The 211,976-nt window shown below is 39.7% G+C and overlaps 12 protein-coding genes and 1 long non-coding RNA gene across 41 annotated transcripts in view; 6 read left to right on the top strand and 7 right to left on the bottom strand.

The window, feature by feature from the left end:
- The window catches only part of LOC139612501 (zinc finger protein 512B-like), a 14,609-nt gene extending 4,141 nt beyond the window's left edge, over nt 1-10,468 (bottom strand). For 3 of the 6 annotated variants that reach the window (XR_011686563.1, XR_011686562.1, XM_071468132.1), the window contains exons 1-16: nt 10,162-10,468; nt 9,648-9,828; nt 8,567-8,699; nt 8,312-8,367; nt 5,450-6,024; nt 4,963-5,052; nt 4,100-4,204; nt 3,851-3,975; nt 3,615-3,701; nt 3,052-3,150; nt 2,788-2,955; nt 2,443-2,640; nt 2,116-2,217; nt 1,709-1,771; nt 800-898; nt 1-616 (exon numbers count right to left, since the gene is read on the bottom strand). The exon at nt 1-616 is cut by the window's left edge. Coding sequence is in view for 4 of the 6 variants with exons in the window: in XM_071468132.1 (XP_071324233.1) it covers nt 1-616; nt 800-898; nt 1,709-1,771; nt 2,116-2,217; nt 2,443-2,640; nt 2,788-2,955; nt 3,052-3,150; nt 3,615-3,701; nt 3,851-3,975; nt 4,100-4,204; nt 4,963-5,052; nt 5,450-6,024; nt 8,312-8,367; nt 8,567-8,699; nt 9,648-9,739 (2,608 nt within the window). In the remaining 2 variants the exon portion in view is untranslated. Of the gene's footprint in view, nt 617-799; nt 899-1,708; nt 1,772-2,115; nt 2,218-2,442; nt 2,641-2,787; nt 2,956-3,051; nt 3,151-3,614; nt 3,702-3,850; nt 3,976-4,099; nt 4,205-4,962; nt 5,053-5,449; nt 6,025-8,046; nt 8,106-8,311; nt 8,368-8,566; nt 8,700-9,647; nt 9,829-10,161 lie in introns of those variants that run through there. The other 3 variants (XM_071468133.1, XM_071468134.1, XM_071468135.1) reach the window with 3 other exon arrangements.
- Nucleotides 10,469-10,496: 28 nt separating this feature from the next.
- LOC139612508 (uncharacterized) lies at nt 10,497-18,407 on the top strand. 2 transcript variants are annotated; one of them, XM_071468146.1, is made up of 6 exons: nt 10,497-11,101; nt 11,323-11,348; nt 16,199-16,390; nt 16,546-16,742; nt 17,176-17,203; nt 17,426-18,407. In XM_071468146.1, the coding sequence occupies exons 1-6, from the start codon at nt 10,863-10,865 to the stop codon at nt 17,518-17,520; spliced, it is 777 nt and encodes a 258-aa protein (XP_071324247.1). In that variant the 5' UTR covers nt 10,497-10,862; the 3' UTR covers nt 17,521-18,407. The 2 variants fall into 2 exon arrangements, with proteins under 2 accessions (XP_071324247.1, XP_071324246.1); XM_071468145.1 differs by lacking the exons at nt 16,199-16,390; nt 16,546-16,742; nt 17,176-17,203; nt 17,426-18,407 and adding exons at nt 12,147-12,338; nt 12,494-12,690; nt 12,875-12,902; nt 13,119-14,112 and having other exon boundaries at nt 10,519-11,101.
- A 1,952-nt stretch (nt 18,408-20,359) lies between these two features.
- LOC139612504 (uncharacterized) lies at nt 20,360-30,480 on the top strand. Of its 2 annotated transcripts, XM_071468139.1 has the most exons (12): nt 20,360-20,730; nt 20,952-20,977; nt 21,776-21,967; nt 22,117-22,334; nt 22,965-22,992; nt 26,651-26,842; nt 26,998-27,194; nt 27,379-27,406; nt 28,503-28,694; nt 28,847-29,043; nt 29,228-29,255; nt 29,464-30,480. In XM_071468139.1, the coding sequence occupies exons 1-12, from the start codon at nt 20,492-20,494 to the stop codon at nt 29,523-29,525; spliced, it is 1,599 nt and encodes a 532-aa protein (XP_071324240.1). In that variant the 5' UTR covers nt 20,360-20,491; the 3' UTR covers nt 29,526-30,480. The 2 variants fall into 2 exon arrangements, with proteins under 2 accessions (XP_071324240.1, XP_071324239.1); XM_071468138.1 differs by lacking the exon at nt 29,464-30,480 and having other exon boundaries at nt 29,228-29,457.
- Nucleotides 28,665-41,779, bottom strand: LOC139612511 (uncharacterized). 4 transcript variants are annotated; one of them, XR_011686567.1, is made up of 5 exons: nt 41,645-41,779; nt 40,484-40,575; nt 38,034-38,137; nt 36,320-36,576; nt 28,665-28,732 (listed from the first exon to the last, which is right to left on the bottom strand). It is a non-coding gene; the product is annotated as an uncharacterized lncRNA (long non-coding RNA). The 4 variants fall into 4 exon arrangements; XR_011686566.1 differs by lacking the exon at nt 28,665-28,732 and adding an exon at nt 33,682-33,817; XR_011686565.1 differs by lacking the exon at nt 28,665-28,732 and adding an exon at nt 35,655-35,792.
- On the top strand, nt 36,576-68,269 carry LOC139612499 (protein IWS1 homolog). Of its 9 annotated transcripts, XM_071468129.1 has the most exons (35): nt 36,576-36,849; nt 37,712-37,799; nt 43,475-43,690; nt 45,444-45,494; nt 46,885-47,010; nt 47,099-47,125; nt 47,622-47,681; nt 48,052-48,078; nt 49,398-50,990; nt 51,694-51,825; nt 52,443-52,643; nt 52,724-52,786; nt 53,509-53,547; nt 53,850-53,891; nt 54,004-54,072; nt 54,340-54,375; nt 54,474-54,521; nt 54,640-54,693; nt 54,815-54,862; nt 54,993-55,247; nt 55,722-55,769; nt 55,871-55,909; nt 56,085-56,108; nt 56,282-56,329; nt 56,926-56,976; nt 57,093-57,131; nt 57,267-57,305; nt 57,383-57,430; nt 57,580-57,681; nt 57,799-57,834; nt 59,076-59,120; nt 59,213-59,239; nt 59,811-59,843; nt 61,211-61,255; nt 61,717-61,804. In XM_071468129.1, the coding sequence occupies exons 2-33, from the start codon at nt 37,754-37,756 to the stop codon at nt 59,840-59,842; spliced, it is 3,711 nt and encodes a 1,236-aa protein (XP_071324230.1). In that variant the 5' UTR covers nt 36,576-36,849; nt 37,712-37,753; the 3' UTR covers nt 59,843; nt 61,211-61,255; nt 61,717-61,804. The 9 variants fall into 9 exon arrangements, with proteins under 9 accessions (XP_071324230.1, XP_071324223.1, XP_071324225.1 ...); XM_071468122.1 differs by lacking the exon at nt 59,811-59,843 and having other exon boundaries at nt 61,717-68,269; XM_071468124.1 differs by lacking the exons at nt 59,213-59,239; nt 59,811-59,843 and having other exon boundaries at nt 61,717-68,269.
- A 2,353-nt stretch (nt 68,270-70,622) lies between these two features.
- LOC139612397 (clavesin-2) lies at nt 70,623-109,109 on the bottom strand. Its single transcript, XM_071467932.1, has 5 exons — nt 107,741-109,109; nt 104,639-104,813; nt 80,400-80,510; nt 79,345-79,577; nt 70,623-77,438 (listed from the first exon to the last, which is right to left on the bottom strand). The coding sequence occupies exons 1-5, from the start codon at nt 108,127-108,129 to the stop codon at nt 77,345-77,347; spliced, it is 1,002 nt and encodes a 333-aa protein (XP_071324033.1). The 5' UTR covers nt 108,130-109,109; the 3' UTR covers nt 70,623-77,344.
- Nucleotides 109,110-111,130: 2,021 nt separating this feature from the next.
- Nucleotides 111,131-146,462, top strand: LOC139612228 (uncharacterized). Of its 7 annotated transcripts, none has more exons than XM_071467568.1 (13): nt 111,134-111,454; nt 111,692-111,841; nt 112,519-112,778; nt 113,206-113,302; nt 121,452-121,528; nt 123,098-123,182; nt 136,458-136,551; nt 137,064-137,166; nt 140,383-140,580; nt 142,641-142,781; nt 142,874-142,958; nt 143,041-143,161; nt 144,554-146,461. In XM_071467568.1, the coding sequence occupies exons 3-13, from the start codon at nt 112,524-112,526 to the stop codon at nt 144,732-144,734; spliced, it is 1,437 nt and encodes a 478-aa protein (XP_071323669.1). In that variant the 5' UTR covers nt 111,134-111,454; nt 111,692-111,841; nt 112,519-112,523; the 3' UTR covers nt 144,735-146,461. The 7 variants fall into 7 exon arrangements, with proteins under 7 accessions (XP_071323663.1, XP_071323670.1, XP_071323669.1 ...); XM_071467564.1 differs by having other exon boundaries at nt 111,145-111,454; nt 112,437-112,778; nt 144,554-146,458; XM_071467562.1 differs by lacking the exon at nt 111,692-111,841 and having other exon boundaries at nt 111,131-111,358.
- Nucleotides 114,181-119,495, bottom strand: LOC139612230 (12-(S)-hydroxy-5,8,10,14-eicosatetraenoic acid receptor-like). Its single transcript, XM_071467571.1, has 3 exons — nt 117,358-119,495; nt 116,430-116,835; nt 114,181-115,668 (listed from the first exon to the last, which is right to left on the bottom strand). Exons 1-3 carry the CDS (start codon nt 117,510-117,512, stop codon nt 115,201-115,203), a joined length of 1,029 nt encoding a protein of 342 aa, XP_071323672.1. The 5' UTR covers nt 117,513-119,495; the 3' UTR covers nt 114,181-115,200.
- LOC139612229 (12-(S)-hydroxy-5,8,10,14-eicosatetraenoic acid receptor-like) lies at nt 126,143-129,988 on the bottom strand. The gene is made up of 2 exons (XM_071467570.1): nt 129,112-129,988; nt 126,143-127,445 (listed from the first exon to the last, which is right to left on the bottom strand). The coding sequence occupies exons 1-2, from the start codon at nt 129,673-129,675 to the stop codon at nt 126,981-126,983; spliced, it is 1,029 nt and encodes a 342-aa protein (XP_071323671.1). The 5' UTR covers nt 129,676-129,988; the 3' UTR covers nt 126,143-126,980.
- ttll2 (tubulin tyrosine ligase-like family, member 2) lies at nt 145,279-149,480 on the bottom strand. Its single transcript, XM_071467245.1, has 4 exons — nt 149,346-149,480; nt 148,643-148,877; nt 146,519-147,903; nt 145,279-145,612 (listed from the first exon to the last, which is right to left on the bottom strand). Exons 2-4 carry the CDS (start codon nt 148,862-148,864, stop codon nt 145,279-145,281), a joined length of 1,941 nt encoding a protein of 646 aa, XP_071323346.1. The 5' UTR covers nt 148,865-148,877; nt 149,346-149,480.
- An 869-nt stretch (nt 149,481-150,349) lies between these two features.
- LOC139612231 (hatching enzyme 1.2-like) lies at nt 150,350-154,945 on the bottom strand. Of its 2 annotated transcripts, XM_071467572.1 has the most exons (11): nt 154,715-154,943; nt 154,590-154,643; nt 154,307-154,357; nt 154,169-154,228; nt 154,025-154,071; nt 153,463-153,532; nt 153,259-153,373; nt 152,259-152,431; nt 150,994-151,075; nt 150,614-150,735; nt 150,350-150,436 (listed from the first exon to the last, which is right to left on the bottom strand). In XM_071467572.1, exons 1-11 carry the CDS (start codon nt 154,746-154,748, stop codon nt 150,414-150,416), a joined length of 831 nt encoding a protein of 276 aa, XP_071323673.1. In that variant the 5' UTR covers nt 154,749-154,943; the 3' UTR covers nt 150,350-150,413. The 2 variants fall into 2 exon arrangements, with proteins under 2 accessions (XP_071323673.1, XP_071323674.1); XM_071467573.1 differs by lacking the exon at nt 154,590-154,643 and having other exon boundaries at nt 154,715-154,945.
- Nucleotides 154,946-156,356: 1,411 nt separating this feature from the next.
- Nucleotides 156,357-202,544, top strand: igf2r (insulin-like growth factor 2 receptor). Of its 2 annotated transcripts, XM_071467495.1 has the most exons (51): nt 156,357-156,552; nt 159,102-159,241; nt 166,319-166,437; nt 169,082-169,180; nt 169,923-170,055; nt 170,467-170,578; nt 170,813-170,921; nt 171,179-171,338; nt 173,463-173,652; nt 174,156-174,259; nt 174,816-174,980; nt 175,474-175,617; nt 176,186-176,341; nt 176,456-176,593; nt 178,242-178,389; nt 178,735-178,903; nt 179,091-179,206; nt 179,412-179,571; nt 180,360-180,536; nt 180,637-180,732; nt 180,861-180,962; nt 181,538-181,700; nt 182,210-182,386; nt 182,555-182,701; nt 182,888-183,066; nt 183,370-183,457; nt 183,650-183,859; nt 183,972-184,102; nt 184,752-184,855; nt 185,593-185,726; nt 186,774-186,970; nt 187,212-187,338; nt 187,531-187,662; nt 188,845-189,004; nt 189,733-189,841; nt 190,661-190,742; nt 190,912-191,045; nt 191,397-191,546; nt 191,635-191,790; nt 191,876-192,086; nt 192,401-192,553; nt 193,765-193,996; nt 194,352-194,488; nt 194,725-194,842; nt 195,677-195,823; nt 196,030-196,214; nt 197,098-197,284; nt 197,412-197,558; nt 197,653-197,722; nt 197,802-198,086; nt 198,869-202,544. In XM_071467495.1, the coding sequence occupies exons 1-51, from the start codon at nt 156,416-156,418 to the stop codon at nt 199,025-199,027; spliced, it is 7,485 nt and encodes a 2,494-aa protein (XP_071323596.1). In that variant the 5' UTR covers nt 156,357-156,415; the 3' UTR covers nt 199,028-202,544. The 2 variants fall into 2 exon arrangements, with proteins under 2 accessions (XP_071323596.1, XP_071323597.1); XM_071467496.1 differs by lacking the exon at nt 192,401-192,553.
- A 1,399-nt stretch (nt 202,545-203,943) lies between these two features.
- LOC139612495 (solute carrier family 22 member 2-like) lies at nt 203,944-211,220 on the top strand. Of its 3 annotated transcripts, none has more exons than XM_071468115.1 (12): nt 203,944-204,203; nt 205,952-206,388; nt 207,124-207,227; nt 207,463-207,617; nt 207,792-207,960; nt 208,416-208,530; nt 208,965-209,065; nt 209,158-209,372; nt 209,454-209,562; nt 209,850-209,962; nt 210,413-210,512; nt 210,919-211,220. In XM_071468115.1, exons 2-12 carry the CDS (start codon nt 205,987-205,989, stop codon nt 211,010-211,012), a joined length of 1,677 nt encoding a protein of 558 aa, XP_071324216.1. In that variant the 5' UTR covers nt 203,944-204,203; nt 205,952-205,986; the 3' UTR covers nt 211,013-211,220. The 3 variants fall into 3 exon arrangements, with proteins under 3 accessions (XP_071324216.1, XP_071324218.1, XP_071324217.1); XM_071468117.1 differs by having other exon boundaries at nt 206,113-206,388; XM_071468116.1 differs by lacking the exon at nt 203,944-204,203 and adding an exon at nt 204,214-204,500.
- The last annotated feature ends 756 nt before the right edge of the window (nt 211,221-211,976 follow it).

The raw sequence follows: 211,976 nt of genomic DNA on the forward strand, positions 1-211,976 counted from the left end.
CACCACCGCCACCGCCGCCACTACCAAAAGAAAAGCAATCCTTCCGCTTCCCATCAGCCTTCCCCCTCTCCCCTGCTCTCTCCCCCTTCTCTCTCCTTTTGACCTCCACCATCCCGCTGCTGTTGTCTCCGAGCTTGTCAACATCAGCCATCTCCATCTCGATCGGGGCCTGCTCCGGCCCTGGCATGGCTCCTCTCCGGTCCATCTCCACCCACAGCGGTCCCGCAGGAGGCTCGAGAGGGGTGTAGTGGAGCATCGGCTGCTGGAGCTGGGTGTCCATCTGTGGGGGGAGGTTCTGGTGCTCCGGATGGAGGAGCTGGGTTTGGTGCTGGAGGTGATGCAGTGGCTGCAGAGGGTGCTGCATTGGCTCGTGTTGGAGCTGATGCTGCTGCTGCTGCTGCTGCTGCTGCTGCTGCTGATGGTGATGGTGGTGGTGGTGGTGGTGGTGGTGATGCTGCTGCTGCTGCTGATGATGATGATGATGATGATGCTGGAGGTGGTGATGGTGGTACTGATCCACAATCTGCTTGTCCACATTATGGACAAACTTCTTGGGCTGGTTTTTGAGGAACTTCTCAAACTTCTTAGAGGCTTTTTTGTTTGTCACAAACCAGTCCTGGAGAGGAGGAGAGGAGGAAAGGAGGAAAGGAGGAGAGGAAATACGAGACAGAGTCAGAGCACGTTAGCAGGGATGAGCACATGGTGACGTTTAATGAAATGACGTCTGTGTACAGCAACACTGACAGAGACAGAAGCATTTGAGCGCAATAAAGACACTTGTTGTGAACTGTGTCTTTACCTGTGAATGGACAGAGTTGATGTGATACTTCACTCCACTCTCAGAGTTAAACTCTTTATTGCAGATAAGACATCTGTATTTTCCAGCCTCGAAGTCGCCCTGAAATCAGATCAAATGAGAGAGATCCATGATTTGATCATAAAGCCCTGGAGCATCCTACACCAGGTTTTGCTGAAAAGACATAATTATTTTTGCTGAAAAGTTTTGCTGAAAAGATGTAATTATAAAAAATATAATTTTTGTAACTGTTTTAAAACAAAAATAAACTTCAAAAACTCCCTTCATTGTTTTTTCCCTTGTATTAAGGTCACTAACACTGTGATAAGACAAAGACAGGAGCAATGATGTCGCCGTTTAAGTATCTATTACGTGCTAAAAGATCACATCCATAGCAAACCCTGCAGTATCAAAATGGAAAGCTGGTTAGCAACAGGAAGAATTTAAAGAAAGTCAGAGAGTCAAGAGAGAGATGGCGAGTCGACAAGTGATCTCTCCCCCGTCAAACAAAAAAGAAATATAGAGCTCCCTGCTTCAGTTTCATATTCGATCATTATCATTAAAATAAAAAGGGCTCTGTTTATGGGGTCGGATGTGGGCTGCCAACATTTTTTTAAATGGGCCATGAGTTTGATTGAGAAACACTGACCTACACTTTGACAAATTTTCACTGGATCTGCACTGGAGTCATGAAAATACAGAAAATTAATTTATTGATAATTTGATCCTGATGATCTATGGTTAGATTCTTCGTACACTTTATTATGCTGTGTTTTATGGTTTCTTATTATGCTGTGTATCACATTACCACAAATTCCACTGAGCTCATTTTCTGTACATTGATTGCTGTTTGCTGACAGAAAGCTGCAGTTTTTATACTGGGACAGAGACAAGGGGAGAGAGGTGACTTACCCGCGTGCAGAGCCCCAGATGAGCCTTCAGCCCAGACACACTGGTGTAGGTGCTGCCACAACCCTGAGGACACAAATCATTATTAAAAGATTCTGGATTTCTATTCCTGGATTTTCTTGGCTCAAAATAGAAACTTAAAGAATAGAGATATCACCTCCATACAAAGAAGATCAAATATGACTTATTTTGAAATGATAAATAATAAAAATCAGTTGATAAATAATTAAATAATTTTCCTGAGGGGTGTGTCTTATTTTCTATATTATATGACATCATACTTACAGTATCATGTATGTGATGATGTGATATAATACAATAAGCATCATCCCATAACCAGCCTTCATACACATCACAGATCAAAGCCAGACAGGGAGAAAGTAAATACAGTTTTAAGTGTTGTTTTCTACCTGGTTGGGACACTGGACTTTCCTCTGCAGCTTCACCTCATTCTTCCACTTCCTCAGCACCTCTTGGCTGAAAGCAGGGAGGCCTGGTCGGGCATATTTTAACTGTGACCGACCACATGAACAAGAGTCAGTCAAAGGGCTCAGACCAATTCAGGCAAACATGTACCAACAGCTACTGGCATAGATGGTTGATGTTAATATCTTGGTGCATTTAGCCTTTAAATGATTATAAATAGAACCTACTAGTTTGCGAAAATGTCTAGCAGTGTATGACTAAACAAAGCTACTCTCATATATACATCTCATATATACAGATTGTTCTCCTGCCTTTTTGTCATCGGGCACCAGGTCTGACTGAAATTTCCTCTTGGGCCAGTCTTTGGGCAACTCATTGTTGGCAATTTCAGCCAGGTGGAAATTGGCCACTTGTGCCGAGGCTCGCTGCACCCTGCCGCTGGCTGTCCTCTCCGGGTTGGCCTCCCTCTGGGCCTTCCGAGCCTCGTCCTCCTCAGTCTTCTGGGGCGTCTGGGTAAGAGGAAGGTGGGACAGTTTCACCTGATACTCAAAATACATTCTGATTTCATTTATTATTTATATGTTAATTGTGCTCAATATTTTTTTTTCTTTGGACTGAATCCCCTGAATTAGCAAATGAAAAAACACAGGACTCACAGGAGCATGCTCTGATTTAAGGTGGTACTCCAGACCGGCCTTGGATTTGTATGTTTTCCCACAGTGAGAACAGTTCAGCAACATCTTCTCCAGCTCTGACTCCTCCTTCCCACACTTCTTCATGTGGTAGACATAGCCCATAATACTGGTGAATGCAGCATTACAGCCCTGAAACAGAAAACGTGTCACTGTGCCATCATCAAAGTTTCACCTTCTCTTTCGTACTTCTTCTTCTTTCTAAATGGATGTGATTTGTCAGTTTACCTCTTTAGAGCATTTTAATTTGCCCAGTCTCTTCAGGATTTTTCGCAGTTTGTCTTTGATGGCGCGATCGTCCAGGTCCTTGGCGTCGTCTGCTGAAGGCTGCAAACACAAAAAAAAACAAAAACAAAACAGCCATCTCAAAATCATTGTTGAACCATCCAGTACTGAATGATACTGTATTTATGATGCATGACACAGATCAGAGCAAAACTAGACCTCTACAATGACAGCTGTGTTCATCAAGAGACTGACCATTCCTCAGTTACACAGCTGAAAGATCTAATTAGCAAATGTATTTTTTTTAAAGTAATTTTTTGGGCATTTTTTCCCCTTTAATGCTGTAGGGATAGTGAGGGAGAGACAGGAAAGTAGAGGGGAAGAGAGAGATGATGACATGCAGCATGGATTTGATAAATGACATTCTCTCTAACAGATGAGCCACCGGGACAAACCAGTCGAAAGCAAATGTGAAACTGTTGCAAACTGTGCGTCTAATTCAATGTGTAAAGTAAAAATGGTAAGAGAAGACAGGAACCATGGGACTTAGAGATGAGTTGTCTCACCAGGTGGCTGTGGTCAGCCATGATGTGATACTTCATCCCTGTTGAAGACTTCAGCTGTTTCCCACAGTGTTGACAGGTAAAGGGTTGCTGCACACAACAGAGTCAAATTACATCACAGGTTCTAACTCCTTAGTTTGTGGGTTTTACAGTTTTCACTGATCACTACATTCTGTTCCTGCACAGGGGTCGTAAGGGCTTCACAAGGCTGAGTTAATGTTTAAACGCTGTGCGCTCACCAGTCGGCAGTTCTCCATGTGCTTCTTCAGCCCCTCCACAGTCTTTCTGCTCACACTCTTACATTTTGGACATGTGACTCTGCCTTTGGCCACAATCTGGAGCTGCCAGCGCTCCTCTTGACTTCCTGGTGGATGTAAAAAAAAACCCCAAAACATTGATTATTTTATTCAGTAGTGAAGACTAGAAAGACTAGTATATATAATAAACTGCAGTGTTTCCCACATGCTGCTGTGGTCAGCCTCTCTCACCTGGGGGGTAGGTAGGAGGCTCCTTCTTGGCGGTGAGGACCGGCGGTTTCTGCTCCTCGCTGGGCTGAGCGGTCGAGGCCTCATCAACACTGGCTGCATCAGAACCTGAAATATTTATATTAGATGAGTAGTTTTATTTTCATCCAGAACCTGTTTTGTCTTTTACTGCTTCCTCTGTTGCCTCTACTCATATTAATATGTTTGGAAATTTACAGTTTACAGTCTGGAATCTTCCAAACTATCAAACCCTTGCAAACTGATTCTGCTCATTATGATCTGTACATCAAGAGATTATTATATTATTATTATGGACATTGACGCTCCTCCAGTGCAAATAATTGCAGCTACATCTTACAGCAGCTGAACTTTTTCATTCTTTATTGATTGATCTGTGCTGACTGCTGCCAAAAAATTACAAAGTTAACTCATCTCACTAATACAACACATGATAAACAAACACTGGGGAAATTATTGTGCTATCACTGAACTGAAATGGAACAAATGCCCTCTACTGACCAAACAATGATACTGCCAGTGATTTACAATATTAATTCAACAACTGAAATTATACTTTATTCTTTTTTATTATATTTATAATTATTTTAATTATGTCTTTTTATCATGCAAGTGTTCATGTTGTCAAACACAAAATGTAACACACTATGATGTAGTAGTATACAGATAATAAAGGACATTTTAGCTACATTACACTGTGGTATAAACCATTAACTACATGTTCATATGCTGCTTATAAATGCTGAATAGGATTAAAATCAAGTGTTATCAGATTGGTGAACAAGATAACCTGTGATGCAGGAGGGAACCTGAAGGATGTGTTTTAACCCATTAAATATCTGACTTACAGGAGTCTCTGCCCTCTGGCGCCTGTGGAAAGTTATTCACAGGAGGGCTTCGCTCCAGCTCCACTCTCTGGACCTTCTTCATGTTCAAGTCTTTAAAATGACACAGGAAGAACAAAAATCAATCTACAAAACCACAAAATATCAAAGAACCGCCTGGTAACGCCTCATTCCTGGTGCATGTACCATCAAAAACTCCACTACAGGAAACATATTTATAGCTTCAGGATCAATGACTGATAATCACTCATTCAGGTAGTACTTTGTGCTGCTGCAGTCAGCCAATCAGAGTCCACTTTAGAAGGATTTTTTAACCCTCAAGTTTAAATTTAGAATATAATTTAGAATTATGAAGTCATTAAAAACGTTATTTCAAACCTGAGACAAAACATATTTGACAACTACATTAGAGACATTAAAGTGGGCTCTTTCAGACTCGAAGCCCAGGATGAGGCCTCACATGCAGTAAGTCCACTATCTGAATCTGTACCAGGTCTCCAGACGTGTCCTCTGTCTCTGCTTGTGTTGCTCCAGGCTTGGTCTTGGTTTCGGCCAGATCCCCATGCCTGCTCCGGTCCCGAAGAGGCCCGGTCTCTTCCTGGATCCCTGCCTGCGTTCCAGGCCTGATCCTGGCCTCGGTCTCTGCCTGCCACCCAGCCCTGCTCAGGACCTCGGTCCCGACCCGTCATCCAGGCCTGATCCTGTCCGGTATGAGCTCTGTCCCTGCCTGCTATCCATGTCTGGTCTTGACTGGAGTGTCCCACTCGGTCTCTGCCAGAGTTCCAGACCTGCTCCTGAGGTCGGTCTCTACCTGGGGCCCAGACGTCTGGTCCTCTGTCCCTGCTGGAGTTCCAGCTCTGGTCCTGAGGCTGGGACTGCTCCCTGCCGGCCTCTGGGCCTTGAGGCCACGCATCCTTCGCCACCAGTCTTGGAGGCAGCCTCGCTGTGGGCGGTGCCATGGAGCCTGGGTCCGCCCCATTGGGCAGGTCACCTGATGACATCACTGAGCAGCTGGTGGTTGGGTAATCTACTGTTCCTATGGAAACACTCTGGAGGTCCTCGTACCTGATATAAAAATAATACGCACGTATTATTTCTGAAATGACGATAAGAAGTTATGAACCTGTAGCAGACAGACTTTCAGACATCACACTGAGAGACAACAGTTGGGATCGTCTGCCTCACACAGTCTGATAAACACAGTATTCATTGTATAATATTTATCACTATTACAAACCTGCCTGTAAGAAGAACATCGAAATTATAACTTGATTTGGAGAAGATTCCACATTAATAAAGTTATGATGATGTTAATAAAGTTATCATCATCATTACCAAGGTTTTTAAGTTCTCATGTTTCCAACTATTTGGAAAATAATACTTGGCAAAAAAAAACTGACTGAAGCAAATTTTCCACTTAGAACATCTGAGGCACAGACATGTTGTGCATATGAAAGCAGAAGACAACAAACGACAGCTTGACTGAGCTGTGTCTGAGTCAAAGCCCAGGAGGGGAACACTTGAGTTGACATGGTGGTTATGGTGCGATCCAGGCGAGGTTTCCTGTTTATCTTTAATTCAATTAAGCAGTGAGCTCTCTTTCCCCAAGTGAATTGTTTTCACCCCGGTTTAATTGTAATCAGAATGAATATGAGTCCCAGTTAATGCTCATATTCAATTATTTCTTGGAGTTATTTTCTTTTACGAGATAAATAAAGGTTTTATGCTCTGAGAGAAGAGTAATTTACTGTCAGTCACTGGAATAATCACTGGTTGTGGGAACATATTATTATTAGTAGTTATGATTCTGGGTCTGTTTGCAGTGATACAGGATCAACTCTGGTGATGGATGAGATTCACAGTGAAATAATGTAATGTTGGTATGATCACACACTAAATGAACAGGACGAAGTTCAATCAAACTCAGTCATTCTTAGCATGGATTCATCCTTAATATCTAAATAAACACGTCTGTTATTTCATTTGAGCTCATCATCTCTAATCCTGTGTTGGAGTGAAAGTCAGGTTTTACTGCTGCATTGTACGGTGATGTTTAATGTACAACAGCTGGACTGGCTTCACCTTGACATGGTTACAAATAAGGTGTTCTCGCACTGGCCAGAGTGTCAGAGTGTAGACATTCAACAGCCAAGCTCACAATCACAAAAAAACTGGTTAGAACAAAGTTAGAACCAGGAGAGGTAAATATACCTAATGTGCTCCATCAGGTAACAACGGTGTGTTACGACCACACAGGATCCCTACTGAGCTCTCAGTCTTCATCAGTACGCAGCAGGATATGCAGATATTATGCAAAATGTACAGCTTGCACTTGGATGCATTAAGTTGATCATAGCCCCACTTCGGCCAAGCCACACCTCGTGAGAACGTAAAACTAGTCCTTGAAATGGTAACTTTGTCAGAGGAGCGGTGAGTGTTGCATCATGATGAAAGTGTTGTAGTAAGAACTGACTTTCTGTCATCACGTGTCCTTAATGTCAGCTGCCTGGATTAGACACTGTTTATCCAAAAATGCATAATACATAATGTTACTTCCACATTCACGCCTGAACCATCCAGACACCCTGTCTACATCATCATGACTGTCACGTGAAGTGGACTGATGTGTGCGCTGACACTGAATTGGATATGCAAACAGCTTATTTTTTAATTGTTAGAGGCCCCACGAACAGTATTTTTATTGGTCGTTGTTGGTCAGCTACACAACAGCTCCATCTGCTACATGCCAGGTTTAAATGCTTTGTAATAACTAGTCTTTAATTTTCTGATGAGTGCGTCTCAGCCCTAACTTAAGCTTGTGATGAAGCAGCTGGTGCAACCAACTCCAGAGACAGACAAGGTGGTAGAAGAGTTGAGGATGACTTGTGTTTCCAGGATATGTGATGTTTTGAAAAGTGTAGTAACATGCGCTTGTAAGTCCATTACTTAGCTATAATGATGTATTTGTTTAGGAGTGACTTCAATACAATGGCACCGTAATGCTGTAACCGTACTGAGGATGCAGCTATCATGCAATTTGTCATGCAATATTCAAATGAACTGTTAATAGACTGATCGGCCTCTTACCTTTTTCTACCATAAGTTCTTTTCATCTTTAGAGCATCCTGGGCTTGAGACTCGTCATTCTAAAACATTCAAGTACAGAACTGTGAAGATCCAACCGCGTGCATAAAGTTAACAGATTTTGAGTATTAGAACAAGGAAACGGACGAACGCATTCAAACCCAATTGATTAGCAACATTTCCCTGGTAAACACTTCTTCAGTGCAACCCCACTGCAGAAAAACAATTTGCATGCATGCAGCTGTGTATTCCTGCTCTTCACTCTCACCTTAGGGTATCCAACTGCATTTGATTCACAGGCTCTTTCTGGCATTCGCTGAACAACTGTTGAACAGATTGAAATTTAATTTCAAAATAAAGGAGAAAAGAAAAAAACACTCTAGCAAAGTTACAGCGTAGTTTTCAAAAGAAAAACTGGCACGTTCATCTACATGAGTGACACAGCGGCAGGTGAAACATACATGATGTTGCACAGTCAAAGTTACTACAATGTCATTTGAATTTGAGTGATGTCATTTAGTACCTGGACATGGCACTCCACTGTTAGACTGTGACTGGACAGACTTTCTTTTTCTTGGCACATACAAAGGTGACATATCCCCTCCAGTGTGGGCAGGGTCCATTTTGGGGGTACCGACACCCCGAAGAAATCACCACTAAAAACACAGAAGAAAGAGCATGTCATCAAATGTGTGGCACTGTAACACATCTCAGTTCATAATTCTGGTTTCTATTTTAATTTTCTATTGTTTTTCCACTTCTATACTTATATAAATTACTCCACAAAGGGACAGAGGCACTGTTGCAGTTTCAAGCCACTGAGCTATCAGCTGGCACGCCTGGTATTTATCAGCGGGTGTTAGTAGTAAAACAAGAAGCTAATCACATGATTCATAATTCCCACAGCTATGTTTGTGATATTTTATTTCATTTCCATTTTCCCAGTCTGCTCCTTATTATTTATTTATTAGCCAAGCTGTTTGTTAGCAGGAAATATCAGAGAAGTTAAACTATGAGGATGGACCAATTATGTAATCATCCTGTCTGGGTTTAAATTATGAGTGATTGTAATGTTTTCATAATTTTTAAACCTATAAATCTCTTAAAAAAAAAAAAAATCACGTTATTTTAATCGGCAAATGCCACATGGAAACACATTTGATTATCATAATTATGTAATTTGATTTGGACTGATATACTCTATATATCTGGTATCATTTTGATAACAGACCCAATCCAATACTGTATTAATAACACATTTACAGTATTTCAACAGCTGGCAGATACAGCACACAGCAACATGTCTGAAATTCAACTCCCTGTTTTATTATCATGATACAGTTCCGACTTACTGAGTTTATTTTATTCTAAAGGTCCCACACTGAGATACTACACTTAAAAAAAATACTTTCTTTCTTCAGAGGGTCTGTGTTTACATGTTGAACCATGGTGACTTTGCATCTGGAAGAATCATCATAAAAACAAGAGTTGCAGAGTTTGAGCAAAAGATTGCAAATAAGATTTCTCTGCAACATCATACAGGTCGAATATCTGAGTCTGTTTCTGCAGACTCTTTCTGAGAAGGTTCTTCAAAGGAGAAAGACCTGGTTCTGCTGACAGGCTGTTTGTTGACGCCTGTTTCCCGCCCCTCCAGGCGACAGCAGCCGCTCTGTTTATCAGCGTGTTGTGTTTCCATCCTGCTCGACGTTTGCACCGTGTTTGCATGTGGATGTCACGTTGAAGGCCACTGCCCATCAGTTCAATGGTCGAGGAACTCAACAGAGCCTGAAAATAACGACCGAAAATGTGCAGCTGCTAAAAAATAAATATCAAGTGTATGATGTTTTTCTTTTTTTTGTTTTTTTTGGTCCAGTGAAGAGCTCATGAGGCTTCAAAGAGGGACTTCAACCCACCATCATTATTGTCTGTGTGGATTTAAAAAAAAACAAAACATAATAACATTTGGCTTTTGACGACGACGGGCAGGAAAAGCGTCTGAAAGCTGCAGCTAAAGCAGAATAAGTGGATTCAGCCCCCCCCCCCCCCCCCCCCCCATATAACCTGACCTGTCTGCCTTTCATTGTTTCTTAACGGAGGAAGAAACGCAAGAGAGCCTACCGTCCTACAGCTCACTCCCTCTGCAAGGACGGCGAGCCTCCATGTCCTCCAGCCTGGCCTCCTCTGTCGCCTTTCCCCCGGCAGTGCTACCACCAGGAAGGCGAACACCAACGGAGGCCGGATCCGGGTGTTAAAGGCTCCGAGCTGCAGCCTGAGCTCGGTCAGCATCTAAATGTGAATCTGTCCGCCGGCATAACTCAGCTCACCGTGTCGGCGTCTCCTTCAGAGGAACGCCCTCCTGCTGGAGAGAACAAATAAGACCCGCATCTGCTGCTGCCTTCACATGCTGTCGGAAATATCGGAACTCTCTCTTTTTTTAAATTTCTTATGTCCTCCTGGCAGCAGCCTGGGAGCCTGACTGCATCAGGGGAGTGGGAGCAGACACATAGTGAAATTATTGCTTTTATCAAAATAAATCAAATTTACAATTAAATGTGAAGCAGCCGGTCAGAAGCTTTGTCTGCCTGCAACATTATTAATTATAAATAAATTAAATTATGCAACATTATTAAGTCAGTTAGTTAACACTTAAAAACAGGTCAACTCCACTACTACACTGGTTAAAGCTGAATCTGTTCTCCCCTTTTGCTTAGACTCCCCCCACCCTCCATGTGAGGGGGCTCTAACATAGCAGGTTAATTCTGTGATCTAAAAACAACACAATCACAGCCAGTAACTGTGTGCTGCACAAACTTGCACAAATGTGCTCCAGAGTTGCTCCGTCCTTCTGCTGCTGTGTGGTTTGTATCTTAAGAAACATGACACAGTTGCAGATCTCATCTCTGCACTTCCTGTTCAGTGGTCACCTTAAGAGCACATTGCTTGTGAAAACAAAAGTGAAAGTTACTGCAGTGACGGAGTTACAATTATTTCTCTTGCAAGTGGGGCTGGGACTGATATGTCAGGCACACCAGGAAGAAATTACCAGTCCATCTCGTAAGTAAGCTACTTTGAGTGTTGGCTGTGAACTGCTGAATCTCTAAACATGAATCGGACAAATAGAGAGTATAGTCCTCTCAGGTATTTTTAACTCTTTTTTGAATGCTTGTGCTCAGCAGCTGTAACAACAGATTGTGATGCATATCCATTTGCTTGCATTGCTTAGCTTCATTCAGTTTGGCTAAACTGTGCTGATTAAAGGTTCCTCTCTCTTTTTTTCAGAGATGGGCCTGAGGAAGAGATGACAGGTGAGGAAACCAGTTTACTGTACTGTCTGCAATCATCAACTATTTCAACTGTAAAAAGAATATATTACATTGAGTTATTACAATACATAACATTCAAAGCTACTCTTATCAATATTTTATGGCTACTTGTTGTGGAATCGGCTGCTCATGGTGATGAATCCTGAACTGACACAGCAGTTCCTCGCAGCAACAGAAAGCTCCTTTCAGCAAGAAAAAACCCTCTCTACAATGCTTGACAGTGCCAAACAGCAGACTGACTACATTCAAGATCAAGATTCAAGATTTCTTTATTCGTCATTTTTATGGTGCAAATAAAACCAAAATTGTGTGTCAAACATCCACCAGTCAGAATTCAGTGCATTAGCAACGAGCTGCTGAATAGAGCATTTAACAGCTAAAGAGGAAGGAGCTGGTGAAGGCCAAAACAGAAAGGGACAGTGAATTCTGGACTGTATATTCACCAGATGGCCACAAGTAAAAATGAAAGCTAATTTTGCTGTATGTCTGCTGGAAGCAGCCGTTAGCTAACAAATCCACTATATCAAGTTTACAGCATGTTAGTGTTGTGTTTACAGCTTGTTGTCATTTCTGGAGCTTGATGTTATGGAGCTGCATCTGACCACCCTCAGTTCAGCCTTGGATTCTAAATTTGCTTTTGCATTTTCAGTGTTTTGATTCAGTTCAGTACAAAACTAGATGTAAATGAGATTTGACTTCATCTGGTTGAGGTAGCGTGGTTACACAAAATTATGTTACAGCTCATTAATGACTCAAACATTCTTCTTCATTTGTCTTCAGCATCATGGAAGAATTTCTTTGTCTTCTCAGCGGGAAATACTAAAGATGCTCATCAAGACTTGGTTAAAAAGTTTAAAGAAGCTGGCCACAGGGAGGTAGACTCTCATCAAGAATGTGACTACTGTCTGGTTTTCTGTCCTATTGCTTCTCGAGTGGGAACAGACGTCAGCGAGGCCCTGGACAGAGCTCCTGGTAATGGTTGACCAGTTTCATACTGGCTGGTGAAACGTCTACAGAGAAATTTGACCAATCGCTGTTAAAATGTCCTTATCTTGGTATTATAATGATTGCTTCTGTACAGGCTGTAACTGGTTTGATTGATTTGGTTGTTATCTCTGTGCTTACAGCTGGTAAACCAATAATTCTGGTGGTGATGCATCACACCTTTAATCCTGACCATGTTGTGGCTGAAAGCAGGAGACTGGTGGAGAACACAAACGTCCACCTCACAGTGGACTGTCTGTTCTATGAGACCAGACTCCTGAACTGTCCCACCAATGAAATTGCATGGTGTAACATCAAGAAGCATCTTAGATTTGGCCAGGTAATGACTAGACTTACTGAGGTGATACCATCAGGTTTTCACACAATCAGTGTGACATTCAATGATATTGTAAATTTATTAAGGGACTGTCACTGTGTTCCTCCACTGGAATGATGCACATGATTCAGTTTGATTATTACTAATTATTATTACTCATGTTCTTTTTTTTCCTTCTTCCTTGCAGGGCTCTCAAGGCTCTCAAGTCATAGATTGTAAGTGTGACTTTAATCATGACCTTCAGATCTCCGATCAGATTTTTTTTCAAGCCTTTATAGGGCCATGTACGTTAAATAGTTATGTTATTGGTATGTGTAATCCTCATATCCTCATATCCATCCATTTAAACTGATAACCTCCTAGAAGGCCTCCAATCTAAAAGAATGGACACAAAATCTCATGACTACTTGTTCTGTTTTTCTTTATTCTAGATATAAAGAACAATCCGTGGATGACCACTACATTTATTGTGGGGGTGGCAGGTCTGATCATTTTGACAACTGTTCTTGTTAAACTTTATGAATTAAAGTGACAGCTGTCACTAACATGTATGACAAAATGAAAAAGGAATCAGTTTCCATCACATTATTACACTGCGTTATTCAAAATAAATGTGCTATGTTGTGTATATGTGTGAAAGCGTCATTGATATTATTGCTGTTACTGTCGTGTAGTTGTGAAGGCTGATATAAATGTAAATATAAATTGGGCTGAAGCTTTTGATCACAAATATTATATCTGAAGCAGAGCAGGGGGGGAAATGATGGAAGAAGAGCAGATCTGCAGATACAGGCCTTAAATAAGTAACCGAATGTTAGAACAAAAAAACACTGGTCTGCCATACTCCAAAGTTTGAGTCTTTTTATTTCATGGTGGTAATGAGCTGCAGGGAGACATAGTGATACAAAGAAAGAGATTGATACTAAAACATACTTTGAAACATATCTACTTGATTCATCCAACTCAGACTGCTAAAGATGCATATTAACTTCAAGTGAACTTTGAATCATTTTTACATCGAACCAGGACTGAATATTTTGTCTCCTATTTGTTATCTGTTTTAAGAAGACATTCTTCTTTGTGGCCAGTGTGGACAAAACCTAAAACCCCTTTCAATGTACAAATGGGTAAATCAGTGTTGTTTTGAGATAGACTTGAAAAAATGTGAAGCAATTGTTTCATGAGTATGTAAAGCCAGGATTATGACCAGAACTCCTCTCAACCCCAGTGACTGTGCTTTAGAGATACAAGGTTTCTGTCATGTACATGTTCAAATGTGTGTTAAGTGAAGTAACCTGTGCTACGTAGCTTTAAATGAAGACTACAGCTCTGTAAAATAATGACTTAATGATTTTCTTTGTGCCGCGTAAAATATAAGACAGTATTATCCATTAAGAACAAATAAAAACTGCTTGATCAAAGTAACTGTGTCATATTTGTGTATTTTCCATTTGAGAATTAAGCCAGCCTGGGCAGATATGTACCACACAGTTTGGATAATGTCACTTGCACCTACACTGCCTGGACTGAGCTTGTCTGGCCAAGTTAGCAAAAACTAACTAAACTTTGTAGAAACAGCATAAAACAAAGTGTGGGTCAGCATCTACACAGCTAACCACTCAAAAGCCAGTTTTAGTTTTTAGCCAGATAGTGTAGTTTATTCAGAATTCAATGTTTGGTAGCTCAGTGAGCAAGTTGGGGTTGGGGCAAGTTGGGGTTGAGCATGTGTGCAATTCATTATGTTGAGATTACAAACACAAGTAAAAGACACAGGATTGTTGGAGGGTGATCAGAGGGGCAGTGGAATGACACTGGGAGACTGTGATAGAAGTCTTTTTGCCCTGTCTTCAAGTGTGGGCATTTGGAACAGGTATAAACACTACACTTAATTGATAGTGTAGTTTATTCAGAATTCAATGTTTGGTAGCCCAGTGAGCAAGTTGGGTTTTCATGTCGATGTTCACTGAGCAAAGAGAAAATTGTGGGACCAGTGGACATTCGTAGTTTTAGATTAAAATGTGAGCATGTGTGCAATTCATTATGTTGAGATTACAAACACAAGTCAAAGACACAGGGTTGTTGGAGGGTGATCAGAGGGGCAGTGCAATGACACTGGGAGACTCCCCCCACCCTCCATGTGAGGGGGCTCTAACGTAGCCGATTAATTCTGTGATCTAAAAACAACACAATCACAGCCAGTAACTGTGTGCTGCACAAACTTGCACAAATGTGCTCCAGAGCTGCTCCGTCCTTCTGCTGCTGTATTTATATCTTAAGAAACGTGACACAGTTGCAGATCTCGTCTCTGCACTTCCTGTTCAGTGGTCACCGAAAGAGCACATTACTTGTGAAAACAAAAGTGAAAGTTACTGCAGTGACAGAGTTACAATTATTTCTCTTCCAAGTGGAGCTGGGACTGATATACCGTGGACACCAAGAAGAAATTATCAGTCCATCTCGTAAGTAAGCTACCTTGAATGTTGGCTATGAACTGCTGAATCTCTACACATGAATTGGAGAAAAAGAGATTTAAGCCTTCTCAAGTATTTTTAACTCTTTTTTGAATGCTTGTGCTCAGCAGCTGTAACAACAGATTGTGATGCATATCCATTTGCTTGCATTGCTTAGCTTCATTCAGTTTGGCTAAACTGTGCTGATTAAAGGTTCCTCTCTCTTTTTTTCAGAGATATGCCTGAGGAAGAGATGACAGGTGAGGAAACCAGTTTACTGTACTGTCTGCAATCATCAACTATTTCAATAGTAAAAAGAATAAATTACATTGAGTGATTACAATACATAACATTCAAAGCTACTCTTATCAATATTTTATGGCTACTTGTTGTGGAATCGGCTGCTCATGGTGATGAATCCTGAACTGACACAGCAGTTCCTCGCAGCAACAGAAAGCTCCTTTCAGCAAGAAAAAACCCTCTCTACAATGCTTGACAGTGCCAAACAGCAGACTGACTACATTCAAGATCAAGATTCAAGATTTCTTTATTCGTCATTTTTATGGTGCAAATAAAAAAAGCAAAATTGTGTGTCAAACATCCACCAGTCAGAATTCAGTGCATTAGCAACGAGCTGCTGAATAGAGCATTTAACAGCTAAAGAGGAAGGAGCTGGTGAAGGCCAAAACAGAAAGGGACAGTGAATTCTGGACTGTATATTCACCAGATGGCCACAAGTAAAAATGAAAGCTAATTTTGCTGTATGTCTGCTGGAAGCAGCCGTTAGCTAACAAATCCACTATATCAAGTTTACAGCATGTTAGTGTTGTGTTTACAGCTTGTTGTCATTTCTGGAGCTTGATGTTATGGAGCTGCATCTGACCACCCTCAGTTCAGCCTTGGATTCTAAATTTGCTTTTGCATTTTCAGTGTTTTGATTCAGTTCAGTACAAAACTAGATGTAAATGAGATTTGACTTCATCTGGTTGAGGTAGCGTGGTTACACAAAATTATGTTACAGCTCATTAATGACTCAAACATTCTTCTTCATTTGTCTTCAGCATCATGGAAGAATTTCTTTGTCTTCTTGGCGGGAAAAACTAAAGATGCTCATCGAGACTTTGTTAAAAAGTTTAAAGAAGCTGGCCACAGGGAGGTAGACTCTCATCAAGAATGTGACTACTGTCTGGTTTTCTGTCCTATTGCTTCTCGAGTGGGAACGGACGTCAGCGAGGCCCTGGACAGAGCTCCTGGTAATGGTTGACCAGTTTCACACTGGCTGGTGAAACGTCTATAGAGAAATTTGACCAATCGCTGTTAAAATGTCTTTACCTTGGTATTATAATGATTGCTTCTGTACAGGCTGTAACTGGTTTGATTGATTTGGTTGTTATCTCTGTGCTTACAGCTGGTAAACCAATAATTCTGGTGGTGATGCATCACACCTTTAATCCTGACCATGTTGTGGCTGAAAGCAGGAGACTGGTGGAGAACACAAACGTCCACCTCACAGTGGACTGTCTGTTCAATGAGACCAGACTCCTGAACTGTCCCACCAATGAAACTGCATGGTGTAACATCCAGAAGTGTCTTGGATTTGGCCAGGTAATGACTAGACTTACTGAGGTGATACCATCAGGTTTTCACACAATCAGTGTGACATTCAATGATATTGTAAATTCACTTCAATTCAATTTTATTTGTATATCGCTAAATCATAATATACATTATGTCAAGGCATTTTACAGGGTAAGATCAAGACCTTACATTATTATTGAGAAGACCCAACAGTTCCCACAAAGAGCAGCAGTTGGCAATGGCGACTCCATTTTAACAGGGAGAAACCTCCAACAGAACCGGGCTCAGGATGGGCGGCGGTCTGCCTCGGGGGGTGGGGGGTGGAACTAGGAACAGCTGTATATACTATAGGTCATAAGGGACTGTCACTGTGTTCCACCACTGGAATGATGCACATGATTCAGTTTGATTATTACTAATTATTATTACTCATGTTCTTTTCTTTCCTTCTTCCTTGCAGAGCTCTCTAGCCTCTCAAGTCATAGATTGTAAGTGTGACTTTAATCATGACCTTCAGATCTCAGATCAGATTTTTTTTCAAGCATTTATAGAGCCATGTACGTTAAATAGTTATGTTATTGGTATGTGTAATCCTCATATCCTCATATCCATATCTATCCATTTAAACTGATAACCTCCTAGAAGGCCTCCAATCTAACAGAATGGACACAAAATCTCATGACTAATTATGTTGTTTTTCTTTATTCTAGATATAAAGAACAATCTGAAGACGACCCCTTCACTTTTTGTATTGGTGGCAGTTCTGATCATTTTGATAACTGTTCTTGTCATACTTATGAATTAAAGTGACAGCTGTCACTAACATGTGTGACAAAATGAAAAAGGAATCAGTTTCCATCATATTATTACACTGCGTTATTCAAAATAAATGTGCTATGTCATGAAAGCTTTAATTGATACTGTTGTTGTTACTGTCGTGTAGTTGTGAAGGCTGATATTCATGTGAATATAAATTGGGCTGAAGCTTTTGATCACAAATATTATATCTGAAGCAGAGCAGGGGGGGAAATGATGGAAGAAGAGCAGATCTGCAGATACAGGCCTTAAACAAGTAACCGAATGTTAGAACAAAAAAACACTAGTCTGCCATACTCCAAAGTTTCAATCTTTTTTATTTCATGATGGTAATGAGCTGCAGGGAGGAACAGTAATACAAAGAAAGAGACTGATACTAAAACATACTTTGAAACATATCTACTTGAGTCATCCAACTCAGACTGCTAAAGATGCATATTAACTTTAAATGAACTTTGAATCATTTTTACATCGAACCAGGACTGAATATTTTGTCTCCTATTTGTTATCTGTTTTAAGAAGACATTCTTCTTTGTGGCCAGTGTGGACAAAACCTAAAAACCCTTTCAATGTACAAATGGGTAAATCAGTGTTGTAATAAGAAAGACTTGAAAAAATGTGAAGCAATTGTTTCATGAGTATGTAAAGCCAGGATTATGACCAGAACTCCTCTCAACCCCAGTGACTGTGCTTTAGAGATACAAGGTTTCTGTCATGTACATGTTCAAATGTGTGTTAAGTGAAGTAACCTGTGCTACGTAGCTTTAAATGAAGACTAACATCTCTGTAAAATAATGACTTTATGATTTTCTTTGTGCTGCTTAAAATATAAGACAGTATTATCCATTAAGAACAAATAAAAACTGCTTGATCAAAGTAACTGTGTCATATTTGTGTATTTTCCATTTGAGAATTAAGCCAGCCTGGGCAGATACAGTGCATGTGGAAAGTATTCACAGCGCTTCATTTTTTTCCACATTTTGTTATGCTACAGCCTTATTCCAAAATGGATTAAATTCATTTTTTACCCCAAAATTCTACACACAATACCCCATAATGGCAAAGTGAAAAAATTAGCTTGAAACTTTTGCAAATTTATTAAAAAAAAAAAAATATATATATATAACATGTTCATAAGTATTCACAGCCTTTGGCAGCAATTACAGCCTCAAGTTGTTTTGAGTATGATGCTACAAGCTTGGCACATCTATTTTTGGGCAGTTTCTGCCATTCTTCTTTGCAGAACCTCTCAAGCTCCATCAGGTTGGATAGGGAGCGTCGGTGCACAGCCATTTTCAGATCTCTCCAGAGATGTTCAATCGGGTTCAAGTCTGGGCCACTCAAGGACATTCACAGAGTTGTCCCGAAGCCACTCCTTTCTTATCAGGCTGTGTGCTTAGGGTCGTTGTCCTGTTGGAAGATGAACCTTCGCCCCAGTCCGAGGTCCAGAGCGCTCTGGAGCAGGTTATCATCGAGGATGTCTCTGTACATTGCTGCATTCATCTTTCCCTCAACCCTGACTAGTCTCCCAGTTCCTGCTGCCGAAAAACCTCCCCACAGCATGATGCTGCCACCACCATGCTTCACTGTAGGGATGGTACTGGCCAGTTGATGGGCGGTGCCTGGTTTCCTCCAGACATGACACTTGGCATTCAAGCCAAAGAGTTGAATCTTTGTTTCATCAGACCAGAGAATTTTGTTTCTCATGGTCTGAGAGTCCTTCAGGTGCCTTTTGGCAAACTCTTGGTGGGCTGTCATGTGCCTTTTACTGAGGAGTGGCTTCCGTCTGGCCACGCTACCATACAGGCCTGATTGGTTGAGTACTGCAGAAATGGTTGTCTTTCTGGAAGGTTCTCCTCTCTCCACAGAGCAACACTGGAACACTGTCAGAGTGACCATCGGGTACTTGGTCACCTCCCTGACTAAGGCCCTTCTGCCCCGATCACTCAGATTGGCCGGGCAGCCAGTTCTAGGAAAAGTCCTGGGGGTTTTAAATTTCTTCCATTTACAGATGATGGAGGCCACTGTGCTCATTGGGACCTTCAATGCTGCAGAAATTTTTCTGTACCCTTCCACAGATCTGTGCCTCGATACGATCCTGTCTCAGAGGTCCACAGACAATTCCTTGAACTTCACAGCTTGGTTTGTGCTCTCACATGCACTGTCAACTATGGGACCTTATATAGACAGGTGTGTGCCTTTCCAAATCATGTCCAATCAACTGAGCTCAATTTTAAGTGTCATGGCAAAGGCTGTGAATACTTATGTACATGTGATGTTTTTTGTTTTTTATTTTTAATATATTTGCAAAAATTTCAAGCAATTTTTTTTCACTTTGTCATTATGGGCCATTGTGTTAAGAATTATGAGGTAAAAAATGAATTTAACCCATTTTGGAATAAGGCTGTAACATAAGAAAATGTGAAAAAAGTGAAGCGCTGTGAATACTTTCCGGATGCACTGTAAGTACCACACTGTTTGGATAATGTCACTTGCACCTACACTGCCTGGACTGAGCTTGTCTGGCCTAGTTAGGAAAAACAAACTAAACCTTGTAGATACAGTATAAAACAAAGTGTGGGTCAGCAACTACACAGCTAATCACTCAAAAGCCAGTTTTAATTTATAGTGTAGTTTATTCAGAATTCAATGTTTGGTAGCCCAGTGAACAAGTTGGGTTTTCATGTCGATGTTCCCTGAGCAAAGAGAAAATTGTGGGACCAGTGGACATTTGTAATTTTATATTAAAATGTGAGCATGTGTGCAATTCATTATGTTGAGATTACAAACACAAGTCAAAGACACAGGGTTGTTGGAGGGTGATCAGAGGGGCAGTGCAATGACACTAGGAGACTCCCCCCACCCTCCATGTGAGGGGGCTCTAACATAGCAGGTTAATTCTGTGATCTAAAAACAACACAATCACAGCCAGTAACTGTGTGCTGCACAAACTTGCACAAATGTGCTCCAGAGTTGCTCCGTCCTTCTGCTGCTGTGTGGTTTGTATCTTAAGAAACATGACACAGTTGCAGATCTCATCTCTGCACTTCCTGTTCAGTGGTCACCTTAAGAGCACATTGCTTGTGAAAACAAAAGTGAAAGTTACTGCAGTGACGGAGTTAGAATTATTTCTCTTGCAAGTGGGGCTGGGACTGATATACCGTGGACACCAAGAAGAAATTACCAGTCCATCTCATAAGTAAGCTACCTTGAATGTTGACTGAGAACTGCTGAATCTCTAAACATGAATTGGAGAAAAAGAGATTTAAGCCCTCTCAAGTATTTTTAACTCTTTTTTGAATGCTTGTGCTCAGCAGCTGTAACAAGAGATTGTGATGCATATCCATTTGCTTGCATTGCTTAGCTTCATTCAGTTTGGCTAAACTGTGCTGATTAAAGGTTCCTCTCTCTTTTTTTCAGAGATATGCCTGAGGAAGTGATGACAGGTGAGGAAACCAGTTTACTGTACTGTCTGCAATCATCAACTATTTCAACTGTAAAAAGAATATATTACATTGAGTTATTACAATACATAACATTCAAAGCTACTCTTATCAATATTTTATGGCTACTTGTTGTGGAATCGGCTGCTCATGGTGATGAATCCTGAACTGACACAGCAGTTCCTCGCAGCAACAGAAAGCTCCTTTCAGCAAGAAAAAACCCTCTCTACAATGCTTGAAAGTGCCAAACAGCAGACTGACTACATTCAAGATCAAGATTCAAGATTTCTTTATTCGTCATTTTTATGGTGCAAATAAAGACAAAATTGTGTGTCACACATCCACCAGTCAGAATTCAGTGCATTAGCAACGAGCTGCTGAATAGAGCATTTAACAGCTAAAGAGGAAGGAGCTGGTGAAGGCCAAAACAGAAAGGGACAGTGAATTCTGGACTGTATATTCACCAGATGGCCACAAGTAAAAATGAAAGCTAATTTTGCTGTATGTCTGCTGGAAGCAGCCGTTAGCTAACAAATCCACTATATCAAGTTTACAGCATGTTAGTGTTGTGTTTACAGCTTGTTGTCATTTCTGGAGCTTGATGTTATGGAGCTGCATCTGACCACCCTCAGTTCAGCCTTGGATTCTAAATTTGCTTTTGCATTTTCAGTGTTTTGATTCAGTTCAGTACAAAACTAGATGTAAATGAGATTTGACTTCATCTGGTTGAGGTAGCGTGGTTACACAAAATTATGTTACAGCTCATTAATGACTCAAACATTCTTCTTCATTTGTCTTCAGCATCATGGAAGAATTTCTTTGTCTTCTTGGCGGGAAATACTAATGATGCTCATCGAGACTTGGTTAAAAAGTTTAAAGAAGCTGGCCACAGGGAGGTAGACTCTCATCAAGAATGTGACTACTGTCTGGTTTTCTGTCCTATTGCTTCTCGAGTGGGAACAGATGTCAGCGAGGCCCTGGACAGAGCTCCTGGTAATGGTTGACCAGTTTCACACTGGCTGGTGAAACGTCTACAGAGAAATTTTCACTGTTAAAATGTCCTTATCTTGGTATTATAATGATTGCTTCTGTACAGGGTGTAAGTGGTTTGATTGATTTGGTTGTTATCTCTGTGCTTACAGCTGGTAAACCGATAATTCTGGTGGTGATGCATCACACCTTTAATCCTAACCATGTTGTGGCTGAAAGCAGGAGACTAGTGGAAAACACAAACATCCACCTCACAGTGGACTGTCTGTTCTATGAGAGCAGACTCCTGAACTGTCCCACCAATGAAATTGCATGGTTTGACATCCAGAAGCGTCTTGGATTTGGCCAGGCAATTACCAGATTTACTGAGGTGATACCATCAGGTTTTCACACAATCAGTGTGACATTCAATGATATTGTAAATTCAATTCAATTCAATTTTATTTGTATTTCGCTAAATCATAATATACATTATGTCAAGGCATTTTACAGGGTAAGATCAAGACCTTACATTATTATCAAGAAGACTCAACAGTTCCCACAAAGAAGAGCACTTGGCAATGGGGTGGGGGGACAACTCCATTTTTTTTTTAAGTTATTTTTTTGGTCTTTTAGTGCCTTTATTGGATAGATCAGCGAGTGAGTGACAGGAAAGTCAGGGAGAGAGAGGGGATGACATGCAGAAAAAGGCCGTGGGTCAGATTCGAACCCACGGCCGCTGCCTTAATGGGATGCGCTCTAACAGGTGAGCCACCGAGGCGCCCCAGATGACTCCATTTTAACAGGGAGAAACCTCCAACAGAGCCGGGTTCAGAGTGGGCAGCCTACTGCCTCGGGGTAGTGGGGGGCGGGGGGGGAGACGACAAATAGGAACAGCTGTATATACTATAGGTAATAAGGGACTGTCATTGTGTTCAACCACTGGAATGATGCACATGATTCAGTTTGATTATTACTAATTATTATTACTCATGTTCTTTTCTTTCCTTCTTCCTTGCAGGGCTCTCTAGCCTCTCAAGTCTTAGATTGTAAGTGTGACTTTAATCATGACCTTCAGATCTCAGATCAGATTTTTTTTCAAGCATTTATAAAGCCATGTACGTTAAATAGTTATGTGATTGGTATGTGTAATCCTCATATCCTCATATCCATATCTATCCATTTAAACTGATAACCTCCTAGAAGGCCTCCAATCTAAAAGAATGGACACAAAATCTCATGACTAATTGTTTTGTTTTTCTTTATTCTAGGTATACAGAACAATCCGTGGATGACCGCTTCATTTTTTGTGGGGGTGGCAGGTCTGATCATTTTGACAACTGTTCTTGTTAAACTTTATGAATTAAAGTGACAGCTGTCACTAACATGTATGACAAAATGAAAAAGGAATCCGTTTCCATCACATTATTACACTGCATTATTCAAAATAAATGTGCTATGTCAGGTATATGTGTGAAAGCGTCATTGATATTATTGCTGTTACTGTCGTGTAGTTGTGAAGGCTGATATAAATGTAAATATAAATTGGGCTGAAGCTTTTGATCACAAATATTATATCTGAAGCAGAGCAGGGGGGGAAATGATGGAAGAAGAGCAGATCTGCAGATACAGGCCTTAAATAAGTAACCGAATGTTAGAACAAAAAAACACTTGTCTGCCATACTCCAAAGTTTGAGTCTTTTTATTTCATGATGGTAATGAGCTGCAGGGAGACATAGTGATACAAAGAAAGAGATTGATACTAAAACATACTTTGAAACATATCTACTTGAGTCATCCAACTCAGACTGCTAAAGATGCATATTAACTTCAAGTGAACTTCGAATCAGTTTTACATCGAACCAGGACTGAATATTTTGTCTCCTATTTGTTATCTGTTTTAAGAAGACATTCTTCTTTGTGGCCAGTGTGGACAAAACCTAAAACCCCTTTCAATGTACAAATGGGTAAATCAGTGTTGTAATAAGAAAGACTTGAAAAAATGTGAAGCAATTGTTTCATGAGTATGTAAAGCCAGGATTATGACCAGAACTCCTCTCAACCCCAGTGACTGTGCTTTAGAGATACAAGGTTTCTGTCATGTACATGTTCAAATGTGTGTTAAGTGAAGTAACCTGTGCTACGTAGCTTTAAATGAAGACTACAGCTCTGTAAAATAATGACTTAATGATTTTCTTTGTGCCGCGTAAAATATAAGACAGTATTATCCATTAAGAACAAATAAAAACTGCTTGATCAAAGTAACTGTGTCATATTTGTGTATTTTCCATTTGAGAATTAAGCCAGCCTGGGCAGATATGCACCACACAGTTTGGATAATGTCACTTGCACCTACACTGCCTGGACTGAGCTTGTCTGGCCAAGTTAGCAAAAACTAACTAAACTTTGTAGAAACAGCATAAAACAAAGTGTGGGTCAGCATCTACACAGCTAACCACTCAAAAGCCAGTTTTAATTGATAGTGTAGTTTATTCAGAATTCAATGTTTGGTAGCTCAGTGAGCAAGTTGGGGTTTTCATGTCGATGTTCACTGAGCAAAGAGAAAATTGTGGGACCAGTGGACATTTGTAGACACAGGGTTGTTGAAGGGTGATCAGAGGGACAGTGGAATGACACTGGGAGACTTCCCTCACCCTCCATGTGAGGGGGCTCTAACATAGCAGGTTAATTCTGTGATCTAAAAACAACACAATCACAGCCAGTAACTGTGTGCTGCACAAACTTGCACAAATGTGCTCCAGAGTTGCTCCGTCCTTCTGCTGCTGTGTTTATATCTTAAGAAACGTGACACAGTTGCAGATCTCATCTCTGCACTTCCTGTTCAGTGGTCACCTTAAGAGCACATTGCTTGTGAAAGCGAAAGTGAAAGTTACTGCAGTGACGGAGTTACAATTATTTCTCTTGCAAGTGGGGCTGGGACTGATATACCGTGGACACCAAGAAGAAATTACCAGTCCATCTCATAAGTAAGCTACCTTGAATGTTGACTGAGAACTGCTGAATCTCTAAACATGAATCGGACAAATAGAGAGTATAGTCCTCTCAGGTATTTTTCACTCTTTTTTGAATGCTTGTGCTCAGCAGCTGTAACAACAGATTGTGATGCATATCCATTTGCTTGCATTGCTTAGCTTCATTCAGTTTGGCTAAACTGTGCTGATTAAAGGTTCCTCTCTCTTTTTTTCAGAGATATGCCTGAGGAAGAGATGACAGGTGAGGAAACCAGTTTACTGTACTGTCTGCAATCATCAACTATTTCAACTGTAAAAAGAATATATTACATTGAGTGATTACAATACATAACCTTCAAAGCTACTCTTATCAATATTTTATGGCTACTTGTTGTGGAATCGGCTGCTCATGGTGATGAATCCTGAACTGACACAGCAGTTCCTCGCAGCAACAGAAAGCTCCTTTCAGCAAGAAAAAACCCTCTCTACAATGCTTGACAGTGCCAAACAGCAGACTGACTACATTCAAGATCAAGATTCAGGATTTCTTTATTCATCATTTTTATGGTGCAAATAAAAAAAGCAAAATTGTGTGTCAAACATCCACCAGTCAGAATTCAGTGCATTAGCAACGAGCTGCTGAATAGAGCATTTAACAGCTAAAGAGGAAGGAGCTGGTGAAGGCCAAAACAGAAAGGGACAGTGAATTCTGGACTGTATATTCACCAGATGGCCACAAGTAAAAATGAAAGCTAATTTTGCTGTATGTCTGCTGGAAGCAGCCGTTAGCTAACAAATCCACTATATCAAGTTTACAGCATGTTAGTGTTGTGTTTACAGCTTGTTGTTATTTCTGGAGCTTTAAACTTGTGTTAGTGCCACTAGAGTTGTCATGTCAAATAAACCTTTGCTGTAAAAATGTAACTATATTATGATAATGTTATGAAAACAACATAACTACAGACTAGACTGCTGCTTTATGAGCTGGTAAACCAATCTTAATTAAAAATCTGTATCTTTTTCATGAATTTACACAAATGATATGTAGCTTAAAGCTGTGTATGACCGAAAAAAGTCCTGACTTTGGCACCCCCTAGTGGTATCAAAAAAGAGACAATGGATGACAACAATGCACAACACTACCCCAGCCCAAAATTTTCATCACTTGCTGATTTGAATTGTTTTGTTCAGTTCCAACTATGGCTCAGCAATTAATCGATATATTATCAAAATTGCAATATGGCCAAGTGCAATATCCAAATCGCAGGAGCTGTAATTATTTTGATAAAGTATATTTGTGTCACAACATATGGTGCTAAAGGGATGCTCTGGCCTACAAATGATACTTTCCAGACTTAAAGGAAACGTGCTTATTGTTTTGAATTTTGTCAGTGGAAGTGAAATTCAAAAAGGATAGCAAAGGATTTTTTTGCACATCTTTCAGCCCTAATTACAACATTTATTGACTATATAGTTGGCCAGTCACATGTAGATCAGTATGTACATCAGTAAGTGATACATCACTATAAACAATGATGTTATGGAGCTGCATCTGACCACCCTCAGTTCAGCCTTGGATTCTAAATTTGCTTTTGCATTTTGAGTGTTTTGATTCAGTTCAGTACAAAACTAGATCTAAATGAGATTTGACTTCATCTGGTTGAGGTAGCGTGGTTACACAAAATTATGTTACAGCTCATTAATGACTCAAACATTCTTCTTCATTTGTCTTCAGCATCATGGAAGAATTTTTTTGTCTTCTCGGCGGGAAATACTAATGATGCTCATCGAGACTTTGTTAAAAAGTTTAAAGAAGCTGGCCACAGGGAGGTAGACTCTCATCAAGAATGTGACTACTGTCTGGTTTTCTGTCCTGTTGCTTCTCGAGTGGGAACAGACGTCAGCGAGGCCCTGGACAGAGCTCCTGGTAATGGTTGACCAGTTTCACACTGGCTGGTGAAACGTCTACAGAGAAATTTGACCAATCACTGTTAAAATGTCTTTACCTTGGTATTATAATGATTGCTTCTGTACAGGCTGTAACTGGTTTGATTGATTTGGTTGTTATCTCTGTGCTTACAGCTGATAAACCGATAATTCTGGTGGTGATGCATCACACCTTTAATCCTGACCATGTTGTGGCTGAAAGCAGGAGACTGGTGGAGAACACAAACGTCCACCTCACAGTGGACTGTCTGTTCTATGAGAGCAGACTCCTGAACTGTCGCACCAATGAAATTGCATGGTGTAACATCCAGAAGCATCTTGGATTTGGCCAGGTAATGACTAGACTTACTGAGGTGATACCATCAGGTTTTCACACAATCAGTGTGACATTCAATGATATTGTAAATTTATTAAGGGACTGTCACTGTGTTCCTCCACTGGAATGATGCACATGATTCAGTTTGATTATTACTAATTATTATTACTCATGTTCTTTTCTTTCCTTCTTCCTTGCAGAGCTCTCAAAGCTCTCAAGTCATAGATTGTAAGTGTGACTTTAATCATGACCTTCAGATCTCCGATCAGATTTTTTTTCAAGCCTTTATAGGGCCATGTACGTTAAATAGTTATGTTATTGGTATGTGTAATCCTCATATCCTCATATCCTTCCATTTAAACTGATAACCTCCTAGAAGGCCTCCAATCTAAAAGAATGGACACAAAATCTCATGACTACTTGTTCTGTTTTTCGTTATTCTAGATATAAAGAACACTTTTTGTGGGGATGGCAGGTCAGATCATGATGATAACTATTCTTGTTAAACTTTATAGGTTCAAGTGACAGCTGTCACTAACATGTATGACAAAATGAAAAAGGAATCAGTTTCCATCACATTATTACACTGCGTTATTCAAAATAAATGTGCTAAGTCATGTACATGTGCGAAAGCTTAATTGATATTATTGTTGTTACTGTTGTGTGGTTGTGAAGGCTGATATAAATGTGAATATGAATTGGGCTGAAGCTTTTGATCACAAATATTATATCTGAAGCACAGCAGAGGGGAAAATGATGGAAGAAGAGCAGATCTGCAGATACAGGCCTTAAACAAGTAACCGAATGTTAGAACAAAAAAACACTGGTCTGCCATAAGTTGAGAAATGAGTGACTTTAAAGGATAGGCCCACTGTTTTCATCTTATCTTGACCATATGTACAGTACATTGAAAGGGTTTTGTTGCTGTAGTTGCTCCTTGTGCCTGTACTGGCTGCAAAGAAATGGTTAGTGTATGTGATGAGAGACAAAATCCAGTCTTTGTATTTGGGCCAAAATGCATCCAAAAGTTCAGCTAAGGGTAAAAACGATGCTTCTGCAATCAGTGGACAAACTCCAAAGTTTCAGTATGTACATCAGTAAGTGATACATCACTATTAACAATGATGTTATGGAGCTGCATCTGACCACCCTCAGTTCAGCCTTGGATTCTAAATTTGCTTTTGCATTTTCAGTGTTTTGATTCAGTTCAGTACAAAACTAGATGTAAATAAGATTTGACTTCATCTGGTTGAGGTAGCGTGGTTACACAAAATTATGTTACAGCTCATTAATGACTCAAACATTCTTCTTCATTTGTCTTCAGCATCATGGAAGAATTTCTTTGTCTTCTCAGCGGGAAATACTAAAGATGCTCATCGAGACTTTGTTAAAAAGTTTAAAGAAGCTGGCCACAGGGAGGTAGACTCTCATCAAGAATGTGACTACTGTCTGGTTTTCTGTCCTGTTGCTTCTCGAGTGGGAACAGACGTCAGCGAGGCCCTGGACAGAGCTCCTGGTAATGGTTGACCAGTTTCACACTGGCTGGTGAAACGTCTACAGAGAAATTTGACCAATCACTGTTAAAATGTCTTTACCTTGGTATTATAATGATTGCTTCTGTACAGGCTGTAACTGGTTTGATTGATTTGGTTATCTCTGTGCTTACAGCTGATAAACCGATAATTCTGGTGGTGATGCATCACACCTTTAATCCTGACCATGTTGTGGCTGAAAGCAGGAGACTGGTGGAGAACACAAACGTCCACCTCACAGTGGACTGTCTGTTCTATGAGACCAGACTCCTGAACTGTCCCACCAATGAAACTGCATGGTGTAACATCCAGAAGCATCTTGGATTTGGCCAGGTAATGACTAGACTTACTGAGGTGATACCATCAGGTTTTCACACAATCAGTGTGACATTCAATGATATTGTAAATTTATTAAGGGACTGTCACTGTGTTCCTCCACTGGAATGATGCACATGATTCAGTTTGATTATTACTAATTATTATTACTCATGTTCTTTTTTTTCCTTCTTCCTTGCAGGGCTCTCAAGGCTCTCAAGTCATAGATTGTAAGTGTGACTTTAATCATGACCTTCAGATCTTCGATCAGATTTATTTTCAAGCCTTTATAGGGCCATGTACGTTAAATAGTTATGTTACTGGTATGTGTAATCCTCATATCCATCCATTTAAACTGATAACCTCCTAGAAGGCCTCCAATCTAAAAGAATGGACACAAAATCTCATGACTACTTGTTCTGTTTTTCGTTATTCTAGATATAAAGAACAATTTTTGTAGGGATGGCAGGTCTGATAATGATGATAACTATTCTTGTTAAACTTTATAGGTTCAAGTGACAGCTGTCACTGACATGTATGACAAAATGAAAAAGGAATCAATTTCCATCATATTATTACACTGCGTTATTCAAAATAAATGTGCTAAGTCATGTACATGTGCGAGCTTAATTGATATTATTGTTGTTACTGTCGTGTAGTTGTGAAAGCTGATATAAATGTAAATATAAATTGGGCTGAAGCTTTTGATCACAAATATTATATCTGAAGCACAACAGAGGGGGAAATGATGGAAGAAGAGCAGATCTGCAGATACAGGCCTTAAACAAGTAACCGAATGTTAGAACAAAAAAACACTGGTCTGCCATAAGTTGAAAAATGAGTGACTTTAAAGGATAGGCCCACTGTTTTCATCTTATCTTGACCATATGTACAGTACATTGAAAGGGTTTTGTTGCTGTAGTTGCTCCTTGTGCCTGTACTGGCTGCAAAGAAATGGTTAGTGTATGTGATGGGAGACAAAATCCAGTCTTTATATTTGGGCCAAAATGCATCCAAAAGTTCAGCTAAGGGTAAAAACGATGCTTCTGCAATCAGTGGACAAACTCCAAAGTTTCAGTATGTACATCAGTAAGTGATACATCACTATAAACAATGATGTTATGGAGCTGCATCTGACCACCCTCAGTTCAGCCTTGGATTCTAAATTTGCTTTTGCATTTTCAGTGTTTTGATTCAGTTCAGTACAAAACTAGATGTAAATGAGATTTGACTTCATCTGGTTGAGGTAGCGTGCTTACACAAAATTATGTTACGGCTTATTAATGACTCAAACATTCTTCTTCATTTGTCTTCAGCGTCACGGAAGAATTTTTTTGTCTTCTTGGCGGGAAATACGAATGATGCTCATCGAGACTTTGTTAAAAAGTTTAAAGAAGCTGGCCACAGGGAGGTAGACTCTCATCAAGAATGTGACTACTGTCTGGTTTTCTGTCCTGTTGCTTCTCGAGTGGGAACGGACGTCAGCGAGGCCCAGGACAGAGCTCCTGGTAATGGTTGACCAGTTTCATACTGGCTGGTGAAACGTCTACAGAGAAATTTGACCAATCACTGTTAAAATGTCCTTATCTTGGTATTATAATGATTGCTTCTGTACAGGCTGTAACTGGTTTGATTGATTTGGTCGTTATCTCTGTGCTTACAGCTGGTAAACCGATAATTCTGGTGGTGATGCATCACACCTTTAATCCTGACCATGTTGTGGCTGAAAGCAGGAGACTGGTGGAGAACACAAACGTCCACCTCACAGTGGACTGTCTGTTCTATGAGACCAGACTCCTGAACTGTCCCACCAATGAAACTGCATGGTGTAACATCCAGAAGCATCTTGGATTTGGCCAGGCAATGACTGGATTTACTGAGGTGATACCATCAGGTTTTCACACAATCAGTGTGACATTCAATGATATTGTAAATTTATTAAGGGACTGTCACTGTGTTCCACCACTGGAATGATGCACATGATTCAGTTTGATTATTACTAATTATTATTACTCATGTTCTTTTCTTTCCTTCTTCCTTGCAGGGCTCTCTAGCCTCTCAAGTCTTAGATTGTAAGTGTGACTTTAATCATGACCTTCAGATCTTCGATCAGATTTATTTTCAAGCCTTTATAGGGCCATGTACGTTAAATAGTTATGTTATTGGTATGTGTAATCCTCATATCCTCATATCCATCCATTTAAACTGATAACCTCCTAGAAGGCCTCCAATCTAAAAGAATGGACACAAAATCTCATGACTACTTGTTCTGTTTTTCGTTATTCTAGATATAAAGAACAATTTTTGTGGGGATGGCAGGTCAGATCATGATGATAACTATTCCTGTTAAACTTTATAGGTTCAAGTGACAGCTGTCACTGACATGTATGACAAAATGAAAAAGGAATCAGTTTCCATCACATTATTACACTGCGTTATTCAAAATAAATGTGCTATGTCATGTACATGTGCGAAAGCTTAATTGATATTATTGTTGTTACTGTCGTGTAGTTGTGAAAGCTGATATAAATGTAAATATAAATTGGGCTGAAGCTTTTGATCACAAATATTATATCTGAAGCACAACAGAGGGGGAAATGATGGAAGAAGAGCAGATCTGCAGATACAGGCCTTAAACAAGTAACCGAATGTTAGAACAAAAAAACACTGGTCTGCCATAAGTTGAAAAATGAGTGACTTTAAAGGATAGGCCCACTGTTTTCATCTTATCTTGACCATATGTACAGTACATTGAAAGGGTTTTGTTGCTGTAGTTGCTCCTTGTGCCTGTACTGGCTGCAAAGAAATGGTTAGTGTATGTGATGGGAGACAAAATCCAGTCTTTATATTTGGGCCAAAATGCATCCAAAAGTTCAGCGAAGGGTAAAAACGATGCTTCTGCAGTCAGTGGACAAACTCCAAAGTTTCAGTATGTACGGTCGTGGCCAAAAGTTTTGAAATGACACAAATATTAATTTTCAAAGTCTGCTGCTTCAGTTTCTATAATGGCAATTTGCATATACTCCAGAATGTTATGAGGAGTGATCAGCTCAACTGCAATTAATTGCAAAGTCCCTCTTTGCCTTGAAAATTAACTTTATCCCCAAAAAAACATTTCCACTGCATTTCAGCCCTGCCACAAAAGGACCAGCTAACATCATTTCAATGATTCCTCCGTTAACACAGGTGTGGGTGTTGATGAGGACAAGGCTGGAGATTGATTGAGTTAGAATAACAGACTGGACACTTTAAAAGGAGGATGGTGCTTGACATCATTGTTCCTCTTCTGTTAACGATGGTTACCTGCAAGGAAACACGTGCAGTCATCATTGCATTGCACAAAAAGGGCCTAACAGGGAAGTTTATAGCAGCTAGTAAGATTGCACCTCAGTCAACCATCTATCAGATTATCAAGAACTTCAAGGAGAGAGGTTCAATTGTTGCCAAACAGGCTCCAGGGTGCCCAAGAAAGTCCAGCAAGAGCCAGGACCGTCTCCTAAAGTTGTTTCAGCTGCGGGATCGGGCCACCACCAGTGCAGAGCTTGCTCAGGAATGGCAGCAGGCAGGTGTGAGTGCATCTGCACGTACAGTGAGGTGAAGACTTTTGGAGGAAGGCCTGGTGTCAAGAAGGGCAGCAAAGAAGCCACTTCTCTCCAGAAAAAACATCAGGGACAGACTGATATTCTGCAAAAGGTACAGGGATTGGACTGCTGAGGACTGGGGTAAAGTCATTTTCTCTGATGAATCCCCTTTCCGATTGTTTGGGGCATCTGGAAAAAAGCTTGTTCGGAGAACACGAGGTGAGCGCTACCATCAGTCCTGTCTCATGCCAGCAGTAAAGCATCCTGAGACCATTCATGTGTGGGGTTGCTTCTCAGTCAAGGGAGTAGGCTCTCTCACAATCTTGCCTAAAAACACAGCCTTGAATAAAGAATGGTACCAGAACATCCTCCGAGAGCAACTTCTCCCAACCATCCAAGAGCAGTTTGGTGATGAACAATGCCTTTTCCAGCATGATGGAGCACCTTGCCATAAAGCAAAAGTAATAACTAAATGGCTCGGGGAACAAAACATAAAGATTTTGGGTCCATGGCCAGGAAACTCCCCAGATCTTAATCCCATTGAGAACTTGTGGTCAATCCTCAAGAGGCGGGTGGACAAACAAAAACCCACAAATTCTGACAAACTCCAAGCATTGATTATGCAAGAATGGACTGCCATCAGTCAGGATTTGGTCCAGAAGTTGATTGACAGCATGCCAGGGAGAATTGCAGAGGTCTTGAAAAAGAAGGGTCAACACTGCAAATATTGACGTTTTTCATGAACTCAGTGTAATTGTCAATAAAAGCTTTTGATACTTATGAAATGCTTGTAATTATATTTCAGTATACCATAGAAACATCTGACACAAACACCTAAAAACCCTGAAGCAGCAGACCCTGTGAAAATGTAATATTTGTGTCATTCTCAAAACTTTTGGCCACGACTGTACATCAGTAAGTGATACATCACTATAAACAATGATGTTATGGAGCTGCATCTGACCACCCTCAGTTCAGACTTGGATTCTAAATTTGCTTTTGCATTTTCAGCTGGAAATACTAATGATGCTCATCGAGACTTTGTTAAAAAGTTTAAAGAAGCTGGCCACAGGGAGGTAGACTCTCATCAAGAATGTGACTACTGTCTGGTTTTCTGTCCTGTTGCTTCTCGAGTGGGAACGGACATCAGCGAGGCCCTGGACAGAGCTCCTGATAATGGTTGACCAGTTTCACACTGGCTGGTGAAACGTCTACAGAGAAATTTTATCAGTGTTAAAATGTCCTTATCTTGGTATTATAATGATTGCTTCTGTACAGGCTCTAATTGTTCTTGCAATACCTCTATTTTTCGATGTCCCCCCCATGGCCTCACATTGTCAGCCCTTTTAAATGAATCAATTTCAGTCCAAAATTATGCTCTTATAAATTTGGGTGTGGCTGACCCTTATGGTCATTGCATACTTTGCACATCCGTGTGACGCAACTGTCGTCATCCACCCATGTCTGACGAGGGTCAAATTTGTGACCGAATGGACCAAGTGATCTTCCTTGATGATTCTACCAGCCAAATGAACCCTCAACTGTGATATGAGTGGAACCGCATGAGCCTCTGAGAAAAGTCAGAGCCTGTACAATAAGGAGTAATCAGTTCCATCCTTTAAAAGCAGGACTTGGCAACCATGTTTGATGACTGGCTCAAACTTTTCTTTGAAGAAATATTCCCTAAAATATTCCCAGGTCTGTGGATTATCCACTATAATTGAGACACTGTTTCAGGGAACAGATGTTGCTGATGATTTTTTAAATTATAGTTTTTCTACATTGTGAGGATCACAAATTAAATTTCATTTGTGTCCAGGCAGAAAACCGGCATAACTCATGATGGTGAATTCTTTGGATTTTACAGCCGACACTTTCACTGTTTTGATTTACTCTCATCAAACCTAAACTCCAAAACCTTGTTTCCAGATGCAGACCATAGCTGTTTTAAATGAAATAGCTCTGATAAGCCAACTTTCTGCCCAGCAACAAGTGGCAGACAGACAACCTCAGTGACTAGTTGCTGAACATGGAACATTTAGCACCTAGCTCCTATTTCTTAGGAGGAGGTGGAGACCAAAACAGAGCTAAGAGGAGAGTGAATATTACATGTCTTCAAAGGAATGCTTATGATGATCTGTATCTGCTAGATGTGTGAATAAGCAGTCGTCTTCTCCAAACCAACTTTTAAAGAGAATTATATCATTTTGTGTTTACAGCATGGATCAAATGGACCATCAGGTTTTCACACAATCAGTGTGACATTCAATGATATTGTAAATTCAGTAAGGGACTGTCACTGTGTTCCACCACTGGAATGATGCACATGATTCAGTTTGATTATTACTAATTATTATTACTCATTTTCTTTTCTTTCTTTCTTCCTTGCAGGGCTCTCAAGGCTAACAGCCCTCTTTGCGGCCAGTGTGGAAAAAAAATAAAAACCCTTTCAATGTACAAATGGGTATATCAGTGTTGTTTTGAGATAGACTTGTGAAATGTGAAAAAAATGTTTCATGAGTATGTAAAGCCAGGATTATGACTCCTCTCAACCCCAGTGACTGTGCTTTAGAGATACAAGGTTTCTGTCATGTACATGTTCAAATGTGTGTTAAGTGAAGTAACCTGTGCTACGTAGCTTTAAATGAAGACTACAGCTCTGTAAAATAATGACTTAATGACTGTCTTTGTGCTGCTTAACAAATAAAAACTGCTCAATCAAATTAACTGTGTCATATTTGTGTATTTTCCATTTGAGAATTAAGCCAGCCTGGGCAGATATGTACCACACAGTTTGGATAATGTCACTTGCACCTACACTGCCTGGACTGAGCTTGTCTGGCCAAGTTAGCAAAAACGAACTAAACTTTGTAGAAACAGTATAAAACAAAGTGTGGGTCAGCAACTGCACAGCTACTCACTCAAAAGCCAGTTTTAGTTTTTAGCCAGATAGTGTAGTTTATTCAGAATTCAATGTTTGGTAGCCCAGTGAGCAAGTTGGGGTTGGGGCAAGTTGGGGTTGAGCATGTGTGCAATTCATTATGTTGAGATTACAAACACAAGTAAAAGACACAGGATTGTTGGAGGGTGATCAGAGGGGCAGTGGAATGACACTGGGAGACCGTGATAGAAGTCTTTTTGCCCTGTCTTCAAGTGTGGGCATTTGGAACAGGTATAAACACTTGCCTGTGGATGTGGTTGGATGACAGGTCACACAAGTATTTCCTGATCTATCATTCACATCTTAAACGAACAGACATGGAGTCCTGTTGCGTTCTTTTAGTGCCATGATGTCGCCGTAAATTCAGTTACACTTTGAATATACTGCAGACACCTCAGCCATTCTGATATTTTCTCTCCCTCTCTCTCGCCACTTGATGACAGCTCTGCACTGAACAGTGGAGCTCTAGAGGAGGGGGATTAGGTAACATGGAGGGGGGGTTAGGGGGATGGGGTGTTAAGGTCACGCCTCTGGCCTAAAAAGGCGAAGCAGAATACCAGCAGCAGCGATCCGCTCTAAGAATAACTCAGGGCCTGAGGCTCAGAAACATAGCGTGAATGTAATAGAACCTAAGAGTCAGAGTTTTATAGTGGGCAACTGACAGTTTTTGACAATAACAAATAAAGAGAAAGATTATAATCTTTAAGCAGTGTGAAACCACTGTCCACACTGTCATCACGTGACTCCAGCAGCAACATTGGAATAAAGTTACCTTGAAGCTCTCTCTCCCAATCTCTCTTCCTTCTTTCCCTTGCATCGTGGTTGATCTAATTCTGTCAGAGCTGGGGGGGGGGGGGGGGGGGGGGGGGCTGCTCTATCTCCAACGCCAGCCCCAACCAAGCAAAGGGTAAAGACATTGGCCACCTCAACTTGGGTCTCTGTCTGTCTCCCCGGCCTCATCCACTGGGATAGAAGTCACCTATCTGGGCCACCACGCAGTCATCTGGACCTTTCAAGAGTTTTTGATTTCTGGAACAAAACAGTGCAAACTTCAGTCCTGAGAATGGAGAAGGAGGTGTAGTGTTACCAGTGGTGGCCAAAGGGTTCAGGTTTTCCACATATCCTCAGCACCAGCCATTCACATGATGCTGCTGGAGTGGAATTAAAGACTGGGATTAAATTGTGCAGACAAGTTGAAGATCTACTGTAAATATTTGTTTTCATGGCAACATAATCTGCACAAAGGATTTACTCTTGGAATTGAACTTTTTTAGTTTGAAACAATGACTGAAGCAGTTGAAGGTAAAGTATCATCACATTAAGTATTGCTATTCAATTTTATTACATAACAGATGCCTCTCATGATGTAGATATGACGCTCTAGTGTGTTTTGCTTTGCACACAGACCCTGTGTTGTTGTGCTATCTGGTGTGTAGGGGAATTTCATGATTGGAAGCATCTAAAAATATGCTGCTATCATGTATCTGCTATTTGTAATGCAGCTTGAAGACCCCTGTGACATCTACAGTGCTGTATAAGATCAGTCAGCATCAACACTGTGCCCCCTGTAGCATGTAACCTCATCGACTGGTACTGCTGTAATACTATTTTAACAGTTTTTTGTCTGTGGATAATGAAATGAGAAGACAGATGGGTCTGGGAGCAGAGAGCAGCTGTGGTTGTCATCAAATATTTTCTTGTAGTCTCATATCTTGTCACAGCTTAATTGCACACCTATGATGCACCTACACAGGTGTTTTCACTTATTTTGGCTGATTAAACAGAATCTCTGTGGGCATCTACTTGATTGACAGCTCCATGATTCTCCTGTTTGTTTCAATGCACTTGTGAAGGCGGAGCAACTTGCCCTTCAGTGATAAGCCTTTTTCATAGAAGAGACTTTGACATGTCACAATGGGAAAAGCTTCAAAGTAAATGGAGTTTCATTACTTCAGCATTGGTCTTCACACCAACCTGAAGAGAGCTAATAAACCATAATGACTCTAAATACCTGTGTGGGTGTTTTGGCCCTTTAATTAAAGGATAATTATCCAGTTAGATGGAGCAAAGATTGTTTTCCTAAGTTGATAACATAAATAGTGTATTGTCTCACAGCTAAAAATTATGTTTGACAAGATAACAATATAATCTCCTTCTACACAAGGTTTTCTGGAGTTATCTGTCGCATCTTGGTCTTAATCAGCAGATGGAGTTGGCGATGATGACAACTGAGCAAAACCTATACAAAGCTAGTAAGGAAAAAGTGTATTAAAATACTTTTTTCATGCAGCTGTTTCAAAAGGTCAAGAATGAACTTTTCACACTCAAAACATTTGCTCTTGTGATGTTTATTATTTTTTAAAGAAGCTAATTCAACACCAATGTAATTATCTTGTTATCTCAGGGCATCCAGCTTTTGTCTCACTGTTACTTATCAATTATCTCCCTACTACAAGAAAATAAATGGCAGTAAAAGACCTACTTACATTATCCTCTTGAATTTTAGCTGTTATTTTCTGAGTTGCCTCCTTCTCTCATGGCCCTGAGAACTGACGTAGATGAACTGTAAAAATTGTGGAAGCCCATGATCCTGTAAAAGATAACAATATTATTCAATAGTTCTCTCAGACTGTTGTGTTTAAAACATATACACACAAGAACTCTTTGGTGTGTTACAATAATACAGTCAAGATCATGAAATTATTTAAAGATATTAAAACTTTACCAGTGACAAGAAAGATCAACGTGTTAAAGCATTTTGGTAAACGTGCTTTAACGTCAAGCTCGGTTTTGCTGTGGAAATATGAGATGTGTTGATATTACAATGGTTGTTGCATTTCCATTCCAGCTTCAATAGCTGTTGAAGCTTCTTCTATACTTTTTGGCAGCAAGTGTGTGTGAGAGTAATCATGGGACTTATGACAGTTCAGTGAATACACAAATCAAGTCAGTCAGAAGTGTTTACAAAGTGTTTACACAACAGTCCATACTTAGGGAAGTGAACTGATGTCTGTGAGGCAGCAGAGCATTAGCTGAGCCAGAGCCATTATAAAATTCTTATTTTATAATGGAGAAAATGTCAACTGTTTTGTGTAAATTTGCTAATTTTTGTTTTCCAAATATAGATCACACATAATGGAGATTGAGTTTGTGATACAGTTGACTTTTTTTCTGTATTGTAGAATTTAGGATGTGATGCCTGCAGCTTTTGTAGTTATGCTGACCTGTGATCCATTTCCTCACACTCATTACTGTAATTTAATTTGTCTGTATGAACAGTCTACATTGTCCACACTAACATCAACAGCAGATCCAACACTAATGCTAGATGGAGACAGGGAAATAGCGTCAATCAATTCATTCATCTGATTAGTAGCATCACCATGCTTAACCTGCCAGGTCGTAAAGGTCTTTGCTGGGCTTAGTTCAGATCTGTACACTTATTAAGGAAATGTTATGACTACACTTCCCTGTATTCTGATGGAACAGGGAACCACTAGTCCCTAATGACTGTCCTGAGCTGAGCTGCTATGGATACAGTGAGAGTAACAACAGAAATCTTATTCATGTTGTGGAGACAAGTCAGCCATAAAAGGAGGAATCGTGAATGGACGGTTGGTCAAACCATTTAGAGATGGGTTTAGAAAGTGGCGGCCAACAGAGGCATCCGACTGAAGGGGAAAGGAAAGATTTCATGCCCAGTAATAATGTCCAAAAAGGGTTCACTAGATATTTTGCGTGTAATTTGACACCTGATCTGAGGGTTTTGCTATTGAAGTTCACAGAGGTCAGAAAAGGTCAAAGGGTCAGGAGAGAACCAAAAACAAGGTTTCAGTGTTTCAGTGGTTTATTGGTTTGCCACTAAAAGAGGAAACTGAGAGTAGATTTTGGCTTAGATATGCACAACAATGCAAATTCTCAAACATAAAAACACTGTGTCAGCTATTCAAGTGAATCTTCCAAGCAATTGTCACTCAAACTGCTGTGGTTCCTATGTATCAGGGGAAGACTGTGCAGCAGTGCAGCTCGTTGGATCTATAGCATGAGTTGCTCAATAAATAACTTTGAGTTCCGGTTGTAGCCTTGTTTCTAATGAATACAGCCTGAAAGTAGTGTAACTGTGACTGGGATATTTCTATGTGTAGTTTGTGTATATAGGATATTTACAGTGTCTTCATTAACCTGCATACTGGCTACATCTAATTTACAAATAGTTAATGTAGTATTTCTAATTTACATGTTCAAGCCTGTTCTAGCATGTAGCTGAAATGTTTATTCACATTAAATGCTCCAATTTATCCAGTGTATTAGCTAATAAAATATCTACGTATGCATGACCAATCAAGGTACATTGATGATAGTAATTGTTAGCATGGTTGTTATTGGCTTACAGGCTATTGAGCAAGATAGTAGTTAGCAAGGGAGGTATGACATGACATGTATTATGATGTTTCTCTCAGTGCATTACCTGACATCAATACAAAACTTTCACCCTGATTATATACAGTGAATATCGTAGCATGTGGCCTCTGTCTTCTAAATACTTTTGAGCATTTTGTCATGAATGAGAGCTACTCATGTCTTATGTCTCAAGTTACACAAATTATATGAAAATCCAGCAATTTAGTTTCAAGCTCAGTTACCTTAGTGTTGTTTAAGATGAAAATCTAATGGGAGCAGTGACACTAGATAAATGTTTAAAGACCGACATAAGCATCCTTGGGCCATGGTAATTCATACTGCAGAGAGGCCACCCATTAACTTGCCACAAGCATAATTTTTCTTGATATTTTTTTCTAAAATAGGAATTATTTTACTTTTACTTTAGTTCTTTGCACTTGTGTTTAAGTATCATGTTTGTCAATCTAATTATATCCTTGAAAAAAAAGGATGGGTAACCACATTGACATTTTTCGGGACATTTAGTTGCACTTACTCAAACCTACACCAGCCGTCCAGTGTCATGACAGTCGTCCCACAGCAGCATCTGGGAGGTTTCATATGCGGTCACTCATATTTTGAACTGACCTGTTGGAGTCAGAGTAATGCAGTTAGACAGACGTGTGTGTGTGTCTGTGTGTGTTTAGAGTGCTGCTAAGCTGTTTGAGCCAGCAGTAACAGAGTAATCTAAAGTAGCTGCCAAAAGTGAACTGAAGAGAGTTAACAGGTGGTCTGGGCTCTCCTAATGCAGCCACAGTGACATTACCAACTGACGCATTTTATGACAAAATGAGACAATATGAATTGATTGTCTCGTATCTTTATGAAAGAGAGTCAATAACATGATGCACTGTTGGAAATGAGGGTTTACAGGCACACTACTTGTGGTCTCTTTTTTTGTTGATTTATCATAAACTCATTTCAAGCTAAACACAAAACAGATTTCGCTGGTTCCACATTAAGAAAGTGACTAGAATTACAAGACTGTGCAAGACTGGGGCAGTATTGAGAGTCTGTTACAAAAATTGTCAGAAATTTAATTGCTGACTTTCTGACCCTAAATAGTACTTGACCCACTTTCCACACAACTTCAGGTAGACACTTTCTGTGCTCTGAATTCATACCCTGTGGCACGAAGTGTAACTTGAAATGTGAATCAGAGTGCTAGAAATGTATGAATAGTAGAAAAGTGCTTATGTACTGAAAAAAGATATGTTAGTTATCAGAAGATGGGGCTAGTTAGTTGCTATAAAAGAGAGAATAGTGTAGCCACTCAGCATATTACTGTCTTCAGCCCTCACTAAGCATGTACAGCTATCCAGGGAACTAAAAATACATTGCAAGACAGGGGTCTGAGGTTTTTACAAAAGGAAACTGTTAAGTAAAAAATAATTCACGCAGGAAAACAGGATATGGTCAAATTAGTATATCGTACCTCATGCTAGCAAAAAAACGAAGTGTCAAAAAGCAACAGTCCCAATGGTAGTAAACAGTCCAACGGTAAATTAACTTCACCTGCTTGGACTAGCAACATGTTAGCCCTGGACAGCTAGCTAACCGCTGAGAGAATGCTTGGTAGCAAACTGGCCGCACGAAATAATTTAACTTCTTCACACTTCAACAGTCATAATAACAAATATAATAAAGTAATACTCACGGATAATGCTGCAACAAAAACATTTCGAGAGAATAAAAGATGCCTGTCAATATTTTCTTGACCAACGGCAGATTGAAGACGTCAGACCATAGCGAATTGCAGTTACTATGGAACTCTGCCAGTGGGGGTTGCTATAGCAACACAATGTTTAACGGAAACCAGCTGCTGGTGTTGCGCCGTTATTAGCCCCCTGCCATGAAAAGCACCCCCCAGAGGTAGGTGTAGACGCTAAGAATGATAATTATTTAGTTTAGACTTAGGGTTAGGGCTAAAATAACACCAGATGTACAGAATATGCTTTTAGACGCCGGTGGCAAAATATCATAAAACTGAAAACAGCAAACTTAACAACCAAGGTTTGAGATTTACTTTAATCAATCACCACAGAGAGCTGTTTACAACTATGAAAACCGGCTCCAATAAACCCACAAAACGCTACTGTTTGGCACTAAACGCCTGTTAGCTAACTAACTTGGTAGCGAAAAAGGTGAAACATGCAACGTTAGCAGCTAAAGAGACAGATATTCTTCTGAAGAGCTGGTGGAGACCAAAACAGAGCTAAAATAGTGGACTAACATTTGTCAGTCGGATGACAACATTGCACCAGATGAATGCCAATGACGTCCGTGTCAGATGAATATGTTTGTAGGGATATTGTTTGCTAACTCCTCAGTGTAAAAACTTAATTCTTGCAGTATGTTAATGCTAGCTTGTTTTGTTTTCGGCCTCCTGGCCCAGGTGGCACAATCATTACTGTAATTATAACTAAACTTTTTACTGTTCTGTGCGGTTGTCTGCCTTTACTTCAATCACTTTGTAGCATTTTTTTGAAAGCTATGTATAAATTATTACTGTTATTATGATGACTCATTCTTATTAATTTATTCACATACAAGAATATTAACTGAATTGCTGTCATATACAAAAAGAAAGGAAGGGAGTTTTACTGGTGAACCAGGTCCACCTGCTCATTTCTGACAAAATTAATCACATCATTTAAAGGAACACAGTATATCAGCTCAGGCTGTCATATCTTCTCACCTTCATTATTAATTCTATAAGTTGTGATTTCCCTTTTGTTTCCCTTCCTTCCTCCTTATTTCCTTTCCTCTGTTTTTGTTGATATAACAAGGGCTCTGTCATGATATCAACACACCGTAAGGTTAATAATGTTCAACATCACAACAAAATCACCATGAGAAGAAAAAGGGAGTTTCCAGTTCATTTGGTCTACAGTATTAAAACTGGTGTAATCTAATGCAATAAACCCTCCCTACAGAAAGGTTTTAATCTTTAGTTGTTGTTGAAACTGTTTCAGAGAGGTGTTGATTCACTTCATGGTCACTTTGGAGGATGTACTTTGTCTTGCATTACAGTGAGTTGTGTGTCTGTTACTTAGATCACTCATTTGTATTCAAAGGTTTTGGCACCCCTAGGCGGATTAAATCTTTGCTGAGTTTTGAAGTGAGATAAAGTAAATACATACCCTGCAGCAAACAGACATTAAAAATGAGCCTTTCTTCAAATGTCACTGCACTGCTACTTTTAATTTTTTGCATACAACTGAAAATGGGGTTGACAAAATATCGCAAACAGCCGACAGTATAATGCCATGTCCTCTGTTATTAGATGTACCTAATAAACTGCCAACTGAATACATCCATAGCTCCTCTACACCTATTAGTTACTACCACCTATGTTATCAGAATACTTATATTGTTAAAATATTAAAACACTGGTTGCACAGGGCAGATAGCAGTATGAATTTGTGGAAAAGGCCACATTCAATCCCCTGTATCTGACCATGGTTTCTCATATTTTACTCCTCAGCACGGTCGTCGACAACTACCACCACCATGGTCATCGACAGTAAGAATGGAGACGCCGGGTTGCCATCTGTACGGACCTCCAAGAAAACGTTCACAGATGACCTCCACTCTACGTTCAGTTCCCCACTGGCCTGGATCTTAGTTCTGGCTCTCGTCATTACATGGTCTTGTGTTTTTGTCATCATGTTTGATCTGATGGACTACAAGACCATTTCAGGTATGGAAAGGGCTTTGCTTCTACCTATTCTCACCTCTTAGCTTCTCAGCTTCAGATACAGGGGTATATTTTCTTAAATCAGACACTTAAGAAGAGCCATACAGGAATAAGTTTTTGCTTCTACTTGACTCAAATGTTGAAATTTACATCTTGTATGGAAATGTAGGTTAGTCAGACAGATCTGGCAGGTTCTGGCTGAGTTTTGACTCTAACTCTGTTCTGGCACCAAAGGACCAATTGTGGGCTGGCTGTGGCTCAGACTGTATATGGCCACTGGCAAAATCTCATCTCGTAACAGTCTCTGTTAAGAGATGAGATTTTGCTTCAGCAACAAAATCAGTTCAGTAGCCACAAGTATTAACATCAGGTAACTTAGAAACCAGGCTACCAATATGCTGCATATGGTGTAACTTAGAGGTTTTAAGTAGTTGTGTTTGCTACCTTAAAGAGCAAATTATTGAAGCAGCATGCTGTTCATAGTTATGTGCAAGATGGCATTATTAATAGCTTCGGACTTGATTTTCAGATTAGGATAAATTATATAGTACATTTCTCATGTAATAAAGGTTTGACCGAAAATCTTGTTTTGCTTTGTGAAATCCGCAGTTGTTCATATAGTCTTGCACAATTATCAGCCTCTGTCCAAGCTCTAAATCAGAAGGGTTGATGCCAAACATTTGTGATGACTTTCAAAGATAGACCTGAAGGACAAAATGGTTCCAACAGGAACATGAGTATCTAGTCAGCAATGTGACGAGTTAGCTGCAAGTGGATCTGCCAGTTCATTTAATGACAGTTTTGCCTGCAGAATGACTTGCTTCTTTCTCGCAGGCTTTTTAAGTGGTCTACAGTCAGATGTTCATGATGGTACATATAAGGCAGTGTGAGACAGGCTCTGCAGCATCAGTAGACAACAAACAAGTACTGTTGGTATCACAGGTAGAACTTGAAAAAGGAGAAACCAAGGAGTTCTTCCACTGTGGCTGTCTCCTTTCTATTTTACCATTGTTTTGAATGTAACGTCTTATCAAAAATGCCCTTTTTTATGTCTTTCTCTTCTTTCTTTTCCCTAATTTCACTCTGATAATTTTATCTTTATGTTTCTGTACAACACACTAAAATGCCCTGATATAAAATCTACTAATTTTACTTGTTCATAAGTTTTTCCTGTAACAGTAACATCACTAAGTTGCAAGCATAGGTTCCATTTCTCCTCATAACATTAAAACAAACAATGCTTCCAACATTTCATGAATTTCTGTTGTGTTCAACTTTACTCAATTATCTAACCATAACACAAACATCTTTCTTCATTATAACATATTATATATTATTACATAAGATTTTCACCTCAAATGAATAGAAATCCATGAAAAAACTGTAATAACAAAGCACCCTCAAAACATAGCATTCCATATATTTTCCTATACTATAATACTGTTAATGAAATATCCTCCACATCCACACTGTCATCTTGGACAAGAGGACAAAAGAAACATGAGGACAAATCAATGTGTGCATTGATTTTAAGAGCAATGTCAAGTTCTCTTTTGTTCTTTCTGCCACAGTTTTCATTTATGTAAAAGCATGTTCTCTGACCAAGTCAGAGGCTGTTACAACTTTACCATCATCACACCATCACAGTGTGAACACAGAAAAACTATATCTCTTTCCCTCTCTCCTTCCACTCTCCTTCTCTCCTCTTCGTGCTCACTGTTGTTGCTTATTGCCACTGTGTTTCTCATCCAACCAGGTCACCCACCTCCTGCCGTCAGGAAGGTTTTAAAGGATTCAGGGCATAGAGGCAAGGCACCTTACCTGATACTAACTCCTCAGACCAGAAGCTTTTTCTAGAGCAGCTGATAAAACTACTAACAACTTAACATTGACTGCTGATATTAGCTATCAATGTTAGACAGTCCTTCACAGCCAAGTCTGCAGCTAAGTCCAAGCTGCTTTCTCTCTGGTACAACCTTCATGCTTGATAATGACATTATTCTGATGTGTTCGGATATACAGTAATGGGATGTAATGTCTAGTTATTAGTTTACCTCGTAGATATCTAGGACGTGTATCATTTCCTGAGCTTGTTCATTTAATATTTGTTCATAGTTACCTGCATATTTTTGTGTGAGGAAGAAAACCCACGTTCAAATATTTGAAAAAATAAACAGAAAGTATCAACCAAAGTATTTTGAACCTGAAAAAAACTTTTGAATATTTGAACTTCAGGTGAGCTTGATGTAACAAACACCAGAGTTCTGATCTTGTCTACAAAATTAGATAAATCAAGCTCTTCTGAAATCTCTACCTCAGTGTTTTATCATGCATCTTCTATCTTGTTCTCCCGATATGTTCTGTTATGTTGTTTCAAACTAAAGTAACAAAAAAGAGAAAAAACCCCTTATATTTTACTGCTATATTTTTCTGTAATATATATATTTATTCTATAATTCCCAGTGTTTATTTTGCCTTTTTGCCATTTGTGTAGACCGTGCTCCATTCAGGGCTAATAGTACTGTAAGATATGCAAAAGACGCTGTGGATGGCTGATTAAAAACAAAAGTGGAATCATGCAGCCTCAATAAATAATCTAATATTTCATTTTGTTCATTTTCACACATTGAGAGTTTCTCAGCCTTTCATTGGATATTTAGATATATATGACAGCCCTGATCCAAAACAAATCATGTTTTGATGTTGTTTGCACTGAGAACACTGGCCCTCCTTCATCAGAAAGTTCAGATTTTTTTTGTAGCCTTTAAAACTTTTAACATGACAGTAAAAATGTATATGTTTTTTTTTATTGTTTTAAAGCAGATAAGGAGACATGAATAGTAACCTGATGAATAAGGGTCAGTGTGATTTTTTTAAAATGCTATTTGCACATCAGTATGCAATGTAGAAGGCCTTTTGCAGTGGTTAAACTGGAAGGTGGGTTAACCTTTGCTCCTAATGTGACATTGATCTATTCCTGAAATCCAGATTTCGTATTTCCCCACCTCAGTTTAACCTTTTGCTATGTTTAAGAATGAGAGCTTTGTCTGCACTGAGGAAATGTAAGCGTGAGAGGTAAGAAGCTCTTCCTGAAAATGTATTTGTTCGGTTTGGTCAAGAACAACCAGGTGAACAACTTCAGTCAAACAAAATGAGTGTCTAATTCAACTGTTGTGCTGCTGTCCCTGCTCCACCAGGAGGCCTCACCAAGATCGGCTCAGACCCCATGAAGGCGGTGAGTGATGCCATGGAGGAATCAGCCAATGTCATCAGTGTGGTATTAAAATTTGCTGCAAACCTGATCGCACCTGAAGAAGACGACGGTACAGTCACTCTACACATAAAGCTGCAAAAGATATGACATTTTAGTGTTAACACGACAGTTACTGAATTCCCTCTGCTCTTCTCTAGGAAATCTATACGCAGTGAGAAAAAAAGGTTTGTCCCTCTGCTACTTTTGATTTGATTTCCTTCTGCAATGATGATACAGCTGTAGAATAAGAAATGACTGCTGGCTGCTGTTTGAACGTCTCATTAATGCTGAGCTCCATTACACTTGCTGTTCAAATGAAAGTGATGAAAGTGAAAGTCTTTTATAAATCTTGTTTACCTAAAGTTTACCTCAAGGATGTGCGGATGATCAATTAAAAACCCACAACAGATTCTTCTGATTATTGAACAGCACGTGTACTGCAATTTTTCATGATATGACTTAAAGAATCTTTTTATTTTGATCTATAAATCTTTTGCAAATAAAAGATTTATAGATGAAAACTGATGGATAAATGCCATTGTAAGAAGCTGCTGCCTTCACAGACAGTGAGTGGCTGAGAGACTATAAAAAGACATCCGTGGATCTAGGTGACCACACGGCCAGATGATTGTTAATAAGGTGGTATTTTTAAACTGACTTTATGTATGAACCATCTCAAAGATTCAAGATGGTTGGAGGAGGAGGAGGAGAAGGTGGAGGTGAAGATTAAGAAAGCAAAAGGTACAATATCTATAATGACTACATTTGTGGGAATGTGTAGATTAACTCTACATAGATGATGACTGATAAGTCCTGGTCCTCCCCCCGTAACAGTCGACTAATGAAGGCAACAACTGGAAATCACAGTACTCAACTATAGTAAAACCTATGTGTTGTTTCTCATTAATAGCTGCACTGATATAGTTAGCTCCTCTTGTTAAAAAGGTTCTGTTTTTCGCTAACTCTCTGCTAACTGCTGCCACTAACCTATTAAACTTCTAATAAAAGTGACAAAGTACTGTATGTGTATATCTAAACCATGGCATGCTTTATCCAGTTCAATCTGTATTTACTATGTTGCTGATTTTCCATTTCTCTTTTTGTAACCTAGGAGAATTTCTACCGTCTCGAAGTAAAGGTCTGTACCATTTGTTTAGCATATTAACATACATTTGACTGATTGCTTCAAGTCTACAAGACAAGGGAAACTTGTCAATTGTTGATTGGGATTGGAAGATTGGATGCTAAGTGTTAGCATCTTCTTACACTTCAGGGATCCCTTTGGTATTGTAACCTTTTTATTGTACCTATTAACTCTTGGTTGGCTGAAGTAGTTTATCTCAGCTTTACATAGTGTTTTAATATCTTTCAGCTCATTGTGGTCCAAAACATTGCTTTTGCCTTTGCTGTTTTGTCTGCTCCGACGCTGTAATCAGTGTGGTTCACAGCAGCAGCAGCAGGCAGCTGATAAAAAGCTCTGAAAAAGCCACTGCACACTGCTTTCCCAGCACCAAACAACAGACAGACATGATATAGCTTTAGTTTACTTCAGTATCTGTAGCAATGTGTAGATCCTTAATGTGACCGATTTTATTTGCCCATGTTTCCCCCATTGCTTCAGGGAAATGTATGGTACGTTCCCAGATGAGGAACCAGGACATGAAGGGAAGTAACAAAAAATAAAAAGTTTCCTGGGAGGGGAGAAGAATCAGGTGGTGGAACAATGTGTAAGAAAACCAAAGACTTTATTAGCAAACTAAAACACTAAAAGTACTACAGGTTCTCACAATGGAACACTTCAGTTTCTAAGTTAGATAACATAGGCCGCCCCCCCCTTCCCACAGCAAAGAGTAACCCAGCTCTCATGCTGGAGGAGAGGGCGACACCTGGAGCAGGAGAGAGAGAGCAGCAACACCAGAGACAGCACTAGGGTCATAACAGTATTGTTTAAAGGACTACCTGTCATGGCTGTTTGAGAAACTCTGGCTTTAACTATGGAGTATCACTTGAACCATGTGAAAGTGAAGCTGAGTGTGTTTCACAGTCCCGCCAGTATCACAGAGGAAACCTAGCCCGTCTATTGCCCACAGGCCTGAGTATACAACATCAACAGTATCAATCCTCTTGTTAGATTTAGGCTAAGAAGGAAAACCGACCTGAATCTGAAAGATAGTCAATAAATGAATGTAATGTAATGCTGAAATCTGAAAACAAATCAACTTTATTAAACTATTCACTTTAACTTACACTGTCCATCCATCCATCCATTCATCATCTAAACTGCTTGTTATTTTGAGGGTCGTGGGGGGGTCTGGAGCTGACACTGGGCTGGAGGCGGGGTCCACTCTGCACAATATCCACTGTATCATGACTAGTTTAGTTTTATATGATGAGATTGATGATGAGGTTTCATCATTTCGACAGTAAGAATAACGTGAGCATGATTTTTCTTTTTAGTTATAGAGATGCAAGCAAAGAAGAAAACACCAGTGGCTGAAGTTGTGGAGGAGGAAGGGGAGGAGGCAGACGAAGAGGAACCCGCTGAGGAGGAAGAGGAGGAGGAGGAGGAGGAGGAAGAGTATGCAGAAGAGGGGGAAGAACTAGAGGAGGAAGAGGAATATGAAGAGGAGGAGTATGGGGAGGAGGAGGAATATGAGGAGGAGGAGGAAGAATATGAGGCGGAGGAGGAGGAAGAATATGAGGAGGAGGAAGAAGAAGCGGAGGAGGAGGAAGAATATGAGGAGGAGGAGGAAGAAGGAGGAGTTCAAGACGATGAGCAAGAAGAAGAAGAGGAGGGAGCAGATGCTGTGGTGGAGGAGGAGGAGGAAGAGGGGGAAGAGGAGGAGGCAGAGAAAGAGAAGAAAGATGATGCTGATGAAGATGAAGATGATGTCAAAGAGTCTGCTGAGAAACCTGCTGATGCTGAGGATGCTGATGATGATGATGATGATGAAGATGAAGTTTCACCCAAACCTATTTCCACTTCTGAGGATGAAGAGTCAGCAGCATCTCCTGATTCTGAGTCTGACGAACCTGTTGATGTTAAAGACAGTGACGAGGACGTCGCCCTACCTGATGAAGATGAGGAAAAAGACGAACATGACAAAGACGATACCAGTGATGATGCATTCACTGACACCTCAGACATTAGTGAATCTGTACTTGTTTCGAGTGAAGAGGAGGAAGGGAAGGATGATGACGAAGATGATGAAGACGATAGACTAGCTGAGGGTGTCGCAACATCTGATAGTGATGATGTCATTGCAGACGACAGCGAAGACGACCTGGAGCTTGATCTTCCTCCTATCCGTGCTGCCAGTGAGGATGAGGAGGATGATGATATTGATGATCATAAACTCGCAGAAGAGGAGGAGCTTCCTCCTCTGCCTGCTGTTGACGATGACGACGACCTGGAAGAAGACATCAAGGTTGCTGAAGACACTGATGAGCATGATGATGATGACGATGATGATGATGATGATGATCTAGACGAATCAGATGAAGATGTCTCTGTTGCCTCCTCCGAACACTTTGCAGATGATGAAGATGATGAGGAAGACAGTGACCTCAAAGATGATGATCTAGACACTGACGGCGACCTTGACAAGGACATCCACATTGACCTTGATGTTGACGTTGAAGAGATTGATGATGATGATGATGATGATGATGATAAGGAAGTTGACATCTCTCCCTTTGAGAGTACAGACAGTGGAGCCTTAGGTGATGATGATGACGACATTGGTCTTAAAACAGATGAAGAATCTGTTGGAGAGACTGTCTTCAGCGATGACATCTCCTACGACACAACAGACGACGATGATGATGATGATGATGATAAGGATGATGAAGATATTGATACCAGCTCGTTTGAGTTCGCCTTTGATCAAGAAGAAGAGATCAAAGACACATTTGTTGACACCGAGAAAGATGAAGATGAACTGAAAGATGAAATCACATCAGAATCCTTAGCTAGTGAGGATGATGATGATGATGAAGATAAGGAAGATGATGATGATGAGGATGATGCTGATGATGTCTTGCTCACAGGTATAGTGCAGCATCCCTGTTTACTTTCATTCGTCTAAATAAATATATTTTCTTGTTGTAGAGCCTTTAAATATCTTATTTGATTTTAATTGTAATATCACACTAGATTGCTGACTTTTCTAACCTACGATGTTGCCCAACGTATCATAATAGAAAAAAAAAAAAAAGATTTACATTTTTGTGTATTGGATATGTATTTCAGTAAATATCCGGACTGATTTCAGCTCCCTAAAAAATGCCTCAGAAGTTATTAAAAAGTCTCCTGTAGACAGTAATGTTATAAAATATTTTTGCATTTGAAAACTGTAAAATCCCCAGTGCTAGTGTTACAGTAGGCTGGACCTTCTATACAATATATTTTTTTTGGTTAATCCATCGATCCGTTTTCTGCTGCTTATCCAGGTCCAGGTTGTGTTTAATTTTTAGTTAATAATATTATCAGGAATCATTGTTGTACACAGGTGAGAAGTGCTGACAGAAATGTATATTAAAGTCAGTAAAGTAATATATGCTGTAATTAATTCTTGAACATATGGTCCTCACTCATTTTAATTGATGTCCTTTATACTTTAGCTGTTTGTGAAAACAATATTAAATTACGTTGTACATGGTCTTAAAAAAGTCCCTAAACATGTCACATTTAGTCCAGGTATTTATACTGTACTATGTGTGTGTGTGTGTGTGTGTGTGTGTGTGTGTGTAGCCACCACTGCAGCAGCCTTCACTGTCCAGGAGGAGGCAGTAAAGACTGAGGCAGACGACGATGAGGAAGAGGAGGAGATGGGTCAGGCTGATGATGAAGATCAGACTGAAGAGGCTGAAACAGAAGAAATCTGTGAGTATCACATCCATCATGGCTTCTGTGTTTTACAGAGTGTTAAGCAACATGAGATAATAAGAGACACATGATTAAACTGTCTCTCATCTATAATTATGGTTCTGTACTTTTTTCCTTTAGTTAAGATTTAAAGGCAGTGTCATCACTGTGGCTCAAGTTAAGCGCCTGTATTTGATATTCTGTATTTCTAGAGGACCATTCATGCATGGTACTGTCAGTTTGATCTACTTTTTATGCATTAAACCTTGTTTTATAAAGTACAAAATCCTTAAAAAATTCTGAAGTTCTGAAGTGTGAACGTGTAATGAAATCTAATGTTTGTGAGGTTTTCTTTTCACCATACTTCACTTCAGTAGGCTTCAAGTACTTCAAGTACAGCTTCCTGTCCAGTGTGAGAGAAAAGACTGACTGACTTTATGAAACATGAAACCTACATTTGTTCCACATGAGTGACAGGAATAAAATAAAGATCTAAAAAATTTTACTATCTTTTCAACATCTCTAACCCCAGGTTAGGAAAACTGAGCTGCTCTCTATTTCTTGGTCCATAGCTATGAATGTAATCAGTCGTCTTATGAATGAATACAAATCCATGTTGCTGCTTTCATCCTCAGTTTCCAGTCATCCTGCTGTTCTTGAGGAGGAGGATGAGGGAGACGACGAAGAGCCAATGGCTGAAACGCAGAAATCTGTAGATGAACCAGAAGATAAAAAAGAGGAGTACGACGAAGATGACGATGAGGAGAAGGCGATGGTGGATGTGATCAAGCCTTTGCCTGAACCTGAGGAGGAAGCAGCGAAGACTGAACCCACAGGTCAGAGACTGAGGACGATGACAACCATATTATCCTGTTTACGTTCAGTATGAGTTTACCTGTCTGCTTTGTGATTTCAGCGTGTCCCTGCATGCACTCTGCTAAGATCAAGGAGTCTGCAGCCAAGAGCACAGAGAAGAAAGGTCTGTGAAACTCTATCACATCAGAATACAGTCACTTTCGGTGGAGGGACTTCATCTGGGTCCCTCTAGGGTAGACCAGAATTAAATCCTGTTGTTTACTGTTGATGGTGGCCTCAGATTTACACTAATAATAAAATCAAAATTTCACAAAAAGAGCAGCGATGCACAAAATCAGGTACTGCAAGTCTAAAATGCTCGGCACCCTAAGAAACATTTTAAACATTTTAAAAACATTTATTATATTCACACTAAAGGAACTTGACATATAACAGAGACAATAATGTGTATATTATATAAATATAATATAATAATAATATCAATATGTAATATAAATCACTATTTAGGACGGTACACCCACTTATTAAGTTAATTTATTGCATATTGTATCAATAATTTATAGAAAATCCAATATTAGGACACAACATCTCTGGCCACATAAAGTTTGTTAATTTATTGTCTTCGCATTACAGTTTGTTTAGATCAACAGTTTAGATTAATTTCAGCAGCAGAAACTTTAGACTCAAGATTTTCTCTTTTAGTTATTGCACTAAAATCATCCTTAATATCTGCTGATAGTGGTAGAATATAAACTTCCGGTTGGTATAATAAATGCTGGTTTGTATCCTGCTGCCTGTGGAGCAGCGGCAGACATACATCACTGTGAAAAGCCCAGTGTTTGATGTTTGTAGTTTTAAGTCTGTGATCTCATGTTTGTGTTTCAGATGCTCCCAGGAGGGTTTCAGCTGTGAGAAGGAAAAAAGGTGATGAGACATATTTCGGGTTCTGACTGAAGGGATTCCCATTCGAGCCACCAGATACAACTTCAAATAAAAATAATCTCCTTTGAATCCAAATACAAATATAGTAAATGTATGAAATGATAAGTGTCTAAGCTACAACTCACTGATGGAGCAGGCTGGAGGCTAAATGTTACTTTAGAGGCAGAATTCAGGTGTTTCTGACTACAGTGATAATTTTAAAGAAGCACTATGAAGCACAGCCAAGTAAAGTTCCTTTAATTTGTTAAATATTCCCTTTAACTTATTTTATTTTTTAATTTTAGACCATGAAGGTTTGAAGACAGATGAAAAGCTACAAAGGAAAGGTAGCACTGCACACTGCAAAATACTGTCTTTATAACACAAGTAAATGTACGAATCAATGCTTGCTCTTATTGTGAAGTACTAAATGATAATATGTGAACGTGCTGTATCCAGGTCTTCCTAGAATTGTAGGTCCTCAGCCGAAAATCAGGAGGGTCAGAAGATTTCCTGCCTTTTTTAGAGGTACTCTCACTCACTCCAGACTTCTGATGGTCTCACTATGAGTCTGTAAACACACCATGACCGAGGGTGGGACCGAGTTTAAATCATAACAAACCTGCAAAGAGAGTTGCAGGATGATGATATGAATGGTTATGACAAATGGTTAGAAAACACATATCTGACACGTCTGCCTGTCATATCCAGGCTATCTTTGCTTTTTAACTAGTTCTGTCACAGTTTTGTTACAGTTTTAATTCATGATTTCTCTTTTAAATTTACAATAAAAAGCCAAGAGGGAGGAGAAGACTAAGATGCCCAAAACAGGTAATTAACACTTGTTCTGTGACCAGAGACATTAACAGTATTCTCAGTAGATATGAACCATGTGACTTGCTCTTACATCTGACTGTTTATATTGACAGAGACAGTGACCAAAAAGCAAGAGGAGGTTCCAGAATCTGGACAGGAGGGTAAACCTGTTATTTACATTATGATTTAAAAGAGATGGAGATACATCTTTATGCTAACTTTATTGCACAGAAGCCAAACTGTCATTTCATGTGTATTTTTTACTCTCATGTGTTTCAGTTGGCCCCTGCAGACCTGCACCAGTCTACTGCCCGTCCCCTCCGGGCTGGTATGGTAAGTGGTGAAGAATATGGAAACTGTTTGAAAAGTTATCACACAGAGGAAATAAATATCTAAAACTCTGCCATTTATAACTCAATTTGTTAAAATGTCAAATTAACTCTTTATCTTCCAGTTCATCACATCGTCACAGACAACCCGTACCCTCCTCCGACCATGTCAGGTATTTATCAGTGATGTAACATCAGTAGAAGACTCTTCTTGAGATGATTTCGACCAGTGTGATTATATATTTTCTCTGTTTTCCTGTCTCTTCTGCTGGAAGATAAAAACATAATTTGGATTTTTTTCAGCTCCATCTGCTCCTGTTCTGACCGTCCACCCCGGAGCTCCACAGATGCAGCCTGTGTACCAACAACAACCACCACCTCCACCGGGGCAGCCGTTCTATGCACAATATCATCCATATCCACCGCCACCACAGCCGGTGATGCAGCCTCAACCAGATGAACCAGTCCAGCCTGTGCAGCCACAGGCCCCAGAAGAAGAAGCTCCTGCGGTCCAGACTCCAGCTGCTGAAGCTCAGCCAACTGCAGCTGTGGTCCAGGGTGAGGAAGAGTGTGGTGGTTTATTTCATCACAGCTGAGACTTATTTGGCCAAATCAAAGTTACCATCAAAATATTACCAGATCAAATCTTACCTTGCTGAAGTCACAACTGTTGCAACCTCTCTGTTGTGCACATCAGCCAGAATGTGTTGCAGTTTAGGAGCTTTTTAAAAAAAAAATTTTGTAAATAAAGTTTACGTTTTAAAACATTAAATTATTTAGATCTTCGGAGATCTAATGAGAGTCAATGAATTTCATCTGAAATCATGTTTAGATGAAAACGTTTCTATAATAAAGTTCTTCTTTCCTCAACACTTGGGAACATTATTGAAAAGAAATTTATCATTTACAGCATAAACACAAATCTCAGCCTCAAGATATGAATGAATGATCAATGTGAAAACACGAAAACACTGCTGCTGCAACACAAAATTAAATCTCAATTTCATAATTCACTTACACTCTTCATTAAAGATGCAGTGACTGTTGAGGAAGACGTGAAGGCTGCTTCCATCAAGAAAGGTACAAGTGATTTGATTATTTAATAATTAAAAAATGTAATTATTTTTCTCCTAATTACTGCAGTGGATGATAAAAAAAATGAATATGTGACAATTTCCCAGCTGCAAAGAAGAAAACAAAGACTGCTGATTCAGACAAAGGTACTGTATGAGTCCACTAATCTGCTAAATGCTTAATTTGTCAGCTAATATTCCCTATAACTAACTACAGCTGCAGCACTTAACACTGATGTACAATGACATAAAGTGCTGTATGAATGCATTCATTATGGAAAATTAACTCTGCATGGCCGTTTCACTCCAATTATCCCCTCAGAGCCAGAGACAAAACAAGGAAAAGGTAATTTATGTTTATAGGCAGCTAATTTGGTGTTTTCACTGCTCTACACTCGAATGTTGTTATGAATGACACAAGCAGCAAATCTGAGTTTTGCTTTGCTGTAAATATACACACAGATTAACACACTTGAGCCGGATATGAATAACATAAATCAATACATTTGCCAATTTTAGATGCTGCTGCTTCAAAAGGGAAAACCAAAGCAGCCACTGCGAATGAAGGTCAGTAATTAATTAAAGGTCTCATAATGTGTAAAGGTAAATGTCCATGTCCTTTTTGAATTTATAGCAGGTCCAGGTTCTATATTAATGCTTAAAAATGATCAAAGCCTTAGTCCACAGAGAAATGCACACAGCCTGTATTCAGAAACTGAGCCTTAAAACGAGCCGTCAGGACTTCTGTAACTTTGTGATGTCACCATGAAGCAGTCACCACCCTCAGCCATGCCTCAAGCCCAGCCCACCTGGACCCACCATCCAACCTTGCAGGATTTAGTTTCTCTGACTGTTTATCTGAAATCTCATATTTTTTTTATTAGATCACTCAGAAAACAGTCAGCCAATCAGAAGAGAGGCTTAGAGACTCTCTTCTAATTGGCTGACTGACCTGTTGTTACTAGAGCTCCAGAGAGAAGCCTGAGAGAGGAGATGTAGAACTACACTGAGGTGGTTTTTGGTTCTTAAAACCACAAATATGTATTCTGATGGAAATCAACACTTCAAATAAAACACAGAAAAGAGTAAAATATGGGACCTTTGACTATGGATCTACATATCTTGATGAATATAATATACTCATTATGTATTTGTTGTGACAGAGCCAGCTGCAAAAGAAAAGAAAACCAAAGGTCCAACACTAGCAAAGAAAGGTAATGAACATTTTTGGAGAATATGAAATTAATATATTGTGAAAAAACAAGGTTGATTTGTTGTTGTATTCATTTCTTGCATACATTTCATTTGGTTGCAATATTTGTTTTTACAGAGCCAGCTGTGAAAACGAAAACCAAAACTGCTAAGAAAGGTAAAACAAAAGGGAATTATATTAAAGCCAAGCTCAAAGAACCTCTGTCTTAAATGTGAAGGAACAGCTAAAGTTGTACTAAGAAAGTAAATTATTCAGGCCTTTAATCACAATGTATTATGTTCGCACCTGCAGCTGTACAACAGAAGAAGAAATCAGTTTCTGAAAAGACAGGTAACTGCACACACTGATGTTCATTCATTTGCATGAAGTCAATCATGATTGGAGACTAATTATTTTGCTCCTCTCAGAACCGACACCTGTCAAGAGCAAAACTAAGACATCTAGATCCAAGAAAGGTAAAGCTCTCAACATGTTTTCTAAAATGAAATGTTGTACTTTACTTAAGATTTCGATTAAAATATCTTTTCTGTTTATGCAGATTCTAAACCACAATTTGGTCCAAGTGATACGAACTTAAATCGAAATGTTAATGTGTCTTCAACAGATCCAGATCCAGAACCACATCCACAGCCACTCAGACTGAGAACCAGACTAGAGGCCGACAAGAGGGCGAATGTCACCTCTCAGGCCAAAGCGTCTGAACCAGGTAACTCATGTGGGATCCAACCATCCCCCCGAAGCACTTGGGGTTTCTCTGTGGAGCAGAGCAGGACTCTTGTACTGAAACTTGCAATTTTTTGTTTTTATGTCTTTTTATTTTCAGCTAAGACAAGATCAAAAATCGTGGCAGAGAAGAAAAGTAAGTTTATATTTTGATATATGTATGCATGCTTGTATTTCCTCATTTGTTTTATACCATATCTTGTAGATGTTTTCAAGTGGGGTCATACTTAAATGTTTTTGAGTCCACTTGAATGAGACATTGATGTGAATATCACAACCTCATTTTCTGAGGATAAAGCTCAGGAGATGTGACATGTTGCACACTGGTCCTTTTAAAACAATAGTTCAACATCTCGAGAAAAGCTTGATTCATTTTCTTGCCGATAGTTAGATGAGAAGATTGAAACTACTCTCGTGCCTGTCTGGTGAAAGTAAAACTACAGTACATCCAGATGAAGGTTAGTTTAGCTTAGCATAAAGACTGGAAACCGGGGCTTAGCCAAGCTCTCACCAGGGGTAACAGAATCCTCCTACCAGCACATCTAAAGCTCAATAACGGACACGTGATGTCACATCTTGTTTGTGTAAAAATAAGAGGTTGTGGTCTTACAGGCTGTTAGGTGCTGCACTTCTTTGTCCTGTTGTCACAGTGAGTTTGTCAGGCAGCCTGCAGAGATTTCAGGTAGGTGCTGCTCCTGGTGCAACAACAACAAATACTTGCAGTTTTTATGCTAAGCTAAATAAACTAAATGACTTCTGGATGTAGCCTTAGGTTTACCAGACAGACCTATGAGTGGCAACAATCCTCTGTTCTAATTCCTTTAAGACAGCAACAGAGGGTAATTTCCAAAATGTTGCAAGCAAATGCAGGAAACATTAAATATGTTAAATATATAGGTGGGTCAATTTTAAGGCCCGATTTTACTTCCACTGAAATGATAAGTAAAAAAAAAATCTACAATGAGTAACTTTCAAATGTTGAATTACAAGACATGGACAAACAATTGTTTGATCAGACTGAGCATGTTTCTCAGGAGCTCGACCTCAAGACATCAAACAGCTGGACAGTCGGTGGAAGAGGTTTTAAAAGGCATCCTCCTGCTACAGAGAACATTTTCAGGAGGATTTTCTCCAAACAAACTTGTTATATTTAGTGATGTGAAGTCTCTACTGGTATCTTTCAGAAAAAATTAAAAAACATAGTAGCAAATTATGTGATAACATAGACTGTTTTCTGCATGATGAAGTTCTAATTAGCGACATGTCAAGCTGCATTAGACTGAGAAGGGAATAATAATAAGAATACTAAATGTAGCTACACCACAATTATGGAGAGTTATGTGGCAGGCTGTAATAGGGCTGTCTCTGCTGTTCCAGGCAAAGCTGAAAAGGCTCAAAAGAAATCTGTGAAAGAGGCTCAAGGTACGGATTCACAGTCACAGAGTGAATGATGTGTGCTGTGTACATTTGTCATTGATCAGTTTCTCTTCTTTTTGCCTCCTCTTAAATTTTAGATAAAGAGAAACAACCACCACAAGCTAGTACGTATGAGAGCATCACAGTTATTTATCTCCAGCGCAAATAATATCCAGTCGCCATAATAATGATTAACACGTCTGTGAAGCCAAACATGGGTGGTGGTATTTATCCAGGAGTACCTTGACAGGTTTTTCTGCTTCACCCAAGAGACCTGGTCAGTTCTCCTGAGGGGTTGACATTTTCAGGCCTACATACAACATAGAAGCAATTTTTTTTTAGAAGTCAACAAAATGCAGTTGTGGATGGTCTGTGTTTCCACTGAGTGATGTAATGTGAATAAAGTTTTTTTTTTTTTTACTTGCATGATATTGCTCCAGTTAAACGTGACAACAGATTTCCAGCAGTCTGCCATGTGACACAAGCGGGTTTAAAATGCCCTGAAGTTTAGTTTTGATTCCCAACGTTTAAACTGGCAAAGCCTCTTGGATGAATGAGGGAACATGTTCAAGTCCATCTTAGTGCTTCTAAATATTCTATCACCTGATGACTGAAGCTGCACAGACACACAGTGATGCTATTAACTGCTTTATTTCTTGACGGTAACGCTTTTTACCATATGCTTGTTATTCATAGAGAGTGCAAAGAGAGCTTCCTGTAAGGCCTGAGGTATTCAGTTCATTCTCACCATCTTTCCACTGGTTAACTCAATATGAAGAGACTCTGTCTTAATGACATTTGGAACATAAGTGATTAGAATATAATGAGATCAGCTGATTGAGACGAGATTACGTCTTTTGAACTGCCTTGAGTTATCGGAGGAGATTACGGCCTTTGATGAATATAGCAACAGTAATACTTAGCCGGACTGATAAAGTCCATGAACTAAAACCCATTAAACTGGGGCATTAGTGGTCTGTTCTTATTGAGTCATCCAGTGGAGTATCAACACCCCCCCACTGCCCCAAGTGACGACACACTTCTCTACTATCAACGTCTGACACAGTAGCTCCTGTCTGCTAGAGCAGTGTTTCCCAACCTTTTCCAACTCATGGCCCAGTTGAAAATCTCTGAAATGTTGGCCGCCCACATTTGACCCCACAACAATACAGAGGCCAAATGATGCCTTCTCAAAACATGTAGGAAGCTCCACAGTCTCCACAGTGGATTATCACAGTGATTACATTTTTTCACCAAAATTATTCTTTTTATTTGTTGGCCCACAGGTTGGGAACCACTGTTTTAGAGTAGATTTCTGTGATCGAAACTTAAATTTATAGGTTTAGATTACTGCATTTTTTTTTTTTTTGGAATGATGTGATTAATGATATATTTTATCTTTAGAGAGTTCACTACTTCATGGACAATACCAACCGAAATTTAATTGCTCTGTTTTATGCTGGATATGATTCTCCAAAGTTCAGTTAAAAGACAACAGCTACGTCTTGAGAGAAAGTGACCTTCGGTAGTTTGAAAAACAAAAGGTCCAGTGCAGATTGTTTGGAATAACAATGTCCCCTTCATAAATCACAGTTAAAAACAAACTGAAATTTGAATTCACCACATTTCTTTTGTAAGGAAATCTGAACAATAATGATGTAGATGCTGTTCATCCCTATGCATCTTTGAAAAGAGGATAAAGCTGTTTTTAACACATGGGTGTTTCTATGGCATCAGTTCACTGACAACTAAGAATACTAATAGTTGTTATTCTTTGTTATTTCATCTCCCACACTCCCACATTATAGTGAATAATCCATACCCACTAGAGAACACCAATATACAATATATGAGGCTCTACCATAGCAGAAGACGTTTCAGTTGGACTTCAACAGCAAATCTAAAGAGCAAAATAATCCACCAGAAGATCACGTTTGTTTGTTTTTCCAGGCTCTTTCTTCCTTTCCCTCCTTACATGCATGTAGACTCTCACACTTCTCCTCTTTCTTCTCCACAGACACACACACACACACACACACACACACACACAGTCACTCTTGAAACTAAAATCTCTGTTTTATTCCTGTTTCTTGAAGAAGAGCCACAAAGTGAAGACAACACGACAGAAAAGAAGAAACCAGGTAAAAGTTACTGAAACAGTTTTTACTGTCAGTGATTTTCTTTTAAACTTTGTGCAATTCATCATCAAAATGGAAAAATACTTAGATGCACATACAGGTTTATTATAAAGATTATAATTTTTGGGCTGTTTGAGGGAAAGAGAGAGAGAGGTATGACATGCAGCAAAGAGTCTGGCAGCACATGGGTGTTTCTTGTTGGATTTATAACCTTATATAACATTTCATGGTTATATTCTTATCTTTAACTGATGAGTAGTTGTATGTTGTGTTACTTTTGGCAGCAAAACTGCCAAAGGTTTAGTTAAATTATTGTCAGTTTTTTTTGTCTAAGTTTGTTTGATACTGATGTTAGCTTGTTCAGAATCGACCTGTTAAGATCTCCGTAGTATAATCATTTGTTATTACCTCATTATTTTAAACCTTCCCATTATCAATAATCTATCTACTCGTTGTCTTCACAGGCCAGAGATACTTCCAGTGCATTTATGTCCCTGGTAAAAATGCACAGTACCCGTTACGACCTTTCACTCCAGCTATGTCCCCCACCATGATGTCCCCTGCACTCAGGTCGATGTTGGAGCAGCAGCGAGCAGCCAGGGCGGCGGGGCAGTAGGACAACCTGACCTCTCACTTCATATCTGACAGCACTGCTCTCCCAGTCCAGCAGGGGGAGACGTTTGAATCTGTGGCATCCTGAAATTCACAGGAGAGCCACAGATGGACTGACAGAGAAACAGTGGACACAACTATTTTGTCTTTAATTTATTTATGTGTATATTCTGTCTTTGTGGTTGAGCTCCTGGGGTTTCAGTGGATATTTCGCCCTCACTGTTTTGCTTCACTAGTTGTCACCACCATGCTTTGCTTGTGCCTTAGATACAGTTTAATGTCACCAATATACAAAGAAAAGTATTTTTGTGAATATTCGTAACTCCATGTAATGTACATAATGCATATGTTTATAATTAAGAGATAGAAGTTCACACCTTAGCATGTCCTTTTCTTTTTTTAACATTAACATTATCAGTTTGAGGGAGTTGCACATACAAACATTTTTCTCAATAATAGCAAATAACGTCCAGGTTTAAAAAAAATTTTTTAAAGCTACACATCACTTGGTTTAGGAATAAATATTTTCATCAAAAGCACCAATTTGGACAATGTCTTGCACTAAAATGAAGATGGAAAAGTTTACTAGGAAATTATAAAATCAAAGAATTTGTAATATTGTTTTTAATGTCATTAAAATTCACTGCAGTTGCATGAGCATGTTGCTTTTTTTACTACACAAACCACTGTAGCAAAACAAAGAATTGCACTCTTACCTTAAATTATAATGTCATCATATAAAAAGCACATTGGGTTCGAAAGTTAGCGCTTCTTTTTTTTTTTTTTTTTTATAGTTTTTGATCTTTAAAATTACCCTCATCAAAGTTGCAGCTGTAACCTTTGCAGCGTGTGTTTGTGTTTTTGCTGCGTAGCTGCATCTGCATCAGATTAGCATGCAAGAGTTGGAGGGTCAAATCCCAGGAGCTCCCACAGTTGATCCTAGCAGCCTCCCTGTCTTTGATCATGACTGTGAACACCCATCAGTCTCAGCAACATGTGGGTGCATGCTGATGAGAGATGAGACACGTTTTCTAGACCTAATAATATGAGGCAGGACTGCATCTGCATTAAACTGCTGGCTGCACTCTACAGTTCACCCTCACCTTCGTTATTTACTGAAACTCGAAGAGACTTAAAAGAGATATTTGACTCTGGTTAAATATGGTATATTATCTCAGAAACCGATTGACTAGAGGTACAATGTTAGACCAATAAACTTATGGATGATAGGATAAAAGAAAAAACACAGGTTTACATACATCCAAAAGGCACTAAAAAGATTTGCCCTATTAATATAAAAATATAATGTGGTGTGGCTTCAGTACACACAGAAGAGCGGCCAAAATTAAAATAAACCCGGTTCCAAGCAGAGAAATAAAGTGGGCTTACAAATGTTTGTCAGTTTTTAAGGTTGTAAATATTATGGAGAGATGTTTAAGAAGTTAAAAAAAGGAAAACCAGACTTCTCATTAGATATATTTTAATGTCAGGTGTAAATATAGTCCAGGTTACCACGTATGTACTGACACAACATAAATGTGTGAGCTTCTCAAATATGTCACTGACATTTAAAATTTCTCTTTTGGTGTTGCCTTGTTACATAATTTTAGAAGTCACTGAAGCCAAAGATTTGCAGCAAAGCAGCTTGTTTTACTAATTTTATCTTAATCTTAAAAACTAAGTGCAATTCATGGGTAGTAAGTGTCATGTAATTGTGTATTTTCACACATGATCTCAGAACTCTTACAGTGTCACTGTGTCAGACACAAATCTCTGTCGTTTGTGCTCAGAGACAGGGAACCTGCACAGGTCGACTCTGATGTGACCAACTCATGAGACGCAGCGATGTCTGCTGCAGTGGATGAATAATGTCATGTGTGTCATGTTAATCATCAGCTTATTTATTTATTTGTTAAGCCTGATGCGTCATACTTTTCATTTACCTCACTCATATAGCTCTGGTGTTGCAGCTTAGCAACAAGGCTGCCTTGTTGTTGTTGCTGCAAAACTGTTGCTGAACATTACCAGCAGTTTGCTATCGTTGTCTTACTGAAGGAAAAACCTGAGATGATCTAGAACCAAAAGGGGTTTTCACACAGGGCTTCGACCTGGGATAAGACCCATGTTAGCCCAACAGTCCATTCACAGTCATTTCTAAGTTCGTCTTTGTTTTTAAGTTAATTTTACCTGAGTTACCTGATGTCGTAGCATAAAATGCTACCATTGTTGCTGATTCCTAACAGTAATAAAACTGTACTTATGTATATGATTTAAAGAGACGCCAGCTAGCCAATGAGAGGCAAGGACTTCCCCATGTCTAATGACCAATAATGTGGAGCTTCCTCCCTTTAGTTCAGGTTTTTTCAAAGGAGCTATTTGTAAGTTTTGCAAGCTTCGCAACCACGCCAGCGTTAGCATTAACAGCTGTTAACTTGTTTACAGTGTAGAAGAAAAGTAGAGTTCAGCATCAAACTTTATTCCTTTACCAGAGGTGGAAGGCAAAACTCTTGTTTTACTTCTATTTCTATCACTTCTTTCACTGAAGTTAGCATGCTAACCAGCTAGCTCCAGCCCATCTCATTAATTGCTGATACTGATTCACAGTAGCGTCCAGTCTGCACTGAAGAAGTGGCACTGTTCAGATGACATATTATAACCTTTTGTCTTGTAAAAAACAACAACTACTGAAGCCCTCACAAGACTGTTGTTAATGTTAACGCTGGCTATGTAGCAACAGCAAAACTTACATATAGCTCCTTTAAGCCTGACTCTAGGGATTAAAGGAGCTATATGTATCTTTAACCTCTCAGGGTCATCCTCTGAGAGTCTTAAGGTGTGTTCACAAACCAACTGCACATCTAAAAACGAACATACAGAGACGTGAGTGAACGCACCATTAAACATCACGAGTGTGAATCAGGATTTGAGCCAGCGTGATGAAATCTCAGCTAGCTGTTTGCGGTTATCATCCTGAACCCGTCAACCACAAGCTCAGATTTTAAAGTGTGAATGTTTAACCCGAGGCTCCACGTAAAACTCTGAATTAATAAGTTAACAAGCGTGAAATGAGGTCGAGCCCCTAACTTCGTTTCGCCCTGCAGGGTTTAGGTCAGCAGCAGGCCTGAGAGTCCAGAGCACGAAGAGCCTTTCATGTTTCGCAGCCAAATGAGATCTGACAACCATTTACAGTAACAACATGCTGAGTGTAAGTGATTGTTGGAATGACCTTTAAAAACACACTTCAAAGTGTGATTTAAGTTTTAGCTCAGAAAGGGATTGTTTTTTTAAAGAATCATACTCCAGCAGGGAGATCCAGCAGCAGCCTGGTTGTGTCTGGACGCCCTTAAAATGTATCATAGTAACTGACAGAAATTACACCATGTGCTGTAATTATAGTTTTAAGTCCTTTAATGTGTAGGGTAAACAATATTTTACATAAGGAAAACAAACTCTAATCTAATTTCACTATGGTGCATGCTACAGGTTTTCATAAATATTCATGTGAGCATAGAGGTGGAACGATGTGTTTAATCTTGACAGCATCCCTAATTACATGGTTTAAATACATGTGTTCGGATGATGCTGTTATGAAAAGGTAAAGTGTGATTGCACGACGCAAAATTACTTGAATATCACACTGTCATACTTTTCTTTTACTCTTTTATTCTTCTTTGGTCAGTTACACAAAGACCGTATCATATTTATATTTGTTGATCTAGACATTTTTGTGGGTCAGGATTTTTTTTTTCTCTAATAGTTTAAAACTTCACCGAAGATTATAATGCTGTAAATCACTACTTCAAACAGCCTCTTACTAACCACTTCCTGTGGAGTTTTTTGACCACTGGTGGTCCTGAAGAGCAGTTTTCTCAACAAGTGCTCCAACTTTAATGACCACGTAGGTGGTTTGTCTTATGTCCTTTGTCATAGGTGGTCATGGTAACAATAATGAACCTGTGGTTAAGGTTGTGGAACGGTCATGATTAGGTTAGCCACAAAAACTACTTAGTTAGGTTTAGGAAAAGTACTTCCTTAAGGTTAGAGGACCTTTGTTGTCATGGTTACAATAATGATGACGTGTTAAGGTTGTGTGATGGTCATGGGTAAAAAAAAAAAAAAAACAGCAACGCTGAAGGTCTCACACAGTTTCACATGGTCAAACAGGAGATTGAGAGATTTATATATGATGATTGCAGCGAACTGTTGTGCAAATGTAAAACTGGTGGAAGCTGCTTTAAAACTGAAATACAGTTTAGCAAGTGAGACAAGCATTTATCACAACAACTGGCCACGTCCGTCACATGAAGAAACAAGAACCGCTGCGAGATTTGTGTTATTTCATTTGTTTAATTCATCCACATTAATCAGGGTGTAAAAATGACACGTTGTGGTTTTATGGGAGGGGGTTTATGTGCTGGACTACTGGACTGGGCCCAAAAGACTCCAGGAAGTTACTGCTGCGGGCTAGCTTAAACAAATGAATTATAACATGGTCAATATGAGCTTGACAGATGCTGGTAGGCAGCTAGCTGTTTCCCCCTTTGTACTGTAGGCTTGATGCTATGCTAAGCTAAGCTAACCAGAAGCTTCATGACAGTGGTATCAATCTAAGTCTCGGCGGGAAAGAGGATAAGTGTAGCTACTACTCCTTTAATATACTACTAATAATAAATCACACTATGTGCAATGGTATTACTTGAAGTTGTCTACAGTAGTTTTTAGGTCAGTTTAGAAGCTTTTCAGGCTGTTAAACATAATGTAAACAGCCAAAGAACAATCTAACACATAAGCATGAAAAGTGATGAACAGATTCATAAAATAATATTAAACTCAGCTCCATTTACTGTGTTTGCTGCATTAATTCACTAAAAGCACCCAGTGTAAAAAGAGTGAAACCTACAGTACATGTTGGCCACTATCACAGCTACACATGTGCTTTGTGTCACGCAGTATGGCTCCTGTTGTTACCCCACAGGTCGACAATGATTTGGAGAATTTAAAAACATGTTTATGCCACGTGTGTGATCCCTGGAGGAAAATTTGGGAAAATCTGCAGTTCCAGATGAGATGTTTTAAAAACAGGGTTCAAGACTTGCAGAGATACTGAATGTCTTTTTAAAACCCTGTGTTTACTCATCAATCTCTTTCCAGTTGTGGTTTTTGTGAATTAATCGATAATCAGTTGTATGGCAATTAAAGTCACCAGGGATGATGATGACTAAGAGTGGATGAATTGCTGGAGGTGGGGGCTGAATCAATGTTGTTTTCAAAGCAATTTTCACCACAGAACAAATATGGTTTGAGGTTGTTTGGTTCTAATAGAAAGAACACTTGTTTTGTTAATGATTTCTTATGTAATATGCATGATGGTGTAATTTAAACACAGATAGCAGCATTTTTGAGTTGTAGCACCGCTCCTGAGCAGCAGTCAGTCAGATACTGTGTAAAGACTTAGATGATAGCGGATTTTATTTGTTGCCACCTGGAGATTATTCACTTCATAAGGTCTCACATTGAAAGAAATAAACACAAATTTATTCACTGGTTTAAACGAAAAAAAAAATCACTTTTGTTTTAAGTGGACATTTTTTGTGTGGGTTGTTTTAATTCAACATCATCCGACTGTAACTTTAGCAATTATTTAAAGGTCCCATATTGTAAATAGTAAGATTTCCATGTCTTTTTTGATTATAAAGCAGGTCCAGGTGTTAAAGTGCTCAGTCAACAGAGAAATGCACACAGCCTGTATTCAGAAACTGACTTTAAACAAGTCGTCAGGACTTCCTTAACTTTGTGATGTCACAAAGAAGTAGTCACCGCCCTCAGCCATGCCCCAAGCCCGGGCCAACCTGGACCCACCATCCAACCTTGCAGGATTTTGTTTCTCTGAGTGTTTACCTGAAATCTGTTATATTTTTATTTGATCATTCAGAAAACAGTCAGCCAATCAGAAGAGAGCCTCAGAGCCTCTCCTCTGATTGGCTCACCAAATTGTTGTGACTAGATGTCCAGAGAGAAGCCTGAGAGAGGAGATGTAAAACTACACTGAGGTGGTTTTTGGTTCTTAAAACCACAAATATATCTTCTTATGGATATCAACACTTAAAATAAAACACAGGACAAGTGTAAAGTATGGGACCTTTAAACTGTATTTCATAAAGAGACAGTGTAAACTACCTGTTGCATGTATTATAAAGCAGAGGTGGACAATGTAATCATAGCATAATAATAAGACAGGCAGCCTGACTCAACCACGTTTTAGGAGTCAGTTAAATGTCAGACATGACATTTAACTGACTGTGAAAATGTCATTTGAGGGGCAGTTCTGGAAAAATCTCCTGTGCAATATGTAGAAACATCGCAATGTAGTTTTTGAGTCATAATTTGAATAAATATTTGCAAATATTTGCGAGGTCATTGCTGTGTTTTTCTTCTGAGTATTTACACACTAAATGGACAAATTGTTGTTATGGGGACACAGGGTGACATTTAAGCTTTAAACACATTTAATGGGTTTTTTAATGGGTAATAAAGAAATAATAAAACCTGCTTGATTTATGACAATATGATGATACAACCCTGCTTCCCATAAAATACTGTACACTGTTCATACTGGATTCAGTTTTTATCAGCATGAATGAAATGTTCAAGCTGGATGCATCCATTAGCATTTATTTTTTGTCAGTTTTAATAAGAGAAAAACAAATTCTGAGCTGAGGCCGGAGAAAGAATTAAACACAGTCTCTGATGTTGAAGGCAAGTGCACTTAATGATCTGCCAACCACCTCCTCACACTTATTCCCTGCTGAGAAACACAATGTTAATGCTAATCAACACACTCATGCATCTTCTCCAAACACACATTAGCAAGTGGAAATGAGGTCATCTGAATGTACTTGTTGAACATAAATTAAAACCTTAATTAAACCTCTTGTGATGACTTTTTGTAAATGTTTACATGACAAATATGTCTCCTGTCAAGAGTGTTGCTGCCATATAGGGGTTATTATCACAGTTGGTTGTTAATTCTGGATCCAAAAGCTACGAGGAACCAAAAGCAGGTTTGAAACAGGATTTAATAGGGACTGAGTGAGAGAGAGAGAAAGAGAGGGGCTTGAACTGGGGCTGGAGCAGGAGTAGTAATGGAGGCCAAGGGATGGAGAATATGGGGAAGAAATGGAGGATGGAAGTCTTGTGGTGTGGAGGAGCTGATCCAGGAGCTTGAGACGGAACTGGGATGATGAAGGGAACTGTAATCCAGATGCAGACAGAGGCTGGAAGATGTGAGGCAGGTGTGGAGGGTGAGGCAGGCAGTGGCTTGGGCGGAGGAGGGTGTGGGATCTGGCAAAAAATCTGTAAGCAAAAAATTCACAAAGACAAACAAAAAACAAACGCACAAAAAAACTTGACAATGTTCATAAACAACAAGTAGAGTGAGCACTTGCTACCACTGTGGTGACTGAACAACCTGGAGAGAAGACCGGACTATTTGTACTTAATGAGTTGGTGGTATACAGGTGTAGTACTCTCCAGAGCCCAGTAGGGGAAACTGCACCCACAGCACCTACACACAGGGGGTGGAGACAGGGGAACACAGGGAAGGAACTCAGGTATATTACTGTCACATATATACATCCTCTGGATGTATGGAGATATAAGTTTATAACATACACAGTATGAAATACCCGTAGTAGAATTTGTATATTTATATATATTAAAAATATCTATGATTAATATTTCTATGGTATGACATGTTGCAAGCATATATGTAAAATATATATTAAATGTATACATGCAAGTTTATTAAAATAACATACATTTAAAAATTCTATACGCTTATATATGGTTTTCCTATTAATTTTAATCTCTGTCTTCTTACATACATAAACATATATTTGTATGTTGACATATATGTCAAATTGTTCCAGTTTATAACAGTTTCAACATATAATTTCTACATATATGTTTTAATTTTATATGTTCTTATATTACATTTGAGTGTAGCGGGATTCAATTTGCTTCAGTATTATTGAACAAAAACTTAAACTCTTGAATATCAAATACAAAAATTTTAACTGAAAGTGCCCCTTTGAGTGCAGCACGCTCCACTTCAATAATGTCACCGACTGAATTTTCTCCTTTGATATTCATCTCCTTTTTTTTCTCTTCTTTTTTTTATTACAATCCCAGGTTTTCATTTTCAGAAATAAAGTTTTCACTTTCAGCTCTGATGCTGATGCAAAGATCTCATATTACAGGTGTTACATGGATAAAACCTCATTGATTTCATCTGGTTTTTTTGTTTTTTTCTGTTTATACTCCAGAGATTGTGTCCAATGATATTAGAAGAATTCTAATTATGGAACAGAAAACAACAGATGGCCATAAATCTACATAACAGTGGAAATTAATCAAAGGTTTTAAAATGCCAGAAGCACTTTACATACACATTTTTGCATTACAGCTGCACAAGAGCCATTTTTCCACTTCACAGAAAAGTGTATTGAGCTGAATTAAACATTTTGTTCACAGAACGTTGCATTTCTAGTAATTTTTTATAATGTTTTGTGTTTGTTTGCTTCCTGCCCCAGTCCCAGTTAAAATAGCTCGGTCTTGATTGATGACTCCCTGCAGCGGTTCAACATAGGCACTGAAGCATCATCATCATCATCCTCATCGTCATACTGCATCATTGCTAAAGAGTTAAAGTGGTGAGACAAGTCTTAAGAAACAGAAACAAGGGAAACGTGAGAAAATCTACGTGTGTCCATATTTATTTTGCTTGTTTTACATAATGCATTCAGCAAATTGTCTCTGAGGACGTTTATATGACATGTAACACCTGCTAACTGAACAGCTTCTGCTTCTATAACATACTGGCTTTCCATAATGACTTCACAATTCAGCTTTGAGTTTGGTCTCCCTACAGCTCCTAGTGTACTGCAACTATACAATCAAAGAACAGTGATATGAAAAATCAATAAATACATCACAACTGAAAGTTATGCATTCATTTTCAGAAAAACTATCAATCATTAAAAAAATGTCATTCAGTGTCCAAATCTTCAAAGCACAAATACTTCATGATTAGAAACAATACATTAGACTTTTGATTGAAGAGGTGACTTTGGCTGAGATAAAAGAAAAAGTCAGTGAGAAATGAATCTTCTTGGTCCAATATTGGGAGAGTGGAGAACACAGACAAGAGTTTGATTCCAATATGATACATTATTGTGAAGAAAAGAGCTTGAAATTAATTAGAAAATCAGATAAACATTAGTAATCATTGATTTATTTTTTTATATATATCTTAGAAATGATCTGCAGAGCTGGCGTTTTTGAAACTCCTCACTCTTCATGTGAACATTTAATTAACTGATCGACACAGCTGCCAGTTTGACACGTCTGTTAACTGGAAAAACAAAGTCATGTTAGTCTGTGAAGTTCAGGTTTCCTGTCAAACTCACAGGCACAGAAAAGCAGAGGATGTTCACATCAACGAAACCAGACATTTAGTTCGACATTTAGTGTTGAACACCTGAAACAGATGAATGAAAACAGTACATATAGAAATGGATGATGGCAATGTCTTCTCTTCTACAATCTGCCAAGCTGCCACAAATTCCCCATTCACTGTGTATGTTTCAATCTGGGATTTAAACTCTGTCCTTTTTTTTAAATCACAAATGTCCTGTGAACCACATTTGGCACCGTCATGGAGGTCCACTGGTGAATCAATGTTTAAAGGTCCCATATTGTAGAAAGTGAGATGTCCATGTCTTTTTCGATTAAAGGTTCTATATTAATACTGTGAAAGTATTAAATTTGACAAAATGTAAACAGCACATATTTAAAACTGAGCCTTAAAATGAGCCGTCAGGACTTCTGTAACTTTATGATGTCACAACAAAGCAGTCACAGCCCTCAGCTGTGCCTCCAGCACAACACACCTGGAGCAACCATCCAATCTTTCAGGATTTAGTTGCTCTCAGTGTTAACCTGAAATCTGCTATATTTTTATTTCATTACTCAGAAAACAGTCAGCCAATCAGAGGAGAGCCTCAGAGCCTCTCTTCTGATTGGCTGACTGACCTGATGTTACTAGAGCTCCAGAGAGAAGCCTGAGAGAGGAGATGTAAAACTACACTGAGATGATTATTGTTATTTAATATTTCTTCTTGTTGGCATCAACACAAAAAAAATAAAACGCCAGACAAGTGTAAATATGGGACCTTTAAAGTATAATGTCAAAATAAATGTGATTATACTTAAGAAAAAAAAAAAATGCAGTAAGAACATCCACCAGGTCTGAGAGGAAATATAAAGTCTGCTCACTTTGTGAAGTGCAAATGATGACAGTGTCATGCCTCACAAATTATTGTTGATTGCAAACTGCTAACAAATTTGTCCTTCAGGGCACCTGTAGGCTCATGCATGGTTTGCAAGTCAGGCATTTGTTTTTATTTCGTGAATCAAGTTAAAATTCTTCCTATTTTTGCATGGCAGAAGACTTTTGTGTGTTTGTGTTTACATGAACAAAAAATGTATTGAGATGTTTAAATCAAGAATCACTGAGGACCTCCATGATGGCTTCCTGGGTGGATTTTAAAATGTGAAAGCTGTTACAGTAAGTGTCTGAAACGTATTCAACAATACTTTGATCCGAAGTCAGCAGGAAAGACGTAACAACAACACAGAAAAAACATTCGAAATGCTGAATTCTTTAAATAAAAACAGATTCTAGTGTCATAACTCTGTTTACAGTTCATACAACATAAACCAGTCTGTCCCCTGTGTGATAAACAAGGTCGATAGCAATTTTAATAAAATACTGACAAAAACAGAAACATTTAGAAAATCTTAAATGTGTGGCAAAGCACAAAGCATCACCAGATAAAGTGTATCTGTAATAAAATTAAAAATCTTCACCACTGTGTTTAATTTCCTCTACATACAATAAGTTTTACAACAGAACAAAGCAGCCTCTGATACCTCAGCCTTAAAAATAATCCTGCAGGACTTTCTGAGTGAGATTTGATATATTCAAGCAGTATACAGATGTTTATTACATGTAAACTTTATATCCTAACAACTGGAAGCATCTACAGTGGCTGTGTGTGAGTGTGTGTTTCCCTGTTTGTAGTTCTTCTGCTCCTGAAACTGTAAAACTGATCTCAGATATGTGCTAATGCACAGGAATCATTCTAAAACACACAATGAACGTTTTCTGGTTCCACCTTTGACCCCACAGTCTCTTTAAAGTCTCTCTGATATCAAAACCCTACAAGGACGCAAGTGTTTGTTCACTCATCGTTGCTCTGTGGAGGGATACTCCGCTCTCTGGCATGAAATCCAGATGTGCTGCACACACACACTGAACACCTGTGTAACATGTAAATCCTGCTGCAGAATTGAAATTAGTTCCATTGCATTTATCTAATGTTACATACAGAAACATTTTCCTGTTAAAGTGGAGCAGTGGTGATTGTAGAATATTTAATTAAAGGCAGCAGATACTATCCCAATGAGTCCAAGGAGCTTAAATATAAAAGATGGGTTTTGCTGCAATAAAGTTAAGTTGTTTGTAATCAACTGGAGATGACACAGTCTGTACTGCTGCGAGGAGTTGTTGAAAATACTGATTATATGAAGAGAGTGTGTGGACTGAAGTCTGATATATCTGGCAGTTTAAACAGAAGAAACAGGGACGTAATATACAAGAACATGTGAGCTGGCTGACCAATCAAATTTCACTTCACTGGATCAACTATTTCCAAACATAATAAAATCTTTAATGTTCAGATACTTCTCGAGGCCACAGCAACATGATCACTATCAGAGAGACTCCCACTGCTGTCAGTCATAACTACCTCTACGATAGTGATGCTTGTGTTTCGGTTTGAGTTGCAGACTAAAATTATTGTGTTAATCCTTGTCTTTTTCTAAAGCTCACTTATTGTTTCGGTTGTTTTCTAGGCTGATGACATGTCCGCTGCCTTGTGCAGGTTCACAGAATAATTCCAGTGTAATTTTCCATCATTTCCATGCCCAATTATTTTTTTCGCAGCATTGAGAAGTCACTGGGTCTCATTGAACAAGACAATCTTGTTAAAATATTCCATAAAGAAAATGTGCGTCAGCCTCTTTTAGCGCATTATGATCTATATAGTCATCATATGCATATTTTTCTTCTTTTGAAGCAAATTAGCCGGAAACATTAAAATGTAGAGTTTTCAGCTGGAGACAGTCAGAAACATTTCAGCCGACCGAAACTGATTAGAGAAGTCTAGAAATGAGGAGCTTTCTTTTTATCCACCTCTGTCTCACATTAAGGTTCATATTAAATCTACCACCATTATAACTGTAAACTGCATATGTGAAGAACAGACAGGTGCAGAAATAGTAACTTAAAGGTCCCATATTGTATAAAATGAGATGTCCATGTGTTTGTGATTATAAAGCAGGTCTAGATTCTATATTAATACTGTGAAAGTATCAAAGCCTCAGTCCACAGAGAAATGCACACTATTGCACACTATTCAGAAACTGAGCCTTAAAACCAGCCGTCAGGACTTCTGCAACTTTGTGATGTCACAACAAAGCAGTAACTGCTCTCAGCCATGCCCCCAGCATGGCCCATCTGGAACCACCATCCAACCTTGCAGGATTTTGTTTCTCTCAGTTTTTACCAGAAATCTGCTATACTTTTATTTAATTGCTAATTATTATTAATTAATTACTCAGTCAGCCAACCAGAAGAGAGCCTCAGATCATCTCTTCTGATTGGCTCACTGACCTGTTGTTACTAGAGCTCAAGGGAGAAGATTAAGAGAGGAGATGTAAAATTAAATTGAGTTTTTGGTTCTTAAAACTACAAATATATCTTCTTATGGATATCAACACTTCAAATAAAACACAGGAAAAGTGTAACATATGGGACCTTTAAGGGAGAGAGTTTAGCAGAGGCTAAATAATGATGATTTAAAATGAAATTACACTGGAATTATTCTGTAATAAGAGTAAATAAAATAATCATGACAGTTTGCTTTTCTGCAGCTCTTCTCTGCTCTCAGAGGACTGAACCAACTGACCCATCATTGTCACAGTATCAGCATCACATGTGGCAGATTATCTCCGTCTAACTCTGATTTAAACTGCGGTGGAACCAGACAGATCCCGCTGAGCCAAGGGGCGTAAACCACAGAGGCCGCAGTCTGACTGTGACTCTGTGCAGGGTAGAGCCTGTGAGCTGTTGTAAGTGTGGTTGACATGTCGTGTACGCTGGTGTGATAGTTTAACATTCCAGCTGTCTGCTCTCGTTGCGGCCGGCCACCTCACACTTCCTGCCTGCCGGCCTTTCTGTGACGTGCTCGGCTGTCTGTCTGTTTGCCAGCCTGGCAGAGTTTTCTTCTGCCGCCCTGCTCGTCACAGCGGCAGAGTTTTTTCCCGTCCGCTGGCCTGTCTACCTCCTCAACATTCGGTTGTCAGACCATTTGCACTTCACAACATAAACCTGTTAGTGAATGGTTGATTTGGAAGAACCTAAACTGTGCGGAACAACCTTCAGCTGGTGCCACTTTCATACGAAGAACAAGTGTTTTTGGGAAGTCAGAAAACTGAGTGGAAACAGAAAAAGGTGTCTCTGTCATTTGAACAACCCTATTTTATCTACACTGCAGCCGTAGCTTCTCTAACTGCTGAACTTAAACCAAACTCTGACTGTAATCATAATAAAATACCATACTTTAAATACATAAAATAACACTTTAGAAATAACACGCCCGCCTGTCGATCAGTGGAATCAGAGTAAGAAACTCATGGCAGGAATTTGAATCACATCACCTGATCCCAACATGCAACAGTGACCCATTTGTAAAAACTTTGCTCCATAGCGCCGCTAGTGGTCACAAACTCACACTGCACCTTAAATATTCTGCTGTTAAGAAGCAAAAATGCAAATTTTCTTCTTGCACTCAAAATTCCCTGGAAACTAGTTTGCCTAATGGTATTACTGAAGTACTTTTGCAATCACATGATAGCACATGAATGCTTAAAACCTAATCAAAGCTGTAAATTATTTACCGAACATGAGATGTGGGTGAGAGGTCTGGAAAAATCTGGAAAGTGACCCTTGAGTCAAAATGCTAATCAATACTTTTTGATTTTCAACTGCATAACAACATGAACGAATGCAAAGAAACTGCACTGTAGCTCTGAATGAGGTGCAAATGAATTCTATCTTAGGGTAAGTGTTAGAAAATAATAAAGTTAAATGTACATGTGATTTGAACGGTCTACAACATGCAAAAATACCACTACAGTCCTTTAACGCCTAATTCTTTAAATCTTATAATACTGACAAACTTAAATCAACTCTAGTCAAAGGAAAACAGTTATTTTCTGTGGTAATGTTTCAACATTTTAGTTTGTTATTGCTAAAAATTCAACAAATGCGTCACAAAGTAACAGGAGGAGGTGATGCGCTTGCCCTTTTTAAATTCAGCCTTATTTATTTGGTCAGACATCCTATCCATTAGATTCTGAAAATATATCTTTTGGTCATCTTCAGCCAAACAAACACTTGAGTCATGGTTTAAAAAGAGCCTGCAGCCTTGCATGTTTCCTAATGGCAGGAGAGAAACTGTCCTCTGTGACACACGGGTCAGGAGAAGAGAGAAAATGGCCAAAAGGAAAAAGCAGATAATTCACAGAGCCAACTCTTACCGTAAAGGGGGGTTTGCTTTTCCAAGAGATAACTGGAGCGAGGCGGATAGTTCAGACATTATTTTCACAGGAAAGATGCCAAACCCCCTTCCCCCCCAACACCCCCAGTAAACTCCCAATAAACCAACTGCCTGTCTGCCAGTTTGGGTCCAGGAGGTTCAACAAACTCAATATCCTCGCTTCTGCTAATCCTGAGCCGTGCTTCACGCCCGAACGAGGCGTTTTCTTCAAATTATGTACAAAGAAGAGAAAAAGAAATCGTAGCCCCGGGCCCTCTGTGAAGGATGATTTCCAGCTTCCCACATCCCTCATCACCCAAATATTATACAACTGTGGGAAACACCGGTTTTACACAAATGTGGCACCTTCGCAACCTCCCTGCTCCGCACTGAGGGCCTGGATTGTTTAAAGACGTTAATTTACAGTTTTTTGGAATTGGCACTTGACAAATAACTAAAATAAATAAATATATCGAACACCATGAGTAGCTCTCAAGACGCCCTTCGGTCTCAGGAAACGTCCCTCTCGTCTCTGGCCGTCCATCTGCCTCACATCAGCTCATTTTGAAATCGCTGAGTTCAAGAGAAACAAGAATCCAACAGCAGCAGCAGCAGCATTTTCTGGAGGAGGGTGTTGTTCAGTGAGCGTGTGTCGCTTACAGTATGTGCACAGGTAAGTCTATTGGAGTATTTCTGTGTGTAAATATTGATCTGGATATGATTTTTTTTTTTTTTTTTTGAGTTGTAAATGTGCTGTTTAGTCCAGCGAGAGCAGCGGCTGCATGTTGTCTTCTTCACTCTTGACTTTGTCAGGTCGTTTCAGGACGCCGGGCTCCACCACCGACTGAGACCTGCAGGGAAACACAGCGCAGGGTCATTAGCATTAGCATGTGCTAGAGGTCTCCAGTTTCCAGTGACTATGACCAGACCTAGAGGTTCAAATTCATCTCAATCTACTTGGGTAGAGCCCCATCCTCCTGCCACATGTGTCAGGTCTGTATCGGTTGAATGTCTCCTTCACGACTCATCCTGGAGCCTTATCCGGACTATTTCTTTCTGTCCTCATGGACTGATCTCTGATCAGGTCTCCACTGCTCTTCAGTGGAAGTAGTTAAGCCCCAGCAACACCTTGGCTACACTACAAACTACTCAGAATAAGTGGCTTAAAATGCTCAAAAAGATAAAAACAAGTCAAAAGATGCAAGTCTGTTACATAAAATGTATGTTAAGTAATTATTTGTTACTTTTTTTATTTAGTTAAAATGTTTAACTTAGTGTCTTATGTTTCACAGTGAGATCTTTTTGTTTTTGACCATAAATAAATAAAAAAACAACAACAAAAAAAAAAACATTTTGAAATGAGCCTCCACAGATTTTCCCCATCATGCATGCAAAAAAGGCGTTTTCATTTTTTCATCCGCTGGTTTTACATGATAATGTTTGATAAAATTCTTGTAAATGTACCTGTTTATGACTTTTAAGGATGCCACATCTGATTCTTAACTGTCAGATAATTAATAACTGATTTGTGATGTATTGATAATTGGCAGAGCTGTGTCACCCTGCAGTGACAGTTTGCTGTCATCGCTCACACTGTTGTTCGGCCTGCGCAGTCTAAATGTCTTTGAGTGAGTGAGTCAGTTGTTGTCACACGGTGGTCAGATGAGTTACTGTCAGGCTGAATCACACAGCATGGTGGCCCATAGGGGGGAATGACACTCCGTAAAATGTCAAACAGACTCACAGCTGCATCGTGCCAAAGAAACAAAGAGCCCAGATACTGTCTCTGCCAAGACCCGAACCTTGCTCTAAAGCTAAAGGCCAGTAGCTGATTTATCTGTCATTAGAATTTAAACAGATAGTTATTGGGTTTTTATTGTGCAAACACATTTATTGACAATATTCAGTTAAAAATGAGGCCATTCAGTGGCAAAAAGACAGAAACAAAATAATAATGTTACAGAGAATGTGCTGTATAACTGTTTCATTTTGCCTGTTTTGTGAAATTTCATTATTTGTATCTATTTAATTTCAATCATCATTTATTTTTGCTTTCTGTATTATTTTTTGTTTGATCTGTTATTTCCACTATTTCCATGAATCTGTTGATTTTTTCCCCAGTATTATGTAACTGTATTTATATTTCGTGTTATCTGGCTTATTAATTCTTTGATTTCACTGTGGGCAAATAAAGAAAACCTGAAGAAAAAGTGTGTTTAGTCAGGCCAGCAGCAGGTCATTATTCACATTATTTTGTTATGATCTTTTACTGTGAAATAAAGAGATGAATATATCAGGTGAAATCAGTCACGCCACGTTAATCCTCTACAGTGGGCGACATGGTGAAGAGTGGGAGGTGGGAGGAGAAGACAAAAATACCACAATGTGAGATAAAATCTGCACATTAGCTCCTTTATTGTCTCATTCGTCTCTGTAATTATGCAAAGATAACATAATTAGTTTGACAATATGATGATGTTCTGTTGATACAGTGGGAGTAACCACAGTTTGACCTCTTTTCAGCAGATGTGTTGTAAATTTCCTACAAAATAAGCCCTTTATTAGTTTGGTTTATGATAGTTTTTGATGTGACTTCATGTTTTTTTGAGCCCGTCTGGTTACCTCAGGTAGTGTGGAGCTCAGACAGATGCTGGGTCCTATCTCTTCCTTTTTGTTAGAGAAAATGAGAAAGGACAGTAACACCTTTCCCTCCATAAACACCTGTAAATGTGGAGGTGTCAGAACTGATGAGCCTACCTCTTCATGGTTTTTGGGGACAGGTTTTTCTCCAGGTCTCGCTCCAGGTCTTGTACCGACAGGGTGTAGGACTCTGGACAGTAGTCAGTCTCCTCGTCGTAGGCGTGGTCCAGCAGCGTTCGTGCCCACGTGCCCATGTCGTACGGCGGCATCATCCCGCCGAGCTCTGACGGTAAGATCTCAGGGTGGATCAGCTGGTGGAGGCTGTTCAGGTTGTTACCGTGCATGAAGATCTGCACAGGGAAAGCAGGACAGAGTCATCTGCAGATGCTTTTTTGCCTTTGAAGCTTTTGTGCAGACAAGACAATTAATGTCCTTGTTCCCTAATTAACCTTCACAGCAAAACCTGATGTAATACAGATTTAAAGATAATATATTAATCTAGGTTTTAGGCACAGGTAGCTCACTTTATGTCTTTAAGTCTGTGTTGCTGAATGAGTCATGACAATTTGAATCTCTCCAAATTACTCTTGCCTTTCAGAGAATACTAACAATAAAAAAAAAGATAATTCGCAAAGCAGTTCAATGAACCTCAACAACAAGTCATCACAATATAGAAAAAAATTACTTGTTGGAATTTTGTCTCTTATTTTTGATAAAAATGCTTCAAATATAGAAAAATAATTTCTTCTAAAATTTAAAATGACAAAAAACAGAAACATTTCTCTGAAGAAGCTGAAAAAACAGATTAAATCTGGTTCACAGATTATTTTTACCACTTGGAAGCAGAGGAAACAAGCGGTAAACACAACACGGACATATCATCAACTTTGATATTTAATAGATAGTTGATATGATGAATTTAGCAAACAGTTGCATCTTTACACATCCAGCAGTTACAGAGCAACATGATCCTCTATTTGGAGTAGTGTTTGTATCTAAATGATGAATATTCACTTTTTTTTAAATCTCTGTTTTTGTCTCCACCCACTCCTCTTTAGCTGAGTCAGGTGATGATTTCGAGAGCGTCACCACTGTGAGCAACCGCTTCCAGTCTACTGTTAATATACAAATAGTGATTATAGCTCATTTTAGTGAAGATCTTCTGGCCTTACCCTCTTCCTGGTCTTGTCTTTGAGGAAGGGTCGAATGACGGTGTAGAGAGCGTGGATGTACCACGGCTGGTTCACAAAGTGGATCCCTCCAAATCTGGCAGGAAAACTGTCCTGTGGGAAACAAACACAAATCAGGTAAATACAGGCAAACAGGAATAATCCCATCAAGGTCATCCACTTTTAAAAAAATATAGGTAAACAGCTGTTTGTTTGTGTTGATGTTTAACTTCCTTCTCACTGAAATAAAAACCAGTGCATCATCGGCAAAACGTGTAAACCAACATCAAAACAATACTGAGGATGTTTTGTTGTGTACAGCCGATAAATACACCACAACGTGGCTAAAGACAACACATGATTGTTGAGATAGGATTTCAAATTTTCAAAATAAAAGATCACAGTAGAATTCTGTGTAAGTAAGAACTTAATGGTGCAAGATTTAAACAAGCAACTGGTGTGTTTTGCCATTTTTTACCAAGCTGTGTGTGAAAAAAATGTTTATGCTGCAAATAATGTTCCTGCTATTTCTGTCAAATTTGTCTCTTAACGTCTTAAAGTTCCCATAAAACTACAGAATGTTATTCTCTCCTCATTGTGATGTATTTCTGGGACAGGACATCATACAAAGTGAAAACCGAAACACAATCATTTATTGAGGAACATGTTTTATTTCATTAAAGAGGAATTTCTTAGACCATCATCCTTTTAAAAACATGTGCAGGAACAAATAAAGACTTAATGTGACACATACTATATTTAACAAGGTGTTAATAAGGGAGATATTGTCAAGGGAAGCCAGCCCTGTGTCCTGGAAATTATATTTATATGCAACTAACCTGCAAAATATGTTTGCCTTTTTTTTTTTTTTTTGGATTGGAATCTGCAAGAAAGTGAATAAAACAAAATGTTGATCTGTTCCGTGTAAAAACCTGTTTCACAATCATATTTTTCATCATTTACCATCAGTATGTCAAAAACAAAAACTGAGTTGAATAAAATCTGTTTCTTCACAAATAACCAGGAGCTGGTCTCAATTAAGAGGATTTTCTGGCAAATGAAAAATTACCTCTGCGAGTTTCCTGTCCCTTTTCATTAGATTAGTGTTGTAAATGGGCTCTAATCTCATCGTCAATAGGAAATGGTCCGGTCTATTTTTGAGTCACCGCAGAGCACAATGCCTGTGGGAAATGAGTCCGTGTTCATACAGGTCAGTGTGTGGAGTCTGGGCCTGACACAGTGGCTCCTCGAACGCTGGACACAATTATGATAATTACACTCCACTGTGTGTGTGTGTGTGTGTGAGAGAGAGAGAGAGAGAGAGAGAGAGAGAGAGAGTTATAATTTGGCTGTGATCCAACAGTATGGTGAGATTATATTCTGACATAACAGGGCTGGCTGATGAAAATGGCTCGGGGCCCACACTGTCAGCCACGTGTGGGAGGGAGACGGAGACAGGGTGAGTCTCTGGGGTCGATCCACGTTTGAAAATTAGGGTTTGACCGATATGACTCATCAAGGCCAAAGTCGCCGCCGGTGTTTTTGCTCTGTTAGCAGGGATGTCGGCTACAACGCTTTGGTCCAGAGAAACATGCAGTGTCTGGACATGTTTAAGGTAAATTCATGGTCTCAAGATGATGATTCCTATTGATTTTAGCACCATAAACAGTCTATAATTTTGACACACTTTGTTCCATAATAAAGCACCTTTAAAACTAAAAATAAAATATATATATATATATAAAACCAATAGCCTCATTTCAGTGATGCTTGCTGCGGGAGCATAAATCCTTCCTGTTCTTTCCTCCAGTGCCACCACCAGGCCCAAACTTCCATGTGTAGAAGAGCCACAATTTTCACATCTACATCCGTCTACACCAGCTGTACACAGCTCACACTGTGTGTGTATAACTACAGCCCAAAGTGTATTTTTACTCCTCCAACTTATGCATATAACTGATCTACACAATTGGTTATTGGGCTGCAACCACTGTCATAAAAACACTCCACACACATCCAGCGTTTGCAGACACAGATGAAACAGATCCTTCTCTATTTTGCAGGTAGTTAGTTGTCGGTTTAATGCCACTCGCTTCTTTATGCACTAAATATCTAACACCTGGTTTGCAATGAAATTCAAAGATGTTTTGACCCTTTTTCCTCTGTTGTTACCACAAGTCCACATTTTCTACTTGTACACATCCACTGATGCACTAATCTTTAACTTGTAAGGATCAACGTTTCAGAAAACAGTGTCTGAATTTCTACAGAAAATACTCAGATTTTAAAACAGAAACTGGGTTTAAACTGATTTAAGCCCCAGTTACTGATGCGCCCCCAAATTTTTCCAGCTACAAAAAACCCTCTGCTCAATTACAAACAAGTTTAAGCTCATAAAGTTACAGAAAGTGAAGAGAAAATGGGGAGAAATTAGCTGCTGACTGAGCACCAGACTCTGAGTAAGAATAAAAAGAAAGATGTGGTTAATTGGCTGTTTTTGTCACAGATTTTATTCTTAAAATCCAACTTTGACTCAGAGGTTTTTGAATTAGATTTTAAGCTGCTTAAATCACAGTTTCTGTTTTTATTATTATTATTATTATTATTTATTTTTAATTTTCATGCATCGTCTACAAATACAGTTTTTCCTCCATGACTGAAGTGAAAACTGTAAATAAAAACACAGAGTCTTGTTATAGAGTCTTAATACTGATGCAAATATATGAACAAATCCACAGACTGAGAAACTGCGGTCAGACGGCCAGACAGCCCCCACCTCCTCCACCTCAGCTGTCAGGTCCCTCCAGACTCCTCTGACTCCTGGCCTCTGCTCTGACAGACATTTTCACTTTGATGAGGGGACCTGCTGTATTATACATGAAACACTGAAAATGGACGACGAGCTGCAGGCCTCTGCTCCACCGGAGGAACCGGTGTCGGAGAAAGAGGCAGAAAGTGCATGAGGAGAGTGTGGAGGTGACTTTGGTGAGGATAATACAAGGTAAAAGATCCAAGAGGAAATGACAGATGTCAGGACAGCAGGAGCAGGGAGGAGGAAGGTCGATAAAGGCCTCACAGTGATATGATACTTCCTCAAAATGTTGCCGTATTATTAACTACCAAGGAGAAACCGTCCCACAGGGGGGACAGTGCATCTTAAAACTTAATTCTGATTTGTTGGAACATTTGTCAGATCTGTCAGCTGGGACACTGACCGCAGGAGAATCAGTCAAAAACAAGATGAAAAGGTCAAACAATCAAAGTTGAAGGCAAACAGTAGATACAGGAGAAAACCAACAGGATGTGACGACAATTTGACAAATCAATGGGCGTAAAAATCTTCATGTTGGGAGAAGTGTCTGTCAGAATAAGTGGAATTTTAACTGGGCCGAGCTGGTTGGGGAGTAAACAGCTCAAATATTCAATACAAGCTGCCAATTTCAGAAAGCCACCACTCACAACCACTTCAGCGTTTCCTTTGATGTTTTGGCTTCTGGGAGGAAAATGTCGATTCTAAACAAATGAGCGACTGTGGGGATTTATTTTTGGATTCTCGCTCCGGGTCACGGCTGAGCGTGCGTTCAGTTACAGCAAAGGTTGACGAGAATTCAAGGTGACAGGAGACAAAGAAAAGTCCGTCCACACGACAGGACGGCGTTTGTAACTCATTTTGTAAAAGCACAATCGGTTCAATCACGAGGTATGTTTAGTTTGAAACGTCCTGTAAGCCCTGTTGCTTCATCTCTCACCCCCTCCCCTGGTTTCCCCTTCAAAGCTGTGGATAAACACCCCCCCTCCCCCCTCCAGCTTTGTGACATTCAGCAGATTTCCCTCTAAATCTGACCTGGAGCCACAACCTGCAAAATGCAGCATGGAAGCTGCCAATCTTGTTTGTGATGGTCTTTTTTCTTTTACATTAATTATAGTAATGACTCAGAATTAATCTTCTTACTGTTAAAAAAAGGAGGGAAAAGAAAGCCTTCATTTTTGTCATTAAATTTTAAATCAGAAAATTTTTGCCACAGTAATTTTGGGTCTTATTAGTTTCACTTCTTTATCATGTGATTCTCAGTGGTGAAAATGATCCATCATCCATAACAGTGTTAAAACTCACTTATGATTTGAGATTACATCAGTTAAAATAAACAAAATCAACATTACAAGGGTCATATTTAATGAGCATTTTGAGTTTTTGTACACATTATGAAAGTTTTATGAGCCAATGTAACTCAAAAAACTCAATGTGTGAGCTTTCATATATAGATATGATCACATAAAGGTCTCATATTGTATAAAGTGAACCTTTCATGTCTTTTTTTATTATAAAGCAAGGTTAGGGTTTATATTAATACTCTGAAAGTATGAAAGTGCTCAGTACAGAAACTGAAAGGCTTGAGAGTTTACAGTAGGTCTACAATAGGAGAGCATCTCCATGTATTTTCCTGCCTCACTGTATTAAATCCCTTCCAGAGAATTGTTATTCAGTGTGTTTGGCTTCAGGTCTTTCTCAAGGTAAAAACCAGCCGGTGCCAACAGTTCAAACCCTGCAGCGTTTACACAGAGGAAGCCTTCAGAGAGCTCTGGCAGGACTGAGAGGATTTTACCTGTAAAGGTTTTATGTAACTGTCAGGTTCAGAACTGCAGTGATGTATCTTTCAAAAAACAGTCAGGCTGACAGGAAGAGGCAGAGTGTGACATGCAGCAGGTACACTGCTCTGTGATTTATTCACATTTACATATTAGATAATTTACACCCTACATGACAAACTACATATCCAGTAAATCTTCAGCTAATATACAAAGATTTCACCTTATAGATTCACTCAGTCATTAGCAGTGATTCCTCCACTGCTACTTCTTTCTTTACTCAGATTACAAATAATAAAAGTGTAAATTGCTCTTAACACAGTCATGGTAAAAGTCATTAAACTACTGATACAGGTGCTGAAGAGAGGCTTTTGAAATATTAAACACTGCTTTATTGTCATGAAGTGCAATAATTGTTTCTGAACTTCTGAGAGCACCACAGTCAGCGGCGGGGAGCTCTGATTGGATGTAATCACGGCTGGATTGTGGCCCTGCAGCGCTGCAGACTCTCAAACACGCAGAAAACTAAATACAAACTGATTGGGAAGAAGCTGTCTAGTTAGTGTGAGTGATGTGGATATAAACAGCATATTGTAGCTAAAGATTGTGAATCCCTCTCACACAAATTTGTGATTTTGGGCTATGCAATAAAAATTTACTTGACTGTTCTCCCAAGAAAAACAACAGCATCAGCTGTAAAACAACATATGTTTAAATTGAAGGGACGAAGCCGTCGAGCAGCTGTTGGAATAATGATGGCTGGGAGCAGAGAAGTAAGGTGTGTAAAGGTTTTGTAAACGAGATTTTAAACAACAATATAGCAGCAAAAAACTATTTTCTATGTATAGATGTAGTGGAGAAATGGGAGGAGAAAACAAAGTGACACCCTCTGGGCTTGTGTTGTAATCTGAATCTCTGGTCTTTGTTTTGGTAGCTGGTCTGGTAGTGTGTGCATGTCAGTCCCTCCTGTTAAGGTCCTCCTCACGTTTATGAACAAACAGGCACTGCCCACAGGTGAGATGACACAGTGCAGTACATGGCACAGTGTTCAGGTGAAAGCGACCCCACAGAATTTTGTCTGAAAAGGTTTCGACAAAGAAAGAGATAAAACCAGAGCACAGGTGGACTGGCCATGGGGACTATCGCCTCAAATCTCCATCAGCTGGTGGACTGTCAAAACATCCACAAACTTTTTAGCTGCTCCATCAGTGTCATTCATTCTGCAGATACCAGAGGATAAATCCAAGGCTGAATTTCTTTCCTAGTCCGGCTTTATCAAGAGGAGAACCGTAACATCTGCTAAAGAGAGCCAACTTGACGCAAAACTGTTTTTTTCTTTTCTTTAGTTTGTAAGTAACTTGATGGCTACGTAATGTTACATGTCTATTTTCATTAGTGACCAATTACAGGAGACATGAGAGCGTTCATTAACTTGCTGTTATTTTGTTGTTTAATTTGGAGGACTTGTTGGAAATTAAACAAAATTAACAAGGACATTCTTGTTTGGAAAACTGTGAGATAGTGATACTGAATCTATGAAGAGATTAAATGTAATAACTTCCTTTTTATTATATGTATTAAGCGTTATGTCGACCAGTAAGTAACAAGAAAATGCAGAACAGGTACAGGCACAGGTGAGATCTCCACCACATATTTAAAATAACCATGTATTTCATACATTTTCTAATTATTGTATAATTTTTACTATTTATCTTACATACAATTAGTACATTAGTTTCTACGTTTCTTACTCACATTTCAAAATTGAATGGAAAAAAGTTACTTTATCTCATGTGTTTATGTTAGAGAATTTGTAACTCAAATATCAAGTATCTTAACTCTCCTTAAAAATCCAGTACAGGTCAGACGGCTCGACGGAGCAGGGATTATATATTAAACCTGGCAGAGGAGCTCAGATCTCAGTCATAACAGCTCATTAGAGTGATGTGAGTCAGCATCTGATCTATACGCCAGCAACAACAACAAAATAAACCCCTCTGATTTACACACATGCTGTAACCTGACGTTGGCAAAGAAGCCCGGTCGATCTTCGTCTTCATGATTCATGTGAATGAATCTGCATATGGCAGAATTAAAGCAGCTGAGCTGTAAACACATTTTCATGCAGAATATAGAACAAACCCATTCGACAGTAAACTCAGTCAAAACAGGAGGGAAGAGGAAAAAGAGGAAGACATCGGCAGACATGACCTTCACAGGAGGAAGAGGCAGTGAGGCCAGTCTGTGATGTGTGAAGTGGTTTTTTATTTTATGGCTGAGCCTGTTGGAGCTGTAGCACCGGGTCACACAGGGGGACAACCTGTGCTCATTGATTATTTAGTTTATTGAACGGCAGCAGCAGCAGAGAGAAGCAGGATGGAACCAGATGATGGGATCCAGATCCTTGAGTCCAGCAGGGTGGAGCAGCCGCCTGTCGTCTCTGTTCCAGACAAATCAGCTGATTCTGGACAAAGTGTCACTTTAACAACTGAGGTTTTCAAACAAAGAAATACATCAGTTGTATAAAATATGATTAAAACTACTTTTTCTTGCACTGGCACTGAGTTCATTTGAAATGTGGATTGTTTTTTCATCTTTGTAGAGCAGGTTTTGATTTCTTGTTAATTTTTGTGAACAAGATCGACTTTAATGTCCATGGAATAAAAAGTTAACTGTTCTCCACTTTTTGTCCATGACAACGTGTTTATTGGACTAAAGCTTCAGAGCCTTTCAGGAATCTCGTGGTGAATATGATGTGGAGTTTGAGCACTTGGACTTGGTCCTGTCTCACAAACATCCAAAAAGCTAAGCTGTGACTTTTCTGTTGTGTGTGTTAACCTGCTACAAAGGGAACTAGAATTCCCACCTCACAGTTGTACGCCTCAGCCAACCAGAGTCACAGTGACCTTGTCCTTTTTTACCATCAAAATCAGTTCATCCTTGAGTCCTAATGAATTTTTGTGCCAAATACGAAGAAGTTCCCTTAAGGCGTTAGGTAAGAATGGACAACTTGAAAACATAATGCCTCCAGCTCTGGCTGTTGGCAGTGCGGAGGCATAAAAAACAGCTGTTGCAGTGATATGAGGATATATCATGAAAAAAATTTCTACAAATCAGGAGGCTTCCAAACCATGTCAAGGTTAAGTGGAGATTGGGTTTGGCTCAGAGACAAACACACCTAAAGTGATGCAGTGCAATTGAGGTCACAGTGTCCCACAGGTGGGATGATGTATTCAGAAAGGTTAATATAAAAAAAATATCGTGAATGAGGGATCCTTCCTCTGTTTGTCCTCCTGAGGATTCTTCATATTTTTTCCACCAATAGTTTTTCCTTATTTAATTTGAGGGTCTAAGGACTGAACGTACTGTATTCTGTAGAGGTTTTGTGATATTTGTGATTTGTGTTATTAGGTTAGACAAATAAAATTAACTTCCACAACTAACATCTAAAAAAAGATTCATATTTTATAACCAAATCCTTTAAGAAGACGAAGCATTACAGTATTATTTTGATGCGATGGGATAATTTTCTTACAGGAACCGAGCATTAGCTTTAATAATACATATTATATTTCTGATACATTTCCTACTGTTATCCTGTCCAACAGATGATCTGACGTTGTCCTAAGCTCATTAAATAAAGTCACAAAAAGCTTCTTTTTTCTTAGGTGCCTTTTCCTTGTTTGTGCAAATGTAATCCCAGCTTTGTGAGTCTCGGGCAGCTGATGTTACGACGTCTGACACGCGTCATCTACCGCTCTATATGTGTCTGAGCCGTGGACATACATCTCCTCTCTCCGTCATGCTTTTTCAGTCTCTGAGCAGCACATCAGGTTGATGAGCTCTCTCCTTACTGTCACCTCCCATCCACACAAGCATGAGTAAACGTGTCCTCCAGCAGAGAGGAGAAGGAAAAAGGGAAAAAAAAGACGGCGTCTGTTTGAGTGCTTTTTCTTTTCAGGATATAAAGTGTAGCCCGGAGTGACGACATTGTTTTCTGCTGACTTGCTCTTTACAAAAAGCCACCTTTATGGAAAGACATCTGACTGGAGCTAGTGCTGAACCAGGGGGGTAAATCAACAGTGAATCTTACAGTATGCGACAAGAAATGGAGAACGCTGCTGCTTCGGTCTTCTCTGTTGGTTGGATTATTTAAACCAAGCTGCACCTCCGGTCACAAAATCCACAAAAACGTCAAAAACAAACCAGTTCTCCGATAAATTAAACCTCGAACTCCAAAAGGACGCGTGCAGCATTAGTTCTATTCCAGTTCCATCTCTTATTTCACTGAAGCCTTTTATCCAATTTGTTTACTCATCATCCTCCATCCTGCCTTCTACTCCATATCCAGTCGATATATTTTCATCTGCGTCTTCGCTCCCAAACCTTTTAACTAATCAGACCGACTCCCTTTTTCCCCATAGTCATGCTCAAAACATTTATCCAATTTGTTCCTTTCTGGGGCAGGATACTGTTTAAATCTTCTCAGTTTCTAACATGTCTCAGTTAATCAGGAAATTTATTGTCTTTGGCTTCACCATAAAAACACGAGGAATGATTGGTGCAGCACAAACTAGTTAGTTTAGTTTTTCTGTAGACATAATGATTCCAGTTCTGATAAAAATGCAGCACAAATAAAAGCCACTATTATTTACACTTGCATTGTGTATATGATAATTGTATAATAAGCCATTGAAGTCACAAGCTACACTTCCATTCAGATGTAGCATGAATTTTAACTGAATTTCAACAAAATCTGCAAAAGAAAATGCTAACATGCTAACTGTCATGTGAATAGTAGGAGTTGGTTCATGCAGATAAACAGATGGTCGTGTAAATTTTTTAATTGGTGCCATTAAATTGTTGCAGAAGAGGAGGTGCAACAAAATGATGGAAGTTTGTTTCCATTAAACTTTGTTTCCGTTAGATTTTGCTTTTATTGCTTTTCCACCTCAGCCAAGAGTAGGAACTTTTTTTTAGTTATGGCAAAAGTAAAATCAAAACACATTACTTGAATCCACAGCAGTCTCAGTCTTTTGGACCCACTATACTCTACTGTATTTTCCAACCAGTCCTCCAACCTGAACAATCTCATATGTGGTTTTTCTCAACCTTCTGATCCGACCCATTGGACTGTCTCCTGAAATAACACCCCTACGGCAGCAAGTGTACCAGACCCTAGTTGTTACAGTTAAAATAACAAACATGCAGACCGAGAGCAGCATACCAACTATTGTCACCATGGTTACTATAATAACAGTCATGGCTTGGTTAGGCTCAGGATAAGATGTCGATTTGGATTAAAAATAAGTTCTTCCTCAACATTAGACGATCTCTGTTGTCATAGTTACAATAATAACGTGGCTTACTTTTATTGAACGGTCATGGACAATGGAAACAACATAAACTGCTACTTTCACATGGGAATCGAACACTGCTCTCCTGTGTCATATTCCTGTGACTCATCAATCCACAACAACCTCCTCCTGACGTGGGCTTTGTCGCTCTATAAACTACGTCACCGCACTTTTCCCTTTGCTCCTGTCATTATTACTACAACCACTAGATGTCGCCTAGCAACAAAACCTAACTATGGGTCATAATAACCTGCTGCAGACGAACTGCGGGCTCGATGCTCCTGCTCCCTGTTCAGCACTGAGTACTACAGCCGTCTGGTCTCCCATCTCACCTACAATATTATAACTGTAAAATATCTAAGTCAGTGTGACGAGATCTGCAGGTAAACGGCTTCACACTCAGAATGAGAAAAAGAAATCTTTTGAGGTTCACATTGGCTGCGGCTTTGTTTTTTTCTGAAATGCTGAGATGCAACGGGCACAGATGTCTGGCCTCGAGCCTTCCTCTGTGTGCAGGCTCGGTGACTGAGTCCAAACAGGTGTAAACAGGTGAACTCTGCCAGGTACACATAATTAGAACAAATCAAACCAGAGCACACGGAGCAGGTGACAGGGAAAAGGTGTGTCAGCAGCATCGATGCCAACATATAATCTACTGTTTGATCATTAATTAAACTAAGTAATGAGAGTCTGGTCTCATTGGTCGTTCCCAACTGTAATTCTCTTCCTGTCTACATCAGAAAAAAGCAGGTTTCTCACATGTGGAGACAGTAAAACACTGATATATATCTCAATGTCTCAGATATCAAAAGTAACTTTACAGTTTCTTTCCTGCTTGAGATTCACACTAAGAAGGAAGGTCACACCAATTAAAGTGCAGTTTCTACAGGTTATTAAAATACTGCCAACTCCACTCAGAAGTTCTGAGAGGGAAGGAGAGAAATTATATTTCTCTCCCTAACTGTGAGATCACTGTGCAGTAAAATGTATATTTTTATTTCAGCCCCGTGTGGTCGGCTTTACTGAGCAACACCAAACTTTAAAGTTAGTGTACTTCTGTATAAACTCAATATTTACATGTCCTTTATTGCATATTTAGTGGAATCTGTTTACATGATATCTCAAAAACTAGTCTACAAATTCATACAAAGAGTTTTTTTCTATTCATGACAGGATTTGTTAACAGCACAGGTGGCTGCCCCCTTGTCTGGCTCTGTGTATTCATACTGTGTGTGTTTGGTGCAGTTGACCTGAACGTCCAGATTGTGGGATGACGCTCAGCAGATCTTGTCCTGCTGCCAGACACACAGAGGGAAGGAGGGATGGAGGGAGAGATACACAGCGACACAGGACCGATTTGGCCGGTCATCGCTGTTCATTGCTGCGTCATGATTCCTGAAGCTTCTGAGCAGGAAAAATATGCTCTGCTAATCTTGATTGAGTCCCTGGACATTAGGGGTGTAGCACAAAGCCACTATCTGTTTTCTGTTGTATCCAGATTTATAACAGAAGTTTTTCGAAATCATCTGTAATGTTTTATTTTCTGTTTTTGGCTGTTTTTACACAGACATCTCCCATGAATCTGTAAAACAACCCTTATAATATTACATTTTAACCATGTGCCTAAGGTCTTTAAAATCTCTAAAATCTCAGTAACTGTTAATTGACCACATGCAAATGAGTGGAAATTGGTAGTGGAAATAAATAAGACATTTGCAGCCAAAAGCTGGTCTGAAGTGCCTGTGATGAAAATCGAGGAAGCTAGTGACAAAAACATGAGCCAGAACAGCTTAACTAGACCATACTGTATAATTAATTCTTTTTTAAATGAGGTTTGGCATGTAACAGGAGGCGTTCCAGATGAAAATAAAATGGTTTTTAGTGTCTGTGAAAAAAAATGAAGAAGCTATTAAGCTGGTTGTTTTGCATGCACCTGTCAGTTCTCTTAGACTGTCAAACTAATGATCTGTTCATATCTGAAGAATAAAATGTCATTAATTTTTGTATAGTAAAGAACACATGACACTGAAAAATACTGTTAGCATCAGTTCAAGTATTGGTATTAGAATTAGAATTAGTATTATCATTAGCATTAGTTTTAGTGTTAGTAACAGAATTAGTTCTAGTATTAGTATCAGTTTTAACATTGGCATTAGTATAGCATTAGCATTAGTATCAGTATTAGCATCAGTATTACTATCAGCATTAGCATTAGCATTAGAATTAGCATCAGTATTTGTATCAGAATTAGCATTAGTACTAGCATTAGCATAACCATTAGTATCGGAATTTGTATTAATAGACTGTCCTGAAAACTAAATGGCAAAATTTTCACTTTCAAGGTGATTCAAGTGATCAAATGTTTTATGATCAATGCTCTAATGACATGTTCGCGTTGTTTTCTCACTGCCTTTCAAAACTGTTGCACAACTTTGATCTATGATCTATTTATTGATGATTAATGTTTGGTTAAAGGAGAAGTTTGACACTTCAGGAAATACGCTTATTGACTTTCTGACCGAGAGCCGCTGCCTCATTGCTCTCATGTCTGTGAGCCAAATATTAAAGTAGCTCACTGCTTAAACTGGAAACTTGCCCAAAGTTATGTCAGCCCACCATCACCTCTACATTTTTATTAATAACCACACTGTGCCTTGTTTGTTTAATAAGTACAAGAACAGAAATGTAAAAAACACAAGTTTGGGTTTTGTGAGGATTCACTTGCTGTGGTATAATTCTAAAATGTATGGAAATATTCCTTTAAGTTTAGGGAAGTAAATCTACCAGGTTCAGGTTGGAGAAAGATCCTGGTCATGGTTAAAATTACTGTTAATTGTTGGTCAGGGACAAACAAATTTTCTGATGATCAACAAGCAAACAACACCCTGAAATAAGCAGAACTCTGTCTGCTGGTAAACTGTCCAGCAGACTTGTGTCTGCTGACTGTCTTGGTTATTTCTAATAAAATAAAAAGCAATAACCACTTCTTGCCTCACTTAAACCCATTTCCTGTGAACACATTTCCCATTTTTACCACATATAATGAATTTGCTCTCTAAATTTACAGCTTGAGATCATGAAAAAAGGCAAATTATACGGTGCTTAGAAACCTTTTATCATTTATAATACATGTCTACAATGAGAAGGAGGATTACAATTTAATAAATGTGATGTTACAAAATGTCATACTGCTTCCTTTCAAAATTGAAATGATTTTTAAAGCCATTGCCTCTAAAGTATGAAAAACTGAGTTTTCACACATTTGAAGGTGCTTACTGAGCTTTCTATTAATTTCTACCTTCTTCAATATCCATTTCATGTATTTTCTGCAGCCAATATTATCACAGCTTTCTCAGGAGTCCCGGTTGTTCTGGATGGGTCTGTGTATTACGTAACAATGCTAATGCAGAGTAAATCCAGTGGGAGTTCTCTGACTGGAATTGTACTACTGTTTATGTTAATGTGGTCTAAATATCTGAGACGTTCGGTCTCCTAAAGAGACACAGGCGCTGTTACTGAAAGGCAAATGAGAAATGAATTAATGCAAGGAAGTTAGGAAAGGTCACTGTTTTACATTTTGTCCAAAATCGACAGGGACAAATCTATACAAACAACATTAACCGTATAAATTATGAACTGATTTTACTGGAACAAATGATTTTTTTCATGATGGATTACTTGCTAATTGTTTTTCTGATAAAGCTGTTAATCATTTAGATGATAAAATGTAAGAAAACTGTGAAAATTAACTAAGCAGACATGTGACCTCTCGAAGTTAAAGTGATATAAAACAAAGAAAAGCAGAGAATCTGCCACGTGAGACTCAACAGAACAGGAAGTTACATATAATGTATGAGACAGTACAGTGCTGTTAATCTCTTCCTCAGTGTAAAGAAAGAGCGGCTCTCTGATCTTGCTGTCAGACCAATTTCCAGACATTTTTGCCAAATATTCTATATAATAACATTAGATTATAAATATATTTTCACTTGTGTTTTCCAAAAAATCCAAAACAATTCCTCTTTGCAGTCAAACCTGACCCTTTCGAATGATTTATGGGATTAAGTCGCAGCTTTTTAAGCATCACCTCCCAGGCTGTTTGTGATTGATCGACTAACTATATGTAAAAACTTTGTCATCTTGTGCATAATGCATTCATTTATAGTTACTCTGTGTTATTGAGATTGTCTTAGTGACTTTCATGGAAAAGAGACCAGGCCGTTCATTCAGACATGAGACAGACACTTTAATTGCTGTCAGATTAGCAGAGAGGGCAGCATGTCTGAAAGGGGCTTAAGAAAGATGGAAAGGATAAAAAAAAAAAAACTGTTAAATGTAAAGGGACTGTTTCTTTACTTTGTTTCTGTATTTATTTTCTGCACCAGTGTTGTGTGTATAGGGTGAATTTCTAATCAATAATACATCACACATTTACATACAGAATAATACATTCACAGTATTTTGTGGCAGCCGCCTCTGAGCATCTTGGAGGAAGAAGAAAGACAGAGATGAAGAAACGTGTTTTCTGTCTCCGTACAAACACACACACACACACACACACACACACACACACACACACACACACACGGACACAGACACAACAAAAGGGAGCCCATCTGGAGGAGAGGGCAGAGCAAGATAGCGCGGCAGTCCGACATGTTGCCGTGGCAACGTCGCAAGGGTGGGATGTAGAAAGAGGGAGCAGGGGAGGGAGGAGGAGGAAGGAGGAGGTGGAGCAGGGAGGGGGGGGGGTAAGATGAAGCACATTTTATCATGCGACTGGCTGCTGGTGAAGAAGATGTTGCTTCTTTAAAAACTAGAGAGGAGAGATTTCAGAGTTTCTGGACGATTTCTATCACTCACTGTGTGAATTTTACATCACATTATGTTTCCACAGAAATAAACAATTACCGGTAATTACATTTTTTTGTAAATGCTGGTGATTATTGAGTAGTTTTTGTCTAATTTTCCCAGTGGGGTTTGAACGATCAGGCCTCTGATAAGCTGCCCTGTCGATGTTGTGTCTGGTGAACTATGATGGAGTGATTGAACTGAGAGAGAGGGAGCAGGGAGACAAGGGGGAAGGGGTGGATGATGATGATGTTAAAGAAAGAGGGGGAGGGTAAAGAAAACAAAAGTGAGTGGGGTGGGGAGGCCAGAGGGGTCAGAGGGAGTAGGAGGAGGAGGAGGAGGAGGAGGAGGAGGAGGAGAAGGGGAGAGAAACCAGCCTGAATTTCATATTTCTATATGATGTGGACGTTCTTTTAGTCTACGCTGAACAATGTGAACCATCGCGGTCTTAACAGAAGATGACAGTGTGTCAGTTAGAGAGCAAAGAAAAGGTCAAAGTTTAAGTGGAAAAAACAAAAACTCTTCACAGAAAAAGTCTAAATTTGAAAGTGTAAATGTTGAAAATGATAAGAATCACGCACATTTATCAGACAATATTTTTTTAACTCGATGAAAAGTCATGAGCTCATCAAAATCACTAGGATTCATCCACTGGGATTTTTATTTTTGTTGGGGAGTTATTTGGAAGAAGCATTTGGACAGATTTTAAAAAACTGTGAACTGATGTCAGATCTGCAGACGATCTTAGTTTATGTATCAGTAAATGGGAGAAAAAGTCAGATCACTGAATCCCTACTAACAGTTTTGGGAGTATTGTGTTTTAGAGGTTTTGATCAGTGTGTAAATATGGACACAACACACCCTCCAGCAAACAAACAAAACCAAACAACACCAAACAAAACCCTGATCTGAAAGGAACAGTCAGAACTGAATTACACCTGATCTAAAAACGCTGCTCCAATAGACCCAAACAAAAGGAGAACGCCATTACTGACAGCACGGTGCTCCACCAATTAGCAAGCAGCTGAGGTTGATTGTTATTTTTCCCACACTTTACAGTTCACGCTCTCAGAGGCGATAGAGAGTCCACTTGGATCCATTCAGATATTAGACAAACTGGCTGCATTTATCATTTAAAGTGTCTCCTATCTGCATAAAACCCAGATTTCATTCAAAGTACTTTCATTTAGAGAATACTGGAACGCTTCCTGCTTGTGTTTACACTCTCCCCAACCTGATATAATCTGGTCCCTGTTTGACTCAGGGCTCAATACTAAACAAAGAGTGAACCTCAGTGTGTTTATGCTCAGTGACCATGATGCTGACAGCTTTGTGTTACATTACAGTGACACTGTCTTTGACTCCAAAGTGCAGATAAAGCAGCTACTTGGTTCAGACTGAACCTCATCATCCTCCTGAAAACAACTCCTATTATCAGCCCAGGAAGAAGTCTCATATGCTGGACTTTCCCACGAGCAAGTGAAGGCAACATTAAGAGGTTTGGCTATAACAAAAACTGCCGAACTACCAAATCCCAGATCCAGATCTGCGCCTAAATCTAATCAACTGATTCCTGGGTCAAGGTCGATCTGCCACCAAATTTGAGATAAATCCTGCTGAAAAACAGAGAGACAGACATAAGACAGTTTCTCTGATTCACATCAGTATTAACACAATAGAAAACACACGTGTTACACACATGAGGCAGCAGCGTTGAGTCTCCTGGCTGTCAGCAGCTGTGTGTATACAGTTGGTTAACTGTCACAGATCCAGGACGGCTCATTCATTACTGTGAGTGGCAGGTAGTTGATCTGAGGTCGGAGGTTGTCAGGCGGTGACAGATCACACGAACAAGGTGATTCCCAGCTGAGAGACGAGGCATCGGCACAACACAGGAGGCTGCTCAGGTCATTGTCCAACAGTGTGTACATTCACTTTAATGACATGAACTACAAGTGTGAAACATGTGCATGAAGCATATCTCTGTAAATGTGGACGAGATTAACTGATGGAAAGATTCATTTGAATTTGAATGGTTTTTGCTGTTTTATGTTTCTTTTTTAAATGTATATTTAAGACTTTATTTTATTGTTAAATGTAAAAGGTTGATTTTTGAACTCCAGAACAAAGCGGCAATATTAAAAATGGCTAAGACACCTTTGCCTGATCATACAGAGCATTTCCTTATACATTACTTTGAATCCAGTTTAAAAACATTTTTTAAACTAATAAAAAAAAGAACAACTCAAAAGAAGGTTTTGCAGATTTGTGACTTTAATCCCTCTATAACATTATAATCCTGGAGGATTATGGCTGGATGGGTTTGAAGCCTAGCCTCCACATTGTCTCACCTCCTGTGTTTCCCCAGACTCTTTAATGAAATCTCCTAAATGACAATGAAAAGAAAACAAATGTGGAAGTGTCTTTTTCACACAGCTGGGGAAAGTGGAGCCTGTGCTGTGCTGTATGAACTGTACCTGTAAGAAACAAACCCCAGACTGTGGCACAAACTGTCAGACAGTACAGTAACAGTCAGACCATAGAGAGGGTCAACTTAAGGACACAAAGCTCTGTTGTGTCGGCCACTGATCCTAAACTTCTCCCTCACTGCCCGTCAGATTTTTACTCAGTTTCACTGTTTTCAGATATAAATCAATGAGCAAGGCAAAAACAAAAAATAGAAAATACAAAGGACAGATTTGTTTTCCTTCCTAGCAGCAAAGCAAAACAATAAATAAAGGACAGTCATTTGTCTTGAGAGTGAGAAATTGTGTCTTGACAACCACTGGACATAAGTACAAAAAAGTGACAAAGATACCCAGAGGATGATCCCTAAAGTTGGGTACACACTGGACGGATTCAGCCTGATTTTAGTCCAGAATTAGTCGCCCACTGATCGTACACATATGTATGTACGTCGTCTCGGGTCAGTGGATCTGTACAGTGTAAGCTGTCAGGTCAGAATTTCCACTGGACCGGCGCTTTAATCTGTGAGAAAGTATGTTGCAAGCTAATGCCAGATATTCATTAAATTTGCTATTCATGGTCCCATGAGGATGAGCCGACTCCCTAGCCTTTCTTTTAGCTCCATTTTCAGGCCAAAATGTTCAAATTTGAACAATAATCGAGATTTATCCAGCTGAAGACCATGAAATGTGCCAAGAACATTCTTACTCTCCAGAGGATTTTTTTACTCGCACTACCGTCGAACTACCTGTCACTATGTTGTTTATTCTCTTTAACAGTTTCAGATACCTGGGTGTAGGGAAGATGCATAACATGTGAACCACAACGTCTCCAGTTCAAATCCGGCCTGCACTTCATGTTATTCCACACCTCTCTCCTCACATTTCCTGGTTCTACTTAAAAGGCAAAATGCCCCAAAAAATAATCCTAACAACAAAAAAAACGAACAAACAAAAAAGCAGTTGCATATTCAGGGTAGTAACAACCGTTGAGGCCTCTTGGGGCCACCAGCAGGAATCTGGACTAAGAGTCTTGCTTCTGCTGTGATCTGTACGACGCACTGAGCCACAGATCTGGATCCCCAGGCACGTGGCCTACATGCTATTTGTATTTGCTCACCAACATCATGAGGGCTGCCATGACAAAGAGTAAATTACATTTAAGGCAGCTTGAGTTGCATTAACATGGACGATGCTGCAGAAACAGCAACACAGGGACGTTAAATTATGGTATTTTAGGGCAAAGTCTGTTATTCCCTCATCATGGATAAATAATACTGTTAAGCCCATTTTATATTAGATTATTAAATTTATTTCATATCTTGATTTGTCTCAGGTAGATATTCAGTTTCCTTTTCACTCCTCCTAAGTGTGATATAGGACGAGCATTTTTGCAGGAGTAAACCAATCTTAATAAATAATCTTACTTTAAAAATGTAGCTGAATTTATTACAAAATGCTGCACCAGTTTAAACACAAATTATGATCTCCCCTCTGGCAGAGTTTTAAGACTGATATTAAATAATTACTGTGTAATTTGTCATGTTGCTGTTAGTTCTTATTGGCATCAGATAATCCAGCAGTGAGTGTGATGAAAACTCTCTGGAAACAAAGAGGAAGAAGCAACAGCAGCAGATATAAAGTTGCTGATTCAGACAGACGTGAACTGAGCGATGTGTTCAGTGTAAATCAGCGATCAGACTACAGTACGACCGCCCTGAAGATGAGTGTGACTCAGCTGCTTTTAAACACTTACTGGTTTTCAGACTCATAACCAGACCTGCTCCGACTGAACTGACTCACTGTGGCTGCTTGGCAACATTCAGATGTGTGTGTGCGCTCTGCAGTCCTCACACACTGCCCACAGGGTGAAACATAAATGTCAAATGTGTTTGCAATTTGTTTATCCTTTAGTTAATTTAAGAGGTAGGTTATAATACAAACTAACACTTACTTTTATTACACAGGGAGGAATAGTACAACAAATGTAATTTACACAACTAATTTGTAGCTGGTAAGATTTTTCAGTTCAGGCTTAAGCTAAATATATATTAATGCATTTATTACTGCAACTGCCCCTGATGTCAAATAAATAGCAAACATATTTTTTGAGTTGTCAGATGCTGTGACCACAGTTTCGCATTTAAATTGTTTAAAATTTAATTCTGTGTTGAGGTATCTGATCGATGTAGTTGATTTCCCATGAAAATGTTGCATATTTTTTCTGCTGTGGTTAAAGGATGAGACTGGAATCGGTTTATATTTTTCTTTTTGCCAATAAACGCAGTGAAATGATCAAAACCAAAACCAGCTCGTAGCCTTTTTAAACCAAAGTCAGTGGGTATAAGTGGGTTTTTTTCAATGTGAGTAAACCTGCTAAAAAAGGTGAATGACTCAGTTCACACTGCCAGCTGAGTTTACCTGAGAGGACGCACACAGTGTTAACACATACAGTTACAGAGTGCACGCACACAGACACACACAGACGCACACAGACGCAGAGGAGAAAGAGTGAGCTGCTAGCCGCCGTGCAAACTGGCAAACTGTCACATCTCATCCCCGGTTGTTGCTCCTGTAAAAGTGTCGGAGCCTCCATATGAGATGCTTCAATTGGTATTTGTGTGTTTTTGAAAATTATTTCGGGGCTGCAGCTCACTCTTTCATCCTTGAATGCAGTCTCGCCGCAGTTTAACAGCACTGTGCTGGGCAGGTGAAAGGTCTGTTTACAGTGTTTAAGCCAGAGCTGATGAATACCCACACTTGCTGCAGAGTCATTTGAGCTGGGTTTGAATGCTTCAGTAAAGCACATACCTCCGCCGAGGCGAAACAGACCTACACGTCTGCCGAGCTCTTTACCGTTTCCAGGCAATGCAAAGAAAAGTGATAAAAAAATTCCTGGATCGGGACCAAAAGTTCTTGTGTTTGGTGCAGATGGAATCAGTAATCATAACAATCATAACCTCTGTGGCTGAGGTAACAATGTTAGTAATTTCCAAGCTCGTCACTGTAGTTTTTTATCAAACATTACTCACACAGGAGTAAACAGTACAACATTTGGTGGCACTATTTTCAGAGGCGAATCAACACACAAGCTGTTGAATATTAACTACAGCTCCTCAGTTTATTTTAATGAAGGCAGAACAGTAGTGCGACAGAGTGTGTGTTTTAGGACAACAGCAGCTCTATGGCCCAGAGACATAAGAAACAACAGGCTGCAGACACACACAATCTTTTTTATGGGATTTGTTGACATGGAGAAAAATAAAGATCATTGCCGCCCTTAAATTTGTTTTCGTATCTTTTCATCCTGAGGAAAATAAGTCTGAATTCATTGCCACAGCCCTGATGATTTCTGTAACTTGTTTTGTGCTTTTTATTTGTCGAATCAAATCAAATCTACGCTTCTCCCTTTTGTTTTCTGCACCAAGTGATGAGCAGCCATTTGAGCGAGCAGTTGCACAGTTGGGAATGACTCAGGGCTCAGCTAATAGCTCCCATCAATAATTCAGGCGCTAATCTGTATCTGGAGAACCGTCAGAAATGTGTTATATATGGACTCGTCACAGTGATGCACTGGCTCGGGTCTGCAGTCATCCCCTCGGTCTGAAAAAGGAGAAAGATTTTTCCCCTGTACCACCTCAAGTCTGTGCTGACAGAGCAATAAACTAATGTTTACAGAAAGTGGGTGAGGTGGGAAAAGCATCAAAGCTTCCTGCTTATGTAGAAAAAAGGGATTTATTTCAATCTCGCTGGTGCTTAAGTAGAGAAAAATTAATTAGAGGAATTATGTTGCGCATATTCATTTACATGTGTTTCTGTTACTGAATTTTTTTAGTGGTTACCGAGAAAATCCTCCATATACTTTCTCTCTCTTTGTTTCATTACAACAACAAAATAAATAAATAAAAATAAAAGCATGAAAATTTAATTCCCAGTTTCTCAGTAAAATCACTTCACTGTTGTGTCCTTTGTTGCTAACTTTTCAACTATAGGTCAAAAATAATTTTAACTCAAAACCAAGCTCCACTACTGGATACATGTAAGACTGTTGTGTTACTGTTAAATATGGAGGATAAACAGGTGTGGATAATGGATTGATGGGTGGATGTTAAAGGTCCCCTGTGGAGTTTTTAACCACTTGCAGTCATGTGGAGCAATGTTTTAATGAGTGGATCCTGGTTTTGTTTTATTTTACACGCCTGCATATACAAGGAAGAGGAAGACGGCCAGTTAGCAAACAAAAATATATATAGGAAATGATGCAAAATTCAAAATACCTCTAAAATCATCTTTGCAAAAATGTTTTATGGAGGTAGGAAATGCATTCAGCCTGTGAGTTAGAGTTAGACCTCAAGGATGCACCCAATGTGTTTACAAGAAAACTCCACAGGGTACTTTTTTAAATAGGGCAAAGAAGGATAAAACCTTCCATCCATTAGCTATATCCACTTATCCTGCAGAGGGATGGAGCTGACATTAGGGCGAGAGGTGGGGGACCCCTGCCTGAGCACAAGCAGCTGTAAGAACTGAGTCTAAAATTGCCAAAACTTTGATTTAAATTAGAAAATCTCTTTAAAAAATGGTACAAATGATGATTACAAATCTTAGCAGACATTTGATCCATGGCACCAAAACATCTGAATTGAGTTTCCTTCCTCAACCTGACTCTTAACCGCCAGCATCTGAAACGAGTTGCTTATGAACCAAAACTAAGAACTGTATCATAAAAACATGCAAAATTAGTAGAATTAGAATTAGAATTTAAAAAATCTCTGAACATTTTCTTTTAGCGCCAAAAACAAAAGACTATTTAAGCGGCAAGAGAAAATACTTTTAATCCTGAATATGTGCCAATTAAAAGTTTGATGTGACTGTTCATTCATAAGAAAGTAACCAAAGGAGATTTCCTTAAAACCTGCTTTAACCACGCTGTTTTTGTTCTGTGGTATTTACTTGTATTATTACTTTGTAACTTTGTAATGTAGGTTTTAAGAAGGGCCCTTGAAACATTTCACGAAATAAAAAGCTGCAACAACTTTGGTGAAAATTGATTTTAATGCGAGGTTATAAATTTTTAAAAATCCTTGTGGACACGAAAAGCTGCTTTGCAATATTTACTTAACCCCAGGATTTGATTTCCTTGGATTAAATTGCTGTTCTCTTAGTGTATTTGCTCGGCTCAATAACAAAAAATATTGGCAGTGAGTTCTGTGTAAAAAGTGAAAGTCTGCAGCTGTGACAGTTTGTCATCCATCACAGGCACATCAGATAATCCCTTCAGACCACGCTGCATCTTACTCAACACTTGCCTCTAGAAACACTTCCCCTTAGATTTCACTTTGACTAATGGAGCCCAACGCAAATTGGCAGAGGATTCACAAGGATGTTGAGAAAGCAATAACAAACCCTCTCATCCACACACACACACACACACACACCAACAGGCAAGACATTTTCTCGTGGGTTTGGCTGGTTACCAGAGGACAGCTGTACACTCTGTCTCTGGGCCTTCTCCTCCTGTAATCATTTCAATAATGATGTTAGAGGTGTCCTGACGACTGAGACGACTAATGGGTGAAAAATCCTGCACATACAAGTGCAGCTCCAATGAGCAGTGGCACATTTCTCTCATTATTCTGTTTTCTATATGCCAGGTGAGAGAGACTGGAAAACCAACTCTCATTAGAGAAAGCAAGAACTAAACAAAACCAAACTGACAACCATGAAAAATCACTTTTCTTTGCATCATCTACCTGCCAAACGAGCCTTCACAAAAAAAAAATTTAATAAATAAAAAACCATTCCTTTCTATATCCTTTTAAACAGGCTCATGTCCTCAACACGGCGTTCGCCTCGTTCTCAAGTGGAACATTTGGACTGCGGAGAGGAGGATGATGGGAGGGGAGCTGGAGGTTTATTCTGCCACTGTCAGTGACTGAAAAATAGCTCTTCAGAGTCGAGTAAAGCTCAAGATTTTGCTTTTCCCTCCGGCTCCGACAGTAAACATGAAATGGATTTGTTTGGGGGAACAGCCTGCAGACTTTTTAGATGCGAAGGTAATGCTGGGAAAATGTGTAGTATAGGGCTGCAGATAACATTTATCAGTCAATTTCATTTTAAAATTATATAATAATTTGCAGGGGGGCAAAATTGATATGATTATCTTGGCAGATTTCAGTTGTAATGGTCACTTTCATTTAAAAGATATAAAAATGATGATAACATCTGGAGATGCAATGCTTCATCATGACAATGCTTCATTCATGGTATGTTGTGACACATTTTACCTTTATCAAAAAAAAAAGGAGCTGTGATTTGAATATCGTATTGAGTCGTATATATCGTATATGAATGTCGTATTACATTTTGATAATATTTTGATTAACTGTTCAGCCCTTATTTACGGTCAATAAAATGTCAGGTGACGTCTTCAGAGTGCTTGTGGTGGCTGACCAACTGTTCATCATCTAAAAATATTCATTTTATAATTAAATTTACAATTAGCACAGAGAAAATCTGCAAATCCTCAAATTTCAGAAGCTGGACCCTGTGAATGTTTTACTTTTTTTTTTTTTTTTTGGTAAAATAATTTGGTAATCAGATTCATCTTTAAAGAATTATTGTAACAGACTATTTAAGTACTGTAACTGACCCTTCAGCTCTAAAAACTCTATTGCATATTGTAGATATTTGTCTGCTTTAATATCATCAACCTCCAGTGTGACATCTGTATGTTGGTGGTGCTCCTTCACCAATAAGTCCTATAATAAGTTGTTCAGCAGCATCTTCAAAAAATGACTTATTTGCTCTGCAAACTTTGAGGTTGGGTTGAGGTTTGATCACTTAGGAAACTAAAACTAACTGATAAAGGTTTGGGAAAGACCACGGTCGTGGTTAAAGATCAATGCAAATCACAGGTTTGAGTATCAAATTCAGAAACTTTGCGAAACCAACCGAAAGAACATCCACAAAGCTTCTTTACCTGCAGCCCCTCGATGGCCAGCCGCAGCATGCTGGGAGTCAGTTTGGACGCCTGCTTGAAGGTGAAGTTACTCCAGTCGATGATGAGGATGAAGCCGTTGACCTGCAGCTCCGGATCTTCGATCATAGATTCCAGCGACAGCAAGATAGCCCTCAGTATGTCCACGAATGTGTATCTGGGAAAGAAAGATGTATGTTCTTTTATCCTGCAGAGCACTGGAGAAAATATTAAGGCTTTTTTTTTTTTTTTTTGTGAAAACCTGGTACAACTCCCAAAGCCCAAGATGAAGTCTTGAAAATGCTTCTTTTGTCTGACAAACACTCCAACACCCATAAATATTAACTGACATATCAGACAAATGAAAGTGTCAAATGCTCAGATTTAATACTGGAACTAGCAAATATTCGGTATTATTGTTTGAAAAATTAATATTATTACATTATAAAAATGTTTTTGATTGTTCATTTCACCTCTATAAACAACATTTTAGGTTTTCTTGTAACTTTTAGATTTTGAAATTAAGTATTAATTAATATGACAGAATGGTTGTGATTTCGCTGATGAATCAGAATAATTTAAATTTCATCTTGAATGAATAAGGAGGACTTTGATTTGATTCTGTTATAGATAACACACACACACAAGACAAGAAAACCCCACACTGATTCAATCCATGAATCATCAATGAGACACTAACATCCAAAGACATATAAAATAGAATAAAATAAAACAAACTGGAGGTGGCGTGCAACACAAAAAAGACACTCCTCCAAACTCCTGAGCCTGTGATGAAAACTGACAGATGCAAATGTGGGTATGAATCATTATACACATAGTACTTTTACTAAAATACTAAATACTTTAACAAATCTCGTGTATTTTAAGACAAAATCTGACTCTATTTAATATTGTATGTTTAAAACACCTGTAAATAGTCCAGTGCCTGGTGCTTATGCATTTATAAACATGACCTACTTCTAAATTCTTAAGCCTATTTTTAATGTTTAACATCTTTAATGATTTTAAATGCTCCATCTTTATTTTAGTGTTAAAGCAAAAGAAACAAAACAAAAAAACCCTCAGTGTTTCTGTTGCGTGCTTTAAATTGGGACCACGTGTCTTCTGGTGTTACCAGTCCTCGTGCTGCTGCCTCAGTGCGTCCTCGTGGGTTTCCATCCAGCTGATGCCTCGGACACTTCGCTGTCATATTCAGCAGTCATGTTTTTTCCTGTTTGCTGCTGCCCTCATTATCTTTCCTCCCTCTTCGTTTTCCCTCTGTTTGATTCTCCATCAAAAAATCTTTTGCATCCCTCTGGAGATAATAATTTTTTAATCATTATTTATTTGCTTAATTGGCAGCTGAACAGACACAACTCTGCCCAAATGCAAGAACAAGTTGAGTCTTCTACGTCTACATGTTACAAACCATAGAACAGCTCTACAAGTATTTCTGAAATTTATTACAACATAAAAACAAACAAACAGATTTCAGTGCTCAGAGAGGAGAAATGAATAACTGCATTCACATAAACTTATGATTGTTTGGAATTCAAACTTGCAGACTCACTTTTTATTAATGATATTTTTGTAATAAGTGTTATTCTCAATTTCCTACAACAATCATGATAGAGTCAGATGGTTTCATTAGGGTTTCTGTTTACTCTGTTTTTATCTGACATACACTATTTTCATTCAGCATTGTAATAAAGCCCAGTGACAATTTATTTGGATAATCCAATGTTTTTGAATTGAATTATGAGGTTACTCGAGGTCAAGATCTCTATAAACTCTGGATTCCTAAACATTAAACAGGCCTGATCCCTTATTAAAGCCAAACTAAATCACATCCTGGCCCAACTTCTACTTCTAGCCTCAGCCTGGATACTGACCCTGATCCACTCACTGCTGACTGTATAGTATGAACAGAGACTTACCGTTCCTCCTGTATCTCCAGTCAGACAAGGAAGGGTTTAACTCAAATACAGTGAAGAAAAAATCTATGTGAAATGTCTGTTTAAGTAACGATAAAATAAAGATCATTGCACTCAGCATTAATATAGAGGATGTAACTAAGTACTTTTATTACAAATTTGGATCATTTTCATTCACTGCACTTTATATACCAAACCTTTTAGTCATTCATGGTGTATTAATGTCAGCTGGAATTACCAGGTACTTTGCAGCGAGATGATGTGCAATAGTTTGTAGTTTAAATCAGTGGTTCCCACCCTGGTGATCGTGTTCCCTCAGAGGAGTCATAAAATGAACATGAGTGGTTTGGAGCTGAGTTACAGGGGAGGAGAGACACAACACGAAAAAAGATGCTTTCATTCTGTCTTTTCTTGAATATGTGCTGTTTTGTTGGGAATCTGGATACTTTTAATGATCCAAGTTACACAGTATTAAGAGGGAAAACTGTGGTGGAACATGTAAAAAAAAGACACGATGCTTCATTTCAAGGTAAAAAAGGTTGGAGAAACACTATGCATTAGTCACACCTAAGACGATCTTACATCTAATAGTTGTTTCCTGTTATCAAAATAAAAGGTTTACTGTAGCTGGTTCACTTGTAAATGAGTATGCTATATAGCCAAAAGTATGTGGACACCTGTATCTGCCCACATACTTTTAGTCTGTGGCTGTTTCTCATGATTTTGGCTACAGTTATAATTAAGTGAAATCTAAATGCTAAAACACTCAGTGATGTTTTAGACAATAGTGAGCTTCCAACTTTGTGGCCACAGTTTGAAGACGGTCCTGTCCAGTTTCAACAGGAAAAAATACCTACAGGATATTTTCGGAGGTTTTCTCTGTGTGTCCACATACTTTTGGCCATGTGATGTATCCTTTACATTTTGTCACTGCTACTTTCCCCCCACCGGTTAAAGAAGAAAGATGAATGGCTGTAGTTTTCTCAGTGTCAGTGACTGTGTGGTGGTCAGCTCCATTAACCAGACTCCACTTAATTATAATGGTTTTTAAAACTCTCAGTCTCCTCTGTTTCTGTGTGTCTTGTTTCTCAGTGTGTGTCTGATCAGATAACCTCAGCACAGACTTTACAGCCTCATCACCACCAGCCCCAACCCTCTGCCTCTTTATTACCTGCTCTGGTCCCAGTTGGCTGCAAACAGGACCAGTATTTTCCTGCCGTATCTGTCCAGATTGGAGAGCACGCCGGGGAACCCATCCTTCAGAGCCTGCTTGATGCCCGGGTCCGTGGCTTTCAGGTTCTTGAACATGTCCAGGTTCTGCTGTCGGTACTCAAAATACTGTGCCAGCAGCCGGAACGCCTCGAAGTGGTTGAATTTCCTCGCCCGGAGGAATCTGAGGATAAACGCGTCGTCTGTCCTGAGGAAACCGATGTCCGGCCGGGTGATGATCATGTCCCGGACCTCCTGGATGTCCTGGTGTAAAGTCTCCGGGTTTTCTTTCAGCTCCACCTTGGCCTTCTCCAGGGTCTCTGGAGACAGGCCAGCCTGTAAGTGAGTCATCTTTTGCAACAGCTGTCCCTCCACGGGGGGCCACACCACACCAGCTTCCAGTGAAACAACAGAAGAAATTGTTACCTCCAGCAACAGGGGGGTGGTGGGGGGTATATTAAATTATTTTCTCTATGGTTTCCTGATCAGAAGCTGACTTCAGATGGAGGCCTGCTGCTCTGTAGACGTAATCCACCCTGCTATGATGCTCCTATGATGCATTATCAACATATGGGCCGTTCACTTTTTTTACGCACAGAAGCATTTCAGTTCCACTTCCAACTATTTAACTTTAACCATAATTTTCCCACCAAGTGTATGACGGATCAGATCATCCAGGGGATCAGGCGGTACATCTAACCTGCTGATCCGGGCGGCCTGAGCTCAGAGCCGACAGACAGCCGCTTCCCTCCATGTCAAAGCCTCTCCTCTCTGTCTCTCTCTTTCTGTGGCACAATGACGACGACAGCATCACCGTCTCCCCGGCGTCGCTCTCGGCGGCCAGGCAATGCGGCACGACCCTGCAGCACCTGCTATATCATCATCATCATCATCAGCATCATCATCATCCCTCCGCCTTCACAACCTATCTCCATCCGCCGACCGACTGATGCTGCTGGTGCTGATGCTGCTGATGCTGCTGCTGGTGCCGCCGCCGACCGACCGACCGACCGCTCCGTCACCGTCAATCGAGTCAGATCTGGCCGCTTGTTTCCGCGTCTACATCCCGGTCTCAGTCATCACTGCTGCTCATCTTCATCAGTCCACAGTCTGGGTGTGAATCTAGCCTGGGTCTGAAATCACAAAACCCCGAATGGGTTGTTATCCAGCAGCACAGGTGTCCCGCTTGGTTTTGTTCCCCTCCTGCCTCCGGTCTCTGGGTTTTAGAGAGGGGTGGGGTGGTGGACTGAGAGAGGGAGGGAGGGGGGGGGGGATTACCGTCTCCGCTCCTCCTGCTGCTGCTGCCGCTGCCGTCTGTTCGCTGGGAAAGTGACTGACAGCCAGAGAGTCTGTGCTCTAGTCGGTGTGTGGACGCCACAGGCGGGGAGGGAGGGAGGGAGGGAGGGAGGTGGTGGGAGGACGGGAGGAGGGGGGTGTAGTGTTAGATGAAAAGGCAACAGATATAAAAAGGGATGCAGGGAGGGAGAGAGGGCAAGGTGGCAGGAATAAGGAGAGATGGAGGGACAATAGATGGAGGGATGGATGAAGGATGCTGAGGGGAGGAGGGGGGGGTTACAGGGAACTCATATGAAATGAATGAAGGAATAGTGGGAGGAGGGGGTGAGGTAATAAAAAAATTTAAAAAACTGAAGGGTCAAGGGATGGAGACAGGGTGGAGTCAGTGCTTTGGGCCCCAGGCAACATTAGGTAAAGGCAATCACCCTTTTCTTAAAGGACCTACCAGTGTAGCTCCTGAACACATCGCGTAGAGGAAATAGCCAACTTCAAATTTTTGCAGCTCATTTTCAAGTATTTTACACCATGTCATTGGTGTCCATCCAATCCTGCACATATATAAAAATCTATTCACAGACTCTTAAAACTCATCTGAGTTTTGTCAACATCAGGGAACATTCTTCAAAGTTATAACATAAAGTATAAGCTTAGTTTAATGATTTGCTTCTTCGTTTTCTCCTCTCTTTTCTTTCTTTTCTTTGCATTCTTTGCACTTCTTTGAAATGGGGCATGGTTTTGGGACATGTCTGAAAAATCATGGGGCCTCAGGCAGCTGCCAACTTGTGCCTCAGGGTAAATTCTATCTATGGACAGATATGGAAGGACACAATGATGAATGGATGGATGGATGGATGGATGGAGGGGAAGGGAAGAACATTTGCTTTCCATCATCACACAGAATTCACTCAGTTAAATCATACTGGTTATCATCATGAGGTTTCATTCCTGAAATACTGACGGCTGGTCAGATGACGTAAGACTGAAAGCAAAAGCAACCCGGATGAAACAGAGGAGTGAATAGATGAATGGATGGATACCCAGGGGGTGGGGGTTGGGGTGGTTGGAGGAGGTGGCACCTGCTCAGTAGGGTCCAGACAGCTTTAACATGCTGAATTAATTTCTATTGTATCTGCGTATTTATCTGTGGTCTGGTTTGCTCTGTCCTTGCACATGGCTGAGTGGTAGGTTTTACATTTGCCAAGCAGAGGAGTAACCAATTGAGTCTGTGACAAAGTAGCTAGAACTAGCCAGAGAAATGGAGAGATTACTGAGAATCAGACTGCTCAGTTTCAAGTAAAGAAAAATATCCCGTTGACAGAGGCACTTTTTACTTTGTTCTATTACAGCTGACAACCAAGGGAGTCCGTGGCAGAAAATTACTGTCAGATTAAAAACATAGATATGCTGTACACAAAAAACAACAAAAAAAAAAAACAAAAAAAAAAAATAAAAGAGGTAATTCTGTCAATGATAATTAACACTTATTAATGTAATCGTACAAGAGGTCTCCCTACAATTATATGAGATCTTTTACTTTTAAATTACTGTTGGAAAAACTGAATAATTATACAAAATGGTCAAGAAAACCTTAAGTAAAGATAATTAACAATTATTATTATTGCAAAAACAAAACAAAAAAAACAACTGTAACTCTAAAACCATTCAAACATAAAACACAAAAATATGTCATTTTACTTTGGGAAAGACCAGCGTTGCAGAATGAATCTGTCAAATTTATTTTTTAAAAAATTAATTCAAATTAAACAATAAACTGTCTAATTAAATGCATTTTCTGTGCTCATGGGAGCAGAGATTTGAAGAGGGGGGCCACTGTTGGAGGCAGACATGTTTAACTAACGTCAAATAATTGAGAAATGGTATGGTCCACTTTAGGGGTCTCTGAAATTGTATCACAATATTCTTCCAGCCATAAATATGGGGGAAAGACATTGTAATTCTTACAGCTACAGGTAAGAATATACAAATGTGTCAACCACCCTGCACATTTGTTTTTGCCTCTTTTGGGGGAGTTCAAGTCTTAATTTAAGAGGGTTAAACCTCTCAATCCCCCCGCGATTCGAACCCTGAACCCCGGCCAAAATCCCACTGTGTAGGCACTTGTTTTTCTACAATACCGTAGGGGGGCTGACGGGAGCACAGGCGTCCTAGTCTGACATGAAAGTGTAAGAAAAGAAGAAGGCAGGCACAGACCAGCAACAGGTCCATGTGTGGGAAAAGATCACCTGGAGTATGGAGAACTTTTGCTACAGGCGACCAAAAACCAGTATGTCAACGGAGGATACACTTCAAAGTTAGCTTAACTGAGCTAAACTTAGCTAAGCTCAAAGACAGGCTTTCGGATGTGTACACAGAATTCAGGGTGAGTGAGTTTCAGGTAACATGTCGTGAAAGTGTCCATGTCTGGAAAAGTTTCCGTTAATGTTTGTGAAGTGCGACAGCTGCCATCTTTTTGTCGCAACCGTCAACACACGTTTACAAAGGCTAACTTTATCTTATTTAAGCTAACAAAGCGACAGCTGGGTGTCACCTTGCTAACTACTTTTAATTTTAACACGATTTTCCTTCATATATATATATATATATATATTTTTTTTAGATATAGGAAAAAGTGGAAAATTCAGTGGGAAAAGGTTCATTTTAATAACTGAAATGGGAAACAAGCGTTGTGCCGTGGATGACGTGTAACCATGGTAACGGCAAACTTTCCTCAACTGTAACTCCACTCAGCCGGAAACCAAGACGAACGGTAAACAACTTAAAGTTTAATGAAATGTAGCTTTAAAAAGATGTCCTTTGTCACTGCCTAAATCTCCCGACGGCAGAAATGAAAAGTTTATTCGTTATCCATCTGAAACAGTCAGTTGAGTTGTAATTAGGGTTATTAATTTCAGCGTTAATATAGCATATTTCAGTAAAATTGAAACTTTTGTTCAGCTGTTGTCCTTTTTAACGTGAGCCCAACCAAATAAGCTGGTGTGTATCCTGTGCTTCTTGTATAATAATGTTAATTATGGGGGCAGGGGGAGTTTTGAAATAAGTATCATAATTTTTGCATGGCAGACCTTTGGACTGATAATCATTAAAAGGCTACATTCAAGTCACAAAGCAGTTATCTTTCTAAAAGATGGACCTGTTAAAGTTAACCTTAAAACAGTGCAGGGCTGTACTTCTTTTAAAGAATATATACACACAGTTTAGATATGTATATTGTATATTCCCACTTCCACTTGTTCTGTCAAACTTTTTAGAGTGAGTCTTAGTTGCAACATTCTTCCCTTTTAGTTAATTTTTATTGCACAGTGTCATTTTATGTGTTTTGTTTATAATCCACTTTTAATTAGTTTTGCAGCTGGCTAAAGACAAGTTCAGGATAAGGATGGACAAGTGAATACCGTCCAGTGATGTCTTCTGAAATACCCACAGAGAGAATGAGACCATACATGGATCCAAGTCAGTCAGTTCACTCTCCAGCCTCTATCTCACCCACCTCTGGAATCAGTGGGGTGGAGCACCAGGGGGACAGACTGGGCCTGCTGGCCTTTCAGGATGAGCCAATGGTGGACAGGTCTCATACTTCCTGTCTCCTGAACTCTGATGATGCTGTCCCTATTGGACAATCCCAGCTGACTGCTTCCAGCATGGATGCTGATGCCTCTCAGACCATAAATCAAACCATGCAACAAGTAAGAATTACCTTGCTGTATTTCACAAAAACTCAAGCATTAAAGGAAGAGTTTACCACATAATGCTTTCCTACTGTGAAAACAATTATTGATTGTGTACTTTAGACTGTCAAAGTACAGTAGCTCCTCTTTAGAGCTGCTGTTTTACATCAACATTCACTCTATTTGTAATAACAGAAGATCATTTTCCTTGCATTAATCTTGTGAAAAGGAGAAGAAATAACTTTATATAATAATATTCCACATAATCCAACATGTTAAAATTTAGTTCAGTTCTTCTTCTTGCCACTAGGCGACAGTAGAGCGTCAGATTACAGCATTTCCTGGAAAGCATCTGAACTCAAACTGTCTGACAAAGTTATTGGGACATGTTGTGTTTTCCCCTGTGGGTCAGGTTGCTCAAGTCTGTCTGTTTGTTTCTTTGCAGGCTCCAGATCATCTGTGTGACGTATTTCAGCAGAAAATTGAGCAGATCCACAAGGTTTTACAGGAGCAGGGTAGACTGCTGACTCTTCTAGGAACAGGTCAGTGTTAGACGGTACAAACTCCTGTAACTATAGCCAGTGCAAAAATCACTTTTTCAGCTTTGGAATTAAGCTTTTCCAACAAATGCAAATCAGATTTAGTTTAGGAGATACCTATCATGGTAGAATAGTTTGATTTGAGTCACCAGGAGACTCTCTCTCTTTCCACTGAATTTGTCAAGTTTCAAACTGACTTGCTGTAATGCACTAAACTCCTTAAAGCTGTCTCAGTCTGAGGCTGAGATATTAAGCAATGGCATGCAAGACATGGAGCCAGTTTGCAAAGAAGGTAGCTGCAATAACACGGATGTACAGTGTTTGTTTGTGTTTGTTTTCATACTTTTCCTCCGTTGTTGTTGATGTTGCTGTGATATTCCTGCTCTGAGAGTACTAGCCTCAACTTGACAGAAGCCACTAACTGCGCTGTTGAAACACCCATTTAGCCTGCAGAGAGAAAAGTATTCCCACCTCAGAGTAAAACAAACACAGTATGGCACTAATGCATGCACACAAAGGGCCTCAATATGTGGGAATGTGCTGCTTCAGTTTGCTGTATTTGACCTATTGCAGATGACTTAATGTTCTAAGTGTGACTGGAGTTGCTGCCAACAGAGTGCACATACACAACCTGTGTAAACTGTAGCACCTTTCTGCAAAGGCCAGAGATGCATATCAGCAATGATAATGTTTGGACATTGCAGTGATGTAGGAGGGTACAGCAGGAATATGGGGGTATTGCTTTGTGTACTTGTTTGGAGTAATGTTACTCCACTGGAAAAGGGGGAGGGCGGTTTTGCTCATTTGTGTATGTAACAGTATGTTTTACCGAGAAAAGACAACACAGACTGCGGACTTTAAAGGACACACAACTACTTCAGTGCCGTTGTATCACCTGTATTCTGTGTATTTACTGCAGCGATATACAAAGATCTTCAGTCAGCATCTCAATTTTATACAAATAATTCAATTTCGATAATCAAATCACCAAAATGTATAAACTGTGTTTGAGGGAAGTTTGAAACGCCTTCACGATTTCTGTCATCCACTTGGGTTCGACATTTTAGTAGTCATTGCTGTTACATAATTTTAACCTCTTTTAAACCACAGAACACAGACATGATAATTTATTCTGTTTGTATAAGAGGTAGTGACATGGATGTTCAGTGACACATTGGTCTTTGACTGGCAGTGAAAATACATTCACAGAAACAAAACAAATTGCAAAAGCTAAACTGAGTTTGAAATCTGATACACAGAGAGTAAAAAACTCATGATAACACATCAAACTGGTTTACATATTTGAGTAAACACACAGGGATATGTTTTGAGTGATGAATGATGAATATGTAAACAGCAGTAGGAAACACTATGCTGGGCTTTTGTTGGGCCTGCTTGAATGACACCTTCCTGACTTCCTCTAATCTGACTTCTCTGACTGTTTTATTTTTTTCTTGTTGCACCTTTATCTGCTGATTTATTTGAAGGGAGTAATTACAGGATGACTGGTGGAAGAAAGGAGTGAATAGCTAAAAGCAGTAAACATTAATTCATAAATTTTATGCATATCCACTTCATTGAAGTTCACAAAGAAGAAGCAAGTGCACGAAGAAAAGTCTCTTTAGCTCCATTAGAAGGTTATGTGGAACAGTACAATGAGAAATATTGTGTTTCAGCAGCACATGTTGTGATGCACCCTTGCTGCATCTGGTGTGTTTACAGCCTTTTAATAAAGGGTATCTGATGACTTTAAATTATCAGCATTGCTCTGCCCAACTCTTCCAGAAAATAAGTCTCATCTGCTATAGTCGCTAAAAACATCTGTGTGGCTGAGGCATAATGATAAATAAACCGCAGATGCTTCCTTTGAAATGGTTTTAATCACAATTTAAGAGAAATAATCATTTCTCTATTATTGGCAAAGTAATTGTTCTAGCTCCAGAAGTTGTAGTTGTTGTCATTGCTCCAGTTCCGTTTCCTGAGTCCGAAGTTTGCAGTCTGCTCCGAAGGAACTTGGGACAGAAGGTGGATATGTAAGCATCCTTAAACCCTGAGTTACAGAAGCAGTATACCAGCGGGTCCAGCAGGCAGTCAGTGTAAGACAGAACCATGAGGCTGTCATAGACCTGAACCACTATGTCCTCTTCTTGCTGCTTCTCTAACAACCTGACGCTCAGCAGCACCGCTCTGGATATGGTGCCAGGCAGGAAGCAGATGGAGAAGACGACGACAACGGACATGACCACCCACACGGCTCTCCTTAGTTTGGCTATCTCCCCGACCGTCCTCTTCCTGAGCCGGCTGACGATGCGTACCGTGCAGTAGACGAGGATGATGAAGGGGATGATGATCTGGGTGAAGAAGACGATCTTAAAGAGATAAAAAAAAAGTGGCTATGAGTATGGCCTCTGCTCCATACTGAAAATTTAATCTTCATGTATTTGCAGAGAGTCGACAGTGTTCATGATCTATGATCTTTCATTATTGAGGAATTATAACTATTTGCTCAATTAGTTTGGTCTATGAAATGTTCAAAATTTTTGAAAAATGTCCATCACAAAGTAAAAACAACTGTCTAAAACCCAAAGATATTCAGTTTACTGGCATAGAAAGCTAAAAAAACAGCCTATATTCACATTGGAGAGGATAGAACCAGTGGATTTTTGGCATTTTTGCTTAAAAAATTCCTGATAGATAAATGATGAATTGATAATCACAATAATTGCTGATAAACCTTCTGTTGATTGACTAATAGATTAATCGCCCAATTATGTAGAATATAATCTCTCATACTGCACAACAAACAGAGGTTAAGATACTGGACAAATTTGTTTATGGTGCCCTGTTTATGGTGCAACTAGAGGAATTAGATTAACCATTAAAGCTCACAGTGGTGTAATGACTGTCAAGTTTCTAGGAAGTCTGTGTGAGATTGTGTAAATAATTGTGGTTCTTATTAAGTGTTAAGCTTTTGCAAAGCTTGTTCCCTGAGTACATAGTGGGCTGTTGTTAATGCTCACATTTTAATGCAGTTATTATAAAGTCTTATTGTACTTGAATGTCACAGGTTTTTTTTTTACAGCTATGCTAATGCAAACTAAAACAAAACTAAATAAAAATTAAAAAATACCTCTCTGAATGTGTCTGTCACATCGTGATAGGACGTCTCATATTTCCGTCCGTGGCTGTTGCAGCACTCGAAGGTCGTGACCATTGTGGGGATGGTGAGGGGAAGCAAGAGAAGCCAGATGACGATGGAAATCTGGGGCGATTTCTTCAACACTTTGACAAAATTTCTTCTTCCGAGGTGGACCACATTGAAGTAGCGATCTATGGACAGGGTAATAAGGAAGGCAATGCTGGCTCCTCGGTTGAGAAACATCATGAAGTGCAGCATCTTGCACACCACTTTAGAGCTGCTGTGCCTCACGCCAGTGTGGTAATGGAAGGCTTTTGCAGGAAGACAGGCCACCAGCAAGAAGTCAGCCACCACAATATTGAAGAGGAAGATGCTTTTGTTCTTCCAGAACTTGAATCTAAAGAGGAAGCAAATCACAACAGTTATGTGTTTCACTGTTCATTCTCCATGAAGGAGGAACACTGAAAACCTGCTTGACAAACTGATGCATGTGTCAGTGTGGTAATGTGACGTTTATATTTTTATGTTTTAGGATTTCATAACTACCACCACTTTGTTTTTTGCACTGTTTATATCAGTGGTGGAAATGATACAGCTGTGCCAAAGAAAACGCTGACTGCGCGCTGGCAAGAGTGTGCATGCTTGGATGCTCCTCATCCACAGCACAATATGTTCCACATGTTTATCAGTCAATCTCGTAGCACAAAAAATCATTTGCAAAATAGTACAATTTTGGTGAAAAGATTAAGCTTCCCCTCCTCTCAGTTCAGTCCTGAATGTTCAGTCGTTATCAGTAAAATAAAAAAGGCTCTGAGAAGGCATCATTTGTCCTCTGTAAGTGGGCCGTGAGTTGGAAAATTTACATTTACTTTTTAGTTCTTTCTGAAAACATGGAAAAACAGTGATGGTGAGCTCATACCTGAAAATGAAAACGTAGAGGACCGACAGGTTGAGAGGCAGACCCAGCGCAAACTCTCCGATCATCAGCCAGGAAAGCGTTGTATATGTGACTTGGTTGGGTACTTTGCAGTGGTCAACTGTTAGATTAATCGACATGTTTGGTTCAAAGTACATAACAGCGGAAGAAGTCGTCCTGTTCCACAGCAGAAGAATAGGTTGCAATCAAAGTCCTTTTTGCTATAGTACCATAGCAATAGGGAGGAGATGTGTTAAAGTTGGATCCAGGCAGGCATCACAAGGTTAAATCCTTCATCTTGGAGGTAGTTGTATCTGCCTCTAACCCAGAATCTCCTTTCTGCAAGCACCGGGTTCCCCTTCTGACTGTGATCCGTCAAGTACAACAGTTTCTGTCTGTGAGCCTTACAGCGATTCTGAAGCTCTGACTCAGCTGGCCATGCTAAAATGTAGTGAGGGAATATGCACTGTAAACACAGAGCACACATGGAAAAAAAAAAGAGGAAACACCCCGTCTCTGCACCTCGGTCAGGGCTTTTTGGTGTGAGGCTTCCACCAATGCTTCAGCAAGGAAGAATTTATAGTCAGCTGGAGGTGTGGTTTAAAGAGAGGGGATTATGTGACTGAGGTTTCAGATAAGCTCCGATGCAACAAGCTTCATGGCACTTCTGTACAGACGATAATAGTACTCATATAAAGGTAGATGGCATCTCTCTTTCCAGTATCTCTTTCTGTTTTACACAGAAACCAGTAAGTGGAAACTGGCAGTTCAAGGTGTTTTCCTGCAGAACAGGGGCAGTGCTTGTGAAATTCCTCAGGTGGCTGTCCATAGGAAACTATCCTGCCTGCACATGTCAAGCACGATACTTACATATGATGACAACAGGACTGGAAAACTTGTTGTTCAAGTCTCTTAGATTTTACACAGTATATATAGTATATGTCTGTTCACAACAGTTATGCATAGGACAAAAAGGAATATGTGCATAAAGTATAATTTGTATAATTTATTTGTTAAATACATTTTAATTGTTATTAATAAGAATGAAGTTGAGCCAGAAGACAGCGTCAGAGAATATGTGACTCTATCCATACTTATGTACAGTCATCACTCGTTTGCTACTGAAGAAACATGACTGAGATTTCATTGATAATTTGTCAATTTTCTAAAACATTTCATGTCAAATTTTTCTGGGGAATAGTACTAATAATATTTTTTACCACAATCAGAAGTTAACTGGAATATGGACACAAAAACTACGTGAATAGCAACTGAAGTCGTCTTCAGAGCCACATCCTCTTTCTTTAGATGCACTTGTGTGTTGCAAACAGCAGATGACGGATGTTTACATCTCTAGTCTGATGCCTTTTACACCTTTTTCAAACCATCTGTCCTCTCTCGCATAAGAAACATCTTCAATCAAAACTTTTCCTTGTTCAAGATCAACCTTGACTGTCAGAAATCTTGGTCCCCCTGTTAAATTGTTCATTCAGTTTGATTGACTTATTGCAGAAAAAGTTACCTCAGAACAAACATGGTAGATTTTTTTTTTTTTTTATTCATTTATAAATTTTTTTTATGGCCATAAAAAAGAGACCATAAGCCCTGTAGCAAGACCTGTATTGTCAAAAAAAAAAAAACTATAGAGTGATAGCCACAGGTTTGAAACTATTCTGTGCCAACAGCTGTTGTAGTGATATGAAGATCCTAAAATGCTTTGCACAGATAGAATCATCAGACTTAGAGCTTTCAAACTATTTATAATATGTGAAGGTTGTGTAAAGATCGAGTCCAGTACAAACCAAAACACACTTAAAGTGGAGCTACCAAGGCCAAAGCATCCCACTGTATATTTGAATAGGTTAAAGGAGCCTCAGCTCCTCTCCCTCCTGGTCTCTGCTGCTGTTTGTCACTAACAAACAACACTAAGACAACAAGCTACATACTAGTGATTTAAAGCTTTGGCATAAACTTGAATTCCTGGAAAAGCCATGTTTACTAGTAAACCAAATTTTCCTGCTGCCAACAAGAAGGTACATGTACAAAACATAACACATGATGAGCGTGTCTACTGACAGTTGTTTATCAGCTGTGCATCTCTGAATCCATCACGGGCATTGCAAAATAGCTTTTTCTACCACAGTGTTGAGTTCTTCTTTAGAATGATAGCGTGAATACAATTATACACCTATCATCCTAAAAAAATAGACAGCAACACTCTTCACTTTGCTAAAGCATAAAGATCCCTCACAGTCAGCTCTTTGTATGTGTGCCAGAGAAACAAAAGGAAGTATGAAAACAGATGCGTTGTAGAGATAAGTAACCTAAAAGAAAAAAAATTAACGTATTGTGGGAGAGGGCGGACCACTTGCCATGCAGAGTGTAAAAAAACAAAACAGCAATGCCTTGACGTAAGAAGACTGACAAGCGTGCTCTTCGGTGGATCCATATGCATTACAAAAACACAGCAGCCTCAATTTGTTTGTGTGTCTGTTTATGTATTTTCTGTCATTTTTGCATACATTTACCATATTGTGACATATAGTGATGTCATGAAATAGCCTTTATCTAAATGTGATAATGATTTGAAATGTGTCACCCTCCCTCTCCGATGGAAAAACTCCAGTTTCCATGGACCCAAATTATTTAAAGCGGGAACAATTTTTTTTCCCTCCAAGCATTATTATATAAGATGAACAAACAAACAGTAGCAGTTAACCCATAAACTACAATGTCCAAATTAGAAATGACATCAGCGTAGACAAGCCTGCAACTGCACGTATTGATGGTGCCAAATTCAGTGAATGACTGAGATGATGTGTGTTGCTCTCCGGTCTGGTGGTACTCGGATAGAAAGTCTCAGATATTGGTGGAAGGTATCAGAACATGATGTACCATGTCACTAGTGGGACAGGAAATGCATTACATAATTTTCACAACATTACACTTGGTTTACATGGTTTGCTCACACCTTGAGCAAACCATGTACTTGAGCAACTGGTGTGAAAGACGGGCTAGTCTGCGAAGAAAGGAGAACTGTGCGGATCCAACAATTGTGTAAAAACTACAATGAAGTGTAAAGTCACAATTAAATACAACATCCAGAAGCCATTCCAACAATTTTATTTGTTACCCTCGAAGAGGCTTTGGTAGATCGTTTCATGGTTTCATGGATGGATGGATGATTTTTTGACAGATATCATACAAAATAACTACAATTACATATCACATTTAAAAAGTCAGCAATAACAATAATAAAATAAAGTAAATCAAGCTGACATCACATCAGCTTGCTTCATTTATGCCTCCACTATCTCTGTATTTCCTTAACCTTCAGGGTATTAAACATAGGTATCTAATACAAATACACATTCAAATAAAACGCTAACAAAATAACTGCTGTAATGTTAACTAAATAAAATAACATATGGTTTGAAAGTCCATATAAGTCAGTGGTTCTCTTTGTTCTCACAAAGGTTGGGAGGGAAAGGGCTTTGCAGACCAGAAAGGTTAGGGTTAGGGTTAGGGTTAGCTAACCCATAGGGTTATGTTAACTTCCTGGGTGTGGTTAATAGGATGACAGGTGATTTCAGGTAAATTTGTGATTGAAGAGGCTGTGTTGTGTTAACCTTGACTCAGTGAATTTGCATACCTTAATTATCTTGCATTATGCACCTGCATACAGACCTTTGTTCCACTTCAAGTACTTTTGCCTCAGTGAACTAAAAACTAATTTCTGCCTCTATGATTTCCTGTGCAGAGGTTTTTATCATGGCTCAGGTCTTAGCTGTGAGAAACTGACAGGCTTTGTTGCAACATGGGCGACGTGCTTATTCTTAAGTACTGGTATCTTTTTTTAAAGCAGCAGTAATGATAGTGATAGCATACACACACTCTGTTCTTTACTTTGTCCGCAGGTGTTCTGGGAGACATGTCTCTTTAATTAATTGCATATCAGTAGGTGTAAAAATACCAAGACATTGGTTCAGAGCTCTAGGTTGAGTTCAACCTTTGTTTCCTTTCAGCCACTCTAGCTCTTAGAAATTGATCATCTTATTTGACAATCTAAACTCCGTCTTTATCTCTCTCTGGTGAAGGTTTGACATTTCCTGCCTACGTGTCCTCTCTGTGGAGTGGGTTGCCTCCTGCGCTGACAGTGATAAACTCTCAAATGGTAAGTACAATACTTTGTGACTGGCAAATTGCCATGTTTGAGTATTGGATCTGGACTCCTTTAAATTAATAAAGTCTATACCTTTCAGTCTACACCTTCTTGTATCTAATTGAAAGGAGGTCAGAAGAAAGTTAGTCCACTCAGTTCCAACAACACTGTAGTCAAACTGTCAGGTTTAATGTGTGAGCTAATGACCACTGACTTTTTCTGCTCTCACCACCAGACATGAAGTCACTTTATGAATGGGGATGGTGTAAAAATGTCCTTATATATGAGGAACTGTCGAGGCCAAAATTGAGCACTTCCCTTGCACAAACAGACATGTGACAAATTAAAGATAAAACCTGAAGAATGATTGAAGGAACAGGATGACAATGCCCCCATTCATAGGTCGCTGAATGGTTTGAGTATGAAAATGATGTGAATCAAGTCTCTGAACTCTTCTGGAGGTATGGAAACAACATTCATCCAAAGGATAGTCCCTCATCTGGTGTTTTGATGATGATGGTGGTGGAGAGTGCTAACATGTGGCTCCAAAACCTTCCATAGGTGTTCAACTGGGCTGAGATCTGGTGACTGTGAAGGCCTCAGCGTATTATTCACATCTTTTCCATACTCATCAGTGACCCCTTGTACCCTCTGGATGGGGGCATTGTTATCCTATTTGTTTCTAGGTTTTTCCTTTATAAACATATATGCACACACACACATACTGTACATGGATGCATAATGTGAGAGTATGTATGTATGTGTGTGTGTCAGGATGTCTTTAGGTTTCTGTTTTGTTTGTTTACTTTGTGTAGCGTGGTGCAGGTCACACATCAGTGACAGTTACAGTTTTCAGCTGATTGCTCAGACTTGTGGTAGATTTGTGATACGCCTGTTTTCTTCAACATATTTGTTTGTATTCTTTTTTTTCTTGTTGCTGCTGCTTTATATCTTGAACTGCAGTAAAAGTTTGGTCCGTGCAGTATTGGCTACTGCGCTACAAAGATGTGAAATTCACGAATTAACTTAGTTTTGACAGACTTTATTGATTAGGTTTTTATTTTGACATGTCATCTTAATGAAATAAAATGCAATTGTTTAGGTCCCTAACATGATTTACTTATTGTAATGCTACGTGCACTTGGTTGATATGTGTGCATGGTTTGTTTTCACATTAATCTGCTGAAGGGGGAGCCCTTCTCTCTCTGTGAAGTGGACATTCGAAGCCTTCACCACAAAATTTTGTGTCCAACATGTTTCCAGGTTCATAGATTCTGGAATTTTTGAATGAGGGACAACACTTATTAGACAGAAAATGTTATTCTACACAGATAATTTTTTTATGTCTTGAAACATGTGTGGAAATGATCTTCTGAGGATCACCACACCTGGTGTGTCTAACCTGGGCTGTTTGAATACGTATGCTGCAGTGATGGCAAAACATGCTACAATAAACTGCCTCACTCTGTTTTCTCCTTGAACCCTTGCTACAGTCTCTTCTATTTTGTTTTCTTTTTCCCCCTCACATACTTCCTCTCATTCTGATCCTTGTCCCGTCTCTCCACCTTCTCGGGCCCACAGCTCCCAATTTTCCCAGTGTCATCTCCTCCATCAGATGGAAGGAAACCTGAGGATCATCCACATGTCGCCACATGTTCCAACCACAGTAAGAACCAACCACAATCTCCCAAAACCATATAAGCATCACTTCTCCATATACACAGGCAAAGTCTGACCCAGATTTCATGTTAACATGTCAAGTCATGTCGTGTGGAGGATTTGAAAAGTTGTTTGTCACATAAATCCGACAAATTGATGCTGTAAAGTTTTATAATGAATGTAAACTCATACACATGCATCATAAATGAATCCTTATACAATCTAACACATGAACAGTTCAGATTTTATATTGAGTCCGCTCATTTGGATAAAGATTTCATTGAAAAAATCTGCTAGTAAATGAATAAGATTACATGGTATTGTAAATTGAAACAAAAAACATCCAACCACTGTCTCACCACAGCTGGCAAAAATCACCAAAGCTGAAAATCATTACAGTAGATCATACATTTATATCTGTTGTATTGCTGTTTTACGTATATTACAGCAATAAATACAGATTCAGTAATATAAGTTACATCTTTCACACAAACTACTGGAATTTATGACCCATCTCTTTGTTTAATTTGTATAAGCAGAGAGAACCAGAAACAGATTTAAGTGACCAAACAACAGGATGTGAGAATGATTATGCTCATAGTCAAACTTATGTAACTTCTTTTGAGCAAGAGCCTGAAACACACCAGTGTTCTTCCTTTTTTCCTGCTTCTTTGTTATCCTGTCATTGGATATAAAGCCACCATGCTGTGATTTGTGGTTTAGTGGAGTCACCTCACAGATTCATGGTCACTTAGATGCAAGTACATTTACTTCTTTCTGCTTTGTATCTCAGCTTTAAGACTCAAGTCATCTGCTTCTTTCTGAGAGTGAGTTCCCTCCTTTTATGCTGCATTGTAAGCAACAATTGAGCATTTGAGCATTGTTACGCAATTGAACATTGCGTAACTGCACATTGACACATGTTGGTGGGAATATTTGTGTGACAGTTCTGGTGAGTGAAGACTGTTGGACACCAGTCTTGAACTGGATTAATCCGAGCTGAAACCGTTAAATGAATCACTCAAGTTTCATCAACATCGTTTTCTCACCTGAAGGAAACGAAGGATCAGTCAGTACTCAAAGATTACCAAATATTTATACATTCACACATGTCAGCAGTAGTAGGGCAGTATTTACACAGTGCCACCTGTAGAGCAGACAATACGACAAACTCGTCTTGACAACTGAGCAATTGTTGTATTATGTCTTCTAGGAATGATATCTAAAGAAAGATTATAGTTAAAGGAACACATTATGTCTCTAGCCATAACGCCTTTTATCACCAGAATTCACCAGGTTTTATAAGGTGACATTTTATAAGGTGGTGTAAACCTGAAATGATTCTAAATCCTTTTTAAGTAGTCGTATTAATACTGTGAAAGTATCAAAGCCTCGGTCCACAGAGAAATGCACACAGCCTGTATTCAGAAACTGAGCCTTAAAACCAGCCGTCAGGACTTCTGTAACTTTGTGATGTCACAGCAAAGCAGTCCCTGCCCCAGTCATGCCCCAAGCCCAGCCCAACCGGACCCACCGCCCAACCTTGCAGGATTTGGTTTCTCTGAGTGTTTACTTGAAATCTGCTATATTTTTTATTGGATCACTCAGAAAACAGTCAGCAACTCATATGGAACCTTTAATAGTATTTGTTAATACCTATTTCAGTTTGTGACTAAACAAATAACAACATTTAGAGGTTATGTAATGCTAATACAGCTGCAACACAGCTGCATTCACGTCAGGGCGACCTGTCAGGACTGGCAAGTGTATACGTGTTTGACCCCATTAAAACACCCACACCCCAGATGACTGTAAAGACTAGTTTAGAATAGGCTATAAAGAACTGGCACTCGTTTTGTAGATGGTGTAAACAGTGCAACGTTGGCCTCCTGTGCTAATGCACACAGTTTGTAACAATAAATGAGAGACTCTTATACTGCAAAAGAGACTGATTGGTGCATTTATAGATGTACTTCCAAATTAAAAACAAGAATTAAGCATATTGACTGTACCGTTGTGTTCACAAACACTGACAACTGACTGATAAAGTGCAGGCTGTTTAAATTGTGTTTGCTTGTAAAGATCATAGTTTACATGACTTTAGAACCTGTTTGTGTCTTTACTCTGTAAATATTTGCACCATTTTCATACACTTACACATTGTAATTTCTGCAGGCGTTACATTTGCAGAGCCAATTACAGCTGCTTACATTTCCACATGTTAACCGATAGTTTTAATACAATTCTGTGTTGGTATGCTTGTGATCTGAGGCCAAAAGTAGGTAGACATTGCTCTTGTTTTTAATCATGTTGCCACATCAATACAGGCCTTGAAATCTTTCCTTCTATCACTACAAAGCTGGAGAGTCGGGCAGCTTCTTCACTTCTTTTTTTCTGTCTTGATTTCCCTCCATCAGAAGCAGCTGCTCTTTCCTCAAACACTGTGATACCGTACTTGGGGGGGGGTATCATAGTGTTTGAGGAAAGAATTTATAAGAAATTAGATTTTCTTATAAATTCAACTTGACAAGAAAGTTGCACAATATTCCAAAGGACAAAGGTGTCATTGTACTGTTGCAGTGAATCATGTTGTTCATATTACAAAGCAATGACTTAATTTGTGACACAGTGATGCGCTGTTAACACACATGACATTAAATCCACCAGATCACCAGACTCCATCAGATCACTTTGTGGAGTCTGTTTCTCGCCAGACACTGAACAACAGATAGATGTTTACTCATTATTACTATTGATGACACCATCAGGGTGAAAATGACCATTCAGATGACTTATACAGGTACAGTCTGGGTGAAGTATCGTTTAGTCTGGGTGAGGTCATGATTCATTATTTATACTGTAAGATTCATTCAGGGGCAGTTTTATATTTTTGAGGCAGGTCATTTTAGATTAGTGGTTGTTTAATCAGCAGTAGTTTGTGAAATGCTTCCCAACACAATGAGGAGGGACAGTTTACTTTCATTTTATTATCAATGAATTAACAAGAAATTATCCCGAACAAAAAATATATACAGTATGAATACACCCATCTCTCTATATATACATACACAATAAAAAACAGCTACACAATTCAATATTAAATCAACATTAACAGCCAACTTCCTGTATGGGTCTTTTGTAATAGGGGACTGACTATGGCCTCATATGCTATTTTGGAGTCGGTTACATGCACACATTTGATACTCCTGGCCAAGGAATTCATGCTACTGAATACTGTTTAAGGTTTCTAGAAAACCTCTTTTATCCCCTCAGACTTCTTGGTTCACAATTTATCACCACACCTTCGTAGAACAAGAGCTAAACACATTTTCAGGTGGTGTGGTTATATTTTTCTGAGCTTTAGTTATTGCTTGTTTGACCGTGGAGGCTGAGATAACGGCGCTGTGAGACTGGTACGATTTGACAGATAAGATTGCTGCACTTGAAAGGAACTACTAATTTTGCTGTCCAAGCCAAACAGAAAAACAGATGTGCTTACTTGCTAGCTGGGAGGCATTCCTATAAAAGAAAATACCTTAAAAATACACTGAATAAAATCCACTAACACTGACATATCCTACACAATCAAGAGACTCTTGAGTCACTCCCTCCTATTTTCTACCTCTGTATATCTCTATTTCAGAATCATTTAAATGATTACTGTACGTCTTGGCTTCATAGCAGACTTCGCCTTCAGAGCCCCCTTTCATAAAGTACGTTGATTTTTGAGGCACATGGTCAGACTCAGGTAGTATCCTATTGGGTTTCTGTGTCACCACACACAGAAACAAAGAAGTGTACAGCTTTAAATGACGGTGTTGCATGTAGGATGCGGTGCTGTGTTCCCTGATGAGCTGTTTACCGGCATTTGAGCATCTTTCACCAAGAATGGAAAATAATTGGACAGATACAGAGCCTTGAACTTGGTGCTACAGAAGCAGTAGATCAGCGGGTCCAGCAGACAGTCCATGTAGGAGAGGACCATGAGGCCGTCAAAAGCCTTGGCAGCTTTGTCCTGGTAGGTCAGACCCAACTCTTGGACGCGGACGATCAGCAGTACCATCCTGGCTATGGTGCAGGGGAGGAAGCAGAAGGAGAAGACCACCATGACAGCAGTCACCAGAAAAACTGCTCTCTTCAGCTTGGTCCTATCCCCAACTGTTTTTTTCCTGAGCCGGTTGACGATGTGCACTGTGCAGTAGACCAGGATGATGAAGGGGATGAGGATCTGTGTGAAGAAGACCACCTCTCTCATACTGTCCACCACATCCTTAAAGCAGAAAAAAGATCAACATAATTGTCATATACACCGACAACAAAGGCTTGTTCTTGATGGGTATCCTATATGAAGTATCCCTAAAAATTGTATATTGGAACGGTATGTATTTAAAGTATCAGTTGTGCTGCAGAAGTGTTCCTGTGACAGATGCATTCATGTGACATTATTAGATTAGCATTGAGCTGTTGTAGCTAGTGGGGGTGCAGCTAGTTTTAACTACTTTATATACATTTTGGTAGTTTAGTCCAGTGGTTTACCTCTCCAGTGAAACTAACCATGAATCAAAGACCTTGTTCAGATCTGCCATTAACATCCGTCTCGGTTGATGTGATCACAAGTGGACAGCTCTAAGTTCAGGTGTGAACGCACCCAAGATGCATTCAGGAGGCATTTGGAGGTGCTCAGGGCCACAGGTGGCCACAATCTTTTAGCAGTGTGAACACAAATGAGTCCTGGGCCACACTGAAGGACCGCCCCTCTACTGACGTCTTCTGCCACAGTCTAATTAGCCCCACCAAAGTTTCATAATGATGGAAATCTTTTACTATTTCAATTGGATAAAACTTTATTTAATTGAAGAGCTGTGCCTTGATTTGCTGTATCTCTCTCCTTTCGATGAACACATTGACAACGGACCAGTCTGTCATAGTCGAGCAGACTTAAAACAACAACACATATGTCTTTAGTTGCATGTAGAGCGGGGAAGTGAGCTCCCATCACAGGTGGTCCCTCCAGACACATATGGAGACGCATTTCAATGCCAGGTCTGAACTCACATGCTCAGAGCTGTCTTGTCTTGTGATCGGATCACCTGAGACACATGTTAATGCCAGGTTTGAACAGACGAGCAAGTAACAGACGATTGAAACACCACGTGGTATAAACACAATCAATCATCCCCTCTGCAGTCTCCCAATATAGAAAATAATCCACATGCCTTCCTGTTTTCTCATAATAAGGCATCTTGTCATGGGCAGAATCTTAAATTGGGTGAATGAACAGTGAGTAAATAGCATTTCCTCCTTTAAACAGCATTAAGTTTTAGCTTTTAGCATAAATATGTCTTATGAAACTGTGGCCCTGTCACGTCTAGTGCAGTTTGACACATTCCAGGTTTAACATGGCTCAATGCTGAGTGCTGTGTCAGTGTAAAAATAGCTGTGGAAACAGGCTCTATCGTAAGTGGAGCTCTTGAGATAACCCCCAGTGCTCTGTTGTCTCTGGTATGAATCCATGTACCCACATTCTTCATGTCTGATCAGGCATTTCATCCCTTTAATCACAGAAATTCGGCCGTTTTATTTCAGTATCATTATCCTCTCTGGACAATAACTGTATATTTTATGTGAACTGTCTGTTGCATAAATGAGAAAGATGCAGCTTTTTACGTCATCAGTGACTTAAAAAACAGGCCAGTGTTGCCACATGGTCATAAGTGACAGTGTTTAAGTTGGGAAATCCAACTGTCATGAACAAGCTCTTACAAAATAATTTTCAAATTAAGCAAATCAGTCAGAGATGAGTCATTTGGCACTGACATGTTATTACTTCTCTTTTCCCATCTCACTCACTATGGCAGATGCTGAAAGCCTCAGGGTAATATGAAGATTCATAATGAGAATTTATACAAATGACACCTTCAGCATGTTGACATTACCTTCACCAAGGTGTCTGTGCTGTTTTTCTCGTGTATATCGCTTATGTGGCTGTTGCAGCATTCAAAGGTCTTGAGCATGGTGGGAATGGTGAGAGGCAGGAGCAGCAGCCAGATGATGATAGAGATCTGAGGAGATTTTTTCAGAGCTTTCAGGAGATTCTTCCGACCTGGGTGCACCACGTTAAAGTATCGATCAATGGACGTCACTGTCAGGAACGCGATGCTGGCTCCTCGGTTCAAAAACAGCATGAAGAGCATAGCTTTGCAAACCGTGTTATTGCTGCTCCGCCTCTCTCCCTGGATGTAGGTGTATGCCTTTATGGGCAAGCAGAAGAGCAGGAGAATGTCAGCCAACACCAGGTTGAAAAGGAAGATGTTGTTGGTGTTGGATTTCCAGAACTTCAGCTTGAATATAAAGAGGTGGAGGACAGATGCATTCAAAGGCAAAGCCAAGATGAAAATCACAATCATGACAGCTGCATAGAACTTATACAGTGCCTTGTCTGTGGCATCACAGTCTTCAATTTGTTGTAAGAGAGTTTCATTTGTGTTGGCGTTTCCCATTTGAACAGCCTGGGAATGTGCAAATATAAATTACAAGCAAGTAAAAAATTGTCCCAGATGCATGGAGCAAAGTGTCCTTTTCTAAACTGACAAGTAAAATCACTTCACACACAAACACACACACACACACGCACACACAAACAAAAAAAACCTGCCAAACAAGTTTCTCCAGCGTCTTTAGTCGTTATCCTCAAGTTTTTAAATGTGTCTCTCAGTCCTCGCATACGTTTGGGATTTCCAAGTAGTTCAGGGCTTCCCGTCCTGTTGTGTGTGTCAGCAACATATCTGGAAGTAATTCTCTGTGTGCAGATCTAATGTGAGACGCTAGTCAGCCCCTGTACTCGTAGCTCCTCCTCATTGCCTGAGGAGGTGAGTCACGAGCTGCTTCTCCACTGTGAGACCAATGGGGCTTACAATGGGCAAGACCTACCCATAACATTTAAAATACAAATAACCAAAGCTCTTTTTGTCAAGAGGAAACTAGGAGTAGTTGAGCCTTAAAATAACAATCAAGGTGATTTTTTTAAATGGTGAAATTAGAGAACCAGGTTGAGCCCTGATAAGCCTCCGTGTGAAGAAAGTCATATCAGACGCTGATATCACGAACTGATATGACCTGTGTCAGCCTAAAGTAAATATGGTGAAAACATTTCACCTTCTTGCAAAGCATTCTGCTATTTCCTGGCTCCAACTGTGAGAATGAACCATTTCGTCTATTCTTGAGGGTTCAGTTAAATCCCACATGCTACTGTGCGACCTCCGGTTTCTCATGAATGACAGCTTGCGAGTGTCTCAGCTCCTAGCTCGGTTGCTAAAAATGCTGCACGGGGGATATTTCAGATATAAACTCTCCTCAGAGGACGCAGATGTGGCTCCCTGGGAATTGGTGATAGATGTACATGTGGGCAGGCGGAGATGGACGCAGTGTTGCTGTCAATGTTCTCTACTATGTAAGGAAAAGTAAATGAAGTTGTGTGGAATGCTGCGTCCTGAGGGAGGAGGATTTCTTTAAGGGGGAGGGGGGTTAGCCATAGGCCTCACACTCAACCCTACATGCCTCGAACTTTGCATGCTTTGAACTCCTTCTCTGCTTCAGTGACAAGTCCAGACAACTCTGAAAGATTCAGACTTTCTCCCGGGACATGTTTCACAGAAAGCATTAGGACGTGACCTCTTCCCACATCTGGCTCATGATTTTATAAGTCAGCTTTACACATGCAGGAAGAGGTTGCATGAAACTTTTCAACACAGTAACCTATATAATACACCTACAGTTTGTCTTTATTCAGTTTGTCTTCTGAACATTTCTGAGTGGTTTTAGTGTTAGCGAGGATTTACGCATGAGCTAACACCTCGATCTGTACTGACTCACTACAATCCTTGATTTAGTCTGTCTCGTCTTAGACTTCACCCTGTCAGATGAGGGCCTTCTCTGTGTTTGTCCCATGTAATTGTATATTTGGTAACTTTGGTAAAAGTAGTGGAATAAAAAGAATCAAGCCCAGCAGTCTGGGTCTGCTGGTTCTCCGTACCTGCTGGACAAGGACAACTTCAGTTACCTGCATAATGAGTATAATGGCTCTGGCAAATTCAAAGAGGAGTGGTTCCCAACCTTTTCCAACTCGTGGCCTACTTGAAAATCCCAAAAATGTTGGCGGCCCACATCTGACCTCATAATTATACGGAGGCCAAATGACGCCTTCTCAGAGCACCTTTTATTTTAATGATAACAACTGTTCATTGAGGACTGAACTGAAAGCAGAGGAAGCTCAGTTTTTCTTTTTTGTTTGACTGGGTGGGGATCACTTGTCAGTTCACCAACTGTCTCTTGACTGTTTCCTTTTAATTCTTCCTCTTGCTGACCAGCTATCCATTTTGATGCTCCAGCTTTTGTCATTGATGTAATCCTTTAGCACGCATTCAATCAAAGATCATTTCATTTTAAAACATTTCATTTTCATCAGTTATTGAACAATAGTTAATAAGCTTGTTGCCACATGGTCATAACCAACAGCATTGGTTAAAAAAACTGTTAAAAAAACAACTGTCATGAACAAGCTCTTGGAAAATAATTTTCAAATGAAGAACAGCTCAGGTGAATCATTTTTCCTTAAAATTCTGTCATTACTTCTCATTTCACTCACTATGGGAAATCTTTGGGACTGATGTTTAAGAGACTACATTTATAATGAGAATATACACAAATGATACATTCAGCATGTAGACATCACTTTCACCAAGGTGTTGTCTTTCTCGCTTTTGTGGCTGTTGCAGCATTCAGAGGTCTGAAGCATGGTGGGAATGGTGAGAGGCAACAGCAGCAGCCAGATGAGGATAGAGAGGAAAGAGTTTTTACCTATCAGAGTGTGTGTCATTCCCACTCCTCCTCAAGGCACAACAACAGTGGTTACAATCAGAGTTATCAAAGTAAACAATTATCATTAACCTGCTGGAACATGTGAGCCATGATTTGTTTATTGGAAGAGTTCAGAGGAAAAGTGACGTTTGCAGCCTGTCAGGCAGATAAACAATCGAACCACTGTCCTCAGATTATCAAGCCAACCTGTGACTCCAGTAACACTCAGTGTAGAGTTGTACTTTCTGCTATAACTCACAGCGGTGTAGAGTTTAACTTTCATCCTTACATATCTCACAGGAGCCTGAGATGTTTGGCACTCATCCAATCACGTTTTGGCTCCCAGCTTGCAGCTCAGCGTGAAGCTTCCCTTCACCCTCCTGTCTTGCAGACTCTATCTCTTTTCGTTGGTCTGTCTGCGTCATATACTGTATATTAACTGTAGTTTGCCACTCGGATGCATTTAGATGGTAATGCTTTGCAATATGGTACACAAAAATGTGACTACCTAATTAATCAGTTGTTAATGAGCAATTCTTAAATAATTCAGAACCTGAATTTAGTAGATATGAAGCATCTGCAGGTCCTGAAAAGCTGATTTCAGTTTCTTATAAAAAATGTCTACAAGGTATTGAAAAGTTTTATATTTGTTTTACAAACACCTTCAATATTGTTGATTATAAAATGTTAAAAAGAAAAAAAACTGTCTGACAAAACCCCACTATTGCTGTCTCTTATGTAAAATATGTACAATTTTTAGTAGTTTTTTTTTTTTTAGTTAATTCATCAATTTTGCCGCTTATACTTATCCAGGTCATGTTGACAGATAAACTGACAGAGGTAAATAAGTTAAGGCCTTATGTCTCATTGATATATGTCATTCTTTACAGAGAAACTGGTCAGTTCTCTGTGGTTTTCTTCTTCAGTGAATCGGAGCAATGACCAGTTTTCTCATGAGTCAATCTTGATTAATTATGACTTATCAATGAGTGCAACAAACTAGTTCCCAGTTATTTGTCAATAATTACTGGTGCATCATATCACATGATGAATGAATGAATGGTTACTAGGTTGAACTGCTCATTGCCTGGTAACTAGTGTTGATCAACAACATAATTAATCAAGAACGACTCATGAGAGAACTGGTCATTATTCTACTTATGAACTAATCATTACTTAGTGATTCATTGATACAGTATCTCCCAGTCTAGTATCTCATCGTTCTCTACTAGTCAGTATAGAGTCTTTCTGTTCATTGATTATCAGCCTGTTCCTGAGCTGTTTCTCACTCCTTCCTTAGTAACTTCTCACATATGACCTGTATTGTAAAGTTTTAACATTTAGATGAAAAAAAAAGATTCAGCAGAGCAGGGACACTTCATTACTCTAACAGGGACTGACCAGACTGAATGACAAGGACCAGATTAGTCCCTCTGCAGTGAGAAACATCCTGCCAGCTAACTCTGAAGAGAGGCGCTCACACAGCTGGCCCATAACTCTGGAGGATTTTGTGTGTTATTAGTAAAACTATTCAGACTGCACATATGAGATTATTATATGGTAGAATTTATACTGTGTTGGTTCCACTTCTTTGTTGCTCTGCCTACAGGGATATTTGCCAACTTAACTTATCTTAGCTGATATTATTTTGTGTTTTATTTTCCCTATTTTCCGGACATAGTTTTGTTGTGTGTGGTGTTATGAGGCACCAAGGAGGATCAGATCTACTGTGAGGGACAGTGTGAATTTACAGAGTTTGTAGAATAGCAGCTGAAAGGGGATGAAATCTCTGGGCCAAAGCAGCTGAAGGTATATTATGTAGTAATATAGTATAGACACAGTACATTACTGTGGTAGAGTGTTCTTTTAGAACAATTGGTCATTTGGGCACCGCCTAGATGACCTTAAGAAAAACAAAACTAAGAAAAAAAAAAACAATAAAAGAACAAAAAACAAATATTACGCCTCAAAAACAAATAATTATTTATATCTGTATTTAAAAACTTTTCCCTTCTTGTTCCAGAATAAAATGTCATTTGATTAAAGGTGAACATTAACATCTGCATTATTGTTGCTGAAACTTAGTACATTGACGTCAAATGAAAGACATTACTTCTTGCGGGAAAGTGAGGACATTTCCAGGATGAACAGAAATAATTTGAAGGTCACTGACCAGCAGCAGCAGCCGCAGTCCTGCAGGAAGTTGACCTCCGGCACCCAGAGCCACTCCTCTGCCCCATCTATGGTCTTTAAAGACAAAGGAATGCAGCTTGAAGCCTTCCAGTTTATGACATTTCAATCTGAGCATGGCAAAGATTTCGGGACTTTTCAGAATTTCGCTCTGCCTTATATAATCCTGAGAAGACTTTTCCCAGATCCACTGCCAAGAGCAACTTACTACCCCACTCTTCCAATCTGACGCAGACTTTCTCACAAGTTCAAATAAAAAAGAAAAGTGCATGACAACGGAAGGAAATGGGAGCTGTTAGCAAGTCTGACAGAGAGAAGAGGGTGAAGCACCAAGACATAGGTGAAGCTGGAGGAAAACAAGGTGAAAGGTCAGACTGAACTCACAGCACCTCATAGAGAAATGTATGTGAGCTCAGAGTATTGACAGGAACCATCCCTGCAGCAGAGCGACATGTCCGGACGCCCGAACATCCCAGCACTCTGCATGAATCAAATTTAGTGCAACATGTCAACATTTCCCCGCCTTTGAGGGAGAACAGTGTTTCCCCCCGGGTCTGAAGAAATCAGGAAGTTATTGTTAGTTTTTAAGACAGTGAACAACAACACGGAGAGAGTCTCAAGCTTGGAGATGGAAACTGTATCCACAGGCTGTGATGAAACAAAAACACATTTTCAGCTTTGCCACTGCACAGAGCCAAGACCAGGAAGCAACACATGCTTAAACTGGGTCAAAGGTCAGAAACAAACTTCAACAGCAGCAAGTGCTCCAAATAACACAAGCCAAGCTTCAACACCTCACAGTACATTTCCCATGCATTCCACTACCAGAAGAAGTAACATCTTCGCTGCTACTTCCAGCAAGGATGAAGATAACCCGCCTCCCCAGTGTCACCACTTTCCCAAGCTCCCATCCCCTCCTCCCTGTCTCGGTCCTCAGGATTCCCATTTAAACCCATCAGAGGGTGATTGTGCCACCAACGCTCCCAGTGAGGCTGAGGAGGGAGGGATGGATGTCCTCGGAAAAACCGAAACAGTGGCAGGATCAGAGACTTGGATCGGTCCTGCTCACCAGCTTGAGCAAAAATAATAGAACTAATGTTAATTCTAATGGTGAATTTTACATATATTTGACATGTTTTGGGGACATTCAGTGTTTGTGCTTTTTAATAAATTGTAATTGTAATACATTTTAATTAATATATTTTTTTTTTTTTAGTTTTTAGTGCTCCTTTGGGGATTAATTAATTATTATTTAATATTGTCCCATTATAATAATTGATAAAAAGTCTATATCGTCTCCATATGTCAAAATCTAAGCCATCCAGTGTTACATCCTAACATCCATAAACACTGTATGTTGATTTTAAAATTCACAATTTTTTCTTTGTTTTTGTTGTTTACATTGACCAATAAAAATCTGCCCTGAATGCACTTTTAAAGTAAATCTGTCCAGGGAAACACAACGGGAGTCTTACTTGGACAGCTGAAGCCTCAAAGTAGCTCCAGACAAACCCTTGCGTACACTTTGGCACAAAATTAGGAATATGGCTTTTCTCTCATTCACTTACATTGAAAACGCATCACGAATGGATCTTTTAACAACCATAAGAACAGGAGAATGATAATAGAAAAAGTCTGTTTCAGAACACGCAGAGAGCAGATCCAAACCTCTGAGGAACTACAGCAGGGAAACAAGGAGGAACAAAGAACATCTGAAATGCTGGAGAGATGATCATTTAGACCAGGACAGGCAACCATGTTGCATGCAGGACCAGAATAAACACAGGTTTTCCAAAATACACAAATCTGATTTCACTGACAAGATGTTTATTTCTATTTAAATGTGCTTTAATAAGTGAATTCAGCAGATGTAGTGTTTATAAAGTTATAAAATTTGTTAATTTATTATTATTATTAGATTTTACTGATTGAACTGCAGCTATTTTAGAATAAACTCTCTGTGTAGAGCCCATGGAAATCATGTGGGCGGGAGTGGTTATTGAAAGTTAACACCCATTTTAAACAGTGATTGTTGTAAGTTGTAACACATTCACTTCTATCACTTTCATGTTTACATCACAAAGACTTTGAGGAGAAACTGTCCACAAGTAGACCCTTGAGAGAGATGAGGGGAGCTGTGTGATGCAGTCAGGAGGAGGCCATGATGGCAGGTGTTTCACTCCTGTGTGGCTGCTCCTTCAGAGTCTCTCCTGTTTTTGTTTTTGTTCATGTGTAGTGGGTCAGAACACGTTGAAGAGAAACTCACTGAAACTGGAAATGGAAACTGATGATAAAACAGAAATGGCACAAACATCGTGGGGATTTCACAGGTAAAAAAAAACCAAAAACTGACAAATTGACAAAAACCAGACTTTGTGGGAGTGCAAAATAATTTTTTACAGCACATCTATAAATTGATAAACAATCTGCGACATTTGAGCAGCACTGTGGTTGAAGTGAGTAGGTGTCACTTTATCAGTTTAGTGTAATGCCATCTTAAACTTCCTCCCACTTTTATTATCTTTTGCCTACTGACAGCAGTAATAGCACAAAGATTCATGAGATTGTGTTCCTTGAAAAACCCTTTAGCTTTTTCTTTCTCTGTGGTGATATACCTGACTTTCTTTATAACCAAAGATAAATGCAAAACAATAACAATAAATTCCCGGCAGCCATGGCTGTACTTTGTGTTAAGTGCAAAAAGCAAATGCTAAAAGGTGAGATGGTGAACATGGTAAACATTATACCTGCTAAACATCAGCTGTTAGCTTTGTTACTTTGAATAGTTACTCTCTTCACTCTTGTTTTGTTATTTTTAATATTTTGCAGTGTTTCTTTGCAGAGGAAAAGTGGAGAGAGGCTGCGAAGGAGGTGACATCCTCTGTGACAGAGAAGTGGGTCAGGCCATGAAGAGTCTGCACAAACTGGAAACCAGTGAAGTCCAGGTCAGTCTGTCTCTGGGAGAACATGTTGCTTTGTGTCAGACCAGATGTACTCAGAGTAGTATAAAGTCTGTATTTGATACTAGTTAGATATGAGTGAGTGTGGCTCAGGACATAGAGTGTTGTCCACTAATCAGTCAATCAATCACTAATATTTTCACTTCACGATAATCATGGCCAAAAGAATCACAATCACGATGTTATCATTATATAGAAAATAAAAAATAAAAATGTTATCAGTCAAATTCATGAAATCATCAAATGAATTCGACTCAAATAAGAGTGTGGGGGGTGGAGAGAGTCTGTGACAGAACTGTACAAAAACAACAGTGACACTTAATGACAGTGACAAGGCAACCAGATGAGCTGATAAAGATCCACAAGGCCAAACATCTGCCATCATGATATTATTTATTAATTGATTTTTATTAATTGATTTTCATTTAAACTCGAGTGTCATTGAGGGCAAGGCCCTCATTTACAATGACGTAAAACAAACACATAAATACAATTAATAAATCATGTACAGGAAATCAACTAAAACAATTACAAATAGAAGTTAAAAGGTTAGAAATTATGGATTTAAAATTACCAGTTCATTTATTTTTAAAGTGTTTTGTAGTGAGTTCAAATGGTTGGTGTAAAAAAGCAGTTCTTCCAAGTTCAGTATGAACTCGAGGGACATGGACACTAAGCCAGTCACTGGTCCTAGTGTGATGTGGTCCAGTGGACCAAGTTAAGATGGATGAAATATATGAAGGCAGCTCTCCAATAAGGGCCTTGTAAATGAACAAATGCATATTCAAGTCATGTCTCTGAGAGAGAGAGAGGACCACCCAACCTTTTTGTATTATCAACACAAGATCAATATTTCATTTTGTAAATATCTGGGTTATTGTTAGTGCTGGTATATTGTGACGCCTCCACTTCAGTGGAAAAATAGAATCAGGTCCACAGCATGAGCATGACTGTTTCCCTGTCACAGAGGCTGTAGCCAGCAGCACAGACAGAACTTGTAAGTGGGTCAAATTCAGCGCTGATTTTCGTTTTGTCAGGAGATTTGTTGACGGAACAGAAGAGATAAAACAGTCCCTGCATGTCCCGTAAACCGCAGCAATGTTGGTTTAGCAGCTGCAGGAGTATTGCCCAACAAACTGCCTCTGTTTCTCATGACATCATGGGCCTGTGTCACAACACCAGCTCTCCCACCGAGATGTACACACACATTTGATTGCTCCGCCGTGGAGGTGAACTGCTCCCTCATGAAACTGCTGTGTAACACTTTTCTGTGTCAGAGTAATAATTTACCGTGTGTTCTGAGAAGCTCCTTCCAGTATTGCCCTGAGCCATGAGAACCACCCACTCCTACAATGTATATGTTGCAGAACTGGTACCGCCAGTGTTGCATCGTCATTGGCAGTTATTTGGAAAAGAGCTTTTTAATGGCAGTGCTTTGACACTACTTTGAGATACCACGTCAGACTTTGAGCACAAGGATTTAGAGTGTGAAATGAATGTGAAACTTGACTGTCCACCCACCTCCACGGGACGACAATAGATTGTGTAGTTGCTTTTGTTGATGATGGCTCCATGGATGTGAAGCAGAGAGCTGCTGCGAAATTACCTTTAATTATCTGACTAAAGTGGATTTAAGCTGGATAATTAAAATGTTGCCCATGTCAACTTTGAATATCTGTCTGTGAGGCACATCGTCCTGTTAATGACTCCCGTGTTTTCTCCTTTGCAAGAGACCTGGACAAGTTTCTGCCCGTTTGTCTCTGATTCATTCATCTTCTTGTCATACTGGGAACGATTAGCGATGCTGCTCTGAAACTTAATGTCAGGAGGCGTGGAAAAGCAAGTCTTATTTGACAGATAGAAGCTTGACATACTACTTTACTTAGCAGAGTGGTTTTTTTTTTTGTGTGTAGAACAAGTGAGACAAAGCTGGGGGCGTCAGCAGGCCTTAGGAGAGGTGCAAGGTGCAAAGTTTTTCTAGTATTAAGAAGCAAACAGCTGCTGGCAAGAGACTGTTTAAATCATTTGATATCACAGAGAAGGTGAAGGCAGGTCTTACTCCTGACAGATCAGGAAGATCTTGAGCTTGTCCTCTCAGATAATCAGCATGTGTTTATGGTCTCCTGAAGAGAGGTTTTCAACATTTACTGAAATGAACAATAACCTGCTGTTTTATGCATGATGTCCTCTCAGATAATCACCATATCCATGTGTCTGTTTCCCAAAAACAAAACACACTTACAAAAACCTTGCCTTAAAGGTCCCATATTTTACACTTTCTGTGTTTTATTTCAAGTGTTGATCTCCATAAAAAGATATATTTGTGGTTTTAAGAACCAAAAACCATCTCCTCTCTCAGGCTTCTGTCTTTTAACAACAGGTCAGTCAGTCTGTTTTCTGAGTGATCTAATACAAATATAGCAGATTTCAGGTAAAGACTTGGTAAAACCAAATCCTGCAAGGTTGGATGGTGGGTTCAGGTGGGCGGGGCTTGAAGTGTGGCTGAGAGCAGTGACTGCTTTGTTGTGACATCACAAAGTTACAGAAGTTCTGAAGGCTGGTTTTAAGGCTCAGTTTCTGAATACAGGCTGTGTGCATTTCTCTGTGGACTGAGGCTTTGATACTTTCACAGTATTAATATAGAACCTAGACTTGCTTTATAATCAGAAACACATGGACATCTACCTTTATACAATATGGGACCTTTAAAAACCTTAAAGATGTTATCTAATGGTGGACAAGCTCATATTTAGATAAAACTAATACAGTCTTATGCAAAAGTTGCTCTAAGTCCTCCTTTTGTGAATGAAACACTGACCCCAAAAATAGAGGTGAAGAAGACAAGTGTTGTACTTTGAAATACTGAGAACATTTCATTGTTTAGGGGAAACCTCATTCATCAGCACATCAGTGGTTTCAGAATAACACACCACACACCTGTTGCTTCCGTTTTGACTTCAGTTATCTTAAGGCTGTTTTGTGTTTTTCATGAGGACTCGTGATCAGGTGTGACAGTGAGCGGTGAAACACATGATGGCGTAAATCTGTGCAAACATTTACAAACATAATCCCACCTCTTAGAGTCAACACATGAGTCACACACAGAGTAACATGTTTTTGGACAGGCTTACACTGTACCCATGTGTCCTGACTCTGTGTGTGTGTGTGTGTGTGTGTGTGTGTGTGTGCGCATGCGTGCAGGCTCTCAGGCAGCAGGTGGAGGCCCTTCAGCAGCAGTTTAAGCAGAGAGAGAGTGATTGGTTTGTAGATCGACGGCGGCTTGAGGAGCTCATCAGAGAAAACGCTGAGCTGAGGAAGAAGCTCACAGTCACCCCACAGTGCCCTCTGCTGGCCGACCCATGCACAGCACCAACACACACACTGCACCAGGAAACAGAGGTGTAGTATAACGTGTGGCCTTCAGAATCATATTAACATATTCTAATCTCCCCTCTGTTATCCTCACTAATAGTTTGTCAAATCTATTAATTTTGGTCCATTCATATAATTTAATGAGAGCAGACACTTGAATACCTCAAGCCCAAGTCAGTGTATCAATCTCCATGTAACATAACACTTCACCTAATACAGAAGGCCTCACACAAACCTGCTTGGTAACCTTTGTGTTAATGCGATGTTAATTGAGATGTTTTTTTTCCAGATGAGCTGTGCCTCAAACACTTCGGCTTCTTACTCCATTTTTCCTGTATTTTTGGCTGTAGAAGAAAAAAAAGTCTTAACATTACAGCCTCTGTCACTTTTGTCTTCCACCTGTTTTGCCCGTGACATTTATTATAGCTCACTTCACCTCACTCCTCACTTTTTCCCCTCACTTGGTTCAAAGAAGGAGGAGCTTTTTGACAGATGTATTCGACCGAAAACAGATTAGAGACAAGTTTTTCCGGCAGTCTGCAGAGTTAATGTCTTTGTGTTGAACCCTCTCACACATTAGGCCTCATATCAACGCAGGAGGATTTTCATATTCTCATCCTGAACTTTTCTCTTTGCGGCTCAGCTCTCTTCACTGGACAAACCTGACATACTCGCTGGTTTCAGCCTGATGAATAACAACTGTTCATGAGGAGCTGCGTGTGTGAGATATGGTCATTAGCATAAGCAAAAACTTAAAAACAACCATATAAGGCTGCCTGCTCTGCTTTGTTTGTGGGCAGGTTTCACTCACAGGTACAGTACTGAAGTGTAAAGAGTAAAAAAAATAAAATAAATTCACACTGCAGAGTTTCAAGTTCTGCTTGTTGGTGGTTAAAACAATTAATAATAAAGCTGCCAGTGATGTGGAATCAGTACAGGGCTGTGCTGTGACAGAAAAGAAAAGGGAATAATTTGACACTAAAAAATGTCTTTCTGAAGCAAGTCGATAATTAATATAATTTGACTAATAGAAGATCTGTAGGATGCTGTTGGAGACAGGAGGATGATAGAGGACAGTGACCTGGGATAGCTGTCAGAGTGGGAGAATCTTTCCTCCAATTAAATTCAAAATTGTATGAGTTGCTGTTCAGAAACAGGTGAATAAAAGTCAGAAGAATATTTTAAAAAACTTAAAATAAATTTCTTAAAATGACTTCAGGTCAGATGACTGTTTTTCCCCTGTGCAGATTATCTGTACATGACTCATATGTCAGGTCTGGACCAGTCATTACATTACTTTACATTCATACCCAGAGAAAATTCAGCATGTGAGAAAATTGGTAAAGGCTGCAAATTCTCTGAAATCGCTGATGTGTGCCACATAAAGAAGGAATGTGTCCATATTATGGGCTCTTCTATGAGGCCCATTATCTCATAAAGCGAATATTTTCCAGCCTGAACTGAAACACAGAGGATGCACTAAAATAAGCTGCTCTTCTAATGATCAACTCTGTTAGTAGTGTTTTTCCACGTTACACCTTTTAATGCGTGTTTCTATTGTCACACTTTCTGGAGTTCACCTGGCGTCTGCTGTTAAGACTTATTGGTATCAAGTTGTTCAAGTATATAATAGACTGTTAAGTGGACTTTAAGCACCCTGGCAATAATTTATGAGGACAGACAAAAGATGGTGTCAAAGCACTGACTGACCTCATTACAAGTTTATGCAGCGCAAGTCGATATGCTCCCCGTGCCAGTTCTGTCACTGCCTGAACTTGATTTTCAGTCCCAGTTTAAACAGTTACTCACATGCTGTATGTCAATGATATACATTATAGCAATGATGTAATCCAAAATTTAAAAACAGGGTTACCTGCGCAAGTGGCTTGTAGAAATTAGTCTAAATCATCAAAAGGTTTAAGTAGATGGATAAATAGAAACAGTAGTTAGATGCTTTATGTGTCCCAAGGGAAAAACGTGTCTCACCAGATAAATATATCACTGAAAAATGCAGGTTTACTAAACTTTAAACGGCCTTCTGAGGGAAATTTACCATCACGTTGACGAGTTTGTCTTTTTCTGCCCAGATGGAGCGACTTCAATCCGATAGGTGCAACCTGGTGACTTTCACCAACAGGATGAGGAAAGATGTTTCTGTAGACCAGAAAACAAAAACAGTGACGTTCATCAATGGAGACATCAAACACATTCTGGAAGATGGGAAAGTGGTGAGCTCTGTGGCCACGTTTGTTACCTTTATGTATGTTGAAACCTGACAACTCACCATACTCAAACACAATAATGTGCATGTGTGTTACAGGTGTATTACTACGCCAGTACACAAACAACACACACCACCTACCCAAGTGGTCTGGAGATCCTTCACTTCCCCAACAAGCAGATTGGTAAGTAACAGACTTGCCAGTACAGTATATGAGTGCAGCTGACAGTGTAGTATTTCTTTCATAATATGTCTCCTGTAAACAGAGAGGCGACACCCTGGGGGGAAAAGAGAGATCTTATTTCCAGACCAGACCATCAAGTACTTGGATCCTGATGGCAGCGAGAGGACAATCTTCGACGATGGCACCATCGTTCACCTTTCACCGTAAGACTGAAGTCTCTACTTTACCTCAGGATTGGCCGCAGGGTCCCTGCAGGGTCAGAAAGCCAGTGAAACCCAGGAAGACTAGCTGTCAGTAAGGTGGCAGCTAGAAGGTATCCTCATCAATAAATGAACAGTGTTAGTACACCAGGGGGTAACCAGTAAGAAGACAGACGCTGACTTAATCAAATTTTGATAGTCAAACATTTAATAAGTGAAAGGCGTAATGTCTGGATGGGTTTCAATATTCTAATACCACATTAAAAATGTAAAACCATCCAGCTCTGTCCCTTAATTCCCGTCAAAAACATTGTGAAAGTTCGTTTTTTAGGAATTTATAGTGGCTTGAGAGGGAAAACTTCTCATGCAGCTGTACTAACAACTGTGTACTGGACATATTCCAGTTAATCACAGCTGCTGAAGAAGAGGCATTTGAAGTCTGACACCATCGGGCCCCAAATGGAGCAACAAATTGGGATTTGTTCACATTTTGGCAAACTGGCACCATTAAAAAGTTTGCCAAAAAAGCCATTAGTGGTTAGTGGTTCCTGTTTGAAATGTATCCATGGGTGTACAGATCACTGTCACTCTATTACTGTGATACTGAAGAAAACTTAAAAACATGATGATTCTCACGCCAGCTCTGGAGTGATAAGGAGTTTCTATTTTCTCAGCAGAAAAGTGAAAGTGACTGAATCTGTCTGTTTAGATCTGAGTTGGTTCGGGCTCTGAGAAAACACTCACACTGTTTTAATGTTTTGTACTGAAGTATTAAAAAACATCTGGTAAAATGTTGTATATTTATGAACACTGATGTTCAAAGGTACGTACATAAGCCTTAAAATTGGGTTTTCTTGAACCTACAGAAACATTGTATTGGGCCAAATCAGAGCCTGAAACCTGCAATAAGAGTTTTGGCCACTTGGGGGCAGCAGAAGCAACACACATTATCATCACCCCTTAAGTTTGTATGGTAAACTTTTTAGCAAACGGTGGCTTATTTACACATCCAGTAGTTACAGAGCAACATTATCATTCATTTGGAGTCATGTTTGTATCCACTTGATGAATGTGTCTGGTCTCTACTGACTCCTGAGGGAGATATCTGGCCCTTAGCTGCCAAGTGATCCACTATGTTTACCAGCTGGTCTCTAACTGTGTCTGCTGTTCAGCATTGAGCACATAGTGCACAGTGGGATTTGGTTTTTTTTTAGCTAAAAACAGCTGCCTTCTATGAGAGTGATGACAGTAAACAAAACCAGTAAAGTCGCAGCTGTACTGGTGAACAGTGAACAGACAGACACTATAAAGCTCCTTAAAGCTAATTTGCTGATTCAGTGAACAAACAACTCCTTTCATATTGTTTTGATTGTCCTCTTGGATCATCAACTCTAGGTCTGGTGAGAAGGTGGTAGATTTCCCCAACGGTCAAACGGAAATCCACACTTCCCAGTATAAGAGGAGAGAGTATCCTGATGGGACGGTCAGGACCCTCTACCCCAACGGACAACAGGAAACCAAGTATCCATCAGGCCGAGTTCACATCAGGGAAAAGACTGTCTCTCAGTCGAAATGACTGTGTGTGTTCATACATGGAGGTGAGACAGAGAGTGCTGTGGGATGTAGAGCTGGGAGGAAATATTTTTCAATAATGTCTTTAATAGGGATCCATAAACCCACAGACATAATCATGGATCAATAATCAAGTGTACTGTCATCTTAATGAGTTATCTGATCAACTCTGTGATAATGTAGCACTGTTAAGCCTCTGCTCGCTGAAATCATGTGCTCCTGTCTCTTTTTATCTGCTCTTCACAGGAAACAAATAAATGAATTAAATGTCTGAAATTACAGGTTTGTTGAAAGTAGGGTTCCACTCATTTTAATAAAAATGACTGATGATATGACACAACAACGACTGAGTTTAATTATGATCGTTTTTCTATACGCTGTTGTAAACTCTGTCTGAAGGATACCTGTAGAAGGGATGTGTTGTATATTTCTACTTTCTCTGAAATAGATGCAACAGAAACTGAAAAAATTACCTCAACAAACAAACTCAGTCTGGCACAAAAAAAATGTCCTGCAGTGTAGATTTGAAAATATTGTATTCTGTATTCTTAAGTTGGTTTGAAGCATTGACTGAGTAATGGAGGATCCTTCGGCCCCCAGAACAGTGAATCAAAGTCTTCTTCACCCTTCATGTCCTTCTTCAGCTCCTCTTCTACTCTCCTCCACCTTGTCTTCTCTGACTGGCCTGAAGCCAGCCAACCAGTCAGCTTGTGAAGCTCCTGTATGACACTCTTAACATCCAGTTCGTGCTGTGAGGCCTTCAGAGTGGCTGTATTGAACGGGAATGTCCTTATGAAGTCTCCAACTCTGAGTGGAGGAATGTGTTGTTCGTTCAGTGCCGTGGTTCCCTTCAAAGGAGTCCTTACTGGCCTTTGGCTCCCACTGTGAATCAGTCACAACATTTGTTTGTTACTCTATATGAACTATTGGAGCTTTTGAAAGTGATGCAAATTTCTTGAATCAGCTGTTGGCTGGTATTTTCTTCACTCAGCGTGGCTTCAATCTGACCCACTTCAAGCTATAAACTGGAGTTTTTAGCATAAAACCCAAAATTGTATTTTTGGCCAAACTTCCAAAACAACCTTTAGGTCAATAGAAAATAAAAGTTGTCACTCAACCCAAGAATATTGTCACACTAAGTATATGTGATGACATCTTCCCTGTAGACAGATATTAGTAATGATAAAATCTGCAATCAAACAGCTTTATATCCATCCAGTCAGAGGTGGATGACATCCCTGCTTGGATAGTGTTTTGCTTTTGATAATATTAGCTAACTGAAATCAGCCTAAATATTTATGGAATGTATAAAAACAGTTAAAATCCTGATAAGCAAATTTGTGTTAAGCAACAGATTCATTATAATTTGTTAACTTAAAAAGTTTGAGAAAGGACGCAAAGACGCAAAAGCACAAATTGTATAAAACTAAAATTATTTTGTGATTCTCTGTATGTTGCTCATTGACTTGTTTTTTTAAAATCTTTTTTTTTTTGAGAGGTTTAGAGTTTGTGTCCTTTGATTTTATTGGTGCAGAAAAATATAAATATTAATTAATCACATCTGTCAGATTTGACTGACTTTGCACACCCAGTTCTAAAGATAGACTATCTAACCTTTTAAAGAAGGGATTACACATTCTCTCTTGAACAAATGAAAAGTTGAAATAAACAATAAAACACATTCTAACTCAATTCAATACACTTTCACCTCTGCAGCTTGGTCTGGTGTGACCAGTTGCTAATGGTTGTTCAGTAAACTCACAGAAAATACAGCAGTGGTGTTTATACCTGTAAATGTTGGGGAGCTTCAAGGACACAGCAGAATGTCTGAATCCCAGCCCACTCTGTCTGATATCGGGTATCTTAGAGGAAACGTCTGTCTCTCCTGAGAGCTGCAGCTCAGCTTCTGTTTCAGTGTCGTCATGGTTTGTAACCTCAGACACATGAAGACTCCTGTTGTCCATCAGCCACGGTGCAAGGGTTGGACACGTCTGTCTGTTTACCACTGGCACATTTGTCCTTGAATGTGGGCCAAGTATCAGGTTTAGGGTCTTGTCTGTGTAGGTTTTGGTAACTGTGGCGTTCGTTTTTCTGCCCCTAGCTGCATATATCTTGTTTAGGTCAACAGGGGGAAGGTGTCTTCGGTAGTCAGCGACAAAGGCATGTTGTCTGGATTGTCTTGGGTTCATCTTTTCAGACTGGCGAAGAGTTTTTAGCAGAGGAAGTGCCTGAGGTGGGGACACCTGAATGCCACTCGCTTTCTTCTGACATTTGGTTTCTTTAAACTTTGAGAGGACAGGTACAGGAACATGTGAGGGCTGGTTAGCATAGAAACAAGGCTGCTTGTACTTATGTTTCTGATAAGCTTTCTCTCTTAAGCTGTCAACTGATGTGTAGTTCATCAAGTCAATCAGATCACTTATTAGTCCTTTCTTCACTGTGATGTCAGCCTGACAGTCCAGAGTCAAGGCAGGGCTGTAGTTGACCTCCAGCAGCCAGGGTTTAAACTTGACGTCAATAAGGATATCAAAGCCAAACAGCTCCACACAGTTTGGACAGGAAGGAACGGAGGGAGCGATGGTGAGGAGGGTCAGAGTGATGATGTTGTTGATTTTCTGCCACAAAAGAAGCTCGTTGATGTCTTGGCTGTGAAGAAAATGCCTGAACTTGCTCATGGTCCACTTGCATCCCTGGCCCACTCTCTCTTTTTCCATTTTGTAGAAAGGACCAAACTTGTTGATGCTGGTGTTGGTGAGGTGAGCATACAGGTTTTGCAGAGATGATAGGTTGTACTTCTCGGTGGCAAAACGCACCAGTCCTTCTTGGTGAATGTAAACCGTCAGTGGATGGAAGCTCTTAACGCACACATAGATCCTCAGGTCAAACTTGTAGCCAGAGATCAGCAGAGGGTTGCTGATGTACCTCTGTACAATGATGTTGCAGTCGTAGACCAAGTCCTTAATATCCTCGAAGATGAAGATCCCTCTGCCTCTGGAGAGATCCACTGGCTTACATATCCAGTAGACCGGCGGTTCTCTGGTTGGACGCAGTCTGTTGTATTCAGCAAGAAAGCGGGTGAAGTCATTGGGGAGGATGAAGACGGTGGGACTGAAGTCATAAAGAGACGAACCAAAAGTCGCTCTCATTCTTCTTAGGTTGCGTGCCAAGCAGTCCTTCCGAAGAAACACAAATCATTAGACTGTGACCATATTAACTTAAACTCTTTTCAGATGATTTCTGTTTGGAACTTCCAATATTCCACCTGCATGAAGATATGTTTTTTCTTATCTAGATAACGTATCCAGATACAGATTGCCTTTTAATGCCAGGTGTCAATGGAGTGTAAATGACAAGACTAGAGGTTCTAGTTTTTTGTGAGGGTGAGTAAAGATTTTGCACTTTTTCAAGTCAAAAGCAGTTTCAGTGGTGTGGAACTTAAGGAATGAGAGAAGCAAAATGAAACGAGAAAAGCAAAAATGTGTGTGTAGCTCATCACTTTTTACATTTATTTATGATTTCGTTAGAAGAAATGGCATTTTTGTGCAATTTTTGGGAACTGTGCGATGATAAACATTGCAAAGTGTTGTTTGATTCTACAGTACAGTACAGTAACACTTACACATCTGTTACAGATGCTTAAGTTATTATGTCACATTTACAGCCCAAAGCTCCCAAACCAGTATTTTTCATGCACATTGATTTAGATTAATGCACTAAGAAATCATAGCTAGAGCTTATTTATAAACTAGTTGCGCCTTTTGGCAAAACACCCACAGGGTAGTGTCCTTTTTGAGAATCTTGATGATCATTTCATAGAAATTACAAATGCATAGTATGAATCTAGTGTCTACCAGACAACATTTCTACCAGAGTTTCTTTAACACACAGAATTAACACAACATGTCACGCCACCTTGCGTGTGATGCCAAGGGTTTTGGGATGGTGGTTGAGGCGCTGCCATGGCAACAGGTTGTGATATTCTGAGTTGTGAAATGCAGAGCCGCGCCAGTAGAGGTTCCAGTCTTCCTCCTCCCCTTCTTCTTCATCATACTCCTCCCACCCTCGCTCCAGGAGAACCTCCCTCACCACCTCTGGACCTCTGTCATGTAGTCTGAACACCAGGGATGCAGCCATGCAGCATCGTCAACTGTAGATACAGCAGATAAGTATCATAGAGATGTTAATAATCAATGTATTTATCTGGAAGGTATTTTCTAAATCATTCAAAACAGATGATGCAAATATGACTTTAGTGCCCCAGTGTCTGTCTACAGACACTGGGGCACTAAAGTCATATTTGGATGGGATGAACATTACAGGTGGAGGTGGGAAAAGAAATATTCACTGTGCTTCTCTGTAATTTAACTAATCAGTATTTTACCCATCGTGAAAATATGGGATGTAGTCTGTGATAGATGGGGACATTTAGCACGACTAAGAATTCAAAAAGAACAGAAAAAATGTATAAGCCAGAGCCTTTGTCGAGTCAATGTTATTTCAGAAGCTTTTCTACAATGAAAAAGATACATTCATGAAAGAAACATTCTGTAATAAATGTGAATATTAGCTATGCAAATTGCAAATTTACAATGTAAAAAAATGTAATTAGTCTTACCTTTAAATGCTGAGCACACATTAACTAATAGTCTTATTTTCTTCCTGTCAGGTAAATGAAGGGCACATGATGCAGTAAGAGTCGCTCCCTTCAGCTCACCTTTCAGACAGTGCAGTGTTGACGGGCAGTCTGCACTCTTGGCTCCTCCTACAGACAAAACCAGACTCTCACACAAACAGGGACACGGCCTACTGTAGGTGGTCTGTGAGACGGGCTTTTGTACAACAATGGTTGCTACATCAATGAATGCCTATTGTTAGAACTGTTTTAACTGCTGTTATCCTAGAGACAGTAAACTGTTATAGTCATTTAATACATTGTAATATGTTATGCAATGCTGCTATCCCTGCAAACATTTATATATCAAAATTATAGGATTTAATTTAAAAAAAAAAAAAAAAAGGTTTATATTTAGTTGTGGTCTTTACCTCCTTGGGTTAAGATACAATCAGTGGCCACATTTTTAGCTTCACCTGCATTATCTGCTGCAATCCAGTACCACAGCCCTGCCATAAGTTATACATTTTCAAAGTGTATAATGTCAGTAAATGTGTATCAATTATATTATTAATTATTGAGGTCACAGTTAAAGGTGTTGTTGCACTGGACTACATTGTATTAATTATTTGTTCTGTATATAATATTGAAAACACCTCTAAATATAAGTCAGGCAGTACAACATCTGCAATAACTATGATCTCATTGCTAAAATACAAGTAAATGTTGCGTCTTAACTGCTGGATCAGTAAATTAAGGTAAAATTAGCGTAAATTTAAAAAGTGAAAGCTATAAAGATTTTAGCTGAAAAACCATTTTACTTAGAAAAATGTCCCTATTTCTAAAGTTAAAGATGCTCTAACTACCATTACACTGTGATTTTTAATAAAATCCAGACACTTCAGCTATAGCGTTTTATTTAATGTACTTAGGCTGGCATTTACTCTAAACTCTTACTCTGTAAAATTAAAGAAAATAAAAAATTTAAAGAATAAACACTGAGAACAGGATTTTTTTTCTTAATTTTATTCAATCTTGTGGCAAATGTAGGTAAACCAACAGCAAGCCCACTCACAACGATCTCATCCGCTCATCTGAAAGAAGATAAATGTCTTAGTATTGTTGAATTTCTTTATGTCTGATTATAGTGACACTGTTTCCATGTATTTAGAGCATTTAATATCTATTTAATTATGTCATGTTTTTTATTTATTTAAACTGTATCTATATGAAACCTGCAGGTAACTGTGGTCATGTTAAGAGGTTGTTACCACAGTGGTAGAGTCTGTTCAGTCTCTGAATGTCCATGTGGCTGAGATGTGTCCTCTGACCCATCTGTGCTCCACCCTGCTTGGGTAACACAGTCGGACTTCCATCTACACTGAAAAAATACCTGCAACAAAAGAGCAAGGTAATATTTACTGAATGCATGTGTAACTGATTTACACATAGTGAGTGAGACATTCCTGCAAAGAAAAAAAAAAGTTTTCTCTGATGCATCATTTTTTATTAAGCTACCCAAGATTTGCCTTTAAGGACAAAATCATTTGTAATATAAACTAAATTTAAAATGAATTTGTGTGTAGTTGAATTGTAAATTTAGTAATGTTGATCTGTTACTCTGAAGAAATGAGCATGGGTTAGGACTTACGCCCCGTAGTGCATTATGGAGTCAACGTCGTACGGCAGGTCCAGAGTGTTCCCACGTTTCACCTTGAAGTTGTTTTGTCTCCCTTTAAATCAGAAATGTTCCAAATGATTTATTTAGCCTTTTTCTTTTGAAGCCACACACACACACACACACACACACACACACACACAAGTTGAAAATACAGTAGCTGTGTCCAAATGTGCCATTTCATACAAAAGAGAAAACACAGAAATTCATGTGTGTGCAATGTTAGTGCGTAAATGTTCTGTGAAGGCTGTTGGTTGGTATTTAAAAAGGTTTGTCTACCTTCTGTAATTCTATCCAATTTTTAATTCTGCATTTATTTCGTCTGTGAAGCGGGTCCCTGGTGTGTAATCTCCATTTTCTAAGACAAATCAGCATCTACAACATCTACATCAGCTGCTGTAAGAAACTGAAACTTCTGATTTTAACTAAGTTAACCAACAATTACTTTGAGAGTAGAGAGAGAACTACAGCTCCCAGAATTCACAAGTATTGCAGAATGGGTTCTTATGTCATGGTAACTTTGGTTCATCCATATTCAGTAACCTTACCAGCTCCCCGCTCTGAAGTCTGTCCTGCTGTTATTACCGACATGTCTGGACTAACCGTAACCTCTCGACTCGCTCCTGAACTCATCTCTTCTGTCAATCAGCCTGCAAACACCCAGAGCTTATGGGAAATGATGTTCATTAGAGGCCACTACTTTTTATGTTTTAAAAACCATCCATATCTAGATATATGAAGCAAGCACTGTTGAGAATGGCTGGATTTTAAGTTTTAGAATTGTTACAAATGTCAATCAGGTTTTGAATGAGGTTTTCTTAATTCTTAAAGCTCCAGTTTCACTTTAGTTCTGTGAACTGTTCCTGTGAACCTTTCACCCTGATCACGAGCTTTTCTGTTATCTAGATGAAGTTAATCCTTTTTCCCTGCTGTGTTTCATCCTTTGTTTTGTGTCCTTTTGTTGTAACCTTTGATCTCTAACATATGCTGTGCAACTGTAAAGGACAATGCAAGACAGAGATTAGGATAATCTTCTAAATTCAAAGCACCTTTTTTATGTTTTTAGTTTTAATACCTCCACAGCAGGAGCCTTCAACTGGAAAAACATGATAATATATCAGGACTGAGTGCCCCCCCCACCCCACCCAAAGGAAAAGATGTACAGAGTTGTAAGTTTGCAGAATGCACAGTTTGAACACAGCTAGTGTTTTCACAATTTTAAAAAGCGAGGTGTTCACCTGGCATGATGCTCTGCCACTGCACAGTGATGTACTGATCCCGGTCCTTGCGCGTGTGTTCATGATGCAGTCCCAGTGCGTGGACGATCTCGTGGCAAAGGTTCCCCACACTACATGTCCGACCATAATACACCGCCTGGGGTCCTCCTCGACAGCCAACAAAGGATGCACAGCTAGAGAGTAAAAAATAAACAAACTGTAAGTTTCTTCTCACCTCCAGTTGTGCCAGTTGCAGTTTTAATTTATTTGTTTTGAGACGTCTGAGATCTCTGCCTCCTCCCCAACATAACGGAGGTGACTGAGAAAAATGACACTTTCCAGAAACACACCTTCAGCAGTTCTCAGAGGAACTACTTTCTGCTGAAGAAATAGTGCCTATAAAAAGATGGCTTAGTTCCAGGTCTATGAAGTGCTCATACCGCTGTTTTATTTCAGCTGGCTCTAATTTGGGCGAAAAAATCTGAGACAAATATCATAAGCTTTTAACCAGAACCAGGACATGTGACCATATCACACCTGTTTTAGCCTTTTTACTGAACCTTCTTAGTTTGAGACTGATAAAGCTTCTGTTGAGGCTCTTTGTGGCCTTCCTTCTTTTGTGTCTTTTATCTGCTCTAGAGTACTGGATTAAAACTCTGGTTTAAAAATGTTTTAAATGAAATTTATCTTAAATTTTGGCCCTGGAATAACCTGGCTGAAATATTTAAAAACTCTTCTTAAGACTTATCACAGATCTTACCCTGATTTTACAAGTTTCTCCATTTTACTTGAATTTTTTTTGTTTTTTTGTTGTTGTAATTTTGTCTTTTTACATCACTGGAGTTTATCATAAAATATAACAATTTTTTAATGTATTGTTAATTTGCTTGCCTGTGTGAAACACTTTCTGATGTAATAAAATAAAATCTTAAATAAAACCATGAAGTGTGGTAATAAGCTATTTTTTGTAATGTGAGTAAACTGAGCCTTTAACAGAAACGTCCCAGGACAAACTCCTCACCCTTTGCCGTTGAGGAACTTGAGGTAGTTCAGCTCTGTGGTGCGTCTTTGGAAGCGAATACACGTGAAGTCTGATATCATTTTGAAGGCAGCGTAGATGTTTGACTCTCGATCAGCTGTTAGGGTGAAAACATAGAAACCTTTATGTCATTGTCACTGCACTGGTCTTACATTATTAGAGTTTGTTAGAACCACAACAACCCACCCAGTTCATCACTGATGGTGTAAGGTACGATGGCGTCCAGCCACACGGTCTCCACAGCGTTCCTGTCCTCCTGTAATGTTGGACAACCAAACATTTAGATTCATTAACACAATCTGAACTGTTCCAGATTAGAGTCCCTGTTTCCAGCGATTAAAACTTACAGTAGAAGTCTGACAGATTCACTCCCGGTCAATTTCTGTTTTCAATTTCTGCCAAAATTCAGGCCTCATTAAATTACAGTAAATGTCAAATGTCTTTCCACTTTCATTGGAGACATTTCTTATTTCCTGTGGTCATTAAAGGTCCCCCATTTTACACTATTCCAGTGTTTTATTTTAAGTGTTAACATCCATATATTAAGAACCAAATATAGCAGATTTCAGGTAAACACTCAGAGAAACCAAATCAACGCTGGGTCCAGTTACACAAGTCCTAACGTCTTGTTTTAAGACACTGTTTTCAAATACGGGCTGTGTGCATTTAGTCCGTGGATTGTGCACTTTCATACTTTACAATTAAACTACACCTTTCAGCCGTGGGGACACAACGTTCTCCGTCTTACCGGAATCAAAATGTCTCCCTCCTGGACAGTAATATCTGCCTGAAGCTCTATGAAAGCCAAAGTGTGGGATAAAAACAGTCACTGTACATTGTATTTATGAAAATCATTTTATATATATTTATATGTATAACACTTAAATTGTACCTTCTAAGGTTTCTGCACTGTTTCTCTGTGGTGGATCAAGCCAGATGGAAACATTCCCACCTACAGAAATGTAAACATTTAATTATGTCATTTCAAACATTAAATCTCAGAAAGGTCTAAAAACCAATGAGAACAAACCTGCTGCAGCACTGGTCACATTGTGGGTGTCATTTAAAGGAATGGCGCCAACTGAAAAGACAAACACATCCGATAAGAATAAATTGGGTTTTGATGAATTTTACATTTGTAAAACCTGAGCATGTATAAAACATACTAAACATCTATTTTTCAGAGATTCTGTAGAGTCTGGCTGCAGCACATCGAGCACAGAGGTGACAGTAACATTACCTGTGGAAAATAGGGACTTTATCATAAATTATTCTTTAAGATTTTAAAATCTAAAAATCCAAAGAGCACCAACCGGCAGCAGGAGCAGTGGGGGCATCCTGGAACAGATTTACAGGGACAGCACCAACTACATGAAAAGAAAGTGTAAGTGATCATCCTTTAGCTGCATGTGTGTTGTTTGAAGGCTTGGGTCTGTACCTGTCGACACGCAGATGAAGACCAGGAACCACATAGTGCAAATATAACAAAAGTTTGAAAAAAGGCAGAATCCGTGAACCCGACGCCTCTGTTTTTAACTGTTTTACAAAAAACAGTTAGCGTGAGGCTTCTTCTCAACAGGTGTGATTACTTCTCACTAATTATGAGCCCTCAGCTTCGGTCTGAGCTGCAGAGGAGGTGGGTTATACTGTGGTGACTGGGGAGTTTTAAAAAGTTGAGCATCTGCCTGTTCTGATGGTGTGCCTCTGTACACACCCAGTGTGTGTACAGAGGCACACCATCAGAACAGGCAGATGCTTGGGGCCCCTGACAAAAAAAAAAAAAAAAAAGCTCTTGAGGAGGTTTTCAAGTATGGAAGTGAATGGATGCTAAGAAGAAGAGAGCTGGAGGAGCAAATATGTTCACATTCCCGAATAAATAAAGGATTAAAGCTTTTTCATCAGCTGAGAATATAACAGGGGAAAGCACTTGAATACTGAACACTGTTTAGATAGCTGGCCCTCAGTGAATAAGCAGTCTGCCTTCCTTTCAGTGAGTGGTGAATAGGGGTTTTTGTGGCTCCCAGCATGGCCACTAGAGGGCCCAATATGACACCTAAACAACTGGAGGCTCTCAATCAAACATTGTGTGTTTGTTACCCTGAGTTGTAACTTTCAGGCACAGCTGCAGTTTTCTCCCAGACTGAGGACAACCTCTCAACAGTCTCCGTCAGTACATGTTGTAGATGGTTGATGCTGAAGTGAATGAGGCAGGATTAGAGCAGGATCCCTCTGTAAGGCAGAACTCAGGGCCCAAAGTGAAAGGAGGTCAACGAGAGATGTGTCATAAGGAATGCTGCGTTCAGGTGCCATTGAACATGCAGTAGTATAGTGTACATGTAACTAGTAATTCAGTATATCTATTCCTTTTGTTGATGAGTAGTTCTGTGCTTATAGCACCGGGATGTTAATGAATGGTGGTCTATTGTTGGTAATAACGCTGCATTCAGGTACCAGAGACAGTAGACAGACAGTATAGTCTCTGATCTTTTATGCTGTTTTCTAGATACCCTCATATTTTATAGTTTATATAATGTGTCCAAGTGATTGACTCTAGTTTAAAAATATGCGGGCTTTCTCTTGAATAGGTGTAAACACCAAACCCAAGTTGAATTAACCCTGTGAACATTACCAGCGTTACTTTTTCTGGCTGAATAGTACTCTCTGTGATGAGTCAACTAAAAATGCTACTGAAAATTACATTCTTGATTAAGTTTGTTGGTCTATAAAGAGTCACAAACTAGGGAAACTTCAAAACACAGTTTCCCCAAACCCGAGGTTTGTTGTTCAAATCAATCAAAACGTATTCACAGGTATATCTGAAGCTAATATGAGGCTTCAGTCATCCTGAGACTTTAAAGACAGACGATGTGCACTGTGTGTTTGTACGCTACCTCTTCATATTCACCTTGTATCATTTATCTTGTTTTCTATTGATGGGTTACCAAACAAAGACAAATAAGGTGTCTTGTATCTTAGCTGTCAGTTTTCCCACAGGCCTTAAACGCAGCGTCAGTCACCGTCATGTGATGTCCTGTCATGTGGTGCAGTCACTTCCTACTGATTCGGTCCGGAGCAGGCAGACTCTGCTGTATCATGTCGTCTTAGTCAGGCTCCTCAGACAGTATCCACCGCAGCAGACATGTTGTTCGGGTATAAATCCGGTCGTTGTGCGTCTCTGAAGCTGCTCCTTTGGTCCGTGGCGTGTCTGGGATGTTTGCTGGTCCGGTCCGGAGCGGAGGGGGACAGCAGCAGCCCCTGGTACCAAGACCTCTGCAGGTAAGTAACACACCTCCGGCACAAACACTGCAGCTGCGAGCATCACAAATAACACAACATTACAGCAGTTCTCCGTCTTATGTGCAGCTAATTCTACCTTGATTCAGAGATAAGTCAACGGGTGATTTATTTATGTGCTTGTTGTCAGACACCAGGTGTCAAACAGCCCTTGACATTGTAAGGTCTTATGTTAAATTTGGCTCATTAACAATCTGTCGGCTCTTTGTTTCAGTTACAACATCAACTTTTACATTTGGTTTGTTCGGCTCGCTAACGTTAAATTACCGCTATCAACGGCGTAAGCCATTCATTGTATCGATGAAAACAGTTTTGTTGTCTGAAAAACCGAGCTGCTTGATAAGTTTTAATCAGCCCACACTGGGTTTGAATCTCCTGAACTCATTCAGATGGTGTCAGACTAACTGTCTTAACGGTTATCTTTGTTTTCGTCAAGCTAAAGTGTAGCCTAGCTAACCGCTAACGCTACATAGAAACTGTCGTGTAACAGCTAACGCTAATTGTTTACTGCGTTAAATCACGTGTTTTTGAAAGGGACTCTGGCATGGCAGCCTTTCTATAAAGGCTGAATATTGACTCAAGTACTGTACTTGAGTCAATATTATAAACTTGAGGTACTGAGTACTAATACGTTTCATAAGGAGATATTGCACTTTGAACTCCACAGTATTTATTTGACACCTTTACAAAACAACGTCTTTGTATACATAACAAAAATATGACGAGCTTATAAAACATAATGCTTTACTATAGATTTAATTACCCACCAGTGTAAACAAGCATAGCTGAAATTAGTTTATTATTCACTGAGTTAAAATAAATAAAATTAGACTCCAAACTGGACGATTTCCTGTTTTTCCTTTGAATTATTCTAATTTTAAGTTAGTTTTAATGATTGTATTGTAATTTACAGAGTTGTATCAGTACTTTTACTTATGTAAGAGAATTGAGTACTTCTTCCACTGGTCGGAGGTGACATTACATTGCAAACTGTTGGCTAAATACAGTGTTGTCCTCCTTTACTCTTTTACTTTGTCTAGGCGGCTGCTGTTCAAATATTGACACAGCAATAAGGCTGAAATGATAACAGGTAGCCCAGCCTATATTGTCAGGCTGGTTACATGTCCTTGCCCTGTTCATGGAAGGAGGCTGTTTATAAACAGAAATAGGTCACAAGAAACTTTTGTCAGGTTTAACTGCAAATGGGAAAATAGGCAGTGACGGATGAGGTGTTATTCAGATCATGTACTGAGAGTTGTGTGCTAAAGCTTGTGCACCCTTGGGTAAATTACATATTTTGTGTATTTTTGGAGTGAAAATAAGTCAATACAACCCCTGCAGCAAACAGATATGAAGCAATGAGCCTCAGATGTTAATGTGCTGTCACTTTTTATTTCATGAACTTAAAAAACAGAGAAGAGCCGCTCTCCTCCCAGGTCACCTCAAGTGCTGAGATATTTTTAGGCGTCTGGCGCAGACAGCGTGTTTAAGATCCACCCATTTTCAATGATGCTCAGGTCAAAAGAATGTGAGGGCCGTTCAAACAGCTTCAGCTTGAGTTTCTTGAAGTGGTTCATGGTGGATTTTGAGGTGTGCTTCAAATCAACATCCTGTTGTAGAAGCCAACTTCTCTTTACTTTCACTTTCTTGACTGACCGGACGTCTGCATCCACAATTTGCTGATATTCACTGGGATCCGTTATTCTCGCGATCTCTGCAATGTTCTGTGCAATTCTGGTATTTCTGCCAATCAACTAATCAATTTATGGACTAATTGTTTCACCTCTAAATGAAGTTATTCAATAGTTTAATCTGTAAAGTGTCCAAAAGTAACAAAAGATGCCCACCACAATTTTCCTAAAGCCCTAGGGGTTTTAGATGTTGTTTTTTTTTTTTTTTTTTGTCTGAGCAACACCTAAATTATTCAGTTTATTACCATCAGACAAAACAAACAGCAGATCCTCACATTTGAGAAGTTGGAACCAGGTAATTTTTTTCATTTCAAACAATAAGTCGATGAATCATTGTGGCTTGAAAAGGCACTAAATCATGATACAATCATCAAAATACTTTTCTTTTGATTAGCTATTGTTTCAGCCCTGCTAGAAAATTCAAATTTATCTTACAAGAAACTATCAAATGTAGAAAATGTAGCACAAGAACTAAAATGATAAGTTGATTTAGTTTAAGTCTTTATTCAGTAAATATGAATTTTTTATAGGCTTCAGCCTCTCAAATGTCAAGATTTGTTGCTTCTTCTGTAAGATATCATTGTACATTGAATGCAGTTTTACTTTGGTCAGGAAGGAAGTGTCAGGAAAATTGTGGTCGGCATTTTATGCACTAAACAATTAACTTATTATAATGAAGTAAGAATAATAGTTGGTTGCAGCCCTAGACTGTAGCAGCAGTCACAGGTGTCACCATTGTCGACAGCTCTGGGAAAAAAGTAAATCAACAATATGTTACTGCACCAGGTTTGTTCACATGCTCTGTCTCCCTCCCTTCATTTCTCTCTCCTCGTGTTGCAGTTATAAATGGGAAGCTGTGGACCGGGACAACAACGTGAGGTACACGTTGAAGCTCTGCGAGTCTTCACCATCAACCAGCTGCGGCCCCGGCACCGCTGTCTGCGCTCACAACCTCAAAACCAAAACTGAACAGTCTGCCGGTGAGTACCGGTGCACAGTGGAACACAGCGGAGGTTTTGCAGTTGCATCAAAAGCTTTCATCAGCCAGGTGTGGTGGCGTCATGGTGGTGTGCTGGAGGGATAAAAACTGAAGACAGGAAAGAAGTTAAGAGAAGAAAAGTTGGGAAAGTTTGAGCAAGATTTTGACAGGTTCTCTTCAGCATGAATAAAATGCTGCATGGATGTTCAACTGCAGCTTTTACAATGGTTTAATGAGGTTGGTGACATTTTGAGTGAGTGTGGTCAGAGACTTTGTTCCTGTAGAGAACGGCGGAGGATAAGGGGTGTAGTCACTGTGGTTTCAGCTAGATGTTGTGAGGACTGTTTCTGATAGTGAATGATGTAAGATAGCAAACCTGTGATTGGTCAAGAGTGAGAGGGAACAGGCGTTTCTTTTTCCTGCTAGTTTCTGGAGTGAGAGTTAAGCCGGGCGGATGCTACTGAAGTCGTTTTCCCCTCTGGATGAATTTCTGCCAGATCGGTTGTGGTTTAATGTGCAGGTTGAAGGGAGGCGGGGTCACGACACATGGTTAATGATCTGAACAATCAATGATTAACGCTCTGGGACCCTCAGTTGGATTTCTGGAAGGTCAGAAACATTTGGTCCCCTGTCTTGCAGCTGAAGCAGCTCCACTGTGTGATTTCACTCATAGCTGCTGTAACAACGGAGTGCCTGTTTTTAACATCATCACAGTCGTATTTTACATGTTGAGGCTGAGAGCTGAAGTCTTGAGAACTGTGTGGCATAAATTTGAACCTTACTCAGAAGCTGCAGACCACATGACCACACATCTTCCTGCCTTATTCCTGTCTTCTTTTTACTCTGTGCAGTTCTGCAATGAATGGAAAGAGATGCTGCCGGTCTCTCTCTGTCATCACTGAGGATGCAGTCGTGTTGTCTGGATAAACTTTATTGGAATTGTCAGTGACATTGTTCAGTGTGAAAATAAAACTCACAGGTTTCACAGGTGCTAATTGTAACATGTGCGTAGTGTGTGCAATGAGAATTGCAGGATTTACAGGATCAATAAAAGGCTGGTTCACCTGTTGTTGTTCTGCCGTTGGCTGTGGCCCTCAGCCACCTGTATAAAGCTTCCTAATAAAAGCCAGGTACTGTATCATCTGCTTTGCTGTACTTTGGACATCATTTGTCGCTCCACAGGCCGACAACCTGTGTGAAACTGCAGATTTCAGCTTTAAATGTGGTTTTGCAATTATCACCTTTGTCCCCAGCAGGAGACAGACCCAGTGTCATAAAAACAAACAGAATGATTTCCATTGTAGGTGTGTATCCAGCAGTGTTGTGCAGGATATTGAGTTTTGTGAAGAGTTATGTTTAGAGCAGGTGTCAGCCAGAATCCAACATGTCGGAGTTCACAGTCACAGGCCTTTGGACAGTGTGATGTGGCACCAACCCTGAGCTGTCCGCGGTTGGCGCTATCTGAGTCCGACACATACCTTGTGTCATGTGACAACCACACAGCGGAACATTTAGTGGCTCTTTAGTGACACTACCGGAACAGTCCAACTCCTCGGGGCTGTTGTGTTTATATCGCTGTGGCACACTGTGGTCATGTTGTGGTGGTGAAGTGAGCTGTGAATTCACTGGAAGCAGGACTGTGGTCATAAACATTTGAACTGTGAAATCCTGTAGTTTGACGTATGATCTTTTTTTTTCTCCCCTTCTAAGAACTGAAGCAGAGTCTGTTGTGGTTAAATCGTGTCTTCACATCAGTGTGTAGTGTTTTTTTGATTTATATCTATACATAGATGTTAAAATATGATCTATATGTGTGGATTTCTTTCTAAATATATATATATGTTAGATAATATTGACATGTGATGCACTGCTGCCTCTGCACCTCTACTATGTAGATGGGTTATTTCTAATTGTATACGTTTTGAATGATGAATTATTTTTGAGACGAGATCCCCCGGGGTGCTTTGGATTTAGCGCTACAACATTATCAATTAAACTGCCAAGTATGTCCTCAATTAATTGATTAGTTGTTTTGTGTATAAAATGTCAGTAAATGGCAAAAAAATAAAAGTAAATTTAGAAAAATACCTGTAGCCATTCCCCACATCCCAAAGTGACTAATTCATTAATTGACTAATTTCCACACTTCATGGAGCCTTATAGTCCCTACAGTCTTTTTGTCCATGTAGGAAAAACAAAACATAGAAGAAATTTTAATTATATTTACAGAAGAGCGTAAATCAATGGAATTTACATACGGTTTAAACAGAGACTGAGCTGTGGTGGGGGGAGTTATTGTAGCTGCATCCCGTCTGTAGGATGAGAACATCATCTTCATCTGACCACTGAGGAGTTTTCTAAAGGTGAAGAAAAGTGCTGCTGCATGGATCAGTCCTTCAGATCTGATCTCTGTGCTGATGAGGCTGAATCTCCTGCTGCTGCTACTGCTGCTCCTGTGTGTGTGTGTGTGTGTGTGTGTGTGTGTGTGTGTGTGTGTGTGTGTGTGTGTGTGTGTGTGTGTGTGTGTGTGTGTGTGTGTGTGTGTCAGCAAGATCCACATCTGTGTCCTGGAAGAGCTGATGAGTCTCTGTTAACCATCCTCCTAATTCTGTTCCAGCAAACGTATCTTCTTACTGTAATTTGACCATTTGGACCAGTTCATGTGCTGCATGTACATAGTTTTAGTTAACTTGTATGAATTGGTAACAAAATAAGTAATAGATTCTGTATGACCCTCGGTGAACAGAGACTGATCTCTGCTTAATAACGCCAGCGTAAATTGATTAAGTGTAATCTAAAGCAACTCCTCTGTCATGCCTCATGTTTGGAAACAGAAAAACAACCGTGCTCCTCAAACTGAATAACACTGGAGAAATTAGCACAGAATCAATGATTTAATTCATCAAAAAAAAAAAACATTAATTAGCAACAAAATAATTAATTGATAAATTCAATTGTTTTCTCATCTTAAAAATGCAAAATATTAGCTTCTTAAATGTGAATATCTTTGGATTTTGGACTGTTGATCGGACAAATCTAGATCTTTGAAGATGTCACTGTCTCAGAACTTGATAAGTATACAAGTGATATAAAAATAGATTAATTGATAATGAAAATAGTTAGTTGCAACTATAGAAATCATTATATTAACTGAGAAAGTAAAGCTGAATGTTATTTTGTTATTTATATATATATATATATATATATATATATATATATATATATATATATATATATATATATATATATTACATTATATTATATTTATATGTATGTATGTGTATTGTAATATCAAGAACACAAATTTAACATTTCCTTTTACTTTTACTTGGATTATCTTGCAAGAATTAGTTGAAAAAAATTTTTATGATCATTATGCATTTTCATTTTAAACTTTACCTCAAGGTGATTTTTTTTTTTTTTTTTTAACCCAGGCTCACTCTGACTATTTTGGGGCTGTCTTTTACTGTCAGTTACGTCACTGTCTTTGATTTTGACCATGACTTCACTGAAGACGACAGGCTGCCAGTCAGAGTTATTTCCACTTCTCACAACAACAACAACTTGTCCTGCAGTGTGAGGCCGTGACCTTCCCCTGCTGTCAAATCGGTGTTGGTATCTCTCAGCCAGGCAGTGTCATCTGAAACAGATTTCTGACTGCGACAAAGAGCAGTGTCGCTTGCTGCAGGACTGAATACTGCCGACTCATGTTGTCAGTGGGGTTCATGTCCAGCTTGTTTTCCTCATTGGATTTTAGATTTTTAGTTAGTTTCCAAGAGGAAGATCACGGATAGAGAGTGAAAGAAGCAAGAGGTGACAAACAAGAAGAAGTGCTGGAGTTTAATCAGACTTGCTGACTTATCACGTGACCCATGAACACATCATCAAGCATAGAAACAAACACAAACAGACACAAATCCCCCCCCCCCCCCCCCCCCCTCCTTTCTCTCTTTCTCTCTCTGTGCTGCTTGTTCAAGGCTTCATTCATGCTCTCTGACTGGCTCTGTTCACGTGGTGTCTCCTCACACTTTGACATTTACATCTCTTGTGCTTCCTCAAATCAAAATCTCAGGAGAAAAGAAACCCTCACTGTAGAGTTGAAAAGGTGGATCAGTGGCTTCAATTCATATTGTATACAATGGTTTGCATTTGCTCCCACATCTTCATAAAAAAGTATTGATATTAGGGCTGCAGCTAAGTAGCCTATTGGTTTTCTGATTGCCTTTTAGATTAATCATTGATTAAATATCAGGAGATGGTGAAAAGTGTCTTCAGATTGTCAGATTTTTATGTCCGGTCATCAGTTCAAAAGAGATAATCCCTAAGATAATCAATTCACTATCATGTAAGAAAAAAGGAAACCATCATGATGAATCTGCTGCTCTCAGCTTCAGCTGTCACAACTTCACTCTCACACTCGTCGTTTTCAGCCGCAGCAGATTTTGAAACACTTTAAAAACCCTCAGTGTCCCACCTGCTCAGCATCAAACACTGGGCAGACGCAGTCAGAGACCAGCTGGTGAGGAAAGTGGAGCATTTAGCAGCTAAAGAGCCAAATTTTTCCCTCAGGAGTTGGCAGAGACCCAAAGCTGAGCTACAAGAGGAGTGAATATTGGACTCGGATTCTCCAGCTGGACAGAAACACAACTCCAGATAAATGATAATGCTCCTCTGTAGCTGCTGGATGAGAGAATCAGCAACTCAAGACGTGATGATACCTGTGTGTCAGAGTTTATGTTGCCTCCAAGTGTCCAAGAAAAAATCAGTTAATATAGGTTTAAATGCATGTTGGTGGTAATACTTTGGTACTTTTATTTCTGTGAATAATTCTTTCACATGTGGTTTACAGTTAGAAACAAAGCAAAGCAAACAAACCAGCAAAGAAAACCAGAAAATGATCAGTTTTCATTTTTGCAGCTAATCAGTTAATCAACTATTGCTACTAATGCTGCATAATCGGCTCCTTGTCTGTGAGCTCAGTGACGTCTAAATGGTCATCATCTATCTACTAATATCACAGGGGCTGAAGCTGCAGCCGTGCAACAGGCTGCAACATGAGCTGTGCTTCACATGAACGGTGTGAATGTACAAACAGCTCTGGCAGCAGCAGCAGTTGTGTGTTTGGTGTTAGTAGGTCACAGTGTTGTTCAGTAACATTCCTTTATGGTCCCGTTGTGACGGGAGTCCTGCCAAATCAGAGGAAGCAGAGGGCACACTCACTCATAATCACACGTCCAAAGCTCCCGCAGCTTCCTCTGAAACTGCCGTCATAGAAAAATAAAAGCTTCACAGAAGAAGTGAGAGCTTGTATATTAATTGCTGTGGAATATTTTTGAATAATAATTAAACAGAAAATAAAATGCAAACACAAACATAAAGATCAGAATAAGGTCATCTATTCAACACAGACTGACACAAATACGGTTTATGGGTGCCACTGCCTTTAGTAAACAAGGCTTCATGCCAAACGTGTGCATATCTGCTATACAGGGTTATTTTATTTGCTTTTATTATGCCTCCAAAGGTCAACTTCACTGTGACATCACAAAACACGTCTTTGGTCAAGAATTCATACATTAACTATAATAAAACACTCTTGATATCTTTTATTAAATTCCTTAAGTCTTCACTTGATTATATGAGTCTGGACAGATGAGGATGAAAAGTGAAGCTGACTGGTGGTGGTTGTAGTTTCCTTTAACTTCTTCACCTGTTTTACTCACTTCACCTCGAGTCGTTATAAAGACAACTTTAGTTTATTGATGTGATCAGGGAACGTTTCACAGAAGCAAAAGGAAGTACAATAACAGAACTGAAAAACTTGAATATGATCATTTACTACATACCACATGTAATATGAAAGATACAAAATATTCCATTAATTGTTAGGTTTTTTTTTTTTGTCTTTGGAATATTTTATTTTCAGATTTATTTTAAACAATTAAACAGAACACAACGCACAAACCCCGAGTCCCCACCCTACACATGTTTGAATAAAGGCCCAGGGCATAAAGTGAAACATCATCGTGACATCAGTAACGACCACATCCTTATATATTATTAATATAGATTAGGCTGCCAAATGTTCTTTTTCTGAGTGTAACCTTTTCATCTTTTTACAGCTGTTCTCTTCTGAACACGAATCTATCACTGAGGAGAACCATGAGATTTCCATGTCACTGTTGTTCCTTAGATTTGATGTGGGAGTTAGTTGTAAATCTACAAACACTTGTGAGATCCTTCAGTCAGCAAAGCTCAGGATCCAATGGGAGTTTGTCTTGTTTTCTGTTTCTTGCATTTCCAGGAAGAAGGAAACATTTTTAGCTACACTGAGTAACACATTTACAGAAACGAGTTACTCTCTCAGTGTTTTTGTTTTTTGTTTTTTTTAATCTGGCCGACTTGCTGTGAGTTTATTTAACTGCCTGAGTCTTAAATCAAGTCGGAGACTTCATGCAAGACGTTTCCCACTGCTCTCTGTGCCTGATGATGATGATGATGATGATGATGATGAATACTCTGTGCTGACAGCAGGGTCAGGATATTATGGTACAGAGGTTGTGAGTCTGCAGGGCAGTGGGTCAGTAGAGGTTAAGATATTACTCTGCCAGACTGTCTGCAACAGTAACACACAGGAACATCCAGTCTGAGAGAGTGAGCCTGGCTCTGTTTGTGTGGGATAATCTGAGAGACCTTCACCATAAAATCCATTTACATACTTTATATTTTTGATACTGTTTACATTACAAGCTGGTAACATGGTCTCTACAGCAAGTCTTTATGTTGCTCTATGTTATTTTTTGTATTATCCATGAGCACTAAAGCATACAACATCAAATGAGTGTAACTTTTTCTCTATCTTACAGTTTAAATGCCATTCTCTGCATTTTCACCCTGATATATTGTAATAATTGTGTAACATTTTTTGTTTATTTGATGAAGTCATCACTACCCACTGTTACAAAATATTTAATATGAGTGAAGTGAAGTTCTACGTAACGATTAAAGATGCTAAAGGCCTTGAAAAGGTGTCTGTTGTGTGTAACTGACCGTGTGTTCCTCTGTCTTGGATGCACAGGTGAGCTGTCCCTGCAGAGGCTCTCTGGCACAGTGCTGGATTACAACAGCACACAAAAATGTCCGGGAAGCACCAACAACATACAGACCAGCATCAGCTTTCAGTGTGGCAAGACCATGGTAAGACTCACAAGCAACACGTGAAATATTTTGTAACAGATGATTTGTGCTTTTTCAAGGCGAGGATTTAATATAACATGTAGGAAATGTTGAAATAATTTATTTGTGTTCAGTATTAGCTGCTTTTTGTGTCAGCCAACATGTTGAAACCAAACCAACCATAGACTTGCCGAATATCAATGCTTGCATTTACAGTTTATGCCAAAGTTTTGCCAAATTGCATTTTTTTTAAGTGAAAAGAGGTTAATAAAACCTCAGCCTGCAGCAAACAGACAATAGAAATGTGGCTTTGCTCAAATCAAAGTCAAAGTCAAAGTCAGCTTTATTGTCAATTTTGCTACACATACAGGACATACAGCACAATTGAAATTTCAGTCCTCTCGGACCCACGGTACAAATAAAAAAAATATATATAAAGATATAAATATAAAATATAAATGTCATGTAAACAGCAACAAACAAATCACTACTTCTTGCCACACATGTTTAAGTTCTGCCCACAAAAAGCTTCAGCTTGTGTTTCCTGAAGTGGTTCATGGTGTGTTTCGAGCTCTGCTCTGGAGCTTCTTCTCAGTTTCATTTTCTTGACATCTGCATCTAGAATTTGCTGACATTTAGTGGAATCCATTCTTCTGTGCAATGTTTCCTGTGCCGCTGGCTGCCACTGAACCCCAGAGCAGAATCTTTGCACCCTCATGCTTAACGGTTGGCAAGTTGGTTTCCTGTACAAAGAGATCGGTCACAAACCTCGCTGAGGTCTAAATGGTCTGTAATCAGGTTTCACCAGCAGAAATCCAGATGTTTTGTGTTGCACTCTATATGCAGTTCATTACATGTCATAGCCGACACTTTAAACATGGTGGAAAGATGCAAAGTAATAAACTGTATTTGAACATGAAGTTCCACCGTGAATATGCACTTCAGCTGTTGTGCAACACCAGAAGGAACCATTATTGTGCTTTGCTGGTTTCAGTCACTTATTTCTACTCAACACGTTATGACTTGACAAAACATGAGACCGACCAAGCTGATGTGATGGAACTGAAACAAAGATTAAACCCGGCAAAATATTTTTGATTTTTCATTTGACTCAAATTTCAGTAATAGATATGATCTTGTTTTGTTTTTTTTTTCTCTTTCACTGAAACATCAAAAACCTAAACTGGTGTTAACTGGATTGCGTCTGCTGTCAGCTGCAATGACAGGAAGTGAATGTGCGAGTGGAAATAATGCAGAGCAATGACAGTCACCTGCTCTTCTGAGTCAAAAGCCAGTGTGACTGTGGTGTGACGGGGGCGGCTGAGCGGTGGGCTGACACTGACATTTCCTGTTGAGTTTTCTGTTCCATCTGAGGATGATCCCCTCTAGATTTTCAGTGTACAAAGTCTGATGTGGAGAAATGAAAGTAGCTTTTATGAGACTTAACAAAAACTCATCTAATGCTGTAAAGAAAAAGAAGAAGTGAGGAGAGTCAGATGCAGATGACCTGTAAAAATTAGGAGCCTCAGCAGTTATCTTTAATCTTTCTTTTTTTTTTAGTAACTTTAAACATTTACAGACATGATTTACTGTTTGCTACAAATTGTTTACATTATGTATATTGACTTGATTAGTAAACTGTAACAAACAGTACAAACAATGTGATAATGAACCCCCAATAATCTGTTTTCTGTTGGTTTACATTTTAATAAAGGCTTTTTGGCCAGAAATGAAACTATGGGGGGTTTGGGTCTGTTAAAGGTGCCCTGTGGAGTTTTCCTTCTGTTTACTCCAGTGTTACTCACCAAATTTTTGCATTTCCTTATTTTCCTTGCAGTGCTTTATAATCAGATGTAGATCAGAGGAACAGTGTGAACCCAGTGCAGGAGAACAAACAACACAGGGAACATGTTTCCATGGTAATAGTAGGGTCAAAAACTCCACAGGGAACTTTTTTCATATATAAAACTGTCATCATTTTAATCTTCTCAGTGATAAATGAAAATAGGTTTTTAATTCACTTATAGTGTAAATCAGTGGCTCACTTCAGTAAGAGAGAGAGACTAAAAGAAAAAGAAGTTGGCTTGTGGCTGAAAAAGTTGCTGATTTGACTGAATGTAGATGAAAAGTGGGAAAGAAAAGACTCTTTTCTCAGCACGTGCTCTTGAGAAGCCCTTGAGCAAACACTGAACCCTCCGCTGCTCCAGCAGCAGCAGCAGACTGTGGCTGAACTGTGCAGCTCTCAGCTGTGAATGTGGGGAATAACTTTAAAGTTAGATATTTATAGAGAAGTTGACTTTGCCTGGTGTCAGTAAGTTCAGAAAAACATCATGGATGTCAGATCCAAGAGGCCTCACATGCCTCCTGAGACCAGCGTCAGGCAAACTAACATCTCAGGGTTCCCCCAAATAGTCACCAGCAGTAGACAACATATGTTAAAGGTTTGTGGATATAAACAGTGAATGTTTTACCGTGTAACTGAGAAACTGGAACATTTCCTATTGTGAAGTGGTTGATGTCCTTTAAAATGTTTTGTGTCTTTGTTCCTCAGCCTTGTTTCTCTCCAGAGCAGCGCTGCTTATGACACAGAATGATAATGTGCTGGTCAACCTTATCAACATGAAACTATCTGTCTTACTCCTTATCCCGTGTTTGTGTGCCGCAGGGGACCCCGGAGTTTGTCGCCCTATCTCAGTGCGTGCATTACTTTGAGTGGAGGACCTACACTGCCTGCAAGAAAGATAAATTCAAGCCTCACAAAGAGGTATGTGGTGGAATATTTGATCTGGAGGCTGACTCACTGGTTTTATGTGCAAGAATGAAACCGTTGGTGTATCTGTTCAGGTTTTGGTGTGATAAGTGAGAGACAATGAGTGAGGGAGGTGTTAAAGTGTCAATACAAAGTTTTTCTCCCACTCTTGTGAGGATGTACAGAGTTAAATTCATGTGTTTATCAGTGTTGAGGACAAGTCACATGTTGCCACATTGATCGAGTTAATGTTAGCTGAGTGTGGAAGAACTGAAGGAATGTGTGAAATGAATTAATGTGTGAGTCGTTGTGTGACATGAATTAAATCCATTTTTGTTGGTCAGTTGAATAGAACAAAATTGGAAAAATATCGATACATTTATGAGAATTTTTAAACTGAATTAATAAATTGGGATTTCTCTTTTAATTTTTATGCTTCTGTGAAACAGTTGTTGATTAAAAAAGAAACTACTTAAATCCAATAAACAGGAATCTGCTTGTCCTTAAATCATTTGAAGCTGGTTAAGTGTTGAAATCACTTACCTGGAACCTTACAAGTTACTGCTTTAGCTGAGAAGTTGCACATTAATCAGCAACAAATCAACTTGCAAAGACCCAACATGTCAAAGATTGGGTTCCTTTATTTTCAATTGCCGATATAAATGTTATTTCTACAATGATGTAACATCAAATGATTATGACAGTGTGACAGTAACATGTCAGTGCTGCAGTATGAACCTTCCTCCTGTGTGTCCAGGTTCCCTGCTACGTGTTCGACTCGGACGGTAAGAAGCACGACCTGAACCCTCTGATCAAACTGTACGATGGATATCTGGTGGACGACGGTGACGACAACATCGACTTCTACATTAACATCTGCCGCAGCCTCAGTGAGTACCTGAGGATGGATGACTTAGTAAATTGATGTCTGGGGTTAAATTGTTTTTTTGTTTTTGTTTTTTTAAACTTGCTATTTTTTTTTTGACATTTTTATAAACATTTGTCAAACCATGAGTAAAGAAACCTGCTGACATACACGTATAATATTATAAGATTTTCTGAAGATGAAGTCACCAGGATCTTAAGTCCTGCCATGATACATGTGATGTAATGCCAACTCACCGTGTCTATGAGTCAGTCACTGCAGTCAAAGAGCCGCTGCAGTAGCTTGAGCATTACTGCTCGCAGGAACATGTGTTCGGTGTGTGTTACACTGTGTGTTACCAGCCCACCAAGCTGAATTCCTAGTGTATGAAAACATCCTCTTCTTTTCCATCATCTCATATCTCATCCTCTTTCAGACCAGCCTGACAAATCCTGTCCAGAGGGCTCTGCAGCTTGTCTGGTCACCAAGGGCGGCTCCTACAACATGGGCTCTCCTACCACACAGCTGGAGCTGGTGGACAGAGACAGGTATCTCCTAAAATGAAAGCTAACTGCAAACAGCCCGTAGAAATCTGTGGGTCAGCTGGTGCTTTGATTTAGATAAGTTTTCTTTAAAAAGTTTTATGTTTGTCAGAACGTCCACAATCAATCCACCAAATGTCAGACTTCCACGCGTTAAATGTCTGTGTAGTTATAAACAGAGGAATAAACTTTAAATGTTAGCAAATGAAAAGCTGTGTTTCCTTCTTGTCTCCTCTCTAGCCTGAAGTTACATTATGAACTGAGTGCTGGGTCGTCTCGTCCAGCCATCTGTAAGGAGCACGATCCTGCTGTCACCATCACCTTCACCTGTCCGTCAAGCAGACATTCAGTAGGTTACACACATTCATATAACTGATGATTTTTTGCTGTCTTTGACAAGCACTTTGTAATGTACCTATTGAAAATTATTATTATTATTATTATCATATTCACAGAAAAAATGTATACATTTCATCACTTGCAAATACTCTGTCATATCTATGTGTTTAATTTTAACCTGAGGTTTGTGCTAAACTACTGAATTTTATTTTTAATTTGAAGTTTTATGTTCTTCTGTACTAAAAGGGGTTTTTGGTTTCATCACAGGGCAGTACTCCGAAGATGACAGCGGAGCTGAACTGTCGTTACGAGGTGATGTGGGTGACTGAATATGCTTGTCACAGAGACTACCTGGAGAGCCACACCTGCAAACTGACCAGCGAGCAGCACGACATCTCCATAGACCTAACGCCTCTCACCTTGAGCTGTAAGTGTGTGTTCCTCTGAAGCCAGGATCTCAGACTACCCAACCCACCCCTTTCACAATAAAAGACCAAAAAAAGTAAAAAGGCAGGTGTCCACAGATCCTTAAATCCAAAGTTTAGGAGCTCCAACCTCAGAAGCTCAATCTCCTTTTGTCTTGAGCCAGAAACAACCAACAAGTCCTGATCAGGAAACTCCGTCTTCCTGCTGCTGGTGTACAGCTGCAGTAGCTCTTTAGTGTGGGCAAGCGCCTGAACATGCAGGGCTCGAAACATGCTCACAGGAATATGGAACTAGATGCTGAAAGCTAGTGTAAAGAAATCAAATGTGGTTCTATCTTTTGGAGAACTTGGCTGCATCAGTAAGCGATGCGCGGAAGTCTTGCTAAGGCAGGTGAAGAGGGTGTGGGCCTGGATTTAGATATGCTCCTCAGCTGGTTGCTTAAACAAATCAAACTGTACCACACCACTCAACTTTTCAACATAAACACTGGATAACGACATGCTGATACTGCTGCTGTTATTGTGGCGAGCCAACACTCAGCAGAAAAGTTTAATGTGTCGACTGTTGACCTGCTGACATTTCTAATCGTAATGAGAGACCTGCTGTTCTCAGGGAACACAGTCAGACTACAGAGCAATAAGGAGGGAGAGGAGGGGGGAAGATTTGAATGTGAGACCCACACTCCAGCAGGTTTTTGTACCATTATAAAACCCTATAGGGAAATGAGCAGCCGTCAAACTGCTGTCAGTCTGCAAACACATCCTCATTCCTCAAACTGGTTCTTACAAAGGTAGAAATACAAGAACCAACTCTATTGGCAGAAAACACAGCGTTACAAGTGCTGGTTCATTAGCCCAGAAAGATGGATTTTCTTTTTTAAATTTCCAATGTTCCCTCTCAAATTATACACGATGACATATTTAACCTCAAAGAATTATTGGCTCAGAGCGCTGCTTTTTTTATCCCAGTTAGAGGAAGTAACTTTATGAGTAAACTGTACTGACCTTCCTGAATTTCCTCATTGTTGTGAAGAGAAAAAGGCTTTTTCCACTTCCTGCCACAGCTCATGCACAACATGTGTATGACAATCTTTCTGTGTTAATAAATGTTAATATGAATTTTTTAAAGCCAGACACTGTTAATTTCACATTGAAGCCCATACTCATTATCTTTAAAGGAAAAATCCACATTTTGTTGAAGATTTATACCAATCATTCATCTAATCAGTCTAAAGATCAATAATTCACACATTATATCTTGTTTTTACACTTTGACTCTCTGTACAGATTTAACAAATAAGTTCCAACACCTTAATATGCATTTTGGAGAAGCTAGAAAACCATTTCGCTGTAGCATCATATCATGAGAGCAAGAACTTTTTTAATCAGTAAAAATCTGTTTCATACCACAGCACTGAGTTATTCAGTAAATTTACTCCAGATGTCTTTATTTTCAGTATGTAAACAAACTGTTACAACATTCTAACTGTCAGATAGGACTGTACAGATTAACTACACTACAAATCTCTCCCAGGACGAAACTACCTCTATTACAATTGTAGTACAATTTTCATACATTTCATTGTAGTAATGTCTTCTAGTGAACTAAGCCTCAGTCCAAATGAAATGACCTGAATTTATTCCTCTTCCTAATGTATTTATATGAAATTATTCAGGACAAACATAACAGAAGTAATTAAAAAGAAAAAATCACCAACTGATTAAAAAATAAAAAAGTTACAGTTTTTTTATCACTGATATGGCAGTTTTTTTGGTCATATAATACAGCCTCATATAAATATTTAAAGTTGAAGCTGATCGCTTCCAGCTGTGATTTTGCCCATATTCATCATCTTTAAAGGAGCAGTTCCACAGTTTTGCTTTCTTGCTGAGAGTTACATGAAAAGATTAATGTTAATATTTTATATACATCTGATAAAAATATTCTAATATTCTAAAAGACATCCACAGTGGCAGTGATTATATTTATAGTAAACAGTCATGTTTAATCTGACATGGTCCATTGAGACTTACAGTAAGATGATGATGATGATGATGATGATAAGTAGTCATTGGACAAAAATGTCGGACTAAACCCTCCACGTTTATTTTGTGTTTGTGTGCAGCTTCAGACCATCCATACTACGCACATTCGGAGTCCGGCGACGGGGCTGAAAGCTACGTCTACTACCTGAACGTGTGCGGACAGATCCACAACAATGAATGTGGCGACAACCCGTTAATATCGTCCTGCCAGGTGAAGAAGAACGGAGACGTGAAGAAGGTGGCGGGAAGACATCAGAACCAGACACTACGGTAATGAATGACTGTGTGTGTGTGTGTGTGTGTGTCATTGCGTTTCTCCTTCAAATTCTGCGACTGGATGCAGAAACAATAAAACACACTCTGCTCAGTTCAGCACATTGAGGGGTTCTGCTGCTTCAGACTTGTTCTGTTATGACCAATAGCATTTAGCTGGATGCTGCTGTGTAACTAATATTACTGAGTCAGTTCACTGGCTTCATCTTGTGCTATTGTTACACTGTGTTTGGTGATTTTATGACAATCAAACAAAAGAAATAGAACAGACTGGATCTCAACAAGAGACATGTTGCTTATTTCCTGTTTGTGATCCTGTTCTTCGCCCTGTCAGGTTTCCTAATGATGTCTGATATTTATATTATAACAGATTAAAAAAGATCTTGGTGGCTCACCTGTTGGAGCGTGTGGGTCCTTGCCTCACATCTTTAACATCTGGCCGCTGATTAAATCAGTGAAGATTTCTTAAACCTCCCTCCCTGTGTTTTTCTCCTCTGCAGTTACTCAGATGGAGATTTGACTCTGATCTACCCAGACGGCGACAGATGCTCCACTGGCTTCCAGAGAATGACCATCATCAACTTTGAGTGCAACAAAAACGCATGTGAGAATCACCATGTTATTTTCTGCTGACTTCTCTCTGTTCTGTGTTTCTAACAACATCTGTTGAGGACTTCATTCTTTCCACTGGCGTCACCTGGTGGTGAGATCAAGAATCAGAGTAAGGATTTCAGATTCAGCTTCACTGACATCCAAAGTGCATGGAGAAGGAAAATAGTCAGGACGACATCAAACCTCCACAAACGCCTGTCCTATAATAACAACTAACTGTAAAATTATTTGTTAAACTACATCTCTTTGTTTTGCTTTTTCAAAATGAAACCAATCAAGCCAAAGGATCCTGCAGGTCCTTTAGTTTTTATCTTGGGTCCTGTTTCCTGGATCAAAGTGAAACATCTTGTATTTTTCAGCATTTTTAGTTTCTTGAGAAACTTTTCCTCCAGCATCAAGTATTTTATTTAATGTCTCATGCGGTGACTCATTTGTGCATTTTTACTGTCACCTTGTATAATTTCCACACAGGTTGTCAGACAAATGAATCATGATATAACTTGGACCTTATTCCTCCTGCTGTGGTTTCCCTTATTTCTTATCTGCAGCTAACGGTGGCCGAGGGAATCCAGTTTTCACCGGTGAGACCGACTGCACTTACTACTTTGACTGGGAGACAGCCTTTGCCTGTGTCAAGGAGAAGGAGGATCTGCTGTGTCAAGTCAGAGACGGCAGCAAACACTACAACCTTTCACCCCTCACTAGATACCCCAGTGAGTTTAACGGCTCAGTTTATCACGATCTGACTGTGAGAGTCAAAATCTCTTTTGAATTGTAGCCACACTCCAAATTTTATTTCAATTAATTAATTTATTAACAGGGCTTTGAGATTTCTTGTGATAACAGGAAATTAGAATTTTGAAACGTGGAAGACATGTTTCTTTTTCTTGCACAAAAGGCTGCACTACATCTTATTGATTTGCAGTATCATTGTAATAATTTGGCCCAATTTAAACCAGTTCCACCTCTGATATAATGACATTTATTAATATATTTATTATAATATATTAAAGAATGTATGTTTATGTAAAGCCCCATTTGGTTGGGAGTTAACAGTTGGTGGATACAGTGTGACCTCCACTTCCCTATCTCCAGTGTCCATTACCAATAATCTCTAAATCCTCTTAGAAATTAATTGGAAAAGACAAAAAACTTGCCCGGGATTCATCAGGTTTTTAACTTTTGTCTCTGTCTGTGTCGCTTCAGGCTCAGATGTCAGTGGAAACTGGGAGGTGGTGGACGCCAACTCTCCAAAGCGAGACTCGCGTTTCTACCTGAATGTTTGTCACAAAGTTGTGCAGACAGGAGGCGCCGCCGGCTGCCCAATGAACGCCTCCATCTGCGCCGTGGGTAAGAGTCTTCACAAGGACGGGGTTTCTGGGTTTTTTTTTTTGTTTGTTAGTGAGTTATTCTAATATTTATTTTTTATTTATTACTTGAAACAAAAGCTACAGTTGTACATCTTATACACTGTAATCAATTTTTCAAACCAAGATGATGAAAATTAAAATAAGTTAAAAAATTCCTATCATACACACACATACAATAGTGTGCTGAAATGAAGGCTAAAGAAAGTAAGGGAACAGGATAGATAAATAAAAAATTTAAAAATAACAAAGTAGGGATTAATGTAGTCCTATTGGTTTACTTAAAATCTGATTTTAATATTGATAGATGCTCGGTCCCAGAGGTGTTTGTAAAGATGAACACAGTGAGATTTGTTTTCAGGGTGCAGGGAGTTTGGAAAAACATTTCTGGGGGATGGCTTCAGCCGTCTGACCTCCATTCACAGTTGTCAACTATTACACATTAAAGAGCATCCACACCTTTGCCATCGTTGAGATGATTTTATTATAATAAACCTAACCAGTGTAGTGTAGTTTGTTGATAAGTCTGTCTGTCTGTCTGTCTGGTCCAGATAAAGATGGGGCGGCCATGAGCCTGGGCGGCTTCCTCTCATCTCCCCAGAAGACAAAAATTGGAGATGACATCAGACTGGTGTATACTGATGGAAATTTTTGCATCAATAAAAAGACGAGGATCCAAACTATCCTGACCCTCAAGTGTAAACCAGGTAGGTCAAACACATAGATAAGGAATCATTAAATAGTTTTCTCTTTGTTGTGATATTTGCAGACATCTGAATCTCTCCGTGTCCCGCTGCTCTTTCCTCCTCGTTTCCTCGCAGGAGATCTCGAGAGCGCTCCCGTCCTCCGTAGCATTTCGTCTGATGGGTGTGTGTATGAGCTGGAGTGGTACACTGCTGCAGCCTGCGTCCTCTCGAAAACACAGGGAGACGACTGCAAGGTGGAGGACCCTCAGGCTGGTACGACCCACACACACACACACAGACACACACACACAGGCATGCAAGTTTGATCGACATAGTTTCTAACTGATCCATATTTTAAAGAAAAACACAGCAGAGATGGAAAAGTGGGAAAAAAAAAAAATTTATTAAGCACAAAACAAATTATCTGCAAGCGAAGGCCAGAAAGCAGACAGGGAGAAATTCACCACAGTTATTGTCTCCAACAACTGGGCGATTGTTTGGTCGATTAAAATGTTAGAAAATAATGAAAAATGCCTGTCGGCATTTCATAAAGCACAAGGTCCTCAGCTGCCTTGTGTTATCTGACAAAACCGAAACTATTTATAAATATATATATATATATATATATATATATATATATATCACATAAAACAGAGAAAAGCAGCACATCCTCACTTTTGTGAAGCTGAAACCAGGGGATAGTTTCCATTTCTGCTGGAAAAGTTACTTAAGCTCTCAGTTGATCATCGAAGTAGATGCAGGGTTGGAGGCGCTCTGCCCTGCCTGAGCTGTTCAGGCTGTTTAAGGAGAAATAAGTCAGGATCTGTCTGGTCCAGTTCAGTACCAGAGTCTGCATCGAGACAACGTTAGTTTAAGGTTAACAAAGAGCAAATAAGAAAAGATTCAGGTGGTGGCTTCTTATTTTTAGCCCTGACCATTGCTTTTTGGTGGTAAAATTAATTTTCTCTCAATAGATCATTTCTAAACATTTCAAATCACTCTTCTTTGGCCACCAGCCTTCAACAGGACACACCCATATCTGTCTGTTAACCTCATATCATGTTCGCACAGTGTTTCTGACTGCTGAAAAAGCTCAGATCACACTGGGAGTAGCCTGATGTTACGTAGCCAGAGTTTAAAAGCTGTAATCCAGCTCCTCGTGCTCTGCTTGTTTTAAAAAAAAAAAAAAAAAAAAAAAAAAAAGACTTAAAAGCATTTATTTCGCTCATGGGAAGTTCAGTCAGCTGTGAGAACTTTTCACCATTTGTTCAAGAGGCTTCCTCAACTCAACAGCTCCAGGTATTTTTACCTCTATTGGTCTCACCTCTGTATTCCATTAGAGTTGTTGAGCTCAATGTTCAAAAAACCTGCCAAGACCTGTTAACATCAGGCTTTAGTCGGCAATGGAGAAGGGAACAATCAGAATCCACTCCCGTGGTCAAGGGGCGACACGATAGCCGAGTGGGTAGGGCAAGTACCACATGAGCTGATGCTCTTAGCAGCCCAGTTGCTGGTTCGAGTCCTGACTGGCCCGACTCTTTCCTGCGTGTCATTCCCCCTCTCTCCCTTTCCTGTCAGTCTCTACTGTCCTATAGAATAAATGCAAAAATGCCCCAAAAAATTAAAAAAAAAAAAAAAGCAGTACCTGCAGTAGATGCAGGTATTTATCTGCTCCAGCTCCAGCAATGAGACATCATGGATACGTTTTCCCAGTCTTCACAGGAGCTATCATCTCACTCTTTCCCCCCTGCAGCTGCGGTTGTGTGTGTCCTCTCAGGCAAACCCTGCTGGCAGTGTAAAAGGAGTCAGTCACCCTTTATAGTGGGTGCACCTGCGTTTAAGAAACCAGCTCATTCCCACTAACTGTGGTGTAAAAAGGGTATTTGACTCTCCTCTGTGTCTAACCTGTGCTGCTCCACAGGCTTCTCTTTCAACTTGTCGCCTCTCACCAAACACGATGGCTACTACAACCTGACTAATGGACACTACGACTACTACATCAATGTTTGTGGTCCTGTCAAAGCCTCCAACTGTCCTCAAAAGGCCGGAGCGTGCCAGGTGGAAAAGAGGTGAGAAGGAGCTGTGGGCATAAAAGAAAACGCACAAACTCACACATCTCTGCAACTAAGCTCAACCATATACTCATATATAATTGTGCTTAGTTTTTATTTAGCAATTAACGCCAGACAAAGTGCAGTAAACAGCACCAGTTTACTAACACACAGTTTTTCAGTGACTTGGCAGGAAGTTTGTTCCAAGCATCTCAGAAAATCAGGAAGCTGAAGTGAGAGCAGCAGCTCAAATCTTCAAAGTTACATCTGTCAACAATTAAATTAGCTGTTGATTTAATTGCATTTTCTTACTCTCATGGATGATATTGTGACTTGAGCCTTATTATATTTTTCCTTCTTCAGTTCCTGGAGTCTCGGGGAAGCAAACTCTCGCCTGTCTTACTACGATGGCCTGATCCAGCTAACCTACAGTAACGGCTCCCAGTACAACAACGAAGAACACACGCACAGATCCACTGTCATTTCCTTCCTCTGTGACCCAGAAGCTGGAGCTGGAAGCCCAGAATTCCAGGTAAACTCCTCCCGTCCTCTTTCCTTTCATTCTTTCAAATGTGTCTCTGCACATTCTGGATACTTCCTAGTGTATTTGTTCCCATTATTACAACTCATATCTGCACTTTTGAACATTTCTACAGAGTCTTTGTAAGCCTGTTTCTGTGCTCTGTAAATAAACACATATCTTGTCTTTATGAATCCAGGTTGAAGACCAGTACACATATAACTTCCGCTGGTATACGTCCTACGCATGTCCTGAAAGGCCCCACGAGTGTTTGGTGACAGATCCCAAAACTCTTGAGCAATACGACTTATCCAGGTAACGCATGTCTGCATGTGCCACAATAGGTTGAGAAACATTTAAAATGTTTTTTTGTTTTTTAGGCAGCCATAAAACAACACAGACATAACACACTTGTTTAAATATCCGCAAAACTAAGAGAAAAAGAAAAAGAAAACCAAAACAATGTGACTGGATCCAACCTGCTCTCCCCCTCACCTGCTTCTCGTCCTTTTGTTTTCAGCCTGTCTCGCTCCGCCACCAGCAGCAACTGGCAGGCCATGGATCTGTCTGAAACCATGAACCTGAAGAAGTACTACATCAACATATGTCGGCCCATCAACGCTGTGCCAGGCTGCGACCGCCATGCGTCCGTCTGTCAGATGAAGTACATTACCCAGCAGGTCAGTAACATGGAAGTAGCTAATTCACTCGTTTGACTGACAAAAATGAGATTTAACAACAGATGAAATCACAATAACATAACGTGAAAAACTGAAATTTATCTTATATAATGTCATGAGGTCAATTTTTACATAGAAGTCTTGGCTGGTGAGTTTTTTAAAGGTCCCATATTTTACACTTTTACAGTGTTTCGTTGAAGTTTTGATATTCATCAGAAGATATATTTGTAGTTTCAAGAACCAAAAACCATCTCAATGTAGTTTTACATCTCCTCTCTCAGGCTTCTCTCTGGAGCTCTGGTAACAACAGGTCATTGAGCCAATCAGAAGAGAGACAAGGCTCTCAACTTCTCTTCTGATTGGCTGACTGTTTTATAAATGATTCAATAAAAATATAGCAGATTACAGGTAAACACTCAGAGAAACCAAATCCGGCAAGGTTGGATGGTGGGCCCGGGTGGGCGGGGCTTGGAGCATGGTTGAGGGCGTTGACTGCTGTGTTGTGACATCACAAAGTTACAGAAGTCCTGACGGCTAGTTTTAAGGCTCAGTTTCTGAATAAAGGCTGTGAACATTTCTCTGTGGACTGAGGTTTTGATACTTTCACAGCATCAATACAGAACCAAGACCTGCTTTATAATCAAATAACACATAGACATTTACCTTTATACAATATGTGACCTTTAATCACTGTAAATATCTAAGTGACAACCATCTGCCAGTGAATGCAGAGTATAAGTATTCTCTGATATGAAATTGAGTTTCAATTTCCTGCCCTCTATCCTCAGGGCTCTCCGAAGGAAGTCGTATCAGTGAGTAACATGGGTGTTTCAAAGCGAGGGCCGATCATTGAGGGCCGGGACCGGCTGCTGCTGGAGTTCACAGACGGCTCTGCCTGCGTGTCCGAAGGCCAGAAGCTCACATACACAACACGCATCCACCTGGTCTGCTCCAGGGGAACTCTGGTAAGTGAGCAGAGTTCAGGCAGTAAAGTGGAGCGCTGCTTGTTTACACTGAACAACATACATGTGTAACTCTGTGTTTGTGCCCCCCCACCATGTGTAGGCGATGGGCCCGCGGTTCCTCATGTTCCAGAACTGTACTGCCAACTTCATGTGGGAGACCAGGGCGGCCTGCGCCATCAGCACCACCGAGAACAACGTGAGTTCATCCTTATGACAACATATTCTTATCTCTGACATTTAATCTGAAATAATTCAACATGTTTGGAATAATTTAAAACTTTTAAGAATATTTTTTTTTTCTGTGTTGATGTCCTTGTGTCTCAGAACTGTGCTGTTGTGGACCCTAACACTGGCTTTGAGTTCAACCTTCAGCCTCTGGCTTCAAAGACTCAATACAAGACACATGGGAATGGGAAAGACTTCCTGGTAATACAGACACGTTGATGGTTCTCTGCTTACAGTAAATAATGTCCTCAGTGTGCAGCTGTCACATGAGGTTTCATGCTCTGATGTTCACTGGCTGTGAGCTCTGATATCATCTGTGTTGTTTAATCATGAAATACACTAGTTGACATAAAAAATACAACTGCAGCTAATAACTGTTTTCATTATAAATTAATCTGTCATTTCTTTTCTTAATTTCATTGTTTAATCTGTAAAACGTTGAAAATGTACCATTATAGTTTGCATGGAGCTCAAGAGAATTCTAAATATTCAGTTTGCTATGATGAAATGTTTACATGTGAGAAACTGGAACCATCAGTTTTCCTTGAGATGTAAATAGATATTGATTATGTAATTAATTGTTCAAATAGCTGCTGATAAACTTTCTTTCTATTGTCATAACAATGAAAGCTTGTGTTGTTTGTTTTTTGAGTCAGAACTGTTTTTTTTTGTTTGTTTGTTTTTTTTGTGTAGTTTTTTTTTTTTTTTAAAGAGACTTGTGTATTTGCAATGCCAGGACAACAGAAGTTTAATCTCTGCGATCTACTGTCCTGCAGGTGAACATCTGCTCAGATGCAGAAGGATGCGGACAGGGCATGGCTGGCTGTGAGCTGGAGGACGGGCATCCCTCCAGCCCCGTGGGGGTGGAGAAGACCCTCCAGTACTCCACCGATGGCCTGCTCAAACTAACGTACAAAGGACCCCTGGACGATCCCACAGGTAACAAGGATGTAAAAACCACAGAAGCTGATTCTCTGTGTTTGACCGCCGGTGGTGCATTTACAGCTGTGTGCTGCAGCTGCGAGGTTTTTGTGCAGGGAATCATGAATCATGGTGCTGGTTATCTCACTGTGACAGCTGCATCATAGAGACAGCTGCTGTCAATTGTCTCTCTTTTCAACAGCAACAGGACGTCCTGTAACCTCAGAGCAGCTGCTCGACTCAATGTGTGACTGTTGGAGTTCAAATCAAATTATGGGCCACTTTTATTGGCCGCCTTCATAGATATCAAATCAGTCAAATAAGAGTGGCAACAGTCTGAAGCAAAACTGAATATGTTGTTGTAAACATGAATGAAGGGGAGGGGGGGGGCTGTCTCTGCAGAAAAATAAATAAAGTTATATTTCTTGTTTTTGGTAAAGAGAATTATGACCCAATAACTCGAATAAGACAAAATAGATTTTTAAGATCTAAAAGTTTTCTTGACTGTGCACATCTGTCTACATCAGCGACTCGTGACACCTTCACCATCAACTTCGTGTGTGATCCAAACTCTCACCCTGGGTCACTGAAACTGCTGCGGGAGGACCTGAGCTCTCTGCCGAACCATGTGGTCCACGACGTCCTCTTTGAGTTCTCCACCGCTCTGGCCTGCATCCCTGCTCCAGTGGACTGCGAGTTCAGTGGTACGGACACACACACACACACACACACACAGCTGAAAGGTACCGTATATACAGTAGCATCTAAAACTTAAAAAAGCACATTTGAAAATGAGGTCAGTTTTCATGAAGGTTTCTGTTCCCATTTCTTTGCTTGTTAATGTTGTTTCTCACCCTCTCTATTACCTCTAGACGCTCATGGTAACAAGTATGACCTGAGCCACCTCATCCGAAACAGAGAGGACAGCCCCTGGGTCGCCATAGATACAGATTCAGTCAAATCACGCAGCTTTTACATCAACGTCTGCAAACCTCTCCCCCCGGTGGACGGCTGTCCAGGTCAGTACTCTAAGCTCACCCACACATACTGTACATACAGGAAATAAGAGCTTCTGGTGATATTAAATTAAATACATAAATAAAATCAAATTAAAATATGGGTCATTAAGATCAAATTAAGATATTAACATTGTCAGAATGTGACATCCATCACTGACGATAGTTTTGTTATTTTCCTCTCTCCAGTGGGTCCTTTGGGTGCTTGTGGTTTGATTGATGGGAAAAGTTACAACCTGGGATACGTTCAGTCCACGCCACAGGTGGCAGAGAGTGGCTCCATCAGCATCACGTATCAGAACGGGGACCAGTGTGGAGCCACATCACGCTACTCAACACGCATCATCTTAGAGTGTGATGACAATCCGGTGAGTATCAGAGCCCAGACTGACAATCTATATCAGGAGCTTTAAAATCAAAAATAAAAATGACTCATTCAGACACACACATATAAGAATTACATCCAAATTAGCTGAGATGATTAACTTACACATCCAAGTTTCCCATAAGCAGCAATTGAACTTTATGTCTGTAATTTTCAAACCAGCTGGAACAGTTACACAATCAAGTCTGACCTCAGCACATGGAATTGAATTCATCAATTGTGTGACATGTATGTCATCTGTGTTTGTGTATCATATGTTCTTTTTTGTGTGTGTTTGTCTTTGTAGGGCTCCCCCATGTTTGACCGCAAAGACGGTTGTGAGTATGTGTTCATCTGGAGGACATCTGAGGCCTGCCCCATCAGGAAGTCTCAAGGTAAAGACACATGTCAGTGACAAGGTGATGGGAAATGTGGAAACCAGAATTTTAAGCAGAAAAGTGAGGCTATGAGCGCAGATACTGATCTTTGAAAATGGGACAGCTGCTTCGTCAATGATGTTTTTCCACCAATTTGACAAAGGAGACACATGAGCGTGTTTGGTCATTGTGCCTAACTTGTCCTCCCAGGTGACGACTGTCGGGTTCGTGACCCGAGGAGTGGCTACGAGTTCAACCTGAGCTCTCTGAAGGGAAGAGATTACCCCGTCCCGAGTGGGAAATACATCTACCACCTGTCGATCTGCGAGGGACTCAAGAGAGGAGTTTGCACCCACAAAGACACAGGCAGCGACTTGGTCTCCTCCTGTCAGGCGGAGGGAGACAAGCACAAGATTGCAGGTACAGAATTTGCCAGATATTCAGATTTTTTGATTTTCATCCAGTATCTGTGTCATTGTTCTTGTATTAATCCTTTTTTTCTGTGTGTTTTCACATATGTGTATCCATGCAGGAATGGCAAACCAGGTTCTGAGCTATGTGGGAGACCAGCTCATCCTGAACTACACCAACGGAGAGACCTGTCATAAGATATACCAAAGATCAACAGAGATTTACTTCTCCTGCCACCCTGACAGACATCCTGTGAGTTCTACAGAAAATCAGCTCATTCCACAGCTGCTGATATAAATGACGGTGTTATACATTTCTAAGCCGAAATTTGTATATGAGGAAAATCACATTTTGTTGTTTGTTTCCACTAAAACTGAATGTGACCCAATCAGCTCTCTGTAAGCCACAGGCAACAAGTGGTTGTTTTGTTTGCTGTAATATTATAAAAGCAAAACAATCCAGATCCAGAAAACATCCCAGGTTTTCTACTTAAGTATAACACTTAAGGTTTTATAGGATTTAAGGAGTTTTTTGAACATATATGAAGAATACGATCCAGATGGATGTAGAGCACCTTCATTGTAGCTGAGTCACATGACCTCCTCTCCATCATGGAGACCTGGAGAGAGGACGGACCACACAAACACAAGGCAAACTAAACACCCGATTACCACAGAAAGGACACACACAGGGAGAGAGAGCAACACAGTCAACACAGACATGACAGATGTCAGCATCAGCGTCCATCTTCTCATCTGAGTTTGGCAGCAAACGTTTGTCTTTCCCCCTCAAGTCTCAGATAGTTAATCCAGTGTTTCTTCGTGTAAGGCACAGAACTGTTTCCTGCCCCTTCAGTGGTGTTGACTTATTGTTTGTGTGTTTTGCCGCTTCGTTTGTTAAGGGGGCACCAGAGTTCATCAAGGAGACTTCAGACTGCACCTACATGTTCAACTGGCCCACCGCTCTGGCCTGTGTCCCGGTCAAAACCACCAGCTGCTCCTACAAGTAACAACCCTCCACCATCCTCCTCTTTTCTTCTTCCTCTTTCTCCCTTTTTATGCTCACTTCTCATCCAGGTGTTTCTCATTTCCTTAAAGTCATGTGTACCTGTCCACTTCAGCAGTCTACTTCACACTCTTGTAGCTTGATGTTACATAACTAGTTGAAACCAGTAAGTTAGCACAATGCAGAATAGCATTTATTACAGAGATTCATCAAAACTCTACAAGCAACTCAATTTGTTATTATTAATACACACTAAATCTCTCCTGGGTCTCCTGATATCACAATTCATTGGTTATTTACAACAGAATTGTGTGTTTTTGTCTGTTTAATCTTTAAATGAGAAGTTTGACTTGTGTCTTACTTTCTGTGTGTGTGTTTTTCTGAAAACAATTGTTATAACTGGAAGCCACAGATTTCCCCTTTGTTACGTTTCTCTTTCTCTGAGTGTGACAGTCGACATCTTGTTGCAGACACTTGTTAGGTGATGAATCAGGACAGGTACATAAATCACTATTTTTGATATGTCTCTATCTGCACCAAGCATCACAGTCACACTATGATCCACCGCTGGAAGGTCAACACATGGCTGCACTAAAATGACATTTAGAATATCTGTATCTGACCAGACAACAATCACAATGTAATGACCAACATGGACAGAAAACTAGCTGTTTAAAAATCAGTATGAACATGTGTGACTGAATTTCCACTATCTGTTCGTCTTGTTGTGTCCACAGTGACGGTCAGGGCCACTCGTACGACCTCTCCTCTCTGGCTATGGACTCTCAGAACTGGGAGGTGGAGACCTCGGCTGTGGACAAGAATAAACGATTCTACATCAATGTCTGCAGGTCGCTGGTGCAGCAGGGAGGTCAGTGTGTTCTTTATTTAAGCATTAAGTTATACTGTAGCAGGTAACAGGGCCCTGATTGCTTTATCTGCTCTGTGCCAAACCATGATGACATGTTTCTTTCATCACTGTATGTATCTTGAGAAGTTCAGCCTTACTTTACTGTTAACTGATTTCAGTCATATTGACTGGAGGCTTTTATTGTGTGCTGTGTCAGTTAGCATTAGCTTTATTGTTATTCATTAACAACCGGTCTAATCAATCCGATGTGGACATATATAAAGGGGTCTGTGTGGTGCAGTGGAAAAACATTTGCAGTTTGACTGGTCACAGTCATTCATGGTCTGAAACACCATAAGGCCCCCAACCTTTGAAAATGTCTAAAAGTCTGGATTGTTTATCTGTAGCTAAGATTTAAGTTGCAATAGTTCCATTTTGAAACTGAATTCTCTCTGGTCATGCTTTGGATTTAGTCATTTCACCACCTTTCACTTTTATTAAATAAAATAAATATTATTTTACACTTTTTCAGTGCTTATTTGAAGTTTTGATAATTATAAGAAGATTTATTTGTGAAGTTACAAAAACCATCTCAGTGTAGTTTTTCATCTCCTCTCTCAGGCTTCTCCCTGAAGCTCTAGTAACAACAGGTCAGTGAGCCAATCAGAAGAGAGAAAAGGCTCTCATCCTCTATTCTGATTGGCTGACTGTTTTCTAAATGATCCAATAAGAATTTAGAAGATTTCAGGTAAACACTCAGAGAAACTAAATCCTGCAAGGTTGGATGGTGGGTCCAGGTGGGCGGGGCTTGGGACATGACTGAGGTTGGTGATTGATTCGTTGTGACATCATGTTACAGAAGGCCTGACGGCTGGTTTTAAGGCTCAGTTTCTTGACTGAGGCTTTGATACTTTCACACTATTAATATAGAACCTAAACCTGCTTTATAATCAAAAAAGACATGGACATCTCACTATATACAATATGGGATCTTTAAAGTGAAGGTTGCATTTTTGAAAGTAAATGCAATAAAAATCCACAGCTGACCCTCTGCTTCTCTTGCAATAGGTTCATGGAAGTGTCCGTCCAATGCAGCATCCTGCGTGAAGGACGGAGATAAATATGAAAGTTTGGGGCAGGTGGAGTCTGGTCCTACGTGGGATGGAAATGTCCTGAAGCTGCAATACACCAGTGGCAGCATCTGCCCTGATGGACGCCGCAACAAGACCAGCATCATCCGCTTCAAGTGTGACAAAGACAGAGTGGTGAGCTACACATTGTGCAAAAATGCATGCATATTCCTGTAGTTTGAATCTGAACAACACTCACCCAACACTCACCCAGTAAAATAATACATTTGAATATGATGTATTTGACATGAACACTGTCTTTAATTTTTTCCTTTAGTTCAGAAGGTTCCTATATCATTTTTGTGGTGTAACAAATACTAAGCATTTATGTGAATAATAATAATAGCAAACTTGTGTGTTCCTGTCCTCCGTCCAGGACTCCCGGCCTACTCTGATCTCTGCCCTGGAGAGCTGTGTCTACACCTTCCTGTGGTTAACAGCTGCTGCCTGCCCTCTAAACAGCACTCAACACGACAACTGCAGGGTCACCAACCCAGCTACAGGTCAGACACTGAAAGAAAAAAAAAATCACCTGTTCTCTAGACAATGTATTTACCTGTATGTTTTATCATTTTACTGTTTGGTGACAATAAAAACTAGAAACATCTAGAGTGAAAGTACTTGAGTGTGCATGGATGTACAGGAGTAGAGGAGTGTGAGCTAAAAGTGTCTCATGTTGAGCTTTTCTCCCCCAGGTCATTTGTTTGACCTTAACGCCCTGACAAAGGAAGGTGGTTACACTGTCTTCGATCATAAGGACCAGAGGAAGATGTTCCGCATGAACATCTGTGGAAACGTGGCCAACGCCGGATGCAGCCCTGATACCGGTACGTCCATCCATCCATGAACCTTTATCATGTTTCAATGAACAGAAACAAGTCAACATTTCAGCTGTGGTTCTGACTGGTCCAGCTTCCAACTCCTTTGGTTTTCAGTGGGAGTTTTATAGACTAATGTTGTATAGTGCAAACATGCAGGGAAACCCACAATTATTCTTTCCTGTGGGAGTTTTGATGGTGATACAGATGTTTAAAAGAGGATATTTCCACTATTACTACTGTTTCATTCCTATTTTACCAGTACAAAAGCTAAACAAAATAACAACTCTAACTGTAGAGAAAACTGCCTGAAATATGACAGAAAAGAAATTTCCTCTATCAGTTTTACTTATAAGAGGAAAAAAAACAGGTTTTTTTCTTTGAGCAAGTCAAACTCTCTAACACGGGACGGATTAATTAAGAATTCACTCAGTTCTCTCTAGGTTACTGTTTTGTCTTGCTCACGCATGTGGATGGATTATTTAACACGGAGAATGTGCGTCAACTGCAGCCGACAACACCAACGGGAACATAATGAGAGACCTGAAAACCCAAATGATTGACCACTCGTTTACCAGAGTGTAGTAGATGATGCACAGTACTGAGAAAGTGCAGCCCTCGGGCAAGGCTGCTCAATAGATCTGAATTTATAATTGCACTATGGGAATGTTTAGCAATGTTTAATCCACATCTAGAATAATGGTAAAAATTTGCATATTTTGTAGTGTTGAAAAGTCATTAATCATTAAAACTAAATCCTGGATTGTTCACAATCAACAGAAAAATGCCCCTGTTGTGATTTTAAAACACTGATCTTAAAAAACGGCTAAAAAAATATTATAATATTATTGCCACATATAAAAAAAATAAACTTAAATAGAATAAAACGTCAAATTGTAGATTAATTATTAGAGTGTATCAAGGCCAAAAGAATTAATGATAACAATATTATCACGATATCTGTGAGACGTTTAAAAAAATAATAGCAATAATAAAAATAATAATAATAATAAATCAGTAAAATTAATTAGAGTCTAATTCTAAATGCTCCTTCTCTGTGTTTACTTTGGACTCCGGGGACAGGAAGCAGACATGTCCCAGACGATCTGAGAGGCCTTAACGTGGCCGCAGATCCTAAATGTGCTGTAAATCTTGGCATTCTCTAACTTCCACGTGCTTATTGTGTTGTAGCCGTGTGCATTAAGGACGCCACCACAGTGGTGAATGGTGGTCAGGTGAGCAGGAAGCTCTCGTACAAGGATCATGTTGTGGAGCTGACGTATGAAGGAGGAAGTCCCTGCCCGGCAAACCCCAGCCTCAAACACAGCACCATCATCCAGTTTATCTGCAGGTACCTCCTCCTCTTCCTCCTCCTCCTCCTCCTCCTCTTCCTCCTCCTCCTCCTCCTCCTCCTCCTGTTTCCTTGTTTCTCCTTAGTTCTGGTCTTACTGTCATCACTGTTTTCATTGTTGTTTTCTTCTGCAGCTGCTTACAAACTTACATTTTTTTTTAAGATTATATACTGTAATAGTATTATTAAGTACATTGAGGTTATATGTGGTTGAAAAACCACACCTGTATTGTTCAGATGCAAACAAATGAAAACCTCATTAGCACTTCAGAATAACACCCGTCACTGAGGCAGTGGATGTAAAGCTGCAGATTATTTAATTCAAATCTATATGTTGACGACAGTTAAAATCAAATTGCATAAGCAAATTGCATAAACTATACACTGAGGTGGCAGTTTATTAAGTACACCCAGCTAAAACTAATGCAGTTTAATACAACAGACCTGCCACAAATTCCGTATAATGTTCGATTTTTTTATTGACTGTGTTTTAGAGAGGTGTTGATTCAGCTGTGGGATAATGATGGAGGCTGTAGTTTGTGCTGCTCTTCATGTACATGAAAGGACTTGTCAGCAGTTTGGAGAAATGAGCCAAATACTTTTCTTCAAGAAAAGTATTTTCTTACTTTGTGACAGTCTATACAATAGGCTGATATTTTGCAGTAACACCAGTTATATAATTCTCATGGTAACAATGAAATCTGAATATTTATGATGTGCCCCTGTAGGCCACCTAACATGGGCTCAGCCCCTGCAGAGCCAGTCCTCATTGACTCGGATACTGCAACCTGCACACACTTCTTCTCCTTCCACACACCCCTTGTCTGTGAACAGCCTGTAAGTATGTTTGTGTGTGTGTCAGTGCAATAAGTCAGAGTACAGTCTCTCTAAATATGACCCAGCCTGTTTCATGTAATACATTTATTTTTTTACATAGGTGCACCTATCGAACACAGTTCAGAAATAACTGACGAGGAATGTGTTAGTGTAACATGAATGTCATGAATTACCTCACAACCCAAAACATGCATCTAAACACAGTGAGACAGATGTTATTATCTTTGAGTTATACAAATGTTATTATATCTGAACTATACAGATGTTATTATCACTGAGTTATACACGATATTATCACTCACAGTCATACAGATGTTGTTATCACTCAGTCATACAGATGTTATTATCGGTGCCTTAGTTGTGGCTTTTTGCATTAACAAAAACTCTCAGATACTGTAACATTGTGCAACTTTTATATTAAGAAGTTATTTCGAAATAGTCAAGTGGAGAATAGAGAGACAGATACTTTTATTGATCCTAAATTTACCATTTCATAGAGCAAATTGAATTTCAGTTGAGTCTAGACTATAATCAGCTTCTATAGACTTCTCAAGGATAATCAGAGGAGACAGGAATGCAATATTACATTTTTTGGTGCAGAAGAAGCGTGGGATTATTTTTTGTTCCAAAATATTTCTCAGGTGCATTTATAAGAGCAAATATTAGAGGAAAGCGTTGCACAGTCGTTGTGTAGCCGATAAAAGAGTAATAACATCACAGCACAAAATGTTTGAATTCCTGCACTTATGATTTGGTTTTCTGAAGCCTAACAATGATTAGTGTTCAGTGTTAAGTGGTTCCTTTTCCCTTTTCTCTCAGGTAAAATGTTCAGTGGAGAATGGCTCTGCTCTTATAGACCTGACTCCTCTGATTCATGTCAATGGATACTACACAGCAACAGGTCAGTGAGCCAAGGTCCCACATCTATCCACTAAAGTACACATATCGGATGCCTTACAAGCAATAATAGACTTCTAAATCCGTTCTCAACATGATGGAGAGCAAATGTAGTACAACATGCATCATGTCATATGTGTCTCTCTTCTTCTCCTCCACTTCTGTCCGTTCAGATGAGGCAGTGGACCAAAGCGATGGATCCTCAGACTTCTACATCAACATCTGTCTCCCTCTAAACCCCATCCCTGGGGTGAACTGCCCCCCTGGAGCTGCCGTCTGTATGGATCCTGATAATGGACCACCAGTGGTGAGACACACTGTCTGTTTACACTGTTTTCAGACAAAATTGTAAGTTCAGACTTTAGATATCTGTGCAGCCATTTTTCACTTCTGTGTGAATTTTGCTTGATAAAAGCTCTGTGAGTCACTTTTTATTACCCAATCAGCAACAAGCAACTCACTGAGGGTTGCTGTTTAAAATTGGAGGAAAATCATGGTGGAAGAAGAAGTAATGAAAAGGGTGTTAGAAAATGTTTCTGTTTCCATCTCTGCTGTGTGTTTATTTTCTTTTCCTGTGTCTGAAATTCTTTATTTCTTAATATTTATTTCTTGTCATCTGTCTTTCATCCTTTTCTCTCTTTCTTTCTGTCTCTTAAAGGATATCGGGCGGACTACCAGCGGTCCTGAAATCGACAGCGCAACAGGGGAGGTGTCCATCACTTATTACAGCTCCACCAAGTGTGCGGAGGACCCTGCACAGAACTACTCCTCCACCATTATCTTCACCTGCCAGAGAGGCCTGGAGCTGGTCAGTCAGCAACCTTTATGTCCCTCACTTGCACCCGTACTGTGCTTTTATTTGTGAACAAATTAGTGACCTTCATGTCTGTGTCCAGGGCTCCCCACGAATGGTGAGGCTGGAATGTGTCTATTTGTTTGAGTGGGCGACACCTGTAGTCTGCTCAGATGACTCCAACATCAGCGGCTGCAAGCTCACTGACACCCAGCTCCAGTTTACCTTTGACCTTTCACCCCTTAAAAGTGAAGTCCAGGTGAGGTTACATCCCAGTAACTTGTTGACTACAGGAGTAGACTGTGGCTCTGCTGCTCTGAAGTTAAGTCTCTGTATGTTATTAGGTACCAGGACCCTCCGGCGTGTACCACATCAGCGTGTGTGACTCAGTGGCAGAGCCGGCCTGTAAGAAGAGCGCGGTTTGCAAAGTTTCTGGTTCTGGTTCAGATAAGTCGGCTTCATCATTTGGCATCTACAAGGCCATGAATATGAGCTTCAGACATGAGGAACAGGCTGTGCTGATGCAGTATGGCGGAGGAGATCCCTGCCCACCAGGTCAGTCTGCTGCACTCACCTTGCTTAGCACGAAACAAGGTAACCAGGTAAACAAGGTTTACGATCTCCACAGGATGAAAACATTTATTTCCAACATGATCCCAGTCAAAACACAAGACACACTACACAAAACTAAATAATAAAATCCAAATTTTTATAATTTAAACAAGAAATGCCCGTTTCAAAGAACCTTAGTTCAACAAGGGCAAAAACTTTGCAACTTAGATTGCCAGGAAATTAAAAATAGTCATTGGATAAGATCATAATTTCAGGAAAGCAGCTGAACAAGTAGTTTATATGTTTGTGTGTTCTAGTGACAAATGAGGGCGAGGTGTGTGCGTTCCCCTTCATTTTCATGAAGAAGTCGTATACTGAGTGCACCAAAGATGGAAAGACAGATGGCAGACAGTGGTGCGCCACCACTGCCAGCTATGACACAGACAGGAAGTGGGGCTTCTGCAGTACAGGTGACAATTTTTTTCACAGGAAAGATGAAACACAGAAAAAAAGGCAGAAAGGAGATGTGACAACCAGAAATGAATCCTTGTGACCTCCAGTCACATACGCTGAGGTCACACTGTTACTCACATTTTTAAAAGCAGATTTTGTTCAAGTTGAGATGCAGAGAAGGCAGACAGGAAATATAAACAAGATTGAAAAATGGCCCTGTTTTGTTCATATAAAAATGACTCATTCACATCACTGTTTCAAAGCACCACTTTACCTTTATGAAACTAAAACTTTGAGTTATTTTTAATTCCTTGGGACCTTCCAACCTACCTGAATTTTATAAAACATACTCTCTAGTTCGCTGGTTCCTGTCCTATTCACAACCTCTCATCACAAGCTGCAGTATGTCCATGAGCGCTGAGCACTTCAGCCAAAAAAATTATGTTACCTTTAGGGCTGCAACTAATGATTAATTTCATTACCCATTAATCTGTTTATAATCTTGATGAATTGATTGATCGTTTGGTGGTCAGAGATGAACCAGTGAAACATGTTCATCACAACATCCTCGAGCACAAGGGGACGTCATTAAATGAAAGAAGATTTCATCCAGCCGGTTACAAATACCTACAAATATTCACTTTACTATAATGTAAGATAAAAAAACCAAATTATCAAATTTGAGAATCTTGAAATATTTTTGCATTTTTGATGAAAATTGAACTAATTGATTCATTGATTATCAAAATAGTTGGATGTGTCACTTGTGTGTGGCAGCTGCGGAACATCTGGCTCAAAGACTCTGATGTGTGTACAGAGCAGTGGCAAAGAAGATAAAAACTACTACTTGTCCTTTGTTTGTGTCTTTAGGCTGCAAAGTTTTGAATATTTCTCACAGGTGGATGCACTTTCCTAAACATAACAAAGCTGTTTTTGAATTGATTAAAATGCTCCTGTGTGGTACTGAGCAGTTTGTTGATGGTGCATTCAGGGACATGTGGGAAAATACATCATTAATCTAAAAAACTGTGGCAACTGGTTGGATCTTTAATTATTGATCAGAAAATATTTTTAAAAATTAGAAATTAAGTGAATGTGATTTGTTACTTTACTTGGTGGATTGTAGGTCCTCGATTTCTTCTTAGTTATTGAAAAAACTTTGTGTTACCTGAGCCGTTCCTTCTCTCTCTACTGAAAACCACCTCTGCCTTTGCTCTCTCTCCTCCAGCCACTGGTAAACGTCAGTCCTCCATATTGTTTACCTGCGACCATTCTGGACATGGCTCTCCACAGCTGCTCTCGGAGACGGCAAATTGTTCTGCCACTTTCCAGTGGAAGACCAGTGCCGTCTGTCCCCCGAGGAAGATGGAGTGTAAGCTGGTCAGCCAGCATCAGACCTTCGACCTTCGAGCCCTGTCCTCCCTCACAGAGCCATGGAAGTTCAGCCACAGTGGAGATTCGTAAGTCTGGGTTTAGCTATGTTTCTACTGTAACTCCTTCTTTTAATCATAGGTTTTATTTTTCTATTCATTAATGCCTGTTATTCTTTTATCCCTAGTACAGAAAGAAAAAAATAACTAGAAATGTAATAAATGAAGTTTTCTGTGCATCAATATCTAAAATACAGCATTAAATAAAATAAATACAGAGAATATTTCAGCAATAATAATATTCCCTTCTTCACAATAGAATAGAGACAAAGACTAAATAATGCTAAAAACAAGCAGAAGTCATCCAGGTGAAAACACTGAAACACTGCACTTGATGCTCCTGAGTTCATCCCAGTGTGACACTGTCCTATTTTTACGTCCTCAGGTATTTCATCAACCTGTGTCAGGGTATCCACGGCGGACTGCCAGGGTGTCCAGAGGGAGCAACTGTGTGTCGACGCTCAGCAGCGGGACAGACTCACACCCTGGGCCGAGTTTACACTCAGAAAATGAGCTACTCTGGTGGGTGGTCAGGTTGAACACACCTCAGTGTGCTTGATGTTCAATGGGACTCAAAAGGGTCAATAATGATATAAACATTTGGTGCTTAAAGAATTTAATAAATGTTATTAAAATAATTTTTCTGAAATGGATATTTCACAACTCAGACTTAATTAAGCTAAACAGAGTCAAATAAAAATCAGTGGCATTAGCATTCAAAAAAATCATGACCACGTCTCAAACTTCTCTCTCTACAGATGGAAAGATCTCCATCAGTTATTCAGCCGGAGATGACGTCTGTGGTAACGGAGTGAAGGCAAAGACTGTGATCAAGCTCAGCTGTGGCTCCACTGTTGGACACCCAGTGCTCATCAGGTAACACACACACACATCCCAGTGACATTCGCTGGTTTTGAAAAAGCTCTTGAATCTATTTTTGGTTTTGTATTTTCAGCCTCATTAGCAAGAGATTAGATTTGTTAGGAACAAAAATCTTGGATTTTATTTTCACATAGAGAGAATTTGAATAATAAGGTAAATGAGGACAAAAATTGAAATGGGGATGTGGAATAATTAATTAAACAAAGCACAACACGCTCGATGATGCATCATTAATGGCTCTGGTATCTTAATTTCTATATGTGATGCTCAGACAGACAACAAACCACATTCCACAGTAACATTCATTGACTCTGTGGTTCAGCTTTTCTAACTGACCATTAAAGAGTGACTAAAGAGTGTTTAGTCTTTACAGTTAAACTTTCTCTGGTTAAAGTTTCATTTGAGGTGCTTTGCAGAACATTTCTTATTGCTCAGCAGACTGGATGTGATTCACAGCCACGAGTCTGTCAGATTTAATTTAAAGGCTTCAAACTGATGAAGTGTTAAATGTTGTTTTTCAGCTCTCTTGGTTGTTAATGTTTTTCTTTTTATCACTACATTTAAATTGGTTCAAAAGCAGTTTCCACAAAATATATATGTTTAAAAGTGTTATACAATATGTGTTATTTCTCATCAGCAGCATTTTGTAGTTTGTTTTTGGGTTTAAATTCACTCCACCAGTTAAATTGGTCTCAGAAGTCAGAAATCTAGTTTTCTGAAATGTGCAGTATCTCATCTCTATCTGTGCGTGTGTGTGTGTGTGCGTGCGTGTGTGTGTGTGTGCGTGTGTGTGTGTGTGTGTGTGTGTGTGTGTGTGTGTGTGAGCAGCGCTGATAAGGCATCATGTGAGTTTGTGATTGGGTGGGAGACTCGGTCGGCGTGTGCGGTGAAGCAGCGTGAGGTGGAGATGGTGAACGGGACGATACAGGTTCCTGACACGGGAACCAGACTTAGCCTGGGAGCGCTCTACTTCAGGTAACACACGCTTCACCTATCCACCTGTGTCTTAATCCTGCTCTCAGCACACTCTCCAGGTCACTTATAAATATGTAATTATTAGTCTAATAAAGGAAAGGGGAAATACTTAACTGTGTGATCATAATTAAAAATAAAATTTACTTCAATTAGGTGAACTCAGACCATTTAATTCTCATCTTTATTCCCTCATTCTCATTCATCAGCCACCATCAGGCATCTGGAGACATCCGTCCCAACGGTGACCGCTACATCTACCACATCCAGTTGTCCGGCATCACCAACAACTCCTTGCCCAGCTGTCTTGGTGCCAACATCTGCCAGGTGAAGCTCAACGCCTCCTACAGACGCAGGATTGGCTCGTCCAGCAAGGCCAAGTACTACATTAAAGGTGATTTATTGCACAGTGTATTTTCCTGTTAACCCAACTGCACATTACTGGCCCCCATCTCCCCGTCTTTACTTTTAAATGAAGTGGTTGTGACAGTTTTTGTCAGGAAACCTCCTTGGAAATTACTAATAAACTATAAACCTGTAAAATTAAGTGTGGTATCAAGCTAATTCTAGCATAGTCACACTCTCCTGTGCCATTTCTTACAACAAGCTCACTGTTGACCCTTAGCCCACTGTGGGTAATTACACTGTTGTCTTATAAATACCGTAATTTCCGGACTATTGAGCACACCTGAATATAAGCCGCACCAACTAAATTGAAAAAGAAAAAAGAATTTGTACATATATAGGCCGCACCTCTTTATAAGCCGCAGGTGTCCACGTTGTAACATGAGATATTTACACAGAAAGATTTTTTTTATTTTTATTTCAATAAGTGCTTTTTTCCAAACAGTGCCTGTAACACGGCAGTAACGCGGCAGTAACAAGCAGTCACAGCAGTAAAAAAAAAAATAACCAGCCTACCAGCCGTAGGCCGTTAGCCTACCAGAAAAGTCACTGATCCCTATCTTCATCTTCCTCCTGCGCACTAAAACCACTGAAGTCGTCATCTTCAGTGTCGGAACTGAACAGCCTCAGAATGACTTCGTCACACACTTTCTCAGTCTCTCTTTCGTTGTCGCTCTCAATGTCACTTTCGCCCCCTGGAGGCTGTTAGCCCGTAAAAATCTATAGATTAGCCGCATCGTTGTTTAAGCCGCAGGGTTCAAAGCGTGTGAAAAAAGTAGCGGCTTATAGTTCGGAAATTACGGTAATATCAAACATTACATTCATTGATCATTAAGGGAATGTTGTCATCAACCTCTCTGCTTCTCCATCAGGAGGAAACCTGGACGTGATGGTGCCCTCTGAGTCCAAGTGCGGTCGGGAGAAAACCAAAACGGTGTCATCCACCATCATGTTCCAGTGCAACCCCTCGGCAGGCGTCGGCATCCCGGAGTTCATGCTGGAGACAGACGAATGCCAGTATCTGTTTGTGTGGCACACAAATGCCGTGTGTGGTCTGACGTGAGTGAAAACACTGAACTCTGCTGGACGTAAAACATCTGGAATTTAGTTTTCACTGCAAACAGCAAAATCTAACACTGAAGAAATGGCAGATATGCATAAGGCTTCTTTTTAAACTGTCCTGCAGAGCTGTTGATGCACGGTCATATGACGAGGACAGCGAGGCTTCGGCTCTCTCCAAGCGGAGCCAGGTGGTGGGGGTGCTGCTGAGCCTCCTGATGGTGGGTTTGTCTGTCTGTCTGCTGGGGCTTCTGCTCCACAAGAGAGAGAGAAGGTGAGGCCACAAGCATCCTCTGGCTAGATTTAATTATTATTATTTTTATTTTTTTTTGGATTTGGTTTTTTATACATTTGTTGTCTCTCTCCAGGGAGCTGGTCATCCAGAAGGTCGCTGGCTGCTGCAGAAGAGGAAACCAAGTCTCCTATAAATATTCCAAGGTCAGTTGATCAAATGAATGAATGGACGCTCTGCATCTGAGTCTGTGGGAAAGGCGCTAACTTGCCTTTAAATCCTCAGGTCAACATGGATGATGAAGGAGGTGAAGAGGAGATGGAGTGGCTGATGGAAGAGCTCGAAGCCCCTCCCACATCCTCCTCCTCATCGTCCCACCGGGGCAGGAGTAACCATGCCAACGGTCACATCACGACCAAGCGGGTGAACACAGATGGTCTGCACTCGTTCACGCTGGACGACCAGGAAGACGACAGCGAGGACGAGGTGCTGAGTGTCCCGGGGGTGAAGGTGGTCAAATCGTCCGGACTGTCGAGGCAATCTGTGGCTCATCGCAGTGCCTTCCTACAGGTGAGTGTCGTCTCAACATCAGGCCAGGGGTCAAAACCTGCAAGTTTTTTTTTTTGTCCCTATCTGAATGATGCATGAACTTCATCAGAGTGGACACCATAAACTCAGTCACTTCCACCAGGGCCCAACAATTCATACACTCACATGTGCGATGAAAGCCTGCACTGCAGAGTAGTGGTCCTGGACCTGTGGAAAACCCACCTCCATGAATAGACCAGAGAATAATTAGACCCGATCCATAGTCCAACAGAGAGAGAACACAAACACAGGCAGCAGCATGACGCATCATTTAATTCAACCAATTTCCAATTAGCTGCAGTAGAAAAGAGCAGTGGTATAATAACAAAAATCATTTCCTACAAAAAAGACACAAATTAATAATGAATAATGAATAATGAAAAAGTCCTATTTTTCAGCTCCTGCACCAGCAATAAAACCATTCTGTAGCAGACTGGGTGATAAAGAGACAAAACACGATATTGTAGCCTGTGAATCAAATAAAAAACACTCATCTCTTTTGTCATTTAACGGTTTAAATCTTGTAGGTTACAGATTTTTTCCTAAAATAAACACCACCTCCCTTCAGGTGTGTTTCACTCAGGTTTTGGACTTGTTGACACACAGACCTGAGACCCTGCCTGAGCTGATTAGAGGGTCTGGACCTGGTTGACTCATGCAGACCTCTACTGTGATTTTGAACAGGTGTATTTTAGCCGAGGCGGATCTTTAGGATCAGCTCGAGACATCTGTCCTCAAAACCTCACAGAAGTCTTTCATTTTAGGAGGAGAGCGACGAGGACCTGGTTGGCCTCCTGGACGACTCAGACAGAAAGAGGAAGAGCAGCAAACCTCGCTCCTCAGGCCTTAACCACGGTAACAACACGGCAGCCAACAGGAAACGGGACGAGGATGACAGTGACGAGGACCTCCTCAGGGTGTGATGTCACTTCCTCCCTCCCACTCCCCACCTCCCATCCTGTCCGAACTCTTTTCTCTCAGTGAATGTCTCCATAATAGCAACAGTGAAATACGAACAACACATTGAAAGCAGAAACCTTTCCTCTCTTTCTGGGACTTTTTTTTTTTTTTTGGACTGCACCTTTACTCGGCCTCCTCAGGCTCTATCCAGTCCACTGTCTACAGACTGTCAATGTTAGCACATGGTATCTTATTTATTGATAGCCGATTATTTAAAGTGTTCTTCAGGCTATTTTTGACCTGCACCCTATTTTCTTATTGAGATCATTTGCTTCACTAAAGCTACTTCAGTCATGCCACATTTATCTAATCAACACCCAACAGGCCGGTTGAGACTTTAGAAGTTAACCCCAACGTATTGACTCTGCAATGAAGCACGTCAGCGAAAAGATGTAAAAGAAAATGATATCTATCGTTTCCTCTGGTGTTTTAAAATGAAGCTGTGCCATTCCTTTAGCACTTTATTGTAGCATTGATTAATGAAAATGACACGTTTCATTGCAGATCTTTTAAAAACTACATTTGGGGTTGATTTTTATGGTTTGTTTGTTTTGGGGGTTTTTTTTGGTCCATTGGCCTGGACATTAAAGGACGGTATTAGAAAACTGTGGTGAAATGTACAGTTAAATAGTGAAACAATGAAGCAGGTTTTAGGAGGAAAACAACAGCTATAAAAGGAAATAACAGGAAACTGGTTCAGTTCCCAGGTGAAGGTGTCGGCTTGTGTTGTTTCTAAAGGGAATGAAGACACGCATTTGTCTTTTCTTGCTGTTTACAGTTGCTATAATAGCAGATCTTTTCTCTTTCTTTCTCCTCGAAAAGAAAGCACGATGCCTTCCCGATGATGAATTTACTTTGCATTTTCATCACTGAATCACGTCCGGCGACAGATTGATTTTTTTTTTTTTTTGGTCTTGTTTTGATCAGAGACATTGTACATAGATTATAATGTTCTATAATATGGACGTTTTGTTTGTTTGTTTGTTTGTTTGTTTGTTTGTTGTCTTCACGGTGAATTGCTCTCACGTTTGTTTTTATGATTATTTAAATGGTTGTCTGAGTTGATTATCTGTATGTATCTCTGTTCTGTGTGGAAATAGAGATGGCCTTACAAGTGTGAATGGACGGTCGAAGGAGGTTGAGAGTAAAACTTGAGATGTTAGTTTAGGTTGTGTTGGTTTTGAAGCCCCTCCCCCCTCCCCCTCTCCCGCTAAAGCCATATTTCCTGAGCCACCACTGGCACTAATGACTGGAAAGTTGGGAATTCTTTTTTTTTCCTCTTGCATGCTCTTGTACATTACAGGCTCATTTTTGTCTGTGATGGTGGATGTTGCTGTGTCAAAACTGAGATTTTAACTCGGTACAGCCAAGTTTTTGTAGTGCCGAAATCAGCCCTTTTTAGCCAAACGCATGCGATGATAAGACAAAAGAAAGAAATGAGGCATAAATATATCAAAAATGCAGGCAGTTGACTTACATTTAACACATTTTCTGCTTAATAATCAAACTAGTGTTATCACAAAGGATGTCAGTAATGATGGAAGACCCTTGGGTAGAGCTTGTGATTTTATTTCTCTCAAACTGACTGTGGTGTTCCCACATAAGAGTGATGAGTAAGCCTACACAGTATAAGCACACACAGTATTTGGGTGGCGTCTCACTTGCAGGTTGTTTTCATTTATCCACACCCAAGCAATTGCTTCAAAGATGGTGTCTTTTTGGTTTGCACATTTAGAACACAGGCTCACAAACAGTTCAGTGTAGCTTTTGTAAAAATGTTGCTCTCTCAAACTCAAGCTCCTGTGATTTTTTTCTCAACACAGTGGATTTATCGGTGCTCTTTGCAGTATTTTATCTTCTCTGGTGCACATACTAGTTAAGAACACATTAAGAAATTGTGTTTTCTAAGGCTGGAACTTACAATTATTTTCTTTATTGATTACAAATATTTTTCCCCCCTAGCATCAATCCAAAAACCCCAAAATATAGAGAAAACAACCGTAGGAGAGCACCCATCGATCCATAGACAGACATTAACTATCACCAAAAGTAGTGCACTTATAGACCTGTATGTTTCTTACATGATGATTACATGGGCGGTGAGGATAAATTAACTTTTCTCATTATTCAATCCACATAAACTGGAGTTATTAAGAGACATAGGGCCATTGCTAAAATCTCTTTCCAATCAACAAAGAAACTTCACCATTCAGGGTATTTCTAAAGCTTTGTACACAAATTTGCTAAACAAGTTTTTGTAAGATGCCACTTGTCCAAAACAGACAAAACGACAAAAAAAAATAAATCCTGAACTGGCATTTGCATTGGAAGCATCAATATTTCATATGGAGGAGTTTGGGTTGTGCCATAAAAGTGAAATTAAACACAAACACAAAACATCATTCTTCTGGTCCCTCTGCTACAGGTTTTCAGCAACTTTCTTTCCTCTTTTATTATCACTGAGACCACAAACTAAAGTGGAACTCTTCAAGCATTTTTTGACTCCACAAAGATCAAGAAGTGAAGCTTTGTTTACATCTTGCACTAAAATCTTACGTATTATTGTAATCTGTTAATTACTGAGGGTTAGGGTTAGGGTTAACCCTTAGTAGAATAACCATTTCATTAAGCTCAAGTAAAATCCACATTTGAGAGTATAAAGAATGAGGTGATATGGGTAAGGTTTCCAAAGAACAGTAAAATAACTACAATGAAATGTCAACAATCCCACACCTGAAATATGATTGTAAGTCCAGCAGAAGTTGAAATAAAACCGAGCCTGCTGCTTGCTGACTTTACAGACATTTTTATTTAAAAAATTGTTCAGCATGTGGAGCATTTGAGAAATTAACCTCAGCCGTCTTTCTGAAATCTTTTGACTTCACAGTCTTGACCTGATAAGGAGGAGGTTTGAACCAGGATAAAATTATCTACCTGTTTTGGGCACTTTGTAACTCATCTCTCCTGAGGAGAAGTAGAAGTAGCACTCCTCAATACAGAGAAGCAGATGGTACCATTTAGTGTGTGAAGTCCTTTTCCATCCTCGCAACAAGTCTGTTCCTGCTGTATTTAACACCAAAGTTTGTGCAGCTCATCTGCATGGCACTGTACTGAACCATCTCTTTCCCATGAAGATATAAATGATCATTCTTGTGCTTTTTTTTTTTGTTGTTGTTGTTACTCAAGCAGAGAAGTGTTTTGGGTTACATGAAGTTAATTCACTGTCTGAGAGCCAGACTGAGAGCTAAATTCAGAAGCCGACAAACAAGCTGAGAGAATACAGTGACTAAAAAAAAAAAAAAAAGCACAAGAAAGTTTCAGCGATGATTCGGTACAATGGGAGATCATTATTATGTTTTAGTTGGTGTAAGTTATGTTGTCTGATATGTTTTTCAGCTCTTTGCCTGTTTTCCTATTTAAAAAAAAACACTGATGTAAAAAATATGACATTATTTGAATAAATAAGAGATCTGCTGTTTATTACTGTGTTTGTGCTATCTATCAATCCATCTATCTATCTATCCATCTATCTATCTATCCATCTATCATCTATCTATCCATCTATCTATCTATCCATCTATCATCTATCTATCCATCTATCTATCTATCCATCTATCTATCTATCCATCTATCATCTATCTATCCATCTATCTATCTATCCATCTATCTATCTATCCATCTATCATCTATCTAGTGGACTCTGAGGCGTGCAGGGAAGATTGTAGCTGACTCCTCCCACCCTGGACACAAACTCTTTGAGACACTCCCCTCTGGCAGGAGGCTGCGGTCCTTCAGGACCAAAACCTCTCGCCACAAAAATAGCTTCTTCCCATCTGCTATTAGCCTCATCAACAAGGCTAGAGAGCCCCACTGTTGCTGATCAATTGCACCAATCACCAGAAAAAATTCCTTGTATGTGAAAACATACTTGGCAATAAAACTGATTCTGATTCTGATCTATCCATCTATCATCTATCTATCCATCTATCTATCTATCTATCCATCTATCATCTATCTATCTATCTATCCATCTATCATCTATCTATCATCTATCATCTATCTATCCATCTATCATCTATCTATCCATCTATCTATCCATCTATCATCTATCTATCCATCTATCTATCTATCCATCTATCATCTATCTATCCATCTATCATCTATCTATCCATCTATCATCTATCTATCATCTATCTATCCATCTATCATCTATCTATCCATCTATCATCTATCTATCCATCTATCATCTATCTATCCATCTATCTATCCATCTATCCATCTATCTATCCATCTATCAATCCATCTATCATCTGTCTATCCATCTATCATCTATCATCTATCTATCTATCAATCCATCTATCTATCTATCCATCTATCATCTATCTATCCATCTATCAATCCATCTATCATCTATCCATCTATCATCTATCTATCTATCAATCCATCCATCTATCATCTATCTATCCATCTATCTATCCATCTATTATCTGTCTATCATCTATCAATCCATCTATCATCTATCTATCATCTATCATCTATCAATCCATCTATCTATCATCTATCTATCCATCTATCCATCCATCTATCTATCTATCTATCTATCCACCTATCATCTATCTATCCATCCATCTATCCATCCATCTATCATCTATCTATCTATCCATCTATCATCTATCCATCTATCTATCTATCTATCCATCTATCTATCATCTATCTATCTATCCACCTATCATCTATCCATCCATCTATCATCTATCCATCTATCTATCTATCTATCTATCCATCTATCTATCCATCTATCCATCCATCTATCTATCTATCTATCTATCTATCTATCTATCCATCTATCTATCATCTATCTATCTATCTATCTATCATCTATCCATCTATATAATGATGGATAAGAGCTGACTAAACCATATTTGGAAAATTCTTATTTAAAATTAAATTTGAACGCCGGTAACCATGGCAGCCCCGTGTTTAAAACCTCACCACGCGGAAGGAGGACGCATCGTCGGCGCCGGTGGAGGTTTTTATTTCCTTGTGGCTTGAAAGAACAAACCTTTCCCTGTAAGTGAAGCGGGCAGCAGCCGGGCGGCATGTGGGTCGGTCGGCCACATGTTGCGTTCGTCATTTCCGGTGAGTCACTACTCACTTTACAGCATGGATGTATTAGGTAGTGCCATTTTGTAGAACTTTCCAAATGTAAAGTAAGACTTACCATACTTGGTGTACTCCTAGTAATACATCATGAAAAGCAGTGTACAACAGAAGGATGTAAGCAGTACAATCATGCACTGCCCTGAAAGAAAGAAAAACAGCACAGAGAAAATTTCCTGAGTAGTGTCCAAAAGTGTTTTTTCATTTTGCTGATGAACTCACCATATAGTCCTCCACACACAATCCCCGGGGTAGTGAAGAGGGAGTGATGAATGAGTGAGTATTACTTGTCATATAAACTTGAAACTTGACTTGGACTCGTCTAGAAGTTCAATGACTCGAGCCTTAATTTTTCCTCAGAGGACTTGACACTTGTGTTGGACTTGTAGTTTATAACTTAAGACTTGTCTCAAGTGACTTCAAGACTTGACTTTGACCTCTTTGGAAGGACCCCTGACTTTACTTGCACTTGTCTTGAAGGCCTTAAGAAATTGATTTGTCATGAAGTACTACTACCTGACTTGGACTGGTCTCGAATGATTTCAGACCGGACTTGGATTCAACCCAAATGTTGTCAGACTTGGCTTAGGATTTGTGTCCAATGACGTGAGACTTGAAGTTTAGTCCCGAGAGACTTGAGATTCTATTTTGACTTGTCTTGAATACCTTGACATTTGAATGGACTTTCTTCAACGCTTTAGATTAGACTTAAACTTGTCTTTAAACACTTGGGATGTGACTTGTACTTGTCTTGACCTCAACGTTTGTCAAAGTAGCTGAGACTTGACTTGACACAGTTGAATTACTTAAGACTTAACCTGGTCTCGTTGCAAAGAATATGGGACTTAACTCACACTTGTCTGGATTGACTTGAACCTTGACGTAGACTTACCCCGTAGACAGCTCTGTCAGCGATTGCTCAAGTCAAATGAAAGAATCAAAGACATCAACATAAAAACTTATTTTCTTAAGCTGGAAAGACCAGTTCACCCTCTACGTGTCAATACTGTCTCTTTATCTGGGGAGGATGGTGACAACTAATCAGAGTAACTCGTGCTTGGCTGCTTCTTCCACCAAAACTGCAAGGACTTTCAAGGAGACGGTGTAGATTGAGCACCATATCCCTCAGATCCTGGCCCCCCCTGCACAGTTCACCCAGTTAATTTAATAAACCAGTGATGGTGGCTGTCCCTCCACTAAAGTGTAAAGCCCCCTCAACTTTTTGAGGACTTTCCTGAGCTTCAGAAGTAGCAGCATTGCAAAAATTAGATTTGGCATATGCATTTTATCTTGACCATGGTTCATATTTCTGTCAGATTAATGCTTAACAGATTCCCACAAAGCACATTTAAATGTTAACTCAACTGACAGCATTACTGACTGTGTGCACATGTGCACGGGATGCAGAGACGAGCTGCACAAGCATGTTGTCGCATTTATGTTAATGAACCCCTGGGTAGGCCGTGGAGGCTTTCTTCAAGACTCAAATGACAAACGCAGTCTGACGTGTGGAAAAGTGATAGAAAACGTGTTTTAATGCTTCGCTGCACTGCAGGTACAGCAGCAACGTCTTTCTGTGGACCTTTGCTCCTGCTTGTCCTGTTAAAAACCCAAAGGACTTCACTTCAGTGGTCATCTGTAGAGGGATGCTCAGCACACTGTACACTCTGGCAGGGCTTTAGACACTTGACACTGTGATAGAAATTGGTCAGAGTTGTGTTTTGCAGTTGTTTAGAGAAAACACATCAACATCTCTGCAACCATGACCACTTTTGACGACATCTTGGAGGAAGCTGGGAAGTTCGGCCGCTGTCAGAAGCGTATCTTCGCCTTGCTGTGTATGGTGTCCATGCCCTGGGCCGGTGTTTACGTCGGCATCGTCTTCCAGGGTTTCACCCCGGATCACTGGTGTCGGGACTCTGCAGTGGTGGAGAGGAGGCAGGCGTGTGGCTGGAGCCTGGCAGACAGTCGCAGGCTGACGCTGCCTCTGGTCAACAGCTCTGGGGTGGTGCAGCAGAGCAGCTGTGAGCAGTACGAGGTGGACTGGAACAGCACGGCACTCACCTGTGACACACAGGAACTGGACCTCAGCAAAACTCCCACGACTGCCTGCAAAGACGGCTGGGAGTACGACTACGAGGGAAGACAGTCCTTTGTTACTGAGGTAAGTGAGATGTGATAGAATTGAAGCATATATATAACAAAACTATTTTAGGATAAGAGAAATATATGAAGTAAGCAACACAGTGAAATGTGATGCAGCTAGGGAGGAACGTTAATAAGAATATAGCAACAGGTTGTTATCAAAGGCAGATAAAACTGGCAATCCACTATGTACAGAGTTTATATGATAGTAGCACTTTTTAACTTAGACCAATGACTTTCATTTGTTTTTAAGAAACAATCAATGAACATGTATCTCATTTATTTAATCCGGAAATATCAAAACAACAATTCATGGTTTCTGAGAAGTTGGTAGTTGATTCTGGAAGGCGTTTAAGGTTTGGATAGAGCCAGGCTAGTGTTTTGCCACTGTTTCCGGTCTCTATGCTAAGCTAATCACTGATATATCCGTCTACTTAATGTTCAGAGAATTTCCTAACATGCGTAACTATTCCTTTAAATCCAATCTTCTCATTGTTACTGGGTTGGCAAGATTACAGGCTTAGATTATGGAAATCTTACAGACCATGCCGATTTTCATCACTAATGAAGAACCCAGTAAAGTAAATATAAGATCCTCATAAAGGAATTCAGACTGAAACACAACAAAAAAGTAATTAACACAAAAACAATTTATAGCTTCTGTCTTGTCTAAAGACTTTCAGGTAAAACAAGGCAGCAAATGGATATTATCACTGACCTTGTGTTTTTTTTTTTGTGTGTGTGTGTGTGTCAGTTTGACCTGGTGTGTTCAGATGCATGGCTGGTGGACATGTACCAGGCCACTCTCAACGTGGGATTCCTGGTTGGGAGCATCGCTATTGGTTACCTGGCCGACAGGTAAGTCTGTGATTGATTAGTTGTCTGTTTTTGTTGTTTCAGCTCAACTCAAATGCATTGAATCTTCTTCCAGGTTCAATAAAATGTATTTTTAAAAAATAGTTAATTTTAAATTCTCATTGGTTTGTACATCAAAGTGTAATCTGTAGTACATGTGGCACTTTTATTTAGCATTGAGACATTATTGATACAAGACTTTTTTCATTATATTGACTGATGGTGTCTCTACCTCCAGGTTCGGCAGGAAAATGAGCTTCCTGATGTCCAATCTCTTGAATGGGATCGCAGGGATCCTGGTGGCCGTGGCTCCGGACTATGTGTCTTTACTGGTTTTCAGAACGCTTTACGGGTTTGGAGTGAAAGGAGGCTGGGTGGCTGGATACGTGCTGAGTAAGGACAAAGTCTAATCTTACAGCTTTTATCTTGTTATAGTTATAGTTAAAGTTATAACAGAGTTAATGCTTATTTTTCTTCTGTCTTTCCTAACAAATATGAAATGTTATTTAATATGTGAGACCTTTCATCTTCTTCTTCTTCTTCTTCTTCTTCTTCTTCTTCTCTCAGTCACAGAGATCGTGGGAGTGGAGTACAGACGTACGGTGGGAGTCATTTACCAGATGTTCTTCAGCGTGGGCATCCTCCTCCTCCCTCTGCTCGCCTACTTCATCACAGACTGGCGCTGGCTGCAGGTCGTCATCACCATCCCCTACATCGTCTTCCTGTCCTACTACTGGTGAGATACACACTCTTCTGATTTCTTTGTTTTGTTCTTTACTCAGTCTGAAGTCTTGAAATGACTCCTTTTATTTAAGCATCTTTTGTGTTCCCTCTGATCCACAGCAACAGTTATTGTTGGTCCAGTCCAGTAATAAAACACTGGCTGTTTGGGGAAACACTCATTATCCCTACCCTCATTTCCGGACCCCATTCTCTGACATTATACAGTCCCTAGTGAAGTAAAACACTACAAAAGTATGATCATTTTGGTTTGTTTTTTCCTTAGTTTCATGACCCACTTCACTTTTTAAGGTGTTAAAACCTTATTATTTGATTGCAAAAATATCTTTACATTAGCGACAAAATTAAAGCACTCCTGAAAATTCACTATAAATAAACATAAACAGCATCTAGATTGATTGTCAAGATTGAGTTTGTTGTCATTTCTTCATGAAACTTTTGTACTTGCAGGTTTATCCCTGAATCACCAAGATGGCTTCTCTCACAGAACAAAAAGTCCCAGGCTGTGAAGATCACAGAGGACATGGCCAAAGAAAACAAGATGACTCTCTCCAAAAATATCGAGGTAGCTGCTGGTTTAGAGACACAGACCAAGAACCCAGATCAGACTCAGTCCAGTTCATCAAGTCAGTTGTAGAGAGATGAGCTCTGTGTATCTAGTATGAAGTTTAGAATAAGACAAACACTTTTTTATTGCTGATACAAGTGCAAACGCTGTATTTCATGCTCTTAACACAACTTCCTGCGGACAGAAGACACTTTACCCTTCACCTGGTTCCATTCAATATGTGTATTTAATTATTTATTGCAATTTACTTTATTTGAGACTATTTAGTACTATTTTATGCTGTTTTTCACATTTCATTTTATATGAAGTAGATGCTCTTTATGTATAGTGTTCTAGTTTTAGTTTAGATGTAGTTAGTTACTTCAGTTTCCGATAATCAAGGTAACAAGCAGCTCTTTGTAAAATCACGATGTATTTTCTTGATGCTGCAGAATCTGAGAGATGATAACGCAGACTCCACCACCGCCTCCTTCATGGACCTGATCAGAACTCCGAAAATGAGAAAACACACTTTCATCCTCAGCTACAACTGGTGTGTTTTTAGTTAGACAAAGTATTTTTTGGCACAGAAACAATTTCCAAGCTCAAACTAAGGACAAAAACAAACACCACCGCCTCTTCCAGGTTCACCAGTGCTGTGGTCTACCAGGGTTTGATCATGAGGCTGGGTATCCTGGGAGGAAACGTCTACATCGACTTCCTCATCTCTGGCCTGGTGGAGTTCCCTGCAGCCTTCCTCATCCTCTTCACCATCGAACGTATCGGCCGACGTATTCCCTTCGCCTCCGCCAACATTGTTGCCGGAGCCTCCTGCTTCATCACCGCCTTCATTCCTGACAGTGAGTACGAGGGCAGGTTACAACTTGAAAAACTCATTGCATTATAACGTCCTGGTTTTAATTAATTTTTTTTTCTCTCAGGTATGTTCTGGTTTAAGACGGTGGTGGCCTGCATCGGTCGGCTGGGTATCACCATGGCCTTTGAGATGGTGGTGTTTGTTAACACTGAGCTCTACCCAACATTTGTCAGGTAAAATCTATGGGTACAGGTGCTAGCGTTAGTTTGTCGGCCATGCCACAATGAAAAGGTTCCTTAATGTTGAAAGCAGTTTTCAGGTAAATGGAAATGAGCATTAAAGCCTAATGGGGCCACTAGTGTAACTGCTGACTTTTGCGATTGTTCACATTGAAAAATGCACCTTACAGTGTTTGGAAAAGCACATGTACTGTATGTGCAATGTGCATATTGTCACTTTGAAATAAAGCATATATAGCTGTACATTTATTGAAACTAACCCGTTGCTCATGTTTCTGTAGGAACCTGGGAGTGTCGGTTTGCTCCACCCTGTGTGACGTTGGAGGCATCGTCGCTCCGTTCCTGCTCTACAGACTGGCTGTCATCTGGCTGGAGCTGCCCCTCATCATCTTTGGTGGGTTTTATATTATTATGGATGGATTGAAGGCCATTAATTTGGATTGCAGATGAGAGACGGCACATTTTCTTCGAATTGTATCACAGAACCTCTTCCCTCGGTTTGGACCAGACAGGATAATCTTGTTGCGCTTGTGCATAGATGAGCCTTGGGTGCCCAACACCCTGCTGCTGGTTCTTGATCTATCCCTCCTCAAACTGGTGTTGTTAAGTGTTTCTAATATGGGCTCACCCTTGCTTAGTGTGGATGTTTATCCACTTTTACCTCATTTTACATAAAATTGGCAAACCAGTTGTTAAACAGGTCCAGGTACGATGGGAGAGAAGGGAACAGTTATAATTCAAACAGCAGATGTAATTAACATGGATCTGAGATAAACATCAACAGTATCTGTTAAAAAGCTAACGTGTTATTAAACCTAAGAATATGTTGCACTGTGTTGCGTAGGGTCTCTGGCTTTCCTGGCTGGTGGTTTGGTGCTGCTGCTCCCTGAGACCAGGGGCGTGCCGCTGCCCGACACCATCGATGACATCGAGTTCCCCGACAGGTGAGTATCCAAGAAATAAAAAGAGCTCTCTATTACACATTAAAAGTGTTTTTTACAAATTAATATATGTATGTGTACTTGTATGAACTGTATGTACACTCGCTAGTTACTTTATTAGGTACAGCTGTACTATCTGATACAGTGCAATTCAATACAAAAACTATGCCATGAATTCTACTTTCACTAAGCTTTGAAGTTGACAGACAGGTGAAAATACTCACAGAAAAAGTAATTAAAGTGCTATTGGCATCTTGAAACATTACAAGACAAAGGAAAAATGTATATGGAACCATATATACACATGTACACACTCTAAATGCAGTTATAATGAAGATGCTGTCACATTCATTTCAACGATACAAGTTTGTGCTTTCTGCTCAGAACGTTGTTGTTCTTTTATGTCCAGGATGAAAGAGAAAATTGCACAGAAGAACCAGCAGTTGGCCAACTTGTTGCCCAACAACGACGTATCGACCAACAAAGATTCAGCAACTGTTTAACCTCTTCCTGATAGCAAAGTATTTATTTATGTTGTTTGATAAATCTGCTGATATGTGTCTTTGTTAAGCCTTGGTGACGAGTTGGGTGTGACATTGATATGTGAGTATTTTTATTAAAAGTGTAAATGGACTGGAGTGAATGATTATATTGTAAGAATTATTACATAACTGCATTAATAAATTATTAAAGGATTTTCTTTTAACACAACTCAAGACTCAAAGTGTTTTCATAAAGATTTTTAAAAGACATTTTGTCTCACATTGTTTTAACGAAAAAACCTTGCAACCACAATCTGTTTACACGCTGTTGGTTGGAAGTGACCGTGTTTTGTGTGACTGCTTCACAATAAAAGCCACCCCGTGTTTTGCCAGTTGAATGCTTTTAATGTGAAGCAGCAGGCTCCCAGGGTAGCTTTCGTGTGAATCCTTCTTGTGTAGGCATCTGTGTCTGGTGCAAAAATGGCAGGAGTCTGGCATTAAAATGAAAAGAATATATATTGAATGGCTTTTGCATAAAAATGCTAAACATGAATATTATCAAAATCATTTTGGTCTTGGAAATTGACCACCATCGACCAACTTGACCATCCCATCAACTCAGATTCAATCAATTCAGGAATCTGATCTTCTTTATCTATTATTTAGATATTAATGTTTTCCAAATATAAACCTCTATATGTTACAGATACAAAACAAGAAGGAAAATCTTCCAGGTCACTTCAGGCCTTATTTTAAAACTAACTTTCTAATCTAATCAACTGTTTACGTACCAGTCTAGAAGAAACGTTGTGAGCTCAGCATCAAACTTCATTCCTTCTCCAGCAGTGGAAAGCATTGCCAATGATAACACTTGTTTTTCTTCTATCACTTCTTCTCTTCTACTCAAGTTAGCATGCTAACCAGCTAGCTCCCATTTGGCCCGTCTTGTCAATTTCTGATACTGAGTCACTGTAGCGCTACTCAG

This window comes from Trachinotus anak, unplaced genomic scaffold, assembly GCF_046630095.1.
Source record: "Trachinotus anak isolate AG129_WGS33_773 ecotype Australia unplaced genomic scaffold, CSIRO_AGI_Tana_v1 ptg000031l, whole genome shotgun sequence".
NCBI classification, from domain to species: domain Eukaryota; kingdom Metazoa; phylum Chordata; class Actinopteri; order Carangiformes; family Carangidae; genus Trachinotus; species Trachinotus anak.

What these genes read in the sequence shown, in the direction of transcription:
- LOC139612230 (XM_071467571.1), bottom strand. Translation starts at nt 117,512, where the DNA reads ATGTACTTTGAACCAAACATGTCGATTAATCTAACAGTTGACCACTGC. An exon ending in CTCTACGTTTTCATTTTCAG is followed by an intron (nt 116,836 to 117,357) that starts GTATGAGCTCAC and finishes CTTCCTCTTTAG; the next exon opens with ATTCAAGTTCTGGAAGAACA. An exon ending in TGACAGACACATTCAGAGAG is followed by an intron (nt 115,669 to 116,429) that starts GTATTTTTTAAT and finishes TATCTCTTTAAG; the next exon opens with ATCGTCTTCTTCACCCAGAT.
- LOC139612508 (XM_071468145.1), top strand. Translation starts at nt 10,863, where the DNA reads ATGTGCTCCAGAGTTGCTCCGTCCTTCTGCTGCTGTGTGGTTTGTATC. An exon ending in GGCCCTGGACAGAGCTCCTG is followed by an intron (nt 12,339 to 12,493) that starts GTAATGGTTGAC and finishes CTGTGCTTACAG; the next exon opens with CTGGTAAACCAATAATTCTG. An exon ending in AGCATCTTAGATTTGGCCAG is followed by an intron (nt 12,691 to 12,874) that starts GTAATGACTAGA and finishes TCTTCCTTGCAG; the next exon opens with GGCTCTCAAGGCTCTCAAGT.
- LOC139612228 (XM_071467562.1), top strand. Translation starts at nt 111,325, where the DNA reads ATGGAGAACTTTTGCTACAGGCGACCAAAAACCA. An exon ending in TGGAAACCAGTGAAGTCCAG is followed by an intron (nt 137,167 to 140,382) that starts GTCAGTCTGTCT and finishes GCATGCGTGCAG; the next exon opens with GCTCTCAGGCAGCAGGTGGA. An exon ending in CACTGCACCAGGAAACAGAG is followed by an intron (nt 140,581 to 142,640) that starts GTGTAGTATAAC and finishes TTTTCTGCCCAG; the next exon opens with ATGGAGCGACTTCAATCCGA.
- LOC139612495 (XM_071468115.1), top strand. Translation starts at nt 205,987, where the DNA reads ATGACCACTTTTGACGACATCTTGGAGGAAGCTGGGAAGTTCGGCCGC. An exon ending in CTCTCTCCAAAAATATCGAG is followed by an intron (nt 208,531 to 208,964) that starts GTAGCTGCTGGT and finishes TTGATGCTGCAG; the next exon opens with AATCTGAGAGATGATAACGC. An exon ending in GCTGCCCCTCATCATCTTTG is followed by an intron (nt 209,963 to 210,412) that starts GTGGGTTTTATA and finishes TGTGTTGCGTAG; the next exon opens with GGTCTCTGGCTTTCCTGGCT.
- LOC139612504 (XM_071468138.1), top strand. Translation starts at nt 20,492, where the DNA reads ATGTGCTCCAGAGTTGCTCCGTCCTTCTGCTGCTGTGTGGTTTGTATC. An exon ending in ATTACCAGTCCATCTCATAA is followed by an intron (nt 20,731 to 20,951) that starts GTAAGCTACCTT and finishes TCTTTTTTTCAG; the next exon opens with AGATATGCCTGAGGAAGTGA. An exon ending in AGCCTCTCAAGTCTTAGATT is followed by an intron (nt 22,993 to 26,650) that starts GTAAGTGTGACT and finishes ATTTGTCTTCAG; the next exon opens with CATCATGGAAGAATTTTTTT.
- igf2r (XM_071467495.1), top strand. Translation starts at nt 156,416, where the DNA reads ATGTTGTTCGGGTATAAATCCGGTCGTTGTGCGTCTCTGAAGCTGCTC. An exon ending in GGAATGGGAAAGACTTCCTG is followed by an intron (nt 180,963 to 181,537) that starts GTAATACAGACA and finishes ACTGTCCTGCAG; the next exon opens with GTGAACATCTGCTCAGATGC. An exon ending in AGACAAGCACAAGATTGCAG is followed by an intron (nt 183,860 to 183,971) that starts GTACAGAATTTG and finishes GTATCCATGCAG; the next exon opens with GAATGGCAAACCAGGTTCTG.
- ttll2 (XM_071467245.1), bottom strand. Translation starts at nt 148,864, where the DNA reads ATGGCTGCATCCCTGGTGTTCAGACTACATGACAGAGGTCCAGAGGTG. An exon ending in CCCTTGGCATCACACGCAAG is followed by an intron (nt 147,904 to 148,642) that starts GTGGCGTGACAT and finishes TTTCTTCGGAAG; the next exon opens with GACTGCTTGGCACGCAACCT. An exon ending in AAGCTCCCCAACATTTACAG is followed by an intron (nt 145,613 to 146,518) that starts GTATAAACACCA and finishes ACTGATTCACAG; the next exon opens with TGGGAGCCAAAGGCCAGTAA.
- LOC139612231 (XM_071467572.1), bottom strand. Translation starts at nt 154,748, where the DNA reads ATGTGGTTCCTGGTCTTCATCTGCGTGTCGACAG. An exon ending in CACCATCAGTGATGAACTGG is followed by an intron (nt 153,374 to 153,462) that starts GTGGGTTGTTGT and finishes TCACCCTAACAG; the next exon opens with CTGATCGAGAGTCAAACATC. An exon ending in GTGGCAGAGCATCATGCCAG is followed by an intron (nt 151,076 to 152,258) that starts GTGAACACCTCG and finishes TCTGATTTAAAG; the next exon opens with GGAGACAAAACAACTTCAAG.
- LOC139612499 (XM_071468122.1), top strand. Translation starts at nt 37,754, where the DNA reads ATGGAGTTGGCGATGATGACAACTGAGCAAAACCTATACAAAGCTA. An exon ending in AGAGACAAAACAAGGAAAAG is followed by an intron (nt 56,109 to 56,281) that starts GTAATTTATGTT and finishes TGCCAATTTTAG; the next exon opens with ATGCTGCTGCTTCAAAAGGG. An exon ending in AATCGTGGCAGAGAAGAAAA is followed by an intron (nt 57,835 to 59,075) that starts GTAAGTTTATAT and finishes CTGCTGTTCCAG; the next exon opens with GCAAAGCTGAAAAGGCTCAA.
- LOC139612397 (XM_071467932.1), bottom strand. Translation starts at nt 108,129, where the DNA reads ATGACTCACTTACAGGCTGGCCTGTCTCCAGAGACCCTGGAGAAGGCC. An exon ending in GCCAACTGGGACCAGAGCAG is followed by an intron (nt 104,814 to 107,740) that starts GTAATAAAGAGG and finishes TTTCTTTCCCAG; the next exon opens with ATACACATTCGTGGACATAC. An exon ending in AAGACAAGACCAGGAAGAGG is followed by an intron (nt 79,578 to 80,399) that starts GTAAGGCCAGAA and finishes TTCCCTGTGCAG; the next exon opens with ATCTTCATGCACGGTAACAA.
- LOC139612229 (XM_071467570.1), bottom strand. Translation starts at nt 129,675, where the DNA reads ATGGGAAACGCCAACACAAATGAAACTCTCTTACAACAAATTGAAGAC. An exon ending in GCACAGACACCTTGGTGAAG is followed by an intron (nt 127,446 to 129,111) that starts GTAATGTCAACA and finishes TTCTGCTTTAAG; the next exon opens with GATGTGGTGGACAGTATGAG.